Genomic DNA, 212392 nt, shown 5'->3' on the forward strand with positions numbered 1-212392 from the left:
ATCCTGTTTTTTATCATCCTACAAGTTCCAAAAGCTATTCTAATGTGTTCTGGCTTACTGCAGCACTTTCTGCTATCACCATCTCTGTAATAAATCAACTTATCTCTCTCTTGTCAGACTTGTCAGCCTGTGTCTGGAAGGCTGCCAAGTTCTTCAGTGTTGTGGTTCTGCTATGAACTCCCCCTTCCAGGCCCCTCTATGCACACTGCCTGTGTGTTATTTAGATTAGAGCAGCTTCTCTCTTCTCTTATCTTTTACAAGCTGGATAAATCGTCCTCTGAGCTGGCTGGGCTTTCAAATACTGAGGACATTCAGACAAGGGCAAAGCTGTTTACAGGAAGAAAAGAGCAGCCTAAAACTTCAGTGCATGAGCGATGCAGGGGGAAAGAAACACACAAATGATCTCTTGAGATTCAAAAGGAAGGCTGTATACAGCCTGCTTGTGTATGGATGTATTTTCTATGTGTGGACATACTGTACATCAACCTACTTCCTGTTTTGGTGGCCATTTTGTTTGTTTATAAACAAACTTTTTAAAACTGTTTTTAACCACTTTTATTGCGGCGGGGAGCGGCGAAATTGTGACAGAGGGTAATAGGAGATGTCCCCTAACGCACTGGTATGTTTACTTTTGTGTGATTTTAACAATACAGATTCTCTTTAAGAGCTGAAGGGGTTTGTTGCTTATATAGCTTATATAGTATACGGTCACCTTGTAGGTCTATGAATTTATGAATATGAGTTGTATCTGTAAAGATTGAGGCTAAGTTCACAGTGGGACGTTAAAGTCGCGCGTTAAAACAGCATTTAACGCAGAATAACTCACTGCAATGAAAAATCAATGCCCTGTTCACAGTGCACACGTTGCGTTGGTGTCTAACGCTGCACGTTAAATAAAAGTACTGCATGCAGTGCGTTATACACGTTATTAGCTGCGTTGGACTGTTTGCACATGCTCAGTAATGACTTGGAAGCATACTTTTCATTGTCTGTATTTTTTACTGTATCTGCTGTATGCGACGGTAATGCTGCGTTGCCACTTTTTGGGCGCGTTGCGTTGTAAGCTTGGGGTGCGACTTTAACGTGGCATCAAAACGCAACGTCCCACTGTGAATCTAGCCTGAATCAATTTTGGGCAAGTTTGAACTGTTATTAATGAATTTTTAATAAAGTTTTAGCCTGTAATAGAGAGAGAGAAAAAAATGCATTAAAGAATGATAGTTTGATAGCAAGTAGGTAGGCTGGCTGGCATCTTAGTATAGATCCTTTCTAGGAAGTATTTTTGTAAAGAATAAAGCAGCTGCAGTCTTGCCCCACTTATCTTCGCCCCTGTATTAATAAGCCGTGCCCTAAAGTGTACCCAAGGTGACATGTGACATGATGAGATAAACATGTGTATGTACAGATTAAAACAAATTAATAACCAGTCTGTTTTATTTTGCTGCCTGAAAGGGTTAATTTCCAGGCATGGGAGTGACAGCTTCTGTCTTGTTGGTACCTTGTCAGGAATATAGTAAGCATCACTGATAAGCAAATTACAGCCTTAAAAGTTTTCCTGGCAGAATACAACTTCTGAGAGCAGAAGGTGATAGAGAAAAGTCAATAGCTCATGTACTTCCATTTAGGGACACTCAATAGGCTGCCACTGAGCAGAGACAATAAAACATTCAAACTACTTTGCAAATGTTCAAATATAAATTAAAACCATGGGATATCTAAAAAAAGGAGTAGGAGGATAAAAACAATTGTTTATCTCATCAGTTTATTTTCACCTCGGGTTCACCTTAAAGGAGTTATCAGGGAAAATTAGTAAAATGAGGTTTACTTACCTGGGGCTTTCTCCAGCCCCTTGCAGCAGACTGTCCCACGCCGACCGCTCTGCTCCCCGCCGCTGTCCCGGTCTCGCTGCACGGTGCAGAGGCCGACCACGGGGTCGGCCTTACTGCGCCTGCGCAAGCCGCCGCTGTCAATCATCGCCACGTGGCCCGCGGCGACGGTAGGACCCACAATAGCATAATCTCCTTTCCTTTTATTGCATCATTAAAGTGGACCTGAACTCTTGCACAGGACACAAGGAAAACACAACAGAAATGCACACTGTATGTATTTAAAGAGATTAGCCTGTGTAATTCCCCCTCATTTGTGTCTAATCACTAGTTGTAATTTGATCTCCCCCCTGTGTCACATGACTGCCAATGGCAGATAAGCCCATTTGAAAGCACAGGCTGTAAACACAATGGCCTGGTGCACACCAAAAAACGCTAGCAGATCCGCAAAATGCTAGCAGATTTTGAAACGCTTTTTCTTCTTTTTCTGTAGCGTTTCAGCTAGCATTTTGCGGTTTTGTGAAGCGTTTTGGGTGTAGTAGATTTCATGTATTGTTACAGTAAAGCTGTTACTGAACAGCTACTGTAACAAAAAACGCTTGGCAAACCGCTCTGAAGTGCCGTTTTTCAGAGCGGTTTGCGTTTTTCCTATACTTAACATTGCGGCAGAAATGCATCTGCAGCAGTCCGGGAGTATGCATTTCTGCAAAACGCCTCCTGCTCTGGTGTGCACCAGCCCATTGAAATACATTACCCAAGCGGATCCGCACCCGCAAGCGGATCGCAAACCGCAGCAGAACTGCTCTGGTGTGCACTAGGCCTATGTCTGCTTCCATGAATCAGGAAAACTGCAGATTTATTTTAGGATTTGTATCAGCTGTAACAAAGAAATGTTTTTGTTTTTTTTGTGTAAAGGTTATTATGCTGTTGTGTGTCTTTTAGAGCAGAGAGGAGTTCAGGTCCACTTTAATTCTAAAGCTATGCTCTCACACTGACCCACAATGGGAATCTAGCTCTGATAAAAACTCTACATGGACAGGAATAAAGAGGGTTAACGTTCTTTATTTTCACATTAACCTGAGTTCAGCAAGGTTTGTCCGCCTGAGCCCATTCTCTGCACTCCGATCGCTGCTGTGCCATAGCAACATCCTTCCTGCCGCGGTTTGTACAGAACGCCGAGTACTCACTATTCAGCCCATAGAGGAAAATATGTTTACTACAAGAGGGACAGCACTGTGTTCTTTTCTTTATTATTATATCACCGTCGTTGGGTTTAAAAAAAAAAAAAAAAGTTGGGTTTAAAGAGACCTTTCTCTGGTAAAATACCTCAAAAAAGGGAAATTCCATTTTTGTAGCAAATGGTTGTAAACACTGATTAGTGCTGCACTCCTCTCTGCAATTTAAATTTATTAAAAAATGTTCATGCAATTTCAAGCAGCAGCCAGCTCTGAATTTCCAAAACTGACCATAAGCTCTTCCCAAGCATAGCAACGGTGCTCTCTTTAAAGGACCTCTTTCGCAAAATTCTTAAAACTTTAAGTACAAGTAAACATATATAAATAAGAAGTATGTTTATTCCAGAGTAAAATGAGCCATAAATTGCTTTTTCTCCTATGTTGCTTACATTTACATTAAGTAGTAGAAATCTGACATTACCGACAGATTTTGGACTAGCCCATCTTCTCATGGGGGGGGGGGGGGGGGGTTCTTTATTTTCAAAAGCACTTAGTGAATGGCAGTTGCTCCGTTCAACTGCCAAATAAGTGTGCAGGGAGGCTAGCTAGCATATTTCTATAAATCTTTTTCAGGGCATGTCTTTATAAAGAACAAAGGTCATGCTGAGAATCCCCTATGGAGAAATGTACTAGCCCAAAATCTGTTGGTAATGTCATATTTCTACCACCTACTGTAAGTGACAGCAACATAGGAGAAAAGTAATTTATGGCTCATTTTACTCAGGAAGAAATGAATTTCTTATTTGTATATGTTTTAAATTTTAAGATTTTCGCGACAGTTCCTCTTTAATATAATAAAAAAAAACATTTTTCTTCTGAGCAGTTGGCTGCAGAGAACAGAAGCCTTTGCATCCCTCTTCACACACATCGTTTCTGCGTAAATCCAGTTATTAGCAGCAGACTGTAACACACGGGTGTTTCTGCTTGGAATCCTGTGTTATGGCTGTTTTTATATGCACATAAAAAATATGTAAGCAGGGAGACATTCAGGTCTCATTCCCAGTGGGATGTTGCGTTGTAACGGGGTGTTAAACAATGCAAAAAAAAGGTGGCAACGCACATTACCGCTGTGTTACCGTCCCATACAGAAGGTACAGTGAGGCATACAGGCAATGAAAAGTATGCTTTCCTGTACCTGGTAATGTGTGTGTTTAGAGGTAACGCACTGCAAGCAGCACATTACCAGGGGCGTAACTAGGCCCCACCGGGCCCCCCTGCAGATTTTCAGAGCGGGCCCCCTCCCCCCCTGGGGCCCGCTCGTGGCCGGTTTTTGGGTGCTGGAGGGGTGGCAGCATGAGGGGAAAGCCTTGCCCACAGTCGGCGGGGAGAGGGGAAGTTCCCCCCTCTCCCTCACCTCGGGGCTCATGTATCTCAATGGAGTGGTTCACACCAGAGCGGGAGGCGTTTTGCAGAAACGCATACTCCCGGGGGTGAGGCATTTTTTGGATTGTGGATGTGTTTCTGCCTCAATGTTAAGTATAGGAAAACCGCAAACCGCTCTGAAAAACGGCAGTTCAGAGCGGTTTTGCAGGTGTTTTTGTTACAGAAGCTGTTCAGTAACAGCTTTAAGCTGGCCACTAACGGTCCAATTTCTAGCGAAAAATCGTTCGAGCGATCAGAAATTCTGATCGGATTGGTTGTAAATAATCTCCATTGGTGGACACAATCGATTATGAACGAGTGAAAAAAATGTCGCCCGAATGAATTTTCTTCGAACGAAAATTTGAATTTTCTTGGTGGTCGTGATAGATAGGAAGCAATGATTGGTTATTTGATGGTGTAGTGAAGGATTTTTCGTCCGATCAGAATTTCTGATCGCTCGAACGATTTTTCGCTAGAAATTGGACCGTTAGTGGCCAGCTTAACTGTAACAATATCTGAAATCTACTACACCAAAAACGCTTCACAAAACTGCAAAATGCTAGCTGAAACGCTACAGAAAAATAACAAAAAGCGTTTCAAAATCTGCTAGCGGGTTTTGGTGTGCATCGGGCCTAAAAGAAAATAATTTTGTATATGAATATCCAGCAGAAATACATGGGTAAAAAATACTTTTTGTAAAAAAAATGAACATTTTAAATACTTAGTATATGGTATGTACTAATGAAAACTTTCAGAGATGTATTCTCTTTTTTTTTTGGGGGGGGGGGGGGGGGGGGGGTAGGAGTTATCGAAAGCTGAAATCAAAGCATTGGATACATTTATTAATTCTGATCAAAATGCACTATGAACAGATGACATGAAAGTAATATTAATTGTAAATACATTGGGCACAACAAAACAATGAGACTGCTTACTAAGGTTACATGCCATGGATTCCTGAAATAAGCAGCAAACTGGATATTGTACTAACTGTGGCAAAAGTTGAAGTCGGAACATAGCAAGAATGTTGAAAGGTTGTCAGATTAGTGACTCTTCTACAATAGTCACATGTCTGCTTCTGCAGTCAGTGCAGTTTGCAGTTTTCCTCTTAAAGGAGTTCTTTCGCGAAAAAAATAGGCAGTTAAAAAATGTGACAGATGACAGGTTTTGAGCCAGTCCATCTTTTTAAGGGGGATTCTCAGGGCTTTCTTTGTTTTCAACAGCATTTCCTGAACAACAGTTGCAAAATGTAACTGACATAATAGTGTGCAAGTGATTAGGGAGGCCGGCTGATATCTTGCTATTTTGGCAGTTAAACTGCTGTTCAGAAAATGCTGTTGAAAACAAAGAAAGCCCTGAGAATCCCCCTTAAAAAGATGGACTGGCCCAAAACCTGTCATCTGTCACATTTTCTAACTGCCTACTTTTTTCGCAAAAGAACCCCTTTAAAGAGGAACTCCAGTGAAAATAATGTAATAAAACGAGTGCTTCATTTTTACAATAATTATGTATAAATGATTTAGTCAGTGTTTGCCCATTGTTAAATCTTTTAAATCCCTGATTTACATTCTGACATTTATTACATGGTGACAGTTTTACTGTTGGCAGGTGATGTAGCTGCTGCATGTTTTTTTTGGCAGTTGGAAACAGCTGTAAACAGCTATTTCCCACAATGCAGCAAGGTTCCCAGACAGGAAACTGACAGGAGTACGTACTCAAGAGTTTCTTGTGGGAGGGGTTTCACCGCAATATCAGTCATACAGCGCCCCCTGATGGTCAAAAGGAATAGATTTCTCATGTAAAAGGGGGTATCAGCTACTGATTTGGATAAAGTTCAATTCTTGGTCGGAGTTTCTCTTTAAATAATTTCAGTACTGGATTTAGAGCATCTTTCCAGGCAAAAACAAAAGGAGCCAGAAAGCTATTATTATTATTTAGTAATATCGCTGACATTGTCCACAGCGCTGTACAGAGTATATTGTCTTGTCACTTAACTGTCCCTCAGAGAGGCTCACAATCTAATCCCTACCATAGTCGTATGTCTATGTGTGTATAGTGTAGTGTATGTATCGTAGTCCAGACCCAATTTTGGTGGAAAGCAAATGAACTTACTTGTATGTTTTTGGCATGTGTGAGGGAACCTCCCTCGGCGACGAGCGTTCCCCGATCCATCTTCCTGCCTGCGGGTATACACAACGGCACACGACTGGCGCGAACGAAAATTCAAGTAATCACGGTACTTTGCGCGGAAGTCGTTGGGGGTCCTAAAGATCTGATCTGTGTGACGGTCGTTATTGCCGCAAGTTGCCAAACATCGTTTGTGTAATCTCATGCCTGTACCAACGTCACAAGATTGTAGAAACATTTGTTCATCCTTCAAAAAATCGCTGTTCGTCTGAAAATTGCCTTCAATTGGGAGTAATCATCTATTTCAGTAGCAGGTGACATGCAAAATCGCTTTCCTAATGAACCATTTAGAGATGTTCAGACCACACATGGTAAACGCCAGAGTTATCACACGTATGTCAGTGTACAACAGCTTGTTAAAACATATAGTAAACAGTATTAACTGGTGGGTAGAGGCACCCAATAAATCCACCAGGCACAACCCGAGGAAGCAGGAAAGCACTTGCGAAATGCGTAGTGTACTATTGTGCAATAAACTATTCTTAAATCACTACACATTTTGTTTTTTTCATGAGGTAAGGTAAGCCAACCACCTCTCCATTTTAATACGTTTTAAAGTAAAAATGTTATTTTTATCGGGTGCCGCCACCCACCAGTTACTAATATTTACACCTTTCTTCGAAGTTTGTAATTTTAGTTTACTCCTACAGTTGGCAATTTCCCTCATCCAGCAGTCTACGTTCCAGAGAACGACCACCTAGAGGCTGTTACTCCAACTCAAGCAGGAGTGGGATTGTCTCGTAGGCTCTATAAGTGGTTGCGTTTCAGAGCAACCCAAAAAGTGTGAGTAATTTTCTCTAACCTTTGACTATAACGTGTTGCCTAACAGTTTTGCACTATTGGCTCCTGTTTTTTTTCTTTTCTATTTTTTCCTGTTTCCTCAGTATCCTGGTTTACCCATTGAAGGACATCCAAAGTGAAAATAAATTGATGAGAAAAACAATTGTATCTATCATCCTTCTCCTAAAAATGACTTTTTTCAGATATCTCACAGGTTTATAGCATATTTAAATCTAGTTTTTACTGTTTCATTATTTCTGCTCAATGACACCTTCATTGAAGTATGCTAGAGCTCAAATCTATGAATTATTGAGCCTTTTTAACTCTTTCCTGCTCTCATAAGCCATTTACTGACAGGAAAGTATTTTGTGGCTGTAATTACCTATCAGTGCGGCTATGCTAAAGTCTGACCCAGTGCGACTGGGCTGAAACTGTCACTTGCATACCTGATGTTTAACTCTTTCAGGCAGAGAAAGAAAAAAAGGAACACAGTTTAGTTATTTGTGTGTTAGACATGTGTATGTATAGTGCCAATCTCATCACGTCACCTTGGTTGTCCTTTAAGTTGAAGGTTGTGTTGTTTTTAAGTGAGATCCAAAGACCTTCCAAGAAACACAGGAAAAAACACGATGACAGCAGGAGCCCCTTATGGTGAAGTATATTGGAGATATTCTTGAGATAGAAGATAAGTATATGAGCGGTACTCACAAATAAGGGTTGCAAGACTAGCAACCACAGTGTAATCGCCAGTGAGGAAGATCCATCCTCACTCGGTTTCTCTGATCTTCAGGTGGCTCGTAATCCAAAAAGAACATCGCAGTTAAAAAAACTGAGAACAAGCTGCCCTCTCCCCCCCCCCCCCAAAAAAAATGTGGGGGCTAACTGGCTATAACTGGAGGAGGAGGAAGGCCACGGATTGAAACGAAGGTTGCTGGATATCACGATAAAATAATAATAAATAAAGTAGCTTACCTCTAAAAGAAGGATAAAGCCTGCATGAGGTAAGCTAAACAGACACTTGTAGGAAAACTCGTTTTGCTGATCTTTGTCCGCTTCTTCAGCTCGATAAAAAGTGTCAGGAATTTCCAGTAATTCTACTTAGAGATCTACTGTGCTGAATTCACAGGGACACTGTACAGTTGCAGTCAATGAACCCTGCATTATTTTCTGCTCTGGACTGTATCAGGCACTGTTGTTTCTGCATATCAACCACTCAGTGGTGAAGCAATAGGGACTCCAGAGGTTGCAACCGCACCAGGGCCCCTAGACTGGAGGGGCCTACTAGGGGCCCTCCTTCATCCATCTTATTAGCTTTGCACTAGTACTATGCTGAACCTTAGCAATTGTAATTGTAATTACACCTCTCTGACACTCCAGTTGTCCTTGGTAAGTGTTGAGGCTCCATATCAATACAGTGCTTGGGGCCCCATGTAAAACTCGCACTAAGCCCCAAGCTCCTTAGTTACGCCACTGCAGCCACTGCTACTGTACCTATTAAGCTGTTTACAGCATACCGAGAGGATTTGATAGTTTATTGCATGCTTGGGGAAAGAAGAGGTAAAATTGGTGGTTTCGGTCATGTCCACAGTTTCTGCCGCCTGCATAGATCCCTCTGAAGGATGCAGTTTGAAAAAAATATAATGTAAATGACTTTAGACAAAACACAGAATTGGTCTGTTATATGAAAATATTGTTGAGAATTTGGTATTTGTACATTGGTTGGTAGGTGTACTTTCTGTTATTGTAGCAAAATGTGCCAGTTTCCTTTGGTTTTGGGTTCGCACTTCTTGCAATGAGATTTTTTTTTTTTAATTCAAGTAAGTTCACACTTACAAGGATTTTAACTTCCTTTGCTTATTATGTAGTCTGTGAACATTGGGTGAGTGCAAACACTCTTGTGAGAAAACTGACAGTGAGTGATGTGGCACAGAATCTAAGGAGGACCCCCATCCTCATAGGAGAACTCAGCAAGAGATAAGGCCAGTATCTCTAGTGGGTCCTGGACTTTTTGCTGCTGCTCCATCCACATATAGACAACACACTCAATTTTCATAGAATTGCACATAAAAATCAGTATCATTTTCATATGGATCTTTTTACCTTGCAGCACTACATATTCAGTCTGATTTCAGTAGAAGTATCATCTATTGGGAATCCTTATCTCCTCAATAGGGAAAACCTTACTGTTTGCGTTCGGTTGTACAGAAAAATTGAAAGCTTTTCTTGTTTGTCTGAGAAATCTGAATGTACCATTTTTTTTTTTTATAAAAGTAGATCGGGAATGGTAGATAATATTATGATATTTATAATATCATATTGATTTATGTGGGAGAAACAAGACAGACTCTACGTGAGGGTATGAACCATCACAGGTTCAACGTTAAAGGCACTCCAAGGAGTAATTAAAAACAAAATCGGAACTTACCTGCGCAGTACTGTCACGCTGGCCGGCGTGATGACGATGAGCATCATCGTTCAGGAAGTGTCAGCCTGACACTCGGCCCCGGTGTCGCCGGTCGTGATTTCTGCGGAGGGACCGGGAGAGGAGCCAAGAGGACGATGGGGGAACTCCCGACCTACGGTGGGCTGGAGAAAGCCCCAGGTATGTTCCGATTTTGTTTTTAACTACTCCTTGGAGTTCCTTTAATGACTGCCTAACGCGATAGGCGTTGGCAGGTCGAAGTGGTGTTTCCATGGAAACGAGCGGCCGTTCCATGTCAGTTCACGGAGGGTGTCTCCGTGAACAGCCTGCGAGCCTCCGATCGCGGCTCGCAGGCTAATTGTAAACATGCAGGGAAGAAATCCCTTGTGCTTACATCATATGGCGCTGCTGTCGCAGCAGCGCCGTAAAGGAGATCGGTGATCCCCGGGATTGCCGCCGTCTGATAGGCTAAAGCCTATTAGAGGCGGTACAGGACGGATCGCCGTCCTGTGCCGCCCATAGCCAGAGGGAGGGAGGGAGGACTATCGCTGCGGAGGGGGGCTTTGAGGAGCCCCCCCGCTCGGCCACACAGAGCGGCGACGATCAGACCCCCGCAGCAGGACATCCCCCTAGTGGGGAAAAAAGGGGCGAAGTCTGATCGCCCTGCCACAACCATGATCTGTGCTGCGGGCTGGAGAGCCCACGCAGCACAGATCAGCCAAAAATAGCGTGGTCCTTAAAGAGAATCTGTATTGTTAAAATCGCACAAAAGTAAACATACCAGTGCGTTAGGGGACATCTCCTATTACCCTCTGTCACAATTTCGCCGCTCCTCGCCGCATTAAAAGTGGTTAAAAACAGTTTTAAAAAGTTTGTTTATAAACAAACAAAATGGCCACCAAAACAGGAAGTAGGTTGATGTACAGTATGTCCACACATAGAAAATACATCCATACACAAGCAGGCTGTATACACCCTTCCTTTTGAATCTCAAGAGATCATTTGTGTGTTTCTTTCCCCCTGCAGCTATCTTCCACTGAAGTGTCAGGCTGTTTCTTCCTGCAGAGTGCAGACAGCTCTGCCTGTATGTATTTCCTCGGTATGTGAAAGCCCAGCCAGCTCAGAGGAGGATTTATCCAGCTTGTAAAAGATAATAGAACAGAGAGAAGCTGCACTAATCTAAATAACACACAGCAGTGTGCAGAGAGGGGCCTGGAGGGGGGAGATGCATCACAGAACCACAACACTGAAGAACTTGGCAGCCTTCCAGACACAGGCTGACAAGTCTGACAAGAGAGAGATAAGTTGATTTATTACAGAGATGGTGATAGTAGAACGTGCTGCAGTAAGCCAGAACACATTAGAATAGCTTTTGGAACTTGTAGGATGATAAAAAACAGGATGCAATTTTTGTTACGGAGTCTCTTTAAGTGGTTAACAGGGGAAAAAAAAAAAAACCCGTATATGCTGATCTCCCAGTCCCCATACGCTTCTGCTCACGTGGTCACAGTTTAAGTGATCTTCTCATCACTTAAAGGGAACCTTAACTCTAAAAAAAATGAGTTTCACTTACCTGGCATCTACCAGCCCCCTGCAGCCATCCTGTGCCCTCACAGTCACTCACGGGTAATCGGTCCCCTGCCACCAGCTGGTTTTATTTTTGCCGACTCGGAGTCGGCGGGCCACCACACATACCTTTGCACACATCCCCCCTGGTGCAGGAAGCTATCGCGCCGCGGACAGTAACACGTACATTTTTACGTAAAGTTTGCACCTGCAATGCGCAAAAATGTATGTGTGAATGTCCGTGATAGCTTCCTGCACCAGAGGGAATGCGGCCCGCCGACTACGAGTCGCCAAAAACGACACTAGCTGGCGGCAGCTAGGGCACAAGATGGCTGCAGGGGGCTGGTAGATCCCCCAGGTAAGTGAAACTCATTTTTTTTTTAGAATTAAGGTTCCCTTTAATGGGTGGCTTTAAATCGCACAACGAAAGACTAAAGGTGCGTACACACATGCGACTATAGTCGTTTGAAATGATCATTCCCCGATCATTTCAAACGACGATCGTTTGAAAAAAAGCAGCCAACAACCATTAAGTCTAACGACGGACGAGCTAGATCGTTCAAAACGAACGATCTAGTTTGGCAGATTTTTCCCAATGACGATCGTTTGCAAAAGTAGTACATCGTTGGAAACGATCGTTTGTACTAGGCTTGACATTTCACTATTTCTCCATGGAACTTTTCATTTTTATGCGCAAGCGCAATAGTTGCTTTTACGTCATGTAACGTTCGTTCTAACGATCAGATCGTTGCACACCTTTTAAAACTAACTTTACTTAGGTCGTTCTTTCATCAATTAAAAGTTCGTTTGTCGGTCACAACGAACGATCGTTGTCGCATGTGTGTACGTAGCTTTATAAGAGAGACTAAGTTCATACATTGGTTCAAAACTGTAGATGAAGGTTTATCGGTAAATAAGGGTTACTATTTCTTGTGCAGATGTGATGGGTTTTAAATCCTGCTATCCATTTTTTTTATTTGATATATTTTTTATTTCATTTTTTATTTCTTGTGCCATAATTCTTTTTAGTTTTTTTGATGGTAAGAAAGTGTTTTGATTTCCACAATTTGCTTTGCTTGCTACAAACATTGTATGTAGCCTGACCAAGTGGTATTAGAATGAGTTAAGATGTCTCCTCTTCACATTTTATGCATCATTTAAAAAGTTCAGACCCTTAGGTAACTATTTGTTTTTTTTTTTCTTTAAATTGTAAATTTTTTTTTTATTATTTAAAAATGTTATTTGGGTAATTTTTGGTGTGGGAGGTAAAAAGCTAATTTTTAATGTAAAAAAATTATTTAATGAAAAATGGATGTGGGTATAGTTTTACTATTTGGCCACAAGATGGTCACAGTCAAAAAGTCCTGGAACCGTACGATCATGCTTCCAGGAAGCATTAGGAGGCCAGGAAACTTTTTTTTAACTCGCCTCTTATAAGAGGCTGTCGGTTTTTCTGCGGTGGGCTTCAATCAATGAATTGAATCTATAATCCCATTCATTAATCGCTGGGCTAACGGCCGGCGGCAGGAGCGTGTGCGGCCGGCAGGAGTGCACGCAGCCTATCTGGACTAGAATGTTTGTCTAGAAAGGCTTAAAAAGTGGTTAAGGTAGCCTTACACTGGCCGATAGCCACCAGATCGGTCGAACAGATAGATCCCTCTCTGATCGAATCTGATCACAGAGCAATCTATTACCTGCCCATACACTGCACACAGATTTTGAATTAGTTTCAGCATGAAATTTTTTTCCGGGTCAAAGAGTTAACTTTCTGACTTGCATCGGGGAGTGAAAAACGCAATCGCTCTGAAAAAGCGCTGACCTGCCGACGGTTGAGCAAAATTTTTCATCTGGACCAATTGACTGAATTTGATTGATGTCAGATGGAAATCGGTCGATCGGTCAACGTTTGCGTTAATGATTTCACAGCAGATTCGATCAGAGTGATCAAATCTGCTATATATATCGACGGGAAGTTGAACAAGAGTATGGGTACCTTATGCTAGGCATACACCTAGCCAACTATGAGCCGGATCGAGCCACTGGCTCGATGCCGGTGCATCCCCGCTCATCCGTGCATGCGCGCGGATCGATTCCCGCTCGTCCCCGCTGGCGCTCCTTATCAGCCGCTTGATTCCCCGCTATTGTCCGCTGGCGGGGATCGAGTGGGGAAACTATCCAAGCAGGTCATCGGACCTGTTGGATATAATCAATCGAGCCATCAGCGGCTCGATTGATAAGGACTGGAAATGCCGTGTATGCCCAGCATAAAGTCTGGAATGTGAGGTTCAATCAAACAAATGGTCTAATCTTTTTGTCATAAATTAGCAGGCATGCCTGTGAAACCTTCTTGATGTAATTAAGGCACCCAATTCCTTTTTTTTGTAGAACAATGTCCAGTATATAAGCTGTATTCTAAAGGCTGCCATACTCTGCTTGTGCAATGATTCCCTATGAGAGTTCACAGCTGAGCGGTTTGTTTGCGATCCGCTCAGCAAAGCGCTGCCTGTACAATTTTTGAGGCGATTTTGCCTCAATGGAAGGTACAGGAAAAACACAAATGCTCACAAATTCACTTTGAACAGCGATTGCGTTCGCCTTTTTAAGAATAAATACATTGTATTTATTCTTTTCCTGGTCAAAGAGTTCACTTCCTGACTTGTGTTAGGGAGTGAAGAAACGCAATCGCTCTGAAAAAGCGCTTATTAAAAGTGCTTTACAAAAACTGCAGCGCCCACCCCAGCGCTGGGAGGAGAAAATAAAAAATTGCCGACAAAATAAAAATCGCTGGCATCAGCAATTTCGATTTTAGATGTGAACGGGGCCTTAGTGCTCACTGCAAAGTGAAACAAAGTTAAAATTTGAGATTTTTTAGCATTTACATGAATTGTAATTAAGATTTGTTTACCATGCTGTGGCTAATAATTTAGAGCAAAGAGGAATTTCTAAGTTTAGTTCCACTTAAATTTTATTGGTTGCTCTGAGCAACAACACACCTTTTTGCTTCAGTTCTCTGTTGCATGGATTCCTCCGTTCCACCTTAAAACGGGGCTGCGTGGCCAGGACGCGCATGCGTAGAACAGAGGCTAGGTGGGGGAAGCTGTCACTCAAGTGACGGGAATAGGCAGAGACGAGGCCGCGCAGCTCGGAAGGGGGCGGAGTCAGACGGGGAGCGCGCGTCATCGGCATAAGTTTCTGAGTGTGAGAAGAAGAGACCCTGGGACGGAGCAGGTACGGGGGAGCTGAGAGAGGGGACCCCCAGTCAGTAACATGGGGTACACAGGGACCTGTGGTAGGGGACACAAGAATGCTGCAGAGCAGTGCTGGAGACAGAGGAAGGCAGGGGTGCGCAGGAGTGATGGGAACCAGGAGCAGGGGCTTTGGGGGACAGGAAATTGGTGGTACAGGAGTGGGGGTCCCTGGAGGGGGGACAGGAAGGAGGAGGTACGAGGCAAACTGTGGGAGCCAGAATAAGGAATAAAGGATGGGGAACTCTGGAGCTGAGAAGTGATGGGGGCATAGGAAGGAGCGGTGACGTCTATTAGACCAGAGGTTGGTTGGTTCAGGAAAGAATGGGGTTCAGAAAGGGGGAGCAAGTCGCTGGAGTTAAAGGAAGAACATAATGCAAGAGGGGGGGCTCTGGAAAGTAGTAGTGTAGGGACACAGGAAGGAGGGGGCTCTGGAGAGGAGTAGTGCAGGGACACAGGAAGGAGGTAAGGGGCTCTAGAGAAGAGTAGTGTAGGGACACAGGAAGCAGGGGGTACAGGAGGAGAGATGGGCTCTGGAGAGGAGTAGTGCAGGGACACAGGAAGGAGGGGGGCTCTTGAGAAGAGTAGTGCAGGGACACAGGAAGGAGGGGGTACAGGAGGAGAGGGAGGCTCTGGAGAGGAGTAGTGCAGGGACACAGGAAGGAGGTGGGGGGCGCTAGAGAAGAGTAGTGTAGGGACACAGGAAGCAAGGGGTACAGGAGGAGAGGGTGGCTCTGGAGAGGAGTAGTGCAGGGACACAGGAAGGAGGGGGGCTCTGGAGAAGAGTAGTGCAGGGACACAGGAAGGAGAGGGTACAGGAGGAGAGGGAGGTTCTGGGGAAGAGTAGTGCAGGGACGCAGGAAGGAGGGGGTACAGGAGGAGAGGGAGGCTCTGGGGAAGAGTAGTGCAGGGACGCAGGAAGGAGGGGGTACAGGAGGAGAGGGAGGCTCTGGGGAAGAGTAGTGCAGGGACGCAGGAAAGAGGGGGGTACAGGAGGAGAGGGGGGGCTCTAGGGAAGAGTAGTGCAGGGACGCAGGGAGGAGAGGGGGGCTCTAGGGAAGAGTAGTGCAGGGACGCAGGAAGGAGAGGGGTACAGGAGAAGAGGGGGGCTCTGGGGTCGAGTAGTGCAATGGTACAGGAGGAGAAGGGGGACTCCGGAGAAGAGCAGTGCAGGGACATGTGAGGAGGGGGTACAGGAGGAGAGGGGGACTCTGGAGGAGAGTAGTACAGGGACACAGGATGGAGGGGGTACAGGAGGGGGTCTCTAGAGAAGAGTAGTGCAGGGACATGTGAAGGAGGGAAGGGCTCTAGAGAAGAGTAGCAAAAGGACACAGTAAGGAGGGGTTACAGGAAGAGAGGGGGACTTTGGAGCAGGGCTGGGATCCAGCAGTAGACCAGTATGGGGGATCCTGGTAAGTAACGCAGCAGGAAAAAATAATACAGGAGAGGGGGGTCCTAGAGAAGATCAGAACTGGGGCACAGTAGGGTTATGCACCAGAGAGGAAAGATGAGAGGGATGGTAAATAGGGTGATATAGGATTGGGGGCCTAAATCAAGGCACTGGTTTAAGGACTGGGTTCTCTCCCTTCTGTTTCTTTTAACTTGCTCTAAATTTTGTTGTTTACATTGTATTAGTCATCTTGACATTTATGTTGTGCACCAACTCCGTATTATGTGTTTGTATTTTTTTGCATTGATGCATGTTGCTTAGTCTGTACAGCACCATGGAAAATGATGATGCTATATAACTCAATAACACAGTAGTCCTACTAATATTAGGGGGTGATCTCTATGAATACTGGGGGTCAGGAAATATTTGACAAAGAAAATAGAATGGTGATCTCTGGGGGAAAATAATACTAGGGGTACAGAAAGGTTGGAGTGTGGGAACGAATGAAACTGTGCAAAATGGTGCTGGGAAATGTGGGTGCACCGTGTGCTGCTATAGGCCGTAATGTGAATTACAGCTGCAGTGGCGCGCAGACAGTAATTTGGGCGCAGTCAAAAGACAGAGCCCAAATTTCTTTAAAAACAGCGTTTTACATCTTACCCCCAGGCGGCCTGGAGGGGGAATAGTAATTAACACCGCCGTGATTTTTGCAGGAGCAGGGTGAGATGTTTTTCGGCTTTGCCCTGGGCCCAAATTTCCTGGCACTGTTTCTGCATGAATGTGGAAGGAACCGGGACTGTAGTTAGGAGTGGCACAGAAGTGGAAGGACTGTGGATTAGATGAGCACTGTGAACAGAAGGTAGTAAGTATGGCAATGGGACTTTGGAGTAGCAATAATAATAAGGAAAGACCAGGGGAAAGGGGGTGGAGGTAGCATCCTGGACTAAAGCAGGAGGTTTGGATACAGTGAAAGGATGGTAAGTTATTGGAGTGGGTACCCAGGATTGCCACAAGTGAAGATCACATATTTTGGGCCTCAACAGGTCCTGGGGAGATAGGAAGCAGGTAATGGGAGTTAAATAGCAATGGTACAAAAGAGGGGGATGTTGGAAAGGAGTAGATACTGGGGGGGTCAAGAGGATGGGGTGTAAGAGGAAGACCTCCATTGTAGGTACAGAGGTGGCAAGAGTGGAATGTTACGGTATGGAAGGAGAGCCCATAGCCAAGCAAAAGCAAGGTGGAAAAGGGGAAGTGAAGTTCAGAAGAGGAAGACTCTGTACTGGATGGCAGAGGAGGAGGGACCACAAGAGAGGGGATGCAGTGAAAAGAGATACTGAAGCAGATAAAGTACCTGAGGACAGGAGGATGGGTATTGTGACGATGAATAGTTGGTGGGTCCACACACAGTCCAATTTCGATTGTATATACAATCGATACAATCTGTGCTCTCATATAGAGGCCAGGTCGCTGCCACCAATCCGCAATAAAAGCGTGCGAATGCGCTAATTCTAACTCTAGCTAAATCCTGTAGGAACAAGGGTTAATTAGACAACCTTTCTAGAGATAGCAAAACTAACAATATTTAATATCAAAACAGTTATGGTAACATGTCTCTCTGAAGATGTGAATTCTTTTGGCGGAGATTTGTTTCAGAACAGCACTTAGACGATCGATTTTTAAATCGTTTATTTAAAGAAACAATGCAGAACAAAATATAGCAATAGAAACAAATGGATACAGAAATAATAAGGGTTCAATATCAAAATAATAGCTGATTACAGTCTGAGCAGTTTGTCAAGTTACCTCGTCCTTTGCGGTAAGTCCCACAGAGATATAGTCCAATTCTGGAAAGTTCTGTGGAATAGGTGTTAATCCTTTTATCATCCAGCCCAAATCCGTGATGGTACAGGATGGCTGGGCAAAATACTTCCCTCTCTGTCCAGCATTGTTGCCAGAGGGCGAAGTTGTAAAAGGAGATGGGTGTTGTATACCTTCTCCCGCCCTTTGTCATGACAAGCAGAAAGAATATGAAATAACTGGAATGATCATAGCTCGGCAACAGCCGACCAAAACCTGCAGCGAGTGACACGGGCGCGCTTCTAGCGTTCTCTGTGTCACACAGATACCAAACATGTGCATCTTGGGGTATCCTGAGGCAAATCACACTGTTGCTTGTTTTTGGATAATGGTAGGAACGTTCTGATTGGTTTGACCACACACAAATCATTACTAATTATGGTCTGCTGATTTTGTAATGGCTAGCCTCGACAGAAAACTGATTAATTTAGTAAAATGTCTGAAGGACTTATTCCTTCGTATCCAGGTGAATTAAAAGTCATTCTCTCTAATGGCCCATACTCACGAGGGACTTTTGTCGCCTCAACACGCGGCGCGCGCGTGTTGCGGCGACAGGTCGCCCGTGAGTATGGGCCGTCGCACGCCCGCGCGCCCCCGAACTGTCGCCCGTCGCTATGTCGCCATGCGATTGAAACTTTCAATCGCATGGCGACAGTCGCCGCTGCCCCCCCGCCGCAACTGTCGCTAGTCCGCGTGAGTACGCGGACTAGCGACAGCAACCTCCATTGAGGTTCACAGACCTTCCGGCGGGGGGAGGAGGAACGTCAGCGACAGCTTCCGCCTTGCCGCTGGTCCCTCTTCCGCATGTGTACGCGGAGGGACCTGGCGAGAAGCTGTCGCCGGCCTGTCGCCCACACGCTCACGTGTGCTGGCGACAGGCGAGTTTTGCAGCCCGTGAGTACGGGCCTTAACTCCCCTCAGGCTAGATGCAGGAATGTAAATGGGTCCTAATGAGTTTACGAGGGGATCTGTTCCTCTGCTTATCTTTAAAACTAGGGTGGAAGAGACTTCCTGGATAATCTTTATTGCCCCCCTTATAGATAACCTTTTTCCTGTGTGGATGGTCTGGTTTTAGGGTGAATGGCTTATTTCAGTAAGTACAACACAAACATTCACATCCCACAGTGCAGGGGTTGTGAGATGGAAAAACACTAATTTTCTAAAAACAGGCTAATGAATTTAAAGGGGCTCTCCAGATCATAGTTTGAGCGCATTAACATGCGCTTGCCGCAATGGCGTTCGCGAAATCGTGACAGGTATACTGGGAAGAGGGGCTGGGGACATGGAGCCAAAGTGGATAACAAGAGAAAAGAGGACTCTGAATTGGAATAGGGCACAGGTGACAGAAATGTTGCGTTCAGTAGAGTGGAGCAGGTACAGGAGTGGAGGAGATGATGACTCCACTGAGCCATGAGCCAGAATTGGTTGGTGTGAGGGGGTGCTAGGGAGGAGAACTTTGCACTGAAGTTGTTACAGGAGGCAGAGGAGGGAGACTCGTACATATAAAGTGCCAGGAAGATGAGAAAGATGAAACACCATGCCAGGGTATGCACTGGGCCAGAAAACAGAGCTTCCCTTGTGGGAAAGACTTCTAGCATATTGAGCTAGGAAAGAGGAAGAATTGAAAAAGGTAAAAACTAAAGCCTGGTACACACATTCAATTTTGATTGGCCAATTTTACCACCTCCACAAAGTATGAGAGCTTACTTACACAATCCATTTATAGAATTCAAAATCTATTATCCCTCATACTGCATGGAGGTGGTAAAATTGCTGTGTGATTGGCCAATTAAAATTGGAAGTATGTACCCTGAAGCCCCTGGTACACACTTTCAATTATGATTGGCCAATCGCTGACCGATTTTACCACCTCCATGCAGTATGAGGGTCAACAGATAGTGAATACTATGAGCATTGTGTAGGTAAACCCTCATACTACATGGAGGTGGTAAAATTGGTCAGTGATTCGCCAATCATAATTGAAAGTGTGTACTAGGCTTAAAGAGAACCCGAGGTGTGTTTAAAGAATGTTATCTGCATACAGAGGCTGGATATGCCTATACAGCCCAGCCTCTGTTGCTATCCTAAACCCCACTAAGGTCCCCCTGCACTCTGCAATCCCTCATAAATCACAGCCATGCTGTGAGGCTGTGTTTACATCTGTAGTGTCAGTCTCAGCCGCTCCCCCGCCTCCTGCATAGCTCCGGTCCCTGCCCCCGTCCCTTCCCTCCAATCAGCAGGGAGGGAAGGGATGCAGGCGGGGACTGGAGTTCTGCAGGAGGCGGGAGAGCAGCAGACTGACACTATAGAGATAAACACAGCCAGCTCTGACAAGCTGTTTGTCAGCAGCGTAGCTGTGATTTATGAGGGATTGCAGAGTGCAGGGGGACCTTAGGGGGGTTTGGGATAGCAACAGAGGCTGGGCTGTATAGGCAGATCCAGCCTCTGTATGCAGATAATATTCTTCAAACCCACCTCGGGTTCTCTTTAAGACATGGCAACAGACAGGAGGGACAAAACAGAATATGGGCCTTTTCACACCAGCTGCGTTCTATTTTGTTTTTGAAAACGCTTGCAATTTTACAAACGCAAGTACAGTTAAGATACAATTGGAATTGCAGAAATGCATTCATACTGCATCTTCTAAAAAGGTAGCTCTGCTGCATTTTTCCTGCATTTTGTTTGAAGCCAACATAGTGAAAAGCGCAAAACACAAACATTGTATATAAAATCATTTAGTTTTTTTTGTGTTTTTTGGTGGGAAAGAGCCATAAAAGCAAACCTTAAATCAGCTAGTGTGAATGGTATACAGTGGCTTGCAAAAGTATTCAGCCCCCTTGAAGTTTTCCACATTTTGTCACATTTACTGCCACAAACATGAATCATTTTTATTGGAATTCCATGTGAAAGGCCAATACAAAGTGGTGTACACGTGAGAAGTGGAACAAAAATCATACATGATTCCAAACATTTTTTACAAATAACTGCAAAGGGGCGTGTGCCTAATTATTCGGCCCCCTTTGGTCTGAGTGCAATCAGTTGCCCATAGACATTGCCTGATGAGTGCTAATGACTAAATAGAGTGCACCTGTGTGTCATCTAATGTCAGTACAAATACAGGTGCTCTGTGAGGGCCTCAGTTGTTGTCTAAGGCCTGGTGCACACCAAAAAACGCTAGCAGATCTGCAAAATGCTAGCAGATTTTAAAACGCTTTTTCTTCTTTTTCTGTAGCGTTTCAGCTAGCATTTTGCGGTTTTGTGAAGCGTTTTTGGTGTAGTAGATTTCATGTATTGTTACAGTAAAGCTGTTACTGAACAGCTACTGTAACAAAAAACGTCCGTTTTTCAGAGCGGTTTTGCTTTTTTCCTATACTTAACATTGAGGCAGAAACGCATCCGCAATCCAAAATCTGCAGCAGCCGGGGAGTATGCGTTTCTGCAAAACGCCTCCCGCTCCGGTGTGCACCAGCCCATTGAAATACATTACCCTAGCGGATCCGCACCCGCAAGCGGATCGCAAACCGCAGCCGAACCGCTCTGGTGTGCACTAGGCCTAAGAGAATATTGGGAGCAACAACACCGTGAAGTCCAAAGAACACACAAGACAGGTCCGGGATCAAGTTATTGAGAAATTTAAAGCAGGCTTAGGCTACAAAAAGATTTTCAAAGCCTTGAACATCCCAAGGAGCACTGTTCAAGCGATCACTCAGAAATGGAAGGAGTATGGCACAACTGTAAACCTACCAAGACAAGGCCGTCCACCTAAACTCACAGGCCGAACAAGGAGAGCGCTGATCAGAAATGCAGTCAAGAGGCCCATGGTGACTCTGGACGAGCTGCAAAGATCTACAGCTCAGGTGGGAGACTTTGTCCAAAGGACAACTATTAGTCATGCACTGTACAAAGTTGGCCTTTATGGAAGAGTGGCAAGAAGAAAGGCATTAACAGAAAGCATAAGAAGTCCTGTTTGCAGTTTGCCACAAGCCATGTGGGGGACACAGCAACCATGTGGAAGAAGGTGCTCTGGTCAGATGAGACCAAAATGGAACTTTTTGGTCAAAATGCAAAACGCTATGTGTGGCAGAAAACTAACACTGCACATCACTCTGAACACACCATCCCCACTGTCAAATATGGTGGTGGCAGCATCATACTCTGGGGGTGCTTCTCTTCAGCAGGGACAGGGAAGCTGGTCAGAGTTAATGGGAAGATGGATGGAGCCAAATACAGGGCAAACTTGGAAGAAAACCTCTTGGAGACTGTAAAAGACTTGATACTGGGGCGGAGGTTCACCTTCCAGCAGGACAATGACCCTAAACATAAAGCCAGGGCAACAATGGAATGGTTTAAAACAAAACCTATATATGTGTTAGAATGGCCCAGTGAAAGTCCAGATCTAAATCCAATCGAGAATCTGTGGCAAGATCTGAAAACTGCTGTTCACAAACGCTGTCCATCTAATCTGAGCTGGAGCTGTTTTGCAAAGAAGAATGGGCAAGGATTTCAGTCTCTAGATGTGCAAAGCTGGTAGAGACATACCCTAAAAGACTGGCAGCTGTAATTGCAGCAAAAGGTGGTTCTACAAAGTATTGACTCAGGGGGCTGAATAATTACGCACACCCCACTTTGCAGTTATTTATATGTAAAAAATGTTTGGAATGATGTATGGGAGTCGCTTTGAGTCCTATGGGAGAAAAGCGCTATAGAAATGTTATTGTATTGTATTGTATTATGATTTTTGATCCACTTCTCACATGTACACCACTTTGTATTAGTCTTTCACGTGGAATTCCAATAAAATTGATGCATGTTTGTGGCAGTAATGTGACAAAATGTGGAAAACTTCAAGGGGGTCGAATACTTTTGCAACCCACTGTGTGGCTCGCTCGCTCGCTCTCTCTCGCTTTATTTTTGCCTTGGATTACGTTTTCCCGTATTCTTGAGACTGGTTTGACCTGATTGTGATTGAGGCATGCAGTCTTTGTCAGCTATCCAGTTTATGTATCTGTCTATCTTTTGCTGTTGCCTGTATGGTAATCTATAACAAAGTACTACGGCCACTTATGTGCACGCTTGTTTCTGCAAGTTATTATGCCACCAGTAGTATTGCAAACATTTTGTTTTTCCCTAGACTCAAGTGTTGTGTCTTCTATAATTTTTTTTGTTTTTGTTTACTTCTATATTCAGGATCACCACTGGCTACAGTTTGTTTTTGGCACGTGGAATTTAATGCACTTGGGATGTGATACTCCTGCTGACTGCCTTGGGGAGCATTCATTGGAAGTGATGCTTCTGTAAGGTAAGCCTCTCACTCTAAAGCTATGTACCCATGTTGCGATTTTCCTGAAGGCCAACTTTTTTTGCTGAGCGGTCGTTTCCACAATATAGCTACATGGATACAGGCACATGACCACTCGAATATTGCTTAGCGTTGTCCTGCAATAATGACAGTCACGGCGGATCGGATGGCTAAGATCCCCGATGACTCCCGCGCAAAGTACCGCGATTGCTTGAAGTCTTGCATACGTGCTGGCAGGTAGAGGTGTCGCTGATGACCGTTGTCAAGGGTATGTTGTAGAATCTGTCGGGCGGTGAGTACGCAGCTTAAAGAGGTCTGAAAGTCAGCATTTCTACTTTCCTCTAAAAGATTCCTCACAGCTTTAAAGCTACTATCACAGGTTTTTTTTTTTGGTAGCAGAACATCACTGAAATGGTTAAACAAAACACTTTGTCCTGCTATTCAGCTTCAAATCCGCAACCAAACTGGAGATAACAGTATCTTTGCTTACATTCCAATGTTGATACATGTGTCTATAACAAGTAAAAAACACTTTCTGAGAAGCTGTCTCTGCTTCAGGCACATACAGAGCTTAGAACAACTCAGAAGATTTTAATATATAATAAAAAGCAGTTGGAATAAAAGGCAATGACCGTTTTCAGGGCAAGAAAAACCACACTTTGGAAACTTGTAATTTGTAGACAGACAATATTACTTGTGTACAAAAGCAAATATGATAACTATATGAATAATACAAAGTAGAAAAACACATCTTTATTGCATGTTGTCAGAGTTTTAGACCACTTTATTGGCCCGTTCACATTAAAGCTTTTTGCCGGCAATTTCGGAAAAACGCTCAAGCGCTAACTTTTTAAAGCGCAAGTGCAATAAAAACCTATGGGCCTGATTTCACTTGGGCGATTTGCGTTAATCGCCAAACGCATAGCCTGCACCATTTTCAGACGATTTCCCGGCGATCGTGTTTCAGTGCTATAGAAGCGCTAAATGCGATCGCGGAAAAATCGCTGCAGTTTCCAGTGATTTTTTTTTTTTTTTTTTTTTTTGCCGCGTTAAACCGCAGAAAAATCACTCCCGCAAAACACCGGCGGTAATCGCTGGCGTTTTGCGCTTTTAAGTGTGAAAGGGCCCTAAGATAGTTCTCACCACAGACTCTCTTGTGCTGTTCTAGTGCTCATTCATACTCCACAGAGCTAGTGTGCTTGAGGTGACCCACTGGTCTGCTCCTCCTGCAGACTAATAGGCACACCCCCAGCTTAATTGCATGCCAGCACAGGTCACATGCAGCTGAAAGCAGCACATTCCTTTTGTCCATGTCCCCAGGAGATCTGTACTCTACCTCTCCTTTGCATTCACCAGCAGACACGCCTCCAGCCTCTGACATCGACGGCTGTAGAAAGGGGTGTGTCCTCATCAGAAAAGCTGGGTATTTGCCTGCTGGAGGCGTGTCTGTCGCACACCCCCTTCCACAGATGTTTGAGATGTTTCCGTTGCTGAATGCCCTTTCAGAGGAGGAAGAGGCTGGCCTGGCGGCACTGTCATTTTTCCAGGGCTGAGGAGTTGGAGCAATTTTTGGGTACCTGGAGTCGGAGTTGGTGTTTTCATCAACTGAGGAGTTGGATTAGGATGATTTTTGTTCCCACTCCTAGCCCTTCAAGGCCGAGTCGAGGAGTCGGAGCAATTTTGGGTTGGAGTTGGAGGTTTCATAAACTGAGAAGTTGGCGTCTGATGATTTTTGTGCCAACTCCACAGCCCTGCTCATTTTCATGTCCTTTTATTACTGAGCTCCCGGGACATGGTGGGGCAGCTGACATAGTGCTGTCTTCTTCTTTTGATCCGTGCTAGCGTGCAAAAATGCTGAGGATGTTACAAATAGTCTCTAGAACAAGCAGACTAGTGGATCACCTCATGAACACTAGCTCCCAGTTTACAGCTGGTCTGGTGACATCGGTAGCCATAGGCTCTAAAAGGTGGTGGCATGATTTCCCTGGTTTGTATCTTGTATATTATGCAATGTGCAAGTAAGTTAAAGTCATGTGAAATTTGATAAATTAAATTTATTTCAAATACTCATACACTGATTGCAGCTAGATTTGCTGTGTAAACAATCTAAACTTTAGATTCGATATATAGACAAGTTACTTGCTATAGTTCATTTTTCATCTCGGATCCACTTTAAGTAATAATCCTACAATTGTACACGTCACAGTTTGGGTATGTGAGTGGGTGACACAAGGACATCGCTCTGGAATAATACAGCTGACAGAACAGCCATTGTGCACATGTGTACGCTGACTAGAAATTCCCATGTGGTGGATTATAGATTGGGAAAGTGATTGGATAAATTGCTTGCTCTCATAATCAACTGTGGATATGCTCACATGTACTTTATAGGTCTTGACCTTCATAGAGTGGCTGCTTAATGATCATGTGATTCTCCTCAGAGCTACTCCAGTTAGCACATTTGCCTCATGGCAGAAACTGCTATCAGGTTTGCTTTAGGTAGTAAGTGGTATTTAGTATGATCATGCTGTTTGTTGTGAAAACTATTCTTGGGAAGGGGCCCAGGTTGGAGAGGAAATGTCACTTGAGGTGATTGCATGCAGTGGATTTCATCTGATACCCTGGTTGCTGTAAACACAGACTGCTCCTAAATGGTATTATGCATGTTTATTCAAACTGTAAATAAGTGTTTGATGAGGTGATAGATTTGTAATGCTCTGATTTGCTTGCCACAGTCATGTTAAAGCAGGAAGTGATCCCAACAGGTTAGAGGTCAGCTGATCGATCACATGCTTTCCCATGAGTTTTCATGGACAAACAAAACATCCAGGTTTTTAAAGCTGAATCGTAGACCTGTAACTAAATATGAGGCTCTTTGATTCTTATTCAAGAAAATGGGGTAGCTGACTTGTATTTCCATCAGTCTATTTTCTTTATTAAAACTACGTATAAAATACCTGAATAGGTTCCCCATTGTAGAGCAGAACATGGAAGCTTGTTTAGTTGTGGTTCAGTTATCTGTACTAATGTGGGACTATACTACCTCTTCTCAAGTCAGTCTTCATCTTTAAGTAGCTATCCTCACATTGGTCCCATTACCTGTTGGCTCTGAAGTCATGAGTCTAATATGCTTCCCTTCAACTCCCTCTGCAGAGAGATGCTTGCCAATTCTTGTTGTAGAAATAGTTGGCAACACTTGTAGGAACTATTGTTGTAGAGTAAGACCTGGCACCACTTACAGGAGAATACCTGGGACTGATGTTGTAGCAGGGGAAGGCCTCACATTTCTTGTAGGGAAAGACCAGGGAAAACTTGTTGTAGGGGGAAGACCTGGCAACACTTGTTTCTAGTGTCATCTTGTACCCAAGTGTACATAGTTTTCAACTTCAGGTGGTCAGATTTTACGAGATCATTTTTTTAATAATGCAAAAAAAGTCCTTACGCCCGGTCCTTAGGTTTTTTTTCCGGATCGAAACTGGAACGTATACTGTAGAAACGGAACAGATGTGAAAGAATCCAATATTAACCTATGCATCCATTCACATGCGTCCGTTGGTATGGATGCGTTCCATACGTTCCGATCCCCGAATTTAAAAATTGCTGCAGGCCCTAATTTTCCGAACTGTTCTGCCCAGCGGAACGGATCCGGACAAAAAATATGCTGCAGTTTCGGGGCAATGGAAAACGGAATGTTTCTTCACACTAGTGAAGAAACAGACCGGTCCACGGGGTATGGGGGCATGGGCCGACGCGAATCTTGCGATGTGAGGGGAAGGTGCAGCAGCCGGGTGGGTGAGGGAGGGTTTATACATACCTAATCTTCAGTAGCAGCCGGCGGTAGAGGCTTCCGTCTTCCGCGTCATGTGACTAGTCACATGACTCACTGTGTGGTCACAGCGGAAGAAGAGGAAGCCTCTACCGCTGGCTGCTACTGAAGATTAGGTATTTATTTGCTAATAGAAAACTGATCCGATTGATCAGATCAGTTTTCACTATGTGAACCGGGCTGCGGACAGAGCCATCCGGATCCAGTGAAGCGGAGACCGGATCCGCTCACCGGATCCTTTTGGCTTGAAACGCAAAAATCAAACAGACACTCCCCTAACGTGAGGGAAGGCTCTGGGTCCTATAGAGCCTTTTCGCTCCTCTCACGGTCCCTGTGTTCCAGCGCTGGCTCCCCCGGTAGCGGTATTTGATTACTGCTCTCTGCTGCCAAAGAGGCTTCAGGAGCCTGAGAGGCTCCATACTGGGCACGCGCGAGCAATCTCTCTCTTGCGCTTTCACACGTGCGCAGTATGAAGCTGTCCTTCTTCGGGAGCACTTGGGCTCCTGAAGACTTCCAAAACCTCCCCAGCGGAGGATTCAAACGGGGGAGCCAGCTCTTAACAGGGGACCGTGAGAGGAGCGGAAAGCCTCTATAGAACCCAGAGCCTTACCTCTCCTTAGGTAAGTATCTGGTTGATATTATTGTTTGTTTGTTATTTTTTTTTTTTTAAGCTTCCCCCTTAGCTCTAAATGTGTCAGTAAGATACCGTAACCAAATAAAAATAGCATAATAGACCACTCCTTTTCAAGGAAATTTAGACAAGGTGAGTTGTACCTGGCAAAAAATTGCTTGTTTGTAACACAGGTGGAGAAAAGCATAATGAAAATTTAAAGGGAATCTGGACCCTACAAAAGGCGAAACCAAAGAAAGGTTCACACCCATAGCCTCAAGTCTAAATGAATGTAAATTGAGATAGAACTAGCTGCAAGACCTGTCTTATGGTGGCCATACATGGTACAATTTTTTTCATACAATCTTACCATTTCTATGTAGTATTAGGGTAAATTAAGTGAATATACTGAAAGGATAATTTAGGCAGTTCCCTTATATTACATAGAAATGGTAAAATTGTATGAATAAATTGTACCATGTATGGCCACCATTATGATGGCCATTAATCCCTAGCGGTATTGACAGATATACATGTCCATACAAAGCATGCTGTGAACAGTACTGACGTGCATACACGTGAATTCTCTCCTGCACTGTATACTAGACCCCTGCTTTACACCTTTTGGCAAGTTGCAGGAAAAAAAAGTTATGAAAATTAATGAAATCAGCTTTTGCACAGAAATCCTAGAGAAACGCCAGGGAGGTTAATATTTGATCGTAATTTTGATTGGAATTGATCGTCCGGGCCCACAAACAAAATAAAGCTGCTATGTAATTTAATCAGATTAATGGAATCGATCTTTATTATGATTGAAATGGACGATCGTTCGTTTGGAGTATTTTGTCATTAATGGCCACCTTCATTCATATGCGTCAATTATGAAAGGGAAGAGTTGGGAACACTGCTCTGACATTCATGTTGTAAATGATTTACTGCTCCCCTCCCAAATGCCAACAATAAGCCCCATCACTATTGCACAAGCTAAAATTGGGGAGCAGGTGGGGGATAGAGGCCTGGGGGATCCCAATAAAGCTGGCAGAAAAGGCTTCTAGGAACACAAACTAAGGCCTTGGACCCACTACAAAGCACCATTGCAATCGCTAGTGATTCTTGGTAGCACTTTGCAAGTGATTTCCCTGCTCCCATGCAATACATTAGAATGGAAACGTTCCCAAAATGCTACATGTCTTGCGATTTTCCTAATCGCTCTAGACAAATCTGTCCCATCCATTTACATTTATGGAAGTCGCTAGCGATAGAATGCAATTCCTAAACTCCCTAGTGCTTTCAAGCTCTTACCCCAAGTTTTAACATCTCCCGATAAGGTGTGGTTCAGGCCTCTTGCACACTGCAAATCACAAATCCAATTTCAAGTTGCGATTCCGATTTTTCCCTGGATACTATCAACACAAGAAAAAAACACATGTAGAACCGATTAAAAATTGCTAATTGGAATTCCATGTAAAATCGTGTCAATCGGAATCGCATGTAGTTACACCTTAAGGACTTAGGGCTCTTTAGTTACACAACTTGAGGCCTTAGGGCTCTTTTTAACTCAGCAACGCGTGCACGCATTATGACCTACGGCGGCACATGCCAGTTCTAATTCATCCGACTGGAAAAATCTTGTGTCGTACAAGTAAAAGCTTCCAGAAGTGTTACAGCGTAACGTGCTGGAACGCTTTGTCTAATGTGAAAAGTAACATGAAAGTCAGTAGACTCTCATGTTACACCGCTTATCGCATGCTAGGAGCAATCCGGCAACACGCATGGATCAGTTCCTAGTGTGAAAGAGCCCTTTATAGAGAACCCGAGGTGGGTTTGTGAAATCATTAGAACACAGAGGCACGCTCTGTATACAATCACCTGCCTCTGTGTCCTTTCAGTGTGCCTCTAGACCCCCCCCAGGCTCTGCTGTCGCCCATTATAAAAGCGCCAGGCTAGCAACGCGCCTCCTGTATAGCGCGGATCCCCACCTGTGTTGCTAGCTTGGTGCTTTTTATAATGGGGGACAACAGCCCACCGGGGGGGGGGGGGGGGATACCTTTATTCACAGTATCATGGATGTATCTTTAAACCCTGCAGCTACAAAAATCCCAAATAAACTAAAATTAGCCCCATGTAGGGCACTAGCTATACTTGCGTAGCACAGTATATATAGTACTTATATACTTCAGTGGTAGAATAGTATAGTATTACTATTTTCTATTGTAAAGCTCCATGCAGATCTGACCAGCAGATGGTTGCACAGAATTTGACCAGGATGTTGTGGCTGGATCCGCCCATCTTTCCCACTCTCAGATTTTCAGCATGTCTGTTGCTGGGAGGAGAAGATGGGTGGGGAGTGATGTCACAGTGTGGGTGGAGCCAGTCACTGGTCCCAAGTCCAGCTCTATGTGACTATGCTGCTGGTTGGATTTTCACAGAGTTTGACATTAGGGGAGATGGCATTATACAAATGCAGATCTTGAAACTCAGCTCTATGCACTCAGTACTCTACGTGGACATGACTTAAAAAAATTAGCATTTTCCTCAAAACAGGGTCCCTTTTTAAGATGTTTGTTTACTTTGGCAAACACGTTGTACCTTCAGCAAGCATAAACAGTTGGGTAGTTCCTCTTTTTCTACAAAGATATTTCCATAAACAAGATTTCTCTACTAAGTCTCTCCATTTACAAAACCAACTGACAGCTACGTACATGTTTTCTTTTTTTGGATGAGCAAGTTTGTGTGAATTTCTCAGGGCTGTGCAGTCTGAGCAATATTTGCGTACCTGGAGTCAGAGGTTTCATAAACTAAGAGTTGGATGTTTTTTGTACTGACTCCACAGCACTGGGGGTTCTTCTCAAAAACTGCAAAGGTAAGTGGTTCCTCCCAAAAACTGTCTATGGTGGAGGGATCAGACTATGACCTTAGTAGGAGTTAGATTACGAAGGAAAGTTAGTGACCATGTTCTCCATAAAGTGCTGCAGAAGTTGTCAGCTAAATTAATAAATTCACGATTATACGAAAACTGAAAGCAGAAGTCTTTCTTACTAGCAGCATCCCATTATTGGATGGAAATCCAATATGAGGTGGACAAGAGGGTTCTCAGTTTAGTAAGTGGATATTTAAAACCATGTTTATTACAGTAATTTCTTGAAGTTATAATTTGTGGTGGTAACTCTGCAATTCTCTGCATTTATAATGGTACTGTATTGTCAAAACAAAGATGTGAAAGTGCAGCAGCAAATTGAATTAATAAATTAAGTCGTCCATTTGCATTATTGGCTTGAGGTTGATGCTTCCCCCTATTGATTGTCGCCACCATATTCGTATCGCCATTTTTAGAACCGGCAGTAATAATGCTAGGTACACACCATACCATTTTCTGTTAGATATACCTGCCAGATAGATTCCCCCCCCCCCCCCCGCCGAAAGTGCGAAAAGCAGGAATTTAAAAAAAATTCGTGGAAAAATCGAAATTGCAATTTCTGAGAGAAAATTCACAATTTCGATTTTTCCCTAAAATCGTGCAGCCCTAATGTATAGGATAGAATGGCTACACTTCTCGTCTGATTCACTTCCTGTTAAGCACAGATAAGTAATTTCCTCTTTCCAATTTGAGCTATCATATGAGTTGATGAGTGGCATTGTACTGCAGCACATAGAGCTTCAAGGAATACTGAGGTGAAAATAATCTGATGAGATAAACAATTGTATCTGTCCTCCTTTTCCTAAAAATGACTTTTTTAGATGTCCCACAGAATTTTTTTTTTTTTTTTTTATATTTCAATCTACTTTTTAAGTTTTACTGTTACATTGCCTCTGCTCTATGAAACATTCGTTGAAGTATGCCAGGGCTGAAATCTATAAACTACTGTCCTTTTTACCGGTTTCCTGCTCTCAGAAGCCATTTACTGACAGGAAAGTGGTTTATGGCTGTAATTCCTTATCCGGGGTTACGCTAGTCTGTCCCGGGTCCTGACCCGAACAGAAACTGTCAGTCGGGTGGAGCACCCAGCAAAAAGAGCCTGGAGAGAACACTGCATGTCTATCATGTCACATCACCTCCGTATTCCAAGCTTAATTCTGGGATCTCTGAATATGTTACATACAGCAATCTCCCTTGTGTTATCAGTGATTGCAACTCATTCTTAATTATCTGCTTACTTTTGCCTTGTAGTTTGAACCAGCTCAAAAAATGTGCACCTCCTAGTAAAAATCACTATGCACTAGCTCAACATAGTTATTTGGGTTGAAAAAAGCAGGGCTGTGGAGTCGGTACAAAAATCTTCTGACTCCTCAGTTTACGAAACTGCCAACTCCGACTCCAGGTACCCAAAATGCCTCCGACTCCTTAGTCTAATACTTACCAGGGCTGTACATTTTGTCCAAAATCATCCAACTCCTTAGTTTATGAAATCACGACTCTGACTCCAGGTACCCAAAATTGCTCCGCCTCCTTGACTCCGACTCCACAGCCCTGGAAAAAAGACATACGTCCATCGACTTCAACCAAAAAATAAAGTACAACACCAGCCTGCTCCCTCACATATCCCTGTTGATCCAAGTGCACTTTATTTTGGCGTCGGGCAGTTCGGCGCGAGGCGAGCCGAATGACGGCTCTCCCAGCTGCCGCAAAACTCCAAGGCGGCATTAAATACTGTTCCCCCTCCGAGTTGTCGCAACTCGGAGGGAGAAGTAGTTCATGATCTGGCAGCCGCCGGAGTCCCGAATTACCGCTACGCGCCCCGCGCAGCATAGCATTGCTGCTATGGGGCGCCTAGTCTCGGCGCACATCGCTTAATGCCGTGCACCGAGATGACCTGCTTTGGTTGATCCAAAGGAAGACGAAAAACCCTTACAAGGCATGATCCAATTAGCTCCAAAAGGGAAAAAAATTCCTTCCTGACTCCAGATGGCAATCAGATAACATCCCTGGATCAACACCGCTGGGCATTACCTAGTAATTGTAGCCATGGATGTCTTTCAACGCAAGGAAAGCATCTAAGCTCCCTTTAGGGCTCGTTCCCACTATCGCGAATCTGCATGCGTCCAACGCATGCAGATCCGCACGTGTAATGCAAGTGGATGTGCCTGTTTCCACTGTAGCGTTGTTGAGGTGCGTTTTTTTCAGCGTGAAAAAAACGCACAAAAGAGCCAACGATTTCGCCTGCGTCGGGAATCCGTGCGAATCGCCGCTAATGTATTTAATAGTAAAAATGCATGCGTTTGTTACATGCGTTTTTACCCGCGATTTCGCGTGCGATTTCGCACCTTTTTCAATTTTATTTAGCCCTGGCAGTGTCATGGTTAATTTCGCATGGCACCCTGCCATGCGAAATCGCATGCGAAATCGCGGGTAAAAACGCATGCGGAAACGCATCCGCATGCGTTTTTACAAGCGTCGGAATGCGGCCGAAATCGCGTCGCAACAGTGGGAACGAGCCCTCAAATGCAGATAAAGCAATAATAAGATAGCCTGCACCTTCCCAGGGGCATGATGACACTGTATGTACATCCTGTAGAGCCGTTAGAGGCTATCATGGAGCATGCTGGAACCTCAACCATGCATCACAGCAGGTAATGAATAATGCCTTTTTACAGTGCAGATTGATATATATATATATATATATATATATAGCGCTATCATCTACCATAGCTCTGCACAATGTAATTATAAGTCATGAAAGACAAAAAGGTTGCAAGCATGAAAATTACTGCAAATTATTTTTCAATAAATCTATAGCAACTGCAAGAAGCAATGGGGGGGGGGGGGGGGGGGGGGCTGTTTTTGTTAGCTTACAGTCTAAAATGTTATACACCTGCGAGATGAACCTCGGCTGAAGCAGCCAATAACAACCACCTTTGAAGATGATCTAGCAAGCGTACAGTGGTCCCCAGTGCCCCCCTGACACCTCTGGGTGGTGATGTGGGGGGGAGATGCCCTGAGGATCCACTTTGAATAGCGCTGGCGGGGAACATAATTCTGCCCTCTCACCCCACCGACCATGTGATGTCACTCCCGTGCCACTCCGTCGACCCCCCCCCCCCCCCATAACAATCTTGAAAGTTTTAGTCAACTAAACAGGTTGAATTATTTCTGTCAAGGCTAATATCTAAAATATCAGAGAAGCAACACGTCTCCTGCCCCACCAGGAACCATAACACCCTGGACCACTGCTACACGGTCCTGAAGGATGCGTACAAGGCTACTCGCCGGGCTGCCCTAGGCAACTCCGACCACTGCTTAATTCACCTGATCCCCACCTACAGAAGGCTCCTTCAAACCTCCAAGCCGACTGTCAGAACTGTTAAAAAGTGGACTGAGGAGGCCAAAGGTCAACTACAAGCCTGCTTTGATAGCACGGACTGGTCAGTTCTCGAGGCTCCCTGCCTAGACGAATGGACGGAAAATGTCACCTCCTATTTCCCGGATCGTCACTCGGACAGCACCCCTGGATGAGACTTGTCTCCCTCCCCACCGTGGACAGGAACTGCAAAAGAAGAATTTGCATAAGCGACAGGCAGCCTGCTATATAAGCTACTTACTTGCTGCTATACTTCAGTATAGTTTCCTGTCCCGGACGGAGCGGAGGGAGAGGTCTCCAGGGTGCCATCCGTGTCAGTCGGCAGGGGCAGCGTGTAGCAGGACTCCCATCAGAGCTGAGCAGTGATCAGTGGGGAGTCCTGCAGCGTATGGGAGGCTTCTCCAGTGAAGGCGGCTGTGTTATGCGCGCAGGCGCGCGCATGAAGAAGGTCACTTCCGGTTCACCCGGAAGTAGTCACGCGCTGGCGTCCCGCGTGATCTGAGGTCTGCAGAGCGGCAGGGGCCGCGGCGGTGAGAAGCGAATCAGCCGAACAGCTGATTCCAATTAAGATGCCTGACCAAGCGGCAGGGGCCGCGGCGGTGATATGCAGTCAGCCTGCAGGCTGATTCATCAAGGTATGTGAGGCTGATTAACATAAATTATGCAACAAGGGTAGCATTGATTGTCTTCAGCTGGGTCTGCTTATGTGTATTTAAGCTAGAGGTGAGTCCATGATTCAGATGTTGCTGGCAATCATGGAGGACGCTTCAGGTTCAGCTCCTTTGCAGTCTGCGAAGTCTGGCCAAGACCCCTCTCTGGCAAGTAGATGTGGTACCTGAAATACTCCTGCTTGTTTGATATATAATATAAAACCTCTAGTAATATTTGTTCCTTGTTTGTGTTTTTTTATAGCCTAAAAAACATGACAAGTCGGACAAATCTGATAAAAATGAAAAGTCTGAAAGGCCTGACAAGGCTGCTGCTCAAACCAGTCAGCATGGTTCAAACAGGTCTGAGAAGAAATGTGCAATATGTAACGGTCGTTTATCTTCATCTTCCAAAAAGCTGTGTCAGAACTGTACAGAAAAGGTGGTTAAAGATGAGTCACCCGTCATATTTAAAGATTTAATGGGCTGGATGAGGTCAGAAATGTCTACAGCAATAAAAGAGATTAAGGAATCTGCCATTGCTTCAAATCCTATAGTTCCTTCGGATGTCCCAGGAACTGGTGGAGATATGGACACAGTGCCTGTAGTTACTATTCCAGCATCTCCTGTATTGGATTTATCTCAGCCGGGGCCCTCCGGTTCTAAACGTAGAAGAGAAAGCGAGGTGGAGGATTCAGAATTATCTGAGGGAGAGATTTCTGAATTGGATCATCCATCAGATGGGGAAGTCTCTAATTCTGATAGATCGAAATTTGCTTTCTCTGCTGATTTAATGAAGGACTTATTAGGTGCTATGTATGATACAATGGGTATCAAGACAGAGACAAAATCTTTGACGCCTTTGGATGAGATGTACAGAACTTTGGCGGAACCCCAGCCTCAGTTTATCCCAGTCCATTCCACCTTAAAGGGTATGATTAAGAAGGAATGGGATAACCCTGAGAAGCGGGCCTTTTGGCCTAGATCCTTATCCAATCGTTACCCTTTTTCTCCAGAGGATCAGGGGTTTTGGGGTCCTCCGCCTAGGTTGGACCCATCTTTTTCAAAGGTGTCAAAGAAAACGGACTTATTATTTGAGGATTTTGGAAGTCTGAAGGATCCAATCGACAAAAAGATGGACAACCTTCTGCGTAGAGCATGGGAATCCTCTTCCTTGACATTTAAGCCCGCTGTAGCTTCAACAGCAGTGAGTAGATCATTGAAGACATGGCTGTTAGAAATGCAGAATAAGATCGCTTCCGGTGTTCCCCGAGAAGAGATTCTTAACGATTTTCCTAAAGTTTTAAATGCCTCTAATTATATTATAGATGCTGCAGATGACACAGTAAAACTTACGGCCAGAACGACCGCCTTAGTTAACTCAGCCAGAAGAGGTATATGGGTTAAAACCTGGAATGGTGAAAATTCCTCGAGATCAAAACTGTGTGGTATTCCATGTGAGGGGGGGCTGCTTTTTGGATCAAAATTAGATGATACACTAGATAGAACATCAGATAGAAAGAAAAACTTTCCAGAAAAGAAAAGACCATTTCAGTATAAGCGGCCATTTCGTCCCCCCAACAGATCTGAGCAGGACTCCAAATCTTCCAAGGGTAAACGTTGGGCCCCGTATAGACCGCAGAAGTCAAAACCCAACTTCAATCCTGCCAAGAGATAGGATAAGCAATGACGCCAGGATCCCAGTGGGGGGGAGGGTTGCAAACTTTTTGGAAGTATGGCAGCCTCAGTTCACAAGTCAGTGGTTGCTAAAGATTATTTCAGAGGGGTACCAGATCGAGTTCAGTCATCCTCCTCCTCTAAGGTTTTGCATTACTCCACATCCCCAGGATCAAAGAAAGTGTCTGGCATTACAGAACGAGGTCCTGTCCCTACAGGAGAAGGGGGTAATAAGATATGTACCAAGCTACCAGAGAGGAAAAGGGTTCTATTCTCATGTGTTTCTGGTGAAAAAGCCACAGGGAACTTACCGGTTTATCCTAAACCTAAAAAAGTTAAATCTAAATGTGAAATACAGAAAATTCAGGATGGACAATATAAAATCTGTGATTCATCTCTTGCAGAGAAACGATTTTCTTGCTTCCATAGATCTCAAGGACGCATACCTTCACCTGCCCATCCATCCATCATCTCAACAGTATCTAAGATTTGCAGTGCTCATGGAGGAAGAGGTAAGACATTTTCAGTTTATTGCTCTTCCTTTTGGACTTTCCTCTGCACCATGGCTATTTACCAAGGTGATGTCCGAGGTTTTAGCCGAGCTTAGACTGAGGGGAATCAATATCCTCGGATATTTAGATGATTTTTTGATTTGGGGCCCTTCAGCTGAAGTGGTAAGGTCACAGACATTATCGACATTAGACTATCTCCAGCAGTTGGGTTGGCTTATTAATTGGGAGAAATGTTCCCTTGTTCCATCCCAGGTCATAGAGTTTCTAGGTTTTAACATTGATACTAGAAAGAAGATCTTCATGCCTGATAGAAAGATTTTTGCCATTCTAAACGCTGTTTTTTCCTTTCAGAACTCAAGAACAATATCGCTGAGGAAAGCAATGGTAATACTCGGACTCCTAACAGCCTCATTTCCCGCAGTACAGTGGGGACAATTCCACGCAAGAGTACTACAGTTGTGGATACTCAGATCATGGAACAGGAGCCTCACAGTGTTAGACAGGAGGATCTCTATTCCTCACAGCATAAAAGTGTCTCTGTTGTGGTGGCAGGATCGGGTTCACTTTTTAACAGGTCGTTTGTGGAATTACCCGGAACAAAGGATAATCACAACGGATGCCAGTTTATGGGGATGGGGAGCACACCTGGATGCTCTTCCAGCCCAGGGACAGTGGTCTGTACAGATCAGCTCAAGGTCATCAAACAGCAGAGAACTAGAAGCAGTATGGATGGCACTACTACACTTCAAGGATCAAATCAGAGGATTGCATGTAACTATAAAGACCGACAACAAGGCAGTTGTGGCATTCTTAAACAGACAGGGAGGCACGAGAAGTCAGATATTATGGAAGCAGACATCAAAGATTATGTTTTGGTCAGAAAGCAATATCGAGTCTCTACAGGCACGTCACCTAAAGGGGACATCGAACCAGGTGGCGGATTATCTAAGCAGGGAGAGGCTGGACCAGAACGAGTGGTCACTCAACCAGAAGGTCTTTCAGATGATAATTTCACAGTGGGGATGCCCAGAACTGGATTTATTCGCCAGGAGAAAGAACTCAAAATGTCGGAAATTTTGTGCCCTATACCAGGAGGATTCACCTTGGGCGGTGGATGCGTTCACAATCAGTTGGGAGGGTATGATGATGTATGCTTTTCCTCCAATTCCATTACTTTCAAGAGTATTGAAGAAGATCATTCAGGACAAGGCGAGACTCATATTGATTGCTCCAATGTGGCCCAAACGTCCATGGTTCACATTACTTCAGTCTCTAGCGATATCAGAACCAATAGTACTCCCACTGATACAGGACCTGTTGTCCCAGGGCCCAGTGTTGCATCCAGATCTGAGTCTACTTCATCTATCAGCCTGGAACCTGAGTGGGAAATACTAAAGTCCAAGGGCTTCTCAGATGATCTGGCAGAAACATTACTCAATAGTAGGAAAAAGGTAACTCGGGGAATCTACCAGAAGGCATGGAGAGTCTTTAAGGACTGGTGTGCAAACAGATCTTTTAACAATAGATCACTTAGGTCAGTTTTGGAGTTTTTACAATGTGGCTATAAGAAGGGCCTCAGTGTTAGTACTCTGAAGGTTCAGGTATCAGCCCTGAGTGTTTTTCTGGAAAGAAAGTTAGCACAGGAAGTTTATATAGTTCGTTTTTTTCAGGCACTGAGAAGACTAAAACCATCTATACGATCAAGAGTACCTGCTTGGGATCTCAATACGGTCTTACAGGGTCTATGCGAGTCTCCATTTGAACCTTTATCTCAGGTCTCTGACAAATTCCTAACATTAAAAACCATATTTCTTCTAGCCATTACTACTGCAAGAAGGATAGGGGAGCTACAAGCTTTATCCATAAAGGAGCCGTATTGTGTTATTTCAGAAGATAGAGTAACATTACGCCCGGATGCAGCATTCCTTCCTAAAGTGGTTTCCTCATTTCACAGAAACCAAGAAATTTATATTCCGTCATTTTGTGAGAATCCCACAAATGATAAGGAAAAGAGACTACATTCTCTAGACGTAAGAAGATGTTTATTACATTATTTGGAAAGGACTAACTCTTGGAGAAAGTCAGACGCAATTTTTGTCCTGTTTGCAGGCAGGTCAAGAGGAAATAAGGCTTCTAAGACAACCCTAGCACGTTGGATCAAGCAAGCAATTGTATCAGCATACCAGGTGCAAGGGAAGACGTTAACTTCTTCTGTCAGGGCTCATTCTACAAGAGGTATCTCTACGTCATGGGCAGAGAGGACAGGGGCCTCTATTGATCAGATATGCAGAGCTGCAACATGGTCGAGTCATAACACGTTTGTGAAACATTATCGACTTAATGTATCTGCAGGCACAGATTTATCCTTTGGAAGGAAGGTTCTGCAAGCAGTGGTCCCACCCTAAGCCTGATCTCTAGTATATCGTCTCATCCAGGGGTGCTGTCCGAGTGACGATCCGGGAAAGACAACTTTACTTACGGTAACGTCTTTTCCGGTAGTCAGGAGGACAGCACCCCTACAACCCGCCCTTTTTGGGTGGAGTATCAGAGGTTTGTATAAGCATTATTAATGTCCGTATTATCTTTTATATTTACTGAAGTATAGCAGCAAGTAAGTAGCTTATATAGCAGGCTGCCTGTCGCTTATGCAAATTCTTCTTTTGCAGTTCCTGTCCACGGTGGGGAGGGAGACAAGTCTCATCCAGGGGTGCTGTCCTCCTGACTACCGGAAAAGACGTTACCGTAAGTAAAGTTGTCTATCCGCTTCTGCGAAGAGTCATGCATTCCAACAACGAACGTTAAAGTCTTCCCAAATAACAAACCTTGGTTCAATGGCAAGCTACGCCACCTACGGAAAATCAAAGAAGAAGCACACAAATCCGGCACCCCAGAGGAGTTCAGGGAAGCCAGAAACTCCTTAAACCGAGAGCTGAAGGCGGCAAAGCGGGACTTCTCAAACAAACTAAGACAGGACCTTCAGTCTAACAACATACGGGATGTCTGGAAAGGCCTCAGGGCAGCTACTAATTTCAAGCCCCCTCCCCAACACACACTTCCGAGCATTGCGCTAGCCGAGGAGCTCAACAAATTCTATTGCAGGTTCGAGCACCTTCCCACCCACTCTGAGGACCTAGCAATCTCATCCTCACCCGGGAAGCCTCCTGCCACACCCCCCCAAGCGGCCACTGCCCTCCAAGCACCGGTAACTGTTTGGGAGGCTGACGTACTACGGCACCTCCAGAAGCTCAACCCCAGGAAGTCTCCAGGCCCGGACGGCATATCTCCAGCCTGCCTGAAAACCTGTGCAAGCCAGCTAGCCCCGATCCTAACGTCAATCTTCAGCAAATCCCTGACAGTGAGCAAGGTCCCTTCCTGCTTCAAGATAGCGAATATCATTCCGGTCCCCAAGAAGCCAGGTGTTACGGAACTAAACAATTACAGACCGGTTGCCTTAACTCCAATAATCATGAAAACCTTTGAAAGGCTGATTCTTTCCTATCTGAAGGAGCACACCGACACCAAAACGGATCCCCTGCAATTTGCATACAAGGCCAACCGGTCCGTGGAGGACACTATCAACATCAGTCTAGCACACATCATGGAACATCTGGATAAACCAAGCTCCTACGCCAGGATCCTGCTCCTAGACTTCAGCTCCGCTTTCAACACCATTTGTCCAACCATCCTGTATGAAAGCCTAGCACGACTTGGTGTTGACCCTAACCTGTGCACCTGGATCAAGGATTTCCTGACCAACAGGTCGCAGTTAGTCAGGATCGGCGGCTGCTCTTCCAGTGCTAGAATCACCAACACTGGTGCCCCGCAAGGGTGCGTGCTGTCCCCGATTCTCTTCTCACTGTATACGAATAGCTGTACCTCATCCGCAGACTCTGTCAAGGTCATCAAGTTTGCAGATGACACCACCATAATAGGCCTCATAGATGAAAACGGCGAGCACGAATATCGTAAGGAGATTGAGCGGATCCTCAGGTGGTGTAAGGAAAACAAACTTGTATTAAACACAGCAAAAACCGTGGAACTAATTGTGGACTTCAGAAGGAACGCTCCGTCTCCCAGTCCAGTCTCCATTAATGGTACTGAGGTCTCCAGGGTACACAGCGCTCGGTTCCTTGGCACCACCATCACAGACAACCTGAAGTGGGAGGCGAACTCCTCCGTAATTCAAAAGAAAGCCCAGCAGAGGCTGTTCTTTCTCAGGCAGCTGAAGAAGTTCGGGATGTCGCGGGAGCTAATGATCAGCTTCTACTCTGCCACCATCGAGTCTATCCTTTGCTCCTCCATCATTGTCTGGTATTCCGGGGCTAATGCAAGGGACAAACACAAACTCCAAAGGGTAATCAGTGCTGCTGAGAAGATCATTGGGTCACCCCTGCCGACCCTGGACATCCTGCAGTCATCTAGAATGAGGTCTAGGGCAAACAGGATCATTCAGGACCCCTCCCACCCGGGCAGTCGCTTCTTCGTCCCCATTCCTCTAGGTCGCCGTTATAGGACCATTCTCACCAAAACCACGAGGCATAAAAACACCTTCTTTCCCCAAGCGGTTGCTCTACTTAATTCTACTTAATTCTACTTAATCATGCACTCTCCCAACTGACACCCCCGAATCTCCCCCAGCCACCCCTCTGCGGAATACGAGCACAGAAGGAACTTGTCTCTAGCTGGCCACGCAGTACCACGTGTCACCGTACAGTATGTCCGCTTGCATAAGATAATTCTGCCAACCAGATCTATGAACTGATCTATGAACTGCTGCTGCCTGTTAAACTGACGTCTGGGTGTCTAAGCACCTGTACCAAGTGCTGTTTGCCAATTGCTGTCACTGTCTTGTCAAACTGCGGTTGTGTCTATGTAGCCATTATCTGTACCATGTTGACGTTGTTTTTTATGCCAATTGTTTTTGATTTTTGCTTTTCATGCCAATTGCCGTGTGTCCACAAAAAATTCCGGGTGCGGCTCCTGCCGCACTTGGCGAATAAAGTTGATTCTGATTCTGATTCTGATCTGGTCGCTGTGAGCCAATATGTGTCCATTCTGCATTGTTTCTAAATCACGATTTATGCCTCTTCCTCTTTATCTAAAAATAAATACATTTTGGAAGCAGACCAATGTGTGAAGCAACAGCAGGCTTGGGCCCTTACTTCCTGTCTTTCTTTGCGTAGATTGAAGCTGATGTCACGATGTGTGGAGCGCAGTTGTGTGGACTTGTGTAGCCACAGTGGTCAGATCTGTATTTGTGGACATCCCAAGTAGGAGTTCCAGCTTTGTTTTTTGAGTGTAATTTGGTAAGTTTACGTTTTTATCCTTCAATACATTTTATTATACAAAATAGACAAATAATATTCAGCAACTATGCAATAAATCTGTTGATAAAACAGTATGGCACCTCAGGGCACAGTCCTGTCTGGGTTCTTGGGCCCGTTTCATGTGGGTAACTGACAGGAGGTGAAGTCACCGCTTCTACAAGAGCCGGGTGCTTGTTATCGCCCCACTTGCTATATGTAGGGCCGAATGCAGAAATACGAGGGCGGCGGCAGGTAAACTGCACGGGCACTGGGGATGGGGGGCAGAAATCATTAGTGAGGACAGTGGCCAGGGGTCTCAGTTGCGTTTGCACGCCATTACCATAGCACACCCGATCCAGCATGTTGGCCTGAGATTTTCCAGCTTGTCTGATCGATGCATGTGTGACATTATCAATAAGGCATGCTCTTGGCGGCACCGATTTTAATCTGATTCGATCATAATTATCGATTCGGATGGTGGATCGGACACCGTGGGGTAATCTATGGGCACCTTACGAACTGCAAGGCAAGACTGGGAGCCAATCATCTACCATACTGCCGCTTATAGGACAACTGAAATTAGGGGAATATAGAGGCTGCTTCAATGTTTATTGCCTGTGAGGGCTCGTTTCCACTATAGCAAATCCGCATGCAGACACTGCATGCGCATTCGCATAGGCAATACAAGTGGATGGGATTGTTTCCACTTGTGCGGGTGCGTTTCGGCGTGCGGGAAAAATCTGCACGACAGGGTAGTCAGATTTCGCATGCGGCAGGAATGCGGGCGAATCGCCGCTAATGCATTCAATAGGGAAATCGCATGCGGCTTTGTCATGCGGATTTCGCATGCGATTTCGCATGTAAAGCAATGGAGCTTTGCACAGGCAGTGACATGGTTAAATTCAAAAATAGTGAAGGAGAACGGAAGGAGTCTGGCACTGTAGTTTATTACAAGCTTAAATGACAGCAGTGCAACGTTATGAAAGCACCTTTTCCCTCAGAAGAAGCTAGGCACCTTGCCCTGCGAAACGGTCGTTAGGCCGTGCACCACACTGGCGCCCACACCTGCTGCCTCCCCCAACCAGGTACAGCCATTTGATTTATGCACAGTGACATCACGTTTAGCTACTTGCTGCACGCCAGATTGAAATGTATCATGTCACCTTCATGAATGCTTTCATAACGTTGCACTGCTGTCATTTAAGCTTGTAATAAACTACAGTGCCAGACTCCTTCCGTTCTCCTTCACTATTTTTGCATTGACTTTGCTCCAGAGTCTTGAGCACGTAGTTTACCTGGTTGCTACCGTCCTGCCTGTCACATATCATTTCCGAGTGCCTGCCAGCCTCCTCCTCCATTTGTAACATGGTTAAATTCGCCTGGCTCCTTGCCATGCAAAATCGCATGCGAAATCGTGGGTAAATCCGCATGCGGAAACGCAGCCGCATGCGATTTCTTCTGCGGTGGAATCCAGGCGATTCCGCACCGCTACAGTGGAAACGAGCCCTTAAACAATACCAGTTGCTTGGTAGTCCTGCTAATCTATTTGGCTGCAGTGGTGTCTGAATCACGCCAGAAACAAGCATGCACCTAATCTTGTCAGATCTGACAATAATAACAGAAACACCTGATCTGTTGCATGCTTGTTCAGGGTCTATGCCTAAAATTATTAGAGGCAGAGGATCTGCAGGGCTGCCAGGCAACTGGATTGCTTAAAAGGAAATAAATATGGCAGCGTCCATAGCCCTCTCATTACAGTTGTCCTTTAAAGTCATCCCAATTGCGGTTATTTTATTTATCTTGGCTCTAGGATTATACATTTGTTTTGTAAAATATCATCATTGCTTGGACATATATCTGTGTCTGCGATGCGTCTTGCAGCACGTTTGTGCCTGCGGCCAAACTGACTCCATGTGACTTGCATCTGCTCTTCCTTCCCCCCCCCCCCCCCCCCCTTCCCTGAACTCTTCCCACGGGAAGCTGCTGCTTCATAACACACAAAAACTTCTTGTTGTTTTCACGCACACGTTGTCCAAATATTATTAAAACCAAAGTTGTTTTCTGGTTTTGCCCTTTTGTTGAAGGGTTTGCCAAGTTATTTAAAACCGCTGGTTTCTGTCTAAGAACTTTTCTGTTGCTGCCTTATGGTTTGTCCATTGCCTTCTTTACTTATTCGCTATTGGACCTGATAACAAGTAATATATTCTATGGTATAATCCTGTCATACTGATAAACTCATGAAAGATATAAGTGGAGACTGGAAGGAGCCTGGGATATGTTTTCTGGCTATGATAATAAGGGGAAATGCAGTACAGTATCTTATTTAGTTGTGTGCTTCTAATATTTTCTTGCCGATTTCACGACTAGCTTGTTTGGTGATATATTAAAGGTTACGTGTACTTTGTGACGTAACATTTCCCCTACCTTGCTTTTTCCAGCCCCGTAGTCTTAAAGCGGATCCGAGATAAGAAACTAACTATAACAAGTAGCTTGTCTATATATCTTATCTAAAGTTTAGATAGTTTACACAACATATCTATCTGCAAACAGCTTCAACAGTTCATGATTATTTATTCCTGTGATACAATGAGGGCAGCCATGTTCTGTTTGTCACATTGTCACAGGCTGAGGGCTGGAGATGCTATCCGCTTGCCTGTGTGTAAATTCAGTCCCCTCTCCTCCTCCCTCCTCCCCCTGCCTCTGAAATCTCTGGCTAGTAACCTCCTCCTCCTGCCCAGACTGAGCTCCCATGAGCCCTTGCTACTAAGGCTCAAAATGCCAAGGCTCTCTGGAGAAGCTGTGGGCGTGGCTTGTTTAGTTTATAGAGAATTAGAGTATTAAAACAAAACCAGTATTTGGCTTGAGGAATGCCCTATAAACTATATGAAAGGAACACAATTATGCAATGTGTAAAAGTTTACCTCGAATCCACTTTAAGCTGAATACTCAGCGCTGCGTGATATGTTGGCGCCTTACAAATAAATAAAATAAATACCGTGCTCTCCACCGACTGAGGAAGATGGATCCAGCGACGTCTCCCTGACGTCAAACATTCCATGATCCATCTTCTGGCTGGCAATTATTATTGATTTTATATAGCACCAACGTCTTCCGTGGCGCTGTACAATAGCATACAAGGTATAACGATACAAAGTGTACAATACAACAGTTGATACAAGACAAGAGGGTATAACAGCTAAAGCAGTGAACAAATTAACTACATATTTTACACAGGGGTGGGAGCTATGTACACCCATTACACAGCATTGTGAGACAAAAGGGGAAGAGAGCCCTGGCCAAAAGGCCTTACAGTTGTGTAAGGTATAGGACAGTAGGTAAAGGGAAGCTGTGTGTGGAGTGGTAGAAATGGTGGTTAGTGGGCGGGGTCCTAGGTAGGAGAGTATGCTTGCCTGAAGAGGTGAGTTTTCAGATTGCGCCTAAAAATAGTAAGTGTGATTACTATTTTTTCCAGATACCATCCTACACGCAATCTCCGTTCTGCTAACAATATCCTTCTGTCTTCTTCCCTGATCACTTCTTCCCACTTCCGCTTACAAGACTTCTCTCGATCCTCGGAGTGGGAAGAGGTGATCAGGGAAGAAGACAGAAGGATATTGTTAGCAGAACGGAGATTGCGTGTAGGATGGTATTTGGAAATAAGTTGATTAAAGAGAACCCGAGGCGGGTTTGAAGAATGTTATCTGCATACAGAGGCTGGATCTGCATATACAGCCCAGCCTCTGTTGCTATCCCAAACCCTCCTAAGGTCCCCCTGCACTCTGCAATCCCTCATAAATCACAGCCACGCTGCTGACACACAGCTTGTCAGAGCTGGCTGTGTTTATCTCTATAGTGTCAGTCTGCTGCTCTTCCCGCCTCCTGCAGAACTCCGGTCCCCGCCTGCGTCCCTTCCCTCCCCGCTGATTGGAGGGAAGGGACGGGGGCAGGGACCAGAGCTATGCAGAAGGTGGAGGAGCAGCCGAGACTGACACTACAGATGTAAACACAGCCTCACAGCACGGCTGTGATTTATGAGGCATTGCAGAGTGCAGGAGGACCTTAGGAGGGTTTGGGCTAGCAACAGAGGCTGGGCTGTATAGGCAGATCCAGCCTCTGTATGCAGATAACATTCTTTAAACACACCTCAGGTTCTCTTTAAGATGGGAAGGAGCGATGTTGTGGAAAGCTTTGTAGGTGAGAGTATGCGCAATGTTACACCACGGGCACGAACGGAAGTCAATCGATCACGGTACTTTGCGCAGCGTCGTCTGATCTTAAAGAGACACTGAAGCAAAAAAAAAAGTATGATATAATGACTTGGTTGTATAGTACGGATAATTACTAGAAGATTAGTAGCAAAGAAGATATCATATTTTTATTTTCAGTTATATAGTTGTGGAGCTCAATGGCTTTTTTGCATAGATAACTGGAGTTTAACTCCTTCCTGTGCTGGAAACATTACTAGACTTATGTCTCTGCTCCTAATGTTTTATTTCTTAGCTGTACTACACATACAAATCATTATATCATATTTTTTTTTTTCACTTCGGTGTCTCTTTAAAGATCTGCTATGACTGTCATTATAGCCGTGCGTCGCTAAACGCCATTCACGTGCTCATGCGCCTGTACCCACATCACAAGATCACGGAAACAATCGCGCGTCGCTCAAAATATCACCGGTCATCGTCAAAATTATAAACGCAAGGAAAGGAACCAATATAGGTCCAATAATAAAGTAATTCACTGGTCACACATTATATTTATTATTTATTTATTGTATTTATAAAGCACCAACATATTACGCAGCGCTGAACATTAGTTTAGGTTACAGACAATATTTAGGGGTGACATACAGCAATAATACAATACAGGAAAACATGCAAACCAGATCACACAGCACAGGATGATTAAAAGGTAATGCTTAGTCACTGGATGGGAGCATGGAGGTTAGGCAAGTTGAGTTCACTCAAATGCATTGCATGGGTGCACAGTAATGAAGGTGCATGACCAAGTAGGACACAAAAGGAGGACCCTGCCTGAAGGCTTACAATCTAGAGGGAGAGGTAGTGACCAGAGCTCAGCTGCGGGTTTAGAGTACTTGTGAGGGGTGGTAGGCCAGAGTGAAAAGGTGAGTTTTGAGGGCCTTCTTAAAGATGTTGAAGGAGGGGGCTGCCATAATGGGTGGAGGTAGGGAGTTCCATAGTGTTGGAGCAGCTCTTGAGAAGTCCTGGAGGCGTGCATGGGACTGGGTGATGCAGGGGGCGGTCAGTCGAAATCCATTGGAAGAGCAGAGTGAGCGGCTAGGTGTGTACCTCTGGGTAAGATCGGAAATGTAGGTTGAACAGGTTTTGTGGACAGATTTGTAGGTCAGACACAGTATCTTAAATATGATTCTGGACTGGATAGGAAGCCAGTAGAGGGATTCACAGAGGCGATCTGCCGTGGTGGAGCGATGGGAGCAGTGGATAATTCTGGCTTCCGCATTCATGATGGACTGCAGTGGGGCTGTTCAGGTCATAGGGAGACTAGACAGAAGGGCATTGCAGTAGTCAAGGCGGGAAATTATGAGGGCATGGATGAGGAGTTTGGTGGTGGCAGAGGTCAGGAAAGGGCGGATCTTACAGATGTTACGGAGGTGGAAGTTGCAGGACTTTGTGAGGTTTTGGATGTTTGGAGTGAAGGAGAGTGCGGAGGCCAGAGTGACACCCAGACAGCGGGCTTGAGAGCTAGGGCGAATGGTATAGTGTGGTTAACTGTGACATACATATATGGGAGATTAGGGATGGCCAGGGTGGGAATCATAAAGCAAATTTTATTAATGGTAAAATTCCAGTAATTAAAATGCATTAAAACAATGATTTGAAATCTCCCAGTTAAAACTGAATGTAATCAGTAATCTTGATTACTGGAATTTGACTATTAACGATTTCAGCCGCCCGGCCCGGATGAGATCCTCACGTCCAGGCGTCTGCTCTGCTGCAGAGGCACGCTTCGGCACGTCCCCGTGGTGTCCCCCGGTAGCCCTGGGATAGGGGCAGGATAGCCCAGGAGGCCGCAATAGTAGCATAGGGGGCGATATACAGGCTGGGAACGCGAACAATCACTCGCGTTCCCATGCCTGTCGGCCGGTGACTGCCAAACCGTAAGTGTTCGCCGGCGGGTCCTGGACCATCGGAGCGGGGCTGCGAGGGCACTGATCGTCTGCAGGGGGCCGAGGGAAGCCCCAGGTGAGTTAATCTCTTCTTTTTTCAAAAAATGTTTTTGTTGACTCTAGGTTCACTTTAAAGGACACCCGAGGTGACATGATGAGATAGACATGGGTATGTACAGTGCCTAGCACGCAAATAACTATGCTGTGTTCCTTTTTTTTTTCTTCCTCTGCCTGAGTTAAATATAAGGTATGTAAGTGGCTTACTTAGTCCTGACTCAAGACATGACTACAGTGTGACCCTCACTGATAAGAAATTCCAACTATAAAACACTTTCCTAGCAGAAAATGGCTTCTGAGAGCAGGAAAGAGATAAAAAGGTTCAACAGTTCATAGATTTTAGCTCTGGCATGTTTCAATGACTGTCATTGAGCAAAAACAATAAAACAGTTAAAACTTAAAAAGTAGATTTTAAACCTAAAATAAAACTGTGGAATATCTTTAAAAAGTCATTTTAGGAGAAGGAAGATTGATACAATCGTTTATTTCATTCGTTTATTATTGCCTTGGGTGTCCTTTAAGTTTGAACAATGGCTTCTATCGGCCCCCTACAGCCAGAATGTCCCGCGCCGTCCTCTCCCGCTGCGCTGTTCTCCACCACCAGCACCAGTGTAATTATTCGACTAGACGAATAGAAGTGCGGCTACGTGGCCGTGCGTATGCTCGCTCCCGCGCGTCAGCAGGAGCTTATTACGCAGTGCAGGAAAACTTCGTACTGCACCTGCGCAGTAAGCCACGGCTGCGCAGCCACAATTCTATTCGTCTAGTTAGACTAATTACACCGGTACCGGCATAAAAGGACGGCGCGGGACATTCCGGCTGCAGGGGGCCGATAGAAGCCCCAGGTAAGTGGCAGTTTTTGTTTGTAAAAAGCTAAGCAGAACCCCTTTAAGGCCTGTACACACCCGAACCTTACATTAAATGCCAGTTGTTCAAGATTCTTTTGGACGCCTTCCAAGCATTTCCATGTGTAGCCGATGGCTCACTGGTGATCAGGCATGCTAGAAAACCATGTCTGATGTGACATCACTGATGTTAATGGAGGGGCAGGCTGTATTTTCAGTGCTACTGTATCACAATCACATTACACAGAGATTATTCATTAGAAAATCTTTTTACATAATGTCAAATCAAACGTGGAATTCCTGAGAAGAGGAGGGCAGATTGCAAAATATTTTTGAGGAAATTCTTGAAGCTTTCATTACTCACTTTTTTTTTTGTTGTGATGCTAACATGACTTTTTCCTTTTAAACGAGGAGTCATCATTTGTTAAAGGTCATTCAGTCTGCAGATTATGAGCTGTAGTATCAGTTGTCAGAAGAAGCCCCTGTAGACACTCACAAAAATTTGGTAATGTAGTCTATCATCTCTGCTATTAAAGCGTATCCGAGATGAAAAACTAACTATAACAAGTAACTTGTCTATATATCTTATCTAAAGTTTAGATAGTTTACACAGAAATAGAGCTTTAATAGAATATGATTGATTATTCCTGTGATACAATGACAGCAGCCATGTTGTTTGTAAACCTTACACAGAAGCAGGATAATCTGCATCTTGAGCAAAAAAACCTAATCCCCCCTCCTCCCCTCTGCCTCTGAAATCTCTGGCTAGTAATACCTCCCCGTCCTCCTGCCCAGACTGAGCTCCCATGTGCCCTTGCTACTGTCTGAAAGTGCCTTGGCTCTCTGAAAACCCGTGGGCGTGGCTTCTTTAGTTTATAGGGAATTAGAGTATTAAAACAAAAACAAAAAAGTATTTGGCTTGAGGAATGCCCTATAATAGAAAAGGAATACAATTATGTAATGAGTAAAAGTTCATCTCGGATCCACTTTAAGTAAACCTTAAGTCAAACTAAAGTGAGATTAAGTTGTATCTATTGCCCAGATTCTAAATAGAAAACCAATAGTCTTATTTTTTTTTATGTATGTAAATTATTATAATGCAGTTTGAAACTTTTTTTTTCTTTCTTTGTTTTTTTTTTTTTAATCACCGTCTTGTCTGTAAACCTACCCTGATATTGTTTCAAGATCTGGTCCACCAGATTTTTAATGAGACTCTGTAACAAAACGTTCAGCCTTATTTCTTCTATCCTATAAATTCCTATACCTATTCTAATGTGGTCTGGATTACTGCAGACTTTTTATAGTTGCACTGTCTCTGTAATATATCTAGGGCTGTGGAGTCGGTCCAAAAATACTCCGACTCCTCAGTTTAGGATTCCACCGACTCCGACTCCTCGACTCCGACTCCTCTAATTTGCATATTACAATTTTGTTGATTAACAGTATGTAACGTGAAATTCGTCTCTTAACTGCCAACGCTTAGGAATTTTACAAGTCAACTGAAGTTAGAAGGATATGTAGACTACTATATTTATTCCCTTTAGACTAAAACTAGTCCTTGGTAAGAGTACTTGTAAAATGTACAAACCGGAACAAAGAACATCTCTCAGGCCCTAGGCAATGTAAGTGTGGGTACATGTAAGAATGATGTGCAGGTACTCTGCAGGGGAATGAGGAGATTCTTCCTCTATTAGGCTAGAAACCCACTAGGAGAGCTTTTCTGAGCGCTTTGTGATTTGAAAAGCTCTAGCTAATGTAATGCTATGGGTGTGATCCCACTTGAGTGATGTGATTTCATAAAAATCCCCCATAGCATTGTATTACCAAGAGCTTTTTCAAATCACTCACGCTTACAAAGCTCTCCTAGTGGGTTTCTAGCCTTACACATTCTTCATGCACAATCTGAACCAGGTTTATGGGTGACAGACAACACCTCTCTGTTCAATGTGCACAACATTCTCAGTGGATTCCCTGCAGATCTGTGGGGAGTGCATATGTAGAGTATAGTACTACTGTGTAACAAAGTAAACCTGAGACAGATGAAATTAAAGTTTTATACATACCTGGGGCTTCCTCCAGCCTCCTTCAGGATAATCAGTCCCTCGTTGTCCTCCTCCACCACCTGGATCTTCTGCTATGAGTCCAGGTACTTGAGCCAGTCTGGTGTAGTGCGCATGCACTCACTCCGCCGCCGGGGGCGTACTACACCTGCGCAACACTATTGTGCAGGACGCTCCTGGCTGTGGAAGCGACACGTAGCCAGACTGTGCTGACTGGCTGAATTACCAGGACTCATAGCAGAAGATCCAGTTGGTGGAGGTGGACAGCGAGGGACTGATTAGCCTGAAGGGGGCTGGAAGAAGCCCCAGGTATGTATAACACTTTTGTTTTCATCCGTCTCAGGTACCCTTTAATTTGTACTCGCCAAACCAAATTTTAACAACATATCAAATTATTTGATTTCATCAGCAAAGGGAGTGCATACATTTGCATAAACCAGCATCAACGCAAAATTATTTCCATCTCATTGACCATCTCTATTAGTGACACAGCTACACATCAGGCTTTATTCTTACAGCATAGATGTTATTTAGTATATATAAGAGATTCCTGTGTACACATCATATATACAGTCACAATCACATAAGTATATCTGACTTAAAAAATATGGGGACTGCTTTATTGAAGCAGCACAAGTAACTAATTTTGATTGGTTTATTTCATTTTTGTGGACTGAGCACAGCTATTACCGTATATATACATTATTTTTAATGACTATTATCTGAGAAATAGAACATTTCATCATATTTTCTATTTTAAGTACAGTTACAAATTCATTAGGTGTCGGAGTCGGTGCATTTTTTCCCGACTCCTACTCCAGGCACCCAAAATTGCTCCGACTCCACGACTCCGACTCCACAGCCCTGAATATATCCATCTTTTCTTTGTCAAACCTTGTCGACCCAGGAATGGGCTGCCTGTGCTATGATAGGGAGAAGTTATGCATGCCCCCTCCACGCCCCCTGCAGGCTCTGTGTGTGTGTGTGTGTGCTTTGTTTATCCCTCACAGACAGGTCTCTGCTCTCAATTTCAGGTTGTCTGAGGGGGGAGGGAGCTGCCCATGCTGAGAAACTGTGAGAATTACTGACTGAAGTGCAGATAATTCACTATGTACTAAAAACATGTAGTATACTGTAACTAGATAGATAGATAATTATAATATAAAAATATATTTACAGACCAAAAGTTTGGACACACCTTCTCATTCAAAGAGTTTTCTTTATTTTCATGACTATGAACATTGTAGATTCACACTGAAGGCATCCAAACTATGAATTAACACATGTGGAAGTATAGTACATAACCAAAAAGTGTGAAACAACTGAAAATATGTCATATTCTAGGTTCTTCAAAGTAGACACATTTTGCTTTGATTACTGATTTGCACACTCTTGGCATTCTCTTGATGAGCTTCACCTGAAATGGTCTTCCAACAGTCTTGAAGGAGTTCCTAGAGATGCTTAGCACTTGTTGGCCCTTTTGCCTTCACTCTGCGGTCCAGCTCACTCAAACCATCTCGATTGGGTTCAGGTCTGGTGACTGTGGAGGCCAGGTCACCTGGCACAGCACCCCATCACTCTCCTTCCTGGTCAAATAGCCCTTACACAGCCAGGAGGTGTGTTTGGGGTCATTGTCCTGTTGAAAAATAAATGATGGTCCAACTAAACGCAAACCGGATGGAATAGCATGCCACTGCAAGATGCTGTGGAAGCCATGCTGGTTCAACATGCCTTCAATTTTGAATAAATCCCCAACAGTGTCACCAGCAATGCACCTCCACACCTCCTCCTCCATGCTTTACGGTGGGAACCAGGCATGTAGAGACCATCCGTTCACCTTTTCTGCGTCGCACAAAGACACGGTGGTTGGAACCACAAATCTCAATTTTGGACTCATCAGACCAAAGCACAGATTTCCACGGGTCTGTCCATTCCTTGTGTTCTTTAGCCCAAACAAATCTCTTCTACTTGTTGCCTGTTCTTAGCAGTGGTTTCCTACCAGATATTCTACCATGAAGGCCTGATTCACACAGTCTCCTCTTAACAGTTGTTCTAGAGATGTGTCTGCTGCTAGAACTCTGTGTGACATTGACCTCGTCTCTAATCTGAGCTGCTGTTAACCTGCGATTTTTGGGGCTGGTGACTCAAACGTATCCTCCGCAGCAGAGGGGACTCTTGGTCTTCCTTTCCTGGGGCGGTCCGCATGTGAGCCAGTTTCTTTGTAGCGTTCAATGGTTTTTGAGACTGCGCTTGGGGACACTTTCAAAGTTTTCCCAATTTTTCGGACTGACTGACCTTCATTTCTTAAAGTAATGATGGTCACTCGTTTTTCTTTACTTAGCTGCTTTTTTCTGGCCATAATACAAATTCTAACAGTCTATTCAGTAGGACTATCAGCTGTGTATCCACCTAACTTCTCCACAACGCAACTGATGGTCCCAACCCCATTTATAAGGCAAGAAATCCCACTTATTAAACCTGACAGGGCACACCTGTGAAGTGAAAACCATTTCAGGTGACTACCTCATCAAGAGTGTGCAAAGCGGTAATCAAAGCAAAAGGTGGCTACTGAAGAACCTAGAATATGACATATTTTCAGTTGTTTCACACTTTTTGGTTATGTACTATACTTCCACATGTGTTAATTCATAGTTTGGATGCCTTCAGTGGGAATCTACAATGTTCATAGTCATGAAAATAAAGAAAACTCTTTGAATGAGAAGGTGTGTCCAAACTTTTGGTCTGTACTGTATATACAAACATCACTTCCTTGTTAGCGGCCATGTTATTTGTTTGTAAACACTGCCTAAAATTGGCGATTAAAAGCCAGGATCGCGGCAGGGAGCAGCGGAAACGGCAAAGAGGGATCCAGGAGATCACAGTGACTTGATTTTTTTTTTTTTTTTTTTTTTTGTACAGATTCTTTTTAAATTACATAAACACACCAGCACATTGTTCCTCCCTTGTGGCACCTGCTGAATGTCACTGCAATTTGTGTGTCACGCGCCCACTGCTGCTGGCGTACACAGACTGATAATTTATAGTGCACTGGGGGGAATATTGTACATTAGTGGGGAGATCGTCAGGCTGTCGAAGAGATGGCTGCGGCGTCACAAGGCCGATTCTGGATTGATTTCAGCATGAAATTGATCGAGAATTGGCCATCGGTGTATGGGTAGCCAACAGATCTCTCTAATCAGATTCGATTTAGAAAGAGATTTGTCTCTTGGTTGAATTTGACCATCATCGCTAGATGTATGGCTACCTTTAGCCTTTCGAACTAGGCCAAACCTCTTCCTAGGTGTTGTTTACCTCTAAAGCAGGGCTCGCGTCCCTTTTGCCATGGTTGCCATGATGATGTGTATACAGTTGATCCGCCGGGCAGCGGAAGTGTCAGACACGTCTTCAGGCTCTTTTGGGTTTCAGCAACATTAGCAATTTCCCCAAGAGCCAGACAGGAGAAATACCGACTAACAGCTTGTACAATTAGCCGAACTGGGTGGTTGATTCACTTTGTAGGACGAGATCCGCGCACTTTTGGTCCAATAGGCTGCCTGTCAAGTCTTTTGGTTTTTGTATTGTATTTATATTGTGGTTTTTCAGCCCTGTATGCTTAACCCAATTCTGGGCAGAACCCAGTCGTGCTTGGCGAAATGAAAATGATTCTGAAGTGACATGCAGCCTATTGGGCCAATCAAAATGCCGGGATCTTGTCATACAAAGTCACTGGACCTGACAGGGTCCAGAGTGGGACAATTGGAGCAGCTGTTACTTTTGGGGGTCACGTGAGTAAGTTAGTAGTGCATGCTACAGCAGTAGCGTAGCTACTTTGAAAATGCTACTTGTGCTGCCACACTAAGCTGCGCTGTTTCTGCAGTGTAGCTTAGTGAATCAACCCCTACTGATTTGTATGTGAGCCAGATGTAGCCATCAAAAGAGCACATCTGGCTCCCGAGTCATAGGTTCCCTGCCCCTGCTCTAAAGCCTAAAGTAAGACTGTTTACCAAAACCCTCTTTTTAATACAAAACTCGACTGCTTCTACAGTATGCTTGACAAAGCTAAGAGTTGTATACATGCTAGATGGTTATTGGCAATGATCTAATTTGATGCAAATCAGTGGCACCAAGAGCATACCCGATCGGCAATTTGTCCACGTTCGGGTTGAAATTGGTTGCATGTACCGATCGGACATGCTGTAAAATCTGGATCCGACATGCTTGTTCGGTTGCGTGGCAGTAATGGCGTTTGATAATTGTGAGCAACTGAAACCCTGGCCGCTGTCCCTCCTAGTGTATGTCCCTCCTGTGGTGCCTGTTCAGTTATACTTTGCCTGTTCGCCATCCGTGCTAAGTGTCCATGCCCTATTTCGCATTCGAGCCCTACGTGACCACCGGCATATAGCATGTGAGGCGCGCATGTATGTGGGGTGCAAATGTGGAAGTACAATGAGGACATTTTGCGTGGACAGGTAAAGTCCAACTCCATGTGCATCGGGGAAGGGGGGTGACAGCAGCCGGGGGGTGGCATGGCGGCATCACAAGGCAGATTCCTGAAGATGTCACGCTTGATTTTATTTCAATTGCTAATTGATCTGAGGTTTATGGCAGCAAACAGATCACTTTCTGATCAGATTAGATCGGAGAGAAATCTGGCCGCCAAAATCTCAAGATGTATGGCCTCCTTTTAGAGGTTGATTCACTAAACTTTGCTATGACAAATAGCACGCCTTATCAGAGATGGCACGCCTTATCAGAGATGGCACGCCTTATCAGAGATGGCACGCCTTTTCAGAGTAGTATAGCGAGCGCTACGAACTGGCAAGGGCTCAGGGCAGGACGAGTGCCATTGCCAATTAGCAGGCATACGTTTGTAGTGCTCGCTATGCTACTCTGATAAGGCGTGTTAACTTTGATAAGGTGTGCTATCTCTTATAAGGCATGCTATTTGTCATAGCATGGTTTAGTGAATCAACCCCATAGTCTCTACACTATGGAAAGTGCTGGTAAGAGCTGGACAGGAATCTCCATCCTGATCATTGGTATGTTTTTGAAATGCAAGATTATCAAACAACTTGAAGAAGTTGGACAACTTTTGTCATGTAAAAGACGTGCAAACGACAAGGCGTTATCACTGATAAGATGCAGCTCAAGTCAATCCAACAGTGGCTGAACTGTACGCTTATGTACATTGATTTGGCATTCATGACCACCAATGATCACCACTAAGTAAATCAATAAGCTCTCGTAGTCCTCTTTAATTCCATTAAAATCCACTTCTCGTGCACGTTTGTGTGCAAATTGCCATAAGAACGTCTTAAAGGACAACTGTAACGAGAGGGATCTATAGGATGCCATATTTATTTCCTATTAGCCAGGCAACAAGTATTGTTTATCTTGATGATCCTCTGCCTCTAATACTTTTAGCCATAGACCCTGAACAAGCATGCAGCGCAGCAGATCACGTGTTTCTGACATTATTGTCAGATCTGAGAAGATTAGCTGCATGCCTATTTCTGGTGTGATTCAGACACTGCTGCAGCCAAATAGATCAGCAGGGCTGCCAGGCAACTGTTATTGTTTAAAAAAATAAATGTGGCAGCCTCCATATCACTCTTGTTACAGTTGTCTTTTAAAGAGAAACCGATACATTTTGTTCGGCAACTAAGAGCTAATTGTAGAGCTCTTGTATCTGTAGTGCCCAATCAGAATTTGCGTTCCTGAGGCTAGACAATTACAACATGGATTCTGATTGGGCTCTGTGGACATATTTATGTTGCTTTTTGCAATGTTTTGTTGCTGAAGCCCCTAGCATTTCTTCTGTACAGCTGAGGGACACTTCCTTTGTGGTTGCATGATTCTCACCACGCTGCTGTGTACTTTGCTCGCTGTGACCTTCTTTCTATTTCCTTATATTTACATTCGGGTTCTAGGTACTCTACGCTGATTAATTTAGCGCCTGTTGTTTTGACAGAAGTACAGCTGTGTGAAAGTCTAAATGTTGTAGCAGTAATTAGAAATTTTCCTCACTTAAATCACCTTTACATTATGTAAGCCACAACAAATAACATTTGTAAAGCGCTTTTCTCCCGTAGGACTCAAAGCACATAAGCATGGCTCAGATCAAAAATTGGTTGATTTGTAAATTGTGGTACAGAGGAAGAACGCTAGAAGTCCGGAAATGCCAGGCTAAACAGGTGGCTTTTCAGTCTGGATTTGAATAACTCCAGGGAAGGGGCTGTCTTTACTGGGTGTGGTAGGGAGTTCCAAAGGGTAGTAGCAGCATGACCGAAAGCTCTGGCTCCAAAGGATTTGAGGTGCGCTCTGGGACCAAGTTTATGGAACCTGCTGATCTGAGGTTATGAGAGGTGTGGTGCTGCTTCAGCAAGTCCTTCATGTATCCAGGGCCCAAATTTTGCAGGGATTTGAATGTCAACAGTCCAATCTTGAAGAGTATTCTCCATTTTACTGGTAGCCAGTGCAGTGAGCGAAGGATCGGTGTGATGATGTGACAGTGGCGAGGCTGGTTTGTTAGCAATCTGGCAGCAGCATTCTGCACTAATTGCAGGAGGTACAGGTCCTTGTTTGGGAGGCCTGCATAAAGGGCATTGCAGTAGTTCAGCCGTGATGTGATGAATGCATGAACTAGTGTTGGAAGATCCTCTGGGGGAATCAGATGTTTAATTTTTGCAATGTCCTTCAGATGAAAGTAGGAAGATTTGACTACAGCCGAAATGTGGTTTCTGAAGCGCAATTCCCCATCGATTAGTACACCAAGGCTGCGCACAAGGTAGGAGCTGTTTGTATGCATTCCCACTTCGGATTGGTGTTGATTTAGGATAGAGCTTTTTTGATGTCAAGCACTGGCGTTGGACAACAAGGACCTCAGCTTTGTCAGCATTCAGTTTAAACCAGTTGTCATTCATCCACGCCTGTAGCTCAGCTAAACAAGAATTTGATTTTGGAGTAGGGTCTGTTCCACCAGGTTTGGAGGACATGTATAGCTGCGTGTCATCGGCATGGCAGTGGTACGTCGGGCCATGTTGTTAGATAATTGTACCAAGTGGTAACATGTAGATCTCAAACGGCAGAGGGGATAGGATTGATCCTTGAGGCACTTCAAATTTTAGAGGTGCAGGGTTGGACATGACAGGTCCTAGGGATAATCTGTGTTCTGTCAGTTAAGAACGATCTGAACCACTGGAGGACTGAGACACTGATGCCAAAGTACTCCTGCAGTCTGTTGCTCAACATTTCATGGTCAACTGTATCAAAAGCTGCTGAGATCCAACAGGATTAGGATGGAGCATTCCCCTCTGTCCCTTGCCATGAGCAGAGGGTTGCGGACTTGGATGAGGGCTGTTTCACAGCTGTGGTGTTAAAACCAGGGTCCCAAGATGTTGTTTGCTGAGAGCCTTGCTTCAAGCTGCAGATAGACAGCTTTTTCAATAACTTTACTTAAAGAGGAACTGTCGCGAAAATCTTAAAATTTAAAACACATACAAATCAGAAGTACATTTCTCCCAGAGTAAAATGAGCCATAAATTACTTCTCTACTATGTTGCTTTCACTCACAGTAGGTAGTAGAAATATGACATTACCAACAGGTTTTGGGCTAGTAGATCTCCATAGAGCAATGGACTAGACATTCCCTCAAAAAGCAGAAAAGTTGTACTTGCCTTTTTGTAATTTTCCTTTCCTGATATAACTCCATGTCGGCATACTTCCTGGGTTAGCTCCTCCCCTTTAACCCCTATAGGACCCATACAAATCTTATAAATAAAGGTCATGACCCCCGCCACCTCATTTTTGTATATAGTACTCAGACACTTAGAGACCAATAAGGGTGGGTCGTATGCTGACATGGAGTTATATCAGGACAGGAAAATTACAAAGGTAAGTACAAATTTTCTGCTTTCCTGATATCTCCATGTCGTCATACTTCCTGGGATATAACTAGCATGAAGAAGAAATAACAGATGGGTGAGTATAATGCAATAAACTTATTTATCAACAGAAGCCAACACTTATTTACCGAAATTCACAGTCTTTAATACAGAAGGGTCAATACAATAATACTTAATAAACGTATTTGGCGAAGACCAATTCGCCGCTTTTCAAATTGTTGCGAGGGAAACCCACGCAAAAGCTGCCCAAAAGGCTGATACGCCCCTAGTTGAATGAGCTGATGTAGATGGTATATCTCCTGCCCCATTAGCCCTATAAGCAGCCTTAATAAGTCTCACAATCCAAGTAGCTATAGTTCTGGTTGTTACTTCTTTACCCATTCTAGGTCCTGAAGGACAAACAAATGATTAGAATTTCTAAATGTCTGTGTGGCTAGAATGTATTGTCTTAAGATCCTAGCAATGTCCAACGGATGATCACCTGGTTGGCCTTTCTCAGTAGGAAAAGAAGGTAAAGTCCATTACTGGTTTAGGTGCTTCACTGACACTACTTTTGGAAGAAAGTCCTGGACTGGTCTAAGAACCACTCTGTCTGGAAAAAAGAGGATGTGGGGCTCAAGGACTCCTAATGCCTGTATTTCTGACACCCTCCTGCCAGAAGATATTGCAACCAGGAAGGTCGTTTTTATATTAAATTCCAAATAGAGCATGATTCAAGTGGTTCAAACGTTGATGACAACGGGTATTCCAACACAAGAGATAGGTCCCATGAGGGTATAATTTTCTTTACTGGAGGTCTAATTTTCATCATGGCTTGAAAGAATTGCTGTATTAGACTATCTGATGATAATCTTTGGCCTATCAAGGCTGATATTGCAGACACCTGACCTCTAAGGGTACTGACACTTAGGCTTAAGTCCACTCCTGATTGAACAAAGTCCAGAATGTGAGGGATAGAAGGTGAAAGGAAATCTATCCCTTTTTCAGCAGAGAAATAATGAATTTCTTGCATATCCTGTGATAAGATTTATTGGTTGAAGTCTTTCTAGCGCTTAAGAGTTTCAACAGAAGATGAAAAACCAGCGTCTAACAAGATCCTCCTTTCAACCTCCAAGCCGTTAATGCAAGAATCTGTGGATTCTGGTGGAATAGGCCGTTCTGTAATAATAGATCTGGCAATATCGGCAGCGTTATCGGAGGGCATATGGACATGCTGACCAGCAGAGTAAACCATGGCCTCTTCGGGCAGTACGGAGCAATCGCTATTGCTAACACATTCTCTATTTGATGTCTCTTCAAGAATCTCAAGAGAAGTGGAACCGGGGGAAATGCATACAGTCGATGCTTGCCACGGACTCGTTAGAGCGTCCACTCCACTGGTGTTCGGAACTTGGCGTCTGGAGAAGAAAATGGGTAACTGGTTGTTCAGATGTGATGAAAATAAGTCCATCTGTGGAAGACCCCAAAGATTATCTGCTTGAAAACTGACCTCTTCAGTTGCCATTCGTTGTTGTCTAACCCCCTTCTGGACAACAGGTCTGCCTGAACATTCAGTTTCCCAGGTAAAGATACTGCTTTGACTGCCAGAAGATTCTCCTCCGCCCAATTCATTAGTGGAGTTAGTTCCTTCAATAGTGAAAAGCTCCTTGTTCCTCCCTGTTTCTGAATATAAGCCACAGTTGCCCGATTGTCTGATTGTGTACATAGAGCAGAGCCTCTTATGATCTGAGCAAACGCTTGCATCGCTTTGAAGGCAGCTCTGAGCTCTAGTACATTGGAAACAATTCTTAATTCCGGTCTTGGCCACAAGCCCTGAGTCCAATTCTGACCGCAGTGTGCTCCCCAGCCTATCTGACTTGCGTCAGACGTAATTTTGATCCATGAATATGGACTTAACAGGTGACCCCGGCTCAGATTTTCTGTCTTCGTCCACCATAAAAGAGGGAGTCTGCATGACATTGGAAGTTTTATTTTCTGGTTCATGGTGGTCTGTTTCCACTGGGAAAGAAAGTTCATTTGGAAAGACCTCATATGCCACATGGACCATTTGATCATCAGTATAGTAGAAGACCTCATCACCAATACTTGTAGACCTAGTCTGGCCGTCAGTGTTGGATACTGAAGAATCCGACATTGTTTTGAAATTCCATATTTTCTCCACTGGTAGGGACACCAATCCTCTCTGTGTGTTGAATGATGCTGCTAGGTAGATTATCTCCTTGCAAGGAATCAACTGGCTCTTCTGCCAAGTTATGATCCAACCCAATTTGCTTAGAAACTGAAGTGTCTGCTCCCTGTGAGACTCGCGTTTTTCTGCAGAATCTACCAAGATTAGGATATCGTCTAAATGATACTTAGGAGATGTGTGTTGTTCACACAAAATCTCAGATACTTTTGATAATCCTTTAGTCAGGAAAAGATTTTACAGAAAAACCTGTCTATCTGTAGGGTAAGGTGCTCAGAGCTTTAACAGGTGAAACCTAAAAACCTAAAAGCATAACTTAGAGACAAGATATAAAACTCACGGTACTATGGATGCTATGGTGTCTGAGGACAAAAAAGAGAATGAGGTGGCGGGGGTCATGACCTTTATTTATAAGATTTGTATGGGTCCTATAGGGGTTAAAGGGGAGGAGCTAACCCAGGAAGTATGACGACATGGAGAGATCAGGAAAGATTTATACAAAGATGCTGGTCAGCCTCCCTGCTCGCTGCACACTTTTTGGGCAGTTGGACGGAGCAATTGCCATTCACTAAGTGCTTTTAAAAATAAAGAAAACCCTGAAAACGCCCCATGAAAAGATGGGCTAGTCCCAAATCTGTCGGTAATGACCGATTTCTACTTCTTATTGTAAGTTACAGGAACATAGGAGAAAAGTAAATTATGGGTCATTTTACTCTGTGAGAAATGTACTTCTTATTTGTATGCGTTTTAAATTTTAAGCTCTATGTTGGTGGGGTCTGATCGCCCCACAGTTGTTGGTTGTTTTTTTTAAAATATTTATTTCTTTATTTTTGTATTTTTTTTTTTATTTTTTTACAAACCCCTCCCTCCCCCAAGCCCAGCCGGCCAATCCTGGCGATCGGCTGTCATAGGCTTTTAACAGTGTAACGGTCTCCGCTGAAAGCGGGCAGAGCTCCGCCCCTCATGCAGGGGATGCGTGCGCAGCCTACACGCGATCTCATGCAGTAGCCGGCCCCAGGACTTGACGCCAATTAGCGTTAGGTGGTCCTGGGGCTGCCACTGTGGTCACGCCCGTTGGCGTGACGCAGTCGTTAGGGTAGTTAAGAAGGGGAGGTTGGAGACAGGTCTGTAGCTGCTCATTGCATCTAGATCCATGGAAGGGTTTTTAAGAAGGGGCTTGATGATTACTTCTTTTAGAGAGGTAGGGAACCTCCCTGCTTGCAGAGAGCAACTGACTATTTTGAGAAATGCTGGTCCAAACAGGTCAGGGCATTTCAGCACTTTTATCCAAAGATCACTGACTAGGTGGCCTCCACTATGGTGTTAGTGAGGTCACCTCGGCTAGTTACCTGGCATGATCAGGAGCAGATTATTAAGGTGACAAGTCAGGGCAATTTTACAATAAAAATTGCCTTTGTGCCACAATTTTCACGATCGCTCCCAAGCACTACATGTAGAGGTTTTGTGATCGCTACACAACCGCAAATGCTGCAGTGTGAATGCTACCATAGGGAAACACTACACCAGCGATCGCACGCAGTGTGAAACAACCTTTGAGTATATGTACATAGACTTACGCTGGCCATACACTTATGGATTCCGATTGATTCTTTTCTGCAAAGAGTTGATTCAGAAGGAATGGATTCATACCATACACTGCACATCAATTTGCAGTAGATTCCAGCAGGGAAGCTATTGAAAATCAATTGAACTGCAAAGTTGCAGTGCCAATACTGCTAGTGATCTGCCAATGCTCTTGCTCGCCCCGATTCTTTAAAATGTTCCATCTTGTCCGAATGATACGATCGATTTTTAGTCAAAATAGAAAAGTCGATCTGACATTTTGGGGAATTGATTCCCATGAGATTAATTGAATTTCCAAGGAATTGAGTCGATGAGTTAATGGCCACCTTTAGGGCTGGTTCACACGAAAGGTTTCCCGGCGTTTACATGCAACGTTTACCGGCATCTACCACATCCCATTCAAGTGAATGGGAGTGTTCAGGATATGAAAGTCCTTGAAAGCCTGGTGATAAATCCCAGCGTCTCGTCTCCAAAGCAACATGTTTCTTTCAGAGGCGGTAAACGCCAGGAAAGCAGTGCATAGACCCGAACCGCTAGCTTTGAAGGCTTCGCAAAAGCCTTCAAAAGTTAGCATAATTACGGCGGCCTGTGAACACGACATCTGATAAAAGCTCGCCAGACGTCCATCTGAACCAGCCCTTACATTACTGGCAGTTAAACTGAAACCCCCCCTGGTTTCCCAGATGACTTCTTTTGTTTTCTACCTTCTGTAAGCTATCTCTGCCTGTTAACAGCCAATATGTACAACTGATAACTTGTATGTTAATGCCCCATTGACCATTATCCTATGTGCAGTATGTTGTTCTGCCATTCTGGCATTTAAAGAGAAACTCCGACCAAGAATTGAACTTTATCCAACTGCCAAAAAAGCATGCAGCAGCCACATCACCTGCCAACAGTAAAAATGTCACCATGTGATAAATGTCAGAATGTGAATCAGGGATTTAAAAGATTTTACAATGGGCAAACACTGACTAAATCATTTATACATAATTATTGTAAAAATGAAGCACTTTTTTTTATTACATTATTTTCACTTGAGTTCCTCTTTAAAGAGAACCCGAGGTGTGTTTAAAGAATGTTATCTGCATACAGAGGCTGGATCTGCCTATACAGCCCAGGCTCTGTTGCTATCCCAAACCCCACTAAGGTCCCCCTGCACTCTGCAATCCCTCATAAATCACAGCCGTGCTGTGAGGCTGTGTTTACATCTGTAGTGTCAGTCTCAGCTGCTCCTCCACCTTCTGCATAGCTCTGGTCCCTGCCCCTGTCCCTTCCCTCCAATCAGCAGGGAGGGAAGGGATGCAGGCGGGGACCGGAGTTCTGCATGAGGCGGGGAGAGCAGCAGACTGACACTATAGAGAAAAACACAGCCAGCTCTGACAAGCTGTTTGTCAGCAGCGTGGTTGTGATTTTATGAGGGATTGCAGCGTGCAGGGGGACCTTAGGGGGGGGGGGGGGGAAGGGGGGTTTGGGATAGCAACAGAGGCTGGGCTGTATAGGCAGATCCATCCTCTGTATGCAGATAATATTCTTCAAACCCACCTCGGGTTCTCTTTAATGGATATAATTAACGTGACAGCTCATTTCTCCACTGTTCAGCACCCTGGTGATATTTGTTTACCCCAGGATCAGATATCTCTCCTTATGAATGATTACATGCGCTAATCTTTATTCAGGCCTTTTATCTATCTCTCTGATGTGGTTTCCCACCTGCTTTAATAATGGTTCTTTTATAAAGGCTCTTTGATTAAAGAAAAAATATTGTTTGGAAACAGGCCTAATATCCTTACTACTGTCATAGTCTAATTTTCCTACAGCAGTCGAAATGGTCTAACTAGTGGTAGCTAGTTACAGCAACCCATACTTGTGGTGTATACAATTCTCCTCATAAGTTTACATACCCTGGCAGAACTTATGATTTCTTAACCATTTTTCATAGAATATGAAGAACACAAAAACTTTTCACTCATGGTTAGTGGTTGGCTGAAGCCATTTATTGTCAAACAACTCTGTTTACTTATTTTAAATCACAATCACTACACAAAGTACCCAAACGACCCTGATCAAAAGTTTACATGCAACAGTTCTTAACCTCCTTGGCGGTAACCCCTAGTCAGGCTCGGGATGGAAATCTGTAGCTCAGAGTGGTAATCCCGAGTTGGATCCATGGAAGGTGTGTAATGTGCAGGGCTGCCACAGACCTATCTAGCAGTATGATTTTTAGGGTCTGAAGGCTTGTGAAAAATTGCACAGCTTTTAAACAATAAAATCTCGAAATAATATTACTGCCAGTTAATACCGTGTGTTGCCCCCTTTAACATCACTGACCGCTTCAAGTCTTTTGTGGTAGTTGTGGATGAGGCTCTTTATCTTCTCAGATGGTAAAGCTGTCCATTCTGCCTGGCAAAAAAATCTGCAGTTCCCGTAAGTTCTTGGCCTGTCTTGCATGAGCTGCATCTTTGAGGTCTCCCCAGAGTCGCTCAATGATATTGAGGTCAGGAGACTGAGATGGCCACTTTTGATCTGGGTCAATTGAGTAGTTTGTGTAGTGATAATGCCGGGGTGAGTGAACTTATGAGCATAACTGTACATCTCCTGCCAACTTCAACTGATCATGCTACACTAGTTTGGTCTCCTGGTGTTCCTGTGTCTTTCTTGTTCTCGGAGACCGACTATTTCTGGAGGAAACCTGTTTGAACTCCATGCAGATGATGTTCTGATTGAGAGTTGACCCTGGGACTCTGAAAGGCGGGTGTGCTACCCAGGGCTGTGGAGTCGGTCCAAAAATCCACCGACTCCGACTCCTCAGTTTAGGATTCCACTGACTCCGACTCCACGACTCCGACTCCTCTAATTTGCATATTACAATTTTGTTGATTAAAAGTATGTAACATGAAATTCGTCTCTTAACTGCCAACGCTTAGGAATTTTACAAGACAACTGAAGTGAGAAGGATATGTAGACTACTATATTTATTCCCGTTAGACTAAAACTAGTCCTTGGTAAGAGTACTTGTAAAAGGTACAAACCGGAACAAAGAACATCTATCAGGCCCTAGGCAATGTAAGTGTGGGTACATGTAAGAATGATGTGCAGGTACTCTGCAGGGGAATGAGGAGATTGTAAACAGACAACACCTCTGTGTTCAATGTGCACAGCATTCTCAGTGGATTCCCTGCAGCTCTGTGGGGAGTGCATATGTAGAGTATAGTACTACTGTGTAACAAAGTAAACCTGAGACAGATGAAATTAAAGTTTTATACATACCTGGTACTTCCTCCAGCCGCCTTCAGGATAATCAGTCCCTCGTTGTCCTCCTCCGCCTGGATCTTCTGCTATGAGTCCAGGTACTTGAGCCAGTCAGGCGTAGTGCTCATGCACACACTCCGCCGCCAGGAGCATACTACACCTGTGCAGCACTATTGCGCAGGTGCAGAATGTTCCTGGCTGTGGGAGCGGCATGCGGCCGGACAGCGCTGACTGGCTGAATTACCAGGACTCATAGCAGAAGATCCGGGTGGTGGAGGACAGCGAGGGACTGATTAGCCTGAAGGGGGCTGGAGGAAGCCCCAGGTATGTATAAAACTTTACTTTTCATCCGTCTCAGTTACCCTTTAATTTGTAGTCCCCAAACCAAATTTTAACAACATATCAAATTATTTGATTTCATCAGCAAAGGGAGTGCATACATTTGCATAAATCAGCATCAATGCAGAATTATTTCCATCTCGTTGACCATCTCTATTAGTGACACAGCTACACATCAGGCTTTATTCTTACAGCATAGATGTTATTTAGTATATATAAGAGATTCCTGTGTACACATCATATATACAGTCACAATCAGATATGTATATCTGACCTTAAAAATACGGGGACTGCTTTATTGAAGCAGCACAAGTAACTAATTTTGATTGGTCTATTTCATTTTTGTGGACTAAGCACAGCTATTACTGTATATATACTGTATATATACATTATATTTAATGACTATTATCTGAGAAATAGAACATTTTATCATATTTTTTATTTTAATTACAGTTACAAATTCATTAGGAGTCGGAGTCGGTGCATTTTTTCCCGACTCCGACTCCAACCCCAGGCACCCAAAATTGCCCGACTCCACGACTCCGACTCCACGACTCCGACTCCACAGCCCTGGTGCTACCCACTGATTAACCCTGCCATCCAAACACACAGAGAAGCTAGATCTGGCACTGTGTGTTCATACAGACATAAGTAGAATATCTATAGGGAAGGTGATAGCTCAATTTCATCAGAGGTAGCTACACAATTATAAAGGAAAAAACAGAGCGCTCCGATGGTGCGTTACCACTTTTAATAGATTCACACGCTTTAAAATCAATACACTTACAGTGTATGTGCAGGAATTGCACATTCAAGAGGCCACCAGCGAGTCCCCTCAGCGTCCTGTGCCTGGCCAGGGCTAACAGGGTCCGTGCGGATGGTAGGCAGGTGGGGAGGAGGACAACCGCCGGCTCACGATCCTCTCGGCAAGCCGTCTGACGTCACAACGCGTTTCGACGCTTAGCCACGCCTTCTTCGGGTGACTGGACGGCTGCCGATTTTGTAAGGGTGCACTGCGCATTGGCCCGCCTGTTAGGGCGGAGCGGAGCGCACCGTGTAATAGTTAAAACGTTTAAAAATTGATAAAGTTGAATTGAAAATTTGTATAAATAACGAGAAGTTTTTATAAAAAAGGTTTTTCAAAAATTGATAGCTGATTGGTATTTAAGAGGTCAATACATATGCTGAATAGCTTTTAGCCGAAAGAATATCCGGAAAGTGGAGGGTGCTTTCTATGTTCATGTGAACACAAGACTGGCGTAACCCGTAATGCTGGGCTGCGTGGGACTCGTCAGTCAGCCTCAGCCAGTACATTAAAACCACAGATGTTAACTTGTGTTTACATCGATCGGCGAAAAAAGGGGAGGGGGGTAGAAAAAATACTTTCATGTTGTGTTTGTCGGGCCAGTCATTGCTATATAGATATAGACGAGGTCCCAGATATGGAAGACTTGATAATTCATATATTGTGTAAATGATATATCGTGTAAATATAGGGACCCCATGTGTGTCATCATGCTATAATGCAATTTGACTAAAGTGGATACTACTTCTTAAAATAGTAAAATTAATGCTAAAATTGATAATGATAAATGAATGTGTATAAATATACACAAACTTTTATATGAAAAATACATTTTTTGTGTAAAAACATTTTTTATGTAAATATGTATAAAAAATATATATATATATATATATATATATAAAAAAAAAAAAGTATAAAATTGCATGATTGCTTGATTGGAGGCTTGGCGCCCGGTTGGGAAATCTAAACTGGTGACTGTGTGAAAACTGGTCAGGGTCCACATGATCATCTTACATGATAAGTACAGACAATAATTGATGTCCCTGAGATGTGTGGGGGAAAGGAGGAACTGGGATGGAAAAGTGGGGAGGGGGAGAGAAGCGGGAGAGGGAAGGAAAAGGGGGAAGGGTAGGGGAAAAGGGGGAGGAAGGGGTTTGTGTAGAATGTGGAAGGGAAGAAAATGGGGGGGGGCGGGGGGAGGAAGGGGAAAAGAGAGGGAAATGTGGAGGACCAACGGGTGAGGAAAGGAACGTGGGAGAAAGGGAACGGAAATGGACACACAATGGATATATGGGAGCGACTCTGGTTAGAGGTATTTGGCTCTTATTTCAAGAAACTCTGGACTTCTAATTCTTCTTTGAGCCCAAATGGTGCTAGAGTGTTTAACCTGAAGATCCAGTACATCTCTCTTTCACATAGTCTCTTATATATCTCTGGCCAGATGGTACTTCTGCTGGTATACTTTCTATGCCCATGATTTTAAGGCTTCCAGGGTCCGACTGATGGTGTTTATTGAAGTGTCTAGGGATGCTGTGCTTCTCAGACTTTGCTAGAATGTTGCACTTGTGTTCCCCGAGACGCCTTCTCAGCTCTCGGGTAGTCCTACCTACATACTTTAACTTGCAGCTGCATTCTAACATATAAACTACAAATTGAGTGGCACAGTTTATGAAGCTTTTTATGGGGATGTTGTGGCTGTCTGGGAGGTCTATATGTTTGAGGCCCTGCCTCATAAAGGAACATTTTCCTCTCTCCCCCCCCCCCCTCCCCATTTTCTTCCCTTTCACATTCTACACAAACCCCTTCCTCCCCCTTTTCCCCTACCCTTCCCCCTTTTCCTTCCCTCTCCCGCTTCTCTCCCCCTCCCCACTTTTCCATCCCAGTTCCTCCTTTCCCCCACACATCTCAGGGACATCAATTATTGTCTGTACTTATCATGTAAGATGATCATGTGGACCCTGACCAGTTTTCACACAGTCACCAGTTTAGATTTCCCAACCGGGCGCCAAGCCTCCAATCAAGCAATCATGCAATTTTATACTTTTTTTTTTTTATATATATATATATATATATATATATATATATATATATTTTTTATACATATTTACATAAAAAATGTTTTTACACAAAAAATGTATTTTTCATATAAAAGTTTGTGTATATTTATACACATTCATTTATCATTATCAATTTTAGCATTAATTTTACTATTTTAAGAAGTAGTATCCACTTTAGTCAAATTGCATTATAGCATGATGACACACATGGGGTCCCTATATTTACACGATATATCATTTACACAATATATGAATTATCAAGTCTTCCATATCTGGGACCTCGTCTATATCTATATAGCAATGACTGGCCCGACAAACACAACATGAAAGTATTTTTTCTACCCCCCTCCCCTTTTTTCGCCGATCGATGTAAACACAAGTTAACATCTGTGGTTTTAATGTACTGGCTGAGGCTGACTGACGAGTCCCACGCAGCCCAGCATTACGGGTTACGCCAGTCTTGTGTTCACATGAACATAGAAAGCACCCTCCACTTTCCGGATATTCTTTCGGCTAAAAGCTATTTAGCATATGTATTGACCTCTTAAATACCAATCAGCTATCAATTTTTGAAAAACCTTTTTTATAAAAACTTCTCGTTATTTATACAAATTTTCAATTCAACTTTATCAATTTTTAAACGTTTTTACTATTACACGGTGCGCTCCGCTCCGCCCTAACAGGCGGGCCAATGCGCAGTGTACCCTTACAAAATCGGCAGCCGTCGCGTCACCCGAAGAAGACGTGGCTAAGCGCCGAGACGCGTTGTGACGTCAGACGGCTTGCCGAGAGGATCGTGAGCCGGCGGTTGTCCTCCTCCCCACCTGCCTACCATCCGCACGGACCCTGTTAGCCCTGGCCAGGCACAGGACGCTGAGGGGACTCGCTGGTGGCCTCTTGAATGTGCAATTCCTGCACATACACTGTAAGTGTATTGATTTTAAAGCATGTGAATCTATTAAAAGTGGTAACGCACCATCGGAGCGCTCTGTTTTTTCCTTTGTATCTCCCATATTAGCATACTGGCAACACCCAGTTTAAGGAGCAGCACCGAGGTGAAATCCACTCAAAAGGCCACACCCCTCTCCAGCTAGCGCCGGTACCAACACTTTGCAGCTACACAATTATTTAGCAGATCCCAGATCTGCAACCCAGTTTCAATTCCCCCCTTCTCTCTAGTGAGTGCTTTCTCTCCAGCTGGGAGATACTGAGCCACACAGCACTCATTTCTAATTGGTGGAAATGCATCTGTATTCTTTACTTACAAACAGCCTTATATATTCTCATAATGGGCCGATGTCATGCGCAAACCCGATCCTCCACATAGAGAGACCGGAGCTGTGCAGGGAGGCTGCGCGATCGCTGGATCCGAGGGGGTAAAGTATATCCGGGGGGGGGGGGGGGATCGCAGGGGAGCAGCGGGTGCCTGACACCTTTGCTAGCTAGCCTAGTGCTAGCTAAATGGTTTACACCGATTTGGAACAATAATTTTATTATGGGGACTCCTGGGGCCACAGAGCGGTATGCCCGACACAGTGTCGGGCATACCGCTAAGGAGGATAATAAAACCTTTCAGAAGGTCAACTAGATGAAAATACTTATGAGTTTCTGCAGATTTTTATGCTAATTGTATGCAAGTTTTTGCAGATTGTAAATAATAAAATCAGATGTTGCTGATGCGGCACTTGATGGTCCATTTCAAGCTGTATTTGTATCGGCTATAAATTATTTGCAACTCATTGACCATCCCTAATTCAACAGATTTAAGGAAAAGCATGGTCTGTAGTTTGTTTTTGTGCATTAGTGTCTTTGCTATTAATATCTCCAGATGCAAAAGAACAAATATGTTTATTTGCTGGGATTTGGCCCCGCGCCCTTTATACTAATGAGATCTCCTGGCAAGCCCTTCAGTCACAATATTTACAGGGTGAAAGCAACGAGAATGTTTATTATAGAGTTAACCCTTTTCCAATAACAAGGTCTTCATTTTTGTACTTAAAGTGGATCTGAACTCTTGCACAGGACAGAAGGAAAACAGAGAGAAATACACCATGTATGTATTTAGAGAGTTTAGCCTGTTTAATTCCTCCTCATCTCTGACTAATCACAACTGTAATCTGATCTATTAGCTGTGTCAGCTGGCTGCCTCGGCAGAGCAGAAAATTTGTAAACCCGGAATATTAACCCTATGTCTGATTCCATGAGAGCAGGAAGTAGACACTGCAGATTTATTGCAGGATTTGTATCAGCTCTAACAAAGAAATGTTTTTCTTAAAAGGCTATTATGCAGTTGCTTATCTTTTAGTGAAGAGAGGAAATTCTGAGTTCAGGTCCGCTTTAACAGATACTGATCATATGTAGTACCATCTATCCAGTGGCTGAAGAGGGAATAGCACAAAAAATTTAATGTGAACCCGAGGTGAGATTGATATGGAGGCTGCCATATTTATTTCCTTTTAAAGTGACCCAAAGACGACAAATTTTAAAGCTGATTACGTACCCGGGGCTTCCTCCAGCCCCATAAGCACGGATGCGTCCCTCGCCGTCCTCCTGAGTGCCTCCATTAAGCGGCAATTAGCTCCGGTATTGGCCTCAGTTGGGTCCAGGCTGACTCAGTGGTGTCAGCCGGGGGTCTTCTGCGCTTGCACAGAAGGTCCACTGCTGACGTCACTGATGAATGCTTATGGGGCTGAGGGAAGCCCCGGGCAAGTACAAAATCTTTAACCTTCCTGGCAGGCCCTGCTGAGCCGATTTGCTTAATTTTTTTTTTTTTTTTTTTTGCTGAACGCAGCTAGCACTTTGCTAGCTGCGTCAGCACACCGATCGCCGCCGCCCCGCGCTCGATCACCGCTATCCGTCGCGCTGCGCGTCGCCCCCCCAGACCCCGTGCGCTGCCTGGCCAATCAGTGCCAGGCAGCGCTGAGGGGTGGATCGGGACTCCCAATGACGTCACGACGTCGGTGACGTCATCCCGCCCCGTCTTTCTTTGAACGGGATTTCCTGATCGGAGATCGCCGAAGGCGATCGAAGCGGGCGGGGGGATGCCGCTGGGCAGCGGCCATCATGTAACGAGCATACATGATTCAAAAAAAAAAAAAAACACACAAAGAAACTGCTGCGCTGCCTCCTGGCGGAAAACATTAGACCGCCAGGAGGGTTAAAATCTGTTGTCTCTGGTACACTTTAAGCAAAACCAGTTGCCTGGCTGTCCTGTTCACCCTCTGCCCCTAATAGTTACAGTCATAGACCCTGACCAAGCATGCAGCGGATCAAATGTTTCTGAAAATGTTGTCAGAACTGACAAGATTAGCTGCATGTAGGGCTGCTCAAATCCGGATCCGGGAGATACCCGGATAGTTGCTATCCGGATACCTCCCAGTAAACCTGTGCGGGGGGGGGGGGGGGGTCAATCTTACCTTTCTGACGTCTTCTTCGTCCGTCCTTGCCGCCTCCCACGATGCGGTCACGGGGGGGGGGGGGGGGGGGGAGAGCTGCCTGTCACATGCTGAGAAACTGTGAGAATCCCAGACTGGAGTGCAGGTGGCTCACTATGTAATAAAATACTGACATTATACATCACACACACACACGCGGCGGGGAGCTGTGTCTTCGCAAGTTACGCTTGGCTATCGTGATATTGCTCAAACTCACATTGATATTTGTGGAGACTGGAGATTGTTTCGCAGTTCCTCTGAAAAGCAGAAGCAGCACAGAGTGACGCACGTTAAAAACACAAAACTGCAGCCAGTGTAAAGGGAAGAGGAACATATTTTTAATTTTCTAAGTTTTCCTATGTGCTAAAGATTGAGGCAGTCTTTAGGTTCCCATTGCTTCTTCCTGGTGCTGCTTTCAGCTGCTCTGTGTATGACATGAGGTTGGGTTTCATGCTGATTAATTTCTATACTGCCAACATTGAACCTGTCCTCTGCCCCTCCATCATTGGCTGGTACACAGGGGCAAATGCAAGCAACAGGCACAAACGCCAGAGAGTAGTCAGCACCGCCGAGAATCTCATTGGCTCACCCCTGCCAGCGCTGGACCACCTCTACACATCTAGAATGAGGTCCAGGACCAACACGATACCACTTGAGCCCACCCACCCGGCAGTCATTTCTTCACCCTCCTTCCCTCGGGCCGCTGCTACAAGACAATTCCCACCAAAATCGCAAGGCACAGTCTTCCCCCAAGCAGTCCTCCTCCTGAACTCAACCCCCTCCCGAATGTAACCTCCCAGACTTCACCTCCAGCATCTCTGGTGTGCTAATGTATTGCACAAGTATCTTACACCCTATGTGCCTTTAGGTTACTCTTCCTTCGGTTGCCCTGTGTCACATGTTATGTCATATGTTATTTGCAGTATGTTAATTGCAGTAAGTACCACAAATAATTCCGGTTGTGGCACATGTTGCTTTTGGCGGATAAAGATCATTCTGAGAAGTAGTGAACTGCAAATGCCCGTGTTGTACTTTTGTTTGTTTGTTTGTTTTTTTATTTTTCCTTTTGACACTTTGGTGGGAATTTTTAGGACAGGTGTAATGAAACTGGGGCAACAAGAAGTATGTCCCATTAGGTATTGGTTGTTGAACCAACGCAGGGTTTCTGATAGGCTGCCCAGGGTAACCTGTTTATTGGTACCCATGTTGGGGTCAGAAATGGAAGCTGTCACCAGGGATGAGCTCTGAATTGATTTAGAGTAACGATCTACTCGAAATCACACGGATTCTAAACTTTAATTAGAGCACCTTGGGGGTTCAGGTGAGGGAGGGTTAACTCGCCCGTGCTGCCATCAGCTTTAATGCGCTTCTATTGTGTCCCACGTCACGTTCCAAGTCGTGTCATGTCACTACCGTGCTTCCTCCTTCAACCCGGAAGGAGGAAGCGTAGTAGTGCCTGGAACACGATGTGGGCGCAATTGATGCGCTTTAAAGCTGACATTGGTAAGTTACCCTCCCTCACCCGCTCCCTCAAGTGCTCTAATTAATGATTAGAATCTGAGTGATTTTGAGTAGGTAGCTACTCGAAATCAATCTGGAGCTCCTCTCTGGCTGTCACAGCAGGAGTTGGAATAAACAATTGGTTCACCTGTTCCAGTAATGCCAGGTACACACCATGCAATTTCGCATCAGATCGAAGGGTCGAGTCGATAATATCCGACAGGTCTGATCTGACACTCGAGTGGAAACCTGATCAGACCTGTCGGATGTCAAAAATGGGAAATGGAAAAGAACTAAAAAAAAACTCCTTAAGGTGCCCATATACTATACTAACGCGATTTCCCACTGATAGACAGCAGATTCGATGATTGTGATCTAATCTGCTGTGAAATTGAGAATGCAAACACGGACCGATCGTCCGATTTCCATCTGAAATCGGTCAATTCCGTTGATGTGCCCAGACGGAAAATTTTGATCAATCGCATGGCGGGAGCGCATTCGATACGGCAACGACCGACGCAGCAATACATCACCTGTCCGGCCGGCGTGAGTTCCTGGGTCCCTGCAGTCTCTCACTTCTTCCAGCGTCTTCCCTTTACTTCCTGTCCCATCCTGTGAGAAAGTAAAGTTCAAACAGTAGAGGGCACTCCACTGTTTGAACTTTCTGCTTGTGACAGGACGGGACAGGAAGTGAAGCAAAGATTGTATACGATGGAAGAAATGAGACTGCGGGGACCTGCGCTGGCAAACGGGTCATGTATTGCGGCTGGCCAGCGGAGTAGGGGCAGCGAGTAGGCAGCAGTTCCACGGGTTGTGAAATCTATTCAAAATATGTTTGCAGTGTATGGGCAGCCATTAGATCCCTCTCTGGTCCGATTCGATCAGAGGGATCTATCTGTTGGTCGATCTGGTGGTAATCGACCAGTGTATGGCTGCCTTTAACATTATTGAATAGAGAAGGGGAAGAACCTATGCCATTTTTGTTTATGCCCCTTTTTGTGCCTACCGTAGTTCTACCTCTTCCTGTTCTTTGTCACACAGGACAGAAATGGGCTAAAATGAATACAAGAGTGTCATAACTAACTGACAGTGCTGATAAGCTTTTATCATTTGCCTAAATTGTTTAAATACTTCTTGGGTGGAGTTGGCTATGGCAGGATCCATATTCCTCTTGCTTTGGGCTTTCTTTAGGACCAGTATTTTATTTTTCATTTATATAGGGCCAACATCTTCCATAGCATTGTACATATTACAATTCATATAGTGTGGAGCATAGATACATGAGACTCTGTACAATCAGAACATCCAACAATACAAACACAAGACCTTGTTGTGTGGTTTGAGACCTCACCAACACTGGTGATTGTTCATGTGATAAGTTACTGCAGAATAAGAAACACTAGGAGATGGTCCCCCTGCCCTTGTGAGCTTACAATCTAAAGGGCTGGAGACATTAGGGAAGAAGACACAGAGGTTAGCAGATGAGGCCGTAAACCTCCAAGGTTGCCTAGTAAACAGTGGTGTTTTTAGACATCATTTGAAAATCGTTTGAATGTTTTGCTTTTGTTTATCTTTAGACCCAGCTTGTCCTCTTTTCCTATGTTTGAAGTAATTTGTTAATTTTATTGACTCTTTCGAGTGGCTGTCGCCAGACACTATCCAGAATGCAAATTAAATTGTATTCAAATGCAAACTCTGCAGTTCAAGCCCCAATATGACATGTTTTGGTAGATGCTGGAGGTTTTAAATCACCCCCTGGTTCTTTCTGTTTCTCTGGGACACCAGTGATGAAATCTCTCTTCCTAATGCTGGGTACACACTATGAGATTTTCTGGTCGATACTGTCAGATGGATTATTTCCAACATGTTCGATTTGTTTTCCGATCGTTTTCCGAGCATTTTCCAATGGATTCCTATTAAAGTGCACGGAAATCGATTGGAAAATGCTCGGAAAACGATCGAAAAACAAATCGGACATGTTGGAAATAATCGATCTGACAGTAAATTGACCAGAAGATCTCAGTGTGTACCCAGCATAAGGGTCGAAGAGGCTTTTCAGAAGGGGTCTCGCTGTCCTTGCTGAATTTATTTATATTTTGGAGACACAAAGATTAGTGGGAATAATGGTGCGTACAGACATGCGACTATAGTCGTTTAAAACGATCGTTACCGACGGCATTGCCCGACGATCGTTCGTAAAAAGTGCACGAACGATCATTAAAACGACCGACCAACGAGATATGTCGTTGGTAAAGAACGATCCATTCTGCCAGATCTTTTCCAACGACCATCGTTCAAAAAGTAATGTCTGTACAACGATCGGTCGTTGATCGTTCGTTCTCAAAGCTCTGCACATGCTCAAACAGTTCTTTTTGACACTTGTGTTTGAAATCAGTTTATACATCATGTTACGCACGCAACGCTCGTTCCAAGATCGTTCGTCGTTCAGAACGAACGATCGTTATCGTATGTCTGTACGTACCCTTACTTCAGGGTGAGTGAAAATGTTCAAAACTCAGATGGGGAATAGCCAAGAACTCTTACCACTGGAATGCTGAAGACATAGGAATCGGGCGGGTCAGTGTCTATCTTTGCAGTGCATTTGATTTGGGCTACAACACTTGCCTATTACATAACTGATGCTTGTTCCCAGGTTTTTTTCTGACATAAGGTCCTGGGCAACAACACTTTGTGTTTATATACTTAACTGCTGCCTGTGAGCATGTTGGCTCTCAGTGCTTCAGATTTGGCATCATTGATGAAGATGAGTATCGAAGGTTAGTTTTATCAGGAGGTTAAGGTTCAGCAGCATGAAGGGGTTTATGTTGGATGGGATTGGAGTTTAGAGTTGGGCATCGGGGTTAATGTACAAGTAGTGGGTAGTGATTGCTGAACATCAGGAAGAAAGTCCCCATTGGGGGCAGATTAGCGTTATTAGAAGAGTTTGAGGGTGGTTTAGGCACCAGAAATGGATTCATGTTAGGGGTTAGGGCCTGAGCCCACTAATGCAGTTGTCTGCTTCTGTCTGCGTTTCAACATATGTAACATTGACGTGTAACTGAAAAGTGGACACAGCTTCGTTACTGGGCTCAGGCCCTTGTAGTTGGGGGTTAATGTGGATAGCAAAAGGGAGTTGAGCTGGTTGTTTGGAAGGGTAATTTTAGTAAAGGGATTGATTAGGGCTAGAAAAATGAAATAAGTGAATCCACGGGTGCCAAAACATAAATGTGACTCCGCTTGTAACCAAAATATCACTAGTGGGTGGACTAACTCTTTACGTATTCTCTGTTTAAAGTGGTATGATGCTGAGAATACACGGGTCGATTCTGGCGCTCCATTCTGCACCCCATTGTTTTGTCCGCTCGATTCTTTTATCTTCTGCTCGTTTTTCTTATCTTTTTTTCGATTTACTTCAATGACAAATCAAGTAGTAAAACGATCGAACAGTGATCAGACATGTCAGAAATGAACTATTGAGCCATCTTATCAGCTCAAAATCGACCAGTCTATCCCCAGAATAAAACTAAGCGTTTACTCTTTGTACTCAAATATTTACAGCATAAAATCTACTACCACAAAAAAAATTTGTAGCAGAACAGCATTTAAACAGGTAAACACAGCACTTTGTTCTTCAGTGGGAAGCTTCTCAAAGCTTCTGGTTGCATCCGAAGAGGTGATGACATTATCTTTTGTTTACATTCCTCTGTTGCTACAATTAGTATACAGCTAGCAGGGTGCTGAAACTGAACTGCACTGAGCTGAGAAGCAGAGAGAGGTGAGAAATATATCACTAGATAATTTTAACATATAAATACAGCAGCTATGAATAAAATGTAGCTTTCAGAGCAGATAAATTGTACTTTGGGAACGTGTCACTTGTAAACAGGCAATATTACTTGTACATAAAAGCAAATATGATAACTTAATGAAAAGTAGGAAAACACATTTTTATTGAATGTTTCATGTCAGAGTTTTATCCCACTTTAAATATACTGTACATATTGTATTTTCTTTGTTGCAGCACTATCTGAATGATGTGTGTTACATCTCTTTGTCTTTCATTCTTAGAATCTAAATGAAGAAAGGTTCGGCAACGATGGCCTTCTGTGCAAAGATTCGGAACGCCAGAAAATATGAAGTGGAGGCAGCGCCACCTAAAGGGCTGGAGATCCTTTTCTATCTGCCGGATACAGCCCCACTGCTATACACGCAAGGGGTGTTCACTGCGGAAGACCTGCTAATCGAAGCCGCTAAGAAATGCAGTAAGTAGCTCATCTTCCACCATGGAATAAGTTACTGAGTCTTCACCATAAGAGCTTGGACCCACAGGAGCTGTATCAGCCAGCAACCAAAAGTGTTAAGGTGGCCACTAACCGTCCAATTTCTAGCGAAAAATCATTTGAGCGATCAGAAATTCTGATCGGATTGGTTGTAAATAATCTCTGTTGATAGGCGCAAGGGATTATGAACGATTATAAAAACTGATACCTTTTGGAAAGGGAGAGCTTTGGGTCCAATAGAGCCTTCCCTTTCCTCTCACAGTCTTCTTGTTCCGGTGCTGTTACCCCCATTAGCAGTATCCGACCTGCTCCAAATACTGCTCTGTACCCCCGCGGGAGGCTTCGGAAGAGAGGGCGTGCAGGCACAGTATGGAGCCACCCGTCTTCGGGAGCACTCAGGCCCCCAAATACTTCCAAAGCCTCTCGTAGCAGCAGGTTAGAACGAAGTGACTGCGCTGAAATGAGGGGACAGTGAGAGGAACAGTAAGGCTCTATAGGATGCTAAAATTGCCACAATAAGCACTTGCCATTGGGTTATGAGATTTCTAATCGGCCCCAGCCCTAAGGCCTACGACCCACTCTTGGATCGATCCCATCAATGGCTACAGAACTAAACCATGATCGCTTTGGGAATTGAGGTCAAAATAGTGGACTTTTATGAGATTTCTGACATTTCCAGCACTTTGTGATCCGTCCTAAAGTGCCGCCAGTGGGTCCCAGGCCGAAACGTAACTAATGCAAAACCTCTAGAGATTTATAGCGTGGAAGAGTTGATTGGGCTACCTAAACTTTGAAGCTGGTAGGGTAGAGGCTTCTGGTTATTCCAGAGCGGGGTGTGGAAGTCATGTCCCTCCTGTGCAACAACAAATGTTATCGGCACACACCACTTTGAAATTATAGCACACTCTTTATTGTGCCAGTATCCACAGAAAAGTCCAACAATTGTTTCAGGGGCCTCACGGGGTTCCCCTTTATCAAGGCGTGTGTGGTTACAGGGCAGTTCAAAAACGTGTGTGTGTGTGTGTGTGTGTGTGTGTGTGTGTGTGTGTGTGTGTGTGTGTGTGTGTGTGTGTGTGTGTGTGTGTGTGTGTGTGTGTGTGTGCGTGCGTGCGTGCGTGCGTGCGTGCGTGCGTGCGTGCGTGCGTGCGCGCGCCATTAATCCCTAATACCCCACTCCTACAAGTGACCTCACATTAGCATCATTACTTTACACATTTGGTAAACAAACTTTGGTAAACAAACTACTGTGGCTCATGATCTTACCATCCAGATGACCTGATCTGCTGCATGCTTGTTCAGGGGCTGTGGCTAAAAGTATTAGAGGCAGAGGATCAGCAGGACAGCCAGGCAACTGGTATTGCTTAAAAGGAAATCAATATGGCAGCCTCCATATCTCGCTCACTTCAGGTCTCCTTTATAATAAAAAAGTCGCTTCAGTATTGCTTTAAAATCCATGAGTGCCTCTGTGGTGTGTACTACAGCTAGGCTGCATCACATCATGTGACCAGACCTTTTGAACAAAATTTTGAGCAACTGCAGAGTTGCGAGCGGGCGGTGGGGGACTTGAAACTCGCCTCGATCACCGACTCCATGGCAACAGGGCGTCACATGACAGGACGTGCCAGCGTATGACAAGCTGGCTGCCGGCGTGTAATATGCTGGCACATCCCGATGTCACGTCATGTGACGCCCTGTTGCCATGGAGACACGACGCTGGAATCTGTGAGTGTGGCTCATGTGGCATGGATGTGTCTAGTAAGAATGACTGTTACCGCTTGTCCATTATGTTCTGCCACCTGTCTCTTGCAGGCTTCCTCGTCACTGCTGATTTGCCCCTCAGTGCAGCACTGTTTTACCCCTACTGCTGTCACTTGCCCCGGCATGCCCATTATATCCCTCTGTGATATCAGGATGAGGGGCGAACGTGCCGAAACTCCCAGTTGCTGCCCCCCCCCCCCCCAAATGTTAATGTGACCCCCCCCCCCATGACCAGCTATTGCTGGTAGCCGAATTACGGTATTTTAAAAGTAACTTCAGCGCCATCTTCTGACGCTATAGCCGTAATTCCTGTTACGGTCTACGGTGGCGCCGGCTGTTATTGCAGCGCTCGCTCACAGCATCCGGACAGGTGAGAGCTTTTTACGCATGAGCACGGAGGGGAGCACATTAACATTGGGGGGGGGGGGGGGAGCAGCGGAGGTAGCGCCTCTGCTATACGTGCTACCTGAGAGCTACTGTTTTGTCTCTTGTTTTATTGCCTGATGAAGCGGGCTTGGTCCTGCAAAACGCGTTGCATCTATTGGGGTACTAATAAAGTGTTTATGTCAGACAAGTAGTCTAGTCTGCTTTCGGAGGTAAGTCCACCACTGCCTCCCCAGCATATTTTAAAACTTTTAATTATTGTTTTTATTCTGCTGGCGCCTCTGTTCATCAAAGTCATTATAGTGTCCACCCTTGGTGGAAGGGGGACCCACCCCTACCTTTCGTCTATCTACAGAGAGCGACTTCTTAACCCTGAGTGAGGACAGGTCTAATCTCCTCACCTGCATACACAGTGGTTGCCTCAGCGGTAACCCTCGTTTGTGAGTATAACCTTCTCACATTACATTATTCACTATTGTCCTGAGCATACTACACCATATTGGGCTCTCAGTGTCTTTTTCTTATCTGATTGGTCCATGTTCAAGCTGCATACCTTTGCATACCACATTTTGCGTAATGCTGCATCAACTTTAAATTATTTGCTTCTCATTGACTATCCCTAGCTCTCACCTCGTGTGCTTTGAGGTTTTAGGACATTCTCTGTTTATTTCAGTGTACGGAAAAGTGATTTCTGTTCCATATTGACAACACAACCAATGGCAACAGGTTCTTTTTATTGATTTCTTTTATTACCTACAAGTCTGTGCCAGACATTGATAGCTACATAGACTTGTAGTATGTGGTAATAGCTACGGCAACCACTATGAAATGAGTTTTTTTTTAGTTGCTGCTGATTGGGTTGATGAGGCAAAGAAAAATGATTGTAACTCTGTATGTCTTCTTTTTAATAGATATTTCTCCATTGTGCCACAATTTATTTGCACTGTACAGCGAGAGGGAGAACCTGTGGCTGCCACCCAATTGGCAGTTCAAGATCACACCGGATTTTTCTCTGAGGCTATTTTACCGCGTCCGGTAAGTGCAATGCATTTCCTGTCTGATTGCCCTGACTGAGTACAGCAATGAGCCCGCTACCGTGTCTTGTTGGATGTTTAACTTTTGTGGTTCATTTTTTTTTTTATTCAAGAGTACTGTACAAAGAAGAAGTCCAGTAGATAGAGAACAGAAATTTAGGTGATAAAATGTGTTACGACACGGTATTATTTACATAGCAAGATTGTCTGATACCACTGGTCTATGTATAGAGTAGAGAGCAAGCCAGTATTTTATGCATATGTTGAACATTCTGTTTTACGTGAGCAAACCTCAAACAGAGATGATACAGTATATATTGCAAGTAACCGGTTTAGAAGGATCTCCAAGAAGTATAGAACAGCCCCAATCAGTTCACAGCTATATAACTGGTTTCCTTTAAAGGACAACTGAAGTGAGAAGAATATGGAGGCTGCCACATTTATTTCCATTTAATCAATACTAGTTGCCTGGCAGCCTAGCTGGTCTATTTGGCTGCAGTAGTGTCTGCGTCATACCAGAAACAACCATGTGACTAATCTTGTCAGAAACACCTTATCTGCTGCATGCTTGTTTAGGGTTTGTGGTTTTCTAGGCAAAGGACTTGCAGGATAGCCAGGCAACTGGTATTTCTTAAACGGAAATAAGGCAGCCTTCATATAACTCTCACTGCAAGTGTCCTTTAATGTAACTTGGCTTTTGTGCCAGAAGCCATTAGGGCTATAGCAGGGGTGCCAGTTATTTAGATTGTGATCTACTGGAAGATCTCAATGGACTTCTGGGTAGATCCCTCACTGCCCGCCTGAGTGACGTACTCTGTCGTTGACTTGGATGAGTTTAGTGTAATATGCTTTTCTGAAGTTTTGCACAGCAGTGTAGAGGATTGTGAGCAAGATGGGGAGCCGTACATTTAAAAGCGTCATGCTGCTGATTACAATTTTGACATGACATTTAATTTTGACATAATCACTCATGGAATGCGGCTGTGCATGTGCTGCAGTTGTGGCTTGTGGTAATCACTGATGGACTGCCCCCTGTGCATGTGCTGCAGCTGTGGCTTGTGGTAATCACTCATAGACTGCCGCTGTGCATGTGCTGCAGGTGTGGCTTGTGGTAATCACTGTTGGACGGCTGCTGTGCATGTGCTGCAGTTGTGGCTTGTGGTAATCACTGAAGGGCTGCCTCTGTGCATGTACTGCAGTTGTGGCTTGTGGTAATCACTGATGGACTGCCCCCTGTGCATGTGCTGCAGCTGTGGCTTGTGGTAATCACTGATGGACTGCCGCTGTGCATGTACTGCAGTTGTGGCTTGTGGTAATCACTGATGGACTGCCCCCTGTGCATGTGCTGCAGCTGTGGCTTGTGGTAATCACTCATAGACTGCCGCTGTGCATGTGCTGCAGGTGTGGCTTGTGGTAATCACTGATGGGCTGCCCCTGTGCATGTGCTGCAGCTGTGGCTTGTGGTAATCACTCATAGACTGCCGCTGTGCATGTGCTGCAGGTGTGGCTTGTGGTAATCACTGTTGGACGGCTGCTGTGCATGTGCTGCAGTTGTGGCTTGTGGTAATCACTGAAGGGCTGCCTCTGTGCATGTACTGCAGTTGTGGCTTGTGGTAATCACTGATGGACTGCCCCCTGTGCATGTGCTGCAGCTGTGGCTTGTGGTAATCACTGATGGACTGCCGCTGTGCATGTGCTGCAGCTGTTGCTTGTGGTAATCACTGATGGACTGCCCCCTGTGCATGTGCTGCAGCTGTGGCTTGTGGTAATCACTGATGGACTGCCGCTGTGCATGTGCTGCAGCTGTGGCTTGTGGTAATCACTGCTGGACTGCCGCTGTGCATGTGCTGCAGCTGTGGCTTGTGGTAATCACTGATGGACTGCTGCTGTGCATGTGCTGCAGTTGTGGCTTGTGGTAATCACTGATGGACTGCTGCTGTGCATGTACTGCAGCTGTGGCTTGTGGTAATCACTGATGGACTGCCCCCTGTGCATGTGCTGCAGCTGTGGCTTGTGGTAATCACTGATGGGCTGCCGCTGTGCATGTGCTGCAGCTGTGGCTTGTGGTAATCACTGATGGACTGCCACTGTGCATGTGCTGCAGCTGTGGCTTGTGGTAATCACTGATGGGCTGCCGCTGTGCATGTGCTGCAGCTGTGGCTTGTGGTAATCACTGATGGACTGCCACTGTGCATGTACTGCAGCTGTGGCTTGTGGTAATCACTGATGGACTGCCCCCTGTGCATGTGCTGCAGCTGTGGCTTGTGGTAATCACTGATGGGCTGCCGCTGTGCATGTGCTGCAGTTGTGGCTTGTGGTAATCACTGATGGACTGTCCCCTGTGCATGTGCTGCAGTTGTTGCTTGTGGTAATCACTGATGGTCTGCCTCTGCATGTGCTGCAGCTGTGGCTTGTGGTAATCACTGATGGGTTGCCACTGTGCATGTGCTGCAGTTGTGGCTTGTGGTAATCACCGATGGACTGCCGCTGTGCATGTGCTGCAGCTGTGGCTTGTGGTAATCACTGATGGACTGCCGCTGTGCATGTGCTGCAGCTGTGGCTTGTGGTAATCACTGATGGACTGCCCCTGTGCATGTGCTGCAGCTGTGGCTTGCATTTCAATTTGTAATTTTCTAAGTAGCTCACAAGCTGAAAAAGTCTGGGCACTTCTGCACTATAGCATGTCTAATGCTGAATTCAGTCGAAACTTTGTTTTTGCAGTTTTGGAAAGCGTAGGAAAGTGTTATGGCCCATACTCACGGGCTACAATTGTCGCCGCAACCACGTGGCACGCACGTGTTGCGGCGACAGGTCGCCCGGGAGTATGAGGCGCAACACGGGCGCGCACCCTGAACCGTCGCTCGTCGCTGCTGTCGCCAGGCGATTGGCGCGGTCAATTGCCTGGCGACAGTTGCCGCGCAACTTCGCCGCAACTGTCGCTAGTCCGCATGTGTATGCGGACTAGCGACAGCAACCAGTAGGGTATACCCTGAGCTTCCGGCGGGGGGAGGAACGTCGGCGACAGCTCCCGTCGCATCAGTTGCCAGGTCCCTCTGCCGTGTATGCGGAGGGACCTGGCGACAAGCTGTTGCCTATCTGTCGCGCACACGCTCCCGTGTGCTAGCGACAGCAACAATTGTAGCCCGTGAGTATGGGCCATAAGATCCTCCTTCTGACTTTTATTGTCCGACAATAACATTTGAATTGTCTGTCTGCAGTACTCTGCAAATGTCACTTTGTAATAATACTTTCTTTGTAAAATATTTCCTAAGAGAGGCCTCCCTCGTAAACCCAAACATCATATTGCTACATTCTTAGGGCGAAAATCCACTCTTGAATGGAAACATAAATGTGCTATAAACCTGCATCTGTGCTGCATGAGGGCTGGTTCACACGGACGATTCTGCAATGGTAAACTATGGCATCAGCGCTCGTCGTTTAACGCTGGCTATTCAGATGAATGGACAGCCATCTGTACGATTGCTTAACTGTGTTTACCGTCCTTTGTGCAAACACCGCGTTTTGATCCCGATTTTTCGCTGTCTTCTGCCCGGCGCTTAGCTGGTCGTGTAAACAACATGTAGCTTCTAGGATCGTTTACCGCCTCGCTTCTGTGTCCGCTTTGGGAAAGGAAAAACGCCACACAGTGGGCAGCGCTGCCGGAAGCAGATAAATGCTTTTCAGTAAGCTTGCTGAAAAGCATATGGAACGAAACGCCAGGCGGCTGGTTCAGAGGTCCGTCTGAAGCTGCAGTCCATTCCATGTACGACAACCGTCATACTTGCCGAATAAAGTATGATTATTGGTTCTTGAAAGAAAAGTTTTTTGTTTTTTTGTTTTTTATATTAAACCAATTTTTACAGTCTACCACTGTCTCCCTTTTTAAACAGTTTTCAACCTTTTTCTCCTTATCTTGCGTCTGTTTTAACAATCGATTGATTCTGTCGTTCAGTCTAATCACAGCCATAGTTCGTCGTTGTCTCCCATTGTGTTATTGTAGTATAAGGTACATTTTTTGGGGGGACCCATTTACCTATGTGTATGTTTTTGAAATGTGGGAGATAACCGGGCAGTCTGGAGGAAACTTACATAATTGTACTAAGAGCATGCAGATGGTATCCAGGGTCAGATTTGAACTGCGGATCTGGCGCTGTAGGGTGAGCTTACAATGCAGTGCTGTACACTGTTACGATGCTGCCGTTTCTGTCCACTTGTATCGTTCTTCTCTGCTTGATGCAGAGCGAGACCATCAGATCAGTAGAAGCTTTTTTGCTGCACATAATTTGTAAGTTGATCCAGTCCCGTACCGGAGTTGAAGAAAGCAAAATGATTTGTACTTGGTTTTTCTTCCAGCTCCCTGTAATCCATCAGCTCCCTCGCCATGCTCCCGTTCCTTTTTGGTTATACCGCTATCATTGATGTAAAGTGTGTGTGACCCGACTGAGTCGCAGACTTAATGCACATGCTCAGTCCTAACTGCGCGCACCCCTGATTGGGCTCCTGTGGTTGGGAGCATTCTGTGCATGCTCAGTTCGTTAAGACGATAACTGTGCATGCACAGAATGGGAGCGCTATGGAGGAGGCGCGTGGCCTGGAACAGCGCATGTGCAGTGGCCTGCAACACAGCTGGGTTGCGAACTTCACAAAAGCACAGCGGATTAGCCCGGGACGGCGGCAGGAGAGCTGGCGGACTCTTCTCAGGTTTCATTTAAAATTGATTTAAAGCTGTTGGTTGGTTTCGTAAAATATATTTGCAGGAGGAATCTGTAAGAATCAGATATACATGTATTTATAGTGCCAGTGAAAAATGGCTTACCCTGCTCCTGCAAATGTCCCGGCGGCATTAATTACTAATTTGGCTGCCCACTATAGCTGGCTGCGAGATTACACAGTTTTTATCATAAATTGGGCTCCCTCTTTTGATGCCGCCCAAATTATTGAATGAGCACCACTATAGCTGTAATGTGCATTATGGCCTATGGCCGGGCCTGCTGTGCCGAAATTTCCAGCACTGTTTTTGCCTGACTCGAAGAACCAGAGCCGATGGGTAGTTAGGTGTTTGTTCTTCCTTTTATTTGTGTTGTTGTTTCACCTGATATTGTGGTTCCTGCATTTGGATAGGATAGCTGGCTCAACCGTCTTGAGTATACAGCTAGGGGCTACTTGAACAGTTTACCTGTCGGGCTGCAATAAATGAATGTCATTGTCTTCTGGAGTACCTGGCGAAGTCTGAGTGCGATTGAATTGCAGCTGCTCCTAACGGCCAGTACTGGAAACCGTAAAACGATTTGCATGCTGTTTACAGAACACAGCGCACAACTGTGACACCCACCTGCTCTCACGTGTACAAAGTTCAGGTTGTTGTCATGTGGCTGATGTGTCTGCCTACACAGTCCAGGGAATTGGGAAATCAGGGATTTCCTAATGCTGGGAACACACAAGGCAATTTTAATTCAGAAGCCCTTTTTTAAAGTGAACCCGAAATGAGTTATATGGAGGTTGCCATATTTATTTCCTGCTTATTTTTTTCTGCTGATCCTTTGCTTCTAATACTGTTAGCCATAGCCCCTGAACAAGCATGTAGCAGATCAGGTGTTTCTGACATTATTGCCAGATCTGACAAGATTAGCTGCATGCTTGTTTCTGGTGTGATTCAGACACTACTGCAGCCAAATAGACCAGCGGGGCTGCCAGGAAAGTAGTATTGTTTATAGCAGACCTGAACTCAGAACTTTCTCTCTGCTATAAAAAAAAAATACGTAACAGAATAACAACCTTTAAAGAAAAACATTTCTTTGTTAAAGCTGATATAAATCTCCAGTGTTTCTACTTCCTGTTTTCCTGGAAGCAGACATATTGTTAATGTCCTGTGTTTACAAATTAGCTTATCTGCTGTGGCAGTCAGGTGACACAGGGAGAGATCAGATTACAACTTGTGATTAGACACAGGTGTATGGGCCCCTTAATTCCCCCTCACCTAAAGATTTTCCCGCCGCTATACAGCAGATTCGATCACTGTGATTGAATCTGCTGTGAAATCGTTGTGCAAACGTTGCTTGAACAATCGATTTCCGATCGAAATCGATCGTTCCTGTCCGTGCTTTCGATTTCGCTGGATCGCTGGCGGGTCCGGAGTGCATCGATAGCGCCGTTGGAATGACCGACGCAATACAGTGGCAATACATTACCTGTTCGGCCGGAGCGTGTCTCCGCTGCTCCTTCTCCGCTGGGCTCAGAGTCCGGCAGGCTTCACTTCTTCCTGTCCCGGCAGGAAGTTTAAACAGTAGAGCGCCCTCTACTGTTTAAACTTCCCCGGACGTGAAGTGAAGCTGGAGCCCTGGAGCCGAGCGCGGAGAAGACAGCGGAGACCGGGGGGGGGGGGGGGGGGGACTCGTGCCAGCCGGATCAGGTAATGTATGCGTGGGGGGGGGGGGGGGGTATTCAGCGGCGCCACCACAACAACAGATTGTGAACGGTTTCAGGCTGAAATCGATTCACAATCTGTTTGCAGTAAAGGCAGCCATATGATCTCTCTCTGATCAGATTCGATCAGAGAGAGATCTAGCTGTTGGTCGATCTGATGTCAAATCGACCAGTGTATGGCCACCTTTAGACAGGCTAAACTCTGTAAATACATACAGGGTGCATTTCTCTGTTTTACTTCTGTCCTGTGCAAGCGTTTAGGTCCACTTTAAGGGCTCGTTTCCACTGTAGCGGTGCGGAATCGCCTGGATTCCACCGCTGAAGAAATCGCATGCGGCTGCGTTTCCCCATGCGGATTTACCCGCGATTTCGCATGGCAAGGAGCCAGGCGAATTTAACCATGTCACTGCCTGTGTAAAGTACCATTGCCTTTCATGCGAAATCGCGGGGAAAGCCGCATGCGATTTCCCTATTGAATGCATTAGCGGCGATTCGCCCGCATTCCTGCCGCACGCGAAATCTGACGACCCTGTCGTGCAGATTTTTCCCGCACCGAAAAACGCCACCGCCGCCGCACACGTGGAAACAGCCCCATCCACTAACATTGTGTATGCGAATCCATTCGCTATAGTGGAAACAAGCCCTAAAAAGAAGCAAATATGGCAGCATCCATATCACACACACCTCGGGTTATTTTTAAACTAAGGGAAAGTTCAGTATTCCTGAGCTGGTGGCTGAAAACCCCAAACTGAAGCCTATCCCCTTCCCCAAATCATTATAGTACCTTTTATAGCCCTTCCACCCAAAGGGAACCTAAACTGAGACGGATATGGATTTTTCCTTTTAAAATAATACCAGTTGCCTGACTCTCCTGCTGATCCTGTGTCTCTAATACTTTTAGCCACAGCCCCTGAACCAGCATGCAGATCAGGTGCTCTGACTGAAGTCAGACTGGATTAGCTGCATGCGTGTTTCAGGTGTGTGATTCAGCCACTACTGCAACCAAAGAGATCAGCAGGATAGTCAGGCAACTAGTATTGCTTAAAAGGAAACATCCATATCCCTCTCAGTTAAGGTTCCCTTTAAAGAGGAACTCATATCCCTCTCAGTTAAGGTTCCCTTTAAAGAGGAACTCCAGTGAAAATAATGTAATAAAAAAGTGCTTCATTTTTACATGGTTCTGACATCACACTGTGGGAGGGGTTTCACCCAAATATCAGCCATACAGCGCCCCCTGATGATTGATTTGTGAAAAGGAAAAAAATTCTCATGTAAAAGGGGGTATCAGCTACTGATTGGGATAAAGTTCCATTCTTGGTCACAGATTCTCTTTAATTTCTGTTTGGTGATCTCCATTTTTATACTCTCATCACAGTGTCTGCGTTGTACAGCCTCCACTGTGGATTTTCCTATTCTAATACCCTCATGTTGCATCAAGTTTAGAGTTCAATCTGTACAATTCCCTCATTATAATTCACACATTCTACTGTTCCCTGTCACAGTACCCTCTTGTAGTGCTCATGTCCTCAGTTTGGTGCACACCAGTGTAATGTAATGTCAACATTACAGTGCTCCCATTACAATTTTCTCATATTAAAGACCTTATTCTAGACCTTTCCCCAGGGTCAGGCTCCAAGGACAGTTGTGGGCAATAAAAATGGAGGCTACAGGCCAAACACAATCTGAAGTCTGAGGTTTTAAGTGGACCTGAATGCTTGCACAGGACAGAAGGAAACCTATAGAAATGCACACTGTGTGTATTTAGAGAGTTTAGCCTGTCTAATTCCCTCTTATCTGTGACTAATCACAAGTTGTAATTTGATCCCTCAGCTGAGTCAGCTGCTTGCCATGGCAGAGAGCTAATTGGTAAACACAGGATGTTAACAATATGTCTGCTTCAATGAAAGCAGCAAGTAGACATACCACAGATTTATTGCAGGATTTATATCAGCTGTAACAAATAATTGTTTTCTGTACAGTACAGATGCATTCGTCTTCAGAAGTATACTCCGGGATGTGAGTATTTCTGAAATCTGGCCGGGGGGGGGGGGGGGGGGGTTGACAAGGTATTTGATCAAGCCAGTCCAAGCACCCCACCATGGCACGCCACTGGAATTTGGGGACCGCTCTGGTGATGCTGGAGGATCGCATGCTTTGGTTTACCAACACGTGGACCTCATGAGCTGATCATACTGATAATGTTGGTTTATCTTCTCTTTTCTTGTGATCCTTTTTGGTGCTGTATATCCATACTGCATTTTCATTTAGGGCCCATTCACACTTGTGCGTTTTACAAGCGATTTCAGCATTGCTGAAAAGCGCTAGCGTTTTGTACAATGCAAAGTATATGGAAGGGTTTTCATCTAAGCTATTTGCTGAAACGCAAATGCGTTGCCTGCAGCATTTTGAGAGATTAGCATTTCAATGTTAAGTATAGGAGGGCTGGTAAATTGCTCTGGAATCGCTGGCCTGTTCACAATCCAGCGATTTTACCCATCAAACCTTGAAGTTTACCCACAAATTAGGTACTTCATCACCCAATCAGAATGTGTCAAGGACCAGGGAGCCAATCAAACCAAAAGAAAACACTTCTCAATAATGGACAGCCTCTGACAGCCCAGAACTAGAAATCGCAAATCGCTTAAACGCTTTTTGTACAATGTAAAATTGCTGGAAAATCTCTAGGAAGAAACGCTGGAAAACACCAGAAAGTCATTCAGCGTTTGCGATTGCGTTTAACGATTTCTAGTGTGAATGGTTGATTTCAGTTATGATTTTAGCCCTCTTTGCAGGGTCACTTGTAGCGTTTTGTTTTTCTTGCAAAAGACAGTACAATCTTTGAAACTAAAATTCTTTGGCAGTACACACACAGATAGTTTCAGCATGGTCACCCCAGTGGTTGCTGCATATGTGAGTGAATCTGGTTGTTTTTGTTGACAATGAAGACCTTATGCATGGTTTGCCTGGCTGCTATTACAGGCAGGGATGTAAAGCAATAGAGTAGCAGCACTTTCTGAGATAGAACACCTAGAATTTTGTTTCTATTTTCGAAGTAGACTTTGTGTGTACGGCAGGGCACAGCTCACACTCTCCTTCCTTCCTTGAGTTAGATGGTATCTGAGTTTGGTGGTTTCGGAGGTGCACGCACACCCTGCATAATGTGCTGCACGTTTCTCAATCCTGAAATGTTACACGCGATGTGGTTGCAGGGGTTTGGTCATGAATGAAGCACAGCCTTATTTGACACGGTTACTCTTTCACTACTAGCCTGATAAAGCTTACACGCCGTCTGCCTGTGTGCATTCTTCTGTGTGCTTTAGTAGCAAAATACACACGGATCAGACACTTACAGAGGTCAGGATATAGCCACACTGTTTTGTTCAAGAAAAATTGCCGATGTCTTCAAAATCTTCAGTCAAGCAATTACACTGCATCACTGAGCCGTAATATGTTATTTCTGGACACCAAACCCTCACCTTCTTCACTAATGTTGCTCTACTACATGACCAGCTCAGATATGACACCAGGAAATGAAACCTATTCTAGCTACAAAGGCTTGATTCCAACTTGAACCAGACCACGTGCGGCCAGCAGGAGCGGAAATTGTAGTGTCGATTCGAAGGTCCGCTGTAGTCCAGCTGGAGCCTGGGGCAGATGGGCTATATGAGGGAACACCTTCGCTTGCCTGAGATTATCCCAGACTGCATAGAAGTACATCCCGCTTACTGCAACAAATTCTCTGCAGAGTGACCAGTGTGAACAGCTCCTGTTGATAAAATATGAGGTGTTTACTGTCCGTTTAGCCCTCAGCAGAGCATGAACACAAAATGTCCATACTTAGCTCAAGTGGGAACACAGCCTAATGCAGAGTGACGTCAGCCTCTTCACTTTTGGCTACCAAATCAAATTCCTGGCAGTAGGATTGCTTGGGAGGAGGGGGGTATGAGGTCTGTGGTTTTGAAAGGAGAAACCGGGGGGGGGGGGGGGGGGGGGGGGTTGCAAAACCATGGGACCCCCTAACCACACACACACATTTTAAGTGGGGCGTAGTCCCTCCTCCGAAATCTTGTCTAATATAGAGTGGTGAGGTAGAGTAAGTAAAAATTGGTATCGGAAACCTATTGATCATTAATTTGATTTACCATCAATTTACTACTGTGTAGGCAGTTTAATACCTTCTGAGTTATACGTCATAAGTTCAAACATACGCACGAGTACTGTAGCCTGCATATAATATATAATATTTTATTTATTTTCAATATTTTAATATAGATTGAAAATGCTATTGTTTCATTAGGTTTCCTTAAAACCAATGTTTATATCAAAAGGAATTGGGAATTGTTAATGAAATTGAATGCTTTCAGTGGGTTCTCTGAGGACCCATTCTCACTTAAAAGCACAAAATGGTAGCACTTATCGCTACCGTCTTGCGCAGGTGATTTTACCGCGATTATGTACACTGTACTGTACATAAGCGCTGTATCGCGATCCCTCCATAATCGTGGCAAAATGCTGCAGGAAACACTTTTTGCAATTGCCGCTAATCGCGATACTCCTGCGATCGGCGGCAGTGAGACCACTGCCATAGGTTAATATTGTGCTAGTGCTTTGGCTATTAGCGGTAATCGCCCAAGTGAGAACGGGCCCTAAAGCTGCTTTTCAACCATCTTAGGCCTGAAACCCTCTTGAAAACGCAATTGCTGGCACTTTTTTTGTTTTTTTTTAATTGAGATTTGTTACACAAAACATGGAGCGATTTACAGAGCGATGTAAAGGAATGAGATTTTGACCCTGCGTTCCTTAAGTGGAATTGCTCTGAAAATGCTACATGCTGCGGGTTTGCGATGTCAGAAAATGGCAAACTCTGCAGTGCAATCACTGCCATGGAGGAATCCTCAAAAACATAAACCGCTCTAGAGGGCCCAGCCCTTTTTCTGATTCTCTGTTTAACATATCAATGCATCTGAAGGCATCTACCAGGAAGAAAACATATGCCCTGAATGTACTAAATTAATTGGTCATGGGGAATAATATTTTGGTTTGGTGTTGTGTTTTTAACCACAGAGGTGTGTTTTGTTTTTATTACCAGAGGTTGTTTTTTTTTTTTTTTTTTTTTTCTTTGAGGTAAACTGAATGAACTTATTGGCTTTGGCACAGAGATTTGACATTTTCCTGGATAGCCGTTCAGTTTGATAGGACTCGTTTGGTCTTTACAATCTGATTTATATGCTGTGATGTTGGCCGCCTGCCGGCTGAAGCCAGAGTGCTTACTTACAAGAAGCTGTATCTCTGGACTATAATTACCAGAAGGCATGATGATGTTATCGATCTCATAAATTAATCAGATTGCTGTTTATGGTCTCAAGGGAATGTGTTCTCTCTTCTCTGCTGTGTGAATGAATTGTCATCTACTTAATTGATGCTTCTTTGGCTTCTTTCTAAAGGTGCGTACACACATGCGACTATAGTCGTTTGTAACGATCGTTCCCCGATCTTTACCAACGACGATCGTTACAAAAAACGAACCACCGACTATTAAGGCAAACGACGAACGAGCCAAATCGCTACAAAAGAAAGTTCTGTCTCGGCGGATTTTAACCAACGACGATCGTTTGCAAAAGTAGTACATCGTTGGAAACGATCGTTCGTACTAGGCTTGACATGCGCATTTCACTATTTCTCCATGGAACTTCTCATTTTTATGCGCAGGCGCAATAGTTGCTTTCTGTGATGTAACGTTCGTTCTAATGATCTGATCGTTACACACATTTTAAAACTACCTTTACTTAGGTCGTTCTTTCATCAATTAAAAGTTCGTTCGTCGTTCTTAACGAACGATCGTTGTCGCATGTGTGTACGTAGCATAAGGCCCATTGCACACCAAAAAACGCTAGCATAATCGCAAACGCTCGGTGCTTTATTAAGTGATTTTTCAGAGCGATACTAGGCATGTGCCTAGCGATTTTCCTAATCATGCCTACCGTTTTTTGGAGCGTTTTGGTAAATTCTTTTTTTTTTTTTTTTTTTTGTAACAGAACTGCTTCTGTAACAAAAAGAAATTTGTTCTGATCTAGCGCTTTTCAGAGCGATTTTCCACTTTCCTATATTTAACATTGAGGCTGAATCACCTCAGAAATCAGCAAAAATGCTGCAGGACCTGAGTTTGCGTTTGGGGAAAAAATGAATCGCTCTGGTGTGCACCATCCCATTCAAAATGCATTAGCCAAGCGCTTTTTAAAGTGCAAGCCTTTTTAAAACTGCTCAGAACTGCTCTTGGTGTGCCCCAGCCCTAACAAGCATGCAGCTAATCTTGGCAGGTCTGCCAATGTCAGAAACATCTGATCTGCTGCAAGCTTGTTCAGGGTCTATGGCAGTGATGGCTAACCTTGGCACGCCAGCTGTGACAAAAATACAAATCCCATCATGTGTCTGCCTCCCTGAGTTATGCTTAGAACTGTCAGTTTTGCAATGCCTCATGGGACTTGTAGTTCCACCACAGCTGGAGTGCCAAGGCTAGCCATCACTGGTCTATGGCTAAAAGTTTTACCTTTTCCGGACCGCCTGCATTTGATTCTACGGCGCACTTGTGGCTGTTCTAGCCTGATGCGGCGTAGAATCTACGCTGGCCCGCCATTTCCGCTCCCGACGCGATCGTGCGCACCCGGAGGGGGAGATTAAGCTGTCACATGACAGCTGACATCTCCCCTCAGTGACCAGCAGCCATCGTGTATGGCTGCTGATCATGTGATCACCGGCGGATCGTAGTAATCACTTTGACAGCGGCGTCGGCAGGGGGGGAAAGATGCAGGGCTGTGGAGTCGGAGTCGTGGAGTCGGAGTCGTGGAGTCGGGCAATTTTGGGTGCCTGGAGTCGGAGTCGGGAAAAAATGCACCGACTCCGACTCCTAATGAATTTGTAACTGTAATTAAAATAGAAGATATGATAAAATGTTCTATTTCTCAGATAATAGTCATTAAAAGTAATGCATATATACAGTATAAATACAGTAATAGCTGTGCTTAGTCCACAAAAATGAAATAAACCAATCAAAATTAGTTACTTGTGCTGCTTCAATAAAGCAGTCCCCGTATTTTTAAGGTCAGATATACATATCTGATTGTGACTGTATATATGATGTGTACACAGGAATCTCTTATATATGCTAAACAACATCTATGCTGTAAGTATAAAGCCTGATGTGTAGCCGTGTCACTAATAGAGATGGTCAATGAGGTGGAAATAATTCTGCATTGATGCTGATTTATGCAAATGTATGCACTCCCTTTGCTGATGAAATCAAATAATTTGATATGTTATTAAAATTTGGTTTGGTGACTAAAAATTAAAGGGTAACTGAGACGGATGAAAAGTAAAGTTTTATACATACCTGGGTCTTCCTCCAGCCCCCTTCAGGCTAATCAGTCCCTCGCTGTCCTCCACCACCCGGATCTTCTGCTATGAGTCCTGGTAATTCAGCCAGTCAGCGCTGTCCAGCCGCATGCCGCTCCCACAGCCAGGAACATTCTGCACCTGCGCAATAGTGCTGCACAGGTGTAGTATGCTCCTGGCGGCGGAGTGTGTGCATGCGCACTACGCCTGACTGGCTCAAGTAACTGGACTCATAGCAGAAGATCCAGGTGGTGGAGGAGGACAACGAGGGACTGATTATCCTGAAGGCGGCTGGAGGAAGCCCCAGGTATGTATAAAACTTTAATTTAATCTGTCTCAGGTTTACTTTGTTACACAGTAGTACTATACTCTACATATGCACTCCCCACAGAGCTGCAGGGAATCCACTGAGAATGCTGTGCACATTGAACACAGAGGTGTTGTCTGTTTACAATCTCCTCATTCCCCTGCAGAGTACCTGCACATCATTCTTACATGTTCCCACACTTACATTGCCTAGGGCCTGATAGATGTTCTTTGTTCCGGTTTGTACCTTTTACAAGTACTCTTACCAAGGACTAGTTTTAGTCTAAAAGGAATAAATATAGTAGTCTACATATCCTTCTCACTTCAGTTGTCTTGTAAAATTCCTAAGCGTTGGCAGTTAAGAGACGAATTTCATGTTACATACTTTTAATCAACAAAATTGTAATATGCAAATTAGTGGAGTCGGAGTCGGTGGAATCCTAAACTGAGGAGTCGGAGTCGGTGGATTTTTGGACCGACTCCACAGCCCTGGAAAGATGAGGATCCACTCACCTCTGTGCCGTTTCAGCTACGATCAGCGCCCCCCCCCCCCCTCTGCTCTGGCCGGCCTCTCCTCTCCTAATGCCGCTCAGTTTCGGGTCCCGGCTTGATCAAGCCGCAACCCGGAACTGATCGGCATTGGGAGCAGAGATGCCGGACGGAGAAGAGGGGGCTACTGTGGCTCATTGTTGGAGCCTGGAAGGTGAGTGATGGCTGCTGGAGAAAGGGGGGGCACCTGCCACCATGGGGGGGCACTACACAGCCAGCCACAGAGGGGATCCGGCCGCCTGACCCCCTCCAAACGCGCGCACCCCCCCTCCCCACTGCAAAATGCCTGGTCCTTAAGGGGGGTTAGGCGACCGGTCCCGAAATGGTTAACAGGCAGAGGATCAGCAGCACAGCCAGGCAATTGGTATTTATTATAAGGAAATAATTATGACAGCCCTCTTGTTACAGTTGTCCTGTAACCACTTGTGGGCCAGAGGTTTATACCCCCCTAGTGACCAGGCCATGTTTTACAATTCGGCACTTTACAACTTTAACGTTTTATTGCTCGGTCATACAACTTGGCACCCAAATTAATTTTGCCTCCTTTTCTTCTCACAAATAGAGCTTTTGGTGGTATTTGATTGCTGCTGCTGCTATTTTCAGTTTTTATTACTTTGAACAAAAATGACCAAAATTTTGTAAAATAAAATTACAAAAAAAACAAAACAGATAAGTTAATTGGCTTCCCTTTAAATTGGCCCTAGACTACGATACATACTCTCTATACATACATGAAATATGCCTATGGTAGGGATTAGATTGTGAGCCCCTCTGAGGGACAGTTAAGTGACAAGACTATACTCTGTACAGCGCTGTGTAAGATGTCAGCTCTATATAAATACTTAAATAAATAATTGCTACAATAAACAGCCTGCCAGCCAGTGATCTGCACGGGCAGGCTGTTTATTTTAGCAATTTTTTATATAAGTATTTATATAGCGCTGATCGCTGAGTCCTGCTGTGCATGGTGATGGGAGTGAGCGCGAGGTCCCGTCATATCTCGTTTCTCACGAGATGACACATTTATCTGTTGCAGAGGGACAAGGGAGCTGCTGAGCCGCCACCATTCCGCTTTAGCCGGTCAGCTAGAGGTTAAAGAGTAACTGTTATCCCAAAAAATAAAATTTAAATCTCTATTGTAATGTGGTAAATAGTTTGCAAGGGAGCCAAAAAGGCAATGCTGAAGTTAAAAAGCAATCTAATTTTGTTGTTGTCTGAATATCATTCATGCTTTTCCCCAAGCTCCTAAGGAGGCCGCAAACATAACAGATACTGCAGAGCATGCAGAGAGGGTGTTTTTGTCTGTACTGCAGCCTGATTGGCTGCTTCCTCTCTCTCCCGCAACCCCCCCCCCCCAGGACCAGGTGCCGATGTCTCACCGCGGAGGCGATCAGAAGTGTGGATTAGGAGCGCCCTCTAGTGGGCTTTCATGCAGCCAACTTTCAGTTGGCTGCATGAAATCGTTTTTTTTTTTTTTGTTTTTTTTATAAAAAAAAACCGTCCGGTCGCCAGCCTGGCGATCTTAATAGAACGCCAGGCAGGTTAATAAAGTGCTGACCACGATCGCTCTGAATCGCCGAAGTGTCCAGTAGTGATGGTCAAGTAGATGCAAATAACTTTGAGTTGATGTAAATTTGTATGCAAATTTATGCAGCTTGAAAATGAGCCAATCAAATCCTGCTGAGGTAAAATGTGACTGGTTCATTTAAGAGTTGCATATATTTGCATACAAAAATTGCAAATATTTGCACCAACTCGAAGTTATTTGCATCTACTTGACCTTTACTAGTGTCCACTGATTTTTATCATGCAAATTGTAGTAAAACTACTTTCGCAAAAAGCTGGCGATAAGCGTTAGCATTTTGCACTTTTATGCTGGGAATACACAGTTCGTTTTTGAGGTGATTAGATGGGTCCGATAGATAATTTCCAACATGTCTGATCGCCGTTTGATCGTTTTGCCGCGCAATTTGTCATTGAAGTGAATAGAAAAAGATAAGAAAAATGTGCGGCAGATAGGAGAATCGAGCGGCAAAATCGATCGAGTGGTGAATCAAGCGGAAAAAACTAAGGGCTGGTTCACACTGGCAATCGCTAAACACAAGCGCAATCGCCTAGCGATTTTATGAATTTTTTTTTCTAGCGATTTTCTATCTATTTTTTTTAGCGCTTTCGGGGTGATTTTGTGTCCAGTACAAAAGCGATTTTTGAACGATTTTCAGTGTAGCGATCAGCCAGTTATTGGTGAGTAGTAGTTTTTGATGGAAAAGCGCCCAAAAATCGCTGCACTTAAAAATAAAAAGGTATTTTGATGCGATTCTATACTTATAATAGAAGTGCTTTCACTTCAGAAACGCTGCATGCACTGCGTTTGCAATGCCTAAAATCTCAAATGTCTTAAATGAGAACAGCTCCATTGAAATACATTGCTGTAGCGCTTTTCCAGCGATTTGCCTGATCGCCAGCAATCCGAACCGCTGCCAAAATCGCTAGAAAAGCGCCCAGGGTGAACCAGCCCTAATGGTGTATGCCCAGCATAAGAGGTTTTTGCCAGAGCCATTAGCAGCAGGGATTTCTAGAAATAATGACACCTTATCAGCGTAATGGTGGCCATACATGGTACAATTTTTTTCATACAATCTTACCGTTTCTATGTAGTATAAGGTTAAATTAAGTGAATATACTGAGAGGATAATTTAGGCAGTGCCTTTATATTACATAGAAATGGTAAGATTGTATGAAAAAATTGTACCATGTATGGCCACCATTATGCTGCCATCAGAAGACTGCAGAAGTCCTTACACTGCCAGGAGGTAATCTGCACTTAGAGAAGTTCTGTTCAGACCTCTTCCCTGCTATTCTGTGCGCCTCGTTCCCCTCTCAGCTGAGCTGAAGCCGGTCTTTGTTGTAGTTCTAACTTTCCGCATCCTTCACTTCTAAGAAGTGAATTGCTTCTCAGTAAGGATGACCTCATGCTGGGATTGCAAGCATCACAAAATGTCAATAGTCAGTCAGTGCTGGGAAGAGAGGGCTTAGTCACACTACATCCTGCCTGCGAGTAGTAATGGCTCTCACAGAGACTGTGGTAGAAATGCTGGCCTCGTCCAGGGCAATCAGTTGCCAGCTGTTGAAACAGCGTGGAAAGTGGTGAGTATGCTGCCAAAAGCTGTGAACTAAAGCAAGACTGACAGCGGACCGCACTGGATGCATGCTGATTGCGGTAGATCTGGCCACGGGAACAAAAATAGGGACACCAAGAGCCAAATATAGTGTAGTATGTACTGGTAATATGGGATGAAGTTGGTAGAGTAAATACAAATATACTCACAAAGCAGGGTTTCCACAAAGGCAACCACTGTAATAGCAGGTGGGGAGATTAGTCCTGACCCCACTCAGGATTAAGAAGTCGCTCTCCGTAGATCAGGAAAAAAGGGGATGACACCCCTCCACCAAGGGTGGTTATGTATAATGCAGTATGGATACAGAGGTGCCAGAGGAATAAAAACTAAAAAGTTTAAAATTTGTGGAGGCAGTGGTGGACTTGCCTCCTCCAAACAGACACAAGATATGCCAACAAAGTTTAGCAGAACAAATGTATTTACATACTCCAGAGGAAAATGCAACGCGTTTCGCAGGTATGACCCCGCTTCATCAGGCAATAGGTATTAGGTACAGTGCAGGTCTGTAGCTGGGCCAAGCTCTACCCGATTATCTATGGAACCCGTCTATCTGCGGTCCCCACAAATTTTAAACTTTGTAGACATTTTTATTCTTCTGGTGCTTCTGTATCCCTGTTACATTGGCCACGGGAATTTGGTTGCTAAGACAATTTCAGAAGGGACATGACAGACTTATAAAACTCCTAGATGTTCCTAAGGCTAGGTTCACCATGCAGACGCATGTTGCTACACAACGCAGATAAAACGCAAAGTAGCAAGCAATGTGTTGGGTGGCATGCGATGTAACTGAGGCATAAGAATCAAAATTGCATCACGGATGTGCGCTATTTGTTTTGCACATTTGAGAGTATAAAGCCCCGCCTTTTTAAAAACAGATGTGTGCAATGGCTATAACGTAGTGCGATGCAACGCAAAAATTCAAACATGCAAACTTTACCATAGACTGAAACTGAATGCAACAATGCATATATCTGCATAAACGCGGAGCAGGATCTGCGTTATTTTTACGTACCCCATTGACTTGTATTGCACTGCATGCACCTTGAATGTCGATTTACATTTCATTGCTGTGCGATATTCTCAGTTAAAGCTCTGTTATGAAGCAACGTAACTGAGCACTGTGAGCGCTACGCAATTAAAGGTGCATACATAATTAGGGTGCCCATACATTACTTGATATTGCGGGATGATTGACCTTCCCACTCAATTATTGAATCAATAAGAGAATTGGGGCTGGATCATGGCCACCTAAGTCTGTTGCTTAGACAATCTTGGTCGCCAGGGCTCCATTGGGTGCACGACGGTAATGGCATTCGATATCACAACGACCTACTACCTGTGTCCATGTTCCCCTCTCCACTGACGTGACTCCTGGCCTCCTCAGGTGTCCAGCGTTTCCGCATATTTGGAGAGGGATAGAGACACCACATACACTTGGGGAGGCCGCCAGGCTGGTGGCACCAAAGCTATGACAATTTTCAATACTTTTTTTGGTGACATCTATTGGAAATCGCTATGAGGTGTGTGGGCAGGCAATGGATCAAATTCAATCAGAGATCTATCTAATGGTCGATATGGCCATACATTGGTATGGACCCGGACCAGGCTCGGCTTTTTTCCCCTGAAGCCGGATCGGGTCTGTGGTAGTGCACATGCGCAAGCAGTTTTTCGGGAACCCACCGCTGGAATGGGCAAAGCCTTTGGAGGATCCAGAGGCTTCGCCGCCCCGAGGTAATGTCCCCCTTAGGGGCACTTTCTTCATTACAAGTACACTTCAAAGCAAACCTGAAGCATAAATAATGTATAAAATTAAAATAATGCTGGGTACTTTACTATAGCCTTTACTAAATCCCTAACACCCTGTGATCTTCTCCTGTTCCCTGTCTCACCTTCATCTCTCACTCTGTCCTAGCAAACATTCTCTCAGCTGTGAACTCTCATATCTGAACTGGAGATTGCAAATTCATCATCTGTACATGCCCAGTAAAAGGAATCTCTTGTGCACAAGCGACTCTGTAACTGCAGTTAATAAACTCTCTTATGCCCACTGCAGATGGGTGAGTTCATATTTCCGGGGCGCATTGAACTTGAGCACACCCTGTACATCCAGGGACCCTTCTGTACAGCTCATCTGACTGCCCGGCAGTCGAATAATTAAGAGTCCTGAAACCGAGAACGGGACAGACGCCGGAGACCGCAGATGGTGACAAGTGCTTTAAGGTGCCCATTTCTGCCGATAGACAGCAGATTTAATCACAAACTGTGATCGATCGACCAATTTCCATCCTAAATCTGTTCATCTGTCCGCGCGGAAAATTTTGCTCGATCGCCAGCGGGTCAGGAATGCGTCGAATGTCCGACGACCGACATTAGTGGCAATACATTACCTGTTCCAACGGTGCGTGTCCCCGCTGTCCCTTCTCCGCGCTGGGCTTCAGCTGGCTTCACTTTACTTCCTGTCAGGGGAAGTTTAAACAGTAGAGCGCCCTCTACTGTTTGAACTTCCCCCGACAGGAAGTGAAGCCGGAGCCCAGAGTGGAAATGAGACCAGGGGACTCGCGCCGGCCGGATCAGGTAATGTATGCAGCGGGCGGCGGCAGCACCAGCTCCACAAATTGTGAATCGATTTCATAGTGAAATCGATTAAAAATGTGTTTGCAGTGTAGGCAGCCAATAGATCCCTCTGTGATCAGACAAAGGGATCTGTCTGCTGGTCGATCTGATGGCAGTCGACCAGTGTATGGCTGCCTTTACTTGACTTTCCAGGTTAAAGGTAGCCATACACTGGCTCGATTCCCGGCCGTTTCGACAGCAGATTCGATCCTGGGATCGAATCTGCTGCCAATCGTTCGCGGTAAACGCAGCCGCCGATCCGATTCCCTCCCGAAATCGGATCGGTCCGTCAATCGCGCCGTGCGGGAAATTACCCTCGATCGCCCGCGGGTAAAGTGCGCGTCGCTAGCGGCGGCCGATCCGATCAGGTATACATTACCTGAGGCTGGCTCCCGGGCGTCTTCTCCGTGCTGCACGGCTCTGTTCCGGCTCCATCCATCCCGGCGCTTCCTGTGTCACTGCAGTGACCAGGAAGTTCTAATAGAGGGCGCTCTATTTGAACTTCCTGGTCACGGAGTAACACAGGAAGCGCCGTAATGGATCCGGAACAGAGCCGTGCAATGCGGAGAAGATGCCCGGGAGCCAGCGTCAGGTAATGTATACGGGGGGGGGGACAGGCGGCAGGAGCAGCTCAGCAGATGGTGAATCGGTTTCAGGCTGAAATCGATTCACAATCTGTTTGCAGTAAAGGCAGCCATACGATCCCTCTCTGATCAGGTTCGATCAGATAGGGATCTGTCAGCTGGTCGATCTAATGGCACATCGACCAGTGTATGGCTACCTTAAGGTAGCCAGACCAATAGATTTGCAGCAGATTAGACTATCAGATGCCTGTCAGGTTGAATCTGAGAGCAATCTATCTGATGTGTGCCGCAAAGTAGGAACAGATTTCCAGTAGATTTCAGAATGAAATCTATTGAAAATCGATCTAATGCTGGGTATACACTGCTCGATTTTGCCACTCAATTCTCCCGCTCGATCGATTCCCCGCTCGATTCTGCAGGCGATTCTCTTATTTTCTGCTCGTTTTTCTTATCTTTTTGCATGTTCTTCAATGCGGAATCGAGTGGCGAAACGATAGGGCGGGAGATCGGACGTGTTGGAAATGATCTATCGAGCCATCTAAATGGCTCAGAATCGAACCGTGTATTTCCAGCATAAAGGCATTGCTGCACTATTAGATCCAATGCAACTCTTTTGCCTAGTACACACCATACAATTTTCTGTGAGATTTTCCTGTTAGATTATTTTCTGTAAAGTACTGGCAGAGACTGGTCATTATCTCTGGTGCATTGTCTTCTGGTTATCTCCTGCTGCGTAGAACAATGCCTAATTGCTAGGCAGATAGATGGTTAGATCCTTTACAACATGTTGGAAATTATCTATCTGGCAGGTAAAGGTGCGTACACACGCACTACCGCCGGCAACGTCAGGTCCGCCGGACCCTCCCGCTGGGCGGACGTTCGGCCGACAGTATGCGCGTGTGTATGCGCTGTCGGTTGACTGATAACGCTATTTCTGAATGATCCGATGAGCATATTGTTCAGAAACAGCCTTATCGGTCTGCAGACAGACTGTACACATGCACTACTGTCTCTGGAACGCCCGCCCAGCGGGAGGGTCTGACGGACTTGTCATTCATTGCGATAGTGCATTTGTATGCACCTTAAAGGTACATACATCTGTCGGATTTTTGCAAACAACTGGTCGTTTGGACGTCAAATCGGGCGTGTTTTTATGGTCAGTCGTTCTGCTGATAAAGACTGGATTTCAACAATCTGCTTGGCGGATCGTTCAAACTCAGTCTTATCAGCTGAACGACCGACCATGCACACGCACGATTTGACGTCCAAAGGACCAGTTGTTTGCAAAAATCTGACGTGTACAAGCCTTAAAGGAATACCGTAGGGGGTTCAGGAGAAAATGAGTTGAACTTACCCAGGGCTTCTAATGGTCCCCCACAGACAGCCTGTGCCCGCGCAGCCGCTCACCGATGCTCCGGCCCCGCCTACAGTTCACTTCTGGAATTTCAGACTGTAAAGTCTGAAAACCACTGTGCCTGCGTTGCCGTGTCCTCGCTCCCGCTGATGTCACCAGGAGTGTACTGCACAGGCACAGACCATACTGGGCCTGCGCAGTATGCTCCTGGTGACATCAGCAGGAGCGAGGACACGGCAACGCAGGCGCAGTGGTTTTCAGACTTTAAAGCCGCATCTACACGAGTAGATGCGGCCGCGATGCTCCTTATCAATCGAGCCGCAGATGCGGCTCGATTGATAAGATCCGACAGGACGGATCTCCGCACCGCCGATTCCCTGCTTGCTCCCCGCGAGGGGACAATGGCAGGGAATCGAGCGGGGCCGGAGCATCAGTGAGTGGCTACGCGGGCACAGGATGTCTGCGGGGGACCATTAGAAGCCCCGGGTAAGTTCAACTCCTTTTCCCCCGACCCCCCTACAGTGTTCCTTTAAATCTAACAGAAAATCTAACAGAAAATGATATAGTGTGTACCTAGCATAAGGGCCATCAAACTGCCAGCAGCAGATCGACCTAGATTTTGTCAGATAGATCAAATCGATCGAAATCGGCCTCATATCGATCGATCAGCACGTTCAATCGTGCACCGATTTGCGATTGTATTTCTACACCAACATAACCCAGCAATACCTCTAAGCTGAAGGCGTTCAGAGCATATTTGCCCAGAGGAATGGAAGAAAAAGGCGGTAGCTAGATGTGCTATTATGTTTAATTACATAGGCTAAAGTTAATAGGGACATCCCTCGAGAGCTGTAATTGTACTTACAGGAAAACAGCAAGCAGTAGTGCTACACTTATGATTTCCGCTTTCAGCTTGTGATTTTTGTTTTTGTTTTTACACTTTATTGTTGAAAGAGCAGTTAAAAACACAAACTTGTAAAGTAGTAAAGGCATGTAGTGTAAATCAGATGGTTCTCTGTGAATGCTGTCATTACATTTTCTTGACGTATTAATCAGTTTGAATCGTCTGTCTCCTTGGGTTATATTTACAATTACAACTGAGTTGATTTTTCTCTTGTGCTCAATTAGTCTTTGTGGTTTTTATGTTGTATCCATAGCGAGGATGCTTCTATTTTCTGTACACACTGCTGCATACCATAGGTGCCCAATGACTTTTTATCGGTAGAATTTTTTATGAACGATAAATTATTTTGATCAATTTAGTGAATTGGAAATAATCTATTGGAATTGATTGTATTTATCGAACAGCGGTATAATATTTTAGCACAATCAAATCCACTGGACAAATCCATAAACTGGCTGTTTGTGATCAGATATGATTGTTTTTCATCTATTGGGAACAACTGCTGACTCCAGTTGCCTGGCTATCCTGCTGATCCTCTGCCTCTAATGCTTTAAGCCTTAGACCCTGAACAAGCATACAGCCCCTGAACAAGCATGCAGCATATCACAGGTTTCTGACATTATTGTCAGATCTGACAAGATTAGCTGCATGCTTGTTTCTGGTGTGATTCAGATATTACTGCGAGCCAAATAGACCAGCAGGGCTGCCAGGCCAGGAAACAAATATGGCGGCCTTCATATTACTCTCACTTCAGCTGTCCTTCAAGCAGATTTCTCTCATGGAAATAAAGAATTGTTTATAAAAATTGTACTATGTGACACTAATAGTTTATAACTCAAGTAGCTGATGTGTTGGCACACAGGACGTGTACAGTGGGAGATGGTAATAGCAATATTCATAAACAAGTGTGGATGTGCCCGTTTTCGTTCCAGTGTTTCCTGCTGTCTGAGAATAAAGCCTCCTCCGGCTCCCAGCCAGACGCACTGCCCAGGCTTATCCAATAGCTGAACATGTCAGCATGTGAGCAGACAACCATGCCGTGCTGCAACATCAGAATGTGCACTGATCCATTCTGCTCAGTTCTTTATTAGGCCTGGAGTGATTGGAAGATGCTCTGTAATTGGCAAGAATGCTTTTTAGGGCCCATTCACACTGGGGCACTTTCCTGATCGCCGGTGTAGTGTCTGATTACGCTGTCAGTTAATTTGCGCTGCCCCGCATGCGCAGTAGGAGATTGTGCGGCCACAGTTCCTATTTAATTATGCTGCTGGTGGTAAAATACTAAATATCTCCGCTTCCTTACATTCTACACTCCTCAAATTTTCAGGGTAGGGAGGGGACCCCCCGAACCACATCTATGCCAAATTGCAGCCCCCGAGCCCCACTGGTTCCTGAGATAGGTTTCTCTAATTTATCTCCTGAACCAGTGGGGCTCGGGGGCTGCAATTTGGCATATAGGTCGTTCGGGGGGTCCTCTCCCCACCCTGAAAATTTGAGGAGTGTATGATGTAAGGAAGCGGAGATATTTATTTTTTTACCATCAGCAGCATAATTAACTTCACACTGAGCATGCGTGTGCTACTCAGTGTGGAAGGGAGCTTCCGGGCAGCGCAATCAGACATTACACCCGGCAATCAGCAAAGCACTGTGAAGCATATATATGATTTGCATGTTCAGCAGTGATGCATTGTGGGACACCTCAAAACTAACTCCAACCTCAATGATTGCAAATACCTTCTGTTTTAAATAGAAGGGAGAGACAGATCATTAACCTATGCCTAATCTATTGTCCCCGATCCTCATAAAAAATTAAAAAAAATCAAGTATGAGAGACCCCCAGCATCCGCCGCATAGCCAATCCGTGGTGCCCAAGTTTTATCAAATTTGTCCGTATGATCATTGGTGCCATTCATATCATAATGTGATGCACTCTAGTGCAATTCAAGCCAAGAAGCTCATCTAGTTCCTGACTCTTCTCTCCAGTTACATTGTATGTGGTTCCCTGTGAGCACAGGTGATATTGTGCAACTTAAAGGGGAACTGAAGAGAGAGGTATATGGAGGCTGTCCTGTTTATTTCCTTTTAATCGATACCAGTTGCCTGGCAGCCCTGCTGGTCTATTTCTCTGCAGTAGTATCTGATTAAAACCAGAAACAAGTATGCAGCTAGTCTTGTCAGATCAGACTTATAAGTCTGAACCACTGAAACACCTGATCTGCTGCATGCTTGTTCAGGGGCTATGGCTAATAGTATTAGAGGCAGAGGATCAGCAGGGCTGCCAGGCAACTGGTATTGTCTAAAAGGAAATAAACATGACAACCTCCATATACCTCTCTCTTCAGTTCCCCTTTAAAGGGCACCCTGCAGATTGTACAGATCTAGTGTCAGCCTCTATCCTCTTTTGGTCTACCTTTTAAAGTGCATTAGATGAAGTTAACTGATCCTTCCACATGGGAAGTTCAATTCTGTGGTTCTAGTTAGTTATTCAGCGCTATGGAAAATGACTGACCTGATGTCCTTAGGAAGTTCTGGAAGCTGCACGTTCAGGTCCGCTTTAAAGGAAATACTAAGAACATCTGCAATGAGGCTCTTTACCTTAGACCAGAAGCGTGAGGCCACAGGGCAAGCCCATCACATGTGATGAAGGGTACCCTGCTTTCCATAATTCCTAAAACAAAGATCAGAGGAAAGGTGGCCATACATGATACAATTTTTCAATTAGATAATTTAGTTTGATTATTCCGTTAGATCGAATATAAAGATTTTTCCAGCATGTCCGATCATTTTTCCCGAAAAAACGGGATAATCGTTCGATTTTCTTGATCGAAAAAAAAAATATTTTCAACTTTCATTCAATTCGATCATTTAGATCGAATAAACGGGAAAATCGAACGTTTTTATTGTACCATGTATGGCCACCAGAAGAGGGATAAAGTCTGGACAACCTTACAGGGGGTCAAATAGGCTCTATGGAGCAACTTAATGTGAACCTCCGGACTAAAAATCGACGCAGCAGCACTGAAAAGGCTTGGTGTTTCTTTAACAGTTTCACAGCATCAGAACTTTTTTTCTCTTATACAAGCCTCGTTTTTAGCTGCACAGAAGAAAACTGCCCGGGCTTTTTTCCCCTGATGCTGTGCAAAGCATGATGGGATTTCTGATTTTGTTCTCGTTCTGCTGTTTTGGTGCAATTTTTTTTTTTTTACATTTTGAATTTGACGCCTAGTGCATGCAGCTGGGAGGGGTGATCAGGACACAGGATAGTTGGAACTGTGTCTCATGCTCCCTGTCACCTCCTTTCAACCAAAAAGATGGCTGCCCCCATGACAAAGATGGCAGCCCCCATGAATCACAAACATTTGCCTGTTCTTTTAAAACAGGGTGGGTAAGAGATTACATTACCTATCTATTCTAATTAACATAACTAATGGAACTTGATGATAGTTTGTTTGTTTAGGCTGAAGTTCCCCTTTAATGTTGGTTTCCAAATGTGTGTAGTAAAAATGTCCTTTCATGATGGATTCAAAACAATGAGCACATTTAGTAGCTGAAAAAGAAAGACCCATGTCCGCCTCCCAGGCTGTTAGAGTTGGAGTCATATTCGAGGAGGGTTGGCTGGTCAGCAGTCCATTAATATAAGAAATAATGCCCCCATCTAGTGGATAATGTGTACACTAAGTAGTGTGTGTGTGTGTGTGTGTGTGTGTGTGTGTGTGTGTGTGTGTGTGTGTGTGTGTGTGTGTGTGTGTGTGTGTGTGTGTGTGTGTGTGTTTTAAACCAGAGTAGCTATATAACTATGCTGTAAGAACGCCAAGCCTGTTAGGTAATGTATATGTATTGACAGGAAAACGGAGAGGTCAGCGGGCTTACAGGAAGAAACTATGTTTAGAATACTCGTAAAAGTGAAATGCCAATATGTATTCTGCAGCCCTGACATAATCTGCCTAGGAAGATCCACACATATGGATTAGGTATACAGGCCGGATGCATGCCCCAGCTTGTGAAAATGTCATGTGGATATAAATCTTGATGCGCGAGAGTCTGTCTGTTTTGCATTTATGTTATATTTATAGTTTTTTGGATGGTCATATAGTACACATAGTACAGTTATGGGAAAAATTGAGGACAACCAATAAAGGTACCCATACCATACTCTACTTCCCGTCGGGTGATTAAGTGTTTGACCTTATTGGACATTCAACAACAGTGCGGTCAACTGAAAGACCATGAACTAGTGGCCCACACACACTGCAAGCAAGGAATTATTAACACTATTATTGATTTATAAAGCGCCACCGTATTCAGTATGCGTTTCTCCTTCACAATCGATCTGAACGATGTTGTGCTTTCATGCATTTAAACCAAAAATCGATTGTGTCCATTGAAATCCTGTGAACAGTAGCTGATTCCTTTACAATCAACCAATATGTACCATCCTGTCCGATCGAGTAAATTGGTCGATTCAACCGGATATGGGCCAATTTCAATTGATCTAGCAGAATGAAACAATTGTTTTTTCGCCGATTCGATAAAATGATCTAATCGAATAATCGATCATACAGGTAAAACATTATGTAGGGGCACCATAATGTTTTTATAACATTTTGGACATATGGATATCTAATCTCAATTGTATCAGTACTTAGAGATTCAAGTAATCCAGTAAAACTAAACCATTAAAACTGAAGAAAAGACTTTAAAGAGAGAGAGAGAGAGAGAGAGAGAGAGAGAGTGAGTGTGTGTGTGTGTGTGTATCCCTCGTTACAGTATACTACAAGTTCTATTACATAGTGAATTATCTGCACTCCAGTCTGGGATTCTCACAGTTTCTCAGCATGTGACAGGCAGCTCCCTTCCCCCTCAGCCTCACGAATAAACAAAGCACACAGAGCCTGAAGGGGGTGTGCATAACTTGTATTCATTACAACAGAGGCAGCCCATTCCTCTCTGGGTCGACAAAGCTTGACAAAGAAAAGATTAGATATATTACAGAGACAGCGCCACTAGAAAAGGCTGCAGTAATCCAGACCACATTAGAACAGTTATAGGAACTTCTAGAATAGAAGAAATAAGGCTGAACATTTTGTTACAGAGTCTCTTTAAAGTCTCTGTTGAATTAAATTCATCAAATATTGCAATTCCTGGTGAGGAATAAGTTAGGATTTGCCCACATTTATTCCCACTTAACTGTGGATGGTCAATGAGATGCAAACAATTCTGAGGTTTTTATTTTTTTGGGATGCAAATTTATGCAGCTTGAAAATAGACCAATCAAAGCCCACCAAGATGGAATTCAATTGGATTGATTGTTAAGCTGAATACAATTGTGCCCAATATGTGCATAATCCTGCATCAACTCAGAATTATTTGCAGCTAATTGACCACCTCTACTTAAAACGGCTCAAATCGCACACAGGTGTATCACATCAGGTGCACATGAGCAGACCATTGTTACTCAGAATTTTTGGAAGTTTTGCCCACTTTAAACCTCAGGCATTTAGGGCTTGTTCACATTAGGGGCGATTTCGCAATTAATTTTTTTTTAGCACTGGTGATTTTAAAAATCGCCTTAAGGTGCGTACACACGTCAGATAAAAGTCTTTGGAAAATGAAAGATCACAGACCAATTTTACCCCCTTTCATGTTGTATGAGAGCCATACTCTACACAGCCTATTCTATGGAGCTGAACTCCCTATCAGATAAAAATCTTTGCAAGATGCTGCACACAAAGATGCTGTACACATTCAACAGATCAGTATCTGCAAAAGATCCATTCCTGCAAAATGCATTAATAGTCTATGATATCTGCAGATCCCATACACACCTTGTTTAATGGACATTCATCTGCAGATCAGCCAATTATCTGCCGATCTGAAGATCCAACCTGGTGGATCTGATCTACAGATAATTGTCCGTTAAACAAGGTGTGTATGAGGTCTGCAGATATCATAGACTATGAATGCGTTGTGCAGGAATGGATCTTTTGCAGGAACAGATCTTTTGCAGACACTGATCTGTTGCATGTGTACAGAGGTCTTTGTGTGCAGCATCTTGCAAAGATTTTTATCTGATGGGGAGTTCAGCTCCATAGAATAGACTGTGTAGAGTATGGCTCTCATACTACATGAAAGGGGGTAAAATTGGTCTGTGATCTTTCATTTTCCAAAGACTTTTATCTGACGTGTGTACCCACCTTTAAGAGTGATAGTGCAATGGTCGCTTATGGGTGTTCTCACATAAGCTATCCACTTTCTATTGAATTGCAAACGCGTGAGCATTTTTGTTGAATAGAAAGTATAGGGAAATTGAAAAAGCGCTTTAAATTGTGATTTCCCAAGCGTTTTAATGAATAAATACATTGTATTTATTCATTTCCGGGTCAAAGAGTTCACTTCCTCACTGACGTCAGGTAGTAAAACAAATAATCGCTGAGTAAAAGCAATTAGAAAAGTGCAGGGAAAAGCTCTTTGGAAACTGTGACGGACGGTTGCGTGGCCGCAGACAGTCCTTGAACCGCCCGTGAAGAAAATGCAATCGCAATCGATTCTCTGCATCGATTGCGATTAAGATCGATAGAATCTGGATTGGTTGTTTAGGGGGTACCTGTAGCAACCTGGAGTCTCTCTCCCTCTCAGCAGAGAACTAGCAGTAACTTAAGTGTAGGGTGTCTTTCGATTTGCTAATGAACAGGAACAATGCTTGTGTCCAAGAGTCTAGTGTTTACTTTTAATTACCTCAGATAGATGTCAATAGGCTCACCAAATGGTGAGCCTAGTCAAAGAACTGCTTCCCACAGACTGGCCGGAGCCATTCAGCCACAGAATAGGAAAGCATGGAGTTTATGATTTTGAGCATTAAGGAATACCATCCAGGTGAGAAATGTGAAAGTTATCTCATTCTGCTGGTCCGGATCTGTGAGTATTTTGATATTAAATTGGGGCCACTGGCATAACCAGAACTCGAGGTATTCCACTGTTTTGTAACCGGGCATGGAAACCTGCCCAAGTTTGGTATCATATGAACTGGCATATTCTGAGGAATATGAATCCGTGATGGTCATTTGTGGTGCGGAAAGCATAAGCCGAGATATGACAAATGTCATATTTGGTGGGCATGGGAAACCCAAGCAGGAGCTTAACCGCCCCTGGGCTGGACCTGAGACTCCACCCAAAGATGTACATTGTTCAAAAGTGTCTGTGAGGGACTCCTCCCTCATTCCTCCACATTCCACCTTCATGGGAGCCTGCTGCCACTTTGAGGAACAGTGGTGGCCATCTTGTCTGAACTTTGCTCCTAACTGAACTGAAACCAAGAACCTTATGATTTTCCCAGAAAGGACATCTTTCCACGAACTAAGTATTTTCTTCCCTTTTATTTTCATACTGGCTATTAATGTTTCTATAATTGTTTTATTTATTTTAATAATTTTCTGTATATATTATTTATATTGCATTTCAATAAACCGACGCTATCGTCAGTTGTTTGTTGAGCTACCCTATTATTCAGCAACACCGAAACTGACCCCAGGCTTCTGAAGAGACGCTACTATTGTCGCTAGCTAGACAGAATAGAGTGTGTTTAACCATTTTTATTTGTATGTCTAGACTTACCATGGGACAGAGGAGCCCACTGACTGGCTAACAGAGGTGGTGGCAGTTATACCCTGAAATAGTGTGTAATTTGTAATTACCGTAACTCACAGGCTCCCTTTTAGTCGGTCTGCTGCCAAAATTCCAGCGGTTTCTGTGCACCGCCTGCGACCACAGCTTGCATGGTCTGTGTGCTGAAACCGATTGGAAGGCAATTTGCGTTCCGGCCATTAGGGGTCCTGTGACAGAAACCACTCACCAAATCGCCAGTGTTTGCGATAGCCCTGGCGATTTGTAATGTGACCAAGGCCATAGGCCTCCTTTTCATGAGCTTCTGACGTGGTGAGTTCACAGCCTGAGAGGTGCCTCCCCAATGGACTTTTTAAAAATTACCTATCTTTTGCCCACCTTCTGAGGTTTGTCTCTAATTGTTAATGGAGCTAGCTCCTAAAAATTGCGACCTGGCTGCACAGTCTGGTACCTTAGTTCTGCGTTAATTTTTCCACTCTAGTTCCACGCCTTCCTCCAAGGAGCTAGAACTGGAGAGCAAAGATTTAGGTTTCAAGTGCTCAAATTCAGCCAATATTGGCTTTTATAAAAAAAAAAGTGGTAGAATTAAGTTGATAGAGCTTGGTATATGATTATTATTCACTCATTTCTTCTTCTTTTCCACAGATTCTTTTTTTCAAATTGGCACGGGACAAATGAAACCGATCAAGCAGTCTATAGATACTACCCGAAAAAGCACAGGGACCATTATGACAGCAAAGTTCAGGATGGAACCCCCATTCTGGATGCCAGCTCCCTGGATTACATTTTCGCACAGGTAAGTCCATTGTTGCTGGGGAATCATTGATAGAAACTGAAGGGTTGAAGTAGCCTTAAGGCTCGTACACACGCTTGACTAAAGTCTGACAAGGCGGCCGATAACTATCGCCTCAGCCGATTATCATGCATGTGTACGGCAGCCCCCGACACCCAATCCGCGAGCCATCAGCCCAACTGATCAACTCACCCAATAGGCAGCCATTTGAAGATGTTGCTTCCCAGCCTGCTGCGTGTCCTCCCTCCACCATTCCTCGGCCGGCGAGCGATGTCGCCCAAGGAGATCGGGACCCGATCTCCGATAAGCGACATATATCACAGGTGTGTACTTATCTTAAAAGACTTTTTTTTTTTTTTTTAAAAAAAGGGGGAAGCTGAGCAGCTTTAAAGTGAACCGAGCACCTTTTTTATCATTCAGGACATTTCTATAGCACATAAAAAATGCATGCCGACAATCTGTTTCATTATTAAAATAAACTTTCATTTTACCTTGTATTTTACTTTAAAAGTAGATTAATTACCCTGTTTCAGCAGAGCTTTCAGGTTCCTAATTGTTTTATTGGGCTAATTACCAAGAGGTAAACAATGCTATTAGACCACAAAGGGGGTTAGTAATTAGGACTGTTTCTTTAAAGACCTAGTTTGTGTCAATGTGTCAAGATAGCATCTCTGACTTTAGTAAATAAGGAATGTGAGAAGGGGAGGGGGGAACATGGCAGCTTCTATGCCAGGAGAGATTCCATTGAAAGAGAATGTGCTCAGTTCCCTTTAATAAAACCCAAAGGAGGAAGTAGTCCAAAGATAAAAAGCTACATATGTGCTGAGATGCTGATAAGAATTAGTTGGAGATAAGCCGTGCAAAGTGCAAACAAAAACGTAAACAAGATGGAAAGTCTGATAAAATCATATTTTCTCTAATCCTCTTCCATGGCAGCTGCACTTCAGAGTTGACTGAGGAGCTGTCAGCCATACTATCTCAGAAAACCCCCCACATATATAAGTAGATAAATACTTGCTCTACTTACATAACATATGTATTGCACTGTCCACATTTTGATTTTAGCGATTTTTCTATAGTGAAAAAAAGAGAAAATCCTTCTTAGGATTCTCCGTTTTAACTGTGTCCATTTTGAAGCCAGTCCTGATGTCATTTCTTCCCTTACTCTCCTCTGCCTGATTGTGTATGCATTGCCCACCCACCTCCCAGTCTTCACTCCCACCCAGCTCTGCAATAGAAAGTGCATTGTCTCAGCATGAGAAATATTGGCCAATCAGAGAGGAACAGAGGTGTGGGAGGGGAAAGCAGGAGGGAATCGGGATGCATTGGTTAACGTGTTTTGGTTTCTGGACGTAGAAACTACGTCCAGAAACCATGTGCGCTACCGCGCGCCCCCGCGGCCGATCGCACGCGTGCACGCGCACTCCCGGCCGCGGATTCGGTAGTCAGGGAATCAATGTATCGGACTATGAAGTCCGATCACTGATTCCTCTCCCCCGCTGAAAAAGCGACAGCTTCTCTCGGAAGCTGCGCCTTTTCTGGCCATTCACTTCCTGATGCGCCACTCTAAGCGTGTGTTACGCTTAGAGTGACGTCATGTAAACAAACTCATGGCCGCCATCTTGTGGCCAAAAAGTAATACTACACCTGAAAATAAAAATGAATTAAAATCAACACACATTTACATTATAAATCTATTGTTTACCCCCCACCCTCCCAAAACTACCCAAATAAAATGTTTACTATAAATAAAAAAAACCATTACAATTAAAAAAAAAAAAAACATGTAAATATTTACCTAAGGGTCTAAACTTTTTAAATATCAATGTAAAGATGAAATATTTCTATATTTTTTTTATTTTAAACTTGTTAATAAGGATGGATGCAAAATGGAAAAAATGCACCTTTATTTCCAAATAAAATATTGTCGCCATACATTGTGATAGGGACATAATTTTAATGGTGTAATAACCGGGACATATGGGCATATACAATACGTGAGTTTTAATTATGGAGGCATGTATTATTTTAAAACTATAATGGCTGAAAACTGAGAAATAATGAATTTTTCCATTTTTTTCTTATTTTTCCTGTTAAAATGCGTTTACAGTAAAGTGGCTCTTAGCAAAATGTACCCCCCAAAGAAAGCCTAATTGGTGGCGGAAAAAACAAGATATAGATCAGTTCATTGTGATAAGTAGTGATAAAGTTATAGGCTAATGAATGGGAGGTGAACATTTCTCTCGTGAAAACCACGGAACCTGAATGGGTTAAGTTTGAGGGGAAAGTAAAGAAGCAAAAAAAGACAACCCAGCATGCCCTGCAACTTCCTTTGTGCGGCAGATGTACCAAATAAGAGTCAGGTAAACTGGGGAATGATAATTTATCAACAAGAAAAGTAGTAGTGATTTTTAACTTTTGAATTGACTGGTTAGCATCCGTATTACTTGTTTACGAGATAAAAATAAAGAATTTATTTTTATTTTATGCCAGACAGTTACACTTTAAAGAATACATCTGGAAAAAAAAAAGTTTCATTTACCTAGAGTTTCTTCCAACCCCTAGAAGTCCCACGCTGTAGTTCCGCTCTGAGCAAGGCCTTTGCTCTCCCCTCAGGAAGATCCTAACCCGCCGGAAGAGCTCTGTGCTTGCGCAGTTCTATTGTCTCTGAGAGGCGAGACTACAATTGTCTCACAAGAGGCGTGACTGCACATGCGCAGAAGATCCTGACCCAGTCGCAGTCTTTTTGCCAACGTATTCTCGACGCTCAGGATTGTGGTAGTTTTTTGCATTATATGGCGGAAATACTGACTAAAACTAAGTTTGCTGGAGTTTTGCTCTAAATGCTTCTGTTTGAGGGCTCTTAACACCAGGGGCATTTTTGTCATTTTTTTAAGCACTGGTGATTTTCAAAATTGCACTGAAAGCGCTAGTGCAATGAATCCCTATGAGAAAGTTCACATCTGAGCAGTTTGTTTCCGATCCGCTGAGATAAGTGGTGCATGGGCCATTTTTGAGACGATTCCGCCTCAATGGAAGGTATAGGAAAACGCAAAACGCTCACAAAATCGCATCGTACTGACATCAGGAAGTGCAAAACCGCAATTGCTCTGCAATAGCGCTTATAAAAGCGCTTAACTAAACTGGCCAACGCACAGAAATCGGGGGGGAGCGGGGGAAATTTCAAAAACTACCCAACGTGGATGGCCACGCGAACGGAACGAAATATGAATGAGCGCTGACTCTGTTTTCCATAGTAAGTAGTTTGTGTTCCATCAGGGCCAGTATGAGTTGGTGAAGTGTTTGGCACCAGTACGGGATCCTAAGAATGACCATGAGGTCCATGAAATAGAGAATGAATGCCTGGGAATGGCGGTGCTGGCAATCTCTCACTATGCCATCAAGAGGAACATGCAGCTTCCAGAACTACCCAAGGACATCAGGTCAGTCATTTTCCACAGCGCTGAATAATTGTAAATGCTGAGAAGCATGAACTAGACCCACAGAACAGAACTTCCCAGGTGGATCAATTACCTTCACCTAATGCACTTTAAAAGGTTATGTGTACTAATGGTAATATAATCTTCTTTAAAGAGAACCTGAGGTGGGGTTTTGACAATGCAATCCACATACAGAGGCTGGGTCTGCCTATACTGCCCAGCCTCTGTTACTATTTCAATCCCCCCTAAGGCCCCCCCCCCCCTCCTGCATAGCTCCGGTCCCCGCTCGCGTCTCTTCTCTCCCCGCTGATTGTAGGAAAGGGACTCGGGCAGGACCGAAGCTATGCAGGAGGCGGGGAGAGCGGCGAGACTGACAGTACAAAGGTAAACAGCCCGCACAGCGCGGCTGTGATTTATGGCAGATTGCAGAGCGCAGGGGGAACTTAGGGGGATTGAAATGGCAACAGAGGCTGGGCAGTACAGGCAGACCCAGCCTCTGTACGTGGATTGCATTGTCAGAACCCCACCTCGGGTTCTCTTTAAAGAAGATTATATTACCATTAGTACCACACACGTGTGTTCATTCCCCCCAGTTATAAACAAAAATATTTGAAAACGCTTTGGTTTATAAATCAAGTAATTTAGAATCTATCCTACACCATTTTATTTTCTGAAATCTTGATTATAATTTTCCACTGCTGACAAGAATAAAATAAAAGAGCAACATTACATTTTCTATACAACTGATTTTTTTTTTTTAGTCTTGTGAACTATCGATGAGCTTTTGTACATGCGCTCCCCCACCGCTCACAGCAGCAGGCATGCGATCATGGCGCGTGCTTGCTATAGGTGGCAGGCATTAGAAGTATGCACACATCTTAAGGTCAAGTGCAGGTGACACATGAGGTTCATAGGCTAGGAAGGGGTTAACACTTCATTTAATAAAAAAAAAAAAAAAAAACGTTTTATTTTTTACTCTGACACCATCTTGGTAAACTTTTTTTTTTTTTTTTTTTTTTACTTTTTAAACCTAGTAAGTGCTCCAGTAGCAACTAGCAGCAATCATTCATAAAACAGGTGTGTACACGTGCACATGAATGCACTGTAACTATGTGGGAGCATGTGAACGTGCGACAGCCGCCTGCAATGTGGGGCATGAGTCTACCCTTCTAAAATCTTTAGGGTGGCCAATTAGAATGTGAGACTCTCATCAAAGAATATTCATTTGTTAAGGTTCCCAGCTAAACTTTGAAACTGTTGACGATTAGAGAGGTAATTTGACCTCTATTAAAATGTTAACACTTTGAAGGTATGCTGGAGAACTTTGAACTGATAAATATAGATCAGTGTTCTCCCCAGGCTTTGTGAGACGGGTTCTCCTCCCGGCTTATTTTGGTAAGCATCCAGTTGTCGTCGGCTCGCCTCCTCATCCTACTCCTATGCTGTAAGCACAGTTGTGCCGGCCCTGCAATGCCCCTTCGGGCCCCACCCGGCTACTTTTTTTCATGCCACTCAGCAGGAAAAAAATTCTGGGGAGAACACTCAAAATTGACTTTGTTCAATACCCAAAGCAGTAACACTATAATACTGGTAATCTCAATAAGTTTCTCATTAAAGTCTTACCTGTTTGGGATGGTTGATTATCTTATTATTTAATTGCATTGTTGTTCCATTCTTCAGCACAGGGTCACTCTGGAATCCATTATAAGGTCTTAATGTACTGGGGAGCAAAATTAATAATGCATACTATTTTAATGATTGAGGTCTTACTATACAGTTTTGTGCAAAGAGTGTTTTAAAAGTAAACTTACTTTTGCTTCTCTGACATGAATCTCTGATCTTCCTGCTGACTACAGAAAAGTGAAAACAACCAATTTCCTCATTAAAACCTGGTTTTCTTTTATTGAAACATATACAGTAATTACTCATTTTGTCGTTGTGATTAAACAACTGTAGTGGCGTCTGTGTGGGAGCAGAGATCTTACTTCAAGTGAGGGCTGCAATATATCAGGGCTGTTTCTTTGTTCGTTCCTGGTTATCCTTCTTAATCCTACAGATAAAGAAAAGGAATTCCATTTGCTCTTGAGGGAATTGTGGATGATTTATTATTTTTTTCAATGGGAGTTTATTTGTGCACTTTCTGCATTATGAGCACATTCTTCTACGCATTGTTGTACTGTACAGAGATGCACACTTCAGTGAGGTGTACCTGAACATGTATCCTGTGTATAGACTGCCGAGGACTGGACTTTCACAGACTTCCGAGGACTGGACTTTCACAGACTTCCGAGGACTGGACTTTCACAGACTTCCGAGGACTGGACTTTCACAGACTTCCGAGGACTGGACTTTCACAGACTTCCGAGGACTGGACTTTCACAGACTTCCGAGGACTGGACTTTCACAGACTTCCGAGGACTGGACTTTCACAGACTTCCGAGGACTGGACTTTCACAGACTTCCGAGGACTGGACTTTCACAGACTTCCGAGGACTGGACTTTCACAGACTTCCGAGGACTGGACTTTCACAGACTTCCGAGGACTGGACTTTCACAGACTTCCGAGGACTGGACTTTCACAGACTTCCGAGGACTGGACTTTCACAGACTTCCGAGGACTGGACTTTCACAGACTTCCGAGGACTGGACTTTCACAGACTTCCGAGGACTGGACTTTCACAGACTTCCGAGGACTGGACTTTCACAGACTTCCGAGGACTGGACTTTCACAGACTTCCGAGGACTGGACTTTCACAGACTTCCGAGGACTGGACTTTCACAGACTTCCGAGGACTGGACTTTCACAGACTTCCGAGGACTGGACTTTCACAGACTTCCGAGGACTGGACTTTCTAGGCAATGTCTAGAAATGCATGTGGCTGAGACCTGCTTCAAAGGACTTTATTATAGATAGCCTTTCAGTCTCCAGAAAGCTCAAAGCGAAGAAATCGAGAAAATATAGTGGGGAACAGAGGTGACATGGGGGCACTGGAGGCACAGGGAGGCATCAAGGAGGTTCAGGGGACAGAGATTGCACAGTGTTCCGATTTAAGAATCGATTCAGGTTAAGAACAAACCTACAGTCCTTATCTCGTTCATTAATGGGTGACTACCTTTGAAAGAGCCACAGGGTAAATTTGGGCTTCCGGTAAAGCTTGTTTCCCTCAACAATACTGCCGATATCCCACTAAGGCTTCTACCTCCCCCTAACACTTATCCTCGCCCTTGCAACTCCAAAAAATATCCCAACTGTTAACCCTACACCAAACACCATGTAATTTGGGCTAGTAGAATATCAACCCTCTTGTTGCCAAACGAGAAACCACAAAGAATGCTTGTAGAGAATTTTCCCTGCCTATTCTCAGGCCCAGGGTCCCTCTTCGTTGCACTCCTTAACAGCACAGTCAAGAGATGTTGCCAAAGGTCTGATACAACTTGACCTGGATATACTAGATCTATATACTAAGATGTAGAAGGGGCCCACTGGAAACAGAGTTATAGAAGTGGCTTAAATCCAGACGTTCTTACCAGATATGCATATAATAGAAACCAAGTCTTAATAAATAACTACGGTATATTCAAGCAATAAAACATTTTGTGGGAGTCCATCCCCCTTTCTCGGTCTACAGCACCAGTATGAGGAATAAATTAGAGGACTTGTATTTTCTATGTTATCCCATCTTGTTAAAAGGCTGTATACTGACCAATGAGGGAAAGTCAGTGAAACAAATTAATTTTGTGTAATTAGTAAGCTTATATGCTTGTCCAGATAGACCTGTAAGTTATTGCTTAGTATACGAAGGAGAAACACTGCAGCAATCCAGGCTCAAAACTTCATTCCAGGGGAAAAAACTTGTACAGGTAAATTAATCATGAGACACAACTCTCTGTATAAGTATAGGAGGTGTACAGACAGTGGTATTGCTGAGGCAGGGAGTGGCTGCACCTGTCCCCTGATGTTTCCCGAGACCTGCAGCATCTGTGAAGAAGCAGGAAAGAGCCAGATCTTCGCTGCCCACCCTACACCTTCTTTCAGCGTTCTCCTTGATGAGTAAAGGAGGTCTGGAAGGAGGTGGGGAGCAGGGAACAAGATCTCCCCCTTCCTGTTTATCCAAATGACTTAATATAGTATTGTCAAATGGGAGGCAGTGGAGTATAGGATGGCGCAGACTGGGCAGCAGGTATTTATGCCACCTTTTAAGGAGGGGACGTGAAACCTGACTTTGTCCCCGGGGTCTAGAAACACTAGCTACACCACTGTACAGGCATGGTATAATATTTTTGGATGGGAAAGTGTGTAGCCTATAGAAATCTCTAGGCTACAACCAGTGCTGTGGAGTCTGTACAAAAAACATCCAACTCTGGCTCCTTGGTTTATGAAACCTCCGACTCCAGGTACCAAAAAATTACTCCAGCTCCACAGCCCCAGCTACAACAAGGTATATAATCATTTGTTCACAATATGGCAGATGCACATACAGCATACTCATGTTAGCATTTACATTCACTCCTATATCAAGATAAATACTTTATCTGTATGATGATGAATGAAAGGACATCTTTGAGAATTTTAGAAATAAGAGATGCTGTACACACCTATAAGAGTCTGCAGTATCGTTGTTTAATCACTCCGATAAGATGAGTAATTATGTTTTCAGTAAACTAATTGTTAATGTGGAAATTGGTTAGCACATCATTGATTTACATTTGTTGATGCCTTCCCCAGTTAATTTAGTTGAGTTTTTATATATGAAAAAAATAGATGGTGCCATTACTGGCGTTGGAAGTGTGATCTCAGGAAGGGGTGAACACTGTACCCCTCTCTGAGTCTGGGGAGCTCCTGGGGTGCTTATAAAATTAATATATAAATTAAGAATTGTGTTTCCATCACTCAGCTACAAGAAATATATCCCAGAAACATTAAATCGAACAATTAAACAGAGAAATATCCTAACTCGGATTCGCATCAACAACGTCTTCAAGAACTTTCTGAAAGAATTCAACAATAAGACCATCTGTGACAGCAGCGTGTCCCCACACGACCTGAAGGTGAAATACATGTCCACCCTAGAGACGCTGACTAAGAACTACGGGGCTGAGACATTCGAGACCGAGTCTTTCAAGATCTCATCGGAAAATGAGCAGAATGGGTTTCACGCCAGTGGTGTGTATGAAGTTATGGTGACCGGGAATGATGGCATCATGTGGAGGCAAAAACCAGCTGTAAGTATAGCTGAAGAAATGGCTTAAGGTTCGTATACACGTCCGATAAAGATCGTTCGTTACGAACGATTCGTGACGTTTACACGATATTCAAATTAGACCGAAAAGATCGTTCGTAATGAACGATTGTGTACACACGTGAACGATAGAAGTATAAAGTACTGAACGACGAACGATTAAAAAATGCGTGCGCAAACGGAAGTGACGTTATGGCAGGCAATAAGAACATGCGTTATCGGACGATCTTTGTACACACTGCAACGATTGAACGATTATCTTTCGAAAAAATCCGCCGGGTTGGATCGGTCGGATTGAACGATAATGGTCGTTATCGTCCAAAAAAACGATTGTTGGAAAATTTGGAGCGCACGATTATCGCTCCGATTGTCGTTATCGTTCGTTTTCGAACGATCGTTATCGTACGTGTGTACTCAGCTTTAGGCTGTGCTTGTAGCATTATCATCCAGAAAGCTGCCTCAAGGGCTGCCCATTGTAAAAGATTTCCTCACCCTTATTTACATTCTGACATTTACCACAGGTGGTGACATTTGTACTGCTGTGAGGTGCTTCTCTTCAGAATGTTTGTTTAGTCTATTATCCAGAGCCAGTAGAAGTTTGTAGCAAATCTACCTGGTCTCCCAGAATTCTCTAGGCTATGAGTAGGGATGAGTGAAAACGATTTTGCAAAAAGTAAAATCGCTGGTGGAAGGGGGGGGGGGGGGTCGCTGGGTTTTAACGCCAACTCACCCTGGCTGCTGCCTCCCTCCGCTGTAGTATAGGCGGAAGTGTAAGGAGCCAAGGTGAAAACAAGCTGACGATAAACTGTTCTATCTGCAGTCCTAATTTTAAATAGGACTTTCTTGAAATCCTAAAGACTTAAGGTGCGTACACACCTTTGATGGATGTTACCTGTCGGGGTTTGGACCCAATCCGCTTTGGCAATATCAGTGGGACAGGTTGTACAGATGCAAGTTATAGTGAATTGTACAATCTGCCTCTGAAGAAGCTGGTTTAAGCCAGCGAAACAGCTGTCAGGCATCTGTTACCCCCACTGCTATGTACCTGCTATTTCCCCCACCGGAATAAAGGGATTTTAAAGAGGCGGTGCCTCGATCTTTGTCTTCTACTCCACAGGACTGGCCATGCGTAGCTTTCTCTGCATTCCCGACTGTAATTAGCGCGATTGCGGGCTGCAACGCGTACAAAAATACGCGTTGCCGCATTACCTACGCGTAGATATGCGGCAACGCGTATTTTTGTACGCGTTGCAGCCAGCAATAGCGCTAATTACAGTAGCGAGTGCAGAGAAAGCTATGCGTGGCTAGTCCTGACGGGCCTGTCGGCAAAAATGAAACTAGCTGGCGGCGCGGGACCAGAGCATTAGTGAGTGGCTGCGAGGGCACAGGACTGCTGCAGGGGGCTGGTAGAAGCCCCAGGTGAGTAAAACATTTTTTTTTTTCTGGCTTAAGTGTCCCTTTTAAACCACCGAACCTGATGTACATATTCATTGTTAATGATATTAATGAATCACTCTTTGCTTTAGCCTGTGTCAGCAGAAAAGGAAAAAAAATCTAAAAGGAAGAAGGACAGCAAGAATAAAAAGATAGATGCAAAAGCCAACGCCAAGGAGCTGTGGATGTGCTTCTGCTACTTCCCGGAGATCACCCACATCGCAGTGAAAGACAACTCTGTCTGCATTAACAACCAGGACAACAAGCGCATGGTAAATTGTCATTCCTCCCATCACATGACAGAGCAGGCGTGGCTGAGCAGCTTAGTGATGGAGATCAGTGCTGCACTTTTTTCTAGATTGTTTTGTCCTGGGAAATATTTACTTTAGCTGTACTAAGTTGTGTCCAGTGTTAGATTTGAAGTATAACAATGGGCATTCACTATGCAATTAGTCAAAAGAGACTAGATGTCAGACCAACAAATCTTATGAGACTCTTAAAACGAGGACACCGCCACCTGTTGTGCCACGATCATTTGTGTTATGAATCAGACAGGTGCTTTTCTTTTTGGGATCAATGGCAATGGAATCATGGGAAGGCCACGGGTAAGAGAGGTATACCACTGACGCTCCCATAGCCTGTGGCTTCACTAGGAAACCTCTGATTTTCAAAAAAATTGCACGAAGCACTAAGCTGCCGCCCACAGTAAGCTGCTGCCTACAGGTGTATCTGTGCATACCTAAGTATGCACAGACGCAGCTGCGTGCGCAAACCACAACCCCCACACTAAGCCGCCGCCCCCAACTGCGCTGTCCACACTAAGGCACCACCCACACTAAGCTGCTGCCCACTTGTGCATTTGTGCATACCAAGGTATGTAATTATACCACCTCCTTGTAGTGTGAGAGTCAACAGAAATTAAATACTATGAACTGATTGTGTAGGTGAACTCTCATACTAGATGGAGGTGGTAAATGTGTTCAGTGATTGGCCAATCAAAATTGAAGGTGTGTACCAGGCTCCTCTACCACTCTAAATAACAAGGTGGCCTAATGTACTCAGATAGTGAAACACTGAAGCTTGGTACAGATTGTACATGCCCACTGCATATTGTTGTGTGAAATGTTAAGGTGCCCGTTAACGGTACAATTTTTCACTACTTGTGATCTTTCGATGCAGTCTGAATGATTGTAACTAATCAGAAAGGCAATTATCGATTGTTCACATTTACTGAACGATTCTTTCTTCAAATTCGATCGTAAAATCCAACTTTCGGATTGATGTTATTCTATTTAGCAATCGACCAAAGAATCGGTACTTATCGATTGCCTTTATAAATAGCAAATTTTCTATACAATTCGATTGTAAAGATTGCAATTTGGTGAAAATTTTTTACCGTTAATGGGCACCTTTATATGTGTTTTTTTGTTGTTGTTTTTTTTACATGAAGTGCTTAGAGCAGTGATCCAGCCTTAACAATTGAATACACATTGCAGCTATTATTACCATTATTATTTGTCTGTTTTCCCTGCACTGTTTTTTAAAAACGTTGCTTTTCCTTTATGTAGGAGCTGAAACTCTCTAGTGCAGAGGAGGCACTCTCGTTTGTCTCTCTGGTGGACGGCTACTTTCGCCTCACGGCAGACGCCCACCACTATCTCTGCACCGATGTGGCCCCACCTCTCATAGAGCAAAATATAATGAATGGCTGCCATGGGCCCATATGGTAAGTATCTTTGCTGTTTGCAACCAAAAAAGCCAAAGTTGTCTACTTCACAGTTCTCTTTATTCCAAAAACATAAATTTAACAACCACATGTAATCCCCTTATCCCCCCCCCCCTTAACTAGATAAGGACCGCAGTGATTGAGATCTACGCCCTGTTTTTGTGGGCTCCTGACTGGCAGTAGATCTCAATCATTTTCTGCAGCTCGCGTCCGCCGCTCCCCGCCGATCGCGCCGCTCAAACCCGACGATTCTCGCCGCATCTCACAGGCTCTGCCTGTCTTTATGACGGCAAAGTCATGTGAGCGGGTCAGGAGCCGATTTCATTGGCTCCTGGCCCTGTCTTTCAATGTAAGCCGTTCCCATTGGCTTACATTGAAAAACAGGGTCAGGAGCCAATGAAAGCAGCTCCTGACCGGCTCACATGACTCTGCCGTCATAGAGACGGCAGAGTCTATGTCCTGGGGGTCTCGGCGATTGCGGCGGGTATGTGCGGCGATTCGTCAGGATTGTACCAGCGGTCTCTGGTCTTTAAGTCACATCAAGCATCCTCCTTCACGTCCGCCTAACTACCTGTGACCTGGATCCCGGCCCAACACAGTTCATGTTGAACTGCCCCGACCTGTTTGTACAGGTATTCCTCAAAATTGTTAACTGTTCCTTACAATCAGGGATATTTCCTGCTTTACTGAAGGAAGCAATCATCAGGCCTCTCCTCAGAAAACCCTCCCTGGACCCTGATGCAATGACCAGCTACAGACCTGTCTCTAACCTTCCCTTTCTGGGCAAGCTAATAGAAAAAGCTGTATATCTCCAGCTAGAATCCAAAATCCTACAAAACAGCTATGACCCATTCCAGTCTGGCTTCAGTAAACACCACAGCACTGAAACTGCCCTCATCCAAATATGCAACCACCTGCTCATGGCAAGAGACAGAGGAGAGTGCTCGATCCTCATACTGCTAGACCTTTCTGCAGCCTTTGACACAGTTGACCATGACATCTTGATAAACAGGCTACAGGAATACTGCGGCATTGATGGCATAGTTCTTCAGTGGTTCAAATCCTTCTTGAGTGGCAGAACCTAAAAAGTATCTATGGGGCCCTTTCTGTCCTCCCCTATACCACTTAAGTATGGGGTGCCCCAGGGCTCAATCCTCACTCCCCTGCTTTTCATGATTTACAGGTTATCGCTTGGAAAACTAATCCAAAAACATGGCCTGACATACCACTGCTATGCAGACGACACCCAACTATATCTTTCCTTCAAGCCTGGTGTGACAAACCCAACTCCAACTATAAACGCCTGCTTACGTGAACTACAGCAATGGATGAATGACAACTGGCTGAAACTAAATGCAGACAAAACTGAAGTCCTTCTGATCGGAGGGCAGCGAATGACAACAAAACAACTTAACTTGCAGTCTTCACCACTGGGAATAGGAGGCACGGATCTACACAGCTCTAATCATGTGCGTAGCCTGGGAGTTCTAATTGATGGGGATTTAAACTTCAGAACTCACATCTCTGCTGTGGTGAAATCATCCTATTTTCACCTTAGGAACATCGCAAAAATCAAGCACCTCATACCCCCAGAAGATCTACCAACTTTAGTTCATGCCTTCATTACCTCCCGACTGGACTACTGCAATGCTCTCTACACTGGCCTTCCAAAAAAGGACTTGTACCGCCTACAGCTGATACAGCACACTGCTGCCAGACTGCTAACCAACCCAGTCACTGCCACATAACGCCAGTCCTGCACTCCCTTCACTGGCTACCTATAGAATGGAGGGTTCTATTCAAGTTCGGCCTACTGACATTTAAATCACTGAATAATCTGGGCCCTGTATACATGAAAGAAATGTTGCAGCTGCGTAGCAATCCCCGCATTCTCAGATCCACAGGTTCTAATAATCTAGTCATACCCAGAGTCCACTTGGAAACTGTTGGTCCCAGAGCCTTCTGTCATGCTGCCCCTATGTTTTGGAACTCCTTACCTCAACAGATCAGGACAGCTCCATCCCTGGACGTGTTTAAATCTAGACTGAAAACCCACCTGTTCAGTTTGGCATTTGCAGAAATATAACTTTTGTTGTGTGAATACTTCATCCTACTAATTACTGAATCTGAGAGAGCCTAAGCGCTTTGAGTCCTATGGGAGAAAAGTGCTATAGAAATGTTATTGTATTATATTGTATAAGTGCCCAGAGACCGCTGGTCCTTACATGGTTAAAATTTAACGGCTGTGTTAAGGTGTCAGCTGACCATACAACCAGACATGCACACAGTCACCCACTGATGCACTAATCCTGCCACTAATATGAAGGTCGTGCATTTGTCCACAGTATTAAACTATGTTGCATAATTGCCGTCCCATCACACAAAGCAAGAAAGGTCTGAAAATCACAGTAAGTAGCCAAGAAACACCGGACTGGTGTCTGCAAGATAAAAAACAGGAAGCCTCTCCTCCTGCAGAGGAAGGAAGCTATTTTCTTGAACGCGCATTGAGGTTTTTGAAGCGATTGAGGAATGTAACATGCCAGAAATATTTCTTGACAACAATGCCGAACACATGAAGATCAAAATGACAGCTTATGTTGTCAGTGGGGTCTAAATCCCTCACCTGAAACAAGCATGCAGCTAATCTTGTCAGATTTGTCATAGACATCTATTGTGTATGCTTGTTTAGAGTCTATGACTAAAAATATTAGAAGAGGATCAGTAGGACAGCCAGGCAATGTGAATTACTTAAAGAGAACCCGAGGTGTGTTTTAAAGAGTGTTATCTGCATACAGAGGCTGGATCTGCCTATACAGCCCAGCCTCTGTTGCTATCCCAAACCCCACTAAGGTCCCCCTGCACTCTGCAATCCCTCATAAATCACAGCCATGCTGTGAGGCTGTGTTTACATCTGTAGTGTCAGTCTCAGCTGCTCCCCAGCCTCCTGCATAGCTCCGGTCCCTGCCCCCGTCCCTTCCCTCCAATCAGCAGGTAGGGAAGGGATGCAGGCGGGGACTGGAGTTCTGCAGGAGGCGGGGAGAGCAGCAGACTGACTCTATAGAGATAAACACAGCCAGCTCTGACAAGCTGTTTGTCAGCAGCGTGGCTGCGATTTATGAGGGATTGCAGAGTGCAGGGGGACCTTAGGGGGGTTTGGGATAGCAACAGAGCCTGGGCTGTATAGGCAGATCCAGCCTCTGTATGCAGATAATATTCTTCAAACCCACCTCGGGTTCTCTTTAAAGTAAACCTGAGGTCAGAGTTATGTGGAAGCAACCATATTTATTTTCTTTTAAACAATACCAGTTGTCTGGTAGCCCTGCTGATCTATTTGGCTGCAGTAGTGCCTGAATCACACCAGAAACAAGCATGCAGCTAATCTTGTCAGTTCTGACAATATTGTCAGAAACACCTGATCTGCTGCATGCTTGTTCAGGGGCTATGGCTAAAAGTATTAAAGGCAGAGGATCAGCAGGATAGCCAGGCAACTAGTATTGCCTATAAGGAAATAAATATGGCAGCTTCCATATAACTCTCACCTCAGGTTCACTTTAAAAGGAAATAAACATGACAGCCTCCATATCCGTCTCACATCGGGTTCCCTTTAAAGTGTACCAGAGATGCCCTAAAAAGATTTGATACTCTCCCACGCTTCCTCCAACAGCATAAACACATGATCAGCCCTGGTAACCGGCTCATTCGGGTCCAGTCTGAGTATTCTGCGCCCAGTAAACCCATCTCTGGTTTACTTTAATCTGATTGTCTCTTTTGTAACTGAGTTACTTTGAAAAATAGTGCAATTGGCAGCTGTAACCATCTTTACAAATAGACCGGTTTGAGATTTTAACCTTTCGTCACGCCCATCCTCACTATTTTGATCGCTTGTAGTACTGCTGCTTATCATACTTTCCATCTTTCCTGTGTGAAGGCTAGATTGCGCACCATACAAGGCAGGCTCTTGTTGTAATGTTACACACTGTCTCTTTTTCAGCACTGAGTATGCTGTCAACAAGCTACGGCAGGAGGGCAATGAAGAGGGAATGTACGTCCTTCGGTGGAGCTGTACGGACTTCAACCACATTCTCATGACTGTGGTTTGCTCCAAGATGTCCAAGGTAATCCTTCATTAGATGACTGCTACAGTCCAGTTTCTGCTGGATTCCTGTGCAAAAAGTGTTTCTGTTAATTTTCAGAACCCTTTTTCCCTGTAACTTACCAAAATGTGTCAAGCAAGGGTCTTGTATACATTGAGTATAATCAAAACTTGAAACAAAAAATCAAAACTAAATTTCAAAATGACTCCCCAAACTCACTCTGTTAACTCTAGAATCACGTACTGTCGGTAAGACTCCGCTTGTGAGAGGCTACTATTTATTGAGACAAGATGCACATAATTAAAGAGAACCCGAGGTGGGAATTACTTTTACTATTGGGGCACAGAGGCTGGTTGTGCGCACTAAGACCAGCCTCTGTTGCCCCATCGTGTGTCTCCATGTCCCCCCTGCTCGCCGCTATACCCCCCGCATTGCTGGCTGTGTCGCCAGCTCAATGTTTACCTTGCGCTGTCAGTCAGCGCCGCTCCCCCGCCTCCTCCGCATCGGCGCCACCCGCCGCGTCACTTCGTGATTCCCACCTCGGGTTCTCTTTAAGTGTCAGCTCTTTTTCCCACTTCTGAATCATCTAATTGTGTGTGTTGCACCTTTTCCCCAGTATGATTCTAAAGCTCTGAAGCAGTACAAGAACTTCCAGATTGAGGTGAAGGAGAAATCGTACTGCTTGCTGGGCTCTGACCGCACCTTCGAGACCCTGAGACAGCTGATGGAACACCTGAAAGGCCAGGTGCTGAGGACAGATGATGTCAGCTTCACTCTTAAGAGATGCTGCCTTCCCAAACCCCGAGGTAAGGAACCAGCACCATCAGCCACCACCAGCAAGTCACTGGCTATCATTACCTAACTCGAGTGTCTCTGCAGCTCCGAGTCCTAAATCATTAAAAAATTGTCAGGAGATTGCTGTTGTAGCTACATGCACATACATCAAGAATATTTATTTACTATTCTTACTTAAAGGACACCCGAGGCGAAAATAAACTTTTTAAGATAGTGCACAGTTTTATTTTATCTACTTTTAAGTTTTAAATCTACTGTTTAAGTTTTAACTGTTTTATTGTTTTTGCTCAATGACACATTCATTGAAGTATGCCAGAGCTAAAATCTATGAACTATTGACCCTTTTTATCTCTTGCTCTCAGAAGCCATTTTCGGCTAGGAGAGTGTTTTATAGTTGGAACTTCTTATCAGTGAGGGTCACACTTTAGTCACTTCCTATCCGAGTCAGCTACTTACATACCCGATACATAACTCTTTCAGGCAGAGAAAGGAAAAAAAGTAACAGCGTAGTTATGTGTGTGCTAGGCACTGTACATACCCATGTCTATCTCATCATGTCATATGTCACCTTGGGTATCCTTTAAAGAGAACCTGAAGGATAAAACGTACCCAATTTGGGTATTAACCTCAGGAGAATGGAGGTCTCTGGATCATCCAGAGGTTTCCCCCGTTGCCTTCTGTTCCAATGCTGGAACCCCCACAAGCCCGACTGAGGCTCTGCCTAGATGCAGACAGCTCACCCCTGCGCACCAACACGGAGCTGAGCAGACTCTACCCTTTCTGCCTAGCCTCAGCGGTGGTTTCATGCTACTGCACAGGAGAGAGCCCGCCTCTCATACAAGTGCGAGCTCGGCCACACACCTCAGGGGTCCCTGCGCAGTTACGGAGGGAGACGGGAAGCCTCTGGAGTAAGTAAGTTTCTACATTTTAGTTACAGGTTTCTTTAGAGGCACTGTAATGACAAATTGTTTTATGCAGTAAATTCAGGATCCCCACGGTTACAGTAATTTTCCTGGTACCCTGGGGTATGGGTGCCTCATGTGGAGAACCTGGGGAATGCAGCCCTCCACTTCTGACTGCAGTTATACCGGCGTCTTGTGCTACGGTGCTTCTGAATTTCAACATTATTTAATTTTCTTTCTGCAGAAATTTCCAATCTTCTGATTGCAACAAAGAAAGCAATGGACTGGCAGCCAGTCTACCACATCAGCCAGCTGAGTTTCCATAGAATACTGAAAGATGAGATTGTACAAGTGAGTATTTTCTTTTTGTTTTGCTCTATTTAATGGTACATCGTACACAGGTTAAGGATATGCAGTAGTTCCCTGCCACTGTCCATCCATCAGGGCCTTTTTCCACTTAGACACGCAAACGCCCTTTGATGGGATCGAGTTTCTTTGTATTTTCCACTACCACGATTCTACCGTGACCTGTCAAGTGTACAGCTTAATTGCAATGCATTTGCGATTTGCTGCATGAGGGAAAAAATGGTAAAGGAAAATGGGCTTGATTCATCAAGTAGCGCTGCTAAAGCAGCACAGCTTAATGAGCCGTAGTGCGCCCTATGCACACCGTACATAGCAGCACGCGCTGCCATATAAGGAGTGTGCCTTCCTTAGTTACACGCATTGCTTCCTTAACAGCAAAGCATGTAACATTAACTGTGAGAGACCCTGCTTCCGTGAAGTATCACTACCGCGATACTTCACTTGGGGCTGCTACTGTATTGTAAATTAATACGGTAGTGGCCGCGAGTGAAGTATCGCAGTAGTGATAGTTCATAGAAGCAGGGCCACCTGCAGTTAAAGTGGACCCAAATTAAAAATACAAGATTTCAGAAATAAAATCTATTTTCTAAATTATAATATTAAATGGCAGCCTTTTTTCAGCTGCATGATGACAAATATAAAATATTTTACATTTATTGGAGGAACCCCTCCCTTCCGTTCATATTGCCGGGACAGAATCCGACAGACTGGTGGAGTAGGTGATGTCCGGCAAAGGAGGAATTGCTAATGGCTGCCTCCTCTATAACCCTAGTTATGAAAAGAGAAGGGTGAAAAGCACTGAAATGCTCATAGGCTTGAAGGAGTGTTTATTTATCTTTGTATGTGGCAGAGTGGTGCAACTAAATATTTTGAATAAAAAAAATGTTTGGTTTGGGTCTGCCTTAAGGTTACACGCATTGCTGTTAAAGCCAGTGGTTACCAATTAAAAAATAATTGTCCTAATGAGCCTTCCCTCTCCTCTCCCGGTGCCCTCGGTGCTGTGTTGGCTCCCCCGTTCGCGTCCGCCGCCGCAGGGACTTCGGAGGTCTTCGGTAGCACTCGGGCTTCCGAAGACGGGCCGCTCCATACGACGCACGCGCGAGTGCATCATAGAGGGCGCTCGCACATGCGTAGTATGGAGCGGCCCATCTTCGGGATCCCGAGTGCTCCCGAAGGCTTCCGAAAGCTCCCTTCGGCGGAAGTGGCAGTATTTGACCGAACTGGTCAAATACTGCTACGGGGGATCCTGCACGGGACCGGGCATCGGGAGAGGAGAGGGAAGGCTCATTAGGACCGAGCCTTCCCTCTCCTTAGGTGAGTATCTGACTTTTTATTTTTTAATTGGTAAACATTCACTTTAAGTGTGTAACTCAGGAAGGCACACTCCTTATATGGCAGCGCGTACTGCTATGTAAGGTGTGCATAGGGCGCACTACGGCTCATTAAGCTGTACTGCTTTACCAGCGCTACTTGATGAATCAGGCCCAACATTTGTAATTGCTGAATCACGCATAAAGTGGTGCAGTTGCTACAAAGTATAGGAGCTCAATCGCACAAAAAATGCAGCAGGACAACGACTGCAATTGGGAGGAAACTGATCACACTAATGGAATCTTTCAGCGTGATTTCCATTAGATTTACAGTACCTACCTTTTATTTTTTTTTAACCCAGTGTGTATGAGGCTGTAGTAATCATTAATGGAGCAGCCATTTTCCCTGCTCATTTCTCACAGGTTCGTTCTAACCTGCTGATTCTGTATCAGAAAACTGTTGCATGGCTGCTGCATGAGGTGCCCGAGCACACAGTTGTCCCTCCTTGTGACAGCTTCCTGTTAATAGCATAGCTATGGGCAGCACACATGTGACACAGAACAGAGTACAGTCCTTCTCAAGCGATGTTTTTTTTTCCCCCTCACAGCTGGATCACATGGGCAGAGGAACGAGGACTCAGATCTACAACGGAAGACTGGCCTACAAGGACGACGACAACGAAATGAGCGGTTGGGACAAGGAAATAAAAGTCATCTTAAAAGTGTTGGATGCCAGCCACAGAGACATCTCACTGGTATGTTTACTGTTCCTCACACCCTGTCCCAAAAAGGCAAATATGTACTTGTCGTGTGTGACTGCACAGGGGCACTTTGTAAGACTCCAGTCATGAGTGTCTAATGTTTGAATAGAAATGTGAATAGGATTTAAAAAAAATGCATGAAAATATTTACACGCTGGAGAGGCAGATATTCCAGGAAACTGCATCATCTGATAAGAATCAGAATCACTTTATTTCGCCAAGTACACCAAGAGCTGTAATTGGAATTATTTGTGGTGCACATGGCATAGACAGAGTGTGAGACAGAGGCACAACACGTACAATAGAAATGCATTAATCAGTTCGTATCTTGTATCGGCCGTTTCACTGCTGTGCAAATACAGTCCAGTAACTAGTAATAAGGTGCAGGTAATGGCCTCGAGTCCATTTTGGGTATCAATCAGTCAAGGCAGGCATCGGCGAGCACCTGCTGACCGACCCGGCTGGAGCACGCTGGTGTGCGGGCCAGACAGGGGGAGGTTGGAGTTCAGTAGCCGAACAGCTTGGGGGAAGAAGGTGTTCCTCCGCCTGGTGGTTTTGGATGGTATAGTCCTGTAGCGACGGCCCAGCGGGAGGAGCTTGAAGTAGTGGCTGCCTGGGTGAGAGGGATCACGGGAGATCATGGTGGCTCTCTTCCTCATCCTAGCGGAGTGGAGGAGATCAAGAGGTGGAAGAGGAGATCCGATGATCTTCTCCGCGTCCATTATGACTCTCTGCAGTTTGCGTTTGTCGCTGGCTGATGCGCCCGCGTACCAGACAATGACTGAGGAGCAGAGGATGGATTCTATGGTGGCAGTATAGAAGCTGGTCAGCAACTCCCTGGGCATGCCAAATCTCTTCAGTTGGCGCAGGAAGAACAACCTCTGCTTGGATTTCTTCTGAATTCTGGTGGTGTTTTGCCCCCATTTCAGGTTGTTTGTGAGAGTCGTGCCGAGGAACCGAACGGATGTCACCGTAGAGACTTCTGTACCTCCAATGAGGACTGGTGGGAGGGGAGGGTGGTTCCTCCTGAAATCAACGACTAGTTCAACAGTCTTTGCTGCGTTGAGGACTAGGTTGTTGTCTTTGCACCAGTCACATATTCTCTCGACTTCGCTGCAATACTCCTGCTCCCCGTTGCTTCCAATTAGGCCGATGATAGTGGTGTCGTCTGCAAATTTGATGACTCGCGCAGAGTCAGCGGATGAGATGCAATTGTTTGTGTAGAGGGAGATCAGTAGAGGTGACAGGACACAGCCTTGTGGAGCCCCTGTATTGGTGGTTCAAACGCTGGAGTGGTGGTTGCTGAGCTTCACATGATGCGTTCTGTTTTTCAGGAAGTCTTTGATCCATGTTCAGGGAGTAGGGTCGTCTCCAAGCTGTGTCAGATTGGTGATCAGGATGTCTGGGCAGATCGTGTTGAACGCTGAGCTAAAGTCTAGGAATAGGATCCTAGAATAGGAGGCAGGGCTGTCTTAAGTGCTCAGTGATGTATGCCACGCTGGCATTGATGGCGTCCTCCACGGATCTGTTAGCCCTGTACGCAAATTGAAGCGGGTCTAAAAGGGCGTCCATGGACCTCTTCAGGTGGACAAGGACCAGCCGCTCGAGGAGCTTCATGATGTTAGAGGTTAGGGCCACTGGTCAGAAATTATTGTGCTCGGTACTGCCTGTTTTTTTAGGGATTGGTACGATTATAGACCTCTTAAACAGGTGTGTGTGTGTGTGTGTGTAGATAAACGGCATAGTGGTTAGCACTCTCGCCTTGCAGCACTGGGTGCCCGGTTTGACTCCCAGCCAGGTCAACATCTGCAAGGAGTATGTATGTTCTCCCCGTATCTGCATGGGTTTCCTCCAGGCACTCCGGTTTCCCCTCACATCACAACAGATAAGTTAATTGGCTTCCCCCTAAATTGGCCCTAGACTATGATGCATACATGACACGATACATACATAGACATATAACTAAGGTAGGGATTAGATTGTGAGCCCCTTTGAGGGAAAGTTAGTGACAAGACCATATACTCTGTACAGCGGTGCATAATATGTCGGAGCTTTATAAATACTAGAATAAAGATAGCTAGATATATTTTGCTGGATAAGTGTGATTTCTGGTTGCTTTAGAGTCGACGTTAAAATTAGGCCTATATAATACAGCACTATACCCCGTCTTATGCCATGAACGCTGTATTAAATAAAGTAATTGAAAGTATAGTAACCTAAGGGGAGCCAGGGAGCGAATTCTTTAACCACAGCAGAGCCCACAAACCGCTTACAATGTGATCTTCACCACTGTGAGTACTGGAGGGGATTTGTGCGCAGCCACACGCAGGTGCGTAGAGTATGAAAACTACTGCACACATAGTTTACGTATCTTCACCCCCTTCATCCTCAAGACTGCTGGGGCTAATTTTATCCAAAGGGTTTCAAACTCTGGCCACCCCCACCTGTGAAGACTGGTGCGTGCGTATATGTACGCCACCAGTGAGCTGGGCGCAGGGTGAGCCGAATGACAGATCACCCTGCTGCCGCTCAGATCCCCGGCAGAGTAAAATACTATTCTTCCTCCAAGTTTTCGCAAATCGGAGGGAGATGTAATTTGGGGTACGGTGATCGCCGGAGCCCAACTTACCCTTACATGCTCCTTGCAGTATAATATTACTGCTATGCGGTGCCAAAGCCACCTGCTCCAAGGCTGGCCACAGAGTTCAGGAACACTTCAGAAAAAAAAAGTCGTTTTGCTGTTAGAGGGGGAGGAGTTTAAGACCTTTAAAGATTGAGGGATTAGCAGGGGAGTTACTGCCACTGACAACTGCTGATCCTTGTAGCTGTAAAGGTGCCCATTAACAGACCAATCTCTCGAATGATTGACCATACGATCGATCAGATCAGGTGCTGTCAATGACAAACGATCGATTGATCATTTTGCCCATCCGAAATTCGGAACGATCCTTTTAGTCTGACCAGATCGATTATAAATTTTCCTTCCATTAGTTAGCCCAAATGATCGTTTTTCATTGTTCGCAATGGTCGGATTGGACAGTCAATCATCCAGGGAATTGGGTCGTAATGGCAGGGCTGAGGAGTCAGAGCAATTTTGGGTAACTGGAGTCTGAGTCGGTAGTTTCATAAACTGTGGAGTCTGAGTCTGATGATTTTTGAACCAAATACTGTACATAGCCTTTGTAGAAACAAGACAGGGTTGAAACCCACTAGAGCAATTTTATGAACGTTTAGGGAGTGATTCAAACCGCTAGCAATTTCCCTAAACGCTCAGCTAATGATATTGGATGGGCCAAATTCCACTGGAGCGATTGCGATTACCAAAATTGCAAACGCAATTTTGCTACCGTTTTTACATTACTGCACACTGTAAATAAGTTGCAATTAATTGAAAGGACCAATCAGAATTAAAAACGCTAATCGCTACACAATCGCTGCTAAAAAGCTGACACTTATTAAAAACGCTACCAAAATCGCTTACATACCGCTCATACAAAACGCTATCGATTAGCGATATCGTTTTGTAGTGGTTTACAGGCCTAAGGAGACGGAGCAATTTTGGGTACCTTGGGTCGACTCGGAGTCGGTGGTTTCATGAACTGAGGAGTTGGATGATTCTTGTACCAGATCCAGAACCTTTACACAGAGCTTTGCATTAAAGCTTATTAAAATTACAAACTTGGTACTCATAAATAAACACCGTCAAACTATTAGTTACTAAGCAGGGTAAGATCCGTGTGAATAAGCTGTGCATTCTGCAGATGAATGCTTTGATAGCTCTGATGCTGGGATCTACTTCTCATGGGGTAAATAGTCCCGGAGCCTCAGAGTAGGTATTGAAGGGCCGTAGTTTAGGCACCAGGGTTCCATCCCTTCTTTAGAAAAAAACAAACTGAAATGTTATTTGCCTATAGGATTTTATTTTAAACCAGTTGTGAAGGAAACTTACTTTGTTGAGGTAAGGCACTTCTCTCTAGAAGCGTACTTTACAGTGCAAGGATTGTGTCGTTATCCCAAGTCTGTGGGCGAGAATCCTTAAAACCTGTGCAAGGAAAATTGAAGCAGTAGCGGAGCAGTTGTCCAGATCAAGTATTCTGATTGGTGGCTGAAAGTTACTAGGCTACTGCTGCGCCAGCTTTGCACATGATGGCTTATGTAAGTCTGCCCCTGGATCTGTTTATGATGTTCATGTCATTGCATTGAATTTGTGTATTTTATCATTGCTCTTGTTCCCATGGCAGGCATTTTTTGAGACGGCCAGTATGATGAGGCAGGTGTCGCACAAGCACATTGTGCTGCTCCATGGTGTATGTGTGCGAGATGTGGAAAGTAAGTGATATACAGATTATTTTTGTTGCATTATCTGAAATTTGTTGTTTACCAGCAATGGGTCTCCACAGCAGACTTGTACTTTACTGGAATCACTTTTGTAATTAAGCCTTTGCTAATCTGCAACATGGTTTATGTTTTTTCACCTGTTGAAAAGTATTTAACACAAAATGATAACACGATAGCCTGACCATCAGGGGGCAGGAACTCTGCTCAGTCTCCACTCTTTTGCTGCTCACTAACAAGTGACTTAAAGGACAGCTGTACCAAGAGGGATATGGAGGGTACCATATTTATTTCCTTTTAAGCAATATTCCAGTTGCCTGGCTATCCTGCTGATCATCTGTCTCTAACACTTTTTTTAGCTATAGACCCTGAACAAACACGGAGCAGATCAGATGTTTGACGGCCTCAATTCACTAAGCTTTATCAAACACTTTTATCAAACGTTTGATGATTTACCTTTACCTCATGGGTAAAATCTAATTTTGAATTCACTGTGTTATAGATTTATTGAAAATTTTATCGATAAAATATTTGATAAATCTATGACACCTTAGTGAATTCAAAATTAGTTTTTACTCATGAGGTAAGCTATCAAACTTTCGATAAAGCTTAGTGAATTGAGGCCATTTTGTCGGTTCTGTCGAGATTAGCTGCATGCTTGTTTCTGGTGTAATTTAGACATTACTGCAGCCAAATCTCTCAGCAGGGCTGCCAGGAAACTAGTATTTGTCCTTGCCTGTGTAGAAACGGTTTGCTTTTCTGCTGAGAAATCACTTTTGATGTACTTGCTCAGTAGCCCAGACTGTCCGGGTTATAGACTGCAATCTTCTCAGAGGCACTCGGTCTGTGCCTTCCTTGACCCACCCATTTTTCAAGAAAGCAAACAATACTTCTGGGAATAGGATATTTGCATTATATTAATAGGGTTCTACTTTTTAAGATTTCTGAAAAGGAAAAAATTAAGTGCACTTATGTCTTACAAGGTAATTGCTCGTGTCTTGCAGACATCATGGTTGAAGAATATGTTGACTTTGGGCCGCTGGATCTGTTTATGCATCGCAAGAGTGATTGTCTTACAACACCGTGGAAGTTTCAGGTGGCCAAACAGCTTGCCAGCGCTCTGAGCTATCTGGTGAGTGGTTTAGTAGTGCATTTATTACTGTTAACGATCTTATACAACTATCCTTTTTCTATAAAAATCTAAATTTGTCTCGAGGTCCCCAGATATTAGTGTGTGAATGTGTGTCCCCACCCACCTCCTCCATCTAACGCTAATAGGTCACAGATGGTCAATGAGATGTTGACTTGCAGTTAGGGCCCGTTTCCACTATTGCGGTGCGGAATCGCCGCATATCACCGCTGACAAAATCGCATGCGGATGCGTTTCCGCATGTGTTTTTGCCGCGATTTCGCATGCGATTTCGCATAGGCAGGGTATAAGCAATTTTAACCATGTCACTGCCTGTGTCAATTTACATTACTTTCAATGCGAAATCGCACGCGAAATCGTGGCAAAAAACGCATGCAAAAAACGCATGCGATTTCCCTATTAAATACATTGCCTGCGATTCGCCTGCATTCCACACGCAGGCGAATTCTGCAGGGTCTACCGTGCAGAAAAATCCTGCACAGAAAAACGCAAATGAAAACTGACAAGTGGAAACAATCCCATCCACTTGTATTGCTTATGCGAATCCGCATGCGTTGTCTGCATGCGGATTCGCGCTAGTGGAAACGGGCCCTTTCATGTGAATGTTTATTAGCTTGAAATTGGACCAATCAAAGTGACTTTTTGGTTGGTCAAGTGTCAAGCTACAAGCAATCTGAAAGCAAGTCAAAATGATTTGCATCTCATTGACGATCCCTATTAAGAGATGAATGTTCGGTTCCCACTTGTACCGGATCATGTGCGGAGAGTGGGAGCGGAAAGTGACGCGTCGGCTCCCATGGTCCGCAAGGGTCAGGCTGCATTAGTGCCAACTTTCTACTTTATTAGAAATATGCAAATATTCTAACATGATGCAGAATTATGTAAATGTCACTCCAAATCTATGCTGCTTGAAAATGGACCAGTTAAATACTTTCACTGCAAGATTTGATTAGTCCATTATTACATTAGATTTTTATCATTTGCATAGCTGTTTTATAATTGCATAATTCTCAATCATCTTGAGTTAATTTGTACCTCAATGACCATTCTACTAACCAATGTGCACTTTGGTACATGTACATTTGGGCAAGACCATTTAATAAACACAACACAATACAAGCATAGCTGGCACTGACGTGTAGCTTTTTTTTTTTTTTTTTTTTTTAAACAGTCTAAGGCCCTGTTTACACTTAATCAGTTGGTACCCTTTTTTCCCCCTTCTTCTCTATAGCAGTGCATTATGAAAAATCTTTCAGTTAAAACACTTATAGTGTAAACTGAGCCATTGGGAACCATGGGCATTACTTTAAAAATCAGTTGTCCTTTCAGTTATAATTGAGAGCAACTGATTAAGTGTAAATGCGGCCTAAGGGTTAATGAACAAAGTAGACATTTCACTATTAGGCCCCGTTCACAGTGATCAGTTGTGTTGCATTACATGTGACAGCCGGAACACAGTATTAGAGACAGCGGCAACACCCGTTACCTGTGTGAAGCATACAGTTCAATGAAAAGTATGCTTCACTTTCACCGAACATGGTTTTCAGTGAACCTACTGCTTGCAATTGCGTTACCATGCCACCGCCATTATACCACGATGGTCCCACCACACTGTGTACGTCACTATAGGTGGAGCATGGCTGGGCGGCAAGCCGCTTTACAGAGTGGTAGCACTGCAATGTTTCACTGTGAAAGGGCTCTTGGGGTGGGTACTTTCATTGCCTAATTTCCTGCCAGTTGCTGCTGTGCATGCTGGGACTTGCAGTTCCTTAGCAGGTGGAGATTCCATGTGTACATTGTAATGCAGGCAGCATATCAGGGCTCCATCCTCAGCTGTCTACAGGAAATGATGAGTGTAGGGTACAGAGTGAGAAATCAATACCGCTATTCATTTTCACCGTGCAGAGCCGACATCCCAGAGTAATAGTGATTTAATGCTAAATGGCTGGATTAAATCACCGATGAAATGCAGCAACCTCAATTAGCAGCCGTTCATTACTGATCCTGTCTGTCCATTTATTCTCATAATTGGCAGTAGTGCGCTGACAGCCGTGACTGAAGCTTGCATTGCTCATAGTGCTGACCAGGCAGGGAGTGGAGCAGTGTGTCCTCATGGCAACCGTGACTGAAGCTTTCATTTCTCATTGTGCTGACCAGGCAGGGAGCGGAGCAGTGTGCCCTCATGGCAACCGTGACTGAAGCTTTCATTTCTCATAGTGCTGACCAGGCAGGGAGCGGACAGTGTGTCCTCATGACAGCTGTGACTGAAGCATGCACCGCTTATAGTGCTGACCAGGCAGGGAGCGCAGCAGTGTGTCCTCATGACAGCAGTGACTGAAGCATGCACCGCTTATAGTGCCGACCAGGCAGGGAGCGGAGCAGTGTGTCCTCATGACAGCTGTGACTGAAGCATGCATCGCTCATAGTGCCAACCAGGCAGGGAGCGGAGCAGTGTGTCCTCATGACAGCTGTGACTGAAGCATGCACCGCTTATAGTGCCGACCAGGCAGGGAGCGGAGCAGTGTGTCCTCATGACAGCAGTGACTGAAGCATGCATCGCTCATAGTGCTGACCAGGCAGGGAGCGGAGCAGTGTGTCCTCATGACAGCTGTGACTGAAGCATGCATCGCTCATAGTGCCAACCAGGCAGGGAGCGGAGCAGTGTGTCCTCATGACAGCTGTGACTGAAGCATGCACCGCTTATAGTGCCGACCAGGCAGGGAGCGGAGCAGTGTGTCCTCATGACAGCAGTGACTGAAGCATGCATCGCTCATAGTGCTGACCAGGCAGGGAGCGGAGCAGTGTGTCCTCATGAAAGCCGTGACTGAAACTTGCACTGCTCATAGTGCTGACCAGGCAGGCAGGGAGCGGAGCAGTGTGTCCTCATGACAGCTGTGACTGAAGCATGCACCGCTTATAGTGCCGACCAGGCAGGGAGCGGAGCAGTGTGTCCTCATGACAGCAGTGACTGAAGCATGCATCGCTCATAGTGCTGACCAGGCAGGGAGCGGAGCAGTGTGTCCTCATGAAAGCCGTGACTGAAACTTGCACTGCTCATAGTGCTGACCAGGCAGGCAGGGAGCGGAGCAGTGTGTCCTCATGACAGCTGTGACTGAAGCATGCATCGCCACTCATAATGCTGTCCAGTCAGGGAGTGGAGCAATGTGTCCTCATGACAACCGTGACTGAAGCATGCACCACTCATAGTGCTCACCAGGCAGTGTTGATCATAGAAATATAAAGAGAAATATCTTCTTAAAGAGTGCTTCCAGTGAAAATAGTGCCTACAATGATGGACTCATGAGGACAGATGGGGGGGGGTCGCGGGGTTATATACACTACCTGTCCTGATGTCTTTGGACAGAGAGAGACGCTCTTGCCCCACTTCTCAGCAGTGTGGCGGCCATGTTTCCGAAGATTGATGAATGTTTTTGGAAACCTCAGCCTGTGTGGCCACAGCCTGCCCCCAGCTTGGCAGCCACCCCTGATTGGTGGCTGCGAAGCTGGGGGCGGGCTGCAGCCATGCAGGAGGGCGTGCACAGAGCCCTGGCCAGATTTGAAAAAAATCACCATGGCCCGTTCCGACAAGGAGGTGGAGTGATCCCCTGCCTGGATGGATGACGCCAAGACAGGTGAGAATTTCGCTCTTCAAACCGCTGCCACACAACCCCCCCCCCCATTCCTCCCATCTTGCAGGCAAAGCCTGTCATTACAGGCTCTGTCTATTTTCACTTGTCTATGGGCGGGAGGGAAAGAGCTGCAAGATTGGCGGCAGTGGTGGGTATCTGCTGCGATTTGTCGGTAACCACTTTTTTGTGGTACCAGCAGTCTCTGGTCCTTAAAGGAGTTATCAGGCAAACTTTAAGAAAATAAGCGCTACTTACTGGGGGCTTCCTCCAGCTCCAAGCTCCCAGCACGTCCCTCGCCGCAGCTCTTTCTTCAGCCGTTCGCCACAGGTCCGTCCTGGTCCCTGGCGATGACGTCAGAGCGACCTCCAGGTCGATCTGTACTGCGCCTGCGCAATCGGCGCTGTCAATCACCGCCACGTGGGCTGGAGCGGACTGAGCAGGTGCAGTAGTCCTGGACGTGCTGGTAGCTTGAAGCTGGAGCAAGCCCCGGTAAGTAGCGCTTATTTTCTTAAAGTTTGCCTGATCACTCCTTTAAAGAGGAAATGTCGCGAAAATCTTAAAATTTAAAACGCATACAAATAAGAAGTACATTTCTTCCAGAGTAAAAAAAGCCATAAATTACGTTTCTCCCATGTTGCTGTCACAGTAGGTAGTAGAAATCTGATGACATCGACAGGTTTTGGGTTAGTCCATCTCTTCATGGGAGATTCTCAGCGTGGCCTTTATTCTTTATAAAGACATTCCCTGAAAAAGATTTATACAAAGATGCTGGCCAGCCTCCCTTCTCGCTGCACACTTTTTTTGGCAGTTGGACAGAGCAACTGCCATTCACTAAGTACTTAAAAAATAAAGGAAACCCTGAGAACACCCCATGAGAAGATGGGCTAGTCCAACATCTGTCGGTAATGTCAGATTTCTACTACTTACTGTAAGTGACAGCACCATAGGAGAAAAGTAGTTTATGGCTCATTTTACTCTGGAAGAAACGTACTTCTTATTTGTATATTCTTACTTGTAATTTAAATTTTAAGATTTTTGTGACAGAGGTTCTTTAAAGCTACTGGGAACCAGGTTAAAAAAAAAAGGTCAGATACTCACCTAAGGAGAGGGAGGCTCTGGGTCCTATAGAGCACTCCCTCTCCTCTCCCAGTGCCCGCTGCTGTTCTGGCTCCCCCGTAGCGGTATTCGACTGTCAAATACCGATATCTCCCGGTCGAAAGGAGGCTTCGGAAATGCTTCGGGAGCCAGAGTGCTCCCGAAGACGGGCCACGATAACACTGCGCACGCGCGCGCCCTCTATGACACACTTGCGTGTGCGCCGCCTGTCTTCGGGAGGACTCTGCTCTCGAAGACTTCCGAAGTCCCTTCGGCGTGATATGAGAACGGAGGTGCCAGCGCAGCACCGGGGCCACTGGGAGAGGAGAGGGAAGGCTCATTAGGACCGAGCCTTCCCTCTCCTTAGGTTAGTATCTGACTTTTTTTTTTTTTTTTAAACAGGGGTTACATTAGCTTTAAGGGTCCAGAGACTGCTGGTACGCAAGGCATTACGATTTACACTGAAGGAAAAAGTGCTGTGTTTAACTGTTTGAATCCTGTTCTGCTACAATTTTTCTCTGGTAGTAGGTTATATGCTGTAAATAACTTTTTAAAGAAAAGAAGAAAAGTTGAGTTTCATACCGCTTTAAGTGATGGAGAGACCAAGCCAGAGGAGGTGGTTGAAGAAGCTATTGAGAAAAGTGCATTCGCTGCTCTGTTACGGGACAGCCTGTGACTCTGGTGAGCAGGTTGTTGTGTTGGTGTTACTCCCCATTATTGGTGCTGGGCCACGATAGTGTGTGCAGTGCGAGGTGGTACCCTATCACGTAATCACTCCCCGAGTGTTGGTGACAGCACTAATATACAGACCTACTGCACCAGTATATGTTTCTCTTCTGAGGTTCCCCATACAGCAGGACTGTCTCTTATCTGGGATTGAGTTGTGCAGCCGCATAAACCGGGACTGAACATTGAATCCGAAAAAGTGGAAGGCTTCAATCCGCCAGCTGCATAGCAATATAGGATACAGAGGTTGTGACTGCATTGGGGCCCCTGGACCAGTGGGGCCCCTAATCTATCTTATTAGCTTTTTATTGGTGCTATGCTGATAATGAACACCTCTATATGTGCATTGCATAGTAGTAATCTGTGAAGTGTACTCGAGCTGAAGATCAGATATCAGATACTTGCCTAAAAAAAAGGGATGCCTCAGGATCCTATTGAGGCTTCCCTCTCTATTCTGCTCTCCCCCATCGCTAAGTGCGGCCCCCCAAAAGATAAGCGTCAATGCATTGTCACTAATCGGATCGGGGCTGTGCAGCTCCTCTTCCTTGTACATGGCCACGCAACAGCCGACTGAGCGTGCATGTGCAGTAAGCCAGAGCCGTGGGCTCCGTGCTACTGCGCCTGAGCGGGCAGGCTTGTGAGGCTACAGCCATTAATGCAGAAGTAAAGCTGCACGGCCACAATTCGGAGAGGGGCAGTGCTCTGCAACGAGGGGCTGCGACGAGTGGGAAGCCACAATAGGATCCCCTCTACAGGGTAAGAACTTCTTTTGAGTCTTGAGCCTTACTCTGATTACACCTCTCTGACACTGAAACTGTCCTTGGTAGGTTTTGGGGCTTCCCATCAGCAGAGTACATGGGTAAAACTCAGTCTCCTTAGTAATGCCACTGTAATATGCCCATGTACAATATAGGAGACTGAGACATCAGTAGTGGCTGGATGTGATATGTACCTGGAGAAAGTATCACATTTTTATTGTTGTCCCTCGTGTCCTGCCCCAGAATCCTCAGTGGTCACATGATAGCCCCAGACGCCTCGGGAACAAAGTGAACGAAAATTTTCCACAATGTGCAAAACTAAAATAGATTATTTTTTCACATGGAGTTGAGCTTTAAAGTGAAACTGTAGCGAAAATAATAATGAATAAAATTGCTTACCGTATTTTGTTTTCTTACAAAATGTATTTATAAATGATTTAATCAGTGTTTGCCCATTGTTAAATCTTTCCTCTCCCTGATTTACATTCTTAAACTTATCACAGACAGCAACATCTTTAGTACTGGCAGGTGATTTCCGTGAAATGTTCGTTTACTGATAGTTCTAAAGCTAGTAGAAAATCTACCTGGTCTCCTAGAATCTTCTGGGGGGGCGGGGGGATTCCGCATAGCTAATTAGCCTAGGCTAAGCATTACAGCTATAGCAAGTGTTTCTGATGCTGAAAACAAGGAAATTACAGTAAGAGTGGGTATCCTGAATCACTTTCTGCATTCTACTATATGTCACTAGAGTGCCTCCTTCTCATAGGCAATACCTGCAGCCCTCTCTGACACCCACATACCCGCTCCTCGCTTTCAAAAGAACCTTTTTCAAAACCGTACTAATACAAAATCCCCAGTGACGTCCTGTGGCCAGAGACTTTGGAAGTATCATCATTTGAAGGGTCTTCTGGAAGTGTGCTGCCATATTATTGCAGTGGCCTTTTTTCCCATGAAGTCTTCAGGGAGGGAGGGTCATGTCTGCTACTGCCTGCCTTGCTTTGTTGTTCTCCTGTAGGAGAGAGATGTTACAGTTTCTGCCATTTGCCCATAAGGGATGGAAAACTTATTTTTTTTGTTGGAAATGGTATTTCAATGTCTTTACAGTCAGTGATGCCCAAAATGATCACCCAGCTGATTTCAATCCTCTGCCAGGTCTGTGTGTTCAGAGTCCTCCCTGCTCCATCATTGTTCTCATTGTCATTCTCGGATCTCTCTCATTTCCTCCTCAGGAAGATAAAGACTTGGTACACGGAAATGTCCGCACTAAGAATATCCTTCTGGCCAGAGAGGGGATAGAGAACGAAGGCGGCCCATTCATAAAACTCAGCGACCCCGGCATTCCCATTACTGTGCTCACACGACAAGGTAAGACCTGGCCACACTTGCAGCTGGACTTGCTGATCTGAGTGATGTTTGTAAATACATGATTATCAAATGAACAGATGCGCCAACATAGGATAAAATACACCAAAAACAGGTTAAATATGGAGGTAGTGGTGGATTTAACTCTAAAGGGGCCCATATACTTACACGATTTCCCACCGATATACAGCAGATTCGATCACTGTGATCGAATCTGCTGTGAAATCGTTGCCCAAATACTGACAGAACGATCGATTTCCATCCAAAATCGATCCTTCTGTCAATCTGTCCATGCAGAAGACTTCGTTCGAATGCCGGCAGGTCGGGAGTGCGCCGATAGCGGCGTTCGAATGTCCAACGACCGATGCTAGCGGCAATACATTACCTGTTCTCCGAATGGCCTCCAATCAGAGGTGCGCTGAGCCCCCCCAGAAACTACAAACGCACCTTGAACCCAAACAGAAGCTCTGCATATACACGAAAAGCATGGCTGTCAAGTGGGAGCAGCTGACCAAAAACGAAATAAATTAGTACATAGCAAGGAAATGAACAGCGCTACTTAAAAACAGGCAAGTGCCTACCTGCAAAAGAGTGCAAGCCCCACTTGTGGGATATAATACACACCGAGCATACACATGACCTGTCTGCCAATAGAGGAGGATGTTGGTTTCCTGTAACAGCTTGCATGCAACCTATTAAGTACTTGTCCCTCCCACTGCGAAGAAGTCGATCCTCCATGGGAGGGGCCTAACACTAACTAAATCCTAACCTATGTATATGCATAGCCTGGGTGCGGCTAATCAAATAAAATTGAAAATTGCGCAAAAGGTGGATCAGCGCAACACCAGGCCGCCTCCGAATGGCCTCCAATCAGAGGTGCACTGAGCCCCCCCCAGAAACTACAAACGCACCTTGAACCCAAACAAAAGCTCTGCATATACAAGGTGATTTGTAGTTTCTGGGGGGGCTCAGCGCACCTCTGATTGGAGGCCATTCGGAGGCGGCCTGGTGTTGCGCTGATCCACCTTTTGCGCAATTTTCGATTTTATTTGATTAGCCGCACCCAGGCTATGCATATACATAGGTTAGGATTTAGTTAGTGTTAGGCCCCTCCCATGGAGGATCGACTTCTTCGCAGTGGGAGGGACAAGTACTTAATAGGTTGCATGCAAGCTGTTACAGGAAACCAACATCCTCCTCTAGTGGTAGGCAGGTCATGTGTATGCTCGGTGAGTATTATATCCCACAAGTGGGGCTTGCACTCTTTTGCAGGTAGGCACTTGCCTGTTTTTAAGTAGCGCTGTTCATTTCCTTGCTATATACATTACCTGTTCTGCCGACGCATGTTCCCACTGTCCCTTGTTCGTGCTTGGCTCCGGCTGGCTTCACTTACTTCCTGTCGGGGGAAGTTTAAACAGTAGAGCGCCCTCTACTGTTTAAAATTCCCCCGACAGGAAGTAACGTGAAGCCGGAGTCCAGAGCGGAGAAGAGACAGCGGAGATCGGCGGCGACAGCAGCATCTCCACAGGTTGTGAATCGGTTTCATAGTGAAATCGATTCAAAATCTGTTTGCAGTGTAGGCAGCCAATAGATCCCTCTTTGATTAGATTCGATCAGAGAGGTCTATCTACTGGCCGATCTGGTGGCAATCGACCAGTGTATGGCAGCCTTAAAAAGTTGGACTCGACAAGTCTAGATTCAAATGTTTGCCATGTTTCTTTCCATTTTATTAATAAGCTCCAATTGTGCCACATTTGGCGGGAGACAACCCGCTTCATCAGACAAAATTAATGAAGTATCTGATGAGTCCAAGTATTCAAGTTTGGCCCCTCCCGTATTTGTAAAGAGGACATTTATGCAATATCGGGTTTTGCCAGAAATTACTGGAATGCTAAGAATGGAATAAAGTTTTCTTAAAATCAACACTTCTGACGCTCTCTCTGGCAGTGAATAGACTTGTTTCCTGCTAGCTCTTTCCTTGGCAAATTCTTTATTACACCAATTACCAAAGTAGTAAGGGAAAGCCATGAAATAAGCCTGTAAAGAGGGGTGAACGAACCAAATGTGTGGTGAAGGCAAAATACACATTGTATCAATAAAATGCCTTTTCAGTCACCAGCAAGCAAGAAAATACTGGTATATAATTTTGATAGTACTTTTTTACCTATGTTTTTGGTACTTTTTAAATTGCAGAGTGCTGAAAAGTTCTTTTAATTAGAAGTTGAAAAACGATCTCCTAGTGTACAGGGTACAGATGTAGTGGCTGGAGGGTGTAACGTTTAAGGGTGCCGACTCAGGAGATTAGGGTTCAAACCTCAGCTCTTCCTGTTCAGTAAGCCGGTAGCACCTATTCAATAACGAAACCTTGGGCAAGACTCCTTAACACTGCAACTGCCTACTGAGCGTGCCCTAGTGGCTGCAGCTGTGGCGCTTTGAGTCCTCCAGTTGAAAAGTGCGATATTAATGTTCTGTGGTGGTGTTGTCTTGTGTCCTATGGTTGGGAAGAGATTTATACAGATCCAGTCAGAGTATGATGAGGAATCCACAGCACTGCATAATAATAATCATAATAATAACAATAACGTGCCTAGTTCCTCTGCGTTTACCTCTAACAGGGAAGTTTTGTAAAGAGACCATATGAAAGCCCTGTAAAAGATTTTATTTTTTTTCTCGCCAATGATTATCCTCCACAGGGCATGGACTTGCCATGTTATTGTAAATCCATGATTGAGGAGCTCTGGTAGCAGAGATCGGATCATATTTGGCCAGTTTGCCAGCATATTCTGTGTGGCGGTAACAGTCATACCACAAGTAAAAGGGTCGGGGAAGGTGAATGCTCCAGTGTTAGATTACACGTCGTCTATAATATGACGTAAGCACAGGAGCTCCGAGGGCTGAAGAATAACACTACATCCATATAGTCATGCAGGAAGCAAGTGGTATTGTATGAAAGGGGGACATCAGTTATCTGACTTGGATATAGATTTTAGACTCAGATTGTAGCTGCATCCTCAATCATGCTGGCCTAGTCTGGCTTGGATGGCCGATAGGGTTCAGCTTCCCGGACAGTAGTTTTTTGGTGATGTCCAAATACAGACACCATCTTCACATAGATTTACAATGTCTGCGTTTTGGCATTGATTAACTGTCTAGTCGGAGTCTTAAGGCTTTATGTTCTCACTCCACAGCCCTGGTTCTCAGGATATATACTCCGCCATTCTTAGTTGAGTTATTATGGACTGACTGAAGTGATCTTTCCTGCAGAGCGTGTGGAGAGGATCCCATGGATCGCACCGGAGTGTGTGGAGGACCCCCGAGCCCTGACTGTAGCTGCCGACAAGTGGAGCTTTGGGACCACCTTGTGGGAGATTTGCTTCAATGGAGAGGTTCCTCTAAAGGACAAGACCCTGGCTGAGGTATCAAACCATGCCTTCCAGGCAATCACTTGTGTATCCCTGTGTGGGACCTCACGTCTACGTGGGCTTCTAATGGATTAGTAAAGCAGAGGGACACCAAGAGCCCCAATAGTGTAATTCGTCTTGGGGACAACAAAATAAATGAGAAGTTAAAATTATACTCACAAACCAGGGTTACCAATAGGCAACCACTGTATAGGCAGGTGGGGAGAACAATCCTGACCCCACTCAGGAATAAAAAGTCGCTCTCTGTAGACAGGAAAATAGGGTAACAACCCTCCACCCAGGGTGGACTCAATGTAGTGTACAAGATACAGAGGCGCCAAAAGAATAAAAGGTAATTAAATGAACTTAAAAAACCAACTGGTTAAACAGAGGAGGCAGCGGTGGTCTTACCCCCTCCAAACAGACACAGGCAAGGACTGCGATTCAGACAGTCAACAATTTATTCGGAACTCCAAAAAACAATGCAACGCGTTTCACGGGCCATACATCCCGCTTCCTCAGGCAAAATACAGTAGGAGTCACAGCATCTGTATTATATCAGCGAGCTCGGCGCCTCTGGGAGGCGCCGAGCTCGCTGATATAATACAGATGCTGTGACTCCTACTGTATTTTGCCTGAGGAAGCGGGATGTATGGCCCGTGAAACGCGTTGCATTGTTTTTTGGAGTTCCGAATAAATTGTTGACTGTCTGAATCGCAGTCCTTGCCTGTGTCTGTTTGGAGGGGGTAAGACCACCGCTGCCTCCTCTGTTTAACCAGTTGGTTTTTTAAGTTCATTTAATTACCTTTTATTCTTTTGGCGCCTCTGTATCTTGTACACTTCTAATGGATTAGGGATGATCTCACCCTGAATCTGATATTTCAGCTTACAGTGGCTGCAATTCTCATGATGGCTGGTAAATATTTGCCGTGGTTCCAGTAGTGTAGAATTCTCTACCTTGATTCCAAGCTCTTCAAAACAGCTGCTGCCATTACATATTCCACTTCCTGTCACCCTTCCCAGTGGTTTCAGGTAAACTAAGGTGCCCAGTTTGACTTATCTGGGGCTTCTTGCAGGCGCCTATTGTCCTTTAGGTCCCTCACTGTTGTTCCGCTCTGATCCGTTCAGCAGCTGTGCCCCTCTGAAAGCTGGCCGGCCGACCCAGTCGCAGGCCACTCTGCATGCACGGCTCCTCGATCACGCTCCCATTGCAGTTTCCAAACTGCGCAGAACGCTCCCATCCACGGAAGCACAATGAAGGAGATGTATGGCCCAAAGCCGTGCATACAGCTTTTACAGGGGACAACTGCTGAATGGATTGGACTGGAATGACATCTACAGGGGGCTAGACGAAGCCCTAGGTAAGTAGGCACCTTTAGGTTTACTGAAGGTTTTCTTTAATGCAGAATCAATTAATACCATAATCTTTCACGTGTAAAGCACCAACACATAGTGCAAATTTGTAAAATGAATTGGCAAACAATGTAGTTTTCAGGCGAAGAGTCACAAAAACATAACACAGGAGGAGAGGAATGAGTTTGGTGTCAGAATTTGAAGCATAATGTAAATTACAAAGCGACAGCTGTACTGGAGAAGTACATGTGAGAAAGTAAAAATAACTCTGGTTCAAAACAGCAATTCTGATAATTTGTGTCGCCTAATAACAAGATGTTATAAACCGAAATTCCATTTTTTGCGTTTTGCAGAAGGAGAGATTTTACGAAGGATGCTTCAAGCTGACAAAATCATCATGTGAAGAATTGGCCAACCTCATCATAAACTGCATGAACTACGACTCCAACAGACGGCCGTTCTTCCGAGCCATCATGAGGGAGATCGAGCAGCTGATAGAGAAGAGTGAGTACAGCAAATCCGGAGGGGGCAGCAATATAAAATTCCTCTTCTGTTGTTGGCACTGGAGTTCTGTGGCTTATAGCAATCCTGAATCAAACCTTCATATAATGGGAGAGAGAGACAAATATACTGTATTTTTTGGACTATAACACTCACTTTTTCTCCCCCAAAAGTGGGGAGGAAAAGTCACTGCATCTTATAGTCCAGATGCAGGGAGTTCCTGACTTGTGAACGCCTGCCAATACGAACCTCCAACCCTCCGCAATGTCGGGGACTCTGCCTGTACTGTGCCCATGCATAGGGGTACACAAAGGGACACAGAGGAGGACACAGGGGGCACAGAGGAGGACCTAAGGGGAACACAGAGGAGGACACAAGGGGGAAACAAAGGGGCACAGATGAGGACACAAGGTGACAGAAGAGGACATGGAGGTACAAGGGGGCATGAGGTACAAAGGGGGCATAATCCACAAGATGCCCCTTCACCATGGATGCACTAGGGTTAGTATATATTTTTCCCGTGGTTTTTGTCCTATAAACCTAGGTGCATCTTATGGTCAGGAGCGTCTTATAGTCCGAAAAATAAGGTAACTTAGTATCTTTTCAGTAGCAGCGAGTAGTAAATATATAGAAGTATACTCACGAAGGTGCTTACCTCAATCGATGACCAATTGATATGCAGATGGGTAGAACAAACCCAACTGCGCTTGGGTTAAAATAGTCAATCTCCGTGGCATGGGATGGGACACAACCCTCCACCCATCAGCAGTCCTCTGTATCATCCTTCTTTCTGAATCAAACCTTCCTTTTTTTGATCTCATCTTCCATGTTATATCTAGCACTGGGGCTGCTGGGAAAGATTGGTGGACAACAAGGAGAAATTAGAGGGGACTACTGCTCATAGCACAAGGGAAAACGTTGTGCTGTGCCTGCCATGTGATATGCTCAGCGGCTCTAAGAAAGCATGGGCTGCTTGCTTCTGCTAGTCTCCCTGGCCAAATTATCCTCTCCCACCCCTCTTTGCCCATTCCCCTTGTCTGCAGTTAAATATGGGACTTTTAGTGAGGCAGGGCAAAGAAAAATGTCGACATGAAGTTACCCAAGCAGTCAGATTATAATACATATATTTCTTGCCTGTAGTTGTTGCTTTTCTTATTAAATCTTTATGTAAATGTACATTGTATATTAACCAGCTCTGATTGGCCTTTTGTCTTTACAGATCCAGACATCTGCCCGGAAACCTCTGTTTCTGCAGAAGTTGATCCAAGTTTGTTTGAGAAAAGGTTCCTGAAGAGAGTTCGGGATTTAGGAGAGGTAAAAAATAAAAAAATCCTGTAAATTCTATATAAAGTTGCCACTGATGATACTTTCTCATACTGTACATGCAGTAAAGGGAGACCTCTAATGGCAGAGAACTGAATTGCAGGCTAAAGCAAGCTTGTAAACAAACTGCTAGTCAGTTTAATCGGTGTGGTCAATGCGACTTGGTATTCTAGCAGAAAATCCACCTCCTCAGCAGTAGTGATGCTATCACGAGTAATACTCGTGATTCAAATGAGCTTTAATTGCTGCTGCTGAGCGGCTGGATAAGAATGGGTTGTTTACCCATAATTCTGTTGTCCGCCCTGCGTTCCAAACGCTTGCACACGTCCTATTGGTCGCGTTGCAAGCCTCACCAAGGCACACTTCCTCCTTCATTGCAAGGCGCACTTCCTCCTTGAAGGAGGAAGTGCGCCTTGGTGAGGCTTGCAAATGCTGCTTGAGTTCATTACGCCTTCCTCTTCTCTCTCCGGGCTTCTGCGGCCAGGAATGATTGTGTTTAAATCGCCCAATTGCTAGTTCCAGTGGCTATCTCCATGGCGCCAGCAGCGTCATGTGATACGCTGGTATGTTATGATGGCAGGCCACATTACGCTGCCATTGCCATGGAGATTGCTGCTGGGATGAGCGATTGGATGAGTTACTTGTTGTATGTGCACTGCACATTTATTTAAAGAGACACTGAAACGGAAAAAAAATTATGATATAATGATTTGTATGTGTAGTACAGCTAAGAAATAAAACATTAGGAGCAGAGACACAAGTCTAACATTTGTTTTCAGTACAGGAAGAGTTAAAGAGGAACTGTAAGCTCAAAATAATTTATTGCCAGCAGGTAGCCTATACCCAATTTATAGATGAAAACCCAGTATTTTCTGCTAGAAATCCAGCATTTTGCTGGAATGACACCTTTAAGTAGGAAGCCACGCCCCCTCATGAGGCTGCTCCGCGGCTGTATATTCATTAAGCTTGTGCGCACTGCCTTCTGGGTAGTGACATCATGGGTTGCTAAGGGGGAAAAAAACAGCAGTCCTCACTGTCATCAAGGTGGGACATGTGCACGAGGCAGAAGAAGTTTATCTTGCAGCCTCCGATGGGATGATTGATCATCCCTCTCTGCCCTGTGAAGCTGCCGCTGCCATTATCAGGTCAGCGACATGTGTTTAACTCTCCTCATCCCAGCTGGAATCCCTCTCTCGTCAGCTCTGCCTTTGATCTTCTAACTCTGCCTGCATGTCGGGTGAATGCACATGACATGCAGGCAGAGCTATAAGATCATCGGAGGCTGTAGGAAGAGCTGACGAGAGAGGGATTCCAGCTGGGATGAGGAGAGTTAAACACATGTCGCTGACCTGATAATGGCAGCGGCAGCTTCACAGGGCAGAGAGGGATGATCAATCATCCCATCGGAGGCTGCAAGATAAACTTCTTCTGCCTCGTGCACATGTCCCACCTTGATGACAGTGAGGACTGCTGTTTTTTTCCCCCTTAGCAACCCATGATGTCACTACCCAGAAGGCAGTGCGCACAAGCTTAATGAATATACAGCCGCGGAGCAGCCTCATGAGGGGGCGTGGCTTCCTACTTAAAGGTGTCATTCCAGCAAAATGCTGGATTTCTAGCAGAAAATACTGGGTTTTCATCTATAAATTGGGTATAGGCTACCTGCTGGCAATAAATTATTTTGAGCTTACAGTTCCTCTTTAAGAAACTCCAGTTGTTATCTATGCAAATAGCCATTGAGTTCTACAACTTTGAAAGTAGCAGAGAGCTCTGACTTCTGATTAGGTTTATCTCAACTGTATTGTGTTTTTCTTCTGCAGAGAACAGTTCAGGACAGGTCAAAAGTTCACTGCCTGTTCTGTAAAAACATTTACGGTGGCCATACACTGGTCGATTTGCCATCAGATCGACCAACAGATCCCTCTCTGATTGAATCTGATCAGAGAGGGATTGTATGGCTGCCTTTACTGCAAACAGATTGGGAATCGATTTCAGGAATCGATTCACCATCTGTGAAGCTGCCGCCGTCCCCCGGGCCCCCGCATACATTACCTGATTTGGCCGGCGCGAGTCCCCCGGTCTCCACTGTCTTCTTCTCCGCGCTCGGCTCCAGCTTCACTTCTCTTCCTGGGAAGTTTAAACAGTAGAGGGCGCTCTACTGCTTAAACTTCCTGTCGGGACAGGAAGAAGTGAAGCCTGCTGAAACCCAGCAGAGAAGGAGAAGCGGGGACGCGCCCCGGGGAGCAGGTAATGTATTGCCGCTAGCTTCGGTCGTCGGACATTCGAACGCTGCTATCGACGCACTCCCGACCCGCCGGCGATCGAGCAAAATCTTCCGCAAGGACGGATTGGCGGAAATCGTTCGGTTAGCGTTTGCGCAACGATTTCACAGCAGATTCGCTCACAGTGATCGAATCTGCTGTATATCGGCGGGAAAATCGTTAGGTGTATGGGCCCATTTAGAATGCTGAGTAGTGTGTAAATTGCACATATTAGAGGATGATGCAATGTTATTAAAAAAAAAAGCTGTATAACTGAAAATAAAAAATATGAGAATATTTTTTTTGCTACCAATGTTCTAGTAATTACCCCTACACAACCAATTCGTGATACCATAATTTTTTTTTTCTTCAGTGTCTCTTTAACAAACTTTCCTTCTCTACCTAGTATCCGATCAGCTACGGAGTTAGCAGATCTGTTACCGGTGACTTGTCAGGCGTCCAAGCTCAGCGTCTGGGCACACGATAGCCGATACTTTCTACAAGTGTCGTGCATTGTGGAACCTTTATAGAAAACTAATCATGAATATATCATTCTCTAAATTAAATGTTAGATTCAATAAAAAACAAACTTTAACATAATCCTATCGCAAACCCATCAATATCCTTCCTGTGGTATAGTCACAAAATGTGTGACCGCCTTAACCCCCTCATTTTTGTACTAGCAAGTGCAACCAATCCCCCACCACCACACAGACACACACTACAAATGCAGCTGCCATTCTCTCCCACTCATAACAAGTGCTGCCACCATTGCCTACCCTACAAGCGTGGCCAGTGCGAAGTCCCGCCAATAGCAAGTGCTGCCAGTATATCACTGCTCCCTTTCACAGCATGTGTTGCGGCAGTGGCCGCATGAGTTGGACAGCGAGTGGTGCTACTAGTAATAAATGTCAGTAATTAACATTACCTATATTTTACTGTGCTCTCACCTGCCTCCCATTCTCACAAACAAGCAAGCAAATAAATAAAGGGGGAAGAGAAAGAGGAAATAGAATAGAAAAAGAGAGTGTAGAAGAAGAGGGGGATAAAGGGGAAGAGGGCAGGGGAAAATAAAGGACAGAAAGGGACATCCCAGGGAGCAAGTTGCTCATCATACTGGGTAGAGTATTTTAAAGTAAACCTGTGAGGAGAAAAACCTGGCTTCCCCATCGTCCCTCGCAGACTCCTTCCACCACTATGACCCCTGGACAAAGGCAAACAAAATAATCCAGCTGCCTCTGTGCTCAGGCCCCCCCTCAAGCTCCGGCGGAAATAGCAGAACCTGATCGGGCTTTCTCTGCTTGCTTGCACCCGGCACACTAGTAGAGCGGACCCAATTGGGCTCGGTTATTTCCCTAGATTGTCTTTATTTTGGAGCCCAATGACTACTTGGCGGATTTTCTGGGCTGGGTCAATGCTGGATTCGGGTGCTGAGGACGGGGGAAGCTTCTTTAGGATCCAGAGGATAGGGCACTTTTTTTTTTTTTTTTTCACTACAAGGTACACTTTAATTATCTAACCAGGCAGGAGACCTCAATGTCCTAACCCACCACTCAGGGAACAGGACCCCGTCTCTGACATAACTTTTTGGGCTAAAAGCCTGGCTTTTTCTCGTTGATTCCGGACTTCTCTTTGATCAGCCCTGTGTACTTTGTACTTCGGTGTTTACATGTGACCGATCTTTATCTGTATCTTTTGCCTGCAGGGTCACTTTGGTAAGGTGGAGCTGTGCAGATATGACCCAGAAGGTGACAACACTGGGGAGCTGGTGGCGGTGAAATCGCTGAAGCCTGGAACCGGAGGGACGTCCACAACTCGAGAGACGCACGTCGCTGATCTGAATAAAGAAATCCAAATTCTGCGCAGTCTCTACCATGAAAACATCGTGCGATACAAGGGCATCTGTGCCGAGGATGGTAAAACTTTTTCCTATTCTCACATCATTTTTTTAATGGCCAACTCCTCAGAAATTCATTATTTTGTTCCAGTTTATGCCTGATTTGCTACATTCATATTGCTCTTTTCTCCTGGCGGACTCAAAACGCCGGAGCTGCAGCCACTTAAAGGAATCATCAGCCAAAATCAAAAAATCCACTTTATTTACCTGGGGCTTTCTCCAGCCCTTTGCAGCCAACTGAACTACGGCACCTGCGCAGTAAGCCGCGAACAATGTAGGCTTGATTGACAGTGGCGCTTCACACAGGTGCAGTAAGGAGGGCTTTAGGTCAGCTTCTGCACCGTGTGGGAAGCCCTGGACAGCGACGGAGAGCGGAGCGGTCAGCGTGGGACAGTCAGCTGCAAGGGGCTGGAGAAAGCCCCAGGTAAGTAAAGTGGATTTTTTTTATTTTGGCTGATGATTCCTTTAAAGTGAACCTAAAGCCTACCAAAAAAAACGAGATGAACTCACCTGGGGCTTTCCTCAGCCCCCTGCAGACGATCGGTGCCCTCGCAGCTCTGACCTCCTGGCCGCAATAGCAGCATAGGGGGCGATATACAGGCTGGGAACGCGAACAATCACTCGCGTTCCCATGCCTGTCGGCCGGTGACGGCGAAACCGGAAGTCGTCGCCGGCGGGTCCAGAGGCTTCGGAGCGGAGCTGCGAGGGCACCGATCGTCTGCAGGGGGCTGAGCGAAGCCCCAGGTGAGTTCATCTCGTTTTTTTTGGTAGGCTTTAGGTTCACTTTAAGACACGCTCCACTAGTGACCAGGATAATTAGGTAGCCTTGCCAAAAGACTTCTTACTGGTTTATGTATTGGCTTGAGCTGGGATTCCAACCCTTGTCAAGTTCTCCAATCCCACATCAAAGACAACAGCTAAGACCCCAGCAGTGAGCTCTCTCTGTAGTATGCATTTGACCCCCCCCCCCCCCCCCCCAAAAAAAAAAATCTGATGACGTTGCCACTCCCTCCATTGTTCGGTTTATGGAGGATCTATCAGTGTGTGGTGACACCATTAATGTGACTTAGTAATGATTCAGGCAGTTGACTAAAGCTAGGGATTTGGCTTGGACTATCCAACCACTCGAGTCCCTAAGTGATTAAAAGGGGGGACCTGTAGCCACTGAGGGGGGGGGGGGGAATTCGAACACTGGTCTCCTGTGTCAGAGGCAGAGAGCCCTTAACCAGTACGCTATCCAGCCATTGCCAGTACACTATCCAGCCATTGTCAGTCCGAATACACTATCCAGCCATTGTCAGTCTGAACTATTAAAGGTACATTTGAAGGTCCTTTCACGCTGGATCTGTATGGTAAATTTACTGTACCCCACTGCTGCCTAATGCAAGTCTGTGGGGTAGTTCATACTACCCACGTTGTGGTGTGATGCACCGAAAGTGCCCCATCTAATGCACGCCCTTACCTATGTTGCCCTGCGGTGGACTGGAAGACCTGTAAATCTATGGTAACATGCGTGTATTTAAATAAAATTGCTGCAGTTTTTAGCATTGGGCTTGCGCGGAAACGCATTTTAGCGATCTACTTCCGCAAACGTTACCGATTGGAAGTGAGCATCACTTCCTGCTTGGCCGGATGCCAGACGGGAATTACCGCATACTAACGCGGTAATCCCTGAAGACCTGTTTTTGGCGAAGAGATGAGGCCCCTGGGCCACACCGCTGCTGCCAGCCGGTAGTCTGAAGCCCTCCTTAAAGGACAACTGAGGTGACATGTAACATGATGAGATAGACATGTATATGTATAGTGCCTAGCACAAACATAACTAGGCTGTGTTCCTGTTTTTCCTTTCTCTGCCTGAAAAAGTTAAACATCAGGTATGCAAGTGACAGTTTCTATCTTGGTTGGACTGGGTCAGGCTATAGCATAACCCTCACTGATAAGAAATTACAGCCATAAAATACTTTCCAGTCAGTAAATGCCTTCCTGGAGCAGGAAAGAGATAAATAGGGTCAATAATTCATAGATTTGAGCTCTGACATACTTCAGTGAAGGTGTCATTGAGCAGAGGCAATGAAACAGAAAAAACTTAAAAACTAGATGTAGACATTCCAGTTTTATTTTGTATTTAAAAGAGTCATTTTTAGGAGAAGGGAGATATATACAATTGTTTTTCTCATCAGTTTTTCACCTCAGATGTCCTTTAATATTTAAATACAAAATAAGATATCAGGTAGTACTATTTAGGAGAAGAATTATAGATGTAATGGTCTAGCTCATCACTTTTATTTCAGTTTTGCTTTAAAAGTGCAACTGAGCCTAGAGGAATTTAGAGCCAATTCATTTTTCAGTGTCATTTCCCTACTTAAATATGGCTTCAAAAGACAAAAACCAGGAACATGATGTGAAGTAGAGGTGTGTGCAGGGAAAATATCTCTGCCCATCTCCTTATGAGTCATCCTGCCCCATCCCATCCCTGAGGTTGGGGATAGAGCCGTAAAGAATGAGGATAGGTGGATATTGCGTCCCTGCTATACTGCTGATCTGCACACTTCTCGCTAGAGATCATCAGAGATGCTAATATTTCTGACCTGAATGCAAATGTAATGCTGATACTGCATAAACCTCATACAGGGAAACTCTCATTTTTCACAGGTGTACAAAATAAGAAGCAATTGTTACTTTGCAGCCTATTACTCCTGCAGGAACAGCAAAGTATGTGGGCTGTCTGTAATGAAAAATAGTGCAGCACAGAGTATAGATTCCAGACTGGAAAAGTTAGGCATCCTGCGCTTAGTCGTTTCTAGAAATAAATAGCACCTTGCAAATATCAGTGAAAATCACATTTGTTATAATGTTAAATTGCAAAAAAGTTTTTGAGCAGCACTTAAGATCCCCTTCACTGAGGCACATTTTTACAAAGTATATAATGATGGTAGCCACCGTATGCGTCTCACTATGGGTTTTCTAACCGGTTCTGGAGGCGCTCTGTTGAAATCTACGCATTTTGCCAGTGCATAGATCATCCTAACTCCCTGCTTCACTCAGCTGTGTGAACCGATAACAGTGATCACAGTGTAAAAATAGAAATCGGCTCCAATTCTTGTGTACCCGAGGTGAATAAAATGTGTTTATATATCATGGTCCATGTTCTGGAGACTCTTCAGACCCCTCCAGGCTACTTTCATCTGGCCTCCTGTCCATCCCACTGTTGTATGCCCTATTCCTGGCTGGGACCAAATCTTTGCCCGGCACATGCGCAGTACGCTCTGTATCGTCCTCCTACACAGCTGTGGCCGACAGCTTCCTGGGCATGCGCAGGTCAGCTGTGTGGGAGTGAGTACAGAGAGGGCATGTGTATGGAAGGGCATGCACTCTGAGGAATCGACCGGAGGATGAAACAGTGCAAAGACAGAGGGATGACTGGATGAAGAAAGAAGCCGGAGGGTTCTGGAGAGTCTCAAAGACTGAATCGATCAAAAAGGGCACTGGATATTTTGTTTACAGGTTGTAATGCAAATTACGGCTATGGCGACGCTCAGAAGGTAATTTGGATGCCGGCAAAAGACGAAGCTCATATTACAAAAAATCCAGTGCAATACAGCCACCGGAAATAGCTGGCAGCCAAATTGCATCTTAGCTCTGAGTCCAGGGTGGCCTGGAGGGGGGTGGGGTAGTCATGAACGCTGCCGGGAAATTTCCTATAGCAGGGTGAGATGTTTTTTCGGCTTCACCCTGCGCCCAAATTTCCCAGTGCCCTTTTTAGCATGTATGCCTCTAAGACACTGACGTACATATAAACACTTTATATGCACTTCAGGACATCCAAGGTGTGCACAGCATATTAAGCTTTACCTACCTGGGGCTTCTTCCAGCCCCTAGAAGTCTATCTGGTCCAACACTGCAGTTTCGCTGCCCTCCAGTTATCCCATCCATAATGATGACTTCTGCGCATGTGCGGACATGCCTTGCAACTGTGCTCCTGTGGCCAGAAGCATCCTGCCCATGCTCATTAGCACAGCACATGTGCAGAACGCTCCTGACCACAGAATCACCATTGCAAGATGCTTGTGCAGAAGCAGCCAACCCAGGTTGGCAATCATTATAGAGGGGACAGCAAGAACGGACTGGAGAACAGCAGCGAGGGACCACCCAGACTTCAAGGAGCTTAATATGCTGTGTTCACCTCGGATGTCCTTTAAGGGGCCAAACATGTGCCGTCTGTAAAAGGTTACACTCTTAATTTTTTATTGTTGACTTGCTTTGCGGCTGTGGTCATTGCGGAACATTACACTTGTGTTATGGATTGCAGGATGTTATTGTGTTGTCGCGGCTCTTGTCTCTTCACCTGCTGCCAATGTTGTGTTTGTCTCCGCAGGTGGCAGCGGCATTAAATTAATCATGGAGTACCTTCCATCTGGAAGCCTGAAGGAGTATTTGCCGAGGAATGTAAACAAGATAAATCTCAAGCAGCAGTTGCAGTACGCCATTCAGATCGCCCAGGTACAGCAGTCCGTGTCACGCTTCAGTGTGCACCAGTGTGCTGTCACATGTCTGACATTACCAGTATTAGAGCAGAGCTGAGGTTTCGCCACCAAGGGTGATGTATGAAAGCGTTCAACTTCACACATAAAGTGTATGGACAGATCCCAATCCTGCTCTAACAACTCTTCCACCTGCAAAATGTCATTTCACGTAGAAAAAAACAAAAGATCTGATGATCATTTTTAATGGCAGAGCTACAGCGAAAGTTCAGCTAAGCTAAAACCCAATATATAAACAGATTATTGGCCAACGCAATTTTTCATGATTGTTTCAGGGAATAGACATATGATTAATATGGTGGGTAGGGTTAGGTGCATTGGCTGTGGAGAGGAAGGGGAGCTGTTAAGGTGACCATACTTCAGGAAACTTGGCGGCCGATCGACCATCCGATTCTGAATTGGTGCCGCCAAGAGCATACCCGATCGACGATGCTATCAATTTCAGGTAGAATTTGTTTGCATGGATCGATTGGACATACTGCAAGATGTAGGGCTGACATGTTCAATCGGGTGCGCGTTGGTAAAGGTGTGTGATATCGGGGCGAGTGACGGAACTGCCGGCGCTGTCTCCAATCAACCCCCCGTGTTTAATGTGTGCCCCGTGCAGCATACTTTAGCTGTCGGTGTCCGCCACTGGCTCCGTACACACACCACACACACGTTATGCCGGCAACCAAGTGGGGAAGCTTGTATGTGTGCGGAGCCGGGGGCGGACACCGACAGCTAAAGAAAACTACATGGGGAGGGGGGGCGGGCTCTTGGGGTTGGGAGGGGTACCGACACAAATTTTACATTAGGGGGACAGCACCAGGGGTGGCAGATGCGGCATCACAAGGCTGATTTCCGACAGATTTTATGGTGAAATCTATCAGAAATTGGCCAGCAGTGTATGGGCAGGCAACAGATCTCTCTCCGATCAGAGAGAGATCTGTCTCTCGGTCGATCTGCCCATATATCGACTGATGTATGGATACCTTTGCTTTCAGGGAGAAAGCAGCCACTCAGGACATTGCAGCACGGCTGGCTGGTGACCAGCAGAGGTAGGACTGGTGCAAAAGATGCACAATGTTGGTAAATACATGAGACTTGTCAACTGAAACAAGATCATGTTTATTAAAATACCCCTAAACCAGGGTAAGATCTATTACCTGACGCTCCTGGTGGGGTAGCTTACCTTTGTAGAAGTGTCCTGGTAATGCTCGATGTCCCATGGGCCTGCCCGGTTCTTGTAGCCCCCTGTGCCTCTTGGTAGTTCCTTTGAGCAGTACAGCTATTGTGCAGTGCGCAAGAGCAAGTTTTGAGCTGTGCCTGTGCAGTGAAAGAAAGTGCTGGTGGCTGAGCGCTTATTTCCTCTGTGCTTGCGTAGTTTGGAAATGGTGGCTGCGCAGTTCTGATTTGCACAGTTGATAGGAAGAGCTTCTGGATTTTCATATTTGACTGGAGGATTCCATTGAATATGAAGATGACCAGTAAACGGGGAGGGGGAGGGGATCCGGAGGACAAGGAGCAGCACCAGGACAATTCTACAAAGGTGATCTAGCCCATGAGCTCGACTCATTTTTCCCCCAATTCAGGCTGTCTAATGTCTGTATGGCGCATTAAACTGGTTATTCACATTTTTTTTCCATCTGATTACTTTGAATCTGCCTGGGATCTGTCAGCATGCCTAACCAATAAACGTTCCATTGATTTCACGGAGTTTATTGATCAAAAGGGTGATCAGTAATGGTGGAACATATCTGTGAAGGGTGGTGGATGGGCTACCACTTAGGCAGTACAACACTTAAAGTAAACCAGAGATGAAAATAAACAATTGGATCTGTCCTTCTACTCCTAAAAATGACTCTTTTAGATATCTCAAGGTTTTATTTTTATGCATAACCATTTACAAAGCAGATTTAATGTTTCATAGTCTCTGCTCAATTGCAGTGTCCCAAGAGTCCCAGAGTGAAAACACATGAACTGACTTTATCTTTTCTTCTCACAGTAAAAAGTCCAGGTATTTGCTTAGGAAAGTGTTTTATAGCTGCAATTTGTTATCAGTGAGCCGACTGAAGAAAAACTGTCAGTTCCATAGCTAATTATAAACCCTTTCAGGCAGGGAAAAAAAGAAAAGGAGCACAGCATAGGTGTCTGTATGCTTGCCACTGTATATACACATGTCTATCATTATGTCACATGTCATCTCTGGTATACTTTAAAGGACAACTGAAGTGAGAGGTATATGGAGGCTGTCATATGTATTTCCTTTTAAACAATACCAGTTGCCTGGCAGCCCTGCTGGTCTATTTGGCTGCTGAAGAGTCTGAATTACACCAGGAACAAGCATGCAGCTAATCTTGTCATATCTGACAATAATGTCAGAAACACCTGATGTGCTGCATGCTTGTTCAGGGTCTATGGCTAAAAGTATTAGAGGCAGAGGATCAGCAGGAGAGCCAGGCAACTGGTATTGCTTAAAAGGAAATAAATATGTCACCCTCCATATACCTCTCACTTCAGTTGTGCTTTAAGCTTTTACTGAAGTGTAATGGAGATGGGCTGTTATGGTGCTGTATATGGTTGGCCTTGACCTGGGAATCCTCAGAGCTATGAAAGGTTTGCCATGAAAGGTTTGTATTATTGTTGGCCAATAGTGATGTAGGCAAACAGCTTGCCTGCACAACAGTTATGGCCCTGTACTACTTCCGGGTCGCTGTCTCTCAGTAGTTCACATGCCCTGGCCTGGATGCGTTTAGTAGTATGCATGCCCTGGCCTGGTGATGCGTGTCCTTGAATGCGCGCCTGTGGCCAGGCATGCTTGGTGACCTCATACACATGCGCAAAGCATGCCCGGCCACAGCTGCACAATCAAGGGCACGCATCACTGGGCCAGGGCATGCCTACTACTAAGAGACAGCGACCCGGAAGTAGTACAGGGCCATAGCTGTTCGCAGGCGAGCTGTTCGCCTACATCACTATTGGCCAGTCAGCGATGATCCTCTGCATGGAACAAGACCGAGAATTCTCTTCACTGACTGACATTTATTTAAATATTTAAGTAGTGCTGACATATTATGCAGCACTGTACAGAGTATATTGTCTTGTCACTAACTGTCCCTCAGAGGGGCTCACAATCTAGTCCCTTACATAGTCTTATGTCTATGTATGTATTGTGTAGAGCATGTATCATAGTCTAGGGCCAATTTAGGGGGAAGCCAATTAACTTATCTGTATGGTTTTGGGATGTGTGAGGAAACCGGAGTGCCCGGCGGAAACCCACACAGACACGGAGAGAACATACAAACTCCTTGTAGATGTTGACCTGGCTGGGATTCGAACCGAGGCGAGAGCGCTAACCGTGCTGCCCATGTATGTTTGTGTGTTTGATCATGTGATGTCTCACACTCTCCCCCCTCTTGTGCTGCTCAGGGAATGGAATATCTGGGGTCCCGGCAATACGTCCACCGAGATCTGGCTGCAAGAAACGTGCTGGTGGAAAATGAGCATCGAGTGAAAATAGGAGATTTTGGATTGACCAAAGCCATCGAGACAGACAAGGAGTATTACACCGTGAAAGACGACCTGGACAGCCCAGTGTTCTGGTAACAATTTATCCTTTCCCATTATCGCGTACAAACTTGTCAAACATGAAGGGATCTGCAGGAACACATCTCATTCATGATTATTAATTAGGCCCCGTTCACACTTGCGTTTTGGCATGCAAACAGTCCGGATCGGATCAGGACCTGATCCGGATCGGATCAGGACCTGATCCGGATCGGAACTGGATCAGGACCTGATCCGGATCCGGTCCGTATGCATCAGGCTGCCATCCGGATCCGTGGGGTAAAAAATAAACAAAATTACCATAAAATTGTTGGGGTCTGCAGAAGGTGCACCTGGTGCACTTGTAGAATCCGGTCCTCCGCTGTAGGCCTCACCTCCACCTCCGACATACTGCCAAACCACTCTAGCACGTGTGGCACTGCTGCTCCACTCCAGATATGCTGGGCCCATGTGTCCCCATCCGAAATGGCCGCTATAAATACGCATAAGAAGTGGGGTAGAACGTCCAGTGTTTGTCTCCAGTGTGTTCTGTGCTTTCAGTTCCCCATTGGTTTCTATATCCGGATGGTGCAGTCAGGCTCCGGTCCGGGTGCGTGGGCCGGATGATCCGGACCCAAAAAATAGCGCATGTTGGAAAAGCCTCCGGAGTCCGGCTCCGTACTGTACGGAACGGACGCGTGTGAACGTCCACATAGCCTTTGCATTGCTATGCCCGGCGAATCCGGACAGGGAACGCTAATGTAAACCGGGCCTTAGGTTTTATATAGCGCTGACATTTTCCCCAGTGCTGTACAGCTTATAGTTTTGTCACTTAAAGTGTTCCAGAAACCATCTGTAATAAGTTTTATACATACCTGGGCTTCCCCCTGCCCCATGACGTCCTCAGCTTTCCGGATCGCGGACCGGGTTCCGTAACTTCGACTAGCCGACATTACAGGACCCTGGAGCAGAAGGCTGAGGACGGCAGCGTGGGCGTGATCCATGTGCATGGGGCTGGAGGAAGCCCCAGGTATGTATAAAACATTTATTACAGATCATCTCTGGTTTCCTTTAACTATCCCTCAGAGCGGCTCCCAGAGCGGCTCCCAATCTAATCCTGTGTATATGTACGCTGCCAGTGAGCTGGGCACATGGTGAGCTGAATGACTGCTTACCGTGCTGCCGCTCAAATCCATGGTGGTGTGAAATACGGTTTCCTCTCTGAGACGTTGCAGCTTGGAGGGAGATGTAATTTGGGGTCTGGCGATCATCGCTGGAGCCCTGAATTACCCTTACGCTCCTCGCGTAGTTTAACATTACTGCTATGGGACGTCTAGTTTTCAGCATTGTGCATTGAAACCACCTGCTTTGTCTAATCCTACCATAGTCATATGTCCATTGTAGTCTAAGGCAAGTTTTAGAACGGGGGAAGCCAATCAACTAACTTACTTGTATGTTTTTGAGATGAGAGCAGAAACTGGTTTGCCTGGAGGAAACCCACACATGGGGAGAACATACAAACTCCTTGCAGATAGTGTCACAGCTGGGTTTCAAACTGGGCGAGCCACGTGCTGCAAGGCGAGAGTGCTGTGTACACTGTAAATATAGTGGCTAACTACAAGTTCCCACATGTCTATACACATTCTCTTATTATTTGCCAACGTGTTTGTGCCATACCTGGGCCGGTCATCATGTATGCTGGCATCTCCGACAATGGGCTCTATTCATAAAAAAGTTGTGGCGAAAAAACTCCTGGAGGGAAAATACCGCAGCGGTATTTTAGACTTCTGGGTGGTCATTCAAAAAAATGTTGCCAGCTGCGATGTAAGTGCGGAGATCTCCCGCTGAAGGCTGGCGGTAAGCTGTCGGAAGACATGCGGAAACACTTCAGCCGGCAGAGTCCCTCCGTGCACTACTCTCTCTGGGAGGTGTGTCCCATTCACTTGTATGTAATCCGCAGGTTTCGAGGAAGCGGTATTTCCCATCCACATACAGCTTCCTCTAATCTTTATGAATGGCCATTTTGTTACTTTTTCCCAGAACGTCTCAGGACAGCAACCCTGAGACTTGTCTCCATCCACTACACACTGGACAGGAACTAGATAAAAAGATTTGCATAATTGGTTAGGTAGCAGAACATATATAAACCCTCTCATGTCCTTACCCCCTCAGTTGTCTTCCTGTCCAGCAGGATGCTAGATGTGAGGGGAGTGCTGGCCACCCATGCTAGTTGCAGGAGCCGCGGCTTGGATGATCCCCTGGGTCTGCGAAGGCTAGTTGTCCGGGCGCGGGATCATGCAGCACGCTCTGCCTCCCCTGAGTGAACTGAGCGTAATGCGGAAGAGGATCGAGCGCTCAGGAAGTCCCGCCCACCTGTCATGTGACCGGCGCCGCAAGTGACCTGACGCCAGAAGCAGGAAGTTCCTGGCCGGCGTGCGCTCCACGGAGAACGATGCTGCATGGAGTCAGCAGGTGCTGACTAGACGGCAGAAGCGATGGGGGAAGCGCTTCTGGGAGCAGTAGTTCGTTTAAGGTATGGAGCCATTTCCTGTGGGAAAGGGGCGGGCAAAATTGTTAAGAGCTATTTAAGCTGGGCTATGGTCACCATTTGGCTGTTGGTGACCATGGAGGCTGCCGCTGGATCTTCCTCCCAGGGCTCTGTGGAGTCAAGCTCCGTTCCCTCTCTGGTATGTGCATTAGTTATTGCTACATATCTTGTAAGAGAGGTTTATTAGGCTTCTTTGTGCTAATGGCTGGTATTTGTTTGTTGTTTCAGCCAAAAATGGATAAATCAGACTCTAAAGCTGAATCCAAGTCTGGATCAAGACAAGAAAGAGCTGAGAAGCCTGATAAGCCTGACAAATCTGTACCTCATTCAGGTTCAAAATCTGCGCATAAAACCCCTAAGAAATGTGCTATATGTGGGAATAAAATGTCCTCATCATCTAAGATACTATGTCAGGACTGAACACAGAAGGTGGTCAGAGATGAAACACCTACTATGATGGAAGAGTTAAAGGGTTGGATTAGGTCTGAGATTTCCTCTGCAGTGCAGACGATTAAGACACCTGAGACTACAGTTAATGTTGTTCCTACCCCTTCTCCTGCTATACACCCTGCACCTCCTTCAGACTTGCCAGGTCCATCAGGTTCAGGTTCAGTTTTAGTAGATGACCCTAATCTAAAGAGGAAAAGGAGAATAGATGATTCAGAAGAATCAGATATGTCAGAAGGGGAGTTGGAAATTTCCTCTCTTGAAGAAATTCCATCAGAAACTGAAAAGTCTACTGATAAATCGGTTAAAAATAAGAAGTTTGCTTTTTCCACTGACTTTATGAAGGAGTTGTTAGAAGCTATGCACCAGGCTATGGGGATTACCACGGAACAAAGAACTTTGTCTCCGCTTGTCCAGATGTATGAAACTCTGTCTGACCCTCAAACTGCTTTTATACCAGTACATAGTAGTCTTAAGGGAATTATCAAAAAAGAATGGGATAATCCTGATAAGAGAGCTTTTGGCCAAAATCCTTGAATAAGAGGTATCCTTATAGTCCAGAAGACCAAAAGTTTTGGGGGGCTTCACCTAAGCTAGACCCATCCTTATCCAAGGTGTCCAGGAGGTCAGATCTTCAATTTGAAGACTTTGGAAGTCTTAAAGACCCGATAGACAAGAAGATGGATAACATCTTGAGAAGGGCCTGGGAAGCAGCATCCCTGAACTTCAAGCCTTCTGTTGCCTCTACAGCAGTAGCGAGATCATTAAAGCTGTGGCTAATTGAGGTACAATCCCAGATTGCTTCAGGGACGTCTAGGGAAGAAATTCTGAACTTTTTTCCAAAGATCTTACATGCAACTAATTATTTGATGCAGCAGATGATTCTGTTAGGCTTACAGCAAGAACTACCGCCCTGGTTAACTCGGCCAGAAGAGGAATCTGGGTGAAAACCTGGCAAGGAGATACGTCATCTAAGTCTAAGTTATGCAGTATTCCATGTGAAGGGGGCTTGCTGTTCGGGTCTAAGTTGGAAGAGACCCTGGAAAGATCAGCAGATAAGAAGAAAAATTTTCCATATAAAAGGAAAATTTTTCGTCCCAATCGTTCCTTTCGTCCCTCAGAAAAGACGGAACAGAATAATAGAGGTTCCCAAAGAAGGAAATGGGTCCCTAACAAGACTCAGAGACCAAGAAATAACCCTCAGTACTCTTCCTCGGTGCAGCAACCAAAGCAATGACGCCAGGATTCCAGTGGGGGGCAGACTAGCGCACTACTACGAACAGTGGCAGACAAAATTCAAGAACAGGTGGCTTTTGAACATTGTTTTAGAGGGATACAGGATAGAATTTGTAGCTCCAACACCCGCCCAATTCTTTATAACCCCCTCCCCAAGACTACCGATTCAGGCCCAAGCTCTCCAAGACGAAATAAACTCCTTGTTAGAAAAGAGGGTCATACGAAGAGTGCCAAGATGTCAAGAAGGACAGGGGTTCTACTCGCCTGTATTCCTCATAAAGAAACCTCAGGGAAGCTTCAGATTCATCTTAAACCTAAAGAAATTGAACAAAGTAGTCAATTACAGAAAGTTTCGGATGGACAATATCCGTTCAGTAGTAAACCTACTGCAGGAAGGAAGCTTCTTGACATCGTTGGATCTCAAAGACGCGTATCTGCACTTGCCTATTCATCTACAATCACAGCAGTTCCTGAGGTTTGCAGTGGAATTACAAGGAGAGGTAAGGCACTTTCAGTTTGTTGCCCTCCCCTTTGGTTTGTCATCTGCTCCGTGGCTTTTTACAAAAGTTATGGCTGAAATCTTAGCAGGCCTTAGACTTCAATCCATCCAAGTTATGTCTTATTTGGATGACCTTCTGATATGGGGCCCTTCAGTGGATATTGTGAGTTCCCAGACGTATATCACTATAGACTTCCTTCAGTCCCTGGGGTGGTTGATTAACTGGGAGAAATCATCCTTATTTCCCCTACAGAAAATGGAATATTTGGGGTTTCTAATTTGTACGACTAGTAAAAGACTTTTCCTGCCTGATAGGAAATCGACATTATTGCTAAAATCTGTTCTCTCTTTTCAGAACCAGAAGGCAATATCACTGAGGAAGGCTATGGCTTTATTGGGGACAATAACCTCTTCATTCCCAGCAGTTCTTTGGGGTCAGCTGCACTCCAGAGTTCTACAGACTTGGATCCTATCCAAATGGGACAAACGCCTCTCCTCTCAGGACAAGAAATTCTTAATTCCATGGAGTGTCAAACAGTCGTTTCTATGGTGGATCGAACCTCACAATCGCCTGGCAGGAAATCTATGGGAGTTTCCAACACAATGTATCATCACAACGGATGCGAGCTCTTGGGGATGGGGTGCTCATCTGGGTTCTCAGACAGCCCAAGGACAATGGTCAAACAGAGTTCGACTTCAGTCTTCAAACAGCAGAGAGTTGCGGGCAGTCTGGGAGGCTCTTCAAGTTTTCAGTGCCCAAATCCTGGAAGAACATGTGACAGTCCGCACAGACAACAGCACGGTGGTGGCCTACATAAACCACCAGGGGGGCACAAGAAGCAGGTTGCTACAACTTCAATCTTCCAGCATGCTGCACTGGGCAGAGAGGAATGTGCAATCATTGAGGGCAGTGCACCTGAAGGGAACCCTGAATTGCTTAGCGGATTATCTGAGCAGACGGAGTCTCTCACAAGACGAGTGGAGTCTCAACGACCAAGTATTTCTACATCTGATAAAGTGGTGGAAGGTACCTCAGGTCGATTTGTTCGCCAGGAGAAACAATGCAAAGTGCCATCTGTTCTGCTCCCTGTGTCCCGAGGACGAGCCGTGGGCTCTGGACGCATTTTCAATCAGCTGGAGTCATCATTTGATGTACATCTTTCCCCCTCTTCATGTAATCTCCAAGGTGGTCAACAAGATTTATCGAGGCAGGGCTCAAGCAATTCTGATTGTCCCATATTGGCCCAAGAGACCTTGGTTTGCGCCGCTACGGCGGTTAGCGTCGGAGCATGTTTTGCTCCCGGATCAATCGGACTTACTGATGCAAGGCCCAGCACGTCATCCCAATCTGAAGCTCCTTCAGCTTTCCGCGTGGAGCCTGAATGGAGTCTATTGAAGAATAAAGGCTTCTCTAATAGACTATCAGAAACGCTTATACAAAGCAGGAAAAAGGTTACACGTCAGATTTACTTTAAAGCGTGGAAAGTTTACAGTAATTGGTGTATTACCAACTCCAGAGATACGGCACAATCAAATTCTGTTTTAGAATTTCTTCAAGACGGTTTTCAGAAGGGTTTAAGCATCAGTACCTTAAAGGTGCAAGTGTCAGCATTGAGTGTTTTCCTTGACAGAAAATTAGCGGAGGAAGAATATGTCATAAGATTCTTTAAAGCACTGAAGAGGCTTCGCCCCGTAGTTCAGAACAGGGTACCTCCTTGGGATCTTAACACAGTCCTCCAGGGTTTATGTGATCCTCCCTTTGAACCTCTGGAAGAGAGTTCAGATAAGCATCTATCTCTTAAAACGGCGTTTCTCTTAGCCATAACATCAGCTAGAAGAGTGGGAGAATTACAGGCTTTGTCTATCTTAGAGCCATACTGTACGATATCAGATGACAGAATTACGCTTAGATTGGATCCGGCTTTTCTACCAAAAGTTGTATCAAAGTTTCACAGGTCTCAAGAAATATTCCTTCCTTCTGCAATACACCATCAAATCAAAAAGAAGAAAGACTGCATCATCTAGACGTCAGACGATGTGTTCTAGAATACTTACAGCGTACTGGTTCTTGGAGACATTCAAATGCCCTGTTAGTATTGTTTGCAGGCAAGTTTCGAGGTAAACAGGCTTCTAAGACAACCATAGCCAGATGGATAAAGCAGGCTATTTCCTTGGCTTATTGTCAACAGGGGAAAGAACTTCCAGCAAGATTGAAGGCTCATTCAACCAGAGCAGTATCAACTTCATGGGCAGAGAGGGCAGGAGCATCAGTTGAGCAAATCTGCAAGGCAGCCACCTGGTCAAGTCACAATACTTTTGTGAGACACTATAGACTTGATGTATTGTCTAGTGCTGATTTAAGTTTCGGCAGAAAAGTGTTACAGGCTGTAGTCCCTCCCTAAATATTATCTTGTATTTCATCTCAGGGTTGCTGTCCTGAGACGTTCTGGGAAAGACCAAAATTACTTACGGTAATTTCTTTTCCAGAAGTCGGAAGGACAGCACCCTTATTGCCCACCGCTGTTTCTTATTAAATTTATTTTGAAGCATCATTATGTGTGGAGTCTTTTTGTACCAACTGAGGGGGTAAGGACATGAGAGGGTTTATATATGTTCTGCTACCTAACCAATTATGCAAATCTTTTTATCTAGTTCCTGTCCAGTGTGTAGTGGATGGAGACAAGTCTCAGGGTTGCTGTCCTTCCGACTTCTGGAAAAGAAATTACCGTAAGTAATTTTGGTCTTTTCTAGATAAATCTAGAAAAACACTGCAGAAGGCGGAAATTTCTCGCTCTGCTGGGGGATTGTAGATTTTCATGCGGGAACAGCTTTTATGAATGCCCCCTTTGCTAAATGGTCGGGAAAGTCAGCCTTCTTGAGCGGAAAACGTGCGGTAAAGTTTTATGAATAGAGCCCAATCTATTCCTGAAACAGCCTTTTCTGGTCACTACTCGATTAATATTTTGATTAAGACTTGAGCAAGAAAACCTTTTTTTTTTAACAAATTTTTGTTAAATTTGTTTCTGTACATTGAATTTTCCATGTATTGTTTTACAAACATCTAAACAGTAGGCAAATGATTGCCACACACTCTGGGCATATAAAACCTTGCTTTATTGAACTGGCACCCAGACAAATGGGTCTGGCAGCTAACTTGCTAGGAAATATAATTGTCTGAAACGTGTCAGTTGCCAGTCCTGTTTGTTTTAGTTCTCAGTTCAATAAAACTATTTTTCATTTGCCCATAAAGTTTTCTGCTGATCATACTGTTGGGTTGTTAGGAAATAGTGGTTTACTTGGATCTGGTAGAGAAGCATTTTTTTTTAGATCTTTATAATGTTGGAACCACACCTAGGATAATTGTCACGAAGTACATCATTACTGATTTGCATATAACCCTTGAGGCGCCTCCTCCCTCTATGCAATCGACTGAACGTAGGTAAGTCTTACCTCAGATTGGAGGTTAAAAAAATTGATTTGACACCAAAGAGGCATTTCACAGGACCTGACGCTTCTAAAGTACAGTGTCTTAAAGGCACTCGAACACCATTTTTTAGCACCCATGGCATCTCAATGGCACATTTAATATGCATGCCAACAATGTGGCTCATTCATAAAAAAAAAACCTTACATTTTTTACTTTTTCTTCTTACATTTAAAAATTTAACAAAGGGTTTTATTAGGCTACATCCCAGGCCTGCCAAGACCCCAGACGTTTCAGGCAAATAAGGACTGATGTAATTATGTGATCACGAGCAATCATTTCAAGCAAGGAAGAGCTTGTTTGTTACTTGTACATGTTAGGAATGTGTGTACAGTGTGTGCTTTTCCTGCCGGTTCACTGTCAGTATTTATAGCTGATGTCTTGTATTCCAGGTATGCTCCAGAGTGTCTGCTGCACTGTAAATTCTACATCGCCTCTGATGTGTGGTCATTCGGGGTCACATTATATGAAATCCTGACCTACTGCAGCTCAGAGCAGAGCCCCATGGCGGTAATGTCCATCTGCACTTCACTCAAGTTTATTGTTTTCCTGAATGGAAGTCAAGCATACATGCTACAGATTCTGTGTCCATGCAAAATAACGATAAAGTCCTTCTTTCTCCTTTAGATGTTTCTAAAAATGATTGGACCAACCCAAGGTCAGATGACGGTGACCCGACTCGTGCGAGTATTGGAAGAGGGAAAGCGCTTGCCGAACCCTGCAAACTGCCCTATCGAGGTACACAGAAAAATTTACTGTTCAGAGGGAGTCTAACCTTTTTGAAACTTTGGCTGTAATATAAAGCTTTGATGCACAGCACGTTACACAGTGGGGCAGTACTTGAGATATTACCCACAATAAAGGATACCTGAGGCAAACATAAATAGTAACCTGAGGCAAACATAAATAGTGTTCTTTTCCTTACCTGGGGCTTCAAGTTGCACACTACTGCGAATGCGCTGCCACCTCCTTGAGCACGCAGAACTATGAGTCTTAAAGAGGAACTCCAGTGAAAATAATGTAGTAAAAAAAGTGCTTCATTTTTTACCATAATTATGTATAAATGATTTAGTCAGTGTTTGCTCATTGTAAAATCTTTCCTCTCCCAGATTCACATTCTGACATGTATTACATGGTGACATTGTTACTGTGGGCAGGTTATGTAGCTGCTCCTAGCTGTTTTGGCTGTTAGAGACAGCTGTAAACAGCTAATTCCTGTCTGTGAACATTGTTACATTGTGGCAGTTTGCCCAGAGTACCGCGGTACTCAGAGCTTCTTGTGGGAGGGGTTTCAGCACAAAATCAGTCATACAGCGCCCCCTGATGGTCTGTTTGTGAAAATCATTATATTTCTCATGTAAAAGGGGGTATCAGCTACTGATTGGGATAAAGTTCAATTCTAGGTTGGAGTTTCTCTTTAAAGTAGTGCGCATGCGCAGAGTGCTTCTAGCCACAGAAGCGCAATCAAGGAAGCACACTGGTGAGTCAGTGCTTGCGCAGCAGTGTGCAGCTTAAAGGACTTACAAGGCGAATAAGGTAAAAAAAAAGGTTAAATACCTATTCTGTTTTATATCTATGAAAAGAAGGTAGGTACCAGATGCTGCTGCGGACAAGCTCAATAGACTGCCCCTATTGATGACTGTGCTCACGTTCAGAACATGTAATCAATCGCCAGTAGAAAAAAGAATGTCTGAGCACCAGCTCATGCTCTTAGGGTAATTTATTATCACCTCTGGTCTCTGACGAAGCGGCAGTTGCCATGAAACGGCTGTAAGTCAGGTATCTCTCCTCTGTAACTTTGCTGGAAGCCTATGATGCCTATGTGACTGCCAATAAATTACCCTAAGAGCATGAGCTGGTGCTCCGACTTTCTTTTTTCTACTGGCGATCTATTCTGTTTTATGACCCTTAGGGGACGCCATCCGCATCTCACCTTTCATTCTGCTGCGTTTCTATTTCAATGTCCAGGCTCGGGGAGGGGGGGTCCCGACCCGATCCGATCCCTCGGGTCGTCCTTAGCTTCCCCACTAAAGATGGCTGCCAAGTCTAGCCGTGGCTGCGCAGTTCTCATAGCCGCAAGTGCGGCTGCGCAGCTCTTCGCTCTCCCCCAGCTCCGACCTCATTACTGGCAGACTCGCGTGTTTTATGTACTTGCTTATCCTCAGACCCTAACGCCAGAGAATACTCTGCTGTATCAATATAAATCAACACATAGATGGCACGGACTACATTCAGTCAGTGCTGAATGGAGATGTGCTTTGACCTCCCTGGCGGTAAGCCCGACAGTGTCTGGCTAGCCGCCGCAGGGAATCGCATCGCCCCGGGAGGATTTTTTAAAAATGTTTTACATACTGTTAAGATAGCACTTTGCTAGCTAACTATGGTGCCCAAGTCTCTCCGATCACCTCCGGTATACATACCCCCCAGGAATCCCGCGATGGCGCAGCCTCCCAATCAGCACCCGGCTTCGCTATGGGGAGGATCAGAACTGCACATGACGATGACGTCATGACCTAGCGACGACGAGTGATGCTAATTGGGAAGCTGTGGCTCTCGCGGGATCGTGGACGGGTGATTGTTGCTGGTGGCGATAAGGGGCGGAGGGGAAATTCAGACCGGTGCCGGGTGACTTGGGCAACATAGCTAGCCTAGTGCTAGCTAACATTAAAAAAAAAAAAAACATTTAATAAAAAAAATCCCTCCCGCGGACGCAGCCACTTAAACTGCATACCGCCAGGGAGGTTAAAGCACACAAATAACTATGCTGTGTTCCTTTTTTTATTTCTCTGCCTGAAAGAGTTAAATATCAGGTATGTAAGTGGCTGACTCAGTCCTGACTCAGACAGGAAGTGACTACAGTGTGACCCTCACTAATAAGAAATTCCCCTTTTTATCTCTTTCTTGCTCTCAGAAGCCATTTTCTGCTGGAAAAGTGTTTTATAGTTGGAATTTCTTATCAGTGAGGTCACACTGTAGTCACTTCCTGTCTGAGTCAGGACTGAGTCAGCCACTTACATAACTGATATTTAACTTTCAGACAGAGGAAGAAGAAAAGGAACACAGCATAGTTATTTGTGTGCTAGGCACTGTACATACACATGTCTATCTCATCATGTCACATGTCACTTCGGGTGTCCTGTAACCACTTGAGGACTCAGCCTTTACCCCCCCTTAAGGACCAGCGTGTTATTTTATGATCTGTGCTGGGTGGGCTCTGCAGCCCCCAGCACAGATCAGGTTGCAGGTAGAGCGATCAGATCGCTCCCCCTTTTTCCCCCCCTATGGGGATGATGTGCAGGGGGGGGTCTGATCGCTCCTGCCTGCCTGGGTGTTGCCGGGGGGGGGGGGGGGGGGCACCTCAAAGCCCCCCTTCCGGCGAAATTCCTCTCCTCCCTCTCACCCCTGGTGATCGGGACTGCACAGGACGCTATCCGTCCTGTGCAGCCTGTCCTCTGTCACATGGCGGCGATCCTCGGCTGCTGATTGGCCGGGGATCGCCGATCTGCCTTATCTGCCTTACGGCGCTGCTGTAGCAGCAGCGCCATTCGATTTAAACAAAGGAGACAAACGTCTCCTGCGTTTAACTTTAGTCTGCGAGCCCGCTCCGTGATCTAACAGGAAACGGCCGCTCGCGCAAGTGGCCTTTCCTGATTAATTAGGGGGGCACCTGGCGACGTAGATGTGCGTCGCTGGTCCTTCAGCTACCACTTTGCCGCCGTACGGTACGAGTGTGCGGTCGGCAAGTGGTTAAAGCACACCTGACCCGAAGATATCTCCGATCTTATTCTTATTATCCTGAACACTGCATTCTGAAACTTCCTTGAGAATTTTTGAAAATCAATAAAAACAGTATAACAAAAAAAAAGCACACCTGACCCGAGGCAAAGCTACCTGAGGTAAGCACAGAGATATGTTTATGCTGGAGCCACACACCATTGCCCATTCCTCTCCTTGTTCCCCCTTGATCTCCAGAATCACCCTTTGACTCCCAATGCCTCTTCTTGCTTCAGTCACTCTCAAGGGGTGGATAGGAGGAAACAGGCCTGCAAGCCGGCCTCTTCCTGTGTGAAAATGTGACTCTAGCCAAAAGTATTTCTGTCCCTACAAACAGGGAACATTATTTACTGATGGATAATTAAAACATAAACCATTGTTTTACAAGTAATCAGATATAGTAAATTACAGCAAATGTGTGAGGATTAGTTTGAGAAAAAGGAAATAATGTGGGGAGAAGGAAGTCTCTGGATCCTGCAGAGGCTTCCCCCATCCTCTTCCACCAAGCCATTCAAGAACAGGGCCCCCTGAAGCACAACTGCATTACAGCGGCTCGCACAGTAGCATGGAGCCGATCAGGCTTGGCTTTCTCCACTGAAGCCTGAGCAGATTCATGCTACGACACATGCTGGAGCTGATTTGGAGAGGAGACGGTGCTGGAACAGCCCAGTGGAGAACTCCGAAGGTGAATACCTATTTGAAACACTTTTTTCTTCCCCTACAGACTTTCTTTAACACTTAAATGCAGGTTCTTCTTTGACAATTTGCACTATAAAACTCCACCCCTTCTCCCAGTAGTCTCTCCCACTAGTTTGTCTTCCTGTCACTGCCGGGGCCTGAAGAGTCTGACAGCATCAGTGCGACAGCAGTCTAGGCACATACCTCCATGTGCTGCTGTATAGAGGTCTACTTAAAGGGGAACTGAAGAGAGAGGTATATGGAGGCTGTCATGTTTATTTCCTTTTAGACAATACCAGTTGCCTGGCAGCCCTGCTGATCCTCTGCCTCTAATACTATTAGCCATAGCCCCTGAACAAGCATGCAGCAGATCAGGTGTTTCAGTGGTTCAGACTTATAAGTCAGATCTGACAAGACTAGCTGCATGCTTGTTTCTGGTTTTAATCAGATACTACTGCAGAGAAATAGACCAGCAGGGCTGCCAGGCAACTGGTATTGATTAAAAGGAAAAAAACATGACAGCCTCCATATACCTCTCTCTTCAGTTCCCCTTTAACCACTTCCCGACCGCCGTATATACAATTGGCGGCCGGGAAGTGGACCCCGCAAGGACCGCCGTATTGACAATTGGCGGCGGTCCTTGTAGGGGCATGGGCGGAGCGATCGCGTCATCAGTGACGCGATCCTCCGCCTGGCGCCGCTATCCCGCCGGCCATACGGAAGCGCCGGCGGGATGTTAACCCGACGATCGCCGCATACAAAGTGTATAATACACTTTGTAATGTTTACAAAGTGTATTATACAGGCTGCCTCCTGCCCTGGTGGTCCCAGTGTCCGAGGGACCACCAGGGCAGGCTGCAGCCACCCTAGTCTGCACCAAGCACACTGATTTCCTCCCCCCCCCCCCCCTGCCCCAGATCGCCCACAGCACCCATCAGACCCCCCCCTGCCCACCCCCCAGACCCCTTTTGCACCCAATCACCCCCCTAATCACCCATCAATCACTCCCTGTCACTATCTGTCAACGCTATTTTTTCTTTTTATCCCCCCCCCCTGCCCCCTGCTCCCTCCTGATCACCCCTCAGATTCTCCCCAGCCCCCCCCCCCCCACCCCATGTACTGTATGCATCTATCCCCCCTAATCACCTGTCAATCACCCATCAATCACCCCCTGTCACGGCCACCCATCAATCAGCCCCTAACCTGCCCCTTGCGGGCAATCTGATCACCCACCCACACCAATAGATCGCCCGCAGATCCGACATCAGATCACCCAAGCGCAGCGTTTACATCTATTCTCTCCTCTAAACACCCACTAATTACCCATCAATCACCCCCTATCACCACCTGTCACTGTTACCCATCAGATCAGACCCTAATCTGCCCCTTGCGGGCACCCAATCACCCGCTTACACGCTCAGATTGCCCTCAGACCCCCCCCCCTTATCAATTCGCCAGGGCATTATTTACATCTGTCCTTCCCTGTAATAACGAACTGATCACCTATCAATCACCCCCTGTCACTGCCACCCATCAATCAGCCCCTAACCTGCCCCTTGCGGGCAATCTGATCACCCACCCACACCAATAGATCGCCCGCAGATCCGACATCCGATCACCACCCAAGCGCAGCGTTTACATCTATTCTCTCCTCTAAACACCTACTAATTACCCATCAATCACCCATCAATTACCCCCTATCACCACCTGTCACTGTTACCCATCAGATCAGACCCTAATCTGCCCCTTGCGGGCACCCAATCACCCGCTTACACGCTCAGATTGCCCTCAGACCCCCCCTTATCAATTCGCCAGGGCATTATTTACATCTGTCCTTCCCTGTAAAAACCTACTGGTCACCTGTCAATCACCCATCAATCACCCCCTGTCACTGCCACCCATCAATCATCCCCTGTCACTGCCACCCATCAATCAGCCCCTAACCTGCCCCTTGCGGGCAATCTGATCACCCACCCACACCAATAGATCGCCCGCAGGTCCGACATCAGATCACCACCCAAGCGCAGCGTTTACATCTATTCTCTCCTCTAAACACCCACTAATTACCCATCAATCACCCCCTATCACCACCTGTCACTGTTACCCATCAGATCAGACCCTAATCTGCCCCTTGCGGGCACCCAATCACCCGCCTACACGCTCAGATTGCCCTCAGACCCCCCCTTATCAATTCGCCAGTGCAATATTTACATCTGTTCTCCCCTGTAATAACCCACTGATTACCTGTCAATCACCTGTCAATCACCAATCAATCACCCATCAATCACCCATCAATCACCCCCTGTCACTGCCACCCATCAATCACCTCCTGTCACTGCCACCCATCAATCACCCGCTGTCACTGCCACCCATCAATCAGCCCCTAACCTGCCCCTTGCGGGCAATCTGATCACCCACCCACACCAATAGATCGCCCGCAGATCCGACGTCCGATCACCTCCCAAGTGCAGTGTTTACATCTGTTCTCTACCCTAAACACCCACTAATTACCCATCAATCACCCCCTGTCACTGCTACCTATCAGATTAGACCCCTATCTGCCCCTAGGGCACTCAATCACCCGCCCACACCCTCAGAATGCTCTCAGACCCCAGCCCTGATCACCTCGCCAGTGCATTGCTTGCATCTATTCCCCCCTCTAATCACACCTTGAGACACCCATCAATCACCTCCTGTCACCCCCTAACACACCTACCCATCAGATCAGGCCCTAATTTGCCCCGTGTGGGCTCCTGATCACTCGGCCAAACCCTCAGATCCCCCTCAGACCCCCTTCCGATCACCTCCCCAGTGCATTGATTGCATCTATTTTCCCCTCTAACCACCCCCTGAGACACCCATCAATCACCTCCTGTCACCCCCCTAGCACTCCTATCCATCAGATCAGGCCCAATACAACCTGTCATCTAAAAGGCCACCCTGCTTATGACCGGTTCCACAAAATTCGCCCCCTCATAGACCACCTGTCATCAAAATTTGCAGATGCTTATACCCCTGAACAGTCATTTTGAGACATTTGGTTTCCAGACTACTCACGGTTTTGGGCCCGTAAAATGCCAGGGCGGTCTAGGAACCCCACAAGTGACCCCATTTTAGAAAAAGACACCCCAAGGTATTCTGTTAGGTGTATGACGAGTTCATAGAAGATTTTATTTTTTGTCAAAAGTTAGCGGAAATTGATTTTTATTGGTTTTTTTTCACAAAGTGTCATTTTTCACTAACTTGTGACAAAAAATAAAATCTTCTATGAACTCGCCATACACCTAACGGAATACCTTGGGGTGTCTTCTTTCTAAAATGGGGTCACTTGTGGGGTTCCTATACTGCCCTGGCATTTTAGGGGCCCTAAACCGCGAGGAGTAGTCTAGAAAACAAATGCCTCAAAATGACCTGTGAATAGGATGTTGGGCCCCTTAGCGCACCTAGGCTGCAAAAAAGTGTCACACATGTGGTACCGCCGTACTCAGGAAAAGTAGTATAATGTGTTTTGGGGTGTATTTTTACACATACCCATGCTGGGTGGGAGAAATTTCTATGTAAATGGACAATTGTGTGTAAAAAACATCAAACAATTGTCATTTACAGAGATATTTCTCACACTTAGCATGGGTATGTGTAAAAATACACCCCAAAACACATTATACTACTTCTCCTGAGTACGGCGGTACCACATGTGTGGCACTTTTTTACACCCTAAGTACGCTAAGGGGCCCAAAGTCCAATGAGTACCTTTAGGATTTCACAGGTCATTTTGCAACATTTGGTTTCAAGACTACTCCTCACGGTTTAGGGCCCCTAAAATGCCAGGGCAGTATAGGAACCCCACAAATGACCCCATTCTAGAAAGAAGACACCCAAAGGTATTCCGTTAGGAGTATGGTGAGTTCATAGAATATTTTATTTTTTGTCCCAAGTTAGCGGAAAATGACACTTTGTGAAAAAAAACAATATCAATTTCCACTAACTTGTGACCAGTGGCGTAGCAACGGGGATAGCCGCCATAGCGTTGCTATGGGGCCCGCGGTATCCCTACGCCACAGGGGCCCGTGCAGAGTCAGTGGACTTTTTTTTATTATTTATTTTTTTTTTTCTAAATGACGTCCGCCCCCCCACCCCCAGGCCCGTCCGGGCCCCCCCCCATAATTTTAAAACAGGGGCGCGCCCGCCCTCCCCCGGCCCCCCTCCTCTGATAAGGTGGCTGGTGAGGAGGGGGACCACGTGGCGGCGCATTGATCCTCCCTGGCTGCCGGGCCGACACTTACTGTATAGTTCCGGCCAGCCAGGGAGGCAGAAGGAGGAGACAGCAGGAGGAGTCAGAGAGTGACTCAATCTCTCCGAGACTCCACACAGTCAGTCAGACCCCGTGGTGAGTGACTGTCTGACTGGCTGCGACCAGGAGCAGGGAGGAGAGGACCGAGGAGGAGAGCGGAGCACACCGACCCGACCCCACCGTGCACCGTCCCACGCAAGCTTGTAAGTACTTTGTGCGTGCGTGGGGGCGCGTGCCTCACTGGTGCTGTTGCTGCCTGCAGTAGACGGAGGTGGGTGGGTGATGGGGCCAGCCCGGGGGACTTGCTGCCTGCTGCTGCCACCCATACCTGGCCAGCGCCCAGCGGGCGGCCATGATGCAACCTGGTGCTGGGGGGGGATAGGGCAGGGTAGAGAGAGAGAGTTGCTGGCTGCTGGGAGGGGGGGGGGATGGGGGAGAGAGAGAGAGTTGCTTTTGCTGGTGCTGGCTGCTGGGGAGGTGAGAGTTTCTGGCAGGGGGGGGAGGGGTGGGGGTGGAGAGAGTTGCTGGCTGCTGTGTGGGGGGATGGGGGAGAGAAAGGTGCTGGCTGCTGTGTGGGGGGATGGGGGAGAGAAAGGTGCTGGCTGCTGTGTGGGGGGATGGGGGAGAGAAAGGTGCTGGCTGCTGTGTGGGGGGATGGGGGAGAGAAAGGTGCTGGCTGCTGTGTGGGGGGATGGGGGAGAGAAAGGTGCTGGCTGCTGTGTGGGGGGATGGGGGAGAGAAAGGTGCTGGCTGCTGTGTGGGGGGATGGGGGAGAGAAAGGTGCTGGCTGCTGTGTGGGGGGATGGGGGAGAGAAAGGTGCTGGCTGCTGTGTGTGGGGGGATGGGGGAGAGAAAGGTGCTGGCTGCTGTGTGTGGGGGGGATGGGGGAGAGAAAGGTGCTGGCTGCTGTGTGTGGGGGGGATGGGAGTCGGATGACTTCTGTACAAAATCCACAGCCCTGTTAAGTATTAGACTAAGGAGTTGAGGAGTCGGAGTCATTTTGGGTACCTGGAGTTGGAATCATGGCTGCTGTGTGTGTGTGGGGGGGGGGGGATGGGGGAGAGAAAGGTGCTGGCTGCTGTGTGTGTGTGTGGGGGGGGGGGGGGGGATGGGGGGGAGAGAGGTGCTGGCTGCTGTAGGGAGGGGGATGGGGAGAGAGTTGCTGGCTGCTGCCAACCGCCACCCATACCTGGCCGGCAGCCATGATGCTACATGTGCCTGGCTGCTGTGGGGGGGAATGGTTTATTTTCTGCGCAGTGCGCACATAACAATTATGTGAATGCTCCCCACATAGCGATTATTTTCTGGTGATTGCTCCCCACATAACGATTACTTTCTGGTGATTGCTCCCCACATAACGATTATTTTCTGGTGATTGCTCCCCACATAACGATTATTTTCTGGTGATTGCTCCCCACAACGATTATTTTCTGGTGATTGCTCCCCACATAACGATTATTTTCTGGTGATTGCTCCCCACATAACGATTATTTTCTGGTGATTGCTCCCCACATAACGAATATTTTCTGGTGATTGCTCCCCACATAACGATTATTTTCTGGTGATTGCTCCCCACATAACGATTATTTTCTGGTGATTGCTCCCCACATAACGATTATTTTCTGGTGATTGCTCCCCACATAACGATTATTTTCTGGTGATTGCTCCCCACATAACGATTATTTTCTGGTGATTGCTCCCCACAACGATTATTTTCTGGTGATTGCTCCCCACATAACGATTATTTTCTGGTGATTGCTCCCCACATAACGATTATTTTCTGGTGAATGCTCCCCACATAACGATTATTTTCTGGTGATTGCTCCCCACATAACGATTATTTTCTGGTGATTGCTCCCCACATAACGATTATTTTCTGGTGATTGCTCCCCACAACGATTATTTTCTGGTGATTGCTCCCCACATAACGATTATTTTCTGGTGATTGCTCCCTACATAACTATTATTTTCTGGTGATTGCTCCCCACATAACGATTATTTTCTGGTGATTGCTCCCCACATAACGATTATTTTCTGGTGATTGCTCCCCACATAGCGATTATTGTCTGGTGAATGCTCCCCCACATAGCGATTATTGTCTGGTGAATGCTCCCCCACATAGCGATTATTGTCTGGTGAATGCTCCCCGACATAGCGATTATTGTCTGGTGAATGCTCCCCGACATAGCGATTATTGTCTGGTGAATGCTCCCCCACATAGCGATTGTCTGGTGAATGCTCCCCCACATAGCGATTATTGTCTGGTGAATGCTCCCCCCACATAGCGATTATTGTCTGGTGAATGCTCCCCCCACATAGCGATTATTGTCTGGTGAATGCTCCCCCCACATAGCGATTATTGTCTGGTGAATGCTCCCCCAACATAGCGATTATTGTCTGGTGAATGCTCCCCCCACATAGCGATTGTCTGGTGAATGCTCCCCCCACATAGCGATTATTTTCTGGTGAAATGCTGCCCACTTTATGATTTCTGGTGAAATGCTGCCCGCATAACGCTTATTTTCTGGTGAAATGCTGCCCGCATAACGCTTATTTTCTGGTGAAATGCTGCTCTTAACAATTAATTTATGGTGAAATGCTGCTCTGTTTACGAATAATTCAGGGCTGAGGAGTCGGAGTCGGGGGAATTTTGGGCACCCGGAGTTGGAGTCGGAGTTGTTGATTTCATAAACGTCGGAGTCGGATGATTTCTGTACAAAATCCACAGCCCTGTTAAAGAGAATCTGTATTGTTAAAATCACACAAAAGTAAACATACCAGTGCGTTAGGGGACATCTCCTATTACCCTCTGTCACAATTTCGCCGCTCCCCGCCGCATTAAAAGTGGTTAAAAACAGTTTTAAAAAGTTTGTTTATAAACAAACAAAATGGCCACCAAAACAGGAAGTAGGTTGATGTACAGTATGTTAACACATAGAAAATACATCCATACACAAGCAGGCTGTATACAGCCTTCCTTTTGAATCTCAAGAGATCATTTGTGTGTTTCTTTCCCCCTGTTCTCATGCACTGAAGTTTCAGGCTGCTCGTTTCTTCCTGCAAACAGCTTTGCCCTTGTCTGTAATTCCTCACTATGTGAAAGCCCAGCCAGCTCAGAGGACGATTTATCCAGCTTGTAAAAGAGAAGAGAGAAGTTGCTCTAATCTAAATAACACACAGGCAGTGTGCAGAGAGGGGCCTGGAAGGGGGAGTTCATAGCAGAACAACAACACTGAAGAACTTGGCAGCCTTCCAGACACAGGCTGACAAGTCTGACAAGAGAGAGATAAGTTGATTTATTACAGAGACTGTAATAGTACAAAGTGCTGCAGTAAGCAAGAACACATTAGAATAGCTTTTGGAACTTGTAGGATGATAAAAAACAGGATGCAATTTTTGTTACGGAGTCTCTTTAAGTATTAGACTAAGGAGTTGGAGTCGGAGCCATTTTGGGTACCTGGAGTCGGAGTTGGAATCATGGTTTCATAAACTGAGGAGTTGCAGTCGGAAGATTTTTGTACCGACTCCACAGCCCTGGATTAATTTCTGGTGAAATGCTGCCCACTTTACGATTATTTTCTGGTGAAATGGGGGGTGGGGATGGTGGGGGGGGGGGGAGGGGGGTGGCGGCGCAGGGGGGGGGGCCATACAAAAAATTTGCTATGGGGCCCAGTCATTTCTAGCTACGCCCCTGCTTGTGACAAAAAAATAAAAACTTCTATGAACTCACCATACTCCTAACGGAATACCTTGGCATATCTTCTTTCTAAAATGGGGTCATTAGTGGGGTTCCTATACTGCCCTGGCATTTTAGGGGCTCTAAACCGTGAGGAGTAGTCTTGAAACAAAAATGACCTGTGAAATCCTAAAGGTACTCATTGGACTTTGGGCCCCTTAGCGCAGTTAGGGTGCAAAAAAGTGCCACACATGTGGTATCGCCGTACTCGGGAGAAGTAGTACAATGTGTTTTGGGGTGTATTTTTACACATACCCATGCTGGGTGGGAGAAATACCGCTGTAAATGGACAATTGTGTGTAAAAAAAAATCAAAAGATTGTCATTTACAGAGGTATTTCTCCCACCCAGCATGGGTATGTGTAAAAATACACCCCAAAACACGTTGTACTACTTCTCCCGAGTATGGCGATACCACATGTGTGGCACTTTTTTGCACCCTAACTGCGCTAAAGGGCCCAAAGTCCAATGAGTACCTTTAGGATTTCACAGGTCATTTTGTGAAATTTCGTTTCAAGACTACTCCTCACGGTTTAGGGCCCCTAAAATGCCAGGGCAGTATAGGAACCCGACAAATGACCCCATTTTAGAAAGAAGACACCCCAAGGTATTCCGTTAGGAGTATGGCGAGTTCATAGAAGATTTTATTTTTTGTCACAAGTTAGCGGAAATTGATTTTAATTGTGTTTTTTCACAAAGTGTCATTTTCCGCTAACTTTTGACAAAAAATAAAATCTTCTATGAACTCACCATACTCCTAACGGAATACCTTGGGGTGTCTTCTTTCTAAAATGGGGTCATTTGTGGGGTTCCTATACTGCCCTGGCATTTTAGGGGCCCTAAACCGTGAGGAGTAGTCTTGAAACGAAATTTCTCAAAATGACCTGTGAAATCCTAAAGGTACTCATTAGACTTTGGGCCCTTTAGCGCAGTTAGGGTGCAAAAAAGTGCCACACATGTGGTATCGCCGTACTCAGGAGAAGTAGTATAATGTGTTTTGGGGTGTATTTTTACACATACCCATGCTGAGTGGAAGAAAGATCTCTGTAAATGGACAATTGTGTGTAAAAAAAATTAACAAATTGTCATTTACAGAGATATTTCTCCCACCCAGCATGGGTATGTGTAAAAATACACCCCAAAACACATTATACTACTTCTCCTGAGTACGGCAATACCACATGTGTGGCACTTTTTTGCAGCCTAACTGCGCTAAGGGGTCCAAAGTCCAATGAGCACCTTTAGGCTTTACAGGGGTGCTTACAATTTAGCACCCCCCAAAATGTCAGGACAGTAAACACACCCCACAAATGACCCCATTTTGGAAAGTAGACCCTTCAAGGTATTCAGAGAGGGGCATGGTGAGTCCGTGGCAGATTTCATTTTTTTTGTCGCAAGTTAGAAGAAATGGAAACTTTTTTTTTTTTCTTTTTTTTTCTCACAAAGTGTCATTTTCCGCTTACTTGTGACAAAAAATAATATCTTCTATGAACTCACTATGCCTCTCAGTGAATACTTTGGGATGTCTTCTTTCCAAAATGGGGTCATTTGGGGGGGTATTTATACTATCCTGGAATTCTAGCCCCTCATGAAACATGACAGGGGGTCAGAAAAGTCAGAGATGCTTGAAAATGAGAAAATTCACTTTTTGCACCATAGTTTGTAAACGCTATAACTTTTACCCAAACCAATAAATATACACTGAATGGGGTTTTTTTTATCAAAAACATGTTTGTCCACATTTTTCGCGCTGCATGTACACAGAAATTTTACTTTATTTTTTTTTTAAACATAGTTTTTATTTTTATCTATAACACCAACCATACAGGGTGAGATAATAACAAATCGAACAGATTTAGTACAATACTAAGATATGAAACGCAATTAAGCATATCACATTTGTAAACGTTCATTTGTTCAACTTTTCTAAAATTTAACTGGTCCCACCTGATTTCCCATTTCCCTCCCCCCCTACCCCCCCCCCCCCCTCCCCTCTGTCATCTCTGGGAGCAGCTGTTGTTCTTGATGGTATTAAGAAATGTCGAGTCGACCCAAGGATCCCTGCAAATGACTCATCAGATACCACTTAGTGTATTTAAAATGTTCCATTATTGCTTTTATTTCCAGGTCCGAGAAAGATGCCAGGATAAATAGTTTCCACTTCTTGAAGAAGCTAGCTGTTTTCTTATCTTTTTGTATAATAGCCTCGAGTTTGTCTTGGTTAAAGAGGTGATAAAGTTCTTCCTGAACATCCCAGACCGTCGGGGCACTGGGGAAAATCCATTTGTTAAAGATGACTTTACGCGAGGCTATAACGATCAGATGAGTCAGTTTGGACGGACTGGAGCTGGTTACACCAGGGGTATCCTGGCTTTGAGGCTCGAAATAGTTGAACAACATCATTAGTGGGTCTAGATTCAATTGAACCCTGCACATCGCTTTCGCATACGCCATAATGTCATGCCAGAACTTAACTATTGTCGGGCAGGCCCAGAGACAATGATAGATATCTGCATTCTGCAGTGAGCACTTGGGACATCTCGGCGAGTAACATGCCGGGGGGATCTTGTATTTAATGTTAAAGGCATATTTTGCTCTATGGATTAGCTTTAACTGTGACTCCCTCCAGTTTTCGCCTGGTGCTATTTTATGCACTATTCTATATCCTTCCAGTATTTTTCCCTCAACATTATCAATGGGAATGTCTCTTTTCCACTTGGATAAATTATTTTGTGCCTTTTCTGACAACTCAATCTCTTGTAACCTGGAATGAATTTCCGAAAGTGAAACTTGATACTTTTGCGGAGAGATAAACCTGTCGAAGGGAGTTGGCATTGCTATGTCTGAAATATTAGTCAGTTTAGTCTGTATGAAGGACTTCAATTGGCAGTAATATAAGAAATGGGCCTTAGGAATGTTGAATTTAGATCTGATCTCTGGGAATGAGAAAAGTCTCCCCTTACGCATGTCACAGAGTTGCCCCAAGCGCTCTATGCCCCTGTCCAGCCAGGCCAGGAATCCTCCATGAGCTAGGCTAGCTGGGAAACCTGGTAATCCCCAGAAGGGCATATATTTTGAAATCTGTTGAGGTGCCCCGAGGATTTTCCTTATTGCCCTCCAGGCCTGGATAGTATCTCTAATTACTTTGCTGTTTTTCAGTTTTGGGGGTATATGCTTTTGAGGTGTGTGTAGAAGGCCTGCTAGCGACCAAGGGTCTGTGAAGGCCGCCTCGAGAGAGTAGTTGGAATAAATGCTAGTCTTATTTAGCCAGTCCCTCACATGCCTAGTTAGACACGCTAAATTATATCGTCGGATGTCCGGGATTGCCAAGCCCCCCCACATTCTAGGGAGTGTTAACTTGTTTAGGGCTATCCTTGTCTTTTTATTTTTCCAAAGAAACCTATTAAATGCTCTATTAAGTTCTTTTACGTCCGAGTGTTTTAGCAGCAGCGGAATGGTTTGCAAAGGGTAGAGTAATCTACCGAAGGTCACTGATTTGATCAGGGCTGCTCTGCCCGCCAGGTTAATGGGCAGATTCTCCCAGCTTAGTAGTTGGCGCTTTAGGTCTTTGAACAACGGACCATAATTAAGGGGGTACAGCATGTTGGGATCTTTATGTATTTTGATGCCAAGGTATGTGATTACCGATTTAACCTTTACCGAGAGATGGTCCAAATTATGCTTAGGTGCCAAGGGGGATAGATATAGAAGTTCGCTTTTGGATACATTAATTTTGAACCCGCTGAAGGTGCCCACTTCTTGGATTATTTTAAGAGCTGTCTCTAACTGAGATGCAGGGTCCCTCAAGAATAAAAGAATGTCGTCTGCGAACATGGCCTGAGAAATCACTTCGTTACCAATTTCTATACCTGGTATTTTTTCCTCTAGTAATTTGATCAGGGGTTCCAAGGCTAGATTGAAAAGTAGGGGTGATAGGGGACAGCCTTGCCTTGTACCTTTTTCCAGGGGGAACCCTGTAGAGAGAAATCCTGGAGTATAAATTCTTGCAGTTGGATTTGTATGCATTGCCCTAATTAGGTTCCTAATTCCCCCCTGGATATTCATTTTGTCCATTACTTTATTTAACCAGGTCCAGTTAACATTGTCGAAGGCCTTTTCGGCATCAATCATTAACCACTTGAGGACCTAGGGCTTTCTACCCCTTAAGGACCGGCCACTTTTTTTCCATTCAGACCACTGCAGCTTTCACGGTTTATTGCTCGCTCATACAACCTACCACCTAAATGAATTTTGGCTCCTTTTCTTGTCACTAATAAAGCTTTCTTTTAGTGCTATTTGATTGCTCCTGCGATTTTTACTTTTTATTATATTCAGCAAAAAAGACATGAATTTTGGCAAAAAAATGATTTTTTTAACTTTCTGTGCTGACAGTTTTCAAATAAAGTAAAATTTCTGTATACATGCAGCGCGAAAAATGTGGACAAACATGTTTTTGATTAAAAAAAACCCATTCAGTGTATATTTATTGGTTTGGGTAAAAGTTATAGCGTTTACAAACTATGGTGCAAAAAGTGAATTTTCCCATTTTCAAGCATCTCTGACTTTTCTGACCCTCTGTCATGTTTCATGAGGGGCTAGAATTCCAGGATAGTATAAATACCCCCCAAATGACCCCATTTTGGAAAGAAGACATCCCAAAGTATTCACTGAGAGGCATAGTGAGTTCATAGAAGATATTATTTTTTGTCACAAGTAAGCGGAAAATGACACTTTGTGAAAAAAAAAAAAAAAAAAAAAAAAGTTTCCATTTCTTCTAACTTGCGACAAAAAAAAATGAAATCTGCCACGGACTCACCATGCTCCTCTCTGAATACCTTGAAGTGTCTACTTTCCAAAATGGGGTCATTTGTGGGGTGTGTTTACTGTCCTGACATTTTGGGGGGTGCTAAATTGTAAGCACCCCTGTAAAGCCTGAAGGTGCTCATTGGACTTTGGACCCCTTAGCGCAGTTAGGGTGCAAAAAAGTGCCACACATGTGGTATTGCCGTACTCAGGAGAAGTAGTATAATGTGTTTTGGGGTGTATTTTTACACATACCCATGCTGGGTGGGAGAAATATCTCTGTAAATGACAATTTGTTAATTTTTTTTACACACAATTGTCCATTTACAGAGATCTTTCTCCCACTCAGCATGGGTATGTGTAAAAATACACCACAAAACACATTATACTACTTCTCCTGAGTACGGCGATACCACATGTGTGGCACTTTTTTGCACCCTAACTGCGCTAAAGGGCCCAAAGTCCAATGAGTACCTTTAGAATTTCACAGGTCATTTTGAGAAATTTCGTTTCAAGACTACTCCTCACGGTTTAGGGCCCCTAAAATGCCAGGGCAGTATAGGAACCCCACAAATGACCCCATTTTAGAAAGAAGACACCCCAAGGTATTCCGTTAGGAGTATAGTGAGTTCATAGAAGATTTTATTTTTTTGTCAAAAGTTAGCGGAAATTGATTTTAATTGTGTTTTTTCACAAAGTGTCATTTTCCACTAACTTTTGACAAAAAATAAAATCTTCTATGAACTCACCATACTCCTAACGGAATACCTTGGGGTGTCTTCTTTCTAAAATGGGGTCATTTGTGGGGTTCCTATACTGCCCTGGCATTTTAGGGGCCCTAAACCGTGAGGAGTAGTCTTGAAACGAAATTTCTCAAAATGACCTGTGAAATTCTAAAGGTACTCATTGGACTTTGGGCCCTTTAGCGCAGTTAGGGTGCAAAAAAGTGCCACACATGTGGTATCGCCGTACTCAGGAGAAGTAGTACAATGTGTTTTGGGGTGTATTTTTACACATACCCATGCTGGGTGGGAGAAATACCTCTGTAAATGGACAATTGTGTGTAAAAAAATCAAAAGATTGTCATTTACAGAGGTATTTCTCCCACCCAGCATGGGTATGTGTAAAAATACACCCCAAAACACATTATACTACTTCTCCCGAGTACGGCGATACCACATGTGTGGCACTTTTTTGCACCCTAACTGCACTAAGGGGCCCAAAGTGCAATGAGTACCTTTAGGATTTCACAGGTCATTTTTGTTTCAAGACTACTCCTCACGGTTTAGGGCCCCTAAAATGCCAGGGCAGTATAGGAACCCCACTAATGACCCCATTTTAGAAAGAAGACACCCCAAGGTATTCCGTTAGGAGTATGGTGAGTTCATAGAAGTTTTTATTTTTTTGTCACAAGTTAGCGGAAATTGATTTTAATAGTTTTTTTTCACAAAGTGTCATTTTCCGCTAACTTGTGACAAAAATTAAAATCTTCTATGAACTCACCATACTCCGTACGGAATACCTTTGGGTGTCTTCTTTCTAGAATGGGGTCATTTGTGGGGTTCCTATACTGCCCTGGCATTTTAGGGGCCCTAAACCGTGAGGAGTAGTCTTGAAACCAAATGTCGCAAAATGACCTGTGAAATCCTAAAGGTACTCATTGGACTTTGGGCCCCTTAGCGTACTTAGGGTGTAAAAAAGTGTCACACATGTGGTACCGCCGTACTCAGGAGAAGTAGTATAATGCGTTTTGGGGTGTATTTTTACACATACCCATGCTAAGTGGGAGAAATATCTCTGTAAATGACAATTGTTTGATTTTTTTACACACAATTGTCCATTTACATAGAAATTTCTCCCATCCAGCATGGGTATGTGTAAAAATACACCCCAAAACACATTATACTACTTTTCCTGAGTACAGCGGTACCACATGTGTGACAATTTTTTGCAGCCTAGGTGCGCTAAGGGGCCCAACGTCCTATTCACAGGTCATTTTGAAGCATTTGTTTTCTAGACTACTCCTCGCGGTTTAGGGCCCCTAAAATGCCAGGGCAGTATAGGAACCCCACAAGTGACCCCATTTTAGAAAGAAGACACCCCAAGGTATTCCGTTAGGTGTATGGCGAGTTCATAGAAGATTTTATTTTTTGTCACAAGTTAGTGAAAAATGACACTTTGTGAAAAAAAAACAATAAAAATTAATTTCCGCTAACTTTTGACAAAAATAAAATCTTCTATGAACTCGTCATACACCTAACAGAATACCTTGGGGTGTCTTTTTTTCTAAAATAGGGTCACTTGTGGGGTTCCTATACCGCCCTGGCATTTTACAGGCCCAAAACCGTGAGTAGTCTGGAAACCAAATGTCTCAAAATGACTGTTCAGGGGTATAAGCATCTGCAAATTTTGATGACAGGTGGTCTATGAGGGGGCGAATTTTGTGGAACCGGTCATAAGCAGGGTGGCCTTTTAGATGACAGGTTGTATTGGGCCTGATCTGATGGATAGGAGTGCTAGGGGGGTGACAGGAGGTGATTGATGGGTGTCTCAGGGGGTGGTTAGAGGGGAAAATAGATGCAATCAATGCACTGGGGAGGTGATCGGAAGGGGGTCTGAGGGGGATCTGAGGGATTGGCCGAGTGATCAGGAGCCCACACGGGGCAAATTGGGGCCTGATCTGATGGGTAGGTGTGCTAGGGGGTGACAGGAGGTGATTGATGGGTGTCTCAAGGTGTGATTAGAGGGGGGAATAGATGCAAGCAATGCACTGGCGAGGTGATCAGGGCTGGGGTCTGAGGGCATTCTGAGGGTGTGGGCGGGTGATTGAGTGCCCTAGGGGCAGATAGGGGTCTAATCTGATAGGTAGCAGTGACAGGGGGTGATTGATGGGTAATTAGTGGGTGTTTAGGGTAGAGAATAGATGGAAACACTGCGCTTGGGTGGTGATCTGATGTCGGATCTGCGGGCGATCTATTGGTGTGGGTGGGTGATCAGTTTGCCCGCAAGGGGCAGGTTAGGGGCTGATTGATGGGTGGCAGTGACAGCGGGTGATTGATGGGTGGAAGTGACAGGGGGTGATTGATGGGTGGCAGTGACAGGGGGTGATTGATGGGTGATTGATAGGTGATTGACAGGTAATCAGTGGGTTATTACAGGGGAGAACAGATGTAAATATTGCACTGGCGAATTGATAAGGGGGGGTCTGAGGGCAATCTGAGCGTGTAGGCGGGCGATTGGGTGCCCGCAAGGGGCAGATTAGGGTCTGATCTGATGGGTAACAGTGACAGGTGGTGATAGGGGGTGATTGATGGGTAATTAGTGGGTGTTTAGAGGAGAGAATAGATGTAAACGCTGCGCTTGGGTGGTGATCTGATGTCGGATCTGCGGGCGATCTATTGGTGTGGGTGGGTGATCAGATTGCCCGCAAGGGGCAGGTTAGGGGCTGATTGTTGGGTGGCAGTGACGGGGTGATTGATGGGTGATAGGTGATTGGCAGGTGATTGACAGGTGGTCAGTGGGTTATTACAGGGAAGGACAGATGTAATTAATGCACTGGCGAATTGATAAGGGGGGGGTCTGAGGGCAATCTGAGCGTGTGGGCGGGTGATTGGGTGCCCGCAAGGGGCAGATTAGGGTCTGATCTGATAGGTAACAGTGACAGGTGGTGATAGGGGGTGATTGATGGGTGATTGATGGGTAATTAGTGGGTGTTTAGAGAAGATAACAGATGTAAACAATACATTTGGGAGGTAATCTGACGGCGGGTTTGCGGGCGATCTAATGGTGTGGGTGGGTGATCAGATTGCCCGCAAGGGGCAGGTTAGGGGCTGATTGATGGGTGGCAGTGACAGGGGGTGATTGATGGGTGATAGGTGATTGGCAGGTGATTGACAGGTGATCAGTGGGTTATTACAGGGAAGAACAGATGTAATTAATGCACTGGTGAATTGATAAGGGGGGGTCAGAGGGCAATCTGAGCGTGTGGGCGGGTGATTGGGTGCCCGCAAGGGGCAGATTAGGGTCTGATCTGATAGGTAAAAGTGACAGGTGGTGATAGGGGGTGATTGATGGGTAATTAGTGTGTGTTTAGAGGAGAGAATAGATGTAAACAATGGATTTGGGAGGTGATCTGATGTCGGATCTGCGGGCGATCTATTGGTGTGGGGGGGTGATCAGATTGCCCGCAAGGGGCAGGTTAGGGGCTGGCTGATGGGTGGCAGTGACAGGGGGTGATTGACGGGTGATTGATGGGTGATTGACAGGTGATTGACAGGTGATCAGGGGGATAGATGCATACAGTAAACAGGGGGGGTGGTCTGGGGGGGGGGGTCTGGGGAGAATCTGAGGGGTGGGGGGTGATCAGGAGGGGGCAGGGAGCAGGGTGGGGGATAAAAAAAAAAATAGCGTTGACAGATAGTGACAGGGAGTGATTGATGGGTGATTAGGGGGGTGATTGGGTGCAAACAGGGGTCTGGGGGGTGGGCAGGGGGGGGTCTGATGGGTGCTGTGGGCGATCTGGGGCAGGGGGGGGGAAAAATCAGTGTGCTTGGTGCAGACTAGGGTGGCTGCAGCCTGCCCTGGTGGTCCCTCGGACACTGGGACCACCAGGGCAGGAGGCAGCCTGTATAATACACTTTGTAAACATTACAAAGTGTATTATACACTTTGTATGCGGCGATCGCGGGGTTAACATCCCGCCGGCGCTTCCGTATGGCCGGCGGGATGTTGCGGCGGGTGAGCGGCGCCAGGCGGAGGCGGAGGATCGCGTCACTGATGACGCGATCGCTCCGCCCATGCCCCTACAAGGACCGCCGCCAATTGTCAATACGGCGGTCCTTGCGGGGTGCACTTCCCGGCCGCCAATTGTACATACGGCGGTCGGGAAGTGGTTAAGAGGGCATATTTGCTAGAGGATTTAGGGTAAGCTCTTACATAATCTTGAGCTATCAGGACTTTTCTTATGTTAGCTATCGCCGAACGATTTCGTACGAATCCCACCTGGCTCGGACTTACCAATTTAGGGAGGAGGTCCGCTAACCGGTCCGCCATTATTTTAGAAAGGAGTTTGAGATCTTGATTGATCAGTGAGATTGGTCGATACGATCCCGGGTCTAGAGGGTCCTTTCCTTGTTTTGGTAGTAATTTGATATAGGCCATGTTCGCCGAAGAGGGGTAATGTCCTGTTTCCAATATTTTATTAAACAGTGAAGCTAAGTAAGGAGCTATCTCTTGCTTCAGAATTTTATAAAACTCTGGAGTAAGGCCATCGGGTTCTGGGGCTTTCTTATTGGCTAGTCTCTTAATTGTGCCTCTGACCTCCTCTGGGGAGATGGGTGCATTCAGTAATTGTTGTTCTTCCTCCGATAGGGAGGGTAGAGATAGTTGATCGAACCATAGGGGGTATTGGGGCTCTAAGTGTTGTGATTGTGGTTGTTCATATAGTTTTTTATAGAAGTCCCTAAATATTTGACTAATTGCTTTGGGATTGGTGCATATCTGCCCTGTAGAAGATCTTAAATTGGTTATTACTGTTGTTGTATGTGGGGGTTTGGACATTCTAGACAGGAGTGTTCCCATTTTATTTCCAAATTTATAAAAGTACAGATCCCTGTACGATTTTAGATACCTTTCTCTGACTTTGAAGTCGGTGTCTGACTTTTTTTTTGCTGCTATCCATTTTACCCGCGATTCAGGGGAAGGGTTTGTAAGGTAATTTTTATGGGCGGACCGCAGCTCTTCCATTGAAGAGGTATAGGTTTCATGAGATTTCTTCCTCCTGCCCGCTACATAGCTGATTATTCTCCCTCTGAGCGTCGGTTTGGCCGCTTCCCAAAATAGAAATATATCATTATTATGTGCGGCATTATCATCCTTGTATTCCCACCACCATTGTATTAATAGTTGGGCAAAGCCTTCATCCTCGTATAGATATGAAGGAAAACGCCAGATGATATCAGTGCCTCTTGGGATTAAGGGAGAGAAAGCTAGTTGTATTGGGGCATGGTCAGAAATGACCAGATCAAGTATTTCTGATTGTTCTACTTGGGGCATTACCGAAGGCGACACCATTAGATAGTCCAGGCGGGACCAAACATTGTGAGGGATGGAGTGAAATGTAAATTCCTCCCCGTCTGGGTGTAGCTGTCTCCAACTGTCGCACAGGGAGGTAGACGCGACATAGTCATTTAGTAGTTTTGACTTTGTTAGGGTGAGACTGCTAGCTGGTACTCTCCTGGATCTATCTTCATGAGTATTAATAATGGCGTTGAAATCCCCTCCTTGTATAATTTTAGCCCCCCCTAACATTAGCACTTCCTTCGTAATCTCATTAAAGAAAGATTTATTCTCTTCATTAGGAGCATATACATTAAACAGCACTATCTCTTCTCCTGCTAGGCATAATTTGATCCACAGCCATCTACCCTCAGTGTCGCACTTATGGGCCTGAACTTGACCTTGAAGTGATTTCTTTAGTAAAATTAGCACCCCTGATTTGCGCCCCTTAGCCGGAGATCCAAAAACCTGACCCACCCATGATTTTTGCATGAATTTGAATTTATCTTGTGACAGATGGCATTCCTGGAGTAATGCTACATCAGTTTTAATTTTTTTGAGATGGCGAAGCACTATTGAGCGTTTGCCCGGTGACCTCAGGCCCTTAACGTTCCATGACGTTATCTTTAGCGCCATGTGAATGATGTGCTATGGATCAAATCGTCTGGTGCCATATATACATATATCACAGTTACTTTATTTTTGCTCTCGAGATGACAGATCCCCCCCAAACAGCCCTCCCCCTCCCCTTCCCATTTCCCCCAGCTGACAAGTAATTTGAAGTGGAAGCTAAGCTGCTCCTAGGTGTCCCCGTAAGGTCCCTTTTCCTTGCTGGTAAGCTGAGGAACAAAAAAAGAAAAAAAAGTGTATAACCACCAAACGAAAACATATCTACGTGACTTCTCTTCTTCCCTGGGTGGTCCCTTCATCCAGTCGTCTCCAGAGACATCCCTCCCGCCAGTTTCAGATCCCTAACTGTGATTTTGGAGTATCTTATGGATCTAGGAAATTGAGGGGAAGTCCCCAAACGAGATGAACAAAGAACTAGTAATAAAGTCAGAACCTGTCAACATAACAGATTGAAGAAACACAATTTTCGTGATAAGGCAGCGCCCCCTGCCTGCTGCATTTGAGTGTTGTCAATCAGGCGTAGCATTATCTGCGCGCAAAAAGGACATGGCCTCAGTAGGTGACTGGAAAACATGCGTTTCGCCTTCATCGTCTGTGACCCTTAGTATAGCTGGGTATTGTAGTGCAAATTTCCATTTTTTTTGGATACATAGTGCACAGGCCGGATTGAAGGTTTGACGTTTTTTTGATACCTCTGCAGAATAATCATTAAAGATACGGATCTGAGTGTTCTGGTGCTCTAGTGGGTGATCTAATTCCCTATATGCCCGTAGCATTTCATTTTTCTCGGCGAAATCCAGATATCTTGCCAGTACCAGGCGCGGAGGTCTTTTGTCTGAAGCTTGTCGCGGGGGACCCACTCTGTGGGCACGTTCTACTTTACAGCCTCTCTTAAACCCCAGCATTTTGGGGAGAGTAGATGCGCAGAAATCTCGGAGGGCCTGCGCTGTCATGGTCTCGGGTAGTCCCACCACTCTAAGGTTGTTACGCCTTGATCGGTTCTCTAGATCTTGGAGCTTCTCTTGCATCTGCTTATGCTCTGCCCGCAGCTGCTTATCTCCCTTCACCTCCTTGGCCCTATCATCTTCTATTTGCTGAATGCGCGCTTCTGCCTGATCTAAGCGATGGTCATGCAACTGAAGTCTGAGGCCAACATCTTTCAGTGTGTGGTCTATGGCAGCCTGTATTACTGCCTGTAGTTCTGGCGCCAGCTTCTCTACCACTGCTGCTGCCAAGGTCTGATAGTTTATGTCCCCTCTCCCACTCCCACCTGTATCACTTTGTCGGCTCTCATCCTCCGGGGTCTGTGTCGGCGCCAAGCATTGTTCTGAGGCCTGCATGGTGTGAAGCTGCTCAGGCTGAGGGGAGGAGGGTTCGGCGGCCATATTGGGAATGGCGTCTTCCGTGCCTGGGAGCTGTTTGGTCGTGGACCTTGTTATGTAGCGGTCCATATGGCTGGAGACTCTAGCTGCGGGGTCCGGGTGCCTTCCGGTGGCTTTTGCAGGTGAGCGGGGCGCTTTATTTGTGCTGGGGATCTCCAGCGGGAGGGACGGCTAGCGGAGCTCCGCGATCAGCCTCTCTCCATCCAGGCGCCGGAACCGGAAGTAGAAATTTTACTTTATTTGAAAAATGTCAGCACAGAAAGTTAAAAAAATCATTTTTTTGCCAAAATTCATGTCTTTTTTGATGAATATAATAAAAAGTAAAAATCGCAGGAGAAATCAAATAGCACCAAAAGAAAGCTTTATTAGTGACAAGAAAAGGAGCCAAAATTCATTTAGGTGGTAGGTTGTATGAGCGAGCAATAAACCGTGAAAGCTGCAGTGGTCTGAATGGAAAAAAAGTGGCCGGTCCTTAAGGGGTAGAAAGCCCTAGGTCCTCAAGTGGTTAAAGAGACACTGAAGCGAGTCTATATTCACTTTTTTTAACGTGTAGCCATGTTAAAGGATAACCGAGGTGACATGTGACATAATGAGATATGGGTATGTACAGTGCCTAGCACACAAATAACTATGCTGTGTTCCTTTTTTTTCTTTCTCTGCCTGAAAGAGTTAAATATCAGGTATGTAAGTGGCTGACTCAGTCCTGACAGGAAGTGGCTACAGTGTGACCCTCATTGATGCGAAATTCTAATTATAAAACATTTTCCTAGCAGAAAATGGCTTCTGAGAGCAAGAGATAAAAAGGAGAATTTCTTATCAGTGAGGGTCACACTGTAGTCACTTCCTGTCTGAGTCAGCCACTTACATTCCTGATATTTAACTCTTTCAGGCAGAGAAAGAAAAAAAGGAAAAAAAGCATAGTTATTTGTGTGCTAGGCCATGTCTATCTCATCATGTCACGTCACCTCAGGTATCCTTTAAGCACTATAAGCCCTGCTAAACCACTGCATCCCCTCTGCAAAACGAGCGGTTTATACCCCCCAAATCCCTTCTTCTGTGTCCGGGGAGCGCTTACTCATAGAGGCAGAGCTTATGGCTGTTGCTCTGCCTCTTGGCGCATCAATCCCCGCTGATCGCCGCCTCTCCCCGCCCCTCTTAATCCTCTTTCACTGAGAGGGGTGGGGAGAGGTGGAGATCCGCGGGCAGATTGAAGAGCATGGAGGCATTCCCTGCTGCTATTACGGGGGATTGATTGCTGAAGAGGAATGAGTGTTTCCCCTATGCAAACAATCACGTGAATGAATCAAGATGCCTCCAATCAGAAGGCATCTGGATTCATGTAACCGTATGTCACAAAATGTAAAAATAAATAAATAAATTAGGAAATTCCTGCTACCTTCCAGGAGAGTGCTTAGCGCCACCTACTGGCCAAGAAGTAAAACTAAAGTAGAAATTAACCACTTCACCCCAAAGCGGTTTTTACCCTAACAGACAAGAGCGATTTTCACCTTTCAGTGCTCATCCCTTTCATTTGCCAATAGCTTAATCACTACTAATCACAATGAAACGATCTATAGCTTGTTTTTTTCACCACCAATCCCAAAGCTTTTTGGGGTTGATATTTGTGTTCAGTAATTACTTTTTTTTCTATGCATTTAACAAGGAAAAAAATGAAAAAATACTTTCTCCAATTTCAGCCACTATAGTTTTAATATAAACACTGCTACTGTACATAAAACCCACACATTTTATCTGCCTGTTTGTACTAGGGACATAATTAAAATCTTGTGATAACTAAGACAAAGTATGGTAACAATATAGTATTTGGAAATAAAGGTGTATTTTTTCTATGGTTTTATTTTTTTTCCCACTAATCTCACGTGCATGCACAGGTGCGCACGTAAATGTGCGGGAGCAGCACTGTTTGACAAAAACAACCTGGAGCTGTTAAGAGGCTCTAGCAGGACATTTTTATAAGTTTGCTTGTCCCCAAGTAGTTAAAAAAAAAATACACATTGAATAAAAACTGATTGACCCTCCACCCTGACCAGTAAATTTTAAAAAAAAAAGTTAGTTTAAAAAAAAAAAACATAAATAGTTACCATAGGGGCTAAACTTTTTAATATGTATGTTGTGAAGGTATATTACTATTATCTTGTGCCTATATGGGCTTGTAATTAGGGATGGAGGCAGAACTAAAAAAAAAATGCACCTTTTATTTCCAAATAAAATATTGACGCATTGAAAATATTTCAAATGTTGCAATAACAGGGACAAATAGGCAAATAAAATGTGTGTATTTTATCCACAGTAGAACTTTTTATTTTAAAACTATAATGGCCAAAAACTGAGAAATATTTTTTCTCATCATTCCTGTTAAAATGCATTTGGAATAAAATAATTCTTAGCAAAATGTAACACCCAAAGTAAGCCTAATTGGTGGCAAAAAAAATCATTTAGGTGTGATATGTAGCGATAAAATTATTGGAGAATAAATGGAAGGAGTGCTGACAGGGTTGCTTCTGTCCTAGAGGTGAAAACACCTGCAGGCTGAAGTGGTTAAGCTCCTAATGTCAAATTATGTCAGAGTATATGCATTTTTTTTTTAATTGTAATATCTTGTGCTTAACTGATTATAGCTGCCGCCCTCTGCCATGGAATGACGTGGTATTTTGTGTTGCTGTAGGTTTATCAGCTGATGTTGAAGTGTTGGGACCAGAATCCCGGGAGCAGAGCCACCTTCCAGGAGCTGATCCATGGCTTTACAGAGCTCGCCAACAAGATGTAACACGCTGGACGGACACTTAGGACTAGAAGCTGGGGGTTGTCATGTAAACCCCGCTGTATGGAGCCTTTATTTCACCCCCTGCAGAATGGACAGTGTGGGAATGCTGCCTGCATCTCCTGGCTCTGTTATGCTGTAATACATTTGCTCACCATACAACTAACTGAAGCCATAAACAGACTTTGCTCTGGAGGTGAAGCATTCTGGTAAAATGCACCAATCAGTGGACTTCTCATAACTGAGACTTTACAGGAAAATGCTGGTTTATAAATAATTACAGGTAATCACTTCCCAGGAGCGTTACCCTGCGGTGTGACCTTGTGCTACAGCCAGATGTTTTGGTAACTCTGATCCTTAACTCCCCAAATATTTTAACAGTTCTGAATGTTACATATTTGTTTTTGTAGCGCACTATTTTTTCACTGTTTTAATTATTTTTAAACTCTTAAAAACAAAGTATATAGTTCAGATGTTTCTTTTCCCAGTTGCTAATGTCTTTAGCTTTTAGGGCCCGTTTCCACTATAGCGTTGCGGAATTGCCGGCGAATCACCGCAGGCAAATCGCATGCGGGTGCGATTCCGCATGCGTTTTTTGCCGCGATTTCGCATAGGTAAGGCTGTATGCGAATTTAACCATGTCACTGCCTGTGTAAATTAACATTAATACCTATGCGAAATCGCATGCGAATTCGTGGCAAAAAACGCATGGGGAAAACGCATGCGATTTCCCTATTAAATACATTGCGTGCGATTCGCCTGCATTCCACACGCAGGCGAATTCTGAGGGCCCTACCATGCAGATTTTTTCTGCACAGAAAAACGTGCGGGGAAACGCACAAGTGGAAACAGTCCCATCCACTTGTACTGACTGTGCGAATCCGCATGCGGGCAACGCATGCGGATTCGCGATAGTGGAAACGGGCCCTTAGCCATTTCATGGTGCAAAGGTTTGCCAGAACTCTCCCGTTACTAGCTGACGCTGCATTCTGCAGTTCACCCATGTCAGGTCAGCTAAAAAGTAACTTGCCTTCAAGTTTTGTTAAAATATGCAATCCCTTCAGTTAGGCTTTACAAACTGAAATGACACAGCATTGATGTCTATGTAGTCACCGATCATTTTATTACAGCTGGAGTGGTAAATATCAGGACTTTCTGCTGTGGGCAGCTGGTTATGGAATTTCATTTTAAAAGGAACCCCAATGTGTGAGACCTACAGAAGCTGCCATATTTATTTCCTCGTAAACGATACCAGTTTCCTGATAGCCCTGCTGGTCTTTCTGTTAAGCATGGTTTAAATCGCACACCTCCGTTAACCAGCAATCAGCTCAGTGACCCCACCTAACGTCACTGAGGGCTAATGTACACCAAGAGCGGTTCTGAGCATTTTTTAAAAAAATCTTTGAAGGAAAACTGCTTGGCTAATGTTAGTCAATGGGCTGGTGCACACCAGAGCGGCTTGTTTTCCCCCAAAACGCAAACTCGGGTCCTGCAGTATTTTAGAGATTTCGGCCTCAATGTAAAGTATAGGAAAGTGAAAACCGCTAGATCAGAGCAGTTTACCAAGCGTTTTGTTATAGTAGCTGTTAAGTTACAGCTTTACTGTAACAAAATATAAAACCGCTACACAAACGCTAGGCATGTTTAGAAGAGCTCTCTAAACATCCCTAGAATCGCTATGAAAATCTGCTTCAAAAACCCTGAGTGTTTGCAGATCTGCTAGTGATTTTTGGCATGTACTGGGCCCGAGTCAGATTGGGTCTGACTGAACCGAATACTGGGATCTGATTGCAGCAGAGGCACGTGGGAGGATGGTGAGGGACGCATCTGTGCTTATGGGGCTGGAGGAAGCCCAGGGTAAGTAAAATATCTTTACTAAAGCTCGTCTCTGGGTCACTTTAAAGTGTGGATTTAGTTGTGTTTGAGGGTCCTTTTCCACTAGCGGCATTTGCGTTGCTGAATTGCAAAATCACAAACCACTAGTGATTTTTTTTTAAATCGCTACGGTTTGCTAAACATAGGAATTGCGGTAGGTTATTTCCACTACCACGATTCGTTTTTTCCTCATGCGATATTTGCCGCGATTTTGCTATGCACACTACAGCATAGCAAAATCGTGAACGCAATCACCAGGACTTTCGTGCGCTTTGCGATTCAGCAATCGCTAGCGTTCAGTGTGAACGCTAGTGGAAAAGGGCCCTTAACGTGAGTGATATGGAGGCTGCCAAATTTGTTTCCTCTTAACCAATACCAGTTGCCTGGCTTTTTGGCTGCAGAAATGTCTATCTGAACAATCATGCCGCTAATCTGGTCAGATCGGACAATGGCTTCAATTCATCAAAGGGTGTTCGATAACAAAATCCCAGTCCTTAACCTCTTGAGGACTGCAGGGCTAAACCCCCCTAGTGACCAGGCATTTTTTAGCTAAAATGGCCACTGCAGCTTTAAGGCCAAGCTGCAGGGCCGCATAACTCAGCACACAAGTGATTCCCCCCCCCTTTTCTCCCCACCAACAGAGCTCTCTGTTGGTGGGGTCTGATCGCTCCCCCCATGTTTATTTTTTTTTTTTAATAAATATTATTGTTTGGTTTTTTTTAAAAAAAAACCCTGTTTCTTTAACTCCCTTCCCTCCCTCCCTCCCTCCCCACAGCCGGCCAAATATGGCGATCGGCTGTCATAGGCTTCTGCCTATGAGAGCCGATCGCTCTCTTGCCCCCCATGGGGACAGCCGTGTCACACGGCTGTCCCCAGTGCAGCGCTGCTGCTGATCGCAGCGCTGCACAAAGTAAATAGACGGCGATCACGCCGTCTACCGGTCTCCCGAGCGGCAATAGCCGCTCGGAGACTGAAGGCGGGGCGGAGCTCCGCCCCCCAAGCAGGAGATGCGCGCGCAGCCTGCGCGCGATCTCCTGCAAAACAGAGCCCCAGGACTTTACGCCAGTTGGCGTTAGGCGGTCCTGGGGCTGCCGCCGCGGCCACGCCTACTGGCGTGACGCGGTCGGCAAGAAGTTAAAATACCGCATTCGGTATTTTACACTTCACTGTGCTAATTCATCAATATTTTCACACATGTGGTAGATGTTCGGTAAGTTACCGAAGAGGTCCGTGCAGTGAGGGCATTACCATAGGAAAGAGGCAGCACCGACATCCCTATACATGTGCCTTTTATATTTGTTGTGCTGCCTCTGCTCTTGCTGAATCTGTCTCATTAGTCTTAAGTTTCTATTTACTTGCCACAGCTTAGATGAACTGCTGAGAAACATTACACATCCCCTGCTTAGGTCATTTTGCCACGAGCTCCCACTTGCATCCCTGCATATTTAAACAGGCACTCAAGGGGTTACACTACTAAAGGGTGCCTAGAAAAGAAGGGTGCCTGGAAAATAACTTTAATTCTTTTCTCTCCCCTGGCTGCCTGGGGGGGGTCTGTTCCACCCGAGAAGCCTGGCCAACCTATCAGCAGCACTTGCAGGGGACAGGGGAGGTTTCTATGGTCCTGTCACACATGGAGAAGGCATTCCAAGCTCCTTATCGACAGGGGAGAGCTGGAGATAAACACCGCACATGTTATCAAATGCTGTGAGCTTGATGAATTAACATTTGCTGACATTTTACTGACATGTGTTGAGGTAATCACTTAACAAGTCGGTAATTTATCTCTCTGCACAGGAATGTCTGCTTCTCATGCGGTAACTGCTTTGATGAATTAACATTTTACTAAGTGCTCCGTAAAGTCAGCTGCTTTCAGCATTACCGAATGCGGTAATGCTTGATGAATTGAAGCCAATGGCCTCAATTCACTAAGCTTTACCAAACGTTTGATAATTCACCTCATGGGTAAACCCTAATTTTGAATTTACTAAGGTGTTATAGATTTATTGAACGTTTTATCGATAAAACGTTCAATAAATCTATAACGCCTTAATGAATTCAAAATTGGGTTTTACTCGTGAGGTAAATTATCAACCATTCGATAGTGTTTGATAAAGCTTAGTGAATTGAAGCCAATGTCATTAAACACCTGATCTGCATGCTTATTAATGGTCTATAGCTAAAAGTATAAGAGGCAAAAAATCAGCAGCCCAGCCAGGCAACTGGTATTGTTTAAAAGGAATTAAATATGGCAGTTTTCATATAACTCATTTCAAGATCACTTTAACCTCCCTGGCAATATGGATGAACCTGACTCATTCAGGGAAAAAATAGCTGAACACAGTATGGCTAATTCAGGCTCATCCAGCAGTTAATTCTAAGGCACAGTTCTAGGGGGCATACATTGAAATCGGCACCAGGAGACTTAGGCGCAGGATACAGCGGTGTGGCTTATCCTGCTTCTGCACAAGTTCTCCAGCAACGTTAAATACTATTCCCCCTCGAGGTCCATGTGGATTTGCTGGAAGCTGAATTATAGTGTTTTCAAAAAATTTCAGCTCCTGCTCACTAATAATTCCTATTACGGTCTATTGTAATACTGGCTGTAACCAAATCTTCCTACGCTGAAGAGAATTGCTCTGTTCTGGGGGGGGGGGGGTGTAAGTTATAGGCAAAAATTTCATGAAAAGTTTGCTAATTTTTGCACCCTACATTAAGCTCAAATCATTGTTTTTCCCCACTCTAGTAGAGGGAAAATTGGTGGAGAACTCAGCAGCTTTTTGTGATTTTTGCATAAATGTCCACAGTTCTGCAACTGAACACCAATCAAACCCTAGTAGATTCTGGTTACCCAGCAACGCAATTGATAACTATTGGGCTTGTTCAGCTTAGTGTCACTGTCCTTTGAATTTACACTTGAGAAGAGTTGGATATTTGCATTCCAAGTGAGTTTTGCTCCAGTCTGAAGCAGTTTCCACCCAAGTTTATCATTTGAGGGAGAGGCTGATGGACATATGACAGTATAGAAAATGACCAGGATGCAAGATCATCATGCTGAAGTGGCCATACCTCAGCACAAAGCATTCTGGGAGCTGAGATTCTGCAGTGATGCAAGCCAAAGATTTATTTGCTTTTAATGCAACTGTAGCAGTTCTATTCAACTGAAGATGCAAAGGATTTGATACAAAAACGTAGGGGAGTAACCTGGAGGTTTTACCCTTTCCCACAAACCAATCGGATCTGGATCAGCAATTTCAGTTTGTGCTAGGAAACATAACTGGAATTTGATTGTTCAGGGTAATGCCTCCACCTCATGGTTTGCTTTACTGGCATTAACATGTCTGAACATATGTAGTGACAGAAAGATTTCAAAAACAGAAGAAAAAACAACAACCTTATTTGCATTTTATTATAATGTGAACATAAGCACTTTGTTACAATTTCTATAAATAAATGTTATAATTAATAGGATGCATCTTTTGTACTTTTGTTTTAAGCTATACCTGGGGATTATTAAAACTTTTCAGGGAAAAGTAAAAAAAAAAAACCCTCCTGGCCCAGGAGGAACTTGGCAGCTGCATCTCCATCCAACCATTGCAGAGTAGAGCTGGCCAATGTGATGCTGACAAGTCCACCTTGCATGTCACCATCATGGAACTTGGATGTAGTTTCCAACTAGGCCAACCAAAATCAGCAGGAAGTGTTTTTGAATAGGCCAAGTCCAGACTGAATAACTTTGTATTGAAAGCAATTCCATACTGTAGTGTGAAAAACAAAATGTTAAATACCACTGTAAAGTGTCTGGATGCTTCACAGTCCTTACTAACCCTCCTCAACCTCACCACCTTCTTCTTCCTCTTTGCAGCTGCGTTCCCCTTCATGTACAAGCACAGCAGCACTGTGACACTAGTAAGGTTCGTGCCTGTGCAGTAGCACAGAATCACATGTGCAACTGCACAGGCTGTACTTGGAGTCTGCACAGTGCAGCCATGCTTGTTCACGGAGAGGAACGTGGCTGGGAACATCATCATCATATCTTCTAAGGCCGTGTTTCTCAATATTTTATTGGTGTGTGTACCCCTTTTAAAGCCTTGTCCTCACCAAGTATCCCCTAGCATAGTAAACCTCACAAATACCCCTTGAAGAATATGTATTTAACCTCCTAAGCGATCATCCCGAGCTGAGCTCGGGGTATATCGCGCAGGAGGATTTCTCAGGCCCTGGTGGGCCGATTTGCATAATTTTTTTTTTTTGTTACACGCAGCTAGCACTTTGCTAGCTGCGTGTAGCTTCCGATCGCCGCCGCTCGCTGTCGATGCTCGCTGTACCGCGCAGCCCCCCCCCTCCCTGACCCCTTGCGCAGCCTGGCCAATCAGTGCCAGGCAGCGCTGAGGGGTGGATCGGGACTTCCTCTGACGTCGATGACGTCATCCCGCCCCGTCGCCATGACGACCGGGGAAGCCCAGCAGGAAATCCCGTTCAGAACGGGATTTCCTGCTTACTCTGATCGCCGAAGGCGATCGGAGTGGGTGGGGGGATGCCGCTGCGCTGCGGCTATCATGTAGCGAGCCCTGGGCTCGCTACATGATTTAAAAAATTTTAAAAAATAGTGCTGTGCCACCTCCTGGGCAATATAATTGTATCGCCTAGAGGGTTAATCATAGTGCTTGACATTTTTAGAACCATTTATCAGTTTTAATTAGCTAAAATACTAATTTGGTTTTAAAAAATTTTTCTAAAAACTCTAAAATTTGTTATTGGTTGAGTATATCAAGCCCAAGTACCCCCTGGAACCATCAGACATACCCACTGGGGTAAGCAAACCTAGGTTCTAAGGGTCACAGCGCAGGATCAGAGAGCCATAGGAAAAATTGGGAAACTTTTGTGCTATCCTGAGGCTTCCCCCTATTGAGGTAAGAATCTAACTTTATTTACCATCGCTTCAAGTACCCTGCAAAATTCTCAGCACTAACACTGAGCCAGGCTTAGAGTAGCCACTGGAAAATATGGGTGCCCAACAGCAATTAGAACTCACCTCTCCCGGAATCCAGACCCCTCGCAGCCTGTCCGCTTCCTGTCATCAGAGGCTCATGATCCCTGGGGTGAGATCAGTTTGTCACATGCCTACAGACAATTTCATCCTAAGGGTAGAGCACCACCTGGAGGACAGGAGGGAGAATTGCAGCAATGGCTTCAAGGGAGGTGAGTGATATATAGGGCCTGCTGGTATCCAAGCTAATGGTTACCGATCTAGTTTCAAGTAAGAATTTTAGCAATAAGTTGTGCCCTGCTCAGCATCAGCCTGCTCTACATAGGAGGGGGACAAGAAGTAGCAAACAAGCACCCAGCAGTGCCTGCAGCAGGAACACTAAATTCAAAATCTTAAAAAGGGATACTGTAGGTAGATCGGGGGAAAATGAGCTGAACTTACCCCGGGCTTCTAATGGTCCCCCGCAGACATCTTGTGCCCACGCAGCCACTCACCGATGCTCTAGCCCCACCTCCAGTTCACTTCTGGAATTTCTGACTTTAAAGTCAGAAAACCACTGTGCCTGCACGCCCATGTCCTCGCTCCTGCTGATGTCACCAGGAGTGTACTGCGCAGACAGACCATACTGGGCCTGCGCTGTGCGCTCTTGATGACATCAGCGGGATCGAGGACACGGCAACGCAGGCGCAGTGGTTTTCATACTTTAAAGTCTGAAATTCCAGAAGTGAACCAGAGGCGGGGCCGGAGCATCGGTGAGTGGCTGCGCCAACACAGGATGGCTGCGGGGGACCGTTAGAAGCCCCGAGTAAGTTCAACTCATTTTTCCCTGCCCCCCCCCTACAGTATCCTTTTAAGCACCACCCATAAAGTAAAATCAAATTCAAATAAGATCCTAACAAAAACCATTCCTCTTGCCATCAATCTTCAGATAAAACCTTCAGCGCAATTCACAATCTGCACATAGAGCACAGCACTAGGTCTACCACTCAGTGTGCTTCTCTCCCTCTCTTGATTTTGGGTTTGTTTGTTGCGTAACTGGAAAAATTCACTTGTTAGGTAAACTGCACTAGTGGAGAAATTAGAATTTGGTGCCGTTTTAACTCATTGCATGACTTCTTTAATGAGTATCTCATTCATAAAGAGGAGGGATAGTTAAAATTCAAATATATGCAACTTCAAAAAGGATCAGATTGAATGCAGTTGCTACATTTTTAAGCTGCATATCATATTTTCCGCCGTATAAGACACACTTTTTCACCCCAAAAAATGGGGAGAAAAAGTCCCTGCGTCTTATACTACAAAGGCAGAGAATCCCCGACATACTAACACCCGCTGATAAAAACTGTGACCCGCCCCCACATTGAGGATTCCCTGCTCTGCCCTGCATGTGCCCATGGCTCCCCGTGTGGTCTGCTCCCTGCCCACAAACCGCGTTTATGTCCGCAAACACCTGCCACTGCTTGTGATTATGTTCCCCCTGGGTGGTCCACAACTGCTGCATGTATGTCCGCAAACATTCGCTGTCGCTGCTTGTGCCTATGCCCCCCCCCTGTGTGGTCCGCAACTGCCAGCTTGTGTCATCGCTTTCCCCTGGTGTAAAGATCTGTACCGTGTTCATCTTATGTCAGTGCCTTCTGCAGGGATCGGAGACCTCTCCTCACTTCAGCTCTAGTAATTTCTTCAGCTGTGTCATCAGCAGAAGCCTTCATTAGGGGGAGCCACGTGTGTGAAGAGGTCTCAGATTCCCGCAGAAGCCACTGACTTGGGTAAGATGAGTGCGGTACAGCTATTTACACTGGGGGCACGAGCAGGCAGTTGTGGACCACCCAGGGGGAACATAATCACAAGCAGGGGCTTGAGGACATACATGGGGAGGTACACTTCAGGCAGAATGGGAACACCTATGGGCAGCAAGACACACTAGGGACATAATGAAGACAGCAGGACACGTACTGGGGACAGCAGGACATACACTAGGGACAGCAGGGGACATACTAGAGACACATTGGGGACAGCAGGACACATATTGGGGACATACTGGGAACAGTAGTCTATACACACTGGGGACAGAAGGGGACACCAATTGGGGGAGAGCATCTACAAGGTGCTCCTGGAACATGGACGCACCAGGTTTAGTGTATATATATTTTTCCTTGTTTTTTTTGCCGTCTCAACCTAGGTGCATATTATATAGCAACAAATACGGTATATTCACATCACTGAACATCCCTATTAGGCTGGGTTCATACAGTACCAGATGTAACATACTGATCCGTTTGAAACGAAAATCAATCTCTTGTTTTCATTAGTTTTTCATCAGTTTTGTGTCGCCACTCACTCTATATACTGATCATGTTCCTCCAAGACCACTCAGGTCCTGAGCCCCAGCATAAGAATTGAGGCTTCCCCCCCATTGGATTGCAACAGGCCAATGGGAATCCATAGTCACACCAGGGAGGATTCTGATCGGTCTGTTGCAATCCAGCCTAATTCTCAGATCTGTATACTGGCATTTCTCCCGTGACGTGGACCCCAAGCGATTGTGCCAGCAGTGGGGGAAGGACCTAAATGTGAATCCTTCAAAAGAAATGAACAGACTCTGGCACTCCATCAAAATCTTCTCTTTATTCGCGCCACATTTTACAGGTACAAAAGGACGCCCCTCAGTCTACAGCTGTTTCACGTGTACAACACGCCTCCTCAGGACACGTGGGGCCTAAATGTGAAGATGGGAGGGAAAAAAAAAAAAAGCCTAATGAGAATGGACACCAAACATTCTCAGACTACCATTGATTCAGTAAGCATTCGCTTCACCCTGCTGAGCCAGAAGTTGTGCAGGAGCCATACTAGCATTTCACTCATCGGAGCCGATTGAACGGATCACTTCTGAATGGCCCAATTTGAAGGGGTCCCTATTGCTTTGCATAGGGTCCGTTCATATTTGTGCAGATCAGTTTTGTTCCTCTTATCGAAACCTTTTCTTTTTGTGCAGAATAAACCCAGCCTCAGGGAGTATTCCTTCTCAGAACATCAGATTTCAGCTGTTGGTAGACACACCCAGTTAGCACTTCCCCTCCTCTCTCACAGATGAATGGACTGTGGTGCAAAGACTGCAACATCTGATCTGTACAACATGCTAAGAAGATACGTATAGATTATATTCCTCCATACAAGTGGAGCTACAGGTTACAAGTGTAAGCAGCTCAGAGCAGACTCCCCTCTGTACTGCCCAATAACAGAAGCCACAGGAAGCAGGTATAAAAGTAGAACTGTACTATTTTTATTGCTTCATATTTACAAAAAACTGAAATGTGTGCAGGCCATAGTAAGGATATAACAAAGGAACATATTTAACGTTATTAACCAAGACAGAGCTAAATGTAGAAACCGTCTACAAGTCTTCAGGAAGATAGAACAATTCAGCCTGAGTGATCACAGATTTGCTTATAGGCATCTCTAACGGATTCAGTGCCAGACTAGCGTGGCTTACAGACACAGGAGTTCAGGCTGTGCAGTGCCAGACTAGCGTGGCTTGCAGAAACACTAGAGCTCGCGCTGTGCAGTGCCAGACTAGCATGGCTTGCAGAGACACTAGAGCTCAGGCTGTGCAGTGCCAGACTAGTCGGACTTGCAGAAACTAGAGCTCAGACTGTGCAGTGCCAGACTAGCGTGGCTTGCAGAGACACTAGAGCTCGCGCTGTGCAGTGCCAGACTAGTATGGCTTGCAGAGACACTAGAGCTCAGGCTGTGCAGTGCCAGACTAGTAGGGCTTGCAGAGACACTGAGCTCTAGTTTCTGCAAGTCCGACTAGTCTGGCACTGCACAGCCTGAGCTCTAGTGTCTCTGCAAGCCCTACTAGTCTGGCACTGC

At 45.1% G+C, this 212392-nt stretch overlaps 1 protein-coding gene across 4 annotated transcripts; it reads left to right on the plus strand.

Annotated features, from left to right (window-relative positions):
- The first annotated feature begins 7371 nt into the window (after positions 1-7371).
- JAK1 (Janus kinase 1) lies at positions 7372-207000 on the plus strand. Of its 4 annotated transcripts, XM_068239307.1 has the most exons (26): positions 14505-14606; positions 23058-23169; positions 41921-42043; positions 78285-78478; positions 81550-81673; positions 113239-113389; positions 116666-116829; positions 121722-122049; positions 123593-123772; positions 125069-125226; positions 129218-129341; positions 129937-130126; positions 131262-131368; positions 133302-133448; positions 137696-137783; positions 138794-138921; positions 146377-146512; positions 149774-149925; positions 151617-151767; positions 152984-153078; positions 157054-157264; positions 161621-161745; positions 165198-165370; positions 173921-174038; positions 174156-174266; positions 201565-207000. In XM_068239307.1, the coding sequence occupies exons 4-26, from the start codon at positions 78292-78294 to the stop codon at positions 201664-201666; spliced, it is 3450 nt and encodes a 1149-aa protein (XP_068095408.1). In that variant the 5' UTR covers positions 14505-14606; positions 23058-23169; positions 41921-42043; positions 78285-78291; the 3' UTR covers positions 201667-207000. The 4 variants fall into 4 exon arrangements, with proteins under 4 accessions (XP_068095407.1, XP_068095408.1, XP_068095406.1 ...); XM_068239306.1 differs by lacking the exons at positions 14505-14606; positions 41921-42043 and adding an exon at positions 7372-7393; XM_068239305.1 differs by lacking the exon at positions 41921-42043.
- The last annotated feature ends 5392 nt before the right edge of the window (positions 207001-212392 follow it).

Source organism: Hyperolius riggenbachi, chromosome 6 (genome assembly GCF_040937935.1).
Source record: "Hyperolius riggenbachi isolate aHypRig1 chromosome 6, aHypRig1.pri, whole genome shotgun sequence".
NCBI classification, from domain to species: Eukaryota; Metazoa; Chordata; class Amphibia; order Anura; family Hyperoliidae; genus Hyperolius; species Hyperolius riggenbachi.

Excerpts from the sequence above, each read along its gene's own strand:
- JAK1 (XM_068239306.1), top strand. The coding sequence starts at position 78,292 with ATGAAGAAAGGTTCGGCAACGATGGCCTTCTGTGCAAAGATTCGGAAC. Across the intron at positions 116,830-121,721 it reads GAACTACCCAAGGACATCAG|CTACAAGAAATATATCCCAG; the intron begins GTCAGTCATTTT and ends TCCATCACTCAG. Across the intron at positions 174,267-201,564 it reads CTGCAAACTGCCCTATCGAG|GTTTATCAGCTGATGTTGAA; the intron begins GTACACAGAAAA and ends GTGTTGCTGTAG.